The sequence below is a fragment of the Desmodus rotundus genome, chromosome 1 (genome assembly GCF_022682495.2).
Source record: "Desmodus rotundus isolate HL8 chromosome 1, HLdesRot8A.1, whole genome shotgun sequence".
Classification (NCBI taxonomy): Eukaryota; Metazoa; Chordata; class Mammalia; order Chiroptera; family Phyllostomidae; genus Desmodus; species Desmodus rotundus.
Genome location: NC_071387.1, coordinates 26,012,453 through 26,260,811, shown reverse-complemented (window position 1 = coordinate 26,260,811; position 248,359 = coordinate 26,012,453). Strand labels below are relative to the sequence as shown.

Sequence of the window (248,359 nt, the reverse complement as noted above, 5' to 3'; positions counted from 1 at the left end):
GTGAAAATGAGTTCAACACCCCTGCTCTAGTCTTTGGGATACAAATCCAGGTTAGCACAGTGATCTTGCCTCTGCTCTTCTCTTTCCAGTCCTTATAACTTACCCCTACCTTGTGCTTTATAGTTCTGTCATATTGAACCATTTGATGTTCCTAAGCTGCCTGATTGCCATGGTTTCCCAACTCTGGGGCTTTGCAGAGGCTTCTTTTAGCTGGGCTGCCTGTTACCCTGCGCCACACACGTACACGTGCGCACACACACACACACACACACGAAAGTGATTTCTTTGTTCCCATAGCACCCGGCGTGCATTTCTTTATCAGAGTACAGGCCACATTGTTTTGCCAGTTTTCGTCTTCCTAGTAGACTTGAGTTCATTGAGATTAGAATCGGCTTTTGTGTCTTTCTGTCTCCAGCAGCTAGCCCCAGTGCCTGGCTAAAATCATCCAACGAACAAATGACTGAATGATGCAAAGACATCCTTGGGTAATTTGGTGGCTGAATTAGGTCAGAGTAGGGTTATATTTTTATGAGACGACTTGGGTATATTCCAAGAGGATGTGTGAAGAACACAGCCCGCCAGTTCATGCATGACCAGTTTGCCAGAGCCAAAACTGCCTGAGTCGTCAGACACAGCAGGACGCCCGAGACGGCAGGCCTGCTGAGGGGTTTGCAGCTGTGTTTACGCCAGTTTGTGGTCAGACTAGGAAGCAAAAAGTGGTGCCTAAAACTTTCTGTGAGACTCAGGGGCTGTCGCGTTAAGGTGAATGGACCAATGCAGGCGCAGTTACCACATCAAGTTCCCTCTCTGTGGAGCTGGGAGCCTGGCTGAGGCCTCAGACAGAGGCGATGGGCAGAGAGACCAAAGGGGAGTTAGAGGAAGAAGAATCCTGACAGTGCTCTATGTTGTTCTGGAAACCGCACTGCCTGCGTAAAGACTCTGCTGCTACTATTACAAGCTGGGGGGCCTTAGGCGACTTACAGAATTCCCAGATCCTTAGTTTTTCCATCTGTCAACTAGAGGTTTAGTGTATCTGTTCCAGACTAGGCCTAGAGTACACGGGGCAGGAGGTTCTAAGGAGAGTGACAGGAGATCACATTTATAAAATAGTGATGAACGAATGTTAGCTCTTACAGTATTGTCTGTTGATGGGTTGTGAAAAGGACAGATTGAGAGAAGGCCCCTGAGGTTAGAGACCACACCTGTCTCATTCACCATTGTGTCTCCAGCCCTTGGCACATAAATCAAGCTGTTTAACCCACGTTGAATTACTAAATGAGGGTGGGTAGGGCAGAGTTTTTCAGACCTCTCTTAATAGCGTGGCTTTTCCCGAAAGTCTCTCGCACACTAAGCCACATCTGTTCTACTGCATGATGCCAGGGCTCTGAGTTTTCTGAGCAGGTTTTGTGCCACTTTGGATTATACCCAGGAAATGAGCACAGATCACAGTATCAATGGCCTCCAGTCGGGAAGGGGCTGGGACCACATCAACATTTGAATCCCCAAAGACAATGCCAGCAGTCCATCGAAAGTGAAGTTTCTGTCTGAACATTTATTCCACAGTCATAGAAACTGAAGATGGAAAAGATCTGAGGACATCTAGTCCATCCATGTGGCTGTACAAGAAAAGTGGCCGGGGCAAAACAGCCCGTTCACGTCATGCTCACAAGACTGCATTTCAGTTCTTCCTGGAGCGGAGCGATTGCAAACACATTAGAATGAGGACACAATGCAAACGACACTCATTACAAACCTTAAGAAAATACTTTTAAGTACATCATTTTCATAAAACGATTAGGGACTGAACTAAAAGAAGAATGAGGGAATCCTGGATCAGATGGATGGTGTCAGGGGGTGAAGAAAGGAGCAACGAAACAGTGAAGAATGAAGTGGTTTTGATGACTAGAAAGTTTCTTCTGACGACTGCTTGAGTTTCCTAGTTTGCTTATCACAAATCTGAGTTGGGAGGGAGAGAGGCTCTAAAGTAGTTTCTTTCCCCTCCCTTCTTTATCCACACCCAGGAGAGCTCACTGGCTGCAAGGCCAAACAGACCCAGCACCAACAGTGCGAAGCCCATGGCCCACGTGACAAAGCTCTGTTCTCCTCGGCAGCTGCTCCACCTCTCTGGTTGGCACAGAAGCAGCAGGTCCTGTATAGAGTTTGTGCAACAGCAAGATCCAACAATGGAGAGTCACCTCCAGGCACATTAAAGACCTCGACTGATAGGGTCCCTGTGGCTGCCTCGCTTGTTTGTCCCAGTCCTTCCTCCAACTTGGCTTTAACTGTTGGAGGAATCTCCTGTCCTCTACCTTGAAGCATCCATGGTCTGGGGCCCTGACTATTATTTACATGAACCCATCTGTTCTAACGCACTCAGCCATACTTTACTGTAGGCTTCCAGTGCCAAGAATTCTGCCGTGGAAAACAGGGCTGGGGGCGTGCGACATGACCATGTCACGTTCCAGGTTTCCCAGCACCAGAGTTCGGACCAGACCAGAATGGCCTTCCTCATCTCATGCGTAACAGCCCACAAAGAGGAGGCAAGGTTGCAGCATCCTCGGCATCCTTCCTCAGCACAATACCACCTCCACCTGAGGACTTCTGAGCTGGGTGTTTTCTGAGCCAGAGGATTGCTGAGAGAACAGAGGTGGGGCAAAAGAGAAAGGAAGGTTTTCAAAGGACCTACCATTTCATGAAATCTTTTTACAAAACACAACATACTGTTTCACAAATTGCAAAAGCACTGTTCAATCACTACCGATAAAAATAACCATTGCTACTTAACATGAAGACAGCTTCATTTCACCACAAGCAATTAAGCTTTGTTTTTCTTTACCCCGAACCAGGAGGCATTTCAAGCAGTGCTGATGGCAGTAAGCCTGCTTTCAGCCTCTGCTGCTTCTTGCCGCATCCTGGCCCCGGTTTTGGCCAAGCAGTTCCCCAGAGGGTACTGGAGGAGCTGTGCACTGGTCATCTACCTCGTGGAGAGGCGGGGCGGTCTGGTGCGTTATCACCACTGCTCAGAATGCCTTAGTAGAGAAGCTTAAGGGAAACCCGATATACAAAAAATCCAAACTTACAAAACAGATACATTAAGGGATAATTCATTGCATTACAAAAGGATTCTTTACAAAAGAATTCACTTCTGGGTTCCTTTAAGTAGCCAGCTTCTCAAGTACAGTCAGGAGATGAGTTATAAAAGTGTTCACGTACAACGTTAGGAGCATGGCTGTTCTGTGAGTTGAGGTACGCCTGTACACGAGCCTTCCCGGATGCTGAGGGCAGGGGAGCGCGGAGCTTGGTGGCGGAGTCTCTGCGGCATCCTTGGCTGTTGCAGATGGCGGGCATGGGGCAGCTGAGGGGCATAATCTTTCAAAGGCAGTTGCAAACCTACCTCTGGGCCTGGGTGAGAACATGGGAGGATAGGGCATTTCAAAGCAGATGTCCTTCCTCTTTCCAGACTCACCTGTTCTCTCCCTGCTGAACTATTTCATCTGTGAGGTTGATGAAGTCTAACTTTAGAACCCTCCCACCTCCCTCATCGGTATCTCTGGGCCTACATCCACCCCTGGGTTCTCTCAGACAATTAACTAATTGCTGAAGTGTTATCTAATTCCAGCTTAGGGTGTTATCTTTCCCTGGGAGCTTGGGTAGCTTTTGGTGGGAATGCAGGGGCTCCATTCAAAAGGAGGCTGTGCCTTTGCACCATCGGCAGCTGTTACAGGGCCCTGGGGCTTGGCACAGTGCTGCCAACTCATTGTGGGCCTGCAGATGGATTTTGGGGTGCAGCAAACAGTACTGAGAAGATAAAGCAAACAACTGAAAAACAAGGAAGTCTAGTCCCCAATGGTGCCCAGGGCTGGGAGGGCCTGTGCAGAAGGCGAATCAGCAGGTACTTGTGGAAGTTTTTAAAAAACTCACAAAGGCTCTTCTCACTTCTCCAACTGCCTGGGACAGTCGCAAATCTCGAACAGTGTTTCTTGAAGAGCGATTTTTGGACCACATGGGTCAGGCACCTGGGAGCTCACCTCCAGTCTCTCCCCTGGCCCCCACCCACCGTCTGGGGAAGGGTCCTGTCAATCAGCATTGTAACAAGTTCCTGGATGATTCCTGTCTACACTAACATTGGGAACTGAAGTTCTCTAGTTCCCGGAGCCCTTTGCCTTCCTGCGTGTCCAAGTAGCTGTCCAGCGGAAAAGGGATGCCTAGGCAGAGGGGGAGCCACGTTACCGATAGAAAATTTTAAGGGCATTAGATGGGGCCTGGGAGAGAATCGGAGGGACCGAATCTGTTCGTAGCTCCTCAAAGGAAAGTGGGTGTGAGGCTGGGAGACTGACTTAGCTGGTATCAGTACAGATGTGAGAAGCACAGGGCACGTTTCTGAACACTGAAGCCTGTGATGTTCGCAAGCTTGAGGTTCACTTTGGGGATTTTTCGATCGAAGAGATAGGTGACTGCTGGTCTGAAAATGGCCTAGTATGGGGTTTGCAGTACATTTTCACTGAACCCACCGTTGCAGTAAGTATGGATATTCCAGTTTCGTCCTAAGGCCACACCCTTGCTTTGCTCTCCTCTCTGTCTCTTTTACAAAAGGCACGCACTGCAAGCGGAGATGTTTAGTTAGATTACAAGTACAGTCCTGTTCATTTCTTAGCCGAATTGCTTTTCTGGCCCAGAGCTTTTGTTCCAAAAGCACAGCGTATATTTTTAATGCCTCTTTGGCCTGTCCTCTGTTCCCACTCGCCACATTTCTGTCGCCTTTCATACTGGCATGTAAACATGTTCCTACTAAATGTTAATCAGGATGGTGTCAGAGCGCTAGGACCTGCTCAGAAACACAGCTCTTACCTGATCCAGTCAGTCCTTGTCTGCTGTAATACTGATGAGCTCAGGTGATGGTTTTAAGCATCCACTTCCCTGTCCTTAGTTTCTCTAGCTCTGACCCTGTTCTTCATTCAGAATGCAGGAACAAATCTAGACCAGGGAGTTGTATCGAAAATCACAACCGTGGATAGTCCTTTTCTATTCTGAGAATGAAGCCGACAACCTAGTAAGACACAGGTCTGGGTAACAATTTTTTTTTTATCTCTTGTTGTTAGTGCAGAGAAAGGGCTAAAAACCAGAAATAGTACTGTGACACCTGGTGAAAAGGTTAATAGGAGCTGGGGTTGTCTGGTAGCTCACAAATCCCTTACGCCATGCTCACTCCTGACTAATTTAAGATTCCTGCTCTGAAAGGCCGTTACCCTGGAGACCTAGGGAGTGAGCTTGGTGAGAGCTGCTGCTGCCTTTTAGGCTGGGGAGCAGGGACTTGACCTCTAAGACCTAGACCTCAGGGTCCCCACACCTTTGTCAGTTGTTACAAAAGAGCATTACAAAGTGTCTCAAGGGCTCAGAGGAAGGCCAGGAACCGACAAAGGAGAGGGGCGGTGTCAGCTAGGACTCACGAGTCCGTTTTGTCCGTTGATACTCTTCCAGCTCTGTTTTCCTGCTCACGGCCAGCTGCAGCTCCTGCTGGATCACCTGAATCTGCTTCTCCAGCTCTGAGAGCTCCTGCATCACTGAGTTCCTTGCCCCATGTACGGAGTCTGCTTTCCCATTGGTGGTCAGTGAGGCAGGGAGCTCTCTCCTCCTAGGAGGGAGAGGGATGTCCTGGTGCGTCCCGACGCCCAGCTGGTTTTGTCCTCCCTCCTCACTAAAGATGTATTTTCGTTGGTTGTCGTGACTCTGATTGGAAGTATTCCACACGGAGAGCTGACGGGGTCCCACGTTGGACCTGGGAAACAAAGAGGCACTGTAGGTTGACCTTCCACTCTGCAGCTCTCAAAGAGCTGTTCCCCATCTGTTAGCCCTTTCCAGTGTGAATGATATGGAACTGGGCACATAATTCAGAGATGCAGGAACAAAGCCATGGGCGGACTGCCTGCTAGCCGCTGTCATGGGGATGAAAGGAGCCAATATAGTTCTTTTCAACAGAAGTTCAAGGTCTTATCAAGTCTTATGCTGCCCTAAAACTGGAATGGATGTATCCTCTGCAGAGCTAATGGACCAGGGTGTGGCCCATTCTTACATCAAGAACCTTAGATGCCCTTTTATTCCCTTCCTGCCAGTAAGACTCAGAAATCAGCACTGCCTTGAAACATTCTGTGGCTAGAGAGATGGTGCTTCAGTGACAGTAAGAATTGGCTTAATGCAGCTGATGGACTCTAGCATGAGCCTGACCATAGATACTATAACATGGCTCATCTTTGGTCCCGTGGGACCACACTGATGCTCGCTACTTCAGAAGTTTGAGGAGAATAAAAGCATATAAGCCACAGGTTTCAGCAAAGTCTCCCATTATAGGGATGCCTTTTGGTGGGTTGAGATTGACAGCTCAGTTCTGAAGCTTAACAATAACAACATAACACACAAGAAAGCCTCAAGTTCTCACCGGGATAATGAAAGTCAAATAGAGATAGATTCACAATCCTCTGCTGGGCTTGGGTCGCACCACCCACCACCATCTCAGAGAGACGGCTGCAGACAGCCAGAGGGTTACTGATGGCCAGGCACAGGAGGTGGGGGGAGGATCTGGCTTCTGAAATACACTTTGACAGTTGGATGCAACCAGAAGAGTTTCTTGCTACAAGAACAGATTAGAGCCTAATCTGCAAAGCCACTGATTTCTTCTAGCCTTATGGAACAAGAAGGAGGAGGAGGAGGAGGAAAAGGAGGAGGATTATGACCACTTTTGCAATCTACCACAGGGCCAAACAAAATAGAAACACTCTATTAGGTCCTTGTGTCTTGGTCCCCATCCATATAACTGAAGGAAGATTTTATTCCTGGACTCTTACTTGCCAGGAAGAGAAGGGGAGGACCTGCAGGGGAAGGGGTCAGGGGAGGGACACTAACGTCTTGATTCAGTTACACAGATGAGAACAAAACTACAATGATTTCATAGGATGATTCTATTTCATTTTTCCCTGTGGTAGATGGCAAAAGTGGTCACAATCCTTTGTTCTTCCTTTCATGCATGCCCCTCTGTAATATGACTTTGCAGGTCATCCTTACCAAGGGGGATTCAAAATGGGGAAGTCCATTTTCCCTTCCCTTTGAATTTAGTCCATTCTCATGACTGGTTTGGGCAATAGAAAGTGGCAGAAGTGGCAGGTGGCAGTTTCAAGCCTAAACTTTTAAGAACCTCACACATGCCCACTCTCTCAGAACCTGCTGCTGCAACGCGAGCAAGTCCAGACCAGTGTGTTGGATGATAACACACCATGTGGAGAGAGTCCTCAGCCCGCCCAGGTGACCCAGCTGAGGACCCACCATTGACCATCCAGCCCTGAGCGGCCTCCCCGCTGCCTGCAAGCTGGCTGCAGACATATAAGCCAACGGAGTTGAGGTCAGCTAAGTCTGGCCCAGATCAGTCAAATGCCCAGCTCACCCACAGATTCATAAGCATCTCCCTGTTGTTTCAAACATTAACTATTGAGATAATTTCTCACACAGTAAAAAACTAACTGATATATACCCCAAGCTATTAAAACACAAAAACACATTCCTACCACCTTGTAGTTCTTTAACATTTCTTATAGTTTTGGTCTCATATAAATGAGCAGGGGGTGCCAGAGCTCGGCTTTCAGGTGTCCTGGGCTGGGTAAAAATTCTACAATGAGCCCACTTATAGTTCCCCTGGCTTTATACGTGGATCAGAGATGTGGTTATAATTTCCCATCTAGCCTTTAATTATTCACTTCTGCTTAATTTTTTCAACTCATGTCCCACTGAGTTTGAATAATTTCAAAACAATCTTATTTGTGGTGTGTGTTATATGGTTTACAATATTTGTGTATCTAGGAGTGTCAGGGAAGGGAAAAGGGGGGTGTACTGGAAATCCAGAGGGGTGAAGGATACTAAAACTTACATGAAATCATGTGTTAAATAAACCAAGGGCTATGTATAAAGAGTCTCTTACAATAGCTACTTTTTTCTCTGCTTTAAATAAAAAAGGAGCAACGTCAACTTTCATACCATGACCCAAAGTTTCTCCTAGCATTTTCTCAAACCCGTATGTTAGTAATTGACTCAGTTATCTATTGCTTTATTCACTCAACAAATATGGAGCACACAGGAGGGATGTCCAGTTGTAGCAGGCATGGACATTTGCATAGACACTCTTCCAAAGAAGAAAGAGGAGAGTTTTCGAGCCGACAGAACTAACTCCAGTACCATGGGATGATTCACAAGGGGATGGGGAAAACCTTGGAGTAGGGGACATCTACCTTACATGTTTTCTTGGATTGTAGAGGCAACCACAGAAATCAGGTAAGTGGATTGAGCTAATCTAGTTTTCTCTAGAGCTTTGTACACATATCTGGAAACATAATGCAGAAGAATAAGCAAAAGCTGGATTCCACGACGAACTCTAGCTAGCATTTCAAGTGCTCTGATAATCGACAGGTGGCTCTGGGCCACCTGTGCATGCCAGATGCCGGATGCTGATGTCAGACTGGAAGGAATGACTGTGGCACACTGCTGCTCTCCATGGTGTTTAGCTTGTGTTTTGTACCAAGCCTTTCTCAGCCTCGGAGTGTAATGTGACCAGTGAGTGTACTGCATTTAACACTAACAATAAGCCAAGCAAGCTTCCACAGAGCAGGTGCGAACACGGAGGTCTGATGCTCCCCTAGACCATTCAGAAGAGACATGACAGCTGTGGAACTTCAGACACTTGCTGCGTTTGACAGGTTCCAGGTGGGAGTTGGGTTGTAAGCAGGTGGCACAGGAAATGTGGACCCAACCCAAGCCACAGGGCTTTGTTCTGCCTTAGTTCCTTCTCAAAATAAGGGGTTCTGGAAGGGAATTTGCCAAGAAAAGTGGCTAAGTTGAGTGAAGACACATTTGGTTTTCAATTTAGGCCAAAGAAATGTGTCTTGGACTCACATCACAGTTGGAGAGGGGCTCCCTGGGCTTCCTGTTTCTATTATGGCTGGAAAACAAATGCTTTGTCGTTATGAGACGATGTCTTTGCTGCTGTGACTTCTTGTGTTCCTCTGGTTAAACATTTATGTAAAAAATAATTACAGAAAAAATATATGTAACATGACATAGAACAGCTGGGACCTGATTAGCCTATAGCTTGTCGATGACAGGGCTGCCGGCTACGATACAGGGAGACCACACACTGAGCGGCGGGCGGGGGTGGGGGGAAGTCTGCTCACAACTGCAAGAGGCTTTAAGAGATAGCAGAAGGGATTCTGACAAGCTAGATGCAAACTGGAGAGAAGGGGATCACAGCAGTCCCAGGGGAGGTTCGAACAAGAAAAACAAACGATGGTTTTCACCCCTTTTTCCTTTTCCTCTATTAGAGAAGTGTGAGTGTCAGGTTTCAAGATTACTCAGGAAGCCAAGCTTTGAGCCTAGGATCTGCCCTAGATGACAGTAGCTTAGAGGTAATGCCCTAAATGGAGGCCCCAGGGCGTGTGGAGGAGCCAGGGGGGCCGCCTTCGGCAGCCACGCCAGGAGCCAGACCCAAATGCTTCTGACACCTTTAGCCACCATGAATGAACAGGCAACTGTCATCCACAGGCTGGGTGTGGGCAGGGGGTGAAGTCTTAATTTTCAAATGTCATCTATGCATTTAGCGTTTGTTACTTCCTGGTAATGAGATACTCTTTTCTGGGGATTTTGTAGTAAGAGTGCCAGGAAATGGACTAAGCAGAACACATCTGTTGCCTATTTTGCCTAATCCTAGGAATGCTGGAAAGGAGTGGGGAGTGAAACCATGCCCAAAACGCCATATTGCATGAAATTAATTACCTGCAGGATTCATGGACTGTCTTACATGTATTTTGTACACAAGTGATTACTAAAATAGCTTTGTTTTCAGGGCTTTATATGTAGTATCTCATTTAATTCTTACAGCATCTCTGTGGAGTAGGTTCTGTTTTTATCTCAGTTTCACATGAGGAAACCGTGGCATGGAGAAGTTAAATGATGTGCCCAAGGCCACACCTGCTGTAAGTGTCGGAGGCGGGCTATAGATCCACCTGCTTCACTCTAGAGGCCACACCTGAGCTTTACCCACGACAAATATCGCCTATGCTGCATTTCAGTGTTCGTGTATGTGCAGATATGTTTTTTGTCTTTTCTATTTCTACTTGAAATCACAGGTACTTTTACTGATTGTGTTTATCAACAACGTGGTCCTAATTTGATCTGAATTATGCATACATAATTTCCCTGTTGAGCACGGAGTCTCAGTTATGTCTCTAAACTTTTGCATGAACAAATCTGAAGAAACCTGGCACTGGCTTCTTCTTACCTCTTTGCCACACGCTTAGTCTTGAAACGCGGCTTCTTTTCCTCTACGAATGATGTATTTAGTGCTCTGTGTAATCTCTGGTGGAAAGAACAGATTCACACATAGAGATCGTTAGAAACACACAGTCGGGGACAAAGTTCTGACTGCGATTTCATAGTGTATCTTGTCCCTACAAACCTTGGCTTCTTTAAACAAACTTCTAGGGATGCCCGAAAAGAGATCAACATTCAGTCCCAAATCTCAAAACAATAAGAATTCTAAGTATAAGTTATTATTCTGCCTGGAGGGAAAAAAGTAATTTGATAGGAAGCTTAGTGACGCTCTGGGTTGTAACAAGGTATGGGACATAAAGAAGAGCTGCCGTGACTGAGGTGTGGCAAAGGCCTGGTGCATTTGCTAATGGTGCGATTAAAAAAAAAAAAAAAGCCTGAGCTTCCTGGCAGCCAAAACAAAAAAGGAAAGAGCGTTTGAGAATGACAGTAATCACATTAACACGCAATGAACATCAGTTGTCTGCGGAATTCTCCTTAAAAAACCAAACACTTCCTAGGATGAAGGTGGGAAAAACAGGGTTCAAGTGTAACCGAACCAACGTAAGTTACTTAGAAAAAAAAGTACTGTATTAACAAAGCGGCAAAACAGGTGACTGGGGTGGAAGTGGCCCCCTTTTCCGGACCACTGAAAATGCAGAGAGAACAAGGGGCAGTGGGTTCAGAGGGAATCAGGGCCTTTAAGCTCATTGAATGGGTTCCAATTTTGGCAAGAAAAGAATCTATAGAAAACACATGTTCACATCATCTCTTCAGATTGTCGCTATTTGGTGAAACCAGGTTCAAAACAATTCTGTTGCTTCCATTGTGAGCAGCAGTGGAGGTTCTACGAAAGGAAGGGGCTTTAAGGGAGAGCTTAATTTGAGGGGGAAAGTGAGTTAATGGGATCGAGGGAACTGTGTCTTGTACACTGAAGGTGTCTGCACCGCCCTAGTTCTCGTGGTAACTTGCCGTTTGTCAGTCTCACTTGGGGCTCTGCAGGATTTTTCCACTACTGGGAATCCTGACGTTTAAGGACATTGGAGCAAAAAATAAATAAATAAGCAAAAGAACATTGGAGCAAGGCGCCTGCGGCACTCACCTGACTGGTGTGGAGCCAGTACTGCAGCCTGGATTTGTTCTTGATTCGTGGTAGCAGCAGCCTGTACACTATGTGCTCACCGATGGCCGTCAAGATGGACAGACCCAGTCCTGCGCACAGCAGCACGAAGAGTCCCGAGAAGTGTTTGATGCCCATTTGCAGAGTCTGGGGCAAAACAGAAAAGGAAAGGCCGTGAACGCGATGCTCCACTTGGGCCCACACTTGTTCATTTTCAGATGCAGATGCTTTTTTTCTAGACCCGAAGGATGCAGGAGACTGTGCCTTCCTGTGTGCTCTGTAGAGCTCCCTGTGAAAGGAGTGCAGCCCGGGATGAGGCCGCCGCAGAGCACGTTCCTGGGGGGGAGCCACTCCTATACGGTCCTAGTGTAGGAACCGCCCCCCGGCCCCCGGGGCTGGTGTGGAGGTGCTGAGGCTGGACCGTGCTGCAGTCTCCAGAGAGAGGCTGATGGGGAGTCCGATGAAAGAAACAATTTAATATGTTAAAACATTGAAAAGTTAGTTTTCAAGAAATGAACCTTTCTCAGGGACACGGAATGAGTAAGTTTCAGGGGAGAAGATGATGAATTCAGTGACTTTGAAATTTAGGTCTGGCAGGGAACACGGGCATCAACTACTTCAACGTGCTCATTTTACAGATGAGGAACCTAGGACCAGAGAAGTGAAATAAATTGGGCCAGGTCCACAAATTAGTCAGCCATCGAGGGGAGAGAGATGGGACCTAGTACGTATTGATTGCTTACTCTTTTGCACTGAGACAGGGATGATAACCACAAATGATAGTTGAGGAAACCGATGTCCCTGCAGCTTTGAAGTGACAATGTTAGTCTGCAGGTCCACATTTGTGTCACTCCCAGGCCTTTGCCAGGGCTTTGCTGTGGTCACAGCAACAACAGTTACAATTACTAAATGGGCAGGCACTTTGCTGAGGGATTTACATGGGATACCTAAGAATCCTCATGAGTTCTCTACAGAGCAGGTATTTTTCTGTTGTTGACATTGGTGTTGAGTCGATCCTGTAGAAGGAAGGGCATGTGGTATGTTGAGTGCCTACTATGTGCCAGGCACTCTTCAAAGTACCACAGGATGGAGATAGGAGGGTTTTGTCCTTGCCTTTAGTCAGCTTGAATCTCAGGAGGAAGTGAACATGTATACCCTATGAGACCTGGGTTTTGGGGAGAAGCTGACTCATGAGATAAGATTTAGAGTAAGAGGGGCAGGTGGAACAGTAAGCATTCTCAGCTTGTGGTGCAGAAACAAAAAAGGAAAGACATGACCTCCTGCACAGTGATACACGGCTTGTGAAATAGATGGTGGCTTGGGGACAGGGTGCACGAGGCATGTGTTGTGAGGGAGAAGCTGGGACACCAGGCAAGCCCTCAGATGCCAGTGCTAAGGATGAGCCTGGGTGTCATTCCTTTGCTGTAGGCTTTTGGTCGTCATTGTTCTCCTCCTCCTCCGTATTTATCACAACATGTGGGAAGCACAGTTCTGAGCTCTTTATCAACGCGGCAGCTTGTTTAATACTCATAATGACCTATCAGGGAGGTAGGTGCTGTTACTATCTCCACTTTATTGGTGAGGAAACTTAGGAACAAAGGAGGTAAATAACTGGTCCAAGGCCACATAACTAGTAAAGGTTAGAGCTGAGGTTTGAACCCAGGCAGCCCGGTTCCAGAGCCTACACTCATAATCACATCATTGACTGATGCGGGTGGTCCTCCCATCCTCTTGAAGGGATTTTCCGTTCTTTTGTTCTCCCCACCTCTACTCCCCATCCTGGGGAGAGAGCCAGCCAGGCAGGGTTCAGACCTCCTGGGTATTTCAGGAAGTGTATCTAAAGGGCAGAGTTCAAAGGTCTCAGGCATTGGTGGAGGCCAGGGCATGGAACCTCGTTTCCTCCATGACACTACTTCAGGCCGTGGCTCTGGCTCAAAGAGGGGAGCTAGGATCCCTGGTGAACTAATGACTGACTACAGGTGAGCGGGGGCGTGGAACGGACACCAGGTCCAGGAGACTGGGACACGGGCAGGGAGACTGGGCAGACTGCCTGGCATGCAGGCGGAAGCCCCGCCCTAGGGAACAAGGCATGCTGGGCTAGGATAGGGTAAGGAGGTGCACTGGGCCCTGAGGGCTACGCAGGTGCTAGAGCTTTTCCTGGGACATCTCTCTACAGGTGGTGAACAATGTCTAACCGTGACCTCCAGAAAGTACTTACAAGTGTGTTTGGAAATAACTTTTGGCCTGGACCTGTTACAACATACACAGGAACTAGTTAACTAGAAGTGCTCAGTGTGGTATTACTGCTGTGGATGAAGAGCAAACTGAGGCAATTCGCTTTGGCCTTTAACATAAACATCATCAACCGTTTGGCAAAACACTAAACAGACTGGCCCTGCTTTTTATATGGCTCTGCCAAGATGAGGAAGAAAAATGTAACTTATAGTGAGTCATCTTGCCTTTATTTATTTACTTATCTATCATTTTTATTATTTTTAATTGAATTTATTGGGGTGACATTGGTTAATAAAATCATGTAGGTTTTCAGGGGTACAATTCTGTAACACATCATCTGTACATTGTGTTGTGTGTGCACCACCCCAAGTCAAGTCTCCTTCCATCTCCACTTGTCCCCTGTACCCCCTCTCATACTCTCCCCACTCCCCTTTCCCTCTGGTAATCACCGCGAATCATCCGTCTTCTTGTGCACAACAATAGTCTCGTTTTCTTCTTGTTACCTCAACAACAAATAGGCTGTATTCGGTTTATTGTATACATCTCTTTCTTTAAATTTCTGCTGTTTATACCCACACACTAATAGACAAATAGAAGTATCGATAGTTACTTTTTTAAAAATTGGGCATCTAACATGTGTTCCGGACACCAGTGGGGTCCTGTGACCTTACGATAACACTGTACGTTAAATATCATTATCCCCATTTCACATCTGAGAAAATGGAGACTCACAGAGATTCATGACCTAACCCAGGATCACACAGCTAACCAATCGGGAGCTGGGCTGTGGATCCAGGTCCATCTAAGGCCAAAGCCCACACAGCCTTTCAAATGCACACGGTTTACAGATCCCTTGCTGTCTGTTCTCTGTAACAACTTGCAAACATTTTTGTTCAAAGCTCAGCATCCTAATTGAAAACCCACGATCATCTGCCTGTGAGCGCCAGTAGAAATGTTTAAATTGTGTCTGAGCCTGAGTGATAAGACGTACAGCTGCAGCTGCAATTAGGCTGCTCGTCCCCGAGGACCACAGGGTCAATGTGCTGTGCATTGGTTATGTGCACCTGCCCCATGTCGTCATGTGAGAACTGGTTTTCTAATGACGTGGAACTGGTTCAACTTGACATGTAAAATTGGTGAGAGGAAGAAGGAAAGGAGCGATGAATATTCAATGTCAAATCTGTAAAATAAATTGAAGTGATGCAGACAAAATGATGATTGCAGTTGTGACATGAGAAGAAACATCACATTTGGATTTGCAATCAAAGCCCAGACTCATGTCATCAGGAGCTGCATAAATGAAAGCAAAGAGATGCGAACAAAAGTATGCTTTTTATTTTCTTCATTGCCTCACCTGCAGCTTCATCTGATAGCTCACAGACACATGCTTCTGAGGTCCCCAGTGTCGAGGAGAGAAGACTATCTCAGGGTTTAGCCAGGGAGAAATCTCAGTCATTTATGGTTTCCCTTTGTCCTTCACAAGCTCGCTCCAGCTCACCCAATCTCAGATAACTCTTTAATCAATAAGTCATCATTCAGCCCTGACCGGTGTGGCTCAGTAAGTTGTGTGTCATCCTACAAAAAGAAAAGTTGCTGGTTCTACTCCCTGTCAGGGCACATGCCTGGGTTGTGGGTTCGGTCCTCAGTCGAGGGCAACCGATCAATGTATCACTCACATCAATGCTTCGCTCCCTTTCTCCCTCACGTCCCTTCTCTGTAAAAATAAATAAAATCTAAAAAAAAAAAGGAATTGTTCAAAAAATTGCCTTGTTTGCTCATTTTATTTTGCTAAATGTTATTTATACTTAGGCTTCTTTAACATTTTACTTTATTGCTCATTTACAGTAATACATGGGCATGGCACTGTGGAGGGAAAGCACAGTCTGCATGAACCTACGAGTACCCAGTAATTAAGCGTTAAAAAACTGGTGTCTTAACTGCTCTGTGCCATGCAGAAATCCTTGGAAGACTGCCCCACGTGACAACCCCTGCATTGTGCACGAGACGGTAAACATCTATAAGGCAGCTAAGAGTGTTTTAGTGATAATTAGGGAAACTGGTTGGATTTTAGTGGAAGTGGGAATGCTTTATTGTTTTTTCCATCTAAAGTAATGGAAAGGACCCCCATGCTCTGGACATTCAGTAGCTAATACATTTTCTGGAACAAACTAGGTTCAGATACAGGGAGGTGCCTGTACTGTCAAAGGCTCTGAGGGGTCTCTGCCCCGATCATCAGTGCTCCCACAGACAGGCAGAGGCTGGGACCACCAATCTTGTTGCTGCCCAGACCTTGCTTTGAGTCCTGCTCGGATATAGATGCTGGAAACACCTGACAGCTGGTCCGATAACTGACTAGTTCTCAATCCCCCAGCAGGAGACGTGCAGTTTTAAAGTATTTCACTCATCCTGTGCCTTAGATGGTACTGGCTAAGTCCTACGAACAAAGCCTGGCTAGCTTCCAATCCACATTTCCCAACACACAGCAACTACTCAGTTTCTCTGGTCCTCTAGAGAGTCCTCTACTACTTTCAATTCCCATTCTCTTTCCCTGACCTACTCCCACAGGTGTTCGTCCCTAGCCATTACCTAAACAACACCCATCGAAGCCATCATGACCTTCACATCGCCAAATCCACTAGTCAGTTTTCACCTTATTCATGTATCAGCCTGGACATTGTTGATTATTTAATCTTCTTTGATATATTTTCTTCACTGTTTTTGGGACACCTCTCTCTTTGTTATACATCAGTCTTACTTTCTGGTTTCTCCCCATGTTTCTGAACATAAACCCTGGCAGGCCTTCAGTGACTTAGCTACACTTACTTTCTTATCCACACTCATGGCTTCAAATGCCACCTACGTGCCAATGACTTCCAAATTTATATCTTACCCAACTCCCGACTCAGCCTCTCTAGGTGAATATCTAATAGACATCTCAAACTTAACACATCAAAATAAACTCCTAATTTCTCCCCTGAAATCTGCTCCACACACAGTCTTTCCCACTTTAACACATTTCCATCCTCACAATTGCTCAGGCCAAGGACCTCACAGCCACCTTGGACTCCTCTCTTTCTCTAGCATCCTGCACCGAGTGTGTCTGTAGATACGGTGGGCTCTGCCTTTGAAGTCTGTCTAGAATATGATGACTTCCTGCCACCTCCACCAACCACCCTGGCTGGTGAGAGATGATGGTCCAAGGCCTGTCTTCTGCATAGCAGCCAGAATGACTCAAAATATGTCACTTTTGTGCTCAGTGCCCAGGGATGGTTCTCCATCTCACCCAGAAAACATGTCAGAGTCCTTATAATGGCCTAGAAGACCTTACGTGATGTAGCCCCATGCATCCTAATTTTATCTCCTTCTTTTCTGACTTATTCGCTCTGTCAGCCACGTGGGCTTCCTCACTGTGCCTTAAATCTATCGAGCAGTTTCCTGCTTGCGGGTCTTCATTTCCTGTTCTCTCTGCCTCTAAACTCTTCCACTAGGAATCAGCATTGCTCCTTGCCTTGTTTTCTTCAGGTCGCTGCTCAAATGTCACTGGGAGTGAAGTCTACCCTAGCCACCGTGGTTACAAGGCAAATCTGCCTTCCTCCCCTTCTTTCCTGGACACAATCTATCCCCCTTACCTTCCTTTATTTTTCTCCTGACAGAATATACATTTGTTTATTGCCTATTTTCTTCTTTTTGAAAGGACTTTATTTATTTATTGTTAGAGAGAAGGGAAGGGAGGGAGAAAGAGAGGGAGAGAAACATCGATGTTAGAGAAAAACATTGATCGGTTGCCTCTCACATCCATCCCAAACTGGGAACCTGGCCCGCAACCCAGGCCTGTGCCCAAACTGGGAATCAAACCAGAGATCTTTCGGTTTGCAGAATGACGCCCAACCCACTGAGCCACACCTGTCAAGGTGATTATTTCCTATTTTCCTCCTCAAGTAGAATAAGCTCCAAGAGGCCAGGGATTTTGTTCATTTTTGTTCATTGTTTATACCCTGATTGCCTAGAATACTGAGTAGCACTTACTAGATTTTCAATTATTTTTTTGAACGAACAGATGACAGAATATGAGAGCTAGAATCTTTTTTGTATAATATTAACTTACAAACATTTTTGTATAATAAAAATATATATGTATTTTCCCCCAGAATGCTTTCATAGGTCTCAGGAGATTTTTAAAATAACTGTGTGAGGGAGAAAGATATAGACGGATATTCTCAACTGATAGATGAGAAAACCAAGGCTCAGAGAGCTTGGCAAACTTGCCATCCTGACTTCCTCATGCCAGTGTTCATCAATCTGAGGACCTAAAGTGGGGACCTGAATGAAAAATATATTTACGATTAATAAAGTAAAAAATTGAAGACTGGATGCAGTAATTCAGCTGGCTTATGTTAGAAGTGTATTGTATTGATTTTATTTGCTTAGGATCCTTTCGTTGGGGAGCTGCCCTCCCCCACTTTATGTTTTTGGTGTGTTTACCAGACTCTCTGCTCCCTGTGGTGTTGGTGGAAAGCAGGCTCTTCCACAGGATCACAAGGAAAGCCTTCCAAGGGCCCACACACGGGAGACTGTGGTATGGCAAGGTGGTCTGTTCCGTTGGAAATTGGCCCTCAGGTTTGCAGTGGCCCATCTCTGTCTGTCCTGCTGTGAAAAAAGTCCAACTCTGTCCTCAGCCAAGTCAATGCAAAAGCTAGTGTCCAGCTCCTGCTCTACATTAAAGCTTAGTATTTTGGAGCCCACGCCATCTGCTGCAGGCCCTGGTAGCTGCTCCTGGTAGCGTGCTCCTCCTGGGAGAGAGAGTGTGCACACCAACAAACTGGGTGAGTGTGGGTCAAGAGAGAGAAAGAGGAAGAGCTGCTTTGTTCCCCTGAGATTATATCAGCTTGGGTTTGGGGTAGATCAAGTGCTTTTGCAAAAGAACCAATCAACTTCCCCAGCTTTCGTGGGCTTCGGTTGTGTCCACACCCCCTAGTTAGACTGACAGGCTTCTATGGTCCTGAATCTCCCCCTGTACCCCGCAACAACCCTGTATGGGAGCAGGTATGGGTGGGGGAATGGGAGGAGGGTTAATCCCCTGGGCAGAGAAACGCTGTAATCCCCTGGGGTGTGAAGCTGTAGCTTCCTGGTGAAGCCAACAGGCTCATGCTCCCCTGCTTATTAAGCTCAACATCTAATTCCCTTTCTTATTAATAATTAGTTAACTACTTATGGTAACGCTCGGTCACACCAGGCCAAGCCTGTGACCCAAGTAAGCCACTTTGCATTTGAAGCAGAGACCTTTGCTATTGAAAGAGGTTGGAGCTGAGTCTGCTGTCGCTGCCTAAAAGATAGCCTCCTACTTCCTGCCACTGACCTGCCCGGATCCTGTGGTTACTGTAGCATCCTCAGTTACTCTTTTTTTTTTTTCACTTCAAATATTATTTTTTCAATAATCCTCTTTTTTGCTTAAATGAATCTGTTGCTTGCAACCAAAGAATCTGAGCTGATAGACTGCTTACAGGGTTTAAACCTCTCCAGCTCTGAGTGTGACTATAATCTCTTCTGAGATAGACTGTACTTCTCATGCAGAACACTTAAATGGCTGTGTGAGCCTGCTCTAGAGAGATTTCTCCGGCAGGTGCGTCTTTGCCTTCCTCTGTGTGCTTCCACAAGCTCGGTGTACAGCAGGTGCTCAGTAAATGCTTCTTAAATGAAATGCCTACATGAAAAAGAATTAGGTGTAATTACTCTCAAGATTTCCAGTGTCTATTAAGTACTTTGCCCCAGAACAAAATGACTTCAAGAACTGGGGGAAATCATTTTATTTTTCAGTGATCTAGTGCACTAAACTTTGCATGATCTCTTCTCTAAGTCTGTACAACCAAATCTTGGTGTTCAAAATAATTTCCTTTTTCTTTAATAAGAGAGCGGGGGTGGAGGAGGAATAATGCTTTTAGTGAGAGGTAAAGAAAAGAAAGGCTACGGAGCTTCTGAAACATTGACAACGCCCATATACTTGGAAGCAGGATGAGGAGGAGGCATATGCTGTTTCTAATTTTGAAGAATTAATTTTTTGCCATCCCACTGTTTTGCCCAGAAGAGTCTTAGCTCAATAAAATTTGTCAGATTCATTTTTGTGTGCATACGCACAGCCCTTTGTGAGGGAGAGATAGAAGCTGGAGACCTGCATGAGGAGTGGACTTCCTCGGTGCCAAGGACAGCCTCCAGGGGAGAGAGTTTGCTTGGCTGGACAGAGTGGGGTAAGATTGTACAGTGTAATTACTTGGGATTTCTAAAAATAATTTAACAAGTCATAAAAAGGGAGGAAGAAGATGTTCACTCAGCTAACCTGGAATTTTCTCTTTGATGGATGTGAATTGAAAGATCACAAGTAACAACAGAAACAAAATAGGGGGTGAGTTGCAAAATCCAGGGAGGCACGGCATGAATGAAGTTAATAGTACTCACACATTTGTTCGGATAAGCAAAATAATGTAGATGGGCAGCGATCAGGGGCTGCAATCAGGGAACTTCCCATCACTCCCCAGGCCCTGGGGGCTGGGCCACCCCAATCTTCTCTAACCTGGAATCAGCGCTGTGGTCCATCCGCCAGGCACTGCCCCTGTTGCTCAGGAGAGGCTTCTCTCTGTCCTCGCGCCCCCTGAGCCCCTGTCCCTTCGAGGCCTGGGCAACCATCTTTTAGCCTGGGCCATGGTGCTTAATTTACTGCATTAGCTCCGTAGTGCAGCCTTTTGAAAAAAATCTTAATTTGTTATTAAATAACTCAGAAAAAATTCTAAAAAGCAAATCTGAGATAATTAACCATAATCTGTTTACAGTTATGATTATTTTAACAACTATTTTCAAGTCTTCATTTTTATAAACAATTACTTTCAATTCTTCATTTCCCCGTCTGAATTATGACCACATGCATAGACATTTTCCAGCATTGTAAACATAATGTATAATCATTATACTTTTTAAAATAATTAATATTATTTTCTAAAATTTTATGTGGTTTCATAGTCATTTTATTTATTTTAGTAGCTTTATATACAACCTATTGTTTTACCATAACTGACTTAACTACCCCCAAACTATCAGGTGTTTAATTTTCTATCATATTATTTATTTATATATGTGATCAATATTGCTACAATCAAAAATCTTCTGTGTACGGCATTTTTAAATAATAATTTTTGATTATTTCTTTGAGGTCTCTATTGCGATGGGTGGGATCGGCAGGTCAGATGATGGAACTGCTTGGACACTTGGCGGTGTGCAAAGCAGCCCCCAGAAAGTGTGACAGCCATTCCCGCTGCTGGCAGAGGTGCCCCCCACACCGGGCTCACCTCCTCAACAACCCTGCTTTATAATCAACCCTTGCTTCCTGTTTTCAATATTCTCATTTGTACTTACCCAGTTAGCGCGGCTAGTTTTAAATGTTTGTTTTCCTGATCTCCTTTTGTATGAATCATATTTATTTCTATCCATTGCCCAGTTATGCATTTCAGAAAAGTCTGAAAAAAGCTGTTAACCCTTTTCTGAACATGTTATGTTTCTTCACTTCTAAGTTTTCTTGTTAGCTCCGTTTCGTTAGATTTTATTATACAGAGGTCTGAAATTTTCTACAGCTGTGCCTGTGTTGTGAACTCTTTTGGTATTACAGTTGTTAAAAAATATCATTTGTGGGAATAAATGTTTTGTGATCAGTTATTTTATTTTCAAAAAGCAATGGACACTTCAATCTCTCTTAAGCTTTTGTACTGAAGAATGGAACACATTAGTTTCTCTTTATCGAGACATAATTTCAGCCCACGCGTCAGAGGTACTTTTGCCGATAAAAGACCACCCCATCCTGGTTTGGCCTCTGTTCCTTTATGCTAATTTTGATTTTTATTTCTAAAAAAATCTTCAAATTTTATAGATATTGGCAAATAAAAAAATTGTGAGAACAAACACTTTGTAAAACTAACAACAAAACAATTTCTTTCTAGGTCAGATTTAGCCTCCGAGCTGTCAGATGGTATCCTTTGATCTACACAGCTTTATGGCTGTGTCCTTTCACTGTTACAGTTTTTCATTATGATTCAGTTATTGCCTTTATAGCTGACACATGATTTGCTGCTATTCCCACAGTGTCTGGCCACCAGGACAGTTATGGTCCCAATACGAATGCAGAGGGGTCCAGTTCTGATTCTCAGTCTAGTGGGCTGACTTCTCTATATGGTGCCACCTTATCTTAAAACACCTCTCCTGCCCTGACTGGTGTGGCTCAGTGGATTGAGCGCCAGCCTACGAAGCAGAGGGTCACTGGCTCGATTCCGGGTCAGGGCACGTGCCTGGGTTGCAGGCCAGGTCCCTGGTGGGGGTTGCTCAAGAGACAAGCACACATTGATGTTTTCCTCCCTCTCTTTCTCTTTCCCTCCCCCATCTCTAAAAAGAAATAAAATCTTTAAAAAAAACAACACCTCACCTTTTCAAGTCATGCTAAATAGGTAAAACGTGGTAGTCAGAAATAACTACCTACTCTACATTCTAACAGAGGGAGTCAATAGCGTAAGTGAAGAATGGAATTCGTAATTAAAAAAAATTCCTGGGAGGTTTTTCCTTGAGAATTCTTCTAAAGTATCATAGACTTAGAGGGTAAACCAAATGTTCTAGTTCCATATTTTTTCCTATGTTTCAAAAGATGAAGTGCCTAGTGCTTGGGGATTACGACATATGGTAGAGAACAGACACAATCAGTTAATACAGGATTCATAAGAACATATTGTTTCTGATCTCTATAGTCCCAACGGACATTGGTGGCTGGTATCAGTTTAATCTAAATACTGTCAATATTTTTCAAGATGAGATGAAGGTGGAAGATGATTTAAGACTGCCGTGCTGAATACATGTGTGGTTTTTGTGATACACTGAACCACAGAGGCGGGGTTCCTTGACAAGCAATTCACCTCTTATGTGAAAACTGAGGCTTGATTTAATTACATTAACAAGGCTATCAGAATAATTTGAGGCAGGTAAAGATAGGAACCACAAAAATAGGAGACAATACAGTGAGGTGGGATAAGCTCAGCGTTTGGGATCAGAAAAGGCTGGTTCAAGTCCTTGCTTTGCCACTAACCAGGAGGGAAACCTTGGAGAAGTTGCTAGATCTCTCTACAGAATCATCTGTAAAAGGGAGATGATGGCACCCACTTCACAGTGCTGTTATAATGATTAAATGATACAACAAATGTAACGGGACAGTCGTTCAATAACTGTTCACTATTTTTCTCACCCCAAATTGTACAGAACTGTATTTGTTGGCAACCGGTAACAGAGAGAAAAATCAAAGCATTCTAACTTGGAAGTAAATATGATCTTTCTTCCCCCAAAGCCATATAAATCAGATCTTTCCCATTGCTGAGGCAAGAAACAGGCTCTCAGTTCAAGGTTATTGCCCCAAAGCCTTGGGTAACTATACTAAGTAGACCGATTGAGGAGTTGGCTTAATTCTAACCACTCTAGAGTGAAAATATTTTCCTTCTCCTTGTTAAATTCGACTATGTAATCCCACACATTCCAAACCCTTGGCCATAATTATAAAATTTCCACATTTTACTGTGCACAGTGCAGAGTATATAAATAATGTCTCTTTTTAGGAGGTCATCTGGCTACATATGCTCACTTTCCTCATGCAATTTCCTCCATAAAGTCAAACAGGTTGAGCTAGAATGAGAGAGCCTCTCTCTTTTAAACTTTCTCCAAATGCGAATTCTGCTGCCTCCTCTGCAAATGAGGAGGTAGGAGGACCTTGACATTGTTTTCTTTGTGGATTAGGATTACAGAAATGTCCTGTTAAATAGAGAGTGGGTGTGGCTAACAAGGGTTCTAAAGGAATCAATACACTTCCTGTCTCCCTTGTGTGGGGATCTAATAGAAGTGGAGGGAGGGGAAGAGAAGGAAATCAGTAGAATGAACCCATTGTGCCCTAAGTACTTTACATCCTTTTTTTTTTTTTTACATGTTTTTGAATCCATAAAACAACCCTGGGATGTAGGAGGAATGACACAGAGAGGTTAAGTAACTTGCTCATACTCATACAGCTAATAAGAAGTGACTGTAGTAAAAATCCAGTTGGAACTGAATCCAAACCCAGGTGTGTCTGAGTCTTAGAACTATGTTACCCGGCAATACAGGTGTGACTCATCTATCACTAGAGAGTTGGGAGCATTTGGTGATTGTTAATTCATTTTCTTAGGACTGCACAGGAATTAAAGGGACAAGGACTCCTGTTCTTTGTAGTTCCTAAGTAAGCCATTAAATAAAAAGTGTGGCAGGACGCCTTGATGGATGGGTAATCCTGGCAGTAATTAAATCTGTGGAATTATTTTTCCTACTTTTTTTTTTTCCTGCTAAGATTAGCTTCCAGCTTCTTCAAAAATAAGGATATCCTTGAAATGGATCTTTCTTGTCCTGAGGAAAAATCACCTGAGTTTTGTCTCTTGGCTAAGAACGTGTAGGGAGAGTATGTTTCATTGTCCTGGTGTTACTGAACCTTTGGCACCTTCCATGGGGAATGGTCCACTGGGAGAAACAGGGATGGGGTGAAGTGCCACTTCGGGGAGCTGGTCATATCTAGGGTATAGGCAGTGGTGTATTTACTGGTACATTGCTCTCCAAAACAAGGAAAACCAAACCAACTACAAGTTTCTGCTTTCTTCCGGGATGTACTACTCTCACCATGGCCGATTTCCAGCTATCGACACGATGTCATTGACCTCGAAGCTGGGGAGAGATGTACAGCCACTGGCCCTCACCCTGTGAACCTTGCCCAGAGTTCCAGCACACGCTTTGGCTGCAGGCTTATTAGGCTGTGAGGAACTCTGGGATAAATGTTATGTTAGAGAAATGGCTTCCTGGGATGAGAGAGCTCTCAGCTTCCCTGCCAGGCCCCAGGTATGGTTTTTGAAACTAAGCCTAATTAGTGCAGACCACATTTGCCTCCGCTGCAGGGATGTGCCCACCCACCCTTGACCTCCTAGGAACACCACCACTTCAGCATCCTGGGGAGAGCCCACTGCCCCCGGAATCTTCACTGCCTCTGCCTGGGGAAGAACGACTCTGAACCTGTCCCATTCTCACCTGCTGGCATGGGGCTGAGTATTGTAGGTGAGAGAGCTTTCCAGAATGGTTCCTGCCTTGTTTGGCTGGAAGCCCCTTAACTGAACTTCATACCAGGGTGGATAGCCAACCTCGAAGACCCACTGACGCTGAGGCTGACAGCTGTGCAGAGCACTTAGTTGAGGCTTAGCATTTCTCACCCGAGCCCTGAGACCTGTTTCTGCCTGGGAGCTGGAGCAATGCAACATGAGGGGCCCAATGGGATTCCCAACCCTCAAGACATGCTCGGGGATTTCTAGATGCATTATGGGGAGTGGGATGCAGCCTGGGAAAGGGAAAGATGGGTTTTGTTGCCCAGAGAGAGGTGATTAAAAGGTGTTGGGGTGCCACACGAGAAATATATGCATTCCTGTTGCTACAATGGGAAATTAACTATCTGTCAAAAGACACCCGAACACCACAAGTAAAAGAAAACTGTTTACCTAATGTGGGATTTTAATTGTACAATTATTCCCCATATGTAAAGTCATGAGAAGGACAGGCAAAGATATCTCCTTATTTTTGAACTTTTAAAGTTCTTCTTGGCTCTTTATAGTTTGGTCTCTGAATCAAAACAAAGACAAAGACGCTTATAAAAGCCATTTCCTCCTCTTTCCCCACCAGGCTTCTTTGGGTGTCACCCTGAGTCTCTGCGAGAAGAATTAACACCAGTTGGTCATGAGGCTCGTGTGAGAAAATGTGGCTTTACAAAGAGAAATACTTCTGAATAAGTCAGAAAGACAGTGGGGGGTGCGTCTTGAGCTGATCTTGAAAGAGACAGAGAAGTGACAGTCAGCGTTGGGTGGAGCTCCGAAAAACTCACACAACTGCCACCAACTGCTTGTGCACTTCCAAGCCCCCCACGGCGGCTCTGAACTCCTCAAAGGATATTTTCCCGTCGCCGTCCCTGTCCAGGGTGATGATGGTTTTGTCCACGAGCTGCTGTAGCTTCCAGTCTTTCAGGTTGTCCCCCACCATCATCTGCAGCACCTGGAAGAGCTCCCCGTTGGAGATGTAGCCGTCTCTGTCCATGTCGTAGATGCTGAAAGCGAACCTCAGTTTCTGCTCCTCATCTCCCTTGACACTGAACTGGGAGGTCCCCACAATGAATTCCTCGAAGTCCACCTCTCCGTTGCCGTCGGTGTCAAAAACCTCGATCACTCGCTGCACCAACGGGTTCTTCTGCAGCTCGGGCACGGACATGAACTCGTCCACGCTCAGGGCGCCCGAAGAGTCCACGTCCAGCTTCTTAAACCTCTTGCCCAACCTTTTAATTTCATCATGGTCAAAGTGGGAGCACATCTCCATGGGGTAGCTGGCCTCATTTCCCATCGTGGACGCCCAGCCCGCTCCCAGGGGCGCAGGGGCGGTGGGTGCGCCTGGCTCGCGCCGGGACAGTTGCGCGGCGAGTAGGGTAGGGACGGGACCTCGTGGGGCTGCTCGCGGGGCTCCACCAGGGCACCACGAAATAGGCGGCGCTGGGAGCGGGCAGGGCTGGGGGTGGTGAAAGAGGACGGGGAGAAGGAGGGGAGACAGGGTGGGAGGGGGTGCCGTGCAGGGTAGAGGAAATGGTGCTACGGGAGGGAAAGAAGCTGTGAGCAGGCTACCCTCCCTTCTTCCTGCTCTCAGCCTCTAGTAGGTCTCATTGATACCCTCTGTCCTCCTTGCTCTTCCTTTCTCACTCCCTCACTTTCCCTCTTCCCCGTACATTATGAACTCCGATAGTGTGAACTCTGAGGGGACAGGGGCTGCACTGGTGCTGCTCCATGAATGCGTGCTGATGCCCAGTGAGCTGCAGTTCGGGGCTCCTCGCGCTCACCCTCCTGGCCTAGTGTAAGCCCTACGTGAGAGAATGTGCCAGACCGCTGACATTATTTATCCCCTAAATTCTCCACCAGGGGAAGCCAGGATTGGCCACTGGCCTTTTTCAGGACAAGGGGCTCAGGGTCTTTGTAAGAGGCTGCTCAGGTGTCACAGAGAAGTCTCACATGGGTCACAGGCTACAGGTAGTAGTAGCAGTGCATGCCTGACGAATGCACACAGTGCTGGGCTCGGGGCATCCTTCAAGGAGACACAGGTGTCCTCTGCCACGCTATTACTTTGAGGCCATTGTCTCCTGCACGTCCCTATCTTTGCTGGCTGTCCTGCAGAGCATTCTGGGGGACGGCTGCCGTGCGCCAGTGCAGCCTTGTGCACGTGTCGCGGGACGTGGGCTCCCAGGCTAGTTCACTCTCTCCCCTTCCTCCCACTGGTGTGTCCTTTTGGCTGAAGACTGACATCACACGCCCCCATGTTCCCTTTTCTTTTAGGAGCACATCAGTTACTCCAAGTGCATAAGAAATCCATTTGGTTCAAGAACAATAGAGTTCAAAAGGACCTGAGGGAACCCCAGGCCACAAAATCAACTGGAAGGTGGCCCTGGCCAGATAGCTCAGTTGGTTAGAGCATCCTCCCGATACTCCAAGTTTGCGAGGTCAGTCCCTGGTCAGGACACATATAAGAAGCAACCAATGAATGCATAGATAACAGGAACAACAAATCGACATTTCTCTCCCTCTCTCTCTCTCAAATCAATAAAAAATATTTTTAAAAAATTAATTTGAGGGGGGCAAAAATTCCCTCATTTAAAAAATGCTGGCATGTTCTCTGTGCTTCGGTTCAGTCAAAATATCAGTCTAAAGGTAACTGCTGAAACTGGCCCGAGGCCACAGGATACCTTATCACCAGCTCCAGACAGTTTAAGAGAAAAGGGGAGGTTTGGAGGTTGAAATATTTGATAACTGAATTGCTCTCGAGACTGTCTGAATTAACTAGGTCTGAAAGAAGCATTATAAAAAATAATTTAAAATAAGATGGCCCAACATCAAATCTTAGCTGTCCACTTTGTAGCCATATGGCCTTGGACAAGTTGCTTAACATCAGTCTCTCATCTGTAAAACGTAGCTCGTAATCTATTTTGTACACTTGTATGAGGACTAAAGGTGACTTTGGCCGATGGATGAATCATTATCACTCTTACTAATTTGATTACTTTTTACACTGCTGCTGGAGATGACGCCTTCAGAGAGAGTCCTTGGCCGCCCGGGAACTTTAGCGCACGTTACGTCCGTTGCAAAAACACACCTCATACACCACTTACAGTGTGCCACTCACGGCTCTCAGCGTTTTTGACTTTGGCTCCCCCAGGTCAGCATTCTTTGGGACTAACTGCACACTTTCCCGTGCAGGCTTGAGGAATCCAGTGACTGACCTCACGGGCCCAGCAGGCAGGCTGACGGAATCCTCCCTGACTTTCTGCTGGGTAAATGCCTCGATGGCCCTCATTTAGAAAGGAGGCATCCGTGTGGAAACTTTCAGTTAGTGTATCCCTCTACGAGGGTGTGTTAGTCGGAGGTCTCAAAGGGGGAGTAGGGGGAGCATAGGAATTAAACAGACCAGGTTCTGAGGCTCTACTCTGCCTCTATTAGCTGTCAGCTCTTGGGGGAGCTATTACCGTCCTTGCCTTGGTGTCCTCACCTGTGAAAGGCGGTAATAATTATACCTGCTTTATCTACTACATGTGGCCATTGTACAAGTGAGATGAGAGGATGCATACAGAAATGTTAGGGAAGAGGAGAGCGATTGTCTCAAGAGTTAATTAATTTAATGGTTGAATAGACAGTACTGGGAAGATGGTGCTATTTCATTGAAATAATTCGGATGTGCAACCAGAATTGCTTTACTTCTGCCCCGTGGAGGATGGAATGTTATGCTGGACCTGAAGTTTTAGTCAATGCGAGGTTGAGCTCCCCATTATTCCTCATTTCATAAACCTTGTAGTTCAGCATTATTGTGGGACTCAATGTCATTGTTTTGATTTTCTCTGGCCATTAATCTCAGTCATTTGTATGGAAAAAGGTCTAATTCCATTTAGAACTGTGGAGGGATCCGGACAGGGGGACATTCACTGTGGTAACTGAATTAAAAGAGTTGACAGATTGCTTTGGAAGAAATCAGGAGCCCGATGGACCTTCCACTTCTGTAAATTATTTCTTCCTGAAGAGTCTTTAGATGGAGAACTATGAAATGATTATGTGCAAAAATGTCTGACATTGGAAAATAAAACCAATAGAAATGTAAGTGATGAGGCCTGAGGCTCATATGAGGCCATTCTGGCAGCTTTACAGGAATCCTGGACCTTGAGCTAGAAGTTCTCTGCTTTCTGTGATGTTGTCGGACACGGTATTTAACATCTGCACTGAGGCTAGTCACCACGTACAACTGGGGGCCCAGAGCCCTGAGTTCCAAAACTTTCACAAGCATCAGATTTCTCATTTGCAAAGCTGGAATAGCGTAACGATGGCATATAACGATGCCATCACATATAACACCATAATAACGATGGTGTTATTTTAGGTTTAAGAGGGATAAAACCTAAAATGATAATTGAAAAAAGCATCTGAAATAGCCTGCCAGCACACAGGAGGTACTTAGTGTATTTTGCACTTGGTCTGCTTTCCTTTCCTTCTCCTCTCCTTTATTTGTTTTCCAAAGCAGAAATTCGACTCTGGCTGTATGTGTTGTGTCCTCTTTGGATGTAACTAACTTTGTTTCAAGTTTAAAGCCACTTCACAAAAACATTGAGATGCACTATGTGCCATGGTCTGCGCCAGGTAATGGGGTTTTCTGAGGTGAATGAGGCACAGTCCCCTTAGAAATAAAAAGTTTTGCCATTAAGAAATGTACAGTTTAGTAAGCAATAGGGCTTTAAGGGTTTATTTGCTCAGTCTTTTATGTTTATCATGAATAGTCAAAAGGATCGAAATCCTTATGCTTGACTTTGTTTTGTAATTCTGGGATAGTTTTTCATATGAGCTTTAGAGTGTATGATTTTTCAGTCCTAGTTTTTCTATTTAATAACTCTCTGATCGTGGGCAGAGTTATTTGTCTGAGTCACTGTTTGCTCATCTGTAAACCAAGGATACAAACGCTAACTCATAACATCATTTTCAGGAATAAATGAGATAGAATACATAAAGAATCAGACTCAGTGCTAAGCGCATAGTAGGTACAAAATGGTAGATGTCATCATTGACTACTTTAGGTTTGCCTGGAAAATTCCAATAGACTGTTTGCATATATACACATGCAGATGCACTCAATTATTTGTTTTCTTCACAAACACTTATTGAGCATCTAATACATGACAGGGACACAGTGATCTACAGCAGACACTTTGCAAGCTGTCTCTGCCCTCACAGGACGTACAGCATGGTAGGAGAGTTGCACCCTAGTTACTTTATCGTGCCTGCAAAGGTTAAAGAAGCATGTGTGGTGTTATAGGTGAGAGATAACGCAGTAATTTGATTTTGTCAGAGAGAGTCACAAAACCTTTACTGGGGACTAGTGATTGAGCTGAAATCTCATGGAGGAGAAGCTAACAGGATGTTCTAGGCAGGGAAGAGTGTTCCAGGGAGAAGGAACTCCCTGTGCAAAGGCCCTGGGGCAGGAGGAACACATGAAGCAGGAGGAACTTAAAGGCCAATGTGGTTGAACAGGCAGGTCAAGGGAGAGCGTAGTATTAGATAAAGTGAAGACATGGTGTGACTGTCCCCTGCACACTGAAGAGAGGGCAACGTTTAATCAATTATGCCATATAGGATGTAAATTATTCAGTTGTGTTACAACATGTAAAGGGGATAACATGTAAAGGATGCTGTCTTCTCAACCAACATGTGCTGAAATCCCACCACAGTTGTATGGTGAGGAAGGACCTTCAGAAGCCTTAGGTATTCGCAAATGTCAGGACAATTACATCCTTAGGCTCAGTTAATGACGTGTGTGAGGGACAAAAAAGATGGCTTTTCTGATATTTTGTGACATCTCACATCATAGCCACTAGATGGCAATCTTCACACATTTCCAGGCCTGCTTTGTTTACTTCCAGCCAGGAATCTCCCAAGTCTGGAGGCAACTACTTAGCACAGGCAATACTTCAGGAGCAGACCCGTTTCCTGGGGTCACCCCTAGATTTCAGTGTAAGGAAATCTAAAAGAAAAAAGGAAGATTCTCTCACGGTAGTCCTACTCAGTTTGAGCCCTGTTCACACCTCATAGTTGCGTAGTAAATAAATAACAGTCGTAAATATTCATGAGTTCACTGAATTCAACCAGGAGAAGAGGAAGAACTTTTGACAGTATGTGCTCTAGGGTATAAGGTATGTCCCAAGCATCTCTGGCGTATAAAAGAGGAGACCCTTATTCCATGCGATCTGTTTTCTTGGTCACAAGCAAGGGTGATTGGGGACATATGCTGGAATTAGTGTTTTTGGTATCAGAATTCAAACTTCGTATTGAAGTATTGTTGCTCAGAGAGCAACAGAGAAGCCATCTTTGTGGTGACGAGGGATGAGGGAAAACGAGGACTGCTGGTCTCCAGCCTGTTTACCCAGCAACCTGATTGAAATGCCCTTGATCCCATTAAAGAAAATAGTACTGTTGTTTTTTTTAAAGATCAGGGGAAAAGTGCAGCCTAATGGTTTGTGTAAGCCATCTTCTTGTTTTCCCACTGAAACCTCGCAGCTGAGTTGGAAGAAAGGAATAACATAGTACTACAAAAGCTGGTTAATTGATAGATGATTGGATAAAGAAAATGTACATATATACTGTGGAATACTACTCAGCCATAAGAAAAGATGAAATACTGCCATTTGTACAACAGGGATGGATCTTGGGAATATCATGCTAAGTGAAGTCAGAAATAACACATTATGAACCATATGATTTCACTCATATGTGGGGTATACAATTGAAAGCAACAAATGGACAAATACTAAAGCAAAGAAAAACACACAGACACAGACAACAGTATGGAGGTTACCAGAGGTAAGAGGGGTGGGGAGTAGTAAAGGGTGAAGGGGTCAAATACATGGTGATAGAAGATGACTTGACTTTGGGTGGTGGGCATGCAATACAATGTACAGATGATGTAAAATAGAACTGTACACCTGAAATCTGTGTAATCTAACCAGTGTCACCCCAACACATTTAATTTAAAAATTAAAGCAAGGAAAAATGCTAATTAATCCAGCACTTTGCAAAACAGAAAACTCCAGAATCATGTTTTTCTGAAGTCCTGCCCAAAAAGTATTCCATTGTATAACATATGTAAGTTAAGAAAAAAACATTTACGTTGGAATTCTATGATGCTTATAATTATAAAATGCTTCTGCTTTTTTGCAGATGGGTCCCTGAGGGAAGGTGCACCAATGATAATTTCTTGACCGTGCTTATTATTTACCAAATACTTTTTCTTCTGTGTGTATGGCTCTGTACTCAGGGAAGAAGGGGAAACATTTGCTAAGCTAGGTGCTCTGCATAAACTAGCTCATTCAATATATTTCCCTACTTACAAGTAGCCTTTATTATAATCCCCCAAATAGAAAAGATGTCCCTGCTCTTGCAGAAGTAAGAAGGGGTTACAAGGCAGAACACAGCAAAACTCTGAGGCCTGTAACTTCTGGTTCTAGCTGTGGCTGCATAACAGGTGAGCCAGGGAAGGTGGCCAACTATGATTTTAGAATCCCTGAGGAGGGTACCAGTAAGAGGGCTCAGAGTCCGGTCCAGCAGGGCTGGGCGTGGTATGCCTGGAGGGTGGGGCCACATTGCACTGCTTATAATTTCATGCCTCAGAGTCTTGCTTATGGGGTAGCTGGAGGGGTCTCCCTACGACAAAGGTTACTTCCTCCAGGAAGTCTTCTCTGACTCTTTCTCTTGCTCTTTCATGGGTGAATCATGGGCTTGCCTGTGTCACAGTTCTGCCTTGTGTCTTCTACTGCTGCCCCTGTGGTGGTGAGGTGGAGGGGGTTTGTTCACAAGGCTGTCTCTCCCTGCCTGTGAACTCCATTCATCTCTCCACTGGCTGCTCCTGGTGCCTGGAAGGCACATGGGAATTCAATACATGTTTGCTGATGGATGGATGGATGCATGGATGAGTTTGTTCTGGCAGCAGAGTCAAAGAAGGTGAAGCCTTCCTGAGATTGGTTTCCCTTTCTTCAGTGCAATTCCACCCCTCTTCCTAAAAGGACACATGAGCAGCTTTGTGCTTCTTCAGGTTTCCAGAAAGTGCTACCTGGATAGGTTCCATCTGACCCGACGCTTGGCTTAAATATTAAACTTAATTACGGAGGCTATTCCAAGGGAAGCACTCAGCTGTCGAGGCGGCTCTCGACATACACGGGTTTTCGATTTAAAGCAATCTACAGTCATTAACTTTCCTTGCCTCACCATAAGTTTCATCAGGTTGAATAGCAGTGACTTTTTAAATTGAAAAAGGAAGGGATAGCAATGAGAAGGGGCAGGAAGCTATTGAGACGTGACCTAGTTGTCATGAGCAGGAAAGACGGCATTAAAACTCACCGCTCCCCCACCCTGTACCATTCCCTTTGGGTTTTAAAAATAAACTACACAAAAATTGACCAACACTGAAGCTTCTTGATGTGGCTTGTGTGATTTCTTTGGCTCTCAATGTATAGTAAACGAACTCTTCTCTCCTCCCTTCCCTTAACAGAGGGAAGAATGGATCTGCATGAGACAACTCAGTTTTCTCAGTGAACAAATATTAACAGGTTTCACGCTAGATGCACATTTTGATGGTCTGAGGCCATGGTCAGGGATGAAGAGCCCACACGGGGGAGGGGGGCAGTCAGTTCACTGTCCCCTGTGTGCCACGGTCCGTATCTTCAGCGAAGTAGCTCAGGTGTCCTCTAAATGAACCTGCTGGAGAACCACAGCATTCTCTAAGCTGGACATGCTGCCTGGCTCAACTCAAGGTGAGGAAGTAAGCTTAAGAGAGCTTAAGTGATTTGTTGAAGGTCATCAGATTGGTCAAGGCAGAGTCAGGACAAATGTACCTACCACCCATTCAGCACCTACTACATGTCCGGCACTTTTATGCACATTATCTCTATTGCTTAGGCCAAATCAGGAAGCTTAAATTCTGCTATCTACATTCTGCAGAGGGGGCAGCTCAGAGCGGTTAGGTCATTTGTGTTCATGGTGTTTTCATGCGCCTTTTTGTTGTGGACACTTCACTACCGCGGCTATGTTTCCATTTGTTCCTCTACAGTGCTCCTAAAAACTAATGATTTAAACGTAAGCTTTAAAAAATGAATGTAACAGACATGTTCATCCCTGCCCGCCCTGTGGCCCTGTCCCCTATGGGATGGATTTCAGGTTTGGGGAGGCCAAGGATGGGAAGGGTCAAGAGTGAATTAAAGGTCAGGTTGGGATTGGCAGCTAGAAATGAGGTGAGGTCAAGGATGAAGTAAGTTCAGGGATGGGGTGAGGGTCAAGTTGAGGGTGAGGTCAGGGATAGAATGGGACAAAGTTTTTTTATTGTGCATTTGCCTTAATAATAAAAAAACACTAAAAAGTATAATGATTTACTTTTACACTGTTTCAAAATTTATTTCTTTTCCCTACCCCATGTAATCAAACTCTGTGGATTCCAGGGAGAGAAATCCTTTTGCCACAACCTTTGACCTCTAGCTTAGTGAGATTTGTTTCCCTTAGCGCTCAATAAGAACATGAGAACCCTGGATTCAGAGACAGAAAACCTTGTACAACCCAACAAGATACGAGTTATCCTGCGGCTCAGAGGGGTTACGTAATTTTCCCGAGGATATAAAGCTGCCTCCTCACAGTAATAGGAGACCCAGGGTGGTCTGGCTCCCAAGACCAGGGTCCTTCAGTGGACCTGGCCATACTTCTCTCCCCTTCCAGCATGAGGCAAGATCTCTGCCTGTGCGCTGGACCTCTGTCTGTAGTTGCAGAAGCTGCCCGTTCTCAGGTGGTCAGGTTGAGAGCTCTTTCTTATGTCTGGCCGCAGCCTCACCATCATCTGCCACGGTGTGGGGGGGAGGGTGGGTGCTGGACATTCTTTTGCCCCTCCAGATCCACTCTCCACCGTTCCCCACCCTGCTTTGTGCCCGGGGAAGGCCTTTTATGGACCATATTGTTGGCTCCCTTGATCTAAGGCGGTGGTGGAAGATCGGAAGGCGCGACGAGACTGATGTCAGTCATTTATTCCCTGGCTCATTCTCGGCCGGTCACTGTGAGTTTTCTCTATAACCAAGGGCTACAGTTATGGATAGAAAGCCATCTCCTATTCCCTACTAGGCTCTAGGAATGGCGGTCTCCCCTCTTTCCCTTGAGTTTAAGTGCAGTAATGGCTCTCTCACTTTACCTTCCCTGGGAGCCCGAACTATTTCCGTTGGTTTCCTTAAATCATTTTTTTGTAAATAGTTTCTTGAAAATTCTCCTCAGACTGTTTGAGTGTGCTATCTATTCTGTGCCAAGATCACTGTTCCCTTTTCCTTCTTGACTATTCCCAGTTGCTTAAAATGTGCATTAGTCAGTCCATTATTTAAAGGAGAATTTCAGAAAAGTGGCTCAGTGGATTGAGCACCGGCCTGCGAACCAGGGGGTCGCTGGTTTGATTCCCAGTCAAGGCACACGCCTGGGTTGCAGGCCAGGTCCCCAGTGCTGGGCGTGTGAGAGGCAGCCACACACTGCTGTTTCCCTCTCTTTCTCCTTCCCCTCCCCTCTGTTTAAAAATAAATAAAATATTAAAGAAATAAAGTAGACTTTCACAAAGAGGCATCATCATATATATTAATAATTCCTTGAAGAATTTTGGGAGTTTATAAACTGTGATCTTACTGCCATCCTTTTACTGATTTGTAAATAATGGATTTCACCAAACTTTTCCTGAAGCCCTTAAATTCACTCAGTGATCTGAACCAAAAAAAAATTACCTTTTTTTTCTCCCTGAGTCAAAGGAAGTGAAGGAAATTTAAAGCCTGCTCTAAGTTTCCCCAGTGGAATTGATCTACGATGAGTCCAGCGTGGGCAGAGGCACAGCTGTGCTGGTAGGATCACGGGGAAACATCTGAGGTCAATTTAAAATTCCTCTCTGAAAATTGCCAGAGTCTGGCCTGCAGAATTGGACCTGCAATTTCCTAGTGACTCTGGGGAGCAGATAAGGCCCTAGAACTTAAGAAAAATGAGTTTATCTTCCAGAGAAACTGCAGCTAGACAGGTCTGGGCCTGCCAAGAAATGAGAGGTGAATAGATCAAAGTTCTCACAGGGGACCAAGTATTAATGTCCAACTGCCAAAGGCATCTTTCATGTCTTATTACTAGGTGACCGCATAATTCCTTAGCCAAACTAGAATATATATATATATATGAATGAAAGGGTGTGAAACACTCTGTGGCAACAGACACGGACTTGGGTTGTACCTGGCAACTGGGAGATAACTTTAGAAATAAACAGAGGAACGCCCCTCAGAGCACCTGCTGGGCGGGAAAGCCTCCCGAACATGCCTGCTTCCTGCTGCACTGTGCCTGCACCCCTCCCGACCCAGGGGGAGGGGGAGGAGGTGGGACATGTTCATTAAACGACCTTTTTTTTTTTTTTTATTCCTCACAAGAGCCCCTGGAGAGATGAAGAAGTGGAGGCTGGGGTGTGTTAGGGATTTGCCCAAGATAAGCTGAAGGTAGAGGCAGGCTTCGAATATGGCTCGTTTGCTTTCAAAGCCAGTCCTTGTTTCCTACGCTGACTCATCCCAGCAGTGCATGATATTTGAGGTGAAGGGGAGGGCAGACAAAGCTTTACTAGGCATGCTTCCTTCTTCTGACCTTTCCTGGGAGAAAGCTTTAAAAAAAAAAGCAAGCAGGTGGAGACTCATGGATTGAACAAAAGGAAATCCAACAGACAGAGGGCCTTCCCAGAGGAAGTTCAATCAATGAAACTTTAGGTTCTGTGTGGGTGATGCCCTGAAATCTGTCTTGGGTTGTTCAAGATAAATATGCCCAGCAGTGCGTGAGGATATGCATTGCTGTTTAAATGCACACAGGTGAGCACCACTGGATAGCAGTTCGTTATTGCCTTGGCCGGGATATGCCACAGTGCAGACCGCCATCCCTGAGAACCAACAGTGCCATGTGTGTTCATAACGTTCCCTGCGGCTGGGGGTGGCCCTCCTAGCTCCACTCACACGAATGCTATCAGAATCTTCTTTATTTCTGTCTCTTAAGGTCCAATTAAGGATATACCTCTTTTCCATTCTCCTAATTCCTACATCTCTCTCCCCTTTCTAAATTCAGCTGACCTGGAAAGTGGGACCAAGGTTGTCTTAACGACCATAACTTGATGGTTATGCGGAAACTGAGGCTCAGAATGGCCAAGTAGCATGTCCGGTATCACATAACTGGTAGGGTTCAAACCTGGAACTAGCTCCAAAGCCCATGCTTTTGGCCATTAGACCATATTGTCTAGGGCATGAAATATGGGATGGGGCAAAAGTAGGTTTATGCTTGTTCATATGGAAATTAATGTGATAATTAATAAATAATAATATAAGAATAAATTCTGTGCTTTGCATACTCACAACTGTAAGGCTACTTTTGCTTCATCCTCTAGTCATGCCTCAGGATGCTATAAAGGGAAACCAAAGCCACTGTATCAAAAAGCTGGGAGGGCTCTTGAGGTTGATTAAATCCAAATACCTCATTGTACATGTGGCTGGAGGTGGGCAAGATGAGAGAGCATGAACACGGACAACAGTGTGGTGATTGCAGGGGGAAGGAGGGCATAAAGGGTAATGAGAAAAATACAATAAAAATGTTTAAAAAAAAGATGAGAGAGGAAGCAACTTTCCCATCCACAGACAGGTGCAGAAGTAATTGGTTGCCTATTCAGCATCCACTCTCCTGTCTTCTTCCTAAGAGAGTCCTGCTTTTGTTTAGGTCTTGACCCTTCATTGTGTGAGCGTGTGTTTCAAGGGAAGCTGTCCCATCACCAGTCCCAGGGAGTGAGTCACGGTTGGTCTAAGTCATCATGGGGATCTCATTATTCTTACCCTTGGTTGTCTTAGACATGAGCAGATGACACAATTTTGGCCAATCAAATATGAAGAAGTTTACTGGAGGGCTTCTGGGAAGGTTTCCTTATTCTAAAAAAAAGCTAGAGGAAGACACCTGAAGACATCTATGAACCCCAGGAAATGATGGAGGGAGAGGCAGTATTCATACTTCTGGTATTTACTATTTACTGCGCCAGTTTTTCTTACTAGGTGTCTCCATAAATGATCTTGTATGCTCAGAACAAAACGGCAAGGCAGGTTCTATACTCATTCACAGAAGGGGAAACTCAGACTCAAGTGTCATTCAGCTATTAATTGGTAAAGCAAGGATGCAAGTCCCAAAACACATGGTCTCAAATTTATCATGCTTTGTGTTATACATTTTCACATCTGAATAAATAGATTTATGTTAGTGGTTGTGTTAGTCAGTCTCCAAAAGTACGTTCCCCTCTGTGTGCTCAAGTGGAGTCAGGTTCTGAGTTTGCAGAGATCTGTGCCCCAAGAGGCTTGCCCCGGGGGTCACATGGTTCCTTCAGCTGACATCTCAGTCTGCTGGTCCTCTGAAATGGCGACGGCCTAGAGGTGTGCCTGTGGTCAGGGAGGTGCAAGTCTTTCTACGTTGCTGGCTTTGGAGACATGACTGGGAGTCTCCTTTTGTCTGTCTAATGTCTTGCTGTCAACGTTGAATCATTCGGAGATTTCTGAGTTGAGTTAACATCATCATAACAAATGGCAGAAAATACCAAGTGATTGTTGCTTTGCACAATTTCAGCAATTGGTTTGTTTGCTTTCTTGGATGAATTAACTTAGCTGACCAGTGTAAACCCAGGAGTATTTCTTTTAGGAAAAGCCATGCAAATCTCTTCCAACAAAGATAAACACGCCTGCTTTACCAGGGTTGTAGTGAGGACTGATGGATTGATGTCGCTAGTACAGTTTCTGTCATGGGGTAAGAAGCAGAACATGCCAGTTCTCTAGTTCCTCTTTGGTTCCTTCGAACTTTGCTCAATGATTATCTCAATGAGGTTTTCCATGACTGTTGTCATCACCGTTATCCTCCTTCTCATCTTGCAAATACTGTTTAATTTACTTATGTAGTAAGTCTATTGTGTAATATCTCCTGCTACAGTGCAAACTCCTCAAAGGCAGGGACTTTGTCTCTTTTGTTCAGTGACATATACAGTGGAACCTCTGTTCTTGAACTAAATTCTTTCTGGAAAACTGTTTGAGAAGTGATTTGTTCAAAAACTGAATCTCCTTTGTCACCTGAGAGACACGTGACTGATCATACAGGTATCAGCACAAAAGGATTGTTGGGTAGAAAATCAAGACTCTGAAATTTTGTTAGACAACCGACACATTTTTTTCATGGACAACTTAGTCAAGAATCAAATTGTTTGAGAGCCAAGGTGTATGAGAACAGAGGTTTTGCTCCTGATAGCCTCTCCGGAGTGCCATGGGCGTTTCCTCCATCGGCCAAGATGGCAGCAGGGGGAGGTTCTTACACTGAGCACCTGAAAGGCTAGCAAGATAATTGGATAGAGGAAAAAGCCTTTCTCTCCCTCTTCTGGTACCAGATTGAAGGGGGTACCAGGGGAAGGCAGGCACATGTACCATGGAAGTCAAAATGGCTCAGGGGAGGTGCTGGACCAAAGACTGTGTCAGTCTAGCCTGGGGAAAGAAGGGATTGGTTGAGAGGTGGACCCACCCAGAGCACATGAAAGTTTGGGAAGTTGATTGGTCATTTTGAGAAAGCACCTGGTCCATCCCACACCCAAGCTAATATAATCCCAGGGGAACAAAAAACGGGTGGCTTTCTCTTGCTCATCCCTGCTGGCTCTTGACCTGTACTTGCATGGCAAGCAAACTCTCCTGTTCTCTCTATGGGCCCTGTGGCCCCTGGCTTCCAGGAGGGAATTTCTCTCTCTCTCTCTTTCTCTCTCTCATTGACCTGGTGATGCTTTTGCCAGTGCGTGTGTGTGCTCTGTCCTTTGGGCACATGACCTTGCAGCCCTAGCAGCTGCACAGCCCATGATTGGGCTTCACACACAGGCTCCAGGAGGGAACCTGAAATGAGCAACAGCTGGGAACAAGCAACACTACCTGGATGGGGAATACAAACGCCTTAGCAGCCACCTGTGGGCTTCAAAGAACTTACTTTAAATTGGAGCAGGAACTCTGGACCCTGGCTTTTATCTTGGTCTTGCTGAGGAGTTGGGCTTTGAGACAAGAGCCTGCCCTTCTCCCAGGTCATGCAGCACCTGAATAAAACCTTTTTTCTTTTATACCAGCATCTGCTTCATGAGTTTGGCTTTTGTGGAGAGAGGCAGCTAACCCTTCATTATCTTTGTTTGTGTTGTTTGGCAACGGTGTGACTGCACAAAGTGTTTAGAACAGTGTCTGGCACCATCCCGAGTGCTTGATAAATACTGTTGGACAAGACAAACCCATTCTTACAGGTGGTCTAAGTTCTCTGAAGTGGGTCGGGTAGGTCACAAAGAAGCAGAGGATCTGAATTACCTTTGTAGTGCCTCCCAAAAGGCTTTCACTGAATCACGTCTAACATCATGCTCACAGCTTCTATGAATCATCAATACAAGAATTAGCTAGAGAAATATTTTTGCATTTGGCAAACATTGCCAATTCTGTTATTCAGTATCATTTTTCCAAAAAAGAATTATTTTAGAATTTAGCACTAAAACCAGACTAATATTCTTCTTTTTCTGATTAAAAATCTTTCCAACCCATCTTATAGTCTATTTTTGGTCACAGCTGCCCAGAATGTTAGAGGTCAATTTCATTCTCAGGACATTGACTGGCTTGAGCCAGTTTCTAGTTGTAGTTATTTACTCCTATAGGTTTTGATTTCTGATTTAGGCAAAAACACACTTGAAGTCTATCTATCTATCTATCTATCTATCTATCTATCTATCTATCTATCTACCATCTATGTGTCTATCTATCTATCATCTATCTGTATTAGGTTCCTAGAGGTGCTGAAAGGAACTACCACAATCTGAGTATCTTAAAACAGCAGAAATGTTATCTCTCATATTTCAGAAAGTCAAAGTCTGAAATCGTGGTATCAGCAGAGTGGGTTCCTTCTGAAGACTCTGAGGAAGAAGTCGTTACATGTTTGCCTTTTAGCTTCTGGTTTAACTTCTGGTGGTGGCTGCCAATCCTTAGCCTTCCTTGGCTTATAGATGTGCCACTCCAGCTTCTGGCTCTGTCTTCTCATGAACGTCTTCCCTGTGTGTCTCTACACATGGCTTCTTGTAAGGACACCAGCCCCTGGATTTAGGGCTTGCCCTAATCCAGCATAGCCTCATCTCATCTTAAATAATTGCCTCTGAAAAGTCTCTACTTCCAAAGAAGGTTACATTCTGGAGTTCTGGGTAGATATTAACTTTGGGGGGGGACGTTATTCAACCCAGCACACTACCAATATCACACTGGCTTTATGTTCTTACCTTTGGCTTCCCAACTGCTCAGATACGTTGCTCAGTTTCTCTGGTTCAATTATTCCACAGTTACTTACTGAGTGCCCACTACAGTCTAATGAAGGAGAGATACACTAACAAATAATAATCTGATGAAATACATGTTAACAAATAGTAAAGGTTATAAATTATGGTAAGTGCTATAAAACTATGTAAGATATAAGATAAGAGTTTAAAGGGAGATATGTTTCAGATTGGATCAGGAATAATGGCAGGCTCTGACGAAGGGAGATTTCAGGTGGGAGTTTATAATGAGAAGGCATTAGCTGGGTAAGTGTCAGGGGGGAAGGGTATTTAAGGAGGAGGAGGCGACAGCCTGCGCAGAGACCCCAAGGAAAGGAAGCCACCGGGGAATTGCTATCTCAAATAACTGTTGGGGCAGGGCTGTCATGGTCCAGGAGAAAGCAGGAGGAGGAGATGAGGCTGAAGAATTAGGCAGGGTCACATCCCACAGGGCACTGTAAGCCATGTTCAGTATTTCAGACTGTTCCCTGATGGACATGGTAGGCCATTGCAGGTTTCTAGGCAGAAGAGTGATTTACCATGTAGAAAACAAATTGAATAAAGGCAGGAATGAAAACAGAGATGCCAGTGAGGAGACGTTAACAGTGGTCCAGGTGAGGGATAATGGCTTGTGCTAAAGTGATGACTGTGGAAATAGCAATAACTGGGCATATTTGAGACAGAGTTTATAGAAAGGAGAGAAAACATATGGCTTGTTGATGGATGTGGAAGGTGAGACATGGGGGGCATTAAGAGTCCCAGCCAGTTTCTGGAATGAGTAACAGGTACCATTACAAAGACATGAGGCACAAGAGGAAGAGCACATTTAGGAGAGAAGATCAAGGGTTCAGTTTTTGACAAGTTCAATGTGAGATGCCTGTAGGATATTCAAGTAGGGATGTTAAACAGGAAACTCAATATATGGCCCTGGAACTCAGGAGAAGAGTCAGAGTTGAAATACATATTTGGGGATTATTGGCAAATACAGGCTATTTGAAGCCATTATTGTTGGCTTTAGATTTTTTTTTCCTTCTAAATGTCAGGCTGACCTTGTACTGGTTTATTTGGCTTCTCTTTTAAGTGCTTGAGCTCTTGTGGCTCTTGTTACACGTTTTAGTCTCCTATGTAATCATCTAATTTCTGGCTCACTTTGCAGGTTTCTTTGTAATTACATCGTAAACGCAGAGCATTGCAATAGAAAGAAGTGGGTTCTGATTGTTTGTACGCCTTGGGCAAATCCCTTAGGATCTCTGGGTATTAGTTTCACGTCATTAGTTTCACGTCTATAAGAGGGAATTGGTTGTTTTCAGTTCTTTAAAAAATCTATTCTTCACGGTAACGCTATCTATACAAGGGCACGAACGCTACTCACAGTTTTCCCTTACCTCGGTGACAGCAAAGCTTCTCTTGCCACAGGGAACCACCTTGTACCACTTGTCGTGCAGCACATCCATAAACCCGTGGGACTTGTATTGACTGATTAGCTCAGATATATTGGAGGTCAGCACAGAGTTGGGTGGGAGCCCAATGCCGTAACCTAGGAGAAAACATAATCTCAGATGAGCTTTGCACCTGAGAGGTTCCTAAGAGGTTGCTACCATGCTCCTGGTGATACTGCCACCAGGCCTGGTATCAAGGGTGTGGTGAACTGTCACCATCTTGCCTTCAAAGGACTCAAAGATATCTAAGGTGTGATTACTTCAGATCTGCGGCCTCTCTGAGTAGCTGAGATGAGTCTGGAAAAGAGATGAATGGGCTGTGCACATGTGCAGGTGGTACATTGCTTTCCACGGGCTTCTGTGCCTCCTTTCAACATATTTCTTAGAAGCCATCATGAGATCTCTACCAGGGCTGGGATTCCCTATCCATCTCTCCTAGAGCCCTTCCTCTAGGCCTTAGGTGCCCAAAAGCAGGTTATAAGCACCATTCTTGGCTCGTGACATACTCTCATCACTGGTCGTGCATGGTCCTTTTTTACTTTTATTTATTTTTAGATAATAAGACCATGTAAACATATACTATAGCATGAGAACTAAAATGCCAATAAAAATTTATCATAACAAACTTCAATTATTAAAAAAATAAGTTTGGTAATACCAAGTGTTAGAGAAGATACAGATCAATACGATTGCTTACATGTTGCTCGTGGTCATGCAAACTGATGGAAACGCTTTGGAAAACCATTTGCTGTTTCAACTATGCATTACTTTTTGTGTAGTTGAACACTTACATACTCTAGGACCAATAATTTTTAGTATATTCCCAAAGAACTCTTCCACAAGCACCAGCAGATAGGCACGAGAATGTTCTTAGAGTCACTTTTCATAGTAGCAAAGACTGGGAACAACTCAAATGTTCTTTGACAAGAGAACGGTTAAATAAATTGTGGAATATTTACACAATTGGAATAGTATATGGTGAGAAACATATGAACTGGAACTACATGGAATAATACAGAGGACTCTTAGCAGTAAGATATGGACTGAAAAACGTCAGTCCCAGAAGATGACAGCACGGATCCATTGTGTAAATGTAAGAGCATTCAAAACAAAACAATATACCTTTAGGAATTCATATGTAAGTGATTGAAATACATTTAGGAAAAAAATCAAGGAAATGATAAACCAGGAGTCCAGTAGTTACTGAAGGGAAGGGAATCAGAGGAAATGATGAGGGAGGAACAGAAAGGTGGGTGTAATTTGTTGTCAGTTTTATTAATCAGCTTGAACCCTATATCCCCGCTCTGCGTGGCTTTATTTGCTTTCCAAACTGTTACCGCACTGTTAATCTCTTTGATGAGCCATGGGAAAGAGCTAATTACCTGCATTTTATCTTTAGCTATTGGATAGCAGAGTCAAGAAAAAGATGTTTTGCCCTCAAGGTGATTGGGGAAGATAAATTAAAAATATAGTTACTTCCTAAAAGGCTGTCACGAATCCAGAGATGTTTACTGGTGACAAATACACATTCTAATTATTGTATCTTATAATTTATTTCCAAGGAAATTAGTTTTTTTCCTTTTTATTGCAGATACATAAATTACACAAATTCTCCTTAAAAAAAGATGAGGCCTGAAATGTGTGCAAAACCAAGAAAAGACATAAATAATGCAGAAAAATGCTTGAGTTTTAAAGAGCTGTATGTTTTCTTTTCCCTGATAATTTTGTTTGTCCCTTAACAATGGCAAGTCAAGGAAATGATGACAAATGTCGAGAGCATGCTTAGAATTTTCCACACACAAAGTTATTTTGAGGGCCTGTTTTGTGCCTACTAGTTTGGGTTTGAAAGGCAAGACTGACAATAAAAGGCTTTACATGGGCAGCCTGTTCTGCTGATGTTATCATTAAATAACATTTTTTTTTGTAATGAGTATAAGGAAGTAAGCGGTTTTCTTTAGAAACCTTTCTTACAATGTATGCTATTGACAGTGCAGTCACACATGCATTTATTCAGTACTTCTGTACGTGCCAGACACAATCTTAGGCAGGCGTTTGATAATATTCACTGACTGATTCCCTCACGCATTCATTCACTCATTCGTGCACTCAGCCAATATATCGAGTGAACAGGCAGAGTGTTAGTGGTCGGGATTTAGCAGGGAAGAAGGCAGGTGTGGTCCTTGCTGTCACGGTGTGTTATCTGTCTCCCTTAGGGAGACATATTAAACAATGCACTGAATAATGATTATTTCATTACAAATGAGGTAAGTGCCATGAGGATGAAGAACTGGGGCATATAAGAACTTACAGTAGGAGGACTTGGAACTCTCTGGTGGAAGTGGGTTGATGTTCAAGATAATTAGGCCAAACCCTGGCTGGTGGGGCTCAGTGGATTGAGTGCTGGCCAGTGCACCAAAGGGTTGCCGGTTTGATTTCCCAGTCAGGACACGTGCCTGGGTTGTGGGCCAGATCCCCAGTAGGGGGCGTGCAAGAGGCAACCACACATTGATGTTTCTCTCCCCCTCTCTCTCCTTCCCTTACCCTTTCTCTAAAAATAAATAAGTAAAATCTTAAAAAAAAGATAATTAAGCCAGGCTTGCTGAATACTATTGTATTTTTTCAATAGATTATGAACTATTATATTATAAAAATATTGTAAAAATATAGTAATATTCAGCCCCTGAGGCAATAGTTTTCAACAACGACAGCAACAACAACACCACCTAATATTTATTGGGGGCTTAAACTATCCCAAGTCCGACTCCATAATAAAGTTTTTACACACCTTACCCCATTCTGCAGATCATGCACTAGATGAAGATCGTGTTTTCGAGTGTGGCGTATGGTTCAGTTAAATCAATCTGGGATTCTAGTAATAAGAACCACAACATACTGAGCTCTACTGTGTGCCAGATACCATTCCACATGTGTTTAATTTCTTTATAAACCCATGCAGAATATGTATTACTTGAGTATTAAAGCCTGGATAAGTAAATTATCCAAGGTCACACATAGTTGGCAAAGCTAGCATTTGAAAGCAGGTCTGTTTGAGTCTAAAACCAGAGCTCTGCCCACTGTATCTAGTACAGCATGTGACCAAGTCAAGGGAGTTGCTTCTGTCCCTCCAGGGCAGGCTATATCACGACATCATACTGATGTAATCCCCCCAAACCAGGCAGCTCAGTAAAAAACCAGTTACCGAAGCTGGCGGTTTGTTTTCAACAGCAGACCAAAATATATGTTATTTATGAGCAGATTTTGTTTATGAACTTTTCACTAAGTTGTGTAAATACAGTGTAAGTATAGCCCTAATTGGTATATATGTGTGTGTGTATGCAGGTTTATCATATATACCTATGCGAGGAGGTTAACTAGCAAGGATGCTCCCTAAATGTATTATTCCTCCTAAAACTCCTCTTAAATTATTTCAGCCCCCATTAGTGTAATAATGACAGACGTGTTTTCATTTTTCACTTGATAAGCATTTGTTGCATCCCTATGCACCTAGTCATTAATTCTACAAACATGTATTGACTACTCACTCTGTACCAGGCACTCTGCCAAGTGCTATGGAGGTTGCCAAGTCAGACTCTGAGTGTGTCCGTGAGGAGCTCATCGTCACATGGGGAGAGGAGGCACACACACATAACTGCACAACATGGGGGGAAGTTACAGGACTTTTCTTCGGAAAAAAGATAGGTGAGGCATAAACCCCATAAAGGTAAAATTTAATGGCTAGGATGCAATGAGGAGAGGGATAAAACTCTGTAGAGTTCAGAGGGGTGACAGATTGCTACCAGGTGAGAGGATGAGAGAAGACATCTTGGATTGATTCTTATAATGGTATTTTGAGCAGATGAGACAAAAATACATGATAAGACATTTAAAAAATCTAAAATTAACCCTTATAATAAATCTACATATTCTAAGAATAGAATTTTGTCACTACAACAAAAGTATAAAAATTGCCCCAGAGGAAAAGCTATGTTGAAGTTGCAGGGACATTTATAAAAAATTGCTACATAGGAAATAATAAATATTAAATCGCTCCACTCCATCATGTCAAGGTTCAGTTGCAATTGACTGCTAAAAATACATTACTGTCCTTTTTAGCTTTGTATTTTAATGCATGTATTGAGTATTGACATTTTAATGATTTTTAGCATGAATAATAATTATGAGCTAATTAAAGCAAACTATGCATGTGAAATAAGGGGAGAAATAAGGAAAACATTATGTGGCAATGAGAAGAGGTATTTGTTAAAAGACATAAAATTCTATTTTACTCAGAAACATAGAATAGTAAAACCTTGCCCTGGCTGGGTGGCTCAGTTGGTTGGAACATCAACCCAAAAGGTATACCAAAAGGTTGCAGGTTCAATTCCCAGTCAGGGCACATACCTAGGTTGTGGGTTTGATCCCGGGTTGGGGTGCTTAGAGTAGGCAACTGATTGATGTTTCTCTTTCACATTGATCTTTCTCTCTCTCTCTCTCTCTCTCTCTCTGTCTCTCTCAATCAATAAACACATCCTTGGGTGAGGATTATAAAGAAAATAAAACCTTGAAGGTTTCATTTCTATCCTTTTCTTTATCAGTTGCTTTTCAAATTTGATTGTGTTCATTGGTCAAAGAATTTTTGTTTTCAAATTGCTGACTCAATTTAGCAGCCTGAGTTGCTTTCATTATGATTAGAAACAGGGCTTTGCAATTAGGCGAGGCTGACTATTTTGTGGTTGATGGATGAAGCAAAGTGGAATCCTTCAACTCTATGGGTGAAGGTATCAGGCACCCTGGAAATTGGATATAGCTTAATAGCCCAAGAGAACAATTTTTACAACAGAATAGAATCCTGATCTTTTCCCCATGGATAAACCAGCTTTATTCAACTGAGAGATGTAGAAATATATTTTGGCTAGGAAATGTATAGTTAAAAATCCATAGACTAATAGAACTTCCTGAAATGTGGTTGGAAAATAGATATTTTGAAAATAAGATCTCAGATAGCATCAAAAAAGGCTCCAGGAAGAAAGACTAATTCAGCTTTACAGTCTGTCTCCTTGGAATATCATATTTAGCTACTCTGGAGCAATGGTTGAGAACATGTTGTAGTAGCCCCAGCTATAAAGGAGACATTAAAAATGGGTTTCCTTTACCCCCAGCACGACAAAGTGGAGAGAGAAGTGCATGGGAGAAGCTGAGATATATGAAGGCTCTCTATCCCGGGATAATTTTATGTTGAATTGATCTCCATTTATTAATTCAATATACTGAATACTAATTTTTTGGCATTCAGTATGTGCTTGTACATGCTTTACATGTATTATTTTACTTGATTTTTACAACAACTCTCATAGATATATTAGTGCAGGTGAGGAACCTGAAGAACAGGTTAAATGACTTGCCCATGATGCCCAGCTAGTAATAGCAACTGTGTTCTAACTCAAGCACTCAGACTTCACAGCTGGGGCTCCAAGCACTGAATTAAATAATTAGTGGGAAGCATATAAAAGAACAAACTCAAAACAGGCAAAGGTCTGTGGCAGAAAGGTCACAAATCATTACTGTGCAGTTCCATTCCTTTTTTCTCGTTTGACCTTTACTGTCAGCTAACTCCAATGCATAAATTTGGGACATGTATTCATTTATCTCAACACTTTCTTTTTTCCCTCCAGAGCATGCAATATGTCTTTGTGTCCACGGTGTATGCAGTATTTAATATGACCAAAGGTTTTCCATATGCTCTTAAACTCCTAATATGTTGGTTTGCTGTGCTAAATACTATATACAGTGAATGTGCACGGAGTATGAAGGAAGCAATGTACTCTGTATTCCCTCCTAAGTTTCCAAAGTCATTTAAGCACTTGGAAACGTATATGCAGGCCATCTGGATGCTTTTGATGACTGCATGTGTAAGTGAATTAAGTACTTATTTCAAATCTAATCTAATGAGTTATATAATGGGTAATACATCATTTATCACATAACTGTTATATGCCTAGAATTTTACGAGGTCCTGAGAAAGGAATCAGACATATGAAACAGTCCTATATGTAAGAATTTCTCATAAATTGCTTTAATGATATTTCTATGCTTATAAGGTCTAATTAATTAATAATAAGGCCCACATTTTCACAAGTTCCAGAAACCTAAATGTTAAAGGAAAGCATGTAATATTTTTAAAAATTTTATCAGGAGAGAAAGATTCCTTAGAAATCTATAAATTAACATGCTTTTTTAAAAAGCAGCAATCAAGACTTTTCCTACTATCTTCATCACATTGTTTATAACTTAAAAGTGACCTCCCTTCTTGTTTTACCAAGTTCTCTTTTTAGGGCATGAACTTGTTGCTGGGGCAGTGATGAATTAAATTTTCTGATTTGCAGCTCACCCAGAATAAATCAGTGATAGTGTTTTTTGGTTTTTTTTTTTTTTTTTTTTAAGAATAAACCACCAATGATGAGACTGTTCTCTCTGCTCAAATCTGTAGTCTTTCTGCTCCTTTGCAGGGAGAACCCTTCGTGGGCCATTTTCGTGCTTATCCTCTTCGAAAACAACGTGGTGTCTGGAGATGATGAGAACAGCAAGACACTAAGTCTCAGGCGCACAGATGGAAATGTAAACAGGAAGCCAGTGGGAAGTTAATTGTCTGGCATCTGGCACTGAGAGCCAGCAGAAGCAAACAAGCCATCTCCACTGCCTTTTGACAAGATAGGGTTGCCCCCGAAGACAAAGGTGGAAAGCGGGAGTCCCTCATTCTTATGCCTGCAACCAATGATTCATTGTTTAGTAGCTGCTGATGGCAGAAGGGGCCTCAATTACCCAGTGAATCTAGGGTGGAAAAAAAATATAACATCCCTTCTATATCTCCAGATGCCACAAAAAATGTAATTTTCCATTGTTACATTAAAATGGGGTTATATAATGAATGTTCTTTGGTTTTCAAGCTTTTTTCTTTTTGTGACTTTACTATCTCAGACTGTAGTCTTAATAGAAGACCACTACCACTTAATCTCTCTCTTCCTGCATTCTATCCCTGGTTCAGGTAGAGGTCACTTTGCCTGGAGAAGAGATTGATTTCTCTTAGGAGAAGGCACGAAGAAATAGCATCAGCTATTATATTGTCATTCATCACAGAGGCAAAGACTTAAGTACAAAATTTGCTGATGTGCAAAGAGAGACCAACCGTGGTTGGGAAAGTGGACTCAGAATAGTCTTGCTGTGCTAGTTAACATACAGGAAAGTACAGTTTTATGGAAACAGGACTTTGGCACTCCCATGGGATTGTTTCAAGTCAAGTGTTTGCTGACAAGTGAACATCGCTGTCTAGAGAGCCAGCATACACTGTCAGAGAAGGGAAGCTGGGAATTGGGAGATATGAAATTTGCTGGTTCAAACTACCAGCTCTATATATCAACTGTTGTCCAGAGTGAAAGGAGCTACTACTGACAAAGCTCCTTTCTCTGGTCCTGAAGTTTGATTGATTGGTTGATCAAGTTGGAAGCAAAAATTTGCTGCCAGTGGGGAGAAAGGCAAACCTGAGATCCCAAACAAATTTTGTTCAGGACTCTTAAAAGTTACTACGCTATAGAATTAGATTTTTTCTACTCACTTTCCAGCTAGTGGAAATACATTTATTAACAACCATGGATTTGGGTTCTAATTCCAGTATTATCATCTAATTGTGTGATCATGAAAAAGTGATGTGATGTCCCCAGGCTTCCTTGTGTTTAAAGTGAGTAAATTAGATTAGATCAACATCGAGGTCCTTCCAGTTGTAAAATGCAATCGTTCTAGCTTTTGCATTTTTGCATCAGATTCATTACAGGATTTGGCCATTAGAAAATATAGATTAATTTAAAATTGGACTCCCCATTTATTACACTATACTACTACTCCCAGACATCTGAAGCAACATCATTTGGGTAACAGTATTTTTATCGTTTTTTTTTCCCCCCTAACAGTTGGGTAAATAAATATTTGTGGAGTAGGTAAAAAATAAATTCCCAACTTCAGCAACTTAATAGCTAAGTGCTTATGCATTGAAAATGAAAACAAGGGAAGATGAATAGCATTTTGCCTCTGACTTTGGCATTTGTGACTTGCTAGGTTGGCAAAACGAGCACATCTTGAGTGAAAGTGAATTAAGAGTGACTGATTAATACCTTCTATGGCAAATGGCTTCCCCATGGTGAGCAGTTTGCAGTCAGCATCTATTGACACTTCATAATCCAGGAGGGCTTTGTCCATGATGAAGGCATCTAGTTTCACTGGATCATTCCTATATTTAAGACCAAGAGAAGAAAAGCAAAAAAGTGATTCATCAGTGGACAGGAAGCTCTAAGGCTGATAGCTGGCTTTGTTTCGGGGACAGAAACCTGGACACTCAGGCCAGCACAAGCTAGCTGCTGACTCTGCCTTGTTGACATCTCACTGACCTGTAGAGAGCAGACCAGGAGAAACAGCCACTCTTCTAGGAGAGCATGACCTCTTTCCATTGGGTTTGCCTACCAGTTCCTTTATTACTTCTAAATTCAGCAACAAACCCAGAGAGACTCTGAATTGAATGGGAAGGTTCATTTCTCTCACATTAACTGAAGGACCTTTTTTTGGTGCTAGGCATTGTATTTATTATTTTCCACATTTTATCACTCAGACCGACCATGAGGTAGGTTGTATTATCCCTTTTAACAGATGAAGAGATTGAGGCTCAGAGATGCAAAGCAACTTGATCCAGGTTGCATAGACAGTAAGTGTTGGAGCTAGGTGGGCTCCTGCAGCAGCTTTTGGGGATTCTTATTTCTTTCTGTCACGATCACTATCATGTTCTCCAGAGACCAGGCATTATTTCACATGTAGGAGTAGATGTAAGAAAGCACAAATAAGAGATCTAGCACTTTTAGGGGAAAGGGAGTTAAGGTCTCTTTAAAGTCCATAGGCAAGCATTCAGTAAATCCAAAGACTCATTTAAGGAGTTGCCCCTGGACTGTATCAGTGAATTGGTTGTGGGCTGGGCTTAAGATGCCAACAGATGCCTTATACATCCTTCACGAGTTCTCCCCATTTTCTGAACACAAGCACAGAGACAGTCGAGAGGAGGGCTATGCCTCGGCACCAGCTGAGCTCCCACTACAAAGTGGGGCCAGGAAGGAGGAGTTTCAAAGAGAGTTGTTTAAGGTATATGTGAGGACTCTTGTTTTCAATCACCTCAAATCCTTTTTGGATGGGTGCAGGACATACATCCATTTAAGAAAGACTTTCTGACCCTCCGGGTTATCCAAACAGCTTGTCAAAGAAAACAACCCTTCTCCATCCTATCTGGGGTCAGTCATTCTTCACTTAGAACCAGCAACGAGGCTGTTGGAATTCAATATAGAGGAGAATATGTCTAGGGCCCATCAAAATCTAAAAGAGAAATACACCCCCGACACCTCTACAATTCACCATGGGGCAGAAAGTATATGGGGCAAAGACATGGATAACTTTGTCTGGGGCACACATGGACCCATTTTAAGTAGGTCAAGTTCCTTTCTTGGCGGCAGTGAACATTGCTTCCTCCTTCTCATTCAGGAAGTAAAATTGCCAATTCACAATACATCCTCCTTTCCACGCAGTATTGGATTTAAGTTACACTGAGGTTTATGTTTAACTTTAACCAAAATGACAGAATACCTCCTAGTTCCACAGCTGTGGGGAACTTCAGAAATGGTTGGGGATATGAATTGTCTCCTAGGAGCTGACGATGAGGAACCTTAATGGAATCTTGGCAATAAAATCAAAATTGAACTGAAATATGTTTCTCCAATCAAAGTTTTATTGCTATAGTAGTAGAATGTACCTTGGGAGCTACATAGCGACAAGTTACCATTTGCCAATACTCTGCAAATATTTGTAGTTGCAATAACAATAGAAAAATTGGGGTTCAGTTTTTCTAACAAGTAATTCCTGAGGTCCATTCTCAATAGTATTCTTAAATGACTATGCCTGATTTCAGACTGCTCAGGGCAGCTCACAGACTCCCCTGGGGCCCTGAGTCACTGGTGAAGATGGGTGAGATCCAGGTATTAATAGCTTCTAGGCGGGCTGAATCATCCTTACAGTTGGCAGAGCCTGCAGTTGTTTCTCCCATTATTGACTTGGGCTTTTTTTGAGAGGTCGTTTCATAATACATAAAACACAAAACACAGTCATACATAAACATACTAAAATAAGTTAATAATTTAATAGGGATTTTTGTTTTTGGAAAAGCATCACTTCAGAAAGCAGGGTCCTAAGTAAGTAGGACTAAGCCCAGGGGAATTTTGATAGGAGTGGGAAGGGACAAGTTTGATACAGGAACCTTTCATGTACAGAGGACTCCAGGGTTGTGCCCTGTAGGTGAAGGTGTTGGGATATCAGGGGGGTAACATGAGGACTATGGTTGCTTGGAGTGGTGGTTAAGAGCTTAGGCAGTGACTAGGTCAAAAGTGGAGAGAGAAGCCCAGAAATTAGAAGGGAGAGGACGTTTATGGTAAGCTCTGCCTGTATTCCAATTTCACCTCGATTAGTGAATCACCTAGGGAGCTTGTTAAAATGCAGATTCTGGGATGAGTCCTGAGGTTCTGCAGTTCTCACATCTCCCAGGTGCTAACTGGAACATGGATGTTGCTGGAACACGGACTATTCTTTGAATATCTAGGACCTACTTTTCTGTTATGGCTCCTAGACCAGCCTACAGCAATGGTTGGATTCTAGAGACCTGATTCTAGTCCCGAGGCTCCACTTGCTAGCTGTCTCACCATGAACAAGTTGCTTCTTCCAGGCCTCAATTTTTTCATCTGCACCTGCTTTTCTAACCATTTCTTCTCTCCAGGCTAGAGTGGGGTCAACTCTGTGCACTGGGGTCTTCTTAGGTGAAGCTCCCAGAATCATGAGTACCCTGAGGTGAGTGGAGCTGGGGAGAGCAGAGTGGCCCTTCGCACCCTTTTCTTACCGAAGAACCTGGTGTGTCAGCCATTGCTACCTCACTGGGAGCCACTGCTAACTCCCTGACATCTTCCTGTCTCTCTCAGCCATGCGTTTGCCTGAAGAAGAGAATATAGAAGAGGAGCGTGGAGGCCAAGGAGCACTAAACTCTGTGTCTGAGAGGGACTCTAATGCTTTAGTGTTCTTGCAAAATTAAAAGTACCATTTCATAGTATTTGAACACCCTATGTGACTTTGCAAATCTGAGAGCACAAAGCTTCCTCTCTAACTCTAGTTTTAAGTCCATAAGATTGTTTTAGGGGCCTGTTACTAGAGCTGTTGAGAAACACAGAACTAGCCATTCTGTCCCATGAAGCTATTTATTTTTCCTTTTGCCTCAAAGAATTTGAGGTGGAAGGTTCTGCTGTCCATTGGGGAGATTACTGTGGTCAACCATAGAAACACCAGTTTCCTGAAGCTGCACAAGTCTGGAGGTTTGAATGCGTGTCATTGTCCTGAGACCAGGAGGCAGGAGGGAGAGGAACGCTCATTCCCATGCTGGGTGCTTGTTAGGAGCTGTTCCTTCTCTTTTCTCAGGCCGACCAGAGGAGCAGATCTATAGATGCACCATCCTCCTTTGCATTCTCTCTCAGTGAATTGCAGCCTCCAGTATCCTGCCATGGAGATGGGAGTGCTTCTCATAAATACTTTTCTTTTTCCTTTTTTTTTTTTTTTTTTAGAGGGGGAAAGATGCATCAATGTGTGGTTGCCTCTTGTGTGTCCCTACTAGGGACCTGGCCTGCAATCCAGGCATGTGCCCTGATTGGAAATTGAACCAGGGACCCCTTGGTTCACAGGCCAGTGCTCAGTCCACTGAGACACACCAGCCAAGGCTGCTTCTCATAAATTCTGATGAGAAGGATGCAGGCATGGGATCATTGCTTTTTATCTTATTTCCTTTTTACAGGGGATCGCTAAGAAAACTTCCACTTCTTTGTGAAAAGAGGAGGCAGTCCACTGGCTTAGAGATTCACTGTGAAAGAAGAAAGGGTTGCTTTGGGACACTTTATCCTCTGGCCACATGCCCTGAGTGTTTGATCATTTCTGCACCATTGTTTTCTCAAGTAAAGTCAAGCCAACATTTACTTCCCCCACCATCTGCTACACTAATGACCCCACTGGCACTTAGAGCAAGTCTATTGCTAAACTGGCACTATGCAGGTAGCTAGCAATTTAGGTCACACAAGTAAATGCACACTATTCCATACTGGATCTCACACAGTATGAGGTATTACTGAACACACAGTGGGTATATTTAGCTGTCATTAAAACAACAACAACAACAACAACAACAAACACTGAATCAGAGATAACATTTTGGGCCCAAGAGGTTGACACTCACTTCAGAAACTCCACTCCATTGGGGGTGGCTGGTACGTTATACCTTCTCATGTACTCATGCATCTCTGGGAAGCTTTGCCTCACATAATCTTCAGCACTGCTTTCCCGGACAGTTCCAAAGCGGAAGCCTTGGGATGGATGATGGAGCTATGAGGGAGAAAAAGAAATGTGTTTCACATAAACTAGTCTCAGAATTTTCTTCTTCCATCACTCTTTAAAAATCTAGTAATGTAGAATTTTATGCCACATGCAGGCATAAATAGGCACATAGAGATGTGCAGACATGGGGAGATGCTCTTTCATGCCCTAGCTTTCACATCAGTAATCGTTCTATCTTTCAGAAGCAAAGAAACAGAAAACAAAAGTTTTATGCTTTCTTTTGAACACTTATCACAATTCTTTAGATGTTGTATAAATTGGCATGTAAAGTCAACCTCATTATTATAAATTGCATATAGACATAGTATATGGTTAAAATAATAAATTAAAGATTGTGCTCCTCCTTGGTTAGAATTAGACAAAGCCCAACTTAAAACTTTGCATCCTGAGACTGAAATACACCTGATCCAAACCAATGACTATATCTTTTTTAGGTTTATCTGTCTTTATGCTATATAGCAGGTCCTCAAATAATGTTTCGTTCATGCCTTTTCATCACAGTGCTTCTGAGATACCATAGGACCTTAACTTTTGTTTATATCAATTAGCCTATGGTAAAACTGATTTTTGTTAACATTGTTTTGCCACAGTTCCAAGACCATATAATGACATTAAGTGAGGACTTATTGTATTATATTTTAAGTCTGTAGAATTTATTTTTGGTGTTACTATGAAATGATCTTTTTCCTTTAAGTATTATCCAATGCTGGGTCATGCTGTATATTTGCTCAAATGGAATAGTATGTCAGACAACTAGGAGCAACGGAGGAGGAGGGGAGTGGGAATAGACCCAGTAATATCCTAGCTCTCCAGGGGCGAGACCTCCCAGTGAGGACGGTGCACTGGGTGTCCTGCAGAGGCTTTCTGTCACTACGATAGACAAGACAGAGCACGCGAAACATTATTATCCCTGAAAGGTGTGCAGAAGTGTTAATGTGGAAACTAGACATAGATTATTTCAAATATAAGAATGAACTGGGGTTGGGCCATATTATGAAAATAGTAGAATGTCCTGTAATCAGCAGTATTTTTGAGATAATGTTTCTCCACAATTGTTAAGGTAAAGTTTTTGCAGCTTTTGTTCTGCTTTATGTTAAGATATTTGATATCACTGGTTCGGAAGCACTGGGGACAGGAATCCATGGATGGGCTTCGTGGAATTTATAAAGTTCCTAAAATTGTAGGCAGCATTTAACGTAAATATGTGTTGGTAATTTTCCTCTATGTGGGAGATAGCACAGAAGTATTTTTTTTAATAATTAGGTTTTCAAGTGGTTTACAAGCTAAAAGTGTTAAGAACTCACTGAATATGGTACAAATAACTTGTATTTCAAGATGAATTAGTGTTGACACATACAAATGTCTAGCAATATGGCAATGGTTAAATTATATGACACATTTATAAAATGTTATGCAATGTATAAGTATGTTTGTGAAACATATTTAACAAAACAAGATGAATGCTCACATAACAAATAAATAAGAAGCTTTTGTAGGGTATGATCGAAATCAAATATGGGTAGTTATTATAAATGCTATGATCCCCCCCATATATCACATCTGTAGACACCCGCACACTTGGAGGAAAACGTACCAAGATGCCAGCAGTGTCTGTCCCGCTGGCGGTGAATACAGGTGTGCTTATTTATTTATACATTGTCTACAGAAATATGCCCTATGATTTTAAGTAGAAAAAACTTTATTTTACAACAAGCAAAATAAATCACTCACTAATTTATTCAAAATTCATCAAGGACTTAACTTCATACAGCTCTCAGGGTTATTTACCACAAAGGTAAATACTTGCAATTATTGCCACATGGGAATTTACCACCTGGTTATTCACAATATTTCCTTCATTCATTTATCACAGGTACCTCGGGTTCCTCTTGTGGACACTTGGTAACTGACAGGTGCTCTAAACATGTTTATTAAATTAAGTTTACACTGTTCTTTCATCCTCTCTTTACCCACTGACCTTTCATTCATCCTCCTACCCTCAGCTGAGTCATCCCTTCCCTGACCTGCGGTCTGTGCCAGATCCGCCTTTCATGGAGCCCTCATCACACACACTTTTCTTTCATAAAACTTAACACAGCAGCTCTTTTGAAACATAATTGTGTAATAATTTAACATCGAGACTTTCAGCTTCTTTGGTGGACTGGAAGTTCATTGCAAACTGTTGAACTAACTTGCATTCAATGACTTTCATCATGTTAGTTGCTCAATAAAATGTTTGATGAATAACTGACTGATAACTATTCTTTGAACCCAGTGGAGGTGAAAGCTTTGTCATCCCACATAATACAAATGGGGCTAAAAACACAGCTTACACCTAAAGCGTTTGAAATGAACGCTCCTTTTCAGGTAAAGGGGTTTTAGGTCAGTGATTAAATATTTTTTTGTCTCAGATATGAGAGTCATTCCTTTAGAAGTCCAGTTGCTCACATTATGCTATGGCAATACTTTCACAGTCTACACCTGTTTCTAGGCAAACTCTGGGCCTGTTTTCCCTGCTGAGTGTATCAGTACATAAGTTCCTCCCCAGACACTGGCCAGAGTTGGGATCCAGCAGGCCCAGGCTTGGAATTCCAGCGGGGGACTGGCCCTCTTCCTCTGGGTGCCTTGCAGCTGCCTTCGCTCACGGGTTCCCACATCTGCCTTGCACAGCTCCAATGCCTTGGAAGGAAACAGTTTTGAGAGTTTGAGAACAGAAAGTTCTTTAAGAATCAACATAAATAACCTGATTCCATGAGAAAAAGCATTTTGTTAGGCTGATAGGGACCCTGCTCTAACTTGGAGATGTTTTACAATGCTGCCACCTCTCCAGTCCACGCCACCATCATTTCTGCTCCTGCACGATCCCTCTCTTTCCCTCCAACCCAGTCAGAGTAATTTTGTTAGAGCCCAAATATGACCACGTCCCTCACTTGCTTAACACCTATCAATGGCTCCCCACTGCTCTTGGAATGAAATCGAAACATTCTTCATGTGGCCTAAGGTTCAGCCCCATCTTGCCCCTGCCTTCTTCTCTCCAGCCTTATCTCCCACTTTCCCTGGGACCCTCTAATCTTTAGCCCGTTCTCTCAGTTCTTCCAATGTATATCTTTTAATTGATGAGAGCTCTTCCCCATAGTCTTCATGTAGTTAATTCTTAGGGTCACTCCTCAGAGAACTCTGAGCTGACTCCCTGCAAATTGTACCCTGCAATTTCACGCGGTATTGATAACACTTGCAATTCTCAATATTTGTTCAATGCCTGCACTTCCTGCTACTTGTGAGTTTCCATGAGGGCAGAGCCCCTGCCTACCTCGTTTGTGTAGCCGTGAGTCCTGAACGTACAGCTGCTATTACTGTCATCATCATCCTCATCATCACTATTTAACAAACACAGTGCTCAGCACATAGTAGGTGCTTGAGAAATATTGGTTTAATAAGTTGTCAGTATTAACACAAAATGCTTGTAGGTAGACACATTACCAGTGTGATACTTTTGTCACACTTCATGTTGTCTGTTCCTTTAAAAATTAATTTTGCCCTTTAATTCTTATTTTAATTCATTCAAAACAATATGTCTTTTTTATTTCTGTGTGTGAGCCTCTAATGGAAAAAACAACGGGCTGCCCAGTAGTCACAGAATCATAGAACCGGAAAAGGGATCAAAGAAGCAATGGATGCAACTCCATGGACTTACATAGTCTATCCTGTGTGCCCATGTGGTGCGTGATTCAAACTGCCAGGGATGTCAGAAAGCCTGAGTCAAGGGGGGGGGGCGGGTAAAAGTACACAGAGAGCTAAAGCACTTGAGCTGGATTATAGCCATCGCCAGGAAGTCCCAGAGAGAAAAGAATTTCTTTAAAGTCTTAGCTAAATATTTCACCAGCTCTTCCAATTCTGTTTTTGTTTGCAGCCACCTCTTCAGGCCTTGGGGAAATATGTGTGGTTAAACTATCTATTTGTGTATGAATCGTTTAGTATTAATGGAATACTGAACTTTACCCAGAGCACCTACACAGGGAATAGTCAGATAAACATTGAAAAGACAGCAGAGAAATGGCTCAAAACAAAATAGAAGCAAACTGAAGAAATAATCAAGCTAAGCTGCTATGTCTAAGGTAACTGTGATGCTTTAGATTAACAAACAACCCTAATATTGAATGCATTCATTTAAGGTCTACATCTGTATTTATCTGAGATTGATACTTAAATAATAAATGGAATGTAGCGCTGGACCTTGTATAATGTCCTTTGAAACTGGGTGTAAAGGGCCGTTCTTAGCTTGCCTGATGGAACTCAGAACCTATGGGCTCTATAATATGGGATGGAGTCAGAGTTCAGAGGCACTTTAAAAGTCACCTGCTCAAATTGTCTACTGATGCCCCAGTCCTTTATAGCAAAGATAAATATAGCTCCTGTAGTTTCCTCAAAATATAGACTCTGTTTCATTAGGGCTAGGTTGGAGCCTGAGAGTGCATTTCTAACTAGTTCCCAGTTGAACTAGTTCCCAGTTCATGGCCCAGACTGAGTAGAAAGGCTTTATTTATAACATCTCCATTAAGTGCCTCTTAAGCCTCTGCTTGAATATCTCCAGTGATAAGAAATGCCTCTCGAGGCATATCTTATGTACATGAAGGACAATTTTGTGTTCCCACCCAACCAATCTATTTGAATATATAATAATAATAATAATAATAAAGTAACAGGTAATATTTTCAAATATTTACTATACGCTAATACATTAAAATCTAACAAGAGTGCTAATTTTGTTTATTATTACATATGAAGAACTGAGATTCAGGGATGTTGTTTAAGACCAGCAGAAAGTGATACATGAAGATATGACTCTGACTCTGTCTGACCCTTCCCTGGCTCTACCTTCTGCCTTCACAGACATGTGTTGTCCAAGTTCTCATGATAACTTAAAAATATATACACCTGTCTGCAGTACAATTTCAAAATCATTTGGGTTAGTATTGGTGTGGCCATTGAATTTATATCCCAAATGAGGACACTTCTTTAAAAGGGGACACTATTGATAGCTACATGAGAATCACAGGCACACTAGGATGGTCCCAGCACACAGAAATGTGTATTCACCAAATTATTACTCAGGCTTTGAACCTTAGATGAGCGATTTTCAAACTTTTTCATCTTATGGCACACATAGACTAATTACTAAAATTCTGCAGCACACCAAACAATATACTTTTTGCTGATCTGATAAAAAATAGATATAATTTTGATTCATTCACAATGGGTGGCTATTGTGTTGGCTGTTGTCATTTTTCTGTTTGACAATCTAAGGGAAAAGCAGTCAGGGCCCCTGACTAAATAGTTAGGTATGGTATGTTTTAAAAATTCTTGTGGTGCACCAGTGTGCTACAGTATACCAGTTGAACATTACTACTTAGAATATAGAAAAATGAGGCTGGAAATAATGTTTCTGATCCTTACCCAGTTTCCAATGTGAATTGCAGAGTTATTTATGTTGTAATTCTTGTTTCCATGTTATTCTTATTTTCCTCTATAGAAGCTAGGTTCTCCATTTAAATTTAAGGTTTTTATTGCCTCTCTTTATTTTAGTCTGAAATCCTGTCTGTTAGGTTAGCTAATCTCTTGTCGGCATACCCTTTGAAATCACGTTTGACTTATGTGAGTTTTGGCTCAGGTCATTCTGACAACTGGAGTCATTGTACCAAATCCCTTGTATAGGCTAAGGGTCAGCAAATTATGCCCCATGGGCCAAATCCGGCTTGCCACCTGCATTTGTAAATCAAGGTTTATGGGCACACAGCCATGCCCATTCACTTACATGCTGTCTATGGCTGCTTTTACACTACAACAGCAGAGTGAGGTAGGTGGGAAAGAGACTATATGGTTTCACAATGCCTAAAATATTTATTATCTGGCCCAAACAGAAACTGTTTGCCAGCCCCTGGCATAGACAATATTGATCTAATTATTTCCTTAACTCCCATTATTTCAAATTCTCCTCTCTGTTTAAAAAATCCCACTTCCAGCCAAGATGGAGGCATAGGTAGATACACTTTGCCTCCTTGCACAACCAAAATAAGGACAACAGCAAATTTAAATACAAAAAATTACCAGAACTGCCAGAAAATCAGACTGTATGGAAGTCTGGGAACCAAGGAGTTAAACAAGAAACATTCATCCAGACTACTAGGAGGGGTGGAGATGGGAAGCTGGGTGGAGAGGACACATGGCAAGGCACTGGCTGGCAGGGCGGGTGGTCCCACATTTGTGTGTGGATAAACTAGGAGGGACAAATGCAGAGCCAGACAGACCTCGAAATCCAGGGTTCCAGTGTGGGAAAATAAAGCCTCAGAACCCCTGACTGGAAAAACCTGTGGGGGTTGCATGTTGGGAGAAACTCCCAGCCTCACAGGAGAGTTCATTGGAGAGACCCACAGGGTCCTAGAATGTACACAAACCCACCCACCTGGGAATCAGCCCCATAAGGGCCCAATTTGCTTGTAGGTAGCGGAGGAAGTGACTAAAAGTCGGCTGAGAGCTGAGCAAGCAACATTATTCCCTCTTGGCCCCTTCCCCAACATACAGCATCACAGGGCAGCCACGTGGATTGCCCCACCCAGGCGAACACCTAAAGCTCCATCCCTTACTACTTAACCATCACAGAGACAAAAAAATATGGCCCAAATGAAAGAACAGATCAAAGCTCCAGAAAAAAAAATACAACTTAGCGATGAAAAGACCTATGAGATGCACAGTTCAAAACACTGGTAATCAGGATGCTCACAGAAATGGTTGAGTATAGTAGCAAAATGGAGAAAAAGTGAAGGCTATGAAAAGTGAAATAAAAGGAACCAACAGTGAAGGGAAGGAAACCAGGACTCAAGTCAACTGTTTGGAGCAGAAGGAAGAAATAGACATTCACCCAGAACAGAAGGAAGAAACAAGAATTCAAAAAAATGAGGAGAGGTTTAGGAACCTCTGGGACAACTTTAAACGTTCCAACATCCAAATCATAGGGGTGCCAGGAGAAGAGGAAGAGCAAGCAATTGAAAAACTTATTTGAAAGCATAATGAAGGAGAATTTCCCCAATCTGGCAGAGGAAATAGACTTCCAGGAAATCCAGGAAGCTCAGAGTCCCAAAAAAGTTGGACCCAAGGAAGCACACACCAAGGCACGTCATAATTATATTACCCAAGATGAAAGATAGGGAGAGAATCTTGAAAGCAGTAGGAGAAAAGGAGACAGTTACCTACTGTTCCCATAAGGCTATCAGCTGATTTCTCAAAAGAAACCTTGCAGGCAAGAAGGAGCTGGAAAGAAGTATTTGAAGTCATGAAAGGCAAGGACCTACATCCAAGATGACTCTATCCAGAAAAGCTGTCATTTAGAATGGAAGGGCAAATAAAGTGCTTCCCAGATAAAGTCAAGTTAAAGCAGTTCATCATCACCAAGCCCTTATTATATGACATGTTAAAGAGACTTATCTAAGAAAAGAAGATCAAAAATATGAATAGTAAAATAACAACAAACTCAAAACTATCAACAACTGAACCTAAAAAAACAAAAACGAACTAAGCAAACAAGTAGAACAGGAACAGATTCACAGAAATAGAAATCACATGGAGGGTTATCAGTGGGGAGGGGGTGGGAGGAGAATGGGGGAACAGGTACAGGGAATAAGAAGCATAAATAGTAAGTCCAAAATAGACAGGGGGAGGTTAAGAATAGTATAGGAAATGGAGAGAAGCCAAAGAACTTATATGTACGACCCATGGACATGAACTAAGGGGGTGGGGGAATGATGGTGGGGGTGTGGTACAGGGTGGAAGAGAATAAAGGGGAGAAAAAAAAGGGGCAACTGTAATAACACAATCAATAAAACATATTTAAAAAAATAAAAAACATCACATCGGCCCCTGAAGAGATTCTACCTTTGCAGGTAACTGACCAGAGGTAGGTTCGATAACTCTTCACAGGCTTCCTGGAACTGCCCAGATTTAGGCTTCGGTAGGAAATGAGACACATCTCGTTTCTGGCTGCGTGGAGTATTCAGTCCTCCAATAGGAGGTCCTGACCGCTCAGCACTTTGTTTCTTTCTAGGACCACGTTATAGGAAAGCTCTGGTTACAGAATTTTAAATTGAAGCATGTATGCTGCGTGGACTAATTTTAAATTTATTTTTAAATCCCAGGGGCAGGTAGGGTTGCAGCAGCCTCCACAGGTGTGAGGTTTTCGAGCACCAGCCATACTTTGGCTGAAACCGTACTCTGGTTTCATCTCATTCTTTTCTTTGCCACTTGCCTCCGTTACTCACCCCTTTGATGCAGACTTTGTTAGAGACAGAAAATATAGATAATATTTTCTACATTATTTCTTCCGTTATTTTAATAATGGTAATAGCTAACCCTTAATGGATAGCTCCATTCCAGGCACTGTGCCAAGCTCTTAAATTCATCACTTCATTTAATTTTCACAGCATCCTTTTTGGGTACATAGAATCATTATGCCTATTTCAAAGAAGGGGGAACTGACGTTTGAAGTGCTGAAGCAACTTCTTGCCCAAGGCCACACACAACCAGAAAGTGGCAGATCAAGGAATTGAATCCAAAAACCCAAAAACTTGTACTATTAATCTCTAGTTTACACTGCCTTGGGGAAAGACTCTTTTTCTTTGAGTAGCTATAGATAAGCTAGGCATTCCTCAAGCTTATTGGTCAATTTAATCCAAACAACTAGTGCCAGCTTAAGGCAATAAGACAAAGAGCCCACATCCTTTGGGTTTTTAAACAAGGTGTTTATCAGTTATAGCAACAGCAGCCAAAACAGCAGCGTTTGAACTGTGCTGTTTACAAACTCATTCATGCATATTATTCCACTCACCAGGCACAAGCAATCTGATAGTTTCTGCATTCTATTCACTGACGGTAAAAAATGAGCTAGATAGATTGGCCAAGCTCCCTAGAATAAGCACTTTCGTCCATTTGTCCTGGATCCCATCGTGGGCAAATGCTTGTGCTCAGTATCCAACAGTCTCGGGGTGGCTGTCGGAGGGCTGAGCCCTGCTCCTCCCCCCACCCCAACTCCCCCTTGCCGGTCCAGGTTAGAGCGAAGATGTGTAGCTGGAGATCACTTAGTTTATCATTTAGTTTTACAGATAATAATTAAGGTAGGTTTTATTTATTTTTTATCTTTAGTACGTTTATTGATTTTAGAGAGAGAGGAAGGTGGGGCAGAGAGAGAGAGAGAAAGAGAGAGAGAGAGAGATCAATGTGAGAGAGAAACATTGATTGGTTGCCTCCTGTATGCACCCTGACTGGGGATCGAACCTGCAACCTAGGTATGTTCCCTGACCGGGAATCAAAATCCCAACCTTTTGTTGTATGGGATGATGCTCCAACCAACTGAGCCACATCAGCAAGGGCAAGGTAGCTCCCCATGTGTCAGGTATTGTGCTAAAACATTAATACCGATTATCTAGTTCAAGCCTCATAACAACACTGTGAGGTGTTCATTATCATTTCAAACTTTCCCACACAAGAAACTGAGGCTTGCATTTAAATAAATTGCTCAGGCCAAAGGCATACAGGAGGGGTCTGGACTTTGTCGGACTCCAGATTAAGGCCCATGATGAGAAAGGTAAAGAAGGGACTTGCTCCAGGTCACACAAATGCCACACAGGTGAGCCTGAAAAACACTCAGGCCCAGACATAGTTCTATGGAATGTTCCCTTCCCTAAATGAATATGGCTGATAAAAATACTTGATCTTTATTTCTTCTTTATAATGTTATATGGAACACCGCTTTCCCATCTACTCTTTATGAAACTGTAAGCTTCCAGTCTTTATTTCTTTCTCTAAAAATAATTTCCTGAATTAAATTTGCTCAGCCACATCCATGAAATGGCCCTCTGGTTCTCATTTACTGGGCCTCTCAACGTCCTGGGGATCTTCCCGCCTCATACACAGGAATACACGGGGAGCCTGCCATCATGGTCTTTACAGTGGCCAGTCTTTGGACACTGCAGAGAGCAAATCAAAGAGTTACAGACTTTCTATGGGGAGGTATCACTATTCTGCTACCAGTGTTCTATTTATGTCTTTGTTTCATCTCCCCCTTCTTTTTCCACTTAAGTCATTTTGTGTTGCTCTCTGACCCGGCTCTCAATGTCTTATTCTCTTCATCTAGGGCACCCTCTCCTTCTCAGTTCACGGAGACCCTTCCAGTTGTCTTACTCAACATCCCCTTCAAGTCCCATTTTATGCTGAGTGATTTTGTAGCGCTAAGTCCGTTTCTCCCTTTTGTGTCGGACTAGTTATTTTGCTATGGATACTACTATTGGTGTTTCCAAAGAAAGAAGCATCGAGTAATAATAATCACAATAGTGATGATAATGAAAATGTAGCTCACTATGTGCCAGCATTGTTTAAACGCTTTAGACATATTAACTTTTTAAATTCTTACGACAATCCTATGAGGCTGACCCTATCACTATATGCATTTTATAGATGGGAATCCGGAGGCACAAAGCAACTAACTGGTCTAAGCGTAGGGAGCCAGTAAATGACAGCACTGAGCAGCCTTTGTGGCTCTCTTGTTTATGTTCTTGACCTCTACAGTGCACAGTGTAACAGTTTTTTGCTTTACCAGCTATTCCTTTATCTGCTGTGACACTGACTCAGTTCTCTTATCCAAAAGAGTTTAGTCACTGTACCTGTAGCCCAACAGCCAATTACAGGAGCTTAATTAGCTCCTAACGAGCTGTTAATACTAGTATCTATGATTTATGGTGCTAATGATATGCACGGCTCTCCACATTCATCATGTCATTTCAGACTTCCTACACCCCTATGAGGTAGCTTCTGTTAATAACTTCAGTTATGGATGGGGGAAATGAAGCTCAGAGGCATGAAATCATAACTTTCCCCAGCCTCTTCAGCCTATGCTGTTGGAGTCATTGTTAAACTCACCAGCTGACTCTAGAATCCAGCTCAGGTAAGGTATTGTCTTAATGAGACTTTCAAAGGCATTGGTGATCATAATGCAATCCCTTCAGAGCTAAGATCCCTCTAAAGATGTGATTCCACCACTGCAAATAACAGAACTGGGGCCTGAACCAGGTCAGCTGAGGCCAGAACCTCTGGCAGGAAAAGGGAGGATTCCTTTAAACTCATGGCATCAGAATAACCCTGGCCTTTGTTATATAATTGACTTGCCATCCAGCCAAAAACTTCAAGGGGGATAATGACCTGTGGACTGTGGCGCTCAAACTTCTCACTCGAGTCATTGCCCATCGCCAGCAGTACTGTCCTTGCAGACTGAGCAGGCAGTGGGGCCCTTGCCCAAACTGGAGTCAGCAATTATGGGCTGATTAAATGCAAATGAATAAAAACAGCTATAAATTTGCCTCCAGCCTAGTGATGTAAGCTTTTTGGCACAACTCTACCCAATCCTTGTGGCTGAGTAACTTGTTTTAGTGCCAGTTTTTATTTAATTATGTAACTCAGAGGAATTCAATATTAAAGCATGTCCTGAAGAATGTGGCTTTCATTCAGGGTGGGTTGGGTGCAAAAGTACAGCGGGAGGTTTAGCCCAAAGGTCTGTAATCCCACAGCATGGATCCCCAGGAAGCCAGCCTCTTAGAGAAGCTGCTCAAGAAAAACATCAGACAAACAGAAAAAACAAACAACTGAGTAACAGAAAGAAGAGAAATCCTTTCCTCTTAATTTTTCTCTTAGGCTAGCCCTTGGGGGTGACTTGGGCTGTTTCTAATAATTTTATTTGCCGATGAATACTCAATCTGCCTTTGTTGTGGAGTGCTCAGGGAATCATTGCTGGTGCCATTATGTTGGAGGGGCCCTCAAATATTCAAGCATCTATTCTGAATAAATGCATCCAGGAGGAGATGCCTTCCCTCCCCTCTCCCCAGGGCAGCCTGCCTGTAGCATGGTCCCAGCTTTCCCACTTGAGACCATCTCCCGGTTTATGGCTGAGCTGATGTTTGCATATCTTTCTTTTCTGTTCAGCACATTTGCTCCTGTTAAGTGAATCACAAGAGCAGCACAACTAAAGTAGCATTTTGCTTTGTGAGCCAAGCATCAGAGGGCAGCAGTCAGCTAAGTCAAAAAGGCGTTTTCTTTCTCCTTCCTTTGCAAATCTGAAAAATTTTGCATGCAGCAATAAAAAAACACGCAGTGATTCATAAAGTTTGCTGCTGAGAAAAATGAGGATCAGCAAGATTAAGCAATTTGGCTAAGATGAGACAACTAAGTGGACCTATGCCATACACACACTTAACATATTGAACTTGTGGGCTGCCTCTGGAACTTCCCTTGAATGTAAGTTCTGAATCCAGTGTCTTGAGCATCGTTGCAGCAAACAAACTAGATGCGTGAAGCGAGGAGTTTATAATTCATATGCAGAAACTGGCTTGGTATAGTTTGGAAGAGCAGATCTAAGAACTGTCTCTAGTGACCAGATAGACATTAGCTGCAAATGCTTGCTTAGTGTTTGATGAATGAATACACCTATAATGTACAGAAAGAAAAGGTGGAAGTTGACTCAGACCCTAAAAACGCATGATGTTCATTAATTTACACTAAGTTTAAAGGCATGAATTTGAAAAAAAGAGGTTAAATCTATCTCATTGGTATAAAAAATAATTGTAAGTGGAAGCTATTTTTTAAATTTTATTTTTCAATTACAGTTTACATTTAATATTACTTTGTATTGGTTTCAGGTGTACAGCATGGCGATCAGACAATTACATCTCTTACAAAGTGTTCTCCTCGATATTTCCAGTACCCACCTGGCACCATACACAGCGGTCACAATATATTATTGACTATATCCCTATGATGTACTTTACACCCTGTGATTATTTTGTAACTACCAATTTGTACTTCTTAATCCCTTTACCTTTTTCACCCAACTCTCCTCCCCTCTGGCAACCATCAGTCTATTCTCTGTGTCTATGAGTTTGTTTCAATTTGTTCATTTATTTTGTTCTTTAGATTCCACACAGAAATGAAATCGTTTGGTATTTTTTTCTTCTCTGACTGACGTATTTCACTTAGCATAATACCCTCTAGGTCCATCAACGTTGTCGCAAATAGTAAGGTTTTATTCTTTTTTTATGTCTGAAAAATAGTCCATTGTGCGTACGTATCACCACTTTTTTATCCACTTGTCTGTTAATGGGCACTTGGGTTAAGTGGAGGTTATTTGATTGTTTTAAAATCATCTGTTGCATCAGTATACATTAAAAGTAATACAATATTTTAAACTAAAAATTGGTTTAAAAAGCTTGTGTACTTACTAAACTCTGATTTAACTATTCTTTTTTCGTTCATGCTCTTTTGTTTGTTTATTTTTAATTTAAGTATAGTTGGCATACAATCTTATATTGGTTATACTAGCTCCAGGTGTACCATAATGATTTGACATTTTTATACTTTACCATGTAATCAGCCCACTAACTCCAGTACTCATTTGCCACTGTATAAGCTAACCACAATATTATTGATTACATTCCCCTCCCCCTTTTCGCCAGTCTTCCCACCCCATCCTTTCTGGTAACCACCCTTTTGGTCTCTGTTACTGTGAGGCTGTTTTTGTTTCATTTGTTTTTTAAATGCCACATATTAGTAAAACCATCCAGTAGTTGTCCTTCTCTGACTGACATATTTCAAGTTGGCTCATTTGCAAATGGACCATTTCTTCCTGGAATTACAGAATGTTAAATCTGGTTATGTTTGAACTATTTAATTCATAGCCCTTAATTTTCAGGTGAAGAAACTAGAGTTGACTAAGGTTAAGTGACTTGTCCAAGGCCAAAAATTTGATTATGGCACAGTTGGAACCAGAACCTCGTTTCCTGGACCCTTGAGATTATATGAGTAATGTAAATTAAAATAAAATTAAAAAACCTATGACTTTCCAGATATTTAAGGATGAAAACTGAACAGAAGCAACTCTGGAAGTCCAGGCCAATGGTCTGAGTTGTTGGATAGGAAATTATATAAAAAGTAACTAGTTTCACTTCATGAAACTTTTAAAAAAATTAAAAAATTTAAATAAATATTTGTTTATTTAACGTCACAGGTAGCACACGAACCTCACTATAAAATACAAAGAGAAGCTTTATGGCATGAAACATTATAGTATCTTTTTCACCCTGATTCTAGAAGTAGCTGTTATTGATATTTTAGTGGTTTTCTGGAGTATTGTTCAGCTCACCTCAGTTTCAAAGGAGCTCAGTTTGGTATTTAGATTTTTTTTTAGATTACGGCTTGAAAAATGTTTGAGCCTTGTTTGTACTAATTGTTCAGCTAGTACATAAAAATGTACTAGCCTTGTTTGAGACTAATGTTTTGTCTAAGGAACTAATGTTTTGTCTAAATGTATGACTAGCTGGTGTGCGAACCACAAAGTGACACCAATCTCTTAGCTTTTCGTAATGACTTTGTCTCAGTTTTTTCAGCTAAAGAACTTTAAAAACACCTTTTATACATTTCCTCCCAATAACTCTGGAATGTCAAGATGAAGAAATGGTTAGATTCATAGAGAACAAACTGTGGGTTTCTAGTTGGGAGGGGCTTTGGGGAGCTGGGTGAAAAAGTAAAGGGATTAAGAAGTACAAATTGGTAGTTATAAAATAGTCATGCGGATGTAAAGCATAGCATAGGGAGTATAGTCAATAATATTAAAATAACTATAGCCCCTGCTGGTGTGGCTCAGTGGATTCCGTGCCAGCCTGTGAACCAAAGGGCCACCAGTTCGGTTCCTAGTCAGGGCACATGCCTGGGTTGCAGGCCAGGTACCCAGTGGGGGATGTGCAAGAAGTAACCACACATTGATGTTTCTTTCCCTCTCTTTCTCTCTTCCTCCCCCTCTCTCTAAAATTAAGTAAATAAAGTTTTTATAGAAAGATGGTGAGAAATGTGCAGAGACAAAAAAAATTACATGTGATGCCAGTTAGTACTAGAATTATTAAAGGTATCACTTAGTCAATTATATAAATGTTTAACAACTATGCTGTATACCTGAAACTAATATAAAAAATAATATTGAATGTCCAGTGTAACTGAAAAATAAAATGGTAAAAAGACAGAGCAATTGTTGTGTTCTCCACTTACCAAATAGGAAACCAAACTCTAGAGAGATTAAATGGGTGCAGTTGGTTGACTGTATTAATGGGTGCAATTCTTCACCCCTCTTTGATTTGCACCTTTTGCCAAGTGACCATAAGTGCCCTCCCTCCCTAACTCTGGTCCTGGCCTGGTGACTTATCTTTGTTATTTGAAAGTTAGCAGACAGGTTGACAGCAGTTTTGGGAAGGTGCTTACACATTTCTACTTGTACTATAGACCTCTGCTGTCACATGGAAGGACATGCCTGGGTTAGCCTGCTGGAAGATGAGCCATCTGGAGCAGAGCCAAGTCCCCCAGCCAGTACGGAAGCCACCCCATATCAGCCAACAGCCAGCGGACTCCCAGATATGTAAGTGAGCCCAGACTAAGTCAGCCAGACCTGACAAGCACGTGAGCTACAGAAATGCTTTTTGTCGTATGCCACTGGTGTTGTGTGGTTGTTGGTTCTGTGGTATTACTACACTGACAGGTAACTGATACATTGCTAACAACTATAAATGAGAATCTGGAAATTTAACTAGGATTTTCTGTCTCTAAACCTAGTGCTCATGCATTTGACCCAATCTTGCTCTTTTGCATTTGTACAGGTTATTATTACCTCTGCCTGGGATTCCCAGTTCTGTGGGTCCTTCTGTTCTTTTTTTAAAACCCGGATTGGCACTACCTCTGTTTAGAAGCCTTCTCTGATTTTCCCAAGAGATGACTATCCTCTTGGGTGCCATCTCTCTTTTTTATATATTTTCATTGTTTCACTAATTGCAGTATAGAGCAGGTAGCTCTTTACCTGAATATATTTCTGAAGGGAATGTGAATTCCATTACTATAAGTACCTCATTAATATTTTTTGGAATTATATTAACTGGTAGGAAAAGATCATGGAAGAAGAATGAATGATTTCTTGCTGAAAAATTTCAATATATTTCAGATGAGAAATATATTTCTCATCTGGTCTTGTCTGCCCCCTAAGTTAGCATCTTTGGGTCAGGTAATAGGTTTGAGAACAAAGAATCCATAAATTCAGCACATATATATTATATATACTGTGTACCAGTTAATAATCCCTATAAATAACACAGAACAGATCTCTAACCTTGTGGAGAAACACAATTAACAGAAGGCAAACCAGATAGTTACAGATAGTGATAACTTAAAGAAGAGAAGAGAAAAAATGCAAAAAAATAAAGAAAAGAAAAATGGTATAGGGAGATAGAAAGTCAGGTGAGGAGGCTGCGTTTGAGAGGGTGGTCGGGATGCCAACATCCTCACTGGGTGCTCAGTGATGAACACACTTCCTTCTTTAGTTTCACTGCAGTGTTTTAATCTTAATTACACATTTTCTGAGGACAAATCGTGTTCATTGTTCTTCACATCTTCCGCAGACTCTAGGTGCAGAGCACAAGCCGCTGGCTGATTTATTATTCCGATAGTGAGGGGCACAGTAAGTTCAGGGTGAGCTTGTGTCTTGTTTCCCTTTCAGATTTTAAAATTTATGCCACTTGCTTGGAGGGTTAGTATAAGTCTGTAAATTACACAAATACATTTCATGTTCCTTGGTAACACTTCTGGGTTTCTTCTTAGAATTCCCATTTATAAATGGTCACAGGCTTCATTTTAAAGATGTACGTCAAAACATAAATCTGGAATGCCGTGAACATTGGCAGTAATTCTTCCTGGAGAAGGCAAGGATGCATTTGGTCTTGGCCTATTGTGAGAAGTAGGGGAAAAACAACGAGAGCGATCCTCAGCCCTCATATTAAGTATTGCCTGTCCTTCTTCCTTCATCTGGCCATCTGTAAGTCTGGGATTATGGTCCTGTACAATTCTATAGGAGATTGAACAAATAATTACAGAATACAGATGCAGGCCAATCGCTGTGCTCAGGTAATTTATGCACATCATCTCATGATTGCCTGTGAGTAGGTATTTTCATTTCTGTTTATCTGATGTGTAGAGTTTAAATACCTTGTCCAGGATCACAATGCCCAGTCATGTAGAAGAGACAAGACGAGACACAAGTTTTCTAATGAGAAACAGGACTTAGAGATCTTCATGTTTTTCCCCCAGCTAATGTTTAATCCAGGGCCAGACTCTGTCCTAAGTTCTGAAAATTCAAGGATGATTAAAATAGCACGGTGCAAGTGTTTTTCATGTTATTCGGTGAACTTCAGAAGAAGACAGGGAGAAGAGGAAAAGAAGACAAGAAGTGATTTTGAGTGTTCTATGTAGCAGTTTGTCTATTTAGAAGAGCAACTTTTGCATTGAATTCCCCAGAGAGCCAGAGAGCTGGTAGTTCTCACATCCACCTCCCACGGAAGGTGCTGTCTCCTAGTGATGGAATCTGCTGACAGTGGGTTGCCGAGGGATCCCAGGCAGAAAGCCCTGTGCAGTGCCCCATGATTGGAGTTTTCATGCTTTCTCCAGCCCCTTGAACCAGGGACACCTGGGACGTGGGCTAGCTAGCTAGCTTTCATACTTTCCTTCGGTGCAAACTACTCAAGTAAACTTGTCTTTTGGGAGGCTTGGTCTTCTGTCAGCATTTAGTTTTTATGTATTCAAACTTTCATCTAATATGCATAATTGCTGAAAGAAAAAGGCTGCAGAACAGCCATGAATTATGGCTTTTAGGGGAATGAACACCGCAGTTAATGTTGCAAGACAGCTTCCATTATAATCCCGTTTTCACATCCCTGTGATATTTTAGGGGGGATGGGGAGACGGAGAATCTTCCTTGGAGCTAAAACTTTCCATGGTTTCACTCAGCCCAAGGTGATTTTCAAAAATGAAATTTTTGCACAATGTCTCCATTTATTTTTGAGTTATTGTATTTGGAAAATGCTGTTCATTTTTACTCTGAGTATTATTAATGCATAAAAAATTCCAAGTGTGAATGGCTATTAAAACTTCAGTCATTACATGCCACTTGTCTCCGGAATGACATCTGAGCGAGATTTTAAAAGAATTATAACTCCCAAAGGCCAGATTCTTTCTTTCTGTGACTATATTATAGTATCTAATGCAAAAATGGTTAAAATATTTCATTATTTTCAGAGTTTCATTAGCACAGCTTTTCAGAGGGGAAATAAATGTTTAGGTAACTTTTATAATTTTTGAATTTATGATGAACTCTTAAGTGACCAAATATATTTAAAAATAATTTCTATATTTTAGGAACTATATTATTCAAGCTTTTAATTTTTTAGCTTAGATCTGTTTGAAGTGTGTCTTTTATAAATGGCACATTATTGAGATTTTTCCCAAAAGTGTCATTTTCTTAGTGAAACCTACTTTTGGGGAACAGAATTACTAATAAATATCATAAAACTAAAATCAATTCTACATATATCTAAGGATCTCTATTTAGAACGTGGGGCACGTATTTAAGTAAGTGCTTTGTTCTGTTGGTCTGTGTCTCTAATTGGTTTTTTCCTTCCACCTATTATTGCTGTAGCTGACATTCTGAAACATCACCTTGTGTCTATTGTTTATTTTATGTGTATGAATTTAGATCATTTATTTATATTTAACTATGCTAAAACTCTACAGTCAGTGTACCTAGTCACTAAGATGAGAAAATATGTATTTTGCAAAGTGTGATACAACAAAAATTGTATTATCACTGAAAATAATAATATAATTTCATTGTTTGAAATGATACTGAAATATTGTTGAAAGATAACTTGTGTGATCATGTTGGGGACCACTTTGTGTGGTATTGGAGACTGTAGCCCTGAGCGAGCAAGGCCTTGAAAGAGGCCTGTAAGTCTTGACCCGAACACTGGGAATGTAGGAGGTAGGCATGACCCGATGCTAGCACCCGTGGGAAATCAGGCCTGAAGAATGCATTGGACCCTTTGAAGCTTGTTTTCTTTGTATAGCCCTCTTAATATAAACGAGATGTTTAAGCTCAAAGCATAAGGGAGTGAACTCCTGAGCTCATGAACCACGCCTTATCACCATCTGGCGTCAGCATGTCTAACAGACCCTGACCTGAGGCAGATCTCTGTGTTCCTTCAATTGTTATTTATAGAAAATATCTGTTTTCCATCACTATAGCCTGTTGACATTGATTGATGAGCTGTGCATGTATGCTATATACCCCTGCACATACTGATCTCAATAAAAGCCTATTTGGGGAAGAGTTCGGGGCATTCTCCACTAGAGGGAATCACCACCCCCTTCCCCCCTGGACAGATTGTGTCTGGGATGACTCATTTCATCCATGACTGGGAGAACTCTGAAGGACAGGGTACCTTTATGATCAGTGACTTTTTCAGGGCTTTTCCATCTGATGGCAACCTTTATATTCTCTTCCAAAATGAATGATATCTTCACTAGGTAAATATTTCATTTAATGTAATCAAATAACTTCTTTGTCTCTTTCAGAATCTTGTACCTATAGTTTTATTTAATCCAATATTTTATGTTCTTATCTGATTTCATCATCCTAATTAAGTATTCTTTAAATATCATCTCTAGAGTCATTGAATCTTAAATTATTTTTTTCTTTTGTGACTGGAGAGAGGCATTTTATGGAATGTAGCTTGGTGTTTTCTCTTTTCAAATTCTGGTCTGGTACAAACACATGTATATATATATATCTACACACACACAAAATATGCATATTATATACTATGTTATTCACACATATATGCATATATTTTACACATATTATGATATATGCGCACAATATGCTACATGTACCACGTGTACATGTGACACACATGAGCAACACACACAAAACTTACATGCACACATGTGCACATACCTGTGTGTATATATGCGTATATATACATATGTGCATATATTTATTTCTTGTTAGTGCTGAGGTTACAATATTTTCTGATTCTCTTCTGTTTTTCTCTAGCATATCCATACAGCTGTCCCTGTCATTTGGAGGGAGGCTATATCTCTGTGTTGTCCTTTCAAGGTCTCTTTTTTCTCTCTCACTGTCATGATCTGTTTGTTAAGAATGAGCTTTCACCTCCTCTTATCCTTCATAATTCTGATTCATCATTCAGAGCCCAGCTCTATGACTGCTTCTTCAGGAAGACCTTCTCTGATTGTGACCCCCACCCCCCAAGTCGGTCAGGTTCCTATTAACACATTGGTAAAGCATTCTGTTCCTCATCATAACACTTACCACAGAGTTCTGGTCATTTAATGTCTGATTCTCCCACTGAAATGGAAGTTCTCTGAGGGCAGGCTTAGGGATCTGACTTGCCTGTTGTTGTGGCCCAGTTCTTATCTTCCTGGCAGATATATGATGATTTACAGTTTTTTATGGAATAGATGGATAAATGAATCACCTGCCTGCCACTTTCATTTAAAAAAATAATTTATATATTTAAAGCCATTTGTCAGAATGACTACGCATTTAATATAGTTTTCCCTATAACTGGTATAAAGGACAGGCTAGTTACGGTACTCAACGGTTGAAAGCATTTCAACAACCTTTGCCTTCAGGGAGCTATAATTTCACCTAATGGCCTCATAAACCACTCAAGGATTTCATGTAGTTACCAGAACCTCAGGCTAAAATTATAACCCTGAAAGCCCTTGCTGCCTTTTAGTCATTTGGTACATGACACAAAGCAAAATATATTCTGCGTTTCTGGACTTGAGTTTGACTCTTGGTGTATTGGCTGCTTGATTTTATATTTGACCTGCAAAATATTCAGCTCCCTGAAAGGTTAAACCATCTAAACACCTGAGGTAAGTCACAAGGATTAGGGGTACCTCAGCAGTAATTCAATAAGCATTATGAATTTCTTGTTTGTTCTGATAATTATTATTCTCAAGTTACCTTCCTGAAATTCTGAGCAGAGCTTTGGAAGCCATGAGCATTCTTACCCTTCTATGCTTAGTAAGTTTTTCATATAGTTTAATATAAGGGAACACATTGTATTGAAATTGTGATAGACCTGAAATTAGGAAGCTTGGGTTTATGTATCTGCCTGAACTTTGGAAAACTCACTTAACTTCTCTGGGCTTCATCCTTCTCTCCTATTAAATGCTTTCTCTGCCCCCAGATGTAGAGGATAAACGGAGGTGCTGGATTGAAAGCGTTAGGAAGTTACGGAGTGCGTTACAAAATGGTTTGTGTCATTATTTGTCACATTGGTGAAGCAAAATGGTCATTTTCTAAAGCATGTAAAAAAATGAAAAAGAACCCCTGGGTAAGGATCAGAGCTCGTACTCTTCTGTGTAATACTTTTCCGCCTTCCAGCACTGAGTTGTAGATAAGGACCTGCGCCAGAGCACGTGATGGGAGCATTATGGGAGTGCGAGGGCAGTGCCTTCTATTCCCCCAGACGCTGAACACAATGATTTGTTCAATCATTTACAAGATGTGAAGCGCAGGGTGAGAAATGGGTTAATAATGATCCAAAGGAGAAGCTGATAAACTGGTTACTATTTCCACAGAGAAGAAAAACAAGAGTAAAAAGGCTTAAAAAGAAACATAAGGGAGAACTTCTTTGCACTGAGGGTAGACCAGTGACAAGCACCAGGGATTATTTTCTGAAATTCTTGGGGAAGCGGAGTGGTGTGTTGCTGGTGTGACTAGAAGGCATAGATGTAATATAGATCAGATTGACAGTGGGGTGGGGAGAATTTGGGGGAGACAATGAACCAAACTGTATAGGCCCATTATCCAAGTTGTCTGCCAGTTGGGTTACAATTGTAGCTGGCAGGCTAGTTGCTCTGAGTCAAAGCATCTCCAAGATGCTGGGAGAGGACCAGAGCTAAGTAGAATCACAGTATGTAAGCCATTGGAACCTTGAACTTGTTAACAGGACATGACACCAATTATATGACAGAGGTGAAGTTTAGTCCTGGGACATGTCACTCACGGAAGGAGAAAGGAAAGAATGGGGCCAGCGGCTAAGTGACCTGATGCTAGGCCATGTGGGAACTGACCTATAGCACTGATTCTGGTTCAGTGGGACTGGAGTCTGGTCTGAGGTTCTGTATTTCTAGCAAGTGTCTGGAGATGCTAAAGCTGCTGGTTCTTGGGACCACACTTCTGAAAGGATCTGGACAGGGCATCTTAAATTCTCCCTGAATAGGAATAGGATTAGTCCCTGGCCTGCTTGAGGGAAAGGTAAGGAAGAGGGCTGTGTGTGAATGTGAGGGAGAAGTGGCCTCGGCTATGAGGAGCAGAGAGTGAGAGGAGTCTGAATCTTGGCAGAAAGCTCTGCAAGATGCCTCCTCCTCTGGTCTCTTCTTCCTCACATTTGATGGTAACTTGCCCCTAAAACTCATGAAACTGTCCAGTGGTCCCGACCTTGTTTTCTCTGTGAGTGGAATCATCTAGTCTGAATGAATAACCCATAGAGGAAACTAACAGAAGTCGCACCTCTTTCAGGGAACGTTTGTCTTATCTTCAAACATATGCAGTACATATAGGGGCCTTCTGGAGGGAAATTTTTTAACACAAAGAAACACCCATTGGGAGAACTTCAGGACCTGTTGCAAGAAGAAAGATTTGGGGGGCCCCTGATATCACTGTACTCTGTTGGTGAGCAACCCTTCACATGACTGCCAATTCAGGAAAACCAGAAATGTTAGTGGAATTTTTTCACAGACTATTTTATTTAATATACATATCTTGTATACTCTACTTTTCCAATGACAATATACATCTAGTTCATTTTCCCCCTAATAGCAAACATTATATTCAAACGAAGAAATGTATCCTACTTTAACCAACCTCCACTTAAGGGCTATAGAGTATTTCTAGCTTTCCATAGGATAAACAATATCTTGATGAGCGGAGACTGATTTTGTTTCTGTTCTCTTTCAACAAGATGTACAGGAGTTGGGTGGTGCCGAAGGTAGACTGGAGTAACAGCTTGAGGGACTTAACTTTGAGGAGACGAGTTAGCACCAGTTCATTCTCAGACTCTACAGCTTCACCTGGAGGTTTCTAATGGAAGCCAGGAGAAGCTGCCCTTACACCGGGAGTGGGGGCAAAGGAGCAGGGCATCGCCTGAGACTGACAGTGTGCCACAGTGGGGGTGGATGGAGACAATATGCAGATAAATCATTCCTTTTTCTTAGTTTCTGAAGCACCCAGAGGGCATATTTTGTTACTGCAACACTTCCCCAGATAAGGTAGTAGTGGTGATGAGGTGAGGGGGGGTGGCAGTTAATCTGTGTCTCTCTCACTTATCCCATACTCAGCCATTTACTGTGTGTCCACAGATTCGGATGTCACAGCCTCAGCCGTCATCTCTGCCCTTGAATCATCTTTGTGTATGAGCAGCTTTCTCAGGCGAAGTTCAAGGGTGGGGCAAGGACTGGCTGGAGTAAATCAGACTGAGGAGGACATTCTTACTGCATGTATAAATAAAACACTGAACAGAAAATAATTTACAGTCAGATATTGTTGGGTATGAAAACTATCTCTACCACTGATTAGCTATATGGCCTTGAATAAGTTACATAATTTCTTTTAGCCCTGTGTTTTCATGGGTATGGATGCAGTAAAGTTTAAATGAGAAAAATTCATATCAAGCAGTTAGCGTAGTTCCTCACACATAGAAGGTAGCCAATAAATGCTATTATTATTATTTATTAACATTGATATTTTCAGTTCCTGTTATTGAAATTATACCTATGGTCTTATTATGAAGTCATGGAGTTCACATAGAACCTCAGGATACTGGCTGATCATCATGAAAGATAAACTATAGGAGATATATATATTTATATATCTATATTCATTGACATTCTTATTTTGCCAATAGATTTACCTCCATTAATTTTATGTCGTCAAATCACACATGGGAAAAAACTCTAGCTCAATTATAACTTAAGGGAACATTGATAAGTCGTGTTTGGGTTGGATTGTTAAAATTTTCTGTCACGTGGCATTTTTTAGGCAGCAGCTTCCTGATAAAATGCCACGGTAAGTGCATTTCCTGAGTTTGAAAAGTATTAATGGATTCTGACAAAATGTCTTTCTGAATTTAAATTATGAATAACATCACATATATATCCCTGTAATTGGCTACAGCAGGCTTGTATGCAGTTCCAGTTGGGAAAACTGAGCCCTAACTTGTTGAATTTCCCAGACTGAGTTAATAACAGAGCGGAACTCACAGCTCCGCTTTCAGACTTGCCCATGGACTCGCCAGTGGCTCGATCATGCCAGCTCCTGATCTAATTAAGGATCAAAATGTCAGGCTGAGGCTCAGTCACAAAAATCCAACATTCACCTTCAATCGTAATGTGTGTGGAGCCAAAATATGTACTTTAGACACAAAAAAGAGCCTTTTGGGGGGTTGTCTGCAATTTTTTCAGACACACATAGATATTTACAGAGCATGAAAATGAGATTCTTATGGGCAAGCCATCACACCTAAATTGAGTCAAATTTCTATCTGTCCAATGCCAGTACTTTGTCCTTTGTATTACAGTACACTGCCTCCTACTGGGCTCTCTTTGTATTTATTCCATAGCATCTAGTGTGAGCACAGTTTTGAACGGTTTGAATGGATGTGAGGCCATGCAGAGGTGGCCAAGATGAGTCCAGAAAGACAGGCAGAGGGTGGGGGCACTTCTCACTTGCAGTTGGAAGGTGTAGCCAGATGGTTTCCACACTATGTCCAAGAGTGGCCTGGAGTAACTTAGTTCTCTGAAATTACAAGTGAGTGACTCCATGAACCTGCATTAACTTCTAAACTAATATAATGGATATGAACATACAGTCCATAGACATGTCTATGGATAATTGGTAATAAATATACAAGATACATGTGAATATTTAAAGATATCTGTGACATATTCATTGGCATAGAAAGTATCTATATATAAAGATAGTGCTTGCTAAGCAGCTTAACAATGTAAACAAAGTTATAAGCCTATTTTCCCCTACTTTAGGAAAGAGGTGGGAAACATTTTTGGCACAATCTCTGTTTGTATTCCAATGAAGAAAGTGAACTTAGACATTCATTAAAGCAAACCCAGCAGGGTGTCTAATTGAAAACACTGCTGCAGTTAGTATGAATTAGTGCATCTATTCGAAAGTAATAAAGCTGCAGTTATTTTAAAAATTCTATTAGGAACCATCTCAAAATTGTTTTGGATGTAGATGAGGAAATAAACAGGCCACATGCTCATTTGTTCAGTTTTTCCATTTATCAACCTGAATTAGCTACGTCTTGATGGTTTTCCTAAAGTTCCTTGAAGAACATTCAGGAAGAGAAGGGGAATACACACTTTCAGCTCCTCATAAGTGTCGTGTACAATGTGTCGCGTCCTTACTGAACCATTAAGAGCTTCTGACCTGACTGCACACTCTGCCTCTGGGGACTGAGAACCACTTGGGCTAGGGCAGTATCATCTGTCTCAAGAACCCTGCACCTCGGACCCTTGGCTCAGAGATGAGCATCATGGTCTTAGGTTTTCTTTGCTTTGATAATCTGATTATATCCGTCTCAAGGCTCAAACACTCCTGGTCACTCTTGGATATAATTTGGAACTCTCTTGGGTGCACTCTCCAATTTCAAGTGAGAGGTGCTCCTGCCCTCTGCCTCTATCCCACAGGACAGCTGTGCTTGGCCTCATGACCAAGTCCAGTATTCACCCAACACTTACCTAAATGGGTGGTTGCCATATGCTCAGATTCTAGGGATACAGGTGCATGAGATAGATCTACTCTCCACGCTCATGAGTTTATAATTGAGTGGTGGATGGAAGCAGAACTTCAGTTAGATATTTCACACCTATTATTTCCTGGAATCCTCTCAACGAAGGACATAGAGGCCATGGCAGGTAGCTTGCTAAACTTCACACAACCGACCTCTGATTGAGGCATGCATTAAATGTAGACTGTCCAACACCGGGACTCTGCTCTGTGTTCGATAGTATAGCACCCCTTATTGGGGCTTTCCTTCTATTTATTTCACAGCCTCTAGTATGAGATTGGTTATGAAAGGTCTTATCAAAAGCATTGATTTCAAAGTAATCCCTGCAGAAGGTTACACCCTTATTCCATTGATGCTGCCATTTTTCATCCGTTTATTAATTGAACAACATTTAAGAATATTTACTGTTCCCCCAACATCGTGTAGATCCAGTGATGAGCAAAACACAGGGGAACAGTTACCAAGGAAACAACTAGATGCCATGACAGTTTCAGATCATGTTCAGTCTTATGAAAGGGATAGACTGGTTGGGAAGAAAAATTTGCTTTGGAAAGTCTTTGTGGAAAGCATAGCTTCTTTAAGATGCAAACATTTTAATTTGATGGGAGTGCTGTTCCTTGGGGAACTCACCCTTCCTGGACTTGGAAGGCTGCAGACCGCAGCAGAGCATGTGGGGCCACCATTGTTGCTGTGCTGTGACTATCGTCTCATGCCTCAGTTATTCTCATTCTTACTTGGCTCATGATGTGCTTCGTCATTACATAAATAACATGTGGACAGTACAGGAAATATGGAGGAAAAATAATAAAATACACATTTCCTGTAGTAACAGTGCTTGGATGTCAACGCTGTTAACATTGGGTGATATTTCCTTCTAGTCACTTCTCTTTATAGCACGTACCTATGGGTCTTCCGACACTGGAAATGTAGTATTGCTTTTGTATCCTAACCTCTCACTTAACGTGATGTTTTGATTTTTTGATATTTAAAACTCCTCAGAATCATCTCTACTGGTGACATTTTTAATAGCACATAGGAACGTTATAATGTATTAGTTGTGCTGCTGTTGGATATTTACCTGGTTTTCAAGTCTTTGCTGTTTTGAGTAAGACAGTAGTGAATCTTTGCAATAAATTGTTGTTCATATATTATTTCCTTTGGACGGATTCCTAGAAGTGGAAGTCAAGGGTGATGGGGCATGAACCCTTTTAAGGCTCTGGATACAAATGGCCACATTGATTTATGAGGATCTGGTACCTACTTACCCTCCTGATAGCAGTGTATGCTGGTGCCAATCTAAATGGGCGTCCACCAAAGTGGAGAACTGTCAGTTAAAGAGTCCTAATTTGACAGGTAAAAATGTCACTTCATTACTGTTTCAGTTAGAATTTCTTTGATCACAAGCAGGATTTAACATGTTTTAATTTCTTGGTCAATTTTACTTTCTCTTTCTGAATTGCTGTTTGATACTTTTATTTACTACTGGATGTTAACATATTTAGTGTATATCTTGCTCTCTTCCTGAAAGGATTTAAGGCAGCTTAAAGGTCACAAAGTGCAAGATAGCATAAATTAAAATAGGAAGAAGTAGAAAAGAAACAACATGAAGCCAGGAGTGATGCTTAACATGCATACTGAAGTGACAACAAATCTGCTATTAGTAGGCAAGCAATTTGCCTCGAAGATCTCCAAATGTTAGCTCAGAAAGAATCTTGCCATTTGTCAAGTTCACACTGACAATGAGAAAGAGAATGAAGGAGAGCTAATGGTTCAAGATAAATATAATTAATATTGGTATTAAAATCTGACAAGACTTTTCACTATTTTTGTGTGTTTTTTTATATAAGGTGCTTCACTTGGACCATTTTAATTTCCAGGACCACTTAATGAGGGGATATACTACATCAACGTCGCTTACAATGGTGTCTGTCACTTGGGAGTGGTCAGTGCGTATTACCTAGCTTTTCTGTTATTTTTACTACTATTAAGTTTTCAATATCAAATCTCTTGAAGCTTCCATTTTTAATATCAACTTTAATAGAGTATTTTTAGGAGATTAAGCAAAACAAAACGTCCCTTGGGATTTTGATTGGACTTGCTTTAGATCTATAAACTAAGGAAAAATTTGACATGGTTAAATATTGGGTCCTTCAATTTGGTAACATGGTAGTTTGTCTGCTTTTTATTAAAACAGCCTTATTGAGATATAACTCTCATACCATACAATTCACCCACGTAAAATGCACAACTCAATGGTGTTTAGTATGTTGGCAAAATATGTGCGAGCATCAGCGCATTCAATTTTTTATACGAACCTTATGTTTGTACATTGAGCATCATTTTTAATGCAAGTCCTATAGAGGACACTTTCCTGATTATGAATTTTTGTTGCGAGAGTGAATGAAACGTTTCTGTCATATGTTTTCAGTCCGGAAGTACACGGGGCCCGTGGGATGCGCAGCTCTCCTTAGACTATGGCATTTCTTGGATTTTTCTTGTTTCGAGAAATTTTTTCCCTAGAATGTCTGGTGATCAAAATCCATTACTTTTTTAACTTCTCTTATTCTGGTTCTCTTTCCCTGACTTTCCAACCTCTTAGCTCATGATGGGGTGGTCATAATTATACCCCTTTTCCTCCTGTCTCAGGGCTTCTGCACAGTCTGCTGGGTCACCCTGAGATGCTCTCCTAATGCCCCCAACTCCCATTAGCTCATTTACATCCTTCAGATCTCAGCTCCACTTACTTTCCTCAGGGGACGGGGGGGGGGGGGGGGGGGGGGGTGGGGGGGTGGTTCTAGGTGGGGTTGGTTCTCTGATTCTCCAGGCAGATCGGGTTTCCTGTGAGGCTGTCTGATTCTGTGCAATTTTCCTTGATAGTGTAGTTACCATGATTTAATTCATTAGCTGATTTACGTGCTCCCTTGATAAATGTCTCTCTTTCCCACCAAACTCCACGTTGCAAGGATAGTGTCTGTTTTGTTCACCACTTAATAGCCTGCCAGCTAGCACGGAGCCTGGAACAGAAGTTGCTGAGAATGAATGCATGGTTTGGTGTAGTTCAGTTTCCTTTCCCTCACCTCAAACTCCATTTTCAGGATCTGTCTGCCTCAGAGTTCTGGCATTCCTCCCTCCTTCAAGGCCGGCTGTTATTATATGAATTTGTATGTTATATGAGGCAGCCACATGCTGTTATATGAAGATCAATACAGGAGGTCTTTATTATTTGGGGAAATGCTTACATCCTGCTAGGGCTATGCGAATGTCCTTTACTTTAATATTCCTGGTTAAACTTTGCTCTTGTCTTCACAGTTGGTCTGTTTAATTTTTAATATTGGCTTTAATGTTCACCGGGACTGTTTCTCCAAAGCCGCACCGTGATTTGCCTGTACAAAAATGACACTAGCCTCTTATTTTCTCTAAGGAGCTGACATTTTAAAAAACATATTAGAGAACACGGGTAAAGGGAGCATTTTATGTGAGATGCTAGAAAAGAAGAACTGGAAAGTCCATTAAAATCAGCAAATAGCTCATTTGAGATGCTCACGTATCCTTTCAACTGGGCCAATTCAACCCCAAGGCGGGGGTGGGGGAGGTAAGGTTTTCTTTTTCAGTGTACTTTACAATTTATGAAGTGATTTTTTAATCTTGTGTTATATCTCAGCAGAATGGATGTCAATGGCTGGAAGTTCTAAGAATGCCCAGGTCTACACCATGGATTAGAAGCCCAGGTGAAGACCTTGTTGGATAAAAACAATACTGCAGTTGCTATCACCTGTCAATCACCTCATGATGTTAAAGGGAAATGACCTTGGGTGATGAACCAGTGGGTGCTTGTTTCCATCTGTCTCCTTCACTCTATTTTCCGCATGGCCTGCAATGAACAGTGCTAGTTTTATGCCAGAGAAATATCCACATAATCTCTCTTAAATATATCACTCTTAAGTTCTTTCCCTCATGTCTCATGCTTTAAGAGCCCACCTGCTTTGAAGCATGGATCTTGCTTCCTAGAAGAGTCAGTGGGAGGGCATGAGAAGCTCCATGTATTACTTTTAGTGTAAAATAAATTATTCTGGCAAAAATAGCTGAGCGAGGATAGAACCATCGTCCTGAATATCATTTGCACAGCAGGCCAGTCCCTTTCTCTTGGGGTTATCTGTAAGAGCAGCCAGCAACAAGCTTATTTCTTCCCTCTGACCCGTCAGAAAAAAAAAAATAAAAGGATTCCAGTCTGCCTTGGCTACTGCAACATGTAGTGAATCATAAACTGGTCTGTCCTGCACAGCCTTTTGCTTTAAATTTTATTCCTGATTCAAAGTGGTTGGTTGAAGCAAGTGAATCTCTGCTCTGAAATGGAGATGAAATATTCACATTTTTAATTCTTAACCATTTTATTAATTGTGTTAACTGTATAGCCATCATGCTAAACAATTATGATCAAGAAGAGAAATGGAGCTATTACATTCATTGCAAGTTATCTGATAATTATGATTACAGATACTTACGTAAAAGGACTCAAGTCACTTATGAACTGTGTATAAATCCAAATCACAAATCTTACTTTTTAAGTCAAGCATTGCTTAGTCAAATAATTTGGGTATCTTTGTATGAAAAAAGAAAACCTGCAAGTGAGAGACTTTAACATAGAAACAACACTAGGGAAGAGATATATATATGTATACTTTGGGGAACCTTAGGGGAAATTCATTTGTTATTTCAGATTAAAAACGGTTTAGATTTAGGCTTATCTCACTTCATTAAGAACTTGAGAGCTGTAACAGAAAGTTGACTTTGTCCAGTTCTACTCACTTTGTCTTGTGGGCTGGGTTAGATTTATAATTTCACCTTTCTATTTTGGTAGAGTGGAGAATGGAATGATTGTTTCTTTTGCTTAAAAAACTGTTTAGCTGCTGTGTATGGTTTATCTTCACAGCTTTCTTTTTAAACCCCTAAAAGCATTGCTTCATGTTTCTCATGCATACCATCGTGACTTAATTTTGGCAATCTTTGATTCTGATTTGTGAAACTCACCACTGCTTTACCTGTGTACCTGAACTCCACCCTCCTTCCCTCTACCTGGAGGGTCAAATATCTAGGACATGAAAGGCAGCCTAGATTAGATACGTTTTTCTTAAATGTCCTTGGACAACTGTAATGTAACTGTTGGTGACCTCCCCCAAACCCAAGGTGGCCAGCTATACAGCTTGCCTTACTCTATAAGGACGCCCTATTCTTAGCCAATCCTGCCACCTCAGTTAGTTCAGCCCTTCTTCTTCTATATCCATTGAGTTCTCCAGCATCTGACTTTGGGAGTTAATGATAAAATGTTAGTTTTTTCCATTTAACTATTTTTTTTAATGGTAGAAAAAAGATTTGTTACTATTTAAAATATGGATCTCACTATTTGTTTCCCAAGAGAATTAATTAATTCCTAATGAATTCTGCTTTGGGGTGAATATACTTTGTAAGACTATTCCCTGATAGCCATTCTGCCAGTCAAATAACACAAGGAAAAATTGCTCTAATAGATATTTCTACCAGGAAGACTTTCTTTGGAACAAACACCCCCTGAGACTCCTCACTCTTTTCGTTTCACTTAATACAGCAATAAAATGTTTAATTCAACAAGACAACAGATTTTGGGGCTAGTCTCTATAGATGGCTGAGAGAATATTTGGTGTTAGATGAAAGAACATAGACATTCTATAGCATAAGACACAATATATGGAGTTATAATGAACAATAAAGAGAGCTAGAGGAAAAAACAAGTATTACCTTAGGGTCATGTATTCCAGAAAGCTCTTCATAGATCTTCTCACCCACCATGACAGCCGCCAAGTTTGCCGTGTATGTAGAAAGGCAAAACATACAGAATATGGCCCAAAGGTTCATTAGAAACCTTCCAGTCCAGCATTTTGGGGGTTTGATTGCTGCTGTTCTACCAAATAAGAGGGCATAACAGACATTCAAAGCTGAAGAGAAGGAGAAGACTTTACTCCTATTCCGCCCCTTGGGAGTCAGACCAAAGGGGCTCTTCCATTCATACAGAGTGAGGAATATGGCAGTGATGTGCAAAGCCACAAAAATCCCTAGCCACAATGTCCAGTGGAGTGGCCACATGAAGGCTCCAATGGGAGCTGCTGTGTCTCGGGTCTTCACTAAGATGCCCAAGCTGGTGGAGAAAAAAGGACTGGTGAAATCTATCACCTGGCTTCGTGCAGTATTGATGCTGAAGGAAGTGACTGCCATGTGGGCTGACCCACTCAGGAGATCACCCACCAGTCCAGTCCAGTGCCCATTTTTCCAGGCCCCATATTTTCCATCCCCAACAATATAGAGGTCAAAGTCAAAGTTCATGTCTTCTGCTAGCTTTTCCAAAAGATCAATGCAATATCCATAGCAGCACTTCTTGAGTTTGATGGGCACTGTATCATTACTGCTGTGGAGGCTACTAAAAAGGCTGTCCAATATGGAAGAGTCATTTGTCATGGGGTCTAGGCAGAGTTGGCCAGCAGGGCACAAGCCTTCATCATCTACCTCCCGTGTGAAGACAAATGGATGCTCGATCAGGGTAACCACTCTCAAGTGTAGTTTACTTGGGTGTTGGAAGTGGGTTTTGTGCCTCTGGGCCTGCTCTGGCCATATTCCATAGTCCATGACAACCTTTCCCTCCTGCCAGCTGCCCAAGCGGGTCCACATTGGCTTTCCCACGGGGTCATGTTGCAGATTCCAGATGAAAAAGTTGTTGTCTGAACTGATGATAGAGGAACCTTTTACTTTGATGGAACCACTGAGGCCTCTGAAGGTGGTGTTGGCTAGAAACCTGGCAAAGAGGAGCAAGCACAAAAAGTAAGACAAAGGGGTGAAGCCAAAGACAGGAAGCTGTGTTCATTTTTGCTTTTCTGTCACAGAAAAAAAACCCTAATGTTTTTTTAAAAGGCATTGAGTATCATTTTTTTTTTTAGGGAATTAACAAGCTGAATTCTTTCAAGGAGAGGAATCCTATCTCACGGAGCCAATGAGATCTCACCTTCAGGCACTAAACACCCAGGTTAAATGCTTGGCTCTTGGTCTTACTCCAAATTTCTTTATTCCTAGTTAAGGGTGGTGTTAATTGTTTTCTGTTGGAAACTGTTAATTATATATTTTCCAAGCTATGGTGTTTCTCAGCATCTTGAACATGTCTCATGTCTATTGCTCACTATATCTGATTGCAACTCAATCAGCTCAATAAGAATTTTTTGGTGTGGGGAATACGTTTTGGTAAGTATGCATATACTTTTATAATTGCTTAAAAATTGCATTCATGAATCTAGATAACAGCCAAATCTTGTTATCAGTGTTTTTTGTTGGTAGAGTAGAAACAATCAACATATCTGTCCCCACGAGGCCAGTTAAAGATGTCTGTAGGCTATCATCCATGGAACAAAGGAAAAGATGATAAATAGGCTTGCAGTTCTCCATGGAGCCTCAGGCTACCCTCCCCCTAAGTCATTAGAAAAAAACAATTGGCACTAGAAAGAGCGTCTGCCAGAAGTCAAAGGAAGGAAAATTACCAACTGAATGTTACACTGATTCCTAACCCTGTGAACCACTGCCAGGACATGTACATTTTGATATGGGTGGGCCAGGAAAGTGCTTGGTCAGAGTTCATGTCTTTTTTGAGTCTTGGAAGATAGGACAATGATAGGTGACATGTAAGTTTGTGACACTTCCTTACTCTTAATCATGACCTAGTATCAGAATACAAGCCCACGCTTTGACATCAGACACACCTGTGTTTGAATACTGTCTCTGTTCCTTTCCCTATTCCTATCAATGGAATCTTACAGTAGGCGCCTTTGTGTGTCCACTCACATATTTTTGTTTGTGTTTATCTGAAATAGCATTTTGATTATTTCAAAAGGAAATTCCAGGTGGATTACTGATTGTAAGTTTTTTTTTTTAAAGACCTTTTAGTAAGTGTTTCGATAATCAAGGGGTAGACCACTGGGCTAAGTGTGACCCCAGGGCCAGAAGCCAGTTGGGACTATTCCAAAGAATTCAAGAGGAGAGCAGACTCCCAAGCTCATTTTACCAGGCCAGCATTATCCTAATACTAAAAGCAGATGAAGACACTGCAAAGAAAGAAAATTTTAAGCCAATATCCCTGATGAACATAGAGCAAAAATCCTCAAAAAAAAATCCTCAAAAAATCCCCGAATCCAGCAATACATTAAAAAGATCATACACCATGATCAAATGGGATTTATTCCTAGGATGCAAGATTGGTACAATATCTGCAAATCAATTAATATGATACACCACATAAAATGAAGGATAAAAATCACATGATCACATCAATAGATGCAGAAAGAACATTTGATGAAATGTAGCACCATTTACAATAAAAAACTCTCAGCAAAGTGGGAATGGAGGGAACATACCTGCACACAATAAAGGCCATATATGACAACCTACAGCCAACATCATACTCAACGGGCACCATCTACAAGCATCTCCTGTCTGATAGGGGAAAAGGCAGGGAAGTCCACTTTCACCACTCTTATCCAACACAGTAGTGGAAGTCCTAGCCACAGCAATCAGACAAGAAGAGGAAATTAAAGGCATTCAAATTGGAGAGGAAGAAGTCAAACTGTCATTACTTACAGGTGACATGATAATGTACAGAGAGAACCCTGAAGATTCCACCTAGAAACTACTGAAACTGATAAATGGAATCATCAAAGAAGCAGGATAAAAAATTAATATACAAAAATCAGTTGCATTTTTACACACCAATAATGAATTATCAGAAAGGGAAACTGAAAAAACATCCCACTTACAATTAAATAAAAAAATAAAAATAAAATACCTAAGAATATAGTTATCCAAGGATATAAAATACCAGTACTTGGAAAATTATAAGACATTGAAGAAAGAAATTGAAGAAAATACAAATAAGTGGAAGTATATACCATGTTTATGGATAGGAAGAACGAACATCGTTGAAATGTGCTTGCTACCCAAAGCAGCCTATAGATTCAATGCAATTCCCATCAAGATTCCAATGATGTATTTCACAGAACTGGAAGAAATATTTCAAAAGTTTATATGGAACCACAAAAGGCCCCGCATAGCAACAGTGATCTGAGAAAAAAAGAACAAAAGTTGGAGGAATCACGCTACCTAGTATCAAAGTATAATCTAAGGCCACAGTAATCAAAACACCATGGTACTCGCATAAAAACAGACACACAGATCCCAGAGGGAACCCAGAAATAAACCCAAAACTTTACAGTCACTTAATATTTGATAGAGGAAGCAAGCACATACAATGGGCTAAAGATAGTTTATTCAATAGATGGTGTTTGGAAAATTGGACAGATACATGCAGAAAAATGAAACTAGACCACCTTCTTATGCCACACACAAGAATAAATTCAAAATGGATCAAAGATTAAGCGTTAGACTGGAAACCATAACAATCCTAAAAGAAATCTTAGGCAGTAAATTCTCAAATATTGCTCGTAGTGATATTTTATGTGATATATTGCCTCAGGCAAGGGAAACAAAAAACATAAATAAATGGGACTACATAAAACTGAAAGGTTTTTCCACAGCAAAGGAAACCATCAACAAAATAAAAATAACCTATGGAATGGGAAAACATATTCGTCAATACATCTGATAAGGGGTTTTTATCCAAAATTTATAAAACTCAATACCACATTACCCCCGCCCCCCAAAAAAACCATCCAATTTAAAAATTTGGGGGAAAGGACTTGAATAGACACTTCTCCAAAGAGAACATACAGATGGCCAATAGACATATGAAAAGATGCTCAACATCACTAATCATCAGAGAAATGCAAATTAAAACAACAATGAGATATCCAAACACAGGTCAGAATGGCAATCAACAATAAATCAACCTGCCAGCGTTATCCATGGACAACTTACTGAACTCTACCCTTCCGTTTCATAATCAGCAAAATGGGGAAGATAATACTTCCTCCATTAGAAGGGTTGGAAATGATGCACATAAAGCACATACCATACCTTCTGACATAAAACAAACATTCCAAACAGGTGAGCATTTTTTAGTGTCATTCAAATTTTTTCTTTTTCTTTTACAGGTTATACTTCTTTTTAAAAAGATTTTATTTATTCTTAGAGAGCGGGGAAGGGAAGGAGAAAGAGAGGGAGAGAAACATTAATGTGTGGTTGCCTCTCGCACGCCCCTCCACGGGAGACCTGGCCTGCAATCCAGGCATGTGCCCTGACTGGGAATCAACCCAGCAACCCCTTGGTTCGAAGGCTGGCACTCAATCCACTGAGCCACAGCAGCCAGGGCAAATTTTTTCAATCACGGCTGTCCCCAGGTCACTTTCCTATCTTTTATTATAATTTTTCAAGTTGGAGACACAAAGTACTACATTATGATAAACTCATGGAAGGTACTCAAAACACATTTAAAATTAGAAATGTGGAATGTACCATAGTTTTTTTTTTTTTTAGGAATCAGATAATGTAAGCCTAGGCTCTCCTCAGCAAACACATTCATCCATCGCCTGGCACAAACATTACCTAGTAACTCACAAATGCAAATACAAGTACCAAGAAGTTATGCTATCACAGAAGGAAGAAAAATCAGAAAGTCTGGAGAATGCACTAATTTTCATTAGAGATATAAATGTAATTCACATTTGAAGATCACTAAAGGCAATGAAACTACTCATTTTGATAGATTGCGTATAATGGTAATTATTCATGTGAGCACTCCCCAGTGGGGTTCAACCACTTAAAATGAGTTCGATTTTGCAACGGTAATGAAGTCTCAGTTATCTTAGACTTTAAAACAGTCTGCTGCATCTTTAGAGAAGTAGGGATACAAATCATTAAAATATACAGATCAATCAATTGATAATTACCTAGGTACTATAAGGAAAGTGTGACTACAATTGTGCTTCTGATGAGCAGCCTACTTTTACGTTTGCTCAGAGACACGCAACACACCTGAGCACGTGCTGACGTGGCCTAGGGAATAACAGTGGCAAATAGGTTAGTTTCACTTGGTTAATTTAGTGATTGGGAAAGTCCAGTTGAAGTTGTAGAAAGAGGAGCCCTTCATTATTTTAAGAATATTGGGACTTAATGATTACAGATTTTCGACTGGATGGACCCTTGAAAGACTACCAATGAATAAATATATACTTAAATTATCTCAGAAAAGAAGGCACTAGAAGTCTTCAGAGATCTTTTAGAAATTATGTAACTCCCTCATCCCAGTAAAACAATTCGTCCTCTCATTGTTAACATTCAAGATGGCCATGACTAAGAACAACATTCAGTTGTCCGGGAGGCATTCGTTTGTCTCAGGAACGCAAAGCAATCAGGATCTAAATGTCTTCAGTTTCCCTGGACCTTCGTGCTTGTTTCACTGTGCAGTTGGCTCCAAGGAACTGGGTCTCAGAGAATCCCCATTTATGACAGATTATTTCTATCCATATTATTTTCAGTTTTACGATGAGGGTAAATTAAAATGACCTCATTGATAGCTTTTACAATCACACTTTCCACTCTCTGAATTGTAATGACAATGTGAGGCAAAGTTTCAACACTCACTATGTTAATTAAAAGATTGAAATCCCAGTTTTGTATAAATCAAATTCTACCATGTTCATTTTGATCTTGCTCCTGTCTCTTCTTGGATGAACAAGAAAAAAAAAAACCAGGAATAATTTTATTGGCAAGATAAACTGATACCAACACCAGGCACGGTTTTTAGCACTAGAGTGACAGAGATGAAAGACACGCTTGTTTGCAAACAGATCAAAGTGTAGGAATGGGGAGAAAGTAGAGCAAGCAGGTAATTCTAAACCAGTGTATGAGTTTCTTAACACTGGGACCAAGCACCTGCACACTTTTCTCTCCGGGTGACAGAGAAGGCTTCCTAGAGGAAGAAGTGCCAGAGCTGAGTCCTGAAGCAGGAACTCCAGTTGGCCAGAAAGAAAACCTGAGGACTGACAGCCTCAAGCCAGGGAGAGGTGTGTGCAAAAGGCAGAGACAGAGAGGGCAAGCCCTGTGAGGATGAGCACTGAGGAATGAGGCTGGGGGTGGGCGTGGGAAATGAATTACAAAAGCGCTGAGGTCACCATGAAGGTAATGGAGTGTCCCTGAGGAAATGTTTATCCTGGGAAGGACACGATCATCAGATTGGATTTTAGAATTATTTTTCCCCCAGCTATATAGGAATTGGTTTCGTAGAAGAGGGGGCTGGGCATCGTTTCAGATGTGAAGTATTACAGTTCTTCCCCCCTCTTGCTTGCTCTCTTCCCTTCTCTCTGCTTGTTTCGCAGGAGCTTAAGGCGACAAGGGCTACTGTAATAGTAGAAGTGAGAGAAGATGGCATAATCAAGAAACACAGAGTTTCAAAAAGAAAAGTAGTAATTTTAAGAGGGCCAAATGCATAGGGTTGCTTTTAGTTCACAAACTATACTAAGAACATGTGACACTCAGCTTGATGGAAGGTCACAAAAATAAGACCTGGAGTATTTAGGTGAATATAAACTCTGTGTAAGCCCATAAAGCAATGTGGGTATAAAAAAAGGAAAAACATTCAGTTTTAAAAATAGAAATTTAGAATTTGTGTGTATAAACACATATGTATGACGGGGGACACCCCCAAAACTCTGGAATTATCTTCTAAAGGGCAGCCTTCCCCCCTAGGTGAGGGTTCTAGGAGCCCATCTGTATCAGTTGGCGATGTTGTGAGACGGTGCGCTCAGCTTCAGTGAATATTTTTTGAAGACTCAATGCGTTTGCCCATTTCATGGGGGGTGATTTACGAGCGCACTTGCTCACACCCACACTGAGTGTTCAGCAAGCAGTTTTTGACCAAAACTGGCATAAACTCCATGCCCCACCCTCCCTATTCACCTGATCTCTCCCTGAGCAGCTTATTTTTGTTTCCCCCAAAAGAAAAATATCCTCACAGGGAAACGTTTTGCTGATGTGGAAGAGGTAAAAGAAAAAACAGCAGCAGCACTAAAAGGCATCAAAATCGACGAGTTCAAAACTGTTTTGAGCAGTGGGAAAAAGGTCTCCATAGGTGCATTGCATCAAATGAGAGTACTTTGAAGGTGACTGAAGTTTAAACATGTAAGAATAAATACACAATGTTTTATAAATAAATTCCATTTTTTGGGTCTCACCCCCTAAGTGTATAATGTATATAAAGGGGCAGGTTTTTACACTGGTGAAAACGATCCAGTAAAATTAGGAAAATGGTTGATCTAGGAGAGAAGAAAAGGACACCTAGGACGGGTCCTTGAGGGGCAGAAAGTATTGTGCCCTTAGGTGCAAATGGGGGGATGCCCTTTGCTGTGACGGGAGAGGAGCCTGGCTGGGTACAGAGCCGGCAGAGAGAATGTGGGGCCCAGACGCAGTCAGGTGGGTGGGTATGAACAAGAGGGTTTATGGAAGTTCTGTTCTGATTGCTTGAACTCAGTTTTTGGTCAGTTAGAAAGTAAATTATAGATTTCATTATACTGTCCCCATATAATTCATTTGAGAGAAGTTTTACTGTATTATTGTCAAAGTGGAACCAAAGGTACTTTTAAAAGTATAGAAAGCAAAGAACTTTCATAAGAAATGTTTTAGAGCAATCTCAACGGAAACATTTAGTGTTCTTTTTTTCCCACTGAATTTGCAGGAGTCGGTTGGAAGGCTATCTGGACCTGGCACTTTTGAAAAATTGTAATTCTTTAATCACTTTATCCGGGCTTTTCTATTAAGCTTTCCATTTCTCTGAGTCGATTTTGGCAAATATTTTTCTATGAATTAGAACCACATATGCCATTTTACTGGTTTAAGGATTTCTCCTCAGTTAATCTTCTTTTTTGTCTTAATCCCTTCTTTCTAGGTCTCCTCCACGTCTCTCTCTTGTAGATTTTTTGGATGAGGACATGTCGGTGTCCGTATAGTCTTCTTTAATAACAGAATATTAACTGCAGTGTTTCTCCTCAAGTATCTGATTAATTACAGTATGGATGAACTATTGTTACTTGAAAAAATTTGTACTGATTGATTTGAGAGAGAGAGACATGGATTTGTTGCTCCACTTACTCACGCATGCGTAGGTTGATTCTTGCATGTGCCCACAGCCGTGAGGCATCAGGATGATGCTCTAGGCAGCTAAGCTACCCAGTCAGGCCTACTTGTATTCGCCAAAATTTACTAAAGTTACTAAATTTACTCAAGTAAAATTTTACTAAAGTTTACTAAACTCTGCACATCTATGGGTCTCTTCCCGACTCTCCATTTACTGAACTGTATTAAAGTTAAATAAAAATCTGTGACTAGAAATATCATGTTCTTAAAGATTTTTAAAAAAATTATATTTATTTATTTTTGTTTAGAGGGGAAGGAAGAAAGAGAAGGAGAAAAACATCAATGTGTGGTTGCCTCTCACACACCCCCTACTGGGGACCTGGCCCACAACCCAGGCATGCACCCTGACTTGGAATTGAACCAGTAACCCTTTGGTTGTCAGGCTGGTGCTCAAACTACTGAGCCATATCAGCCAGGGCTATGTTCTTAAAGATTTTAAGGCCTGTTGCCTCCTGATTTTTTTCCCATTTTATTCAGCATATAAAGATTTACAAATGTTATGTTTTAATGTTTGTTATAAATTTGTATCCTTTCTTGCTTTTGAACTAGTTCTATAATAATTCCATCGTTTCCAGTGTTCATTTTGGAGACATGCGAATCCATCTTTGTGTTTTTAAATGTATCATCATCTTCACGTGTCTTCTGCCACACCCAGTTGTTCTTAGGTCTTATATTTATTTCTACTTTAATCTTTTCCACTCACCAACTTGTCTCTTTGTATATCTGCTTCTCTCATTTTTTAGAAATTTCTTATTAAATTGCTCTCTTATCTGTGCTCTTTCCCCCTGTTGTGGCCTTCCATTAATCATATCTGTGCATGGGAATATCTGCTTTGCTCTGTAAAGCCTTAACATTTATTTTTCCCTTTGGGAACTTTCTTTGTATCATTAAAAAATTTGTATTCTCATTCTCTTATATCTTGAAAAATGAGCTGATTTTCTTTGCCCATGATCATCTCATCATTTTTAATGTTTTTCCCCTGAGGAATAAGAGATTTATTCATCTTTCATAAAGCTCTATAAAATTTTTTAGCCTGTTAGAACTTAATTGTGGGTTTTTTTTCCTTTTTGCCTGATTAGAAATCTTTGGCTATATTGTTGTTAGTGACATTTTCTAAACTCTCCCCCACCTCCCCAAGCACCACATAATTCTTGTCAGGTTTACTTGCTCCTAGGCACTGAATCTAAATATGTATTTCTTGGTCACACTTCATTTAACTCTAGATCTATTGGCTGTAGTGGAAAAGCTCAATAAAGCCCTGTTAGTATAAAACAAGGCATATTCCCAGTCTCCCATTCTTCTTTTTCTGGGAAGACAGAAGGAGAGTTGGGAAGAGATCAGGAGATGTTCAAAACATTCCATCTTTTCATCATGTGGCTCATATCTACAATCATCAATCATGTAACGAATCTTCCAATCAAAACCTCACAACCTCCAGAGTTCTACTATTGTATTTGTCACACGCGCACACTTTCATTGTTGCTTTCTGTTCTTTATCATTGAGTGTTGGGAACCGCCCTGCCTGGTTTCAGAGGTTGTAGCCCCTCATGGTTAAGGCTGAGTCAGAGTTGGGACCATAAGCCACTAAGGAGACAAAGCTTGTCTCCCTGGCAGGTGTACCACCTCTGCCCACTTCACCCTGCTTGGCCCTGAGCTTGGCCAGTTAGCCAATGACGGGTAAGAATCCTCAAGGGAGGATCAACCTAAGACAGGCTCTGGTCACGGAAGAGGCCCACAGGGAAGGACTCGGGGGGCTGTGGAAAAAGGGGGTGATGGACCCTCGCCCCTCGGCTTTGAAATAGCCTGAGTCCTCATTCTGTCTGCAAGAAGTCTCCTAATCTCTTGGCTGCCTTACTTCCCTTGCCTGACTTAAGCCTGAAACAATGACAGAGGGCAGTGCAGTCCTGTGCTGGGAGGGGCGGATTCCCTGGGGAATCAGGCGTAAGAAAAATACATACATTCCTGTGAAACCTACTTAATTTGTACCCTCAGTTTAAGAGATAAGGGTCCAGACCTGAGATGAGTCTGGCGCCTAAAGTTTTATGGCCCTCTAACTAATTGGCTGTAACTCAGAATAAGCCCTCAGAGTTCTCTGTAAATCATGTATTGTTTAACCCTTACTGGCTGACAATGATTGATGAGCTTTATCCTATTCCTATGCGAATGAACCTAATAAAAGCCCCTGGAGAGAGAGGCTCGGGGCACTTCTCCCCTTGAGAGAAACGGCCACCTCTCCTCCCCAAGCAGATCATGTCTTGGTAGTCTTTTTCTTCATCCCTGGCAGAACCAGGGGGCGGGGGGGGGGGGGGGGGGGCTGCGTTAAAGCCCCCCGACAATTGAGGAGCCCCAAACTATTCTCTCTTTAATAGTCTCATATCTTTCAGAAAACTTATACCCAATTCTGATCTTTGACACCTTCCATAGACTTCCAGTTGTCTGAATTATATTTTGTTTGTATTTTAATCTGTGATTTTTCTTAATTCTTCAAGACTTTTCCCTAATCCTTTTAATTCCCTGAATCATTCTCATGGTGTGTCTTCCTCGGGCTGTAGATTATTTCCCTGTCCTACAGTAGTCTCACAGTTTCTGGCTTGTGGGTTAATCTACAGTTATCTCATTATTCCTTTAATGTTCTTGCTCATATTTTATTTCTCTGCAATTTATGTTCCCCTCTCTCCCTCTCCCTCCTTCTCTTAGACTTTTGTGGACTTGTACAAAGGAAATGCCAATATTCCATCCTGTTAGGAAGAGATCTTGTCTTAAAGTCAGCAACTTGACTATTTCCAGTTAAGTATTTTTGTTGTTGCCATGCTAGGCCCCTTCCCATTTCCCTCTGAAATCCATCTATTTACTTCCCTTTTCCCCCCAATGTATTTTTTTGCCATCTTTCCTTTTTTCATGGCCCCAGAGAACTTCTGTATATTTGCATGGCAGGTTGTTACTAGTTCAGTTTCTACTCCGTGGCATCTTTCGCTGAAGCAGACCCTGTGGTGTCTGCCTCCCTTTTATGAAAACGTGAATTTGCCTTCTTAGCTGCAGAGCTCACCGATGGTCCAATTCTATCAGAGGACATTGCTTTGATTTTGTTCTCCATACATGGGACAGCTCTCCAAATTAAACATTAACTGTAGATAATATCTTGAGCTAACTGTAAAATAACTCAGCTGTCTTCTTGAGTCCTCCTTAATACCCCAGCATGTAAGTATTTGGCAGTTGATAAATCCATCTTTGACTTTTTAGACTGTTAAATCCTCAAAGGCATGGATTTTGACATTCAGTACCTTTGGCGAGTAGTCTCTTCCACAGGGTTGCTGTTAGGAATGCACAAACCCTCCCTTTCCCATTGCCCTGCTTCCCAACACTGCGGGCCGCAAAGCTGAAGGAGACGTTCATCCAAGCACTGAGCTCACTGAGAGTCGTCTTGGGGTCTCGGGTAGCACACAGTGTCTGATCAGAGCAACTTCTCAGGAATGTGTGTGGGGTAAATGCAATTAACCACAAGTCTCCTGCACAAATCAGACATCATGTTGCCAGAAGAACAGGGCTCTACCAGGCAGGAAGTATTTGCATTTGCAATTTATAGATTGTTCCAAACATTAAAATTCCAATTCATTTCCCCATGAATAATGAATGGGTAGTATCAGTAATGGAAATTAGTTCACTGGGAAACTTCTCTGATGACAAGGAATTAGAAATTGCTCAATTTCAATCTTCAGAGCAAAGCTACCCACCCCCCAATTGTAATCATTGATTGCATCATCTTTTTAAGTAACTTACAAAGCTCATCTTTTAAAATAGATTTTATCAGTTAATGGACAATAGCAATTTAATTGCATATTAACTGTACATGTGTACATACATATGAATCATTTGGATCGATGTTTCACCAATGTCTGCAAAATTCAGTTACTTACAAGTGAAATGAAGGGAAGGGCAGGGGAGCTCCTGCTTTTCTTGACCTTTTTCCCAAGAGGAGGAAAATTCTAATCTATGTGATTGGGTCATAGTGAAACATAAATTTTGGGCTGTGTTGATATTGGTGTGTGTGAGGGGGTCTCTACGTGAAGAGGTCTGACTCATGGATACAGCGTTCTCTTTTTCCTGCTTTCATGTGGCACGATGGGCAAGCTGATGCTTTTTTCTATCTCTCCCACATGGTAGTTAGATCTGTTTCATGCTTTTAGGTTGTTTTCCTTTCCCTTTGCTTTTTGGTATGAACCTTGACTTTTCCACACAGTCATGGTGTGTGCCCACCCCTTGGGCTGTTCCTGGTTGCTTTGTGTAATACTCCAACTTCATTCATTCCAGCCCTCTGTATTTGGACCAAGCACTAGTCCAGGTGTTGATATCCCTTCTCTTACCATAGTCCTGGCAACGGGACATTACACATTATTCATCAGTCAAGCATCCATCCGCAGGGTTTACAGGGTCTGTAGGTGGAAGCGGCCCCAAGAGATAGATCTGGAGTTCAGAGTAGAGCTGCAGTATTGCTCTCTACATCTTCATACCTCTTTTTGACGTAGTTCCAAATTTTATAGTAGATGCGTACAAAGTAAAAAAGTCAACAGAGACCACAGTTACCTCTCAGGCAAATAAAAACTTGGAAACTCTCCTAATTTGGAAAAACTCCACAGTTTAATATCTGCCGGATGCTAGGTTAAGCAAATTTAAGCTGCACTCACAAAATAAAGTCCTGAGGAATACACATTTTCCATTGTTCTTTATTTGAGGCCCTTGTGAGTTAGAGAAAATTTCAGACTCAGCGCTTGACATGCCTTAGGTGATGTGGAAGGGAGGGAAAATTCAAAAGATTTCAGCCAAATTAGTCCAGTGACAGGGGCTCCTATTGAAAATATCTGAAAACACAGACCTTGTGTTGGTCCCTAAGATTCACAGCTCCAACACATGGGCTTTCTAGAGGTATTGAGTCCTTGGTAGCCCTAGTAGAGAAGCTAATGCAGGAGTACCAGCTGGACAAAGCAGCTCATCCCACGGCAGTGGTTTCTCCTTACGGATCCAAGGAACCAGTGTTACCAGCACTCGGCCCCTGGCTTCCATGTTCAGTGCAACAGTACCTGTTGAACACATGGGCTAACTAGTTTGGCTCGATGGAGGTCCTCAGGACAAGAATGCCTTTACACAGGTAACCCTGCCTCCTGATTTATATAACATTTGGCTGAAATAATATTACAGAGAAATGAGATCCCAATTAAGGAAAGTTTGTATAAGTTTTGAAAGAGCCTGGAACTTAGATTTAGATGCACTGATTTAAATCTTCCCTTAGAACATACTCACGGAATGACCTTAGGCACATCACTTACCTTTCAAACTAGGAATTCTTACAGTTCAAGAAATTAAAGTTTCACAGAGAATATAAAATTTTTCCAGGGTCACAATGCCAGCAAATTATTGTAAAGGTGGGCAGAAATACCCCAAATTAGAATTACATCATGCACCCTCAGGTTCTCCTGGAACTCTTCTAACATCCAGGAATGAAATGGAGATCATCATTAATTTATACCTTGGCATTTCTGAATAGATATTTGTTTTAGTCTCCTTTTTTCTGAAGCTTCCTAGTATCTCAGAATACCTGACACATAATAAGTTATGAATATTACGTGCAGAATCAATAAACAAAGCAACCTTTACTATTAATGAAAGGCCAGTGAACCTTGGTATTGCTTGACCATATAAGCATAAAAATGAGCATGGCTTAGCGGGGAAAGAGTCTCTAGCACATTGGGCCATTTTTTAAAAAGATTTTATTTATTTATTTTTAAAGAGTAGGGATCGAAGGGAGATAGGGAGAGACCCATCAATGCGTGGTTGCTTCTCACATACCCCCAGCTGGGGACCTGGCCTGCAAACCAGGCATGTACCCTGACCAGGAATTGAACCAGTCACCCTTTGATTCACAGGTCGGCACTCAATCCACTGAGCCACACCAGTCAGGGCACGTTGGACCATTTTCCAAGGACAACCGAGGAGGGGGCCTAACAATGCCAGCTAATGAAGAAGGACAATCACTAGGAGAATGGGTGTTGTCCCACTGAGAATAATAACCGAACAGCTAGGTCAAAGAAAGTAGATAAAAAATATAGGTAATAAGAGGAGCATATCCTCTACTGGTTGGAGGATAGAAAAAGAGGGTTGTAAGCTTCCTGAGAGCAGAGCCTCTGTCTTCTATTCTTTGTGTCTCCAGCATGAGCCATGGGCCTAGCCTAATATCTGTAGCTTCAACAAATATTTGTAAATGAATAAATGAATTAATCACTGCCTACTTGATACAGAACTGAACTGCAGAAGCTGTTCAAAGGAGAAAGACAAGATTCCATATCCTCCCTAGAAGCCAGAATAACTATCAGGACTATGATTAATTAGCCAAAGGATCAGGGACTTCTTAGGCCATGGGAAACAGAGTGCCTATCAGTGTGGAGACTCTTGAAAGTCTTAAAGCAAGGGTGTCCAACCTTTTGGGGTCTCTGGGCCACACATTAAATACATCGTGACATGTAATCACAAAAAAATCCCATAATGTTTAAGGAAATTTATGGTTTTGTGTTGGGTCACATTTATAGCCATCCTGGGCTACGAGCAGCCTGTGGGCCACATGTGCCTTGGGCACCCCTGTCTTAAAGGATAATTGCCTCTGAACAGGCTGGGAGTAACCCAGGCAGCTCTTTCTCCAGGAATAATAGATTCATTAGCACCCAAAGCCTTCAGATGAGCACGGGCAAATCCTAACCCTAGGATCAGTAGCTAAATCCCCAAAGTCTATTCATTTTCACCAGAGTCTGGTGTTTAGAATGCAATAAAGGAATAAATGTGGGCAAGGTTAAAACCAACTTTCAGAAATAAAAAAAAAATTTAAATCCTAATAGTTTAAAAAAATTACTTGCACGGCTTTTATGCTGTAGTACTGTATTCGATTCATTTGCTACAGGATTATGATTTTATAATATGTCACGGCGAATGTCCCGCCAGTCCAGTGATATCCAGGACGCATGTAAATGCAAGCTCCTTAGACTGGTATAAAAGCCCTGTGTGGCATGCTATCAAATTACCTACTTCTCCAGAATCACATCAAATCCCCTTCACATGCAATTCATGCTCCCATTGCACTCAAATTCTTCTTCAGGTCTTGGCTAATTTGCATCGCCTGTGAATTAGCTCTAAACCAGAAAACTGTTCATTTATCAAGATCCCATTCCAGTGTAGTTCTCTCATCACCAAATCTCAAAGGAGAGTTAATTATTTCCTCCTCTGTGTATCTGAACATCTCTGTTTTAAGAATCATGTATCCCTTTGTTTTGTAACGACTTACTTTTCAACCTCACGTGCTAGGCTGTCAGCTCCAAAACGGCAGCATGGCGTCTTCATTCTGTCTACCTCCCCTAGCTGAACAAATAGTCGCCAGCTACGCAAAAACATCCACGCCTATGTATTTATGGAGTCCTTACCAAATAACCCATCAGACTTCATGGCTTCACATAATTCACATCTACTCAAACAACTTGGAAATAAATGATTAAAGATCATGCTGTGAACCTGACTCCCCCTGTCCCCCAAGTGGTTTTGTCTACATTTAGTTGTGATGACTTTGGCTCTGGCTTGTGGGGACCCAGGAAGAATAAAATACTGGATACCTGTAATTACGCCTGTGTAGTCTGCCATGAGAAATGATTTTTCTAGTCTCAAAAGCTAGGCTGAAAAAGCCATGCTTTTGGTGATTTCGTTAACATTTAAAAATGTTAACAATTCTGGCAGCCCAAACTGGAAGTGACTGGGTGAGAAATGAAGGCTTGCATAACTTTGACACTCGCTGTTCATGGCTCATTATCCTCATGGCTCGCGTCATGCAGAGAGGAAGAGGGGTCAGCGTCACAAAATTCAGCCATAATTAAGAAAATTAGTATATGCAGATGTGACTTATGGACTGAGAATAACAAACTTTGTAAAAGATTGCATTCAACAAAATAAATAATGATGAAAAAACTCACAGCTGTTTTATATCTTCAGGCAGTTTTTCAGTTGTTCATTACAAAGCCTGCCCACTTCCCTCGGCCCTTTCCTGGATGCTTCGAAACTCTCTCCTTGACCGCATTACCAGAGAGTTAAGAAGGCTGCGCATAGTTTCTGAAGTTCTTTAAGGTCATTCTCAAATACATCCATAGAGATGAAAATATTGTCACTGACCCATATACATAGTGAATTGCTGCCTCCACCCCTCACAATCTTCTTTTGTAGCTTTTATAGTTTGCGGAATAAACATGTGGAAAAAGCCACAAGAACAAAGGTTATTCACTAACCTAATATTTCATTAAAAAAACACAATAGAACAGAATAAAACTAGATGGTATCTAGGTAAGTTAAAAAACAACTATGTTTTTAATTTAGACAATTTTTATTTATATCAACCACTTGGTTTTCTTCTACAGCTGCATTTGATGTAGGATGTAAATATTGGCTTGGCCAAAAAGTCCATTTCGTTTTTTTCTGTAAAATGAAAGACACGTTTTTCACTTTCACTAGTAACTTTATTGATTTTTTGAGTATATCAGCTATCTTCCTCATAGTACAACGTTGATCGTGCTCAATTAATGTCTCAATTCGGTCACCATCAACTTCAACTGGTCTACCTAACCTTGGAGCATAATCCAGTGAAAAATCTCCAGCACAAAACTTTGCAAACCACTATTGACACATTCCATCAGTCACAGCACCTTCTCCACACACTGCACAAATATTTTTTTTTTGCGTTTCAGTTGTATTTTTACCTTTCTTGAAATAATAAAGTATAATATGCTGAAAATGTTGCGTATTTTCTTCCATCGTCAATATTAAAATAGCTACACAAAAATTCACCAATTTTGATAATTTTTTAAAAATGCATGCTGATATGAGGGCTGTCACAATACAATCTAAGAAAATTGTTTTGAATGAAGTTAAAGACAACTAAGCACTACTAGAGCCATCTTATGGAAAAAAACAAACAAACTTCTTGGCCAACCCAATATAATAGAAAATCCTTTCCTTCTTTCTATATCAAGTTCAATAAATGTCTATTAAGGGGTTGCTATATCCTAGGTATTAAACTAGGCTGAATAATATTTCCACTTAATAAAATTTATATTTTGGCTCACAAGTCAGGTGCAGGCAGATAATGATGATTTGTACATAATTTCATGTACAAAGTGCCATGGGATCCATGTGGAAGAAGAGACATAACTTAATATAAATTAAATCTTGAGAAGCCAGAAAGATCAGTTTGATCTGGATGAAATTAACCCTAAAGGTATATATAATGCCCGTCAACAAATATTTCTCCCTGATGTTTTTGAACATTTTTAGGATCCAAACAGAATCATTTTTCCTGGGCTCTCCATTTTAGATGAGACAGAAAAATGCTAAATATTTAATGTAGTTTCCGCCAGTGTTTTTTCCTGCCTGCTGTTTACAGTTGTCTTTTCAAAATAATGACTATTCTGAAATACAAATAAAAACTTTGCTTATATTTTTGTTATGAAGGAAAATGTTTCTTATCCTAGATAAAATCCTGAGCCTCAATTATGTTCTAGTTCAAAAACAGTAGATTAAATCAGACAGCAGCTATAAAATAAAAATATTCATAGAATTCCATCTTGTGGAAATTCAAATTGCGATATGGAAAAAAATGGAAAGATCAGATTATGGTAGAACATCTAATTTTATCATTAAAAGTTTCCTAATAAGTACAGTTTGAATTATTTATTGTACTAACGACCTTCTTTAGGGAGTCTATATATAGGCTGTGCTTAAACTCTGCCACATATATGGTATTTAGCATGTTGCTTTGCAATTCATAGGTGCTCAATCCACGTATGTAAAATGAAATGTAAAATGCTTAGGATTTCCTGACTTTTCATCAAATAATCATGTCTTTCTAAAAGGTAGGATACGATGATTTTGCCTTGAGTTTCTCAATATTGTTAGATGTCCCTGTTCCAAGAGAATTGCCGAATAATGGGGTCTAGACTAGAGCCAAGCGTTCACCTCTGGGAGAGCAATGGTGTTCTGATTTGGCCTCTCTGACCTAAGGTGATTCTTTTCAGAAAAGAAATTAAGCCACTATAAAAAAATCCTTTAAGGATATCGTCCTTTGGGGAAATCATGAAAAACATTTCTATAAAATGGGTTATTCTTTAAGTGGGCTTTTTCATTTTAGCTTCTGAGCCAGATTGAAGAAGTGGGGAGGAAAAATGCCTAAATTAAAAGAAATCATATACATGATTTTGCAGAAACTCTTGCAGACACTCTTAGTTTATTCTGGCTCTCTCTGTTTGTATATGTGTACGTACGCATGCATGTATCTATCCATCCACCTATGTAGCTATCGCAATGTCTCTATGGACAGTGGAACCTATCGATTACATAAATGAATATGTAACGTAGCCAACCAGGGCTTAAGGAAGTTAGGTAACTTGACCAAGTCATGCAAGTAGAAAGTGGCAGAGTCAAAATTCAACTTCAGTGTCTGGCTCCAGAGTCTATGCCTTTACCTGCTACTTTATACTGTCTTAAGCATCAAGGCCTGGGAGGAGAGAGAAAAGTCTATTTTCTGCTTGAATAATTTTTTTTTCTCTGTGATTTAGAGAGATTTGTCCAAGTCTGTTGATATGGGAAAGTGTGGGCAGGGTAGAAACATTTGTTATGCATCTACTATGAGCAGAACCACAGTGTTAGGTACTTTTCATATGTAATTTCATGGTATCTTCATTATGACATCAAGCTATTCAATATTATCCCAGTTTACTAACTAGAAAACTGAGGCTCAGACTTATTAAATAACTTGCCAAGAACATACAGCTACTAGGGGACTAAGCTGGGATTTCAAAGCAGGACTGAGTGCTCCCCACTATACACCATGTGCTAGAAGTCTATAGATCAAATTCCTGATCACAGGCTATGAAATACTAGCCTTATTTAATTTGAAAACCTTTCAGAAACATTAGAGTTTAAAGTTACTCAGAATCAAGATGTTTGCAGAAGAGAGAGGGAAATTTTACTTCCTGTCCCAGCCCCGTGAATGGGGATGTAACCCAGGTCTTGCTTCCTACCTTGACAGATACTGTCCTGAAGTGAGATTTGTAGTCTCCACATCCATGCAGTTCATTGTGCTGGGAATGAGGGCAAGTTCTGGCTGGATCATGGTGGCTGTGGCCACCGCTCTTGCGACCAGTTCCATGGCATCTTGCACATAGTACTCAAAGACTGACTGTGTTGTTTTCCCATGAGCAATGAGCCCCAAGGGAAGACCTTCTGTCCTCAACTCCTCGACGTTCTGTGAATCCCCCAGCACCCAACGAAGCTCAGGGGGCATTACCCCAAACTGGGTGGTAATTTCAAAAATCCGCCGGATACTCTCCATGTCGCAGCCAAACATCACCATCGTGGGCGTGCTGTTCTTAATGCTCTCAAGCTGGACCTGCAGGAAGCTCAAGAGGTCCTCGGTGGAGGAGAGGTTGGCGGTGATGTTGATGATAGACCCGAGGAGAAACTTGGAATTATTCTGGGTAAGGAGGAGGAAGTCGGTGATGTTCCAGTCTTCCTGGCACAGCAACAAGCTAAAATTGTACCAGTTGTTCATGGTCAGGATTGAGACAGTGACATCAGCATCAGAACTTAATGAATTTTCTAAACTCAGCTGTAGGTGAAGGGGATTCTGTATTTAAAGATATGAAAAAGAACAGTTAGAAAGCATTGGCCAAAGATTATAACATAGGGTACACTTTTGCTTTCCTATTAGGCTTAATCCTTTATTTTTTCTGTAATATTCAAATGCATACCTGGGATAAAATTCCCATAATTTGAAAAGCTATGTTTTCTGTCTAATGGAATTATTGATTCTTTACAGCTGATTTCCTTATAATTTTTGCTAAGAGTATCAGACAGCAGATGGTTCTTGGTGTAAATGTTGGGGTAACACAACCATACATACACTTTGTCTTAAATTTTTGTCAGGCTCATCTGCCTTTCCTTCCTTTTTATTTCCTCCTTTGCCTTAACCCTCTTCCAGAAGCAAAGAGCAATGGAAGGCAAACTCCATATCCAGCTGGCAGGAACAAATATTCTCAACCATTTTCTTGGCTTCAGCTCCCTATTCTGTTGACAGTTTTCATTCTAAAACATAAATATGACCACATCAGTCTTCTGCACTGTACCCTCTGAATCACCCATTGGGCACATTTCAAAACCAACAGTGTGGCTTAGGAGGCCATTCCTAGTCTTTAACCTGCAATGCTCCAGCTATGCACCCAAAGACAAGTCATGGTGGACAATTTATTTCTCCTGTGTCAGAGCGAGCATTTTCATGCCTACACAAATTTGATAAGTTGATCTCGTCACCCGGGAATGCATTTGTCTATATTCAATGTCATCTTTCAAAAACTCAGCTTTTCAACACAGATTTCCAGAAACTAGTTTAAGTAGCCTTTACAACTATTTCTGTTGCTGCTGCTATCTTTTTTTTACTCCCAGTATTTTCGCCCTGCTGATTTCCTGCAGTGGTGAACTGGGTTTTGTTTGTTCTCTGACTCCTGACCAAGCAGACTTTATCATCTCATGTCTGCGTCATGGGGTCATGTTCATCCCTTTATTACACAACTCTTCACACCCCAGTGTAGCTGTTTGGTTAATGTGTTTATCTCCCAGACTAGACTGGAAGCACTTTAGGACAAAAACCGTTTCTCAACCATTTCCCGTAGCACAGTTCTTAGTTAAACTAACAGAGAGTATTTGTCAAACAGGATTGTTTTTTCCTTTACTTCGAGTCCTGGGCTATGATCATAATCTCTTCACTTAAAGACTGAGAAGTCCATTCCTAGCAGAACTTCAAGACCCGATTTTGGCCCCATTTGGAACAAGGCCCATCATACACTGCCACAGAGGGATTCATTCAATAGTATCTGAAGAGCAAGTTCTAATAGAGACAGGGATGAAAATGTTCTTTTCTTGCTAAATGGGGAAGTGAAATTAGCTAGTCACAGTGAGCATTTAGCACAAGACAGAGAAACCAATGCATTTGGCATGAGAGTGACATGAGAGTAAAAACGAAGACCCCTCCCCACTGCCATGGGTAATAATTAATGTGTACAGTCACAGTCATCTCTATAAATAATTCTAATAAGCAAATCTAGATGTCACAGTTAATCTTTTCACAGACTCAAGAACCCAATTCTTCAAACAAATATTTATTCAATATTTAGAAATATCTAGTGATAAAGCAGCCTCACATGTAGCATCTCCTAATTTTTTCCTGTGTAATGATAAAGGCACACACACACAAAGATGTGAAAACTTAGAACACTAAAACTCAGCCTAAAAAGTGTTTCAGATTCTGAGATAAACATTAAAGAAGACCCATCAAATCAAATTAAGAAGCAAAATCTAAGTCTTACATACAATTTGCTATTTACAAAGGGCAAACTCAAGGCTTGACAGAAGGTATTATTTAAACATAATAATTTTCACATTGTTTTCCTCCTAAGTCAGAGAGCCAATAAAACAACAACCTAAGAATCAGGAAGTCTGTCTCAACCATGCAATAGGGTAAAACTGCCTCATAAGTGCATTCAATTTATATAAATTAAGCAGGCTCAGCAGAAGGAGGTAGGGGGAAAGAAAATATGAAGCTAAATATACTGATAATTCTCATTTTCCTACACGAGTGTACTCTTTATTATGTATGGCATATTATATATTTATGTATTGTAATATATAAATATTATTATACATAAAACCATATAAGCCAAACTAAATAAATATTATTAGGGATTTGTCAAATCCTACAAATTTCCTACACTTTGAATTCCACAGACAGAAAAGTCAGGCAAGATGGTAAGAAAATTTGGAAAAAAAATGATAGAGAGGCCTTGCAATTTTTATAAAACGTTAATAATTAAAACAGGGAAGTAGTAACAAAAGGATTAACAGAGAAATAACTAGAACAGATGTTAATGTACAAGCATAAAGAAGTATATTGACTTAATATACTATATTAATATGTTACAGGTGGAAAATTACAAAGGAGTATCAGAGCTGAGAGAATAGATTATTTGGAAAAATAATATCATTTATTTATTTATTTTAAATTATATTTTATTTTTCAATTACAGTTAACATACAACATTATACTACTTTTAGGTGTATACTCCATGATTAGACACTGTATAACTTGCTAGGTAATCATCCTGATAAATCTTGTACCCATTTGACACCATACATAGTTATTAGAATATTATCTACTATATTCACTACTATATTCTCTTAATCCCTCCGCCTTTTTCACCCAACTCCACAACCCTCTTGCCCTCCAATAGCCATCAAAATGTTCTCTGTATCTATGAGTCTGTTTTTGTTCTACTTGTTTATTTGTTTTTTTAAGATTCAATTGTTTATAGATATGTATCTATTGCCATTTTATCATCCATATTTTTTATCTTTCTTTTCTTCTTAAAGAAGACCCATTGTTTCATGTAATACTGGCTTGATGGTGATGAACTTTTTTAGCTTTTTCTTGCCTGGGAAGTTCTTTATTTGTCCTTCAATTTTAAATGTTAGCTCTCCTGGGTAGAATAACCTTGGTTGTAGGTCCTTGCTTTTCATTACATTGAATGTTTCTTGCCAGTCTCTTCTGGCTGCAAAATTTCTGTCGAGAAATCAGCTGACAGTCTTCTGGGAGCTCCCTTGTAGATAACCAACTGCTTTTCTCTTGCTGCTTTTAAGATCCTCTCCTTGTCTTTAAACTTTTACATTTTAATTGTGATGTGTCTTGGTGTCAGCCTCTTTGGGTTCATCTTGTTTGGGACTCTTTGTGCTTCTTGAACTTGTATGTCTACTTCCTTTACTACGGTTTGAAAATTTTCTATCATTATTTTATTCCCATAGGTTTTCAATTTCTTGAACTTTCTTTTTTCCTTCTGGTACCCCCATGATGCAAATATTGGTATGCTTGAAATTATCCCAGAGACTCCTTACACTACCCTCATTTTTGGGGATCTTTTTTTCTTTTTACTGTTCTGATTAGGTGTTTTTGCTTCCTTATATTTCAAATGGTTATTTTCATCCTTGGCTTTATCTACTCTACTGTTGATTCCCTGTAAATTATTCTTCATTTCAGTTAGTGTATCCTTCATTTACGGTTGGTTCATTTTTTATGGTTTCCATGTCCTTTTTTTTTATGCTGTTGAAGTTCTAAGTTCATTGAGCATCCTTATAACCACTGTTTTGAACTCTGCCTCTAGTAGACTGCTTGTCTTAATTTTATTTAGTTCTTTTTTCTGGAATCTTATTCTGTTCTTTCATTTGGGACATATTTCTTTACGTCTTCATTTTGGCAATCTCCCTGTGTTTGTTTCTATGTATTATATAGAGCTGCTACATCTCGTGGTCTTGGTAGAGTGGCCTAACATAGTAGATGTCCTGTAGAATCCAGTGGCACAGTCCATTTGTTCACCCAAGCTGGGCACTCCAGATGCAATACTGTTGTGGGCTGTGTACACCCACCCGCTATAGTTGAGCCTTAATTGCTGTTGGCATGTCAATGAGAGGAATTTACCCCCAGGCTAAGTGGCTGCAAGGACTGGCTGAAACCACTATGGGGGATCAGCTGTGGAGGGGCCCACCCAATGGAGCAGCACTTATTTCAGCAGGGCTCTGGTGCCTGCTGAGTCCACCCCTTGAATGTGTTGCTTGTGGAGGTGGTTGGGTGGTGCTTCAATGTGGTCTGAAGCTGTCCACCAGATGTGCTGGCTCTGGGGCCCCCAGGAGATGCAGGGCAAGGTCAGCCACTGCCTGTGTTTTGCCCAGGCCACTTAGGATGAGCTACAGAGTTATCCCCAGATGGCTGCTACTTGTGCTGGGCTTGGAGACACCCAGGAAAGGGCAAGCTGAGAACCAAGCTGCCACTAGTGCTGGGCCTAGGGCCACTTAGCAAGAGGTATGGGGCATGCCTAAGCTAGATACTGCTTGTTTAAGAGATTTTAGGGAAGTCTGAAGCACAAACCAAGATAGGCCATTTATATGGAAAAGCCACTGGAAGCAGCTTGGGTGGGCCCACAAGTTGGTGGGGCAAGCAAACATTTTGTGAGCTAGTTGACAGAAACTCAGATGTGGCACCCACTTGCTGGCTCTGTGGGAGGATGCCTCAGAAGAGGAACAATGACCTCTGCCAACACTTCTGTCTGGGAGAAAGCTGCCCCTCCAGCTCTCACTGTGACATCAGACACTTCGGTTCCTCCCTGTATGTCCCTGGTGCCTTTTGGGCTGCTGCCCAAGTGCTGGGACTCAGAGGGAGTGAGTCTGAGTAAGTCCATTCCCAGGTCCATTGAGAGGAACTACCTGGGATTCCAGAAGCTCTCTGTCTCTCTCAGTCACATTCCCTGCTGGTTTTTATGGCCAGAAGTTATGGAGGCTTCTCTTCCTGGCACTGGAACTCTGGGCTTGAGGGCCTGGTGTGGGGCTGGGACCCCTTGCTCTGCTCCTCAGGGGGCACCTCTGTAGCTGAGATATCCCTCTGATTTTTACCTGTGGGACTTTGTAAAAATTGGAAAATACCAATGACCCTTTGATCCTATCCTTGGTTTTTCTATTGTCAGCAGGACCCGCTATAAACAGTGAAGGATGCATTTCTGAACTCCACTCCAGATATTTGAAAGTAGAAATACATATTGTAATAAGTAGACAAATAGACACAATATAATTATAAATTATGGAAATTAATGTAAATGTAATAGGATGTGGCAAAACTGGGAAATGGGGAAGAATGCTCCAGGAAAAGTTCAGTAAGTATGATTAGTAGGGGTAGGTAGATGCAAGTGTTTGCTCTATACAGACATTCTCTAACTGGGACTTAAAAAAAATAAAGAATGTATATAAAAATGGTTATTCACTATATATAGGTAAACACATAATGCTTTATAAAAAACATACATATTTAACTAAAAATATGGTCTCATTTTGGCTACCCGTTCTTCTTCGAGTAGGTATACTATCTTTCTAGTCCCAGATAATGGTTGGAGCCACCACCTACTTCTACAGTTTTTCTGTTTGGTTCTGCATTGTCCTCTTTCATAGTGTCTATAATGTTCTCAAGTCCTAAGCTGTCTTTGCTAGTGGTAAGGTAATCAAACTGAATTTTTCTCTCCTCTTCTGGGAGGCAGTGAAGCAGAAATGGTTAGGGCTTAGTAGTTAAGACAACATATGCTTGAATTCTGGCTCCCTCATTTAGGGGCCATGTGGCTTTCTACAAGTCATGTAGTATTTCAGAGTCATAAATTCTTCATCTCCAAAATGAGGTAAATACTACCTCCTAGCTCACAGATTCACTTTGAGAATTAAACGTGAGAAGGAGGTAACACACGGGAAGCGCCTGATGCGCACAGTGAGTGTCGGTGAGCGATGGCTGGTACAATCTGCTTGAGTTCAGTCATTGCATTGGAAGTGCTTGCTAAAGTGACTGACTGCAGTACAACTTTTTTCTCTGTGATTGCTTTTTCCTTTCTCTTGTCTCTTTTCAAACAATCGTCCCTGAAATAGGTGTCTTTTACAAATAGCAATTACATGAAACAGCCACTCAATCTCAGGTTGGGGGAAGCCATTTATTTGGGAGATAATACGTTCACAGCAGAGTACCCACCCACCTGCCCCCATCCCCACAAAGCCTCTTTCTTCAGTGACTAGTTCTAGTATCACTTTACGAGTTAAGGAATTTTTGGTGCCAACTCCTGGAGATCCCCCATCAATCTTTGTTCTCCCTGAGAGCACAGATTAAGCTATTTTCTGGATCAGTAAAAGTTTCAAAAACAGGATTGGCTGCAGCGACGAGCTTGCCAGAGTGCTTTGAGATATTCCCTTGGCAGAAGAAAAGAGAGGTAATGGAACCAGGTTTGTGTAAAGAGTGGAGGAAAGATGAAATTCTCTCAGCTCTTTCCTGGCAAGCAAACCCATTTAGTTGTGCCTTCTAGGCCAAAGCTCAGAAAGTTCAAGTGAGCAAAATATTTACACTCCTTTGGAACAGGAACAAAATCCCCTTCCTTTCGTAAGTCTGCTGGTTATTAAAGGTGTCTGAGGGGCTCAGAGCCCACTTTCTATGCCACTATCGCTTCTGCTCAGCCAAAGAGGCTGCAGGTTTTCTGTTCCTCATTATCTCACTTCATTTGACCTGTATGGTATAGAAGTAGTTTTTGCTGAAAATTAAAGCTTATTCCTTTAGAAGCCCAGGCTTTTAAGTAAATTAACTGTTTTCTCAGTTGCATTAAGGATTCAGGCAAACATAATGCACAGGCCTTGCCCAGATATTGTAATCTAATAATACAAATTAAAAGCTAATAATAGCTATCAATGCCCCTAGTGGTCTATGCAGATTTCTTTATTTTATTCTCACAATGGCCTCATGAGGTGATTACAATGATCAGCCTTCTTTTTAACAGATGACCGAAATGAGGCTCAGAAGGAGTGAGTGATTTTCCTATGGTTGCACAGTTACTAAGAAAGGGGGCCTGGGTCCCAAACCCACATTTGTAGGACTTGAAAGCCTGTGTTTTTGGCCAGTAGTCTGTACTGCTCCCTCCAAGTGATATGAGCAACGTGTGAAGGAGAACCTTGCCATGTGTACATTTAATATTTATAGTTCCAGTTATTTGCAAGTTATTTGTAATCTTAAAGGACCATGGAATCAAGTCACTTTTAGGATGTGTCCTGGCACGGGTTAGAATGACATGCCCCATGTGGCTGGCACATGGGAGCCAGCGAGGGGGCCCAGCCTGCTGCCCAGTGTGCACGTGGCTTCCCACCCTTTTTCTTCATTCCTCCTCCCATTTACAGCAACTTTTGGGAAAGCATAAGACTTGCATTTCTTCATTAACAGTAATTTAATTTAACAAAGAGATTCAGTTGTACAATTAATGCCATCCATTTTGTGTTTGGCAGAATAAGAAAGTTTGGGAAAATGCATTTCAATTTTTCACTTAGATGCTACTGAATTTCATGGTCAAAGCTATCCATAATGGTGTTTGACCAATATGTTTGGGTTGTCAACAAAGATCGTAGGACATATCCCTCAGGATTTTCAGTGATACACGTATAAAACAATACACAACAGAGTAATAAAATGCAAGGAATGCTTTAGAAGGCAGCATGGTGGATGCACGGCGCAGCTGGCATAAAATTGCCAACCGTGCTGCTATTTCACTGTAGCAACATCGGGAAGGCTGGTCCCACCTCCTGGAATACAGCAGGCAGTGGGGGACCAGTCCAGTCCTAGGAGGAAGTATTGGCATATCTAACACTGTCTTAAAAAAAAAGGCTGATTTACTTATCAAAAAAAACATATGTTGAAAGCGTATTATCAGCCAGGCCATGGATACCGAGATGCATGTCTTCAGGCAGAAGAAACAGCAGAAGCAGGCATGTGGTCCCTTTTGAACCAACTCAGTCCTTCTCCCCAGGCTGATTTCCAAAAACAGAAGTCAAATGGCATGGCAGGTCAGTTTGTGAAAATCACTCAAACTTCCTGCACTGTGCTTTTGATCTGCATCTTTCCCATTCTAGTCCCATTTAATAATTAATACTCAACTGGTTCATCTGTATTCCATCCCACTTCTGCCTTTTGTTCTGCTCATACCTACTCTTGGTGACTCTTGGCAACCTCGAAAGCCTTCCTCCAACACAGGAAAGGGTGAAGCAGAGTCAGAGAGGCATTGGCAATGTGGGCACCTGACATCAGGAAAGACTATCAGGCAGCAATACCATCCAAAACACTGGTCTGGGGTTCAGAGGGTCACTGCAAATCCCAGGAAAGCCCAGAGGAGGGGACGTGGTGATGCTATGTGGGCTCGGATCTGTGTTTGAACTGTGGTTCTGCTGTTTTCCAGTTGTGTGTGACAGGCTCTGCGAAAACCATTTAGCTTCATGGATCTTAATTTCCTCTCCTGAGCAATGAAAATGATGCCAGCTGCCTTGCAAGGTTTGTGAGGATTAAATAACAAAATGCATATAAAGCATCAGCACATAGCAGTGGTAGCTAATAATGATGATGACGATGATAATGATGATGATGATATTAGGAATGTTACACTAAGAGAATTGAAGTGTAAGGGCTAGACTGGTACATTTAATTTATTTAACAAACTGTTTGAATTCTTATTTTGACCACCTATTTTGTGCCAGGCATTGGATACTGACTACTGAGGCCACAGTAGTGAATAAGACCAATAAGGTCTTTTCTTTCGTGGAGTTTAAAATCTAGAGGGTATTATTGTCAGCACCAGAACACATATTGGGGAAATAGTTTAGGAATAAGGCAGTGGACTATAACCGGGCCTGAAGGGCCTGAAATTTTAGCCAGACTAAAAGACATGGTGGTTTGGTTTTTTTAATTTTAGATTATGAGGCAAATATTTTTATAGCATTCTTGCCTACATTTTGGACAAGCACCGGGTACTGGGGCAAGACCAAGTCTGCAGGTGAAGGTCAAGGGACCATGGATGATTGGGAAAGGAAGCTTCATCACAGGCTGACATGTAGTAAGTACCTAGTAAATATTAGTTGTTTATTATTATTATTATTATTATTATTATTATTGGTGTTAGTAATATTACCACACTACTGTGAGCTGGCGTAATGATCCTTCCCCTATGACCCACAGCATTCTGATGTCATCACCAACCACAGCGCCTGGATGCAGGACCGTGATGTGCTCAGGGACATGGAGCCAGCTGGTTCCACGTAGAACCAAGGGGAGCTGGGATTCTGGTGACACTGAAGCTCTTGAGCCTCTTTCAAAAGTGCGTTTTCTCTCTTTCTTGTCATGGTATCAGGCTCTCTGCTATCCCTTTTTTATTGTGCCACTGTGCCTATTTTTATCAACTCCTATTAATATACTTTAAACTGGAAAAAGAATATGACCCTCATGTCACAATTTTATCTACTACAAGAGTAAAACACATCAAAACCACCCTGTAAGCAAATGAGTCAGCTTTAGCAGTACTGAGGACGCTCTGGACTGGATTTGACATCAGGACTGTTCGGGGAAACTTGACTTCTACTTATTTATCTGTGACAGGAGAATAGTAATTAATAATCAACCAATGACTTCAGGGCAATGTGGGGACCACACGATGTTATACATGTGACATGTATACGTTTAAACACAGTTCAACTAATGGTGATGCAATATGGCTTTTATATTAATTTCAAAATTGTAAAATCAGTTTAATTGCATAATGGCTTATTATTTCATTAGGAAATTTAAAAAATTTCATTGACTCCTTTTAATAAATTTACCAGTTCATTGTTTGATACTTGCCACTGACCAGTTCAACACCAGAAATAGTATTATGTGGTCATCCTGGCAGCATACGTACAGAAATACTATTAGCGCGCCATGAAACAGTATCTCAGCTCATTTCCGTATCAGCACCTTATTCTAAAACTTGTGATCTACTAATTATGACTATGCTTTGCTGCCATGACATTTATTTCACTCGCATTACTAGGTGCACATTAACATAATTAATTCTTTGTACCTTTCAAATCCTGGTTCAAAGCGAGAAAGCACTGGAAATGTTCATTTTTGTTCTTAAAGTCTCTGGTCACAGAGGCAGCACTTCTTCATGAATTAGTGATCAAACTTAAAGGCTCTGTAAGCAGTTCTTGTGATACCCGGTCTAGGACAATGAATTCTGAATGCACAGGTCTGTGTTCTTCCGGGCTGGTCTATGTGAACATTATCACTGACTAGGAAATAAAAAGGACCTAGTTGGCTAGTTTTCAAATTTAAGATTTGGATTGAATCTAGCCCTGTTGTGAACTTACTTGTCAAACCTTTGCCCATATCCATTCAATAATCGAATAATAATCAAATGGGACAGAAATACTAAGTTTGAATGATTCACCAAAAGCCAATTGGTGCACTTATGGATTTTAGTATTTGGTCTGAAAGGGACCTGAAAGCTCACCTAACCCAAATTCCTGTACAGTTCATGGAATGCCATGAATTAGGGGGTGAGTAAAAGGCATTTCTCCTTCTATTAGACAGGTTAATAATTTGCTTAATTGAGGTGGCCTGTCTTCACATGATCTTTAGTGAATATGACTAAATTTTAATATTTATGAATACCTACTTGTGTTTAATGTTATTCCTGAATTTTAAAGGAAAGATTCAGGCTCTGCCCAGTTTGTACACTCTACTATCTCTCTGTCGCCCTTAAGCCACAAGGAATTGCCTTTATGAGAGAGGTGTATAAAGAGCGCACTAATTTATGAATTCATTAATTTTTCTTCTCTTCTGTGACAAGCATATACAATCACATCCTGTCCTGAGAACACTGTAACACTAATTACTAATATTTTAGGTAAAAATGATCTAATCAAACCAGATGAGTTTTCTGGGTTCCTGTCTGATTTAATGTATGAACCCTGGAATGATCTCTGTCTGGAATTATTTACTGTTCATATAAATTCATTCTGTTAGCATTATATGGCCTCTCTTGGCATTATTTTCTTTGAAACTCTTGCATTTCACACCAAAAGCATTTAGGCTTTAAGATGGGAAGAACCTCCCGTGATCACCATTATGTTTTCTAAGTCTTTATTATTTCCAGAAAGAGAAAAATAGAATTGATACCCCAGCTGTTATAACATAAGCCAGCATCCCAAAATACTAAATTCCCTATGGATAACTTTCTCTCTCATTTTTGTCTGTGCCCTGGATGATCCTGGAGAGTTCCACACCCTATCTCTTGCATCCCTTTCCAGGTTATGCGGGATCCATCAGAGCAGACCGCTACATCTCTGTGTATCCCAGCCCTCATGCTGATCTCCTTTGATATAGGACAGCGGTGTCATCTTGCCCGGATTATTCAATTGTCTAAGTACATCTTAGTTTTCTTTTTATCTTGGAAGCCATTCCAAGACATGAGGAAATACAGAGTAGGTCATTTTCCCTCTACCCCCTTCTTTACATCACGAACTCCCAGTCATCTTTCCGGGCCCTGCTCAGGATTCTCTTCTCCAGGTCGACATTGCTCACTTGCCTCACCCTCAAGTTCTATTACTTGCCTTGCTTTGAACTGCGGCTCCACCACTCTCCATAGATCTCCCAGTCATTTATACACGGCACAGTCAACATGGGTTTGCTCCTCTCTCTCCTTCCTGGACTGTATGGGGCTGGACATGTTTGTCTTTTATACTAAAATTCTATATAACAGTACCCTGAAAATAGGAGACTCCCAGTGAAGATTTGTGGGTTGAATGAATAAATGGTTTTGTATAGTTTAGATGTAGACAGAGAAGCCTGACCTTCAGCTGAGATGTGTGTCTATTTTGTATGAACCATTTTCCTTCATATTTCACTAGCACAGTTTCTCTCCAGAGGCAAGAGTAATTATTATCTGCATTCCCATAAAACCATATCCTCCTAAGAAGACACGGATCTTCTCCGATGTCAATCAAAATACTGGCACCGGAACGCTGGGAGGATTGACATTGCTGCTCAAGCGCATCTGCACCTGAGGCACTGATTAGAAATACAAGTGAATCATGATCTGCACAAACTCAGGGAGTGTCAGCCACTTTCTTTACACTCAAGATGGTTGTGGGGAAACATTTATTGTGCTTTATAAATTATTCATAATCGAATTTATTTGAAAGCTCAACACCGATGCATTTAAAATATGATTCAATAATATAAAGAGGTATCAACACTGAAGCAAACTTTCAGTGACTTATCTGTTACCGAAAGTGAGGTACCATTTATACAACCAGAGAAATAATTGAAATCTTACCAACCAACCTCGAATAGTGTTCTAACAAAGTAAATGGAAATAACAGGAACTAAACAAGACTACGTTAAGGGTATATAGACTATGAAGAGGAGAGATAAAGGAAGATGATAGCAGTTTTATCAGGATTTTAAAACAAAAATAACACATCTATTACTACTATGCCTCTATTATTACTAAGAAAGTATCTTGTATTTTGCATAACAAAGAAATTAATCAGGCTTCTGTTCATTTGGGTTCAGAGACACAGCTCTATATAGCATGGAGGATGGGGAGAGGGAAATATAGACAACTAAACTCAATGTAAACCTCTTCTTGCCCTGAATTAGTCTAGTTTGCCGCAGTGTATGTAGTGGAAGAGTGAAGATGCTTAACTTTCTCAAGGAAATAAAAGTGTGGACTGCTATGAACTGAAGTGAGGCAGGCTCAGGATTAGTTCCCGAAGGGTCTGGCAACTTTTGGGCATAGAAATGATGGGGAGTTTGTTCATTCCTCTCTCTCATCTCCTTAGTGACCTTGTTCTGGAATTTGCTTCAGCAATTTCTCTCCCCTAAGACCTCTGATCAGCTTACAAATTTCCTTAATACCAGCCACTTTCCTCCTCCGGCTCCTATTCCAAATTTTACTCCTGTTTTTCAGCATAAGTCTGAAGATTTATCGATGCTTAAAGCTTCCACTTCCTCATTTTCCAATTTTCTTATCCAATTAGGATTTCAAACTTACCATAACAACTTTCATTACAGCAATCAACGACCAAATTCCACTGAAATGAAAAGTAGATTTTCACTCAACCTGTGACTCAACCTCTGAACGCCGTTTGACACAATTGTTACCTCCTCTTGAGACACTTCATCCTCCGCGCTTCTCAATCCATACATCTTGTTTTCTTTCTATCTCACCAGTTGTTTCTTCTCAGGGTACCTTTTTCTAAATTTGAGGTGCCCCAGGGCTCTGTCCTTGTCTCTCCTTTTCTTATCTACACTCCAGCCTACTAAATTTAAATACCACGTATCCCTTTTATCTCTAACCTGGACCTTACCTATTCAACTGCCTTCTTGATATCTCCTTTTGGATTCCTGTTAGGCATCCGAAACTTCACAAGCCCAGAGAGATTCACTGTGTTCTTTCCTCTCAGCCCCCACTCCAGACACCCCCTCCAAATCCACTTCCCTTAAAGCCCTCCCAAGTCACCATCATGCACCTCAACTGCTCAGACCAAAGACTAAGACATCAGATTTTAGTCCCCTTTCCCTTCACATCACTCATTAGTCCATTCGTAAGTCCAATTCACTCCGTAATATGTCCACAACTCAATCACTTTCATCATCTCTAGAGTGAGCCTCCATCTGTCACCCGGACTAATGTGACAGCCCCTCACTAGTAGTCTCCCTGCCTCCACAGTACCTGGCTGGCAGTCAGTTTTACACAAAGGAGTCAGAGGGATCTTTTAAAAAAATCTAAATCCGTATCATTCCTTTGCTTAAAACACTTTAATAGCTTTCCTGGGCAATGAAAGCAAATGTAAGCTCTTTACCCTAAGCCCTCAGTGATCTGGCCCTGCTCGCTCACTCCACCTGTGTGGTCTCAAAGCCATTATGCTCCAACCTTGTACTTGCTGCCCCTTCTTCCTCAGAAAGTGGGGATGCTCTCCCCCCAGATGACTGGTTCTATCTCAGCTCAAATTTCTGGGCTTTCCACTGAAAATTAGCGGCCTCCCCACTGCATTATCCACCATGAAATTCATCATTTTCTTCATAGAACAATTTTATATTCTTCAGAGCATTGATCAATAGGAAAATGATCTTATTTGTTTGTTGAATATTTTCTCACTACTAAAATGGAAGTGTCTAGAGGGTCCAGACAGTTGATTCTAACCACATCCTCAGGCCCTGGATGAATGCTTGATGGTGTTGGTTGGCTGACTGACTCACGGACTCAGGATGCCTCTCAATCACATATTAAAATTTATCCTTCTACTGAAAACTTCTAAAGCTCTTTTTGTTTGACTGATAAGACATACATGACAATTATTTTGTGGTGGCTGACCTACAGACATCTATCTTTCTTTGCCATCTCTGGCTCCATCCAAGTCTACTGGGTACTTCTTTTGCTACTTGCACTTCAGTCTCTGTCTTGATGATGTACCTGGGTCCCTAAATTTCTTCACGTAAACATTCACCTCCATTGTGGCTCTATCTCTAGCTTTCTTTCCTGTTTAAACAAATGAAACAAAAAGCAAAGGGTTTCCTTTAAAAGGAGCACAATAATGGCAAGGGACTGTGTTTACTGAGCATTAGACTATTATCACCACATTCAAACAGTTTGCAGTTTTGGCTATTGTCTTAAAACAATGAGACAGTTTAACTATTATAAAATAACTCATTGTCACAACCCTTTACTGAAAAATTGGATAACAGTAAATCAAATCATGTTTCCTAGAATATTCTCATGTAGTATATTTTGATAGAGTAGGGCTAGCCAGTTCATTCATTATAAGTTCATGCAATGTTACAGAGAGGCCCTATTTAATCCTTTGGTGTTCAAAGTCATATTCACTTTCAGACTAACTCAGGTTTCTAGACAATATATTTCATTCAGAAAATATTTGTGTTGTGTTATTATGTGCTGGGTACTGTAACATATATTGGGAATACAATGGGAGTGAACGAAACATGTCATGTGTCTCCATAGAGCTTAGAGTCTTATAAGGGAGAGGTACATACTAATAAAATAAAAATGAATGATAGGTAGTGATTATTGGGTGAATGCTTACTGTGCGCCAGGCAGTGTCTTAAGTGTTTTACAACAATTAACTCATTTAATCCTTACAACAACCTTCTATGTTGTAGGAATTACAACCATCCCCACTTTCCATAGGAAGGCAACACAACTGGTAAGAAGCCAAGATGGGATTCAAAATCAAGCTCAAGAGACATACTTTTAATCACTACATTTTACTCCCTCATAAGACTTGTTTAAAAAAAAAATGAGAGGTATCATTTCAAGGAAGTTCATAATTGTAATGATATTTCTGTGACCCTAACTAAGGTAAAGAGTACAAAGAGAGTACATTCCAGAGTGACCTAGTCTGGGGATCAGGGAAGACTTTTTTAGGGAAGAGGTATTAGAACTGAAATGGGAAGGATTGAATTAATTTTTATTTCATTTCCTCCAACCTGGTTCTGCCCCACCTAATACTAGAACCTTCTTTTCAAAGGAATACAGACGGTCCTCATTGAAAATTTGGTAGTTAATTCTTTTCCCTCACCTTTCCACTTTCCTGCAATATAATCAGTCTCTGCTATTGCTTAACATAATGCAGAGTTAGAACACATAAATATGGGTCAGATGCACATCAAAAACTCTCTGGGTGGCCATGACATGTCTCAGGATAAATGTGAATTCAGGATGAATATGATACCTTCAATAATAACCCTAAGAAGTGAACAATATTAACTCCCATTCTTTTGTGACACATTCTAGCCACTTGTAGATAAAGCTATAGTTTGGAGAGGAAGTATTTAAGCAAATCAGATTATATAATCATGGCACTGGAAGAAATGACATTATAACATTTAATTTATGACATATTATTAAGAAAACATCCTTCCCTGCTCATGGGGCAAAGCACCAAAGCCTAAGAATGTGTTGATAATGGTCATCACAGGTTCCTTTGAAGCAACAGTTCATCTAGTTCCTGGAGAGACCAGGAAACTTCAGTGTGTTTCTTGGTCACAGATTTCATTCTTCACCCAAATCCCTATCTAAAAATATAGAACACTGCACACAGGGGAGACCAAGAGAAGAAAGGAGAATGAATGTATTGCCAAATGACCAAGTCCAAGAGGACTGATCTCTTTTTTTAAAAGTTGCAGATGAAACTCACAGATTTCAGGAAAGAAATCACAGACTTGTAATGAGGCAGGCGACTAAATCAGCAAATGAGAAATGAGACATCCCAATGGCAATTATTCAACAGCTACTGAAATCTGCAAAAGATGCCAGCATTTCCCAGGAGAATAAAGAATCATGATTTTGAAATGTCAACTGTGGAAATAGTACGTTAAAAATGCAGTGCAAAATTTCCCAGCAGTATATTTCATCTTATGGAGTATAGCATTATACACAGTGGTCCACAAACAGCCCCAGGGTTGTAACTGTATCAGCAGAAATGTCTTTAGTGCATTTTCCATGATAATCATTAATCAACTGATCTAGGCACACACTGGCTAGCTTAATTATTATCAGCAGTAATTGTTTATGTCTGATAAGATAAAATCAAAAAATTCAAACCCAAATCCTATATACATCCATTTGCTCTACTTTATGGCTTGCTTGTTGTCTGGTCCTGCATATTTGACACAATCAAGAGAGACCTCCCTTATGGTTGCCCTGGTGATACCTTCTCTATGTGCTTTGAAAGTATCCCTGATTGGCAGCTCCCAGAAATACAAAATAGATATAGATGGGAGTCATCTAATTAAGAAGTAAACTAATTACTAACATATTTATTTCTCAAGTTTAATGAAACATTTCTAACACTACATAATATGCACAGTTTTAAGGTAATATCAAGGCAATTGTCTTCATCCCTAACCGTGATGGACTATCCATCCTAATGGTTTGAAATTAGTAGTGAACTTTTCCTTCTTTCCTGGAATGCACGAAGCTTCTGGGAAAGGGTAATGTCCTTCCCTTCTTCATGTTTAATGTTTCTGATGAGGAGGAGAGTGGAAAGGAGAACAAAGTCATAAGTTGCTCATGCTTCTCTTTTGATAGTTCTTTGGCAAGACTTTCCCTTTAATGCTAACCAGTTGCATCTTGCTGATTATCAGGTAAGGACAAGAGTGTTGGGAACCGCCTTGCCTGGTTTCAGAAGCTGTAATCCTCATGGCTAAGGCTGAGTGAGAGACCTTGGGACCCTAAGTCTAAGGAGACAAAGCTTATCTCCCTGCCAGGAGCCCCACCTCTGCCTCTTTACTTCACCCTGCTTGGCCCCCAGTGCATGACCGGTTAGCCAATGACGGGTAAGATTCTTCAAGGGAGGGACGATCTAAGACAGGCACGGTCATGAGGGAGACCTCAGGGAAGGACTTGGGGGGCTATGGAGAAAGGGAGAGATGGACCCTCACCCCTTGGCTTTGACATAGCCTGAGTCCTCATTCTGTCTGCAGGAAGCCTCCTAATCTCTTGGCTGCCTCACTTCCCTTGCTCCACCTAAGCCTGAAACAATGCCGGAAGTGGGTGCAGCCCTGTGCTGGAAAGGGTGGGTTCCCTGGGGCGATCAGGCCTATGAAAGAATGCATAAAATCCTGTGAAACCTACTTTGCTAATACCCTCAATTTAAATGATAAGGGTCCAAACATGAAATGAATTTGTTTCCCCAAAGTTTTATGGTCCTTTAGCTATGGGACCCTGACTCAAAATAAGCCCTCAGAGTTCTTTGAATGTTATCTATTTGCTTATTACTGCCCAACAATGATTGATGAGCTTTCCATATATTCCTATGCAAATTAAGCCAATAAAAGCCTGGCAAGGCAAGGGTCAACACGCTCTCCCCTTGAGAGAGCGGCTGCGCTGTCCTTTTTCCTCCACAGGACTCGGTAGTCTGTGTGAATTTGTCTCAGCTTAGCCACAATGCCGCGGACACTGCTTGCTGGTGACTGAGCCACAAGAGGGAGTTTCTCAATGCAAAAAGTGGCAGGGGCAGTCCTTGGAGGTGCTGAATAGGTAACAGACTTCAGTGAAAAAGAGAATGGCACCTTCTACCATTTGGATGAAGACTCTAAAATGAGTTCGCCGATGAGAACAAAATATTTTTCATTATAAAGTGTCCTGAGGCCATGTTGCCAGTGATTGACTGCAAATAATAGTTAATAAATAGATCACTAAGTGACTAATGCAATCTCATTTGAGGACTTGTATAGCTAATTGAATTTTATGATTTTTCAGGGATTTAGTATTATTTATTATGGGGAATGGAATGTCCAATGGTGGAGAGACTAGCATCATATGCCTTTTTAATATATTTCAAACAAGATAATGTGATTTTTGTAATGGCTTTATACATAGAACCAATTGAAGCACATTTTGTCCCATTGGCACCAGGGAACTATGTAACTAGGGAACTTAGTATTGCTAAGCCATAGTGGGAGTAGAATGCTCAGCATGAAAAGAGAGATGAGGTACTGTGGCTTAGTCCTCCCACACCCAACAATGAGCTCAAGGTCATAGATAGATATTAATGTGACCTAGGAATTATCTCTATGACACCTGGCATGATAAGGTTCTATTTATATAATGATAATTAATAATGAATAAATCATTTTGTTTTAGAGATACAGAATTAAATTTAATATCTGTTCAAAGCATAAATCTTCAGAAATAATGGAATAATGATTTCTCCTATGCATTTCTAAGGCTAACCTGGCATTTTTATACTGGATGAGTGAGCCTCTGGCTGCAAAATTATACTGTCTCCACTAATGTCTCCTAGACATTTATTAAAAGTCCCCCAAGTAACTATGTGGACTCACACAAAACAATTCTGCAGTAAATTCACAACATGAATATAGAATACATTTCATGAATCTCACATAATAGTAGAAAGCTCAAAATTAAATTTGTAACTGCTGTAAATGTTTTCAAAAGCCTCTGAAAAGGATTCAGAGTGTGGCCTAACACGCAGGCCATGTCGAACGCTCCTGTGATCCTTGGCAATCCACTCACTCTTCCAACAGCGTGCTCCTATTTTCCCAGCCATATCCTGGACTGCAATTCGTATTTTTTTTCTTTTGAAACTGATTCTTCCTAGGAAGATGGATTGCTTAAAATTTCTAGAGGCTAGCTATGAGTAAGGGAAGCTAATAGTAAATATGCTAATACTCATTCAAGGTCAAATACATTTCATAAAATTCTAACAATCTTTTCCATTAAAAAAAACTAAGATTCATTATTTATTCATCTCAACAGCTTCAGATGATGATAACATTTTCAGATGCCAAAGGGGAAATCTAGAGGCAGCTTTAAAGAATCTATCATTTATTGGAACAGAGTACAACTTTCTGCTATTGGGATCTGTGGGAGATCATCCCTGGTTTTGTTTGGGCAGCGGAGCCTGTGATTCAAGTCTTAAGAGAGGAGTCAGGACCTTTGGTTTCTGAGGTTGGTACCATAGCAGCTCACACTCTCACTATCTAAGAAGAAGAATCTCTGAATCTGCAGGGATTTAGATAACAGATGACTGGACTAAAAATCAGAAAATTTAATTTTACTACTTGCTTAGTAAAACTGTATCTGAGGCTCAGGTTCTTTATTGCTTCGTTTGTAACTTGGGGGAGTAATACCTTCCCCTAGAGTTGTTGTAGATTGGTATGTGTGTCTAAGGTTATGTGAACTAAAATTACTTGGTCAATTGTAAAAGCCTCATCAAATGAGAGTTATTGTTTGTATTATACAGATATAAAGAAGGTTCATGCCCTAAACCCAGGATGTAGAGGAAATGAGACACTCTATTGCAACTTCATACTGTACTTATTCCTCTTTTAGTTATGAAACGGTCTGTTAGACAATGTAGGAAGAGTATTTTTTATGGTCTATTGTATCTATGAGGATGTAAATGGCCTTTAAAAAGTGTTGTTTAAATATTGCAAATTTAAACTTATTCTATATACATTGTGTCTCTTTTACCATTACTCTTTTAAGTTGTTTTTCATGGAAATCCTTTGTTTTAGAGAACTCTGAATGAATCCCGGTAATTTGGGAGGCTGGAAAAAGAAACTATAAAGAGATTAGATTTTGTGTATTGGCAATATCAGTCTAGTCTCTTTAAAAAAATGGGTTGATATGTATAGGTAAGTGATAATTGGGAGTGTGGGCAGAATACGGGTGGGTGAGTGGAAACTAAGGAGTTAAGATAATTAATAATCTAGGTCTCAACTATCAAAAAATTTTGAATGATGAATAATAGTGGTTGTGTATTCCAACTAAATTTTCTTTCTTTTTATTAAAAGTAAAGTATTTTATTAAAGAGCAAAAACTTAGAAAAGATGACTTTCATCTCTTGATGTTCAGTGACTTCTTTTTCCCTCTCAAACATTGTTTTATTAGAAACATTTAGACATATTGAATATGGGTAATGAAGTTTGTCTATTTTATTCAACCAAATTTTCTATGTCAGAGAATTCTTGTTATTTTTTTGAGTCTCAAGCATAAATACAAATTAAGACAAAAATTTATTGTTGCATGGAGAATGTCAACATATGTGAAATTTTAGGAATCTTTTGCAGAAGTCAGTGGGTAGGTTAAGGTTTGGCAATGATTAATGCCCCAGATCTATTCTCAAGGGCAATAATTTATTATCTAAATAGAGATTTCTAGTCTGGACATCTGCAGTAAGCTGATACTTTCCAATTTTGACCCTGTTCCATAGATCCATCTTGTAACTCAGAGATTTCTATTTATGGCAAAATTGTACAAATCCAAGTTGCTTTCCTGACGAAGAGGCTACTGAGGAGAGTCAACCTCTAGTGGTGAGGTACCCAAGGGAGGAATTTTGTCAAACAATTACAGTGACATTATGCGGCATAAAGCCAATTGGCAACCAGGCATTGTCCCAGGCCACCTGAAAGACAAAGTAGATGGCCACAGCAAATAATTCACATTAATATATTTTCTTCTAGATTTCATAGTGTCTGATTCAACTATCTGTTTAGTTCAGATGAAATGGAAAATTGCCCAGTCTCCACAGCTCTCAGCTGTTAGGCACACATGCCTAACATACTAAATTAAGTGTTGTGAAATAATAATTTCATTGGTAATAAAACAAAATCGAACAATGTTGAGCAAAGAGACATTAACTACTCATAAATGCATCTCAGAATTAGAAGAAACCATACCACCACTGCCACCCATTATAGGAGGCAGTGTTGTGTAGAGGCTTTAGAGCTCCAAAGACTGAACTTGATTCCTGGCTGTGCCTCTGACTAGTTGAGTGACCTTAAGCAAGTAACCTCTAATCTCACAATAATATGAGGATAAATGTATTAGCTACAAGAGAAAATTTAATAAGAATGAAATGCAATGATGCATGATGCCTAGTGCATAGTAATAGCACAATGAATGCCAGCAATCACTACTACTATTCTTTTCATATCTTGAGTCTCAGATATGGCTATTGTCTGTCAGCTCCAAACCCACCTTGCTCTTCCCTGTTTTGAGATGCTGGAGCTAGTAGTCTACAAGCCACATTTCTGTTTTGTCAGGGGATCCCCCAAAGGAAACTTTGGGGGAGATTGCAAAGCTGAAGGAAGAGGAAGGACTTGCTTCCTCTGGGCTGCTTTCTGGTTGCTTCCTGTGGGTTTTTTGTTTGAGGTTCCTTTCAGCATCACCCCAGCAATGCTTCTTCATCCTGTCAGTGGTTTCTTTCCAGGAAAACAGCCAAATGCAACATTTCTAGCACTTGCAGAACCACCTTATCCTGTTAGTGAGCGGTCTGGATCCGCGTGACTTAGGCCCTCCATGGAGCTCAGAGACACCATTGCCAGCTGAACTGTGCTCCTTTTTCTCAGATGTCTGAGTTTGGGCTGCACAGAGCTTTTCCTCTAAGCTCCTAAGTGTTAATGTTCCAGCATCTTCCTCTCAATTCTCAGTTCCAGGGGTGGTAACTGCTTCCAGGATTTGCCGTCTTCACACCATACAGTTCTCTTAAAATCCTTCCAGTTATCTGACTAACCACTGTGTACCTAGTTAATTATTCATTACGTTCACTTTTCTCTCCTTAAAAATATCTGGTGTGGTTTCTATTTCCTGAGTGGCACTCACTGACACATTTGCTGTCTGACAGTTTATTGAATCACCTGGACAGCTTAGAAAGACCTTGGTTTTGAGCTAAACTTCCCTCCTAGTAACTATCACACTTGGGGGCCATGTGAACCACACAGAACTACTCCCTTCCTGCACTTCCCTAGCTTAACCAGTACTAGCATGTTTCAAACCAGTTACTGCTCTGAAGTCACAGAACGAGGTGGGACAAGAGATGAGGTAGACAAGGCAGCCAGTAGGAAACAGCATGAAGGCATGGATGGGAATGAAATGATTGATTGCCTGTTCAGACTGAAATTACAGTGATGGATCACCATGCAAAGACTTATCCATAAAATTCCAATAAAACTCAGGAACTGATCTGATGCAGCATTCTACAGCTTCCCACTAAAGTATCAAATGAGACATAAAATAGGAAAGCCCACAACCCTAAAAAATCTGTTACTCACAATCAATTTATTGCTGGAACGGAAGGGTAGTGGACAAACTGCAAGCTGGGAGAATCAGAAGATATGTAATGTTGATAATTGTGTCTGGAACTAAACGTAGCTAATATTTCTTGAATAGGTAATATATATCAGCCATTTTAACATTTTTTTCTGTAAATTATTTCATTTAATCTTCCTTAAAACTCAGTGAAATAGACCCTATTTTCCATATCCTATAGATGAAGAAACTAAGGCATGAGAGGGTAAGTAGTCCACCAGTAACACTTTAGCTAGCAAGCGGCAGGGATGGGGTTTACACTCAGTCAATCTGGGTCCTCTGGCTTTTCGCTCCTATGACTATCATCCCTCTCCTTCTGCCCCTTCTTTCAGTGAGAAGCGTCACCGTGGCCCTTCTACTCCATGGGTTCTACTTTTTGAAGCAGTCAGAATAACATTCAATCACTTCACTCCTCTGATCAGTATTCTTATTCCTAAATGTAGATAAAAACTGCATCTCCAAGAGGAGTGTGTATGGGAGAGGTTTAATTATCACAAGAAAAGCATCATAGAAGGTAGCAGAATCAGAAATCACCCCAGTAGACATGCAAACCAATAGCAGCGTTCTTCGTTTTTCAAGTCCTTCATTCAGCAGAGATCAGTATATCGAACTTTCGGTTAAGATCAGTGATTCTCAGCCAAGTGGGAACGACAGAAACACCTGGGAAATCTTACATACACAAGCCTACATCTCCTAAGATTCTGAGCCAGGAGGTCTAGGATGGAGCCTAGGTGTGTATCTTGAAAAGGCTGCCTAGGCTGAGGGACTGATTAAGAGCTACTGGTTCATATTATCAGAAAGCAGCACAGCAGGTGAGGAGCAGATTCCAGCTTGGTACAGCAGAGTAGCACCACAAGCTTGGTGACAGCTAAAGATTTGGATTCGGAGGCGATATGCTGAGCGACTTCGTGTCCAGCTGTATTTTTTAGAAGGAGATTCAGCGAGAACATAAGGGAATTCAAAGTAAGGTAATTAGTAATCTAAGCAGCCTGTTTGTTGGTAAACAGAAGCATTAGATAGATTTCTTATTATTCTAGAATAAGAACTCCTTCACACACACCCCAAACAAACAAACAAACAAAACACGGGCCCTATAGAAATGCTGTAGAACAGGCAAAGGAAAGGAAAGACATTCAGAAAATGATTTATTTTAGAGGCCAACGGAAAATTAGAAAAAACCCCACAAAGACACTGACATTTAAACAATAAACAAGATAACATGACTTTTATGAAATATGAGTAATTCACAGGAGGAGGACATGTTGAGATGAACAATAATAGGATCAAATGAAAAAGAATAGTGTTACCTGGAAAGAAACAGGAAAACTAAAAATTCAATAATAGATTTCAAATATGCTTGGGAAGCATAAAAGGCAAAATAAACACTGCAAAATAGTGAATTAGGGATACGGAAGACAAACTTAGAAAGTCTTTCGGGATAGAGAACCAAAGCATCAGGATCTGTGAATAATGAGAAAGAATGGTCAGGGTGGCCGTGTGTCTCCGTCTGTTCTCAGACGGTTCCTGTTTTATGTCTACTGTCCTGTGTAATCACTGACTGCTCCCCTTTCCACTTTTAAAACTGTCCTGGCTTGGATATAAACTGTTTGGTCACCTAAATGTGGGAGATAACTTTAAGAATTATGGCGTACTTAAGAAAGAAACCAGAACCACAGGAACAGAAGGACTAATCAAAGACAGATCTGAAGAAAAACTGTTTAAAAAATACTCAGTTTGATGGACTCACCTCATTCTGAGCAAACTCAATAAAAATGAACTGCACTTAGACACACCTGTCAAAATGTTTTAATAGAAAAACTGTCAAGCATTTGGGAAGAAAGGAAAAAACGTAAACTTCAAAGGGATAAGTATAAATATTATGGGTTTCTCATTTCCGCTACATTAAATGCTCAAAGACAATAAAGTGATATCAAACTGAATTTGTGCGGGAAAGAATTTTATGCCTTGTCAGTCTTTAATTTGTAAGAAAAATAATGAAGACATGCTGAGATATACAAGGGGGTAGAAAATATACCTCATAAGACATAGATCCCTGGAAATACTCTAATTAATTAGCATGCATTTTCCCCTTCCAGAAATCTGTGCTAAGGAAATAATCTACAAAGTGAACAAGGAGTCTGTAAACAAAGACATTTATTGTGGAACATTTTATGACAAAAACTGTAAAAAGAACTTAAATGTCAACATTCTAGGTACATCCAAAGAGCTTGAGATAATATTCAGTTAACAAAATAATGGTGACAGGCAGTGCACGGCCACTACTGGTCAGCAGAGCAGCTGGAAGGGAGACAGCTAAGGTCAAGGACATGCAGGGTGAAGCAGGGCTGCACTTGGACGAGATGAATAAGCTTGGGGCGCTGGACCCAGAGGTCATCCAGCAGACTGTGGAGCTCAAAGAAGAGTGCAAGGACTTTGGGGACAAAACTGGCCAAATTCAGAAAATAGTTGGTGGTTCAGTTGAGGTTGCTGATCAACTTGCAAAAGAAGCAGAAAATGAGAAGATGAAGGTCATTGGTGCTCAGAACTTGTTCAAATCTATAGCAAAGCAGAGAGAAGAAGCCCAATAGCAGCAACTCCAAGCACTGATAGCAGGGGAAAAAAAAATGCAGCTTGAAAGGTATTGGGTTGAATACGAAACTTTGTGTAGAGTAGAAACAGAACAAAATGAATTTATTGACCAATTTATTTTTTTTAGAAATCAATTGAAATTTTCATTTTATAGCAGGAGGGCAATAAAAAAAACAACAAAAAAAAACCTTACAAAAAATCCTCTGTACCATTCCAGTGACTGTGACTAATGACCCAGGCAGGTCATGTGAGATGGTGGGTCTGGAATGCAGCATCTCTAAAGGCTGTCACGCAAGTCTCGGGAGTTGTTTCGGATGGAAGTGCAGGTCTGGGACCACCCAGAGACCACAGTGGACCGGGTTCTCACATCTTGCATTCTTAGTCTGAACTAAGCAGTCTGTAAACTTTGATCCATTTTTCTTTTTTTAACTTCACAAAGCTTTGGAAGAAAAAGCAATGAAGTATTATTTTCAAAAAAATAAATAAATAAACTAAAATAATGGTGACAATGGGTTTCCTATAACATGGGAAAATACTAGCAATGTTACATCAAGTGAAAGAATCTGAATAAAAACTCCCCACATTTAAAGAACAAGTTTTATGTAACAAATACTAGAAGAACTATCTCAGCAAGTTAAGAGAGATTGCTTCTGGAGTGAGTAGAAGAAATTTTTTTCTAGAGTTACAGCCAAGATGGAGGCGGAGGTAGAAACCATTCATTTCCTCGCACATTCTGAAGGAGGATGACTACCAATCTAAAATCAGTAAATAACCAGAAGTGCCAGAAAATCAAACTGCATGGAACTCTGACAACCAACGAATTAAAGAAATAGTCAACCAAACCAACCAGACCGGTAAGACTGGCGGATGAAGAGAACCCCTGGCAAGGAGGTGGACTGCGAGGGTGGGGCTGACTGAATGGGAAACTGAGACTCAGAGCTGACTGCGGACTACGGCAGGGGTTACTGCGGTGGGAGAAACTCCCAGTCTCAGATGAGAGTTTGTAGGAAAGTGGGCTAGAGCCAAGCAGGTGAGCTGCATTGTTCCCTCTCTGGCCCCTCCCCAACAGCCAGAAAAGAGGGTTGCCCTGCCCTAGTGAATACCTAAGGCCCCACCCCCTTACAACTTCACAGGTGTGCAGAGACAAAGAAATATGGACCAAATGAAAGAACAGAGCAAAGCTTCAGAAGGAGAGCTAAGCGATAAGGAAGGAGATAGCCAACCTATCTGATGGACAATTTAAAGCCCTGGTAATAAAAATGCTCACAGAATTGATTAAGCTTGGTCAAAAAATGAAAGAAAAAGTGAAAGATACCCAAAATGAAATACAGCAAAATATTCAGGGAACCAACAGTGACAGGAAGGAAACCAGGACTCAAATCAATGATTTGGAACAAAAGGAAGAAATAAACATCCTATTGAAACAGAATGAAGAAACAAGAATTCAGAAAAATGAAGAGAGGCTTAGGAATCTCTGGGACAACTTTAAATATTTCAATATCTGAATTATAGGGGTGCCAGAAGGAGAAGAACAAGAGCAAGAAATTGAAAACTTATTTCAACAAATAATGAAGGAAAACTTTCCCAATCTGGTGAAGGAAACAGACTTCCAGGAAGTCCAGGAAGCCCAGAGTCCCAAAGAAGTTGGACCTAAAGAGGAACACACCAAGGCACATCATCATTAAGTTACCCAAGATTAAAGATAAAGAGAGAATCTTAAAAGCAGCAAGAGGAAAGGAGAAAGTCACCTACAAATGAGTTCCCATAAGACTATGAGCTGATTTCTCAAAAGAAACTTTGCAGGCAAGAAGGGGCTGGAAAGAAGCGTTTGAAGTCATGAAAGGCGAGGACCAACATCCAAGATTACTCTATCCAGCAAAAGTATCATTTAGAATAGAAGGGTAGATAAAGTGCTTCCCAGATAAGGTAAAGTTAAAGGAGCTCATCATTACCAAGACCTTATTATATGAAATGTTAAAGGGACTTATCTAAGAAATTGAATAAGATCGAAAACTATGAACAGTAAAATGACAACAAACCCACAACTATCAACAAATAAACCTAAAAAGAAGAAAAACAACCAAAACAAAAACTAAGCAAACAACTAGAACAGGAAAAGAATCAGAGAAATGGACATAACATGGAGGGTTTTCAGTGGGGAGGGAGTGGGTAGTGGGAAGGGAGGAACAGGGTGGGGAAGGTACAGGGAAGAAGAAGCATAATTGGTAGGCAGAAAATAGACCGGGAGAGGTCAAAAATGGTATAGGAAACAGAGGACTCAAAGAACTTCTATGTACAACCCATGGACATGACCTAAGGGTGGGGGATGCTGGAGGGTTGGGGGGTGCAGGGTGGAGGGAGGGATAAAGGGGGGAAATGGGGAAAACTGTAATAGCATAATCAATAAAATATACTTAAAAAAGAAAATTTTTTCTAGGTTTCATATATTTCTGATTTTATAATTAGAAAAAAATCAACAAAACAGAGAAATATGATTTGTTTGAAGTTTGTGGTGACATAAAATATTCATGACATAAGCAAAGCAGAATACAAAATTGATTGTATGTTCATCATTTCAGAAGTTCATTCATTTACTCCTGAAACAGATATACGAGTGACTACTATGTGCAGAGGACTGTAATAGGCCCTTGCATTATTATGGCAAGTAAAACAGAAAACACTGGCCTCCCAGAGATAAAAAACATGTATATAAGGGGACAAAAATTGGATTGGAATGTATGTTAAGGTGCTGAAATTATTAGTCTTTAAAACTGTAAATACATTTTTTCACATAATCATTATATTGTTTTTAAAATATAAAATTATTGTATTTTTTAAAACTCAATGAAGCCCTGGCTGGTGTGACTCAGTGAATTGAGTGCCAGCCTGCAAACTGAGAGGTTGCTGGTTCAATTCCCAGTCAGGGCACATGCCTGGGTTGCAGGCCAGGTCCCCAGTTGGGATGTGTGAGAGGCAACTGATAGATATATCTCTTTCACGTGGATGTTTCTCTCCCTCTCTTTCTTCCTCCCTTCCTCTCTCTCTAAAAATGAACAAATAAAATCTTAAAGGAATAAAAATAAAAAGTCGATGAATATTATTCGAGTGCCATAAGGTAAGCAACCTTCATAAACCAAAATATTATTAGCTTTTCCAGAATTATCCACAAGAATCCTTCACACCACTTGCTTAGCGTCTTCCTTTGCACCGGATTTAGAATCACTGAGCCCAGGGCAGTGGAAAGAAATCCAGTGATGAGATTCAAGGACATTGTTGTATTTTGAAATAACATTTCTTATGAGGCACTTCAATCACTTTGTCATCACTACCTTGTTAATTATCTCATCACAGAAACATTATCAGTTTTCTTTAAAAAAACATACACACATGAATATCAGGGGATTTTGTCAGTACTTTTGACAAGAGCTTGGTTTTTTTTAGCGCCTGTTGAATTTTAGTGCAAGGGAACAGAGGCTTAAGAAAACAGAAAATAAGGGAGCCAGCACTTTTTTTTTTAATGAGTATCTGCTATATGTCACAGGATGCTGCTAATCTGCTTGATATAAACCTTTCTACTTAATACCTCAAACACTACACTGTAGCTATCATTATCTCATTATCTCTATTTTACTAAGGTTTCTAAGATTCCTTTATCAGCATACCTGGAATGGATTATACTCGTTATCTTTCAGGGTCTTTTTTTTCTTGCTTTCAAATGAAGCTGGCTACCTCTCCTTTACAATATGTACTTAATCTGTCTCTTTCTAGCTGCACCCTGTGACCCACTGTACCTGCAATAGCTACTGGTCTATGTCACCTCCTACCACTGAGGAAAGCCTTGAGGTACTTCTGGTTAACGCTTCTCTACAACAAAGGCGCTGACGTTTCCTATTCCGAAAGTGTCAAACCGGTAACCATCCAGCCCTAGTGGGCCTGCAGATTATTTTTAAAAATGTGAGTTACTCAATTAACTTGATGGGGGAACGCTTTCACAATGTGTAGTGGACCTCAGAGCAACACAGTTTAAATTGGGTGGGCCCACTGATATACAGAGTTTTAAATAAATACTGTAAATATATTTTCTCTTCCTTATGATTTTCTTAGTACTATTTTCTTTTCTATAACTTACTTTATTGTAAGAATACAGTATATAACATATATAGCATACAAAATATGTGTTTTCAACTATTTCTGTGATCAATAAGGCTTCTGGTTAACAGTAGGCTATTAGCAGTTAAGTTTTGGGGGAGTCAAAAGGTATATGTGAACTTTCGGCTGCATAGGGTGTTGGTACCCCTAACCGCCCCATGTTATTTAAAGGTCAACTGTATATACACACACACACACACACACATATATACACACATATATATGTATATATACACATTTATACATATATATGTATAAAATCATGTGTATACTGTAAATATATTAGCTTTATCTATTATAATTCAATAAAAGTGAGTTTATTATCAACATTTAAGGAAATGTTTACATTAAAAAAAATCTACTTCTGACTTCTTTTGAAAAGTTACAATATCTGGCAACGTCCCCATGAGCTGGTTGCAGCTGAGGGGTAGCTGGCTGGCTGCCTCCTTTAGAAAGGTCAGGCACCCTTCAGTTACCTGCAATTTTTCGTACTCCCTACTGTATCACCTGGGACTGTTCATTTCACATTCTCATTACCTTCCTGTCCCCCTTCAGGGCATGTGACTCTGATACCTCTGCCCCAGGTCATTACTTCTCAAACTGTACTGTGCAAATATGAATCCCCTGAGGAATTTCTTCTTAATATATATATATATATATATATTTGGCCACAGTACATAGTTTAGTGGAATTCAGTGAGGCTAAACATCTACACTTTAAAAAATTGCCTAATCTGATTTTGTTTTAGGTGGATCCTGGTTACAACTTAAAAATCACTTTAGGGGAGACTCTTAGGATAATGTGGCCCCCAAATACACTCAGAATCACCTGTGGATACAATCGCCTGAGGAGTTGAGTGTTTAAGTAGATTTCTATGCTCCAGCTCTCTGAGTTCTAATTTGATGAGTCTGGGAATCTATATTCTGAAAATTATCTGGGCGTGATTAACACACAGATGACCACCACCCCGGGAGGCTGAAAGCCTAAGGAGTTGTACCTGATGAAGGAAAGGCAGTGAGTACAGTGGGGAGCTAGGAACGGAACTGGGTGTTCTCAGCAGATCTGAACTCTTGTCTGATTTCCTGATTGTTTGACAAGAGATGATGTGATTCCAGGCTCTTTTTCTTTTTCACTGATGATTATTTCTAGTAAATGTGCATTCCATTAACTCTGGCTCTCTCTAATTTTACATGTCAAGCATTTTGGGCTTTAAAATACAGTGAAATTGGCTGACAAGGGGAGGGGATGGGAATTAGGGAAAGCCATGACTCAAAGACATGAGAACAATGTCCCTTTTCTGTCACTTGTAGCCTCTAGGAAATTGAAAACCAATCGAGGGACAGTGAAGGACGCATGGAAAGTTCAATAGGGTAGTAGAAACAGGTTTTCTATTTCTTACAAAATCAATTTCCCGAAGGCCTTTCTCTTCAGCTTTGTTCTACATCACACAGTAAATTCTAGGTGGTCATGAACTCTATCTACCACAGTGAATGAAGACCCTTTTTTCATAAGGCAGTACATTTTCTTAGGTTCACATCACCCCACCTTGACAGATGGTGGGTTTCCGCAGATGTTATTTAGTTCTGTGACACTGGAAGGGATGGAAATGGACCATTAATTGAGTTTAATCAACAGTCACTAAGCATCAATTATGAGCCACCTACTGTGCTAGGAGCTTAGGGTTCTGCTTAGTGGAGAGTCACGTGTTAACAAATAATTACACCGCGGTGCCACGGGTCTAGAAAAGAAAAAAGTACAGGTAGAAAAGCCGCACAGAAGTGAAAAGAAAAGGGTAGGGAATGGTGGGAAAAGGGTGGCAGTGAACTGTGTACTGGTGATATTTGAGCAAAAGTTTGAAAGTTGAATAGGAGTTTCAGGCAGCCACAGGCCAAAGGGCGACCCAAGCAGGGAGAAGAGCATGTGCCAAGGCTTGGAATGGCCTTGTACACTCGGGCATTGCTGAGCACAGAGTACTAAGGGTGAGGATTAGTATCCTGAAGAAATGAGAGTCAAGCAAGGCTCACGTAATGAAAGGTCTTGAATGCTGCTTAGAATTCATCCCGTGGGTTAGAGTTTGGCAGAGTACAGGTGGTTCATGGGAGAATTTAGTTGTTCAGGGACCTGACATTAAATAACATTGAATCACAAAGTGAGAAAGCTAATCCCATTTCAATTAGCACTTAATCCTTCTGTTAAATCAAGGAGAAAACCTCAGTTTGTCTTTAATACTTCTTTAACACCTGGAAATTTTCTCATTTAAAAAAGGGCTCAGGCAAGGCTACCTAGCTAAAATTGTTTTGATTTCATGGTGTACTTATTTTTACAGTTAACCTCTATTTGTGGCAAGGGGTTTTCATTAATGTCATGATGGAAAGATTTTTTTAAACATAAATTTATTTAAGTAAAACAGTAAATTGATTTTCGCAATTAATAGAATAGACGGCGCAGAGACACAGCAAACATTATGAAGGCGGTACATGCGTGCCTCGAGTACAGGGAACAATGCTGTTTCCTGTTCCCAGGGAGCAGTGAATGGGTTTAGACAGGGTAGTGGGTTGCTTTTCTTTCTGACAGCAGCGTGGAGAACATCAAGTAACGTCAAGAATGGAGGCAGGGAAGTCAGATAGGAGGTCACAGAAATGCTGTGGCAGAGACCTTGTGGCCCTGGTTAATCCTGCTGGTTTGTTCCTGATCTTTCCTAGTGCTCCTTTGATGAAGGAAATTCTGAGCTTCTCCTGGCCTGGGCTGTGGCTACATCCTGGTGGAGATGCGAGGATCTTGACCTGGTTGCTGCCCAGCAAGTGTTAAAAGGCAGACTTGGAATGAAGGTTTCAGTGCAATTTAATTATTTTCCAGTGACCCAGCCCAGCGTGAGGTGCTATTTAGAACCAGATACAATCTCAAAAATCTTACCTAACCTATTTCATGGACAGAAGCAGCCAATCTTAGTTTTAACATTTAGTTTCCAAAGTGTCTCTTTCATTCTCATCTGTGTCCTGGCTGTGGTCCTCCGGCCCGGTCAGCTCCTCAAACTCCTCTCCTCCCTCTACGACAGGCACCTGCCTAGGGGGCTTTCAGTGCCTGGGACGTGGGAAGCCTTCCTCTCCAGGCCTCCGTTTCCAGCTACTGCGGACCCTTCAGGAGTTTCAGTGCGACCACTCTGGTTCGGAGCAGGAGGCTAGAGCAAGGGTTCCTCTGGACAAATTAGTTCTGGGGAAGAAATGTCCTGACTTCCAAAATTGGAGCTGGGAATGTTTTCCTGAAGGAAAAGATGTTTCGATAAAAATATTTCTCGTCTGGTTTTATTTTTTTTAATTTGAATTTACGAAGTGTTTTTATGTCTATTAAGTCACTGAGACCCATAGCAATTCTTTAAAATAGCATAGTAGGCACTCCATGAATACCTCTCCAATGCCTATAATGCATCATAGAGGAAAGTGGGGCTCAGAGGTTTCCCAAGGCTGCACAGACGAGCCTGGGGCTATCACTTGAAGCCAGCTCTTCCGGTTTTCTTCCTCATTCCACATCCCCTTGGTCTCAAGCAGAAAGAACGAGTTACAGATGGTGTTTAGCGTCTACAGAACTATTAATACCATGGTTCTGCTATGGGTCAAACAGGCTTTTCGGCCTGGCCTGAGGTCTTAATAGTCACAGAAACACTGTTTCAATGGAAAAATCAATTCTGAATTGGAACTTAATTCATCTGTAGATCGTTACAACTTGGGTGTATATCTGTCTTTCTGTATAAATATATAATAGAAAAATGTTTTTTAATACCATGATTTACATTTATCAATAAAAATATCACACACATTATTTCTATTCTGAGAGATCTTATGCTTTTAGGGCACCTCTATCTTAACAGAACGCCACAAACTGGAAAGAAATATCTGCACACGTTTGTGGGAGGCCGTGAGGACCAGGTTCTGTATGTTTGCTAATGATTATTGGCCTGTGTTTCTTTGGCTTCAGGGGAGGCGCCCCCGAACCTTGAGTTGGATGGAATGCTTTTTTGAACAATACTCACAAAACCTGGAGAATCTGATACATTCTCTTAACGGTGTGAACCCTGTTCCAGTTGTGCAAATTACTCTTGTAGTGAAGCACTGATGTTGAGGTGTGTGTTCACCCCCAGGAAGTTGGGGTACGGGAACAGAATGATAACGTTGTCACAGTAAAACAAAACGACTTTTGAGCAAGAGGGTGGCACGAAGCTCAGTGCACTATACTTGAGAAGTGTTTGTGGAATGAATGAAAAGAAAAGGAATAAATAAATGAAAGTTGCTCTGCTTTAGGAAGATTTATCTAGCATCAGTGTGCAGAATGGTTTGGGGCAAATATAAACCTAGATATTTAAAGGCTATACAGGAGTATTGGTGGGAGGAATGAATGTCTTTTGAAAATAAGAAAGAAGGATGGGGGTATGAGAAATATACACAGGCAGGCAACAGAGCCTCATAGGAAGAAAAGGGAGAAGTCAAAGATGTTATGAGAAATCTTGTTATAGATGAGAAGGAACACCATCTTAGGATATCTTTAAATATTTTGAGCTTAAGGTGAGAATGAGAGATATAACTGGAGATTCCAGTTTGAAATTTCTGGTGTTGCCACATGTAAGGAGACAAATTCAGGAATCTAAACCTTGAAAAATACCCCTATGTGAGTATACTAGGTCTTGTTATTGCCTTACTATTGACACTTCCTTCTTTGAAATTATAACAAATCTGAAATGCAATAGTGCTAAGGATAGCCCATTCATCTATTTACTCAATCACTATTGCTATGCTCATTCCTACCTCTGGACCTTTGCACTTTCATTCTCTTTGCTTGTAAAGCTCGTCCCTCAGAAAGGTGCATGGTTCACTCCTTACTTCATTCTCTGCTGAAACATCAGCTCTTCAGACAAGCCTTATTGACGAACTGATCACTCTCCAATCCTTTACCCTGCTTTAGTTTTCTCTGTTGCACTTGCTTCTACTTAATAATACTATATTATATACTTATTTGTTTGTGTGTCTTATTATCTGTCTCCCCCACCAGAATGTAAGTTCTTTGAGGTTTTGATATTTTATTCATTGCTGCTCTAAGGTTTCTACTGAGCACTTAACTCAGGAATCTGGCCACTGCTGATTGGATTAAGGAGGGAGGTAACTTGGGGGTGGAGATGGAAACAATCTACATGGGTTGAGCCAAGCCAATGTCTGGAGAATGTAAATGAAGAGATGTAAGGACCGTAGTCAGATGATTTGATGAGAGTTACAAACTTGGAAAAAGAGACTAGCTGCCCTAACCCTCTCCGGTGGTACAGCCCAGCTACATGCTTCATACAATTCCGCTCCTTTTCATTTTCTGGTAGTTTTTCAGCAAAAACCCCTTGTATTTGAGCTTCATGGAGTTTCTGTTCCTTGAAACTGCATGCCTTTAGTCAGCAACAGAACTGTCCAACAGCACTTTCTGTAAAGACGGGAAATCTTGTGTATCTGCACTGTCAGACACAGTGGCCACTACCCACAGCTGGCCAATGAGCATTTGAAATGGGGTGAGAGTGCTTGAGAAACTGATGCAGATTTTATATCATTTTAAATAATTTAACTTAAGTATTTATATAAGGCCGATAGCTGTCATGTTGGACAGCCCAGTACTATGATTATTATTACTCCGAGGGGTCAAAGACAAAAAGCACAATCAGTAAAACACAATGAAGGAGCCCAAAATACACAAAACACCACGATGGTGTCATAGAACTCGAGCAGCCGGTGTTACCCAGCTGCACAAACTGCAGGAGTCGTGAGGGAGGACGAGTCTGGCCAAGTGCCACTGGCAGCAGAGTTAGTGATTCTGTCGTGGGAAAACCCTGGATTCAAAGAACAGGGGTTCAACGAAGCCTACAGCAGTCCAGTCAAAGGCAGAGTATCTAGCCATTAAAAATAACGGGAAAATATTAACGATGTAGATCTTTATAATATATAGAGAAGTTAAAAAATTCATAATATAGCATGGCCCCAATTTTATAACTCATAGATATATCTTCTAGGTCTCTGGGTTTTGGGTTTATGAGTAATTTTTATTTTATTCTTTGTCATTTTATTAATTTTCAGAATTATCTACATAGAACAAAAAATTTATGTAATTGGAAATAAAAGAACAAATGCTATACTTAACACAATAAATGGCTTCATCTCTTCACATTATGAACCCAATAATTGTAAGTACAGATACTAAGATATTAACCAACCAGATTTCTAAACTTAGTAAGAGTCATCACAATTTTCTCCCAACCCCTCTAGATATACACCTTGAGATATCTTAATTGTTCATAACTGCAATTATAAGATACAGTGGCAGAACAAAGATATTGTTGGATCTTTTTAGAAGAGAGAAGTCTTTTCTTCCATGGATTAACCTCGATTTATCCACTGTCAAAAGACCAGGAAAAGGACTAAAGGTGTCTTGGAGTCAGTCATTTGCCTTTCTTTTGAGGTTGGATTCTTAGGATGCTTTAATTTCAAGCTATATTTAAGGGACCACTAGATGGCTCTCTTGTGCCTGGGACCAGGAGAAGGCACCTTGGATGAATTCAGGTACGGATTTATCATTCATTTTCAGGTATACAATGAAGCATTTCTTTATGTGCATAACACAATGTGTGATGTGATTCAAATTAATTCCACGTACAGCACCAACATAAAACAGCTCTCTGTCTGTACCTATTAAATTTACAATATACAGAAGCAAATTCTCTGTTTAATGAAATTCTTAAGTACCTCTTGTTAGGACTGAACAAATAAATTCCATAACTGAGACAGATTGTGATTCTATTAGTGAAAGACATTCTGAGCATCTAACTTTATGAAAATAAATTTTTTTTCATTTGACCTAGAGAATACAAACCCAACTTTTGTATGACTTTGAGTTGAGGCTTTCAATATAAAAACATAAATTACATGCAGGTTGCATAGCCATCAAAGTGCTTGACACTAAAAGTTCAGCTAATGACCATCCCTGATTGAAAGGACAGTAGTGGCAACCCATTTGTAAGTCATTCCTAAGAATGCCACTGAAAGATCCAGGCAGAGCTCTCTTTGGAACAGTACCGACTCAGCCGCTCGAAGAGTGATGACAATAGAAAGCGAGACTGCAAATACAAAGGGAAGTCCTACCTTTTCATGTAGAAATACCATCAACTCAGAGTGCCCAGCCTTCAAAAAGCCATGCCAACTCTGAGTTTTCTTTAAAAATTAAAAGAAAAGATTTTGCTTTCCTCTATTCTTTGACGCCAGTGCTCAGTTGGAGTGACAATAAGGCTTTAATTGTCCCCGACTGTTTCTAAAATTTTTAAACCATTACAGCCTTGAGAGAACAAAGGCATCAAAATGTTACTCAAGGTGATCTGTGGATGCTGTGGCATAGTAATGCGTATGTATTGCTTTTATGAACAGAAAAGCAATACACGTTTAACAAGTCCCTCAAAGTTTATGAATCAAACAATTTTGGTAGAGTCAGCATTCAATAAAACAGAGTTGGCTTTATGGGTATCATCCTCCGATAAGCCTCAGTATATTATAAGGCTGTTGTCCTTTAAACCGCGAGCTACTGTATCCCGCAAGTCAGCTACATTAGCGCAGATGAAGCCTGCATGAAAGAGGGGCTACTTCTGACTCTTCCATCCACAGCAAGTCAGACTCTGCCCTTCCTAACAAGCCCCTTCTCCCCTAAGAAGCCCACAACATCAGTTGCGTCATGGTTACAAGTGGGTGGGGTCACTTTACCTTAAGAGACCCAAGCTCTACCTCTCTTATTATTTTTCTTCTTTTGTCCAGCTGCAAAACGTACAAGCCAAAGCAGAATGTGCCTCCCCAGGGTGACCCTGGCCAGGTCACCCTCTCTTTCTCACCTCCTCCAGGCATGAGTCTGTGCCACAAAGTGTATTAGTCTTTAATGCAGCTGCAGCAATCACCACAAACAGCACAAATTTATTCTCTGAATACGTAGGACGGGAGTGCGTAAGTCTGACGTCAGTTTCACTGGGCTAACGTCAAGGTGTTGGGAGGGCTGCACTTTTTATGAAGCGTCTGAGAAAACCATTCATTTCCTTGTCGTTTAGTTTCTAGTCGCTGCCTGTTTTCCTTGGCTACCGCCCCTTCTTCCATCTTCAAGGTGCATCGCCCCAGTTCTCCGCTTTCATCACTGCATCATCACAACTCTTCTCCTCAGACACTTCTGCCTGCGTCGCGACTACAAGGAGCCTCTGATTCCACTGGGTCCGCCCGGATGTTCCAGGATCGCTGCCCTCTCTCATAATGCGTCGTGTAATCAGAGCTGCAAAGTCCCTTTTACGTAGAAGGTAATATATTCATGGGTTCTGGGGAGTTGGACAGAAAGATCTCTGGGAGACCACGGTCCAGCCTGCCACAGCAAAGCAAGCTAATTCCTGTTCTCCCAGAATCCATACTCCTAGTCCATGATCTTTTTTTTTTCTACTTTCTCTTTTTTATTTGCCTGGATATAAGGTGATAGATGTCAACAATTAGAATTAGAAAATGCTACAGAAACCTGAAGCCCAAGCCATATGTTCCAACTCAATATATTTCTGAAGAGGCATTAAGGACTAGACATGAATGCATCTATTAATGAAGTGAGACTGTCATTTCCATTCTCCTGCTCCTTAGGTTTACATCCTGGGAGGCTCCAGGGAGAAATTAGGGTAGCAGATAAGGCAAGACTTGTGAATTCCTCCCTAACACCAGCTAATACAAATAGAACATTATTCTTAACGTGACTGCTCCAGAGATCTAATTATTCAGAACCCATACAAAGGAGCAACTAGTTGACCTCAAAAGTCACTTCATTATTGGTTAACTTTTCACATGCCTAAGCTTCAGTGGACTGGAACTTAAGTGGGGTTTCAAACAGCAGATTTCTTCATTGTTTTCTTTGGGTTGCTCCATTGGAAATGGATCTGCTAAGCCTAAATATCACATACATATTTAAAGTGCATATAAAAGTACTCTGGAAAACCATTTAGAATACTTGAGTTCTTATCCTAATTACTTTTTATTAATGCCATGTCAACACATCTACTCTTTGTGTTAAAAGAATGATCATTATCATAATAAGAACACATGATGCCCTCCCCCCCCTCGCTGCAAGGTACTTTGCTTAGAACTCTGCATCCATGATGTTGTCCACACTGTAACTTCATGAGATATTCACATTTTATGCATCAAGAAATTGAGGCAAGGATGTCAGGCATGTTACCCTAGGTTAGTATGTCTAGAAAGGTGTCGAGCTAAGGTTCAAACATTAGTCTGTGCTTCTCAAAAACCTGTTCTCTTCCTTCTATTTCTTCCATTAATACGCTATTATTGTCTCATTTGCAAAATAAAGATAATAATACTATTTGTCCTGTTTGCCTCACAGGGTAATTGTGAGAATAAATGAAAAAAAAAAGAAATGTGTATGAAAGGACTTTGATAAATTTAAACATACTGTACAATATATTTTTCCTGAAATCTATATTTTCATATTGAAGGACTGAAAGCATTGGTGAGGAAATATGAAGGTAATATTCTTTTTTCTCTTATTATTTTTAATTGTATAGGTAATATATACTTACTTTTAGAAAAATAGAAGCATGCATAGGGCAAAATATGGACTTCTATCATCTAGTTATAATCACTGTTAACATTTTTATGAATAAAATTCTAGATTTTATACAGTGTGGGGCAAAAGTAGGTTTACCGTTGTTAATATGGAAAATAACACAACTAATAAACAGTAATACAAAAATAAACACTGTGTTTCACAACTGTAAACCTGCTTTTGCCAAACCCTGTATTCTGCAGGTCACATTTTACATACACTTTTTTTCTATCTGTGTCAATATATATATTTTTCATTTTGAATGAATGGTAGTCCATTGTAATGATATAATTCATTTAATTAAATTCTCATTATTGGATATTTAGTGTGAAATATTCTTTTAATAATCAAACCTGGAAGTAGATCTCTCTCATTTACCCTTTTCTCTGGGATAATTCAAAAACAGTGACGGATCCAGTCTGTTTTTGGATTGTAGGCTGACAAGTATACTATATTCAGAATGAGCTATTTGTTTTTCTGTTCTCGTTGACTTCTCCTTTCTACAATGCATAGCTCTTTCCAGTACTCTGTGTGTTGTCTATATACATTGTTACCCGCCTCAGAGGGCAGCTAGGAGGGTTAAGGAACACATTTGTGAAGAAGCCTTAAAAAGCATAAATGCTACAAAAATACGTATGCTTGAGTTTTGTTCCTCTATGTCTCACATGAAAATTATGAGGCATTTTTCAGCCTGACTAAAAAAGAAGTCTCCCTGCTTCGTTCTTTACCACTCGAACCTTGAAGGCGCAGGTCCATCAGTAGACCGTCCTGGCCGACCAGATACTAGGTGTCGGCGTTAATACCAGCCCAGGCTGGAACCTGCTCCCTCAGTGCAGAAGATCAAACACAGTCTCCCCTGAAAGTGTCTGAATCTTACACATTCAGAAGGAGATCTGAGCATCTGGCTGAGGTGTTCGCTTGGGGGAAGAGGTAGGATGTGGCAGATGGCTGGCTTACTCCTTGCTCACTTTTCCCCATTGCTCTGTTCTCCCATCATCCCATAAAGGAAGGATCTGAGAGACACGTATGAGCGGCTTAACAATTTCTATTGGTTTGTTATTCGTGTATTCTCTCAAAAAGCAATGTGGCAGATGCTGAGATATTCTTTCTTCCTTCTTGCCTAGTTTTATAGAGGTGGCATCATGTTTTTGGTGCTGTATCATTCCTCTACTCTTCTGTGTCAGTGGGAGAAAAGGCAATGAGATCCCCATCTCTACATGTAGCTGGGCCACTACCATAAACAATACATTGCTATGAGAAGCCCCATATAATTGTCTAGGATAATGGTACTCAAGGTAGCTGCTTTGCAAACTGTTCTCTCCACATGTTGAGATAAGGAGCTTGTGGTATTGTAAAACGACAGACTGCTCTCTTCATGAAGAAATACATGCTGTGAAAATAATGTAGGATGAGCCAAACAGTGTGCCTAGTGGTACAGCAGGTGGCCTTGGGGGTGGAGACAGAGGTTAGACTGTGTGGCCATAATCTCGGGAACGCTCCACTATGAGTGTGTCTATAGGAGAAACTTATATCAGTGTGAGAGACCAACATTTCTGAGAAATCCTGGGCATCACACTGAAGCTTCTAATATGGCATGCCTTCCACTTCTAGGCGTAAGTGAATCCACTTTTTTTTTTTAAGAGAAAGGAAATGAGGAAGTGGGTAGAGAATAAAGGGACTACACTGTGGCAGGCACAAAGAAAAGTGGATGAGACAGACTAATTGCCTAATGAATAGTGTCTACTAGTCTCCTCTTTTTTATTTATCTAGAAAAAATAAATTACTATTGTAAAGAAAAATTTCCAAACTAACAATAAAAACTTCCAAATTAAGCTTAGGTCTCAGTTCTTTAAGGGGAACCTGTAAAAGATCACTGCTAAGAAAAGTTTTGCATCACTTGACATTTAATTTGAAATCGTTTATCTTCAAGTCAGCAATAATTAGGTGCTCCTATCAGCCATTCATCATGAATTGCAGAATACATTTCCTCCATCGAGAGAACAGTGCTTAGCATGGAGCGAGTCAAGGAAAGCCAACACAATTGAAAGCAGATGTTTTAGAAATAAATGCCCTTTACTTATCCCCTCATGAGGCACTGAAGTTATGTGGTGGTATCATTATTCTGTCCCCTGCACCATACAAAAGTGGTGCTGTGCTAGCCAAATTCTAATAAAGAGGCTTCAGTACTTAGCCGTGTATCGTCATGAAAATGGACCATTATAAAAATACTTGTATTTCTATGGGAATAAATACATATTAATTAGTTAGTATATATGGCTCATGAGACAGACAAATTGTGGATAGTACCTCCAACAAGAGTTGAAAATAGTCGTGTAGTCACTTTTTAATTGCATGAGTTTGGATCTGAGCCAATTATATTACTCCATTAACTGCCTAATGAAACTAATATGGAATTAACAGGAGATATACATTTTAGAAAGAAATGTGTATTTGTCACTACCTCAGCAGGTACATTTTAAGAGTTAACCTTGGAGAGACTATACAAAACCCCTACAAGAAAAAAATTACTATGTACAGGGAGGGAAGAAAAAGAAAGAACAAGTATAGGAACTTAATGTAACTTATATGTAAATATAACTGGATCCAAGGGCAACATCAGTATTTGAAGGTCATGGAAGAGAATTTAGAACTAATAACACAAGTTAGCCTCAAGGAGAGGTTTGAGTGTGGTAGTGAAGTCAGAATGTTTTGGATGCAAACGTGTTTTGACCCTAAGCTATGTGTGATACTGCTTTAAACTTGTCTTATGCAGTGATAATGCACGCAGGGGTTCCACAAGTGGGTAGTCACCTACCTTACTTTTAATGGCTTTCCCTGCTTGAAGGAAGTTGATTCCATCCAAACTGATGATCTATCTGTGTTTATGTTTTGAATAAATAGTATATTGAAATAAAACAACTATGCTTTTCTCAGGGGTTTTATCACAGCAGTGGTTTCTCCTTCCCTCCAGAAGTTGTGGCAGGATACCACAAACACCATTATTTATTAATTAAAGCCTTCATATGAGAGAAATCAGCAGCTCAAATGGGAGAGAAAACACTGTTGCTGCTCCTTCCCTAAAAGCGATTTTGATTTGTCTGAAAAAGAGATAGAATTTTATGTCCCTTGGTTGGGTGGACAAGTCCACTTTCTTCTAGAGTCCTTTCTTTGGACACTGGCACCATCAACAACTCGGGCCCCTGGGCAGTAGGCTCTAAAGAGGACAGTGGCTAAATTAAGTCAATTTTATTTAATGTGTAAAATGACTTCAACGTTCTTTGATATATAGATAGTTTTAAAAAAAAATCACATCAGTGTATGAGAGCAAGGTCCATTTTTGAGAAGCAAGATCAGTTATTATTTGTGCTGGAAGCAGATTATGGTCCAAACCCTAAAATTATGTGTGTGTATGTATATATATATATAAACAAAACAGTGACTTGGCATTGAACTGGAGTGTATTCTTAATATACAACATTATAGAATGGCATTTAAATGACATATTACAGTAAGACAAGTTAGATATGCTTGAATTTAAAATACAAAGATAAATGAAAGAAAATGTCCTCAGTTGGGCAAATGAGATCTGAGTTAATATATTAATCTCTCCCTTTCAAGATGTGTGCACCATGAAAACAACAGTGACAACGGTGATTTCAAGTGACTTTCTGAGTTGAAATACAGAAGTCAATGTGCTTGGCAGAGTATTTGTTTTATTGTCTGCTTGTAAAGATTGTCCCTGGAGGACTTGGTTCCCCTAGGGGTCCTAAAGCTTTGAAGTCTGGTGCTAGTTGCTGCTTCCGGCTTTGCTCTGGTTCCCTTGCTGTAATGTGCTGTTCACTGCACAAATCCATCAGGGAACACAGACAATTTTTTCCTTCTAACCAAGGAACACTAATTTGGGGGGAAATTCTTGCTATTTAGGACTCATGCCAAACAATCTACAAATGGAGAGGAGTCTGGAGACTGTGGACAGTATTGGCAGCTTATGAAATATTAGATAATAAAGAAGCAATGAGGAGAAGCAAGTGATGCTGACTCGTGCATTTCATTAGATCTGATTCTGTGTATATATTAATAATGATGTGCCCTACAGATGCAATTTCATGTTTGTAACACTTTGGCCATTGGCAGCATTGTGCACCTATGTTTCCCATGCCTTCCCATCTGCTGTCTACAGCAGATCTGAATCATTCAGATTCAGGGGACGGAAATATTTTAGATAAAAGTTAACCAGCCTGCACTCTGCAGATCAAATCTCTACAGTTCAGCATACCCTAGGAATCTTCTGGGCAACTGCGGAAAGTAGCTCGCGTCCACCCTTCCTAAGATTAAAAATCTAAGATTCATTTTTCCAGGAAAATAAATCTTTAGTACTCTTTTGGCATTTTATGCATGGACTCTAGCAAAGTTTTGATATTTTTCTTTACTCATTTTTTTCATGTATATTTTCTTTGAAAGAAGAGAGATTAGAAATATTTATTTTTCCTATTGAAAGGGATAGAGTTAGAAATTCTCCAGTCTCTGGACTCTTTTACTAGTACACTGACCAACGCTGATCAAGCTCCAGAACTTTCCTTAGTTTCTCAGTCTTTAAAATGGGACCAATACCACTTATCTATTTGTATCATTGTACTTTGCGAAAGGCTTAATGAACCTTGATATTTTGATGAAAATAATACACAAAATGCAGAAAATGTCCACTGTTTAAAGGACCCCACCCTCTTCTTAAATATTTATGTCATCATTACTGTCAACAGTTAAGTTCACAAATAGCTTCTTCTATTGAAAATATATTCGATTTTTTTACCCATAGGAAACTGAATCACCACATTCTTCCTCCTTTATTTCTAGATAATTGGCGCAGAAATGGGCCGAACAGAGAGCAACAGCATGTAGCCAGTCATTGAGCTCACGTCACACAAAAAAGAATGTAGTCACAGATAAATAATCCCAAATGACTCATCCCATCCATTTTCACGAGATCGCACAGTATTTCTAATGCCGAAGACCAATTAGCTGTTCTTCTTTACCTACTGCTTCCATCCTAGATACAGATTTATTTACTCAAAGGAATCCAGAGGGAGGTGCTTCCTTCCTCACACCATCGCCCAGAGCTCAGGCACAGGCTCTAAAGAAGTCAGAGAGCAGATGCTGTTCTTTCCGCCACACGCGCTCAGAGTTCCTCCAGGGAGCGAAACGCGCGCAGTCAGGGATCCTCCATCCCCATCCCCCCAGCTGGTCATTAGAGCCCCATCGCTCTCCAAAATCTTGAATTTAGACATCTAAATTCCGTCCAGCATCCACTAGGTTTCTCCCGGTAGGTCAAAACATCGAATTTTTTCCTCCTTCCTTCCACCTACTACCCTTCTCTCTCATTTTATTCCAATTAGTGCTTAAAATGTTTTATTTTACTTCTACCTACCACCTACGGATATGGTCCAATCCTTAAACAGTACCAAGTTGTAAATCCCAAACTCCCTTTAGACTTAACCTGTTCCCCCCCACCCCGACCCCCAACCCCCACGGCGGTACCAGCCCCCTGCAGCGCCCGCCTCCACTCTACTCGCCAGCGTCCTCTCACCTGACTCTCCCGCGGAAACTCGTGGCGCACGATGCTGATCACTGGGATGTGCAGGACGGAGCTGACCAAGTCGAGCTCCATCATTTCTCCCTGGCTCTGGGGGAAGGCGAGCAGCGCCGATACCCCTTGCACCACCACAGTGTGGCACACGCTCTGCAGAAAGGAGAAAGGGTCACTGCTCCACGGCGAGCTAGGGGAGGAGAAGGGCAAGAGCGGCAGATCGCCCAGGCCCGCCTCGATGGCCATCACTACTTCTAAAGACAGGTTGTAGGGCAGCAGCCCTTCCACGCGATTCAGGTTGTCCACGGCGAAGAGGAGGGCGTCCCGAGGCCACAGGGTTTCGGCCCTGGCGCCCTCCCCGGGCTTCCGGGCACCCGGCAGCCCCCGGCCATGCAAGGCGCTCCCCAACCAGCGAGCGCCGGGCCAGGACGCCGGGGGCCGCCAAGTCCCTGGCTCGGGCTCATCCTGCTGGGCGCCTGCCCGGCTGCTGTCCGGAGCACGGCTGGCTGCGCGGGGGGCCGTGATCCAGGGCTGCAAGTGCACCGCGCCGACCCTCACCGCGTGCCCAATGCGCTTGAGGATCTGGCAGGGCTGCGGGTGCGAGGAGGAGCCGGGCACCCCGGCCAGCACTAGTGCGCAGGGCGGCGGTAGCAGCAGACAGACCCTGCTCAGCAGCCACCACAAACTCAGTCTCCTCATTACTGAGACCCGCTGGGAGAAAGCGCGCCCCCTCCTGCGCCCGGCTCGCCCCCCCCCTGCAGCCGCCGCCTAAGGTCTCCGCCCCCAGTTCCAGCGCGCAGCTCACTCGGCGCGGTCAAGCGGTCCCAGGAGCTGGAGCGGTCCTGGGGCCATCCAAGTGGCAGCCTAGCACGCCCTCGGCAGTGTCAGATCCCGCTCCCGGGTCCGTGCGCCTCGCATCCTTTTCCCGCCCGGTCCTGGAGCGGAGCCGGGCAGACGGGCGGGCGGGTGCCGCTCACCCGCGGCTGGGGAGCCTGTTCCCTACCTGCCCCATCTGCAGGGCTGCTGGGACACTGCGTCTGGCCCCACGGGGAGGCTGGGCTGACAACTCTCCGTTGTCCTAGGGGGCAGCGGTGACCAAGGAGGCAACGCTCGCACTTGGATTCTTTTCTCTTCCTTTTCCACCCAGGCGAGCCCCACTTATTTCCTTGGGGTCGCGCAGGAGAAGGCGTTCACGCTCGGGGTGCGGAAAGGAAGCCTAATCCGCTTTGCTCCACCGTGGGCCATCTCTTCGCAGGCTCCCCCAGCGCTGGTTTCATTTTTCTTCTTCCCTCGCTTCTTCTCTCTTCCTTTTGTCCTCTTTCCGCCCAGTCGCCGCCGCGGCTTGCTTCCTCGGAGGAGCGACGCGACTGGACAGCAAAGGGTGGTTCTGCTCGCGGCGCAAAGTTCTCCCCGCCTCAGCCGGCGCCTCCCTGTTGCTGAGCCCTGGCACCAGCCTGTCGCTTGGCTGCGCTAAACGCCCACTGGTGGTGAGATTCCCCGGTTGCGCTGCCTGCGCGCCTGGAAAGTCCTCTCCCTTCAAAGGTTAGGAGTCGCAGTTTGCAACATTCCCTGCGACCTCAGAGGGCGAGGACTACGAGCGGAGGCGAATTCCGAATTCGGAATTGCGCCGGAGTAATCTGAAATCTAGTTGTTCGCTGGATAAATTCAAATAGGCTGTGACTTTAACGAACTTCTTTCTTTTCCGTGTGTGGCTTTAAAGGTGTTTTGAGTTAAGGGCATTAAAGCAAGTATGGTTGACACATTTAATCTCCCCAGTTCCTCTCTAGCTTGTGGGCCTCTGCGGTATTTAAGGATCCCTATGATTTTAGATGCTCAGCATTAAAACAGTGAATTCAAAGCAATCATTTGATCAAGAAATTAAAGAGACAAAATACTTTTAGAGTTTCAAGCACAGTCTACAGCGTTTCCTAGTTGAGACCAGGAGTTCTCCACATCGCCCGCTTCTAGCAAGTTCTTTCATTTGTATGCTAATACGGTGAGGTCAGTGGGTTATGATATGATCTTTTCCTTCATGATTTACATGATCTAGAATTAGAAGCAAAGGAGAAGTTTAAGGGCAGGTCTGTGGTTTTCACACATGCAGTAAATTTTCTGCCACAATATCATTTAGGAGAGTAAGGGCAGAGCAAGCACTGGGCATCAGCAATTCTGAATTTCAACACCGCTTCAAAAGAACCATGACCTTGGCAATTTATTTCACCTGACCTTCCCCTGTTGTTTGGATCTGTTAAAGTGTTATGCAAATACAGTTAGCTTTTAGCTCCAGAGCGTTGTTTTGATTTGTGAGCTAAAGTTTCCATCAGGCTTTAAATCCTCGAGAGGAAGAGGCTTAGCTAAATAAAATTCCCCAAAAGTCTGCCAAGTGAATGCTGTTTTCCTCAGACCTTTAAAGGCATATCAGAACAAACTTATTTGACACTCAGAATAGCCCTTACAGGGCTGGGGAGCCAGAGAAAAAAAGGCTTCCAATAGAGAAAAGTGAAAATCATAGTAGAGGCTAAACCAAAAGGGGAAAGTCTCCTCCTGATTTCCTAGAGAGCATCCTGTGCACGGATGCTCCAGAGGATGCCACTGACTGGGATCTGAGAAAGGTGTGTGGAATTCCCTGGTCCTTACATTGCAGAAAGTGGAACCTATGAATTGCGTAGTAAGGAGGTATAATTGTCTGTGTAGGAGTTTGTGTGCATTGAGGAGTATCCCGTTCCAGCTGGTGACCATGCCCCAGAGTGGTTCTTTTAAATTCTGGCATTACTTGTGCATTCAAATGAGGTTCCCAAGAAAATAGGTGGTGATGAAGAACAAATTAGATCTGATACAGTAGGTAGTTAGACAGACAGCAGCAGAGTGGGAACGATAGACCGAGTACAGAAGGTCACCATGGCAGAAAGCCCGGGGTGCCTAGCCAGGACAAAATTGGGAAAACAAGTATTGTAGGGTGGGACCTCGTTCCCAGGTTGACCTTTCTTCCCCTAGCACATAAAGTTCATGTGGTTTAGACCCCCTGACCTTTCATATTGCTGGTCATGCAGTTTGGACCCTCCTCTGACCTTTCCTCTCCCTGGCAAACCTCTGGTCATGTGGTGGACCCCTTAGAGGAGGAGCAAGGGGGCAGGAGAATAAAAGCCCCTGTACAGCCACTGCCTTAAACCTTAAACCCTTGGGGCAATGAGTTTCTGGCAGCATCATATAATCTTAAGAACAAAGCCCCTGGTCTGTTTTAAATCCCTGCCTTTGGAAAACAGATAAAACAGAGATAGAGTTTTGACCAAACTAGATATAACATCTAGGCCTCAGTTGCATTTTAGCTCCAGCCCCAGGAAAGTGGCAAAACCAGACTAGTTGACACCATGGCTGACATCAGGACCAGCTGCAATTACTAATGATCCCCTGCCTTAGTGCCAACCAATCCTCAGCGACCAGGATTCCATAAGGATGCACTTGGAAAGCTGATGAATATTCAATTGAGATGCTTCCCGGAGACCTGCCCTAAAATCGCTGCCTTTGGAAAACAGCTAAAACCCCTTAAAACAAAGGACCCAGTGTGTTCTGTATGTCTCTCTTGCTTTCTCTTATGCCCATGCCTTTCCCTACCTCCTTCTTTCCCCAGGCACATTCTCGCTGGGGCACACCTTGCCTTTCCCCCTTGCCTTCTCCCAGGTATACGTTGTCTTTCTTTCTCTTAAGCTCCGAAGGCCTTTCTGTTGCCTCTGTAACTTGTTTCCTGAGACCACACAGCCAGGTGGTTCTCTACTTCTATGGCTCATTTCTTCTACCTTTGTGACTTTCTAAATAAACTTTTGCTTGTATTTGAGTTCTTGACTTTGAATTCTTTCTTGGCCAAACTCAAGGACTGAGGTCTACCATCTGGTGCCATTTGCCATCAGCAGGTCCCATGGGTAATGGCTCCCTGCAGTCACTCTGAGCTTTAGGCCTCTCACAAGTGTATAACTACATTGAGGGAACAGCTCAACTTGTGTTTCATAGACGAGAGGATGATTCCCATTGTTCTGAGGTTAGTGCCGCCCCAAGTCATGATAACACTGCAGCTGAATCATGAGAACGCTGAGGGAGCAGTGAAGAACAGCCCTTCCTTCCTGTGCTTTCTTTTGCTCCTTTTCTGGGCTTTTCAGTTATGATTCACTGGTTTTCCCTCTTTTTCTTTTGCTGCTTGGTTCTCTTTTTCCATATCGCTGTAATCTGAGTATCTCTGATTCGATTCTCTTCTCTCCTTTCCCCACATCTTCCTTTTTCCTCTTCTCTTTCTCCTTCTTTTCCATGCTTCAATGGTCATAATTTTTGAGATTCAGTCATCAGTTCAACAACCATTTATTAAGCTCCTACTATGTGCCAAGCATTGCTGTAGGACTGTCCTGGGGATAGATGAATAAAGTCTAGTTCAGAGAATTTGAGTTTCCCCCCACCAAGTCACATAGTTAATGAGTAAACAAAATGCTAACATTGAGCTTATATTCTAGTGGGAGAGACAGACAATAAAACACAAATAAGTGAATGTTGGATATTGTTAGTTGATGGTAAGAAGAAAAATAAAGCACCAAGAGGAAATATTGGGAGGAGAGTGGATTGCAATTTTAGATAGAGCAGCCAGGGAAAACCTGACTGAGAAAATAACTTTTGAATAAAGACCTAAAGGGAGGTGAGAGAATAATTCATTTGGACCCTTAAGACAAGAATTTCCAAGCAGAGGAAACAGCAAATGCGAAGGCCCTGAGGCAGGAGTTGTTTCTGGTGTGTTTGAAGAAGAGTGAGGTGTCCAGAGCTACTGCAGGAGGAGAGTGGTGGCAGGTGAGGTCAGGAAGGCAGTGAGGTTGTGGCAGATCATGTAAGCCAATGAATAACTCTGGCTTCTACTCTGAAGGGAGTGTGAAGGCATTGGGGAGGGGGCATTAAACAGAAGAATTACAGAACTTACCGTTTAACAGGGCCACCCTAGCTGCTCTGTTGATAAGAGATGAAAGGTGGTCAAGGGTGGAAGTCAGAGACCAGATATGAGGCTGTTGCAATAACCCACCTGAGAGATAACTTACTGTAAAATCACAAAAACAACTTTGTCAGGCTAGTGTTATTATCTTTATTCTGCAGAGATGAAACTGTATTTGACAAAAGTTGGGTTATTTGCACAAAGTCATCACATAGTTAGTGAGTGGCAGTGTGCATTTGAAATCCTAAATTCATCCCAGCTGCATTGTTGGTAGCAAGAATCAGCCAAATTTCAAAATTGGCTCACCCAGAGAAGATGAAGCTCTTTTTATTACCAGGTTGGAAATGAGGACTACTAATCTAAGAGCCCATGTTGGAGAGTCAAAGAAACAAAAATGAATCTAAATGCTGGCAATTTAAAATGTGCTTTTGTGCACATCTGTGCTTCCGGGTCCCAGCAAAGCGTCAACTAACAACTGAGATATTCTGGAGGTATCCCAGAAAAGGCTGCAGTGAAGGACGCTGGGGGAGTCAGAACTTCGATTCTATTCTCCGCACCGGTTCCCTCTGGGCCTGACAGCCTCCCAAAGCTCAAGCGTCTTCTTTTCTACTGGGGTCCTCTCGACAGCTCTTTCCAGTTGTCTCCCTGGTAACGTGGGCTCCTGTGATGCCTTTCAAGTTCCGTGAGAATAGCAGGCTTCTCTAGGGCTATCAGTTTAGTCCTGTATTTATAAAAGTTTGGACAACTATCTTCGTTTTGTTTTCATTGCCTGTGCCCTGACGTATTTCCAGTTCTGCTCATGTTGAGCTTTGATTTTGCAGATAGGAATAGTGGTAAGTGGTCTGTTTCTAACTCAGTCAGGCTTTTATGCAGTAGTAGCAAGGTAGGTTTGTTTTTTTAAATCAATATTCAGGTGAAAAATGTGCTTACTTCTCACTAATAATACCCATAAGCCCCAAATGTGCCCTTTCCCACATCAACTTCTTTATGGCCTGTTGTTTTGAAAATCTTTCTGGGTAAAAACAAACCGAAAAATATGTGGAGTTGGTAGAGAAGCTATGGTAACAGAAACTGAGGCAGGAATAAATCCAGAAAAAAAAATAAGGTCAGTTTAGTGGAGCAAACCCTGCCTAAACCCTAATTAATTCTTTTCTCATTCCCACAATTAAAAAAAAAAGCTTATATTGACTTGAAACCTAATAACACTGTCCTGTAATCTACTAATTAGACATTAATTTTGGCAATAGTCATCCTTTTTTAAAATACAAATAGTTCATGATTATGGGACTATCCATCAAACATTAGTATAAATTACTTTACCCTAATTGTTGTAAAATTAATATTCTCTTGGGAATTTCATTTTGCATTATTTAGTAGAATAGGACCAGGTGGGATCTCTCAAAAGGAGTTTTGGACAACCTGAAGGACTGGGAACAGGGTAAAAGGAGCATTAGTTAGTAAGAAAATGGTGTGAAGAAAAAGAGACAAAAAATTAACTCACTTTGTCGATTTCAAATAGTGCTTAAGCTTTTCCCTTACAATGGAACATGTAAAGGGAAATGTCTTCTTTTTTGCACCATGTGATCAGCTATACCCAGGAAAACAAATTCAGGCCAGTGCCATTACCTACCGATAAATTAGGATTTGCCAATAGTTATTTACCTTTCAAAAATGAAAAAGAGCACTGTGGTATCCTCAGTTTAGTTGTTGTCAGGGGAATATGTTATCAGTTGTGACAAGTGCGTGGCCTTTTCAACATCCACCAGGATTATTAGCTGAGTGTTTGGACTTCCCGACTCCTCTCCTAAACCATGCACTGCAAGGGAATCAAATAGGACTTGGAGGGGACAATGTGGCAGGGTTTGTCATCTCTCTCTCTCTCCTTTCCTCCCTCCTTTGGTGGCAATAATCCTAGTGTTTATCCAAATGAGTTATGAAATAAAACTTGGCCCATCATGGACTGCGGCATTTATAAAGGACTTTGTTGTGCCCAGTTTGTAGCACAAATTTTGTAACTGTAGCCAAAAGAATTTGGGAATTTTCTAAGTGCTATTTGCCTTCGTAGATCTTATGCCTTACATCTGCAAAAACATTTCATTTAAGAAAAAAAAGTTTTTGTTTCTTTAGAAAGAGACTTTCAGGAAGATTTTCCGGACATGTAGAAGATGGTGAAATCTTTATTATTCTGGAGCTTATTCTCTTAAGAGATTTCTACATGCCGGGCACTTTGTATGCATGATCTCCTAATTTCATGAATAGGTGGTGTTTATCCTTATTTTATAGATGATGCAACTGACACCTGGTGAGGTTGAGCCATTTGCTGAGAACTGGGAAGCAAACCCAGATGTGATTCTCTGACTCCAAAGACCACACACTTTGCATTTCCATCTGCAGGCGAATGGGAGCGTCATGGTCAGGCCTGGATGACTGTGGAGCCCTTAGCTGACCAGTGTACATGGATGAGCACAATCACTAAGTTATTTGGTTGTTTATTAGCCCTTATCAGAGTGTATAAATGAAAACTTCAAAAGTTTCAATATATAAGGAGATCTTAGGAAACGGTTTTCTTACTGTTTAATACTACACGTGATGAATTATTATGATTTTCTATTCTCCTATTGGGCCACAAAATATCCAGCAGCTACCTTTTGTCTGTTTCATATATGAAGTGACACCCACCTCGATTGTAGTTTCAGATGCCATTGGACACATTATAACTCAGTATCCTCCTCAGGGTCTCTGTTCAGCAACCATATAGTCAAGATATCAAGGAATACTTTAATATGTGAAAACCTGGGTGATTTGGGATGGTGCTTCTAGAACGTCCTCGCTGGGAAAATCTCAATCAGGGGAACTTTTATTTTCTATAAGGCACACAGGAGCTGCTTCTTCACATACTGTAGTTGACAAGACTTTTGTCCTGATCAAAGGACTAGAGAGTTTGCTGTGGTGTAAGCTGGCTCACTCAAAAATGATTTTGGATATGCCTCATATTGTGAGGTAGGAGCTTTTGCTAAACAGAGGAGTCCTCTGTGACATTTCCACTTGATGCAGGCAGAAAAAAATCCCATGGTTATGCTGAAGGAAAATCTTCTGGGAACTGCACCCCTCTGAAATGATTGCTAGTCATGTAGAAATTGTTATCAAAAGACAAATGAGCTCTTCTTCCTGAATTTGAAATCCCCTCAGCACTGTATCTCTTTCTTTTGGGGTGCCATCATTGGGTTAAAAAATGAGGTGCTCCTCTTCCCCAGCAGTACTATCACACTGTGGAGAGCAGACTGAGCAATACCGTAGGGACTAGACAGTAGCCACGGTGATTAGCTTATGATCACATGGAAGTCTACCAAGAACTCAATGGGAAAACGTTCCATCCATTAAAAATGCTGGTATAATGAGACTGACTCATTAGGAAGAGGTAGGAAGAAAATTACATCTACTGTATTCTGAAATAAGATGACACCTCCTTTTTACACACATTTTTTTGCAGATTGAAAAAATGCTTTCTAAAGTAAAAAGAGGGCAGACATTAATGTATTTGTATAATTCTAAATCAATTATGAATAGCTGATGGCTGAGGCAGACAGTCAATAAACTGATAGCCCAAGGTTCCACACATATGGCAGATGCAGAACTAAAATCCTGTTTCTTTATAGCAGTGGGAATGGGAAAGCAGCATTTACTACCGTGACTGCAGATGGGGGCGCTGGTGCTGTGCAGGCTGGTATTTCTTCTCCTCTCATCTGATCCCGCTCAGAATGAACCCTGCTTGATTTTGATGTTAGATGCCACTAAGGTGTGAGCCGAGCTTTTCTGGTTACAAAAACACTTGTAGCCCATTTGTTTATATGGCCACATCTGCCTTAATCTCCATTTTTTGTTGTTGTTGTTGTTGTTGTTGTTTAAACTGGGAGAGTTGCAACGTCCTCCCATCTTAGTATGGCTTCTTCCGGAAGTCCATCTGGTTGGCAGCACAGTCATGCTTCTGGGAAGTTTCAAAAATGGTCTCCAGCAAAAGCAATCTTCCTTATCTAGTGTAGCTGCTATTCAATCTTCCTCTTTAAGTCTCCTTACTAGCTCCCTGCTGCTTTCTAAATCAAGTTGTGATTTTCCTGGTTTATCAGCCTCTCCATCATGGGGTTTAAATTTGCCATTACAGATTTCCATCCCCCTCTCCAATGATATCTTTTCTAGTGCCAAAATACATCATCTTCACTCCAGAGGTGGGTGGTCAGGAACTTTGCTTGACAGCGCTCACAGTTAGGGGTGCAGTCGTCTGTATGTGCATGGGACGGGTGGGGGAGACTGCCTCTAGCATTTTTGCTTTTGCATCCACAGTTTTCAAGTGACTACAGAGTCTGTGGGTTGCACATACATCATTTCCTTCTGATTCTGCTAATGCCAGCAAGTCTCATTTGTCTACATAGTCAGCGAATCTGGTTTAAAGAAATGAAACTAGTCAATACAATCTTTGACAGTACAATCTTTGACCATACTTTTTGTAAACTCAGAAAATATATGATAATGAAATTACACTGAGTCCCATGAGGGTATTAGGAAAGGCTATAGCAGTATATTCATATATAATGCAATGTAAAATATATGTATTAAAATTAATTTAGCAATATGTACAGTTAAATTATTAGTCTCAATTTGCCATTCCTCTGTTGTATGACCTCATGTTTGATGAAGTGTGTAGCTCTTGTCCTTGTCCTGGGGTTTCACTAAGCCATTGTTTTGACCAAAAGGATTTTAGTGGACATGATATGCTTGCAATTGGGCTTGTTTTCCTGAGCTGATGCCTTTATGCAAAAGACATTCTTTGGATAGCTGCTGGTCCAAGGACCATGAGAGGTATGCAAAACATGGCTGGACCCAACTGCAGCTTGGAGCCAAGTCTAACTGACCTCAAACTAGATCCGCTGAACCCTAGTAAACAACAGTCCGGTGAGTGAAAAAAAAAATGCTGTGTTTTATGCTGCCAAGATTTTGTTATCTGTTATGCAGCAGAGTGACTGATATAAATCTCTGGGAAAAATGTAATGAGCTGCATCTTGTTCACCTCTAGGGGAAAAATAAACCAGAGATTAATCGATTAAGAAAACCCCCTCAAGTCTCCATAGTATATCCTGGTGAGAGCCCACATTCCGTCCAAGCACTCACATTTACTTCTCTAACCTCACACAGTGAAATTTCTCACACTGCATGACCCACCACAATAAAGAGCTTGAACCCTCAGGAAATTGAACACGCTCAGCATGTTCTTATGACAAAAGGCCATTCCCTATATTCACGTAGTATATAGAATAAGTAATGTCAAGGAAAAAATGAACATATCAGGTCTAAAATAATTTTAAAATAACAAATACTTTGTACTTTTCAAAATAGAATGAAGAGAGAGCCACACACTGCAGTAATAATTTAAAATGTTCTTCATCTTTCCCATTCATTTCCTTTACTCATTGTAACTGCTTCCACATTTCTTTCATCCAACATTGTCCCTAAGATGTTCAAATCTCCCCATTTGAAGATTTCCTCCACCATAGCCTTTCTTCCAGTGTTTCTCTGCCTCCAGCTTTCTTCCTGGTTCTGCATAATAAACCTCAGTTGTCAGGAGACTGAGGATTTCAAGCCAGAATTGTCTTTGGTGGCCAGAGTTAGGATAAAGGCTAGGAACACTCACAATTTAATAACCGTCGATACATCACGGTGGAAACGAAATCAGCTCTGTGTTAGGGACATGATAGATGCTTGGTGCAGAATACAGACACAAATGAAGGGGTCCCTGATTTGATATCTCAATAGTGAGAGAATTTTGTCATTCCAACAAAGATAGGAGGAATAAAGCTTGAAATAGAAAATACTTCCTGAATTCAGTTAATACCTTCCTTATAAGAATATCAAGCATAAAGGAATCAACAGAAAAAATTCGATCACAGAATATATAACATATGCCAAAAATTAGAAAGTGGGCTAATATGTTAAAATAAAGCCCACATACAATATTAACATATGTACACAAACATAAGTATATATTTTGTATTTGTCAGTAAACATAAACATTCCCAAATTTTGTGGTCTCCAAATAGGTGGGATTTTAGGTTGTAAAAATGTCACTTTACTTCTCTATAAGTAAAACAATTTAGCTTTCAATTTCCATTTATGCCGATGGCGAGGATGTGGAGAAAGGGGAACCCTTTGCACTGCTGGTAGGACTGCAGATTGGTGCAGCCACTGTGCAAAGCAGTGTGGAGACACCTCAAAAAATTAAAAATGGATCTGCCTTTTGACCCAATGGTCCCACTTCTGGGAATATATCCGAAGAAACCCAAAACACAAATTTGAAAGAACATAAGCACTCCTATGTTCATTGCAGTGTCACTAAAATTGCCAAGATATGGGAGCAGCCCAAGTGCCTATCAGTAGATGAGCGGATAAAACAACTATGGGACATTTACACAGTGGCACACTACTTGCCTGTAAAAAAGAAGAAATGTTTATCTTTTGTGACAGCATGGATGGACCTGGAGGACATTATGCTAAATGAAATAAGCCGGTCAGAGAAAGACAAACACCATATGATTTCACTCATTTGTGGGATGTAATTAACAAAATGAACAAATAAGCAAAACAGAGGCAGATGCACAGATAGAGAACAGGTTGCAGCTATTGCGGCCGGGGGGTGGGTTATAGGATGGAGGGATCTAGCACAAAGGAAAAAGGGCTCATGGACATGTACAACAGTGCGGTGATTGCAGGGGGGTGGGGATATAAGGGGTTAAAAGGAGGGGTTAAAATACAATAAAATAATAAAAAAAAGAATAATTATCTCTCAAAAACCTACTCAGGAAAGTATATGATAGCCTAGCCAGTATGCTGTACACCTGACACTAATACAAAATAATATTGAATGTTAACTGTGATTGAAGAAAATAAAAAATGTGAAAAGTTAAAAAAAATCTACTTGGGAGCTAAAAAGCCAAAAGATGATTCTGTCTTCTCTGTTCTTCCTTGAATTATGTAATAAACTTTACCCTCTCCAGTTTTAATGATGGGGTGGATGCAAAATTAACAACAAATTAATTATCAAGGAGAAAAAGTATATCAGATGATATTAAAATATAATTCTGATCTATAGGCGGAAAATCAGTAGGGAATGCTATTATTATTATGAAATGACTGCTTCTTGGAAGCTTGCTTATCAACATTGAGAAAACTCACTTTTTATCTAATATACTGCAGTTAGATTAAAGAGCTAAGTATAATCACATAGGAAGATTAAAATGTATAGGTTAAAGGACCTAGTGACATTGTTGATATTTTGAAAAAAATAGGAATATGCCTATGCTGATTATAAAAATCAAGCCACCAACACATATGGAGGACCATATAACTGTTGATCCTTTTTGATAAAATAATTTGCTTCATGGAAATTAATACCAAAAGAAAAAAGAAAAAAAAAGGAAGGAAGGAAGGAAAATCAAAAAGTATAAGTAGAAAGGTAGTTTCCAGCACCATTGAAATATTGTAGAAATCCCAAAAGCAACATAAATATTTAGTAATAAGGAAATAATTAAGTTATTTATGGAATATTCTGTCATTTCATTCATTTAGTATAAGTGGTGAACTTGAGAATTTTAGCTTTTGGTAGATCACCTACAAATATGAAAACAAATCAAGTATGGATTGCATATATTTTGATTATAATTCTGTATATAAAATTACACACTGATAGGAACTGAAGATCAGAGAAATAATATAAAATAATGGTTATCATTTCTTTTAAATAAATAGCACCTCATTTATGGATTTTAATGTGAAAAAAAGCAATGTGCAAATTAAAGTTATAACTAATTTAGCAAGTAATTACCCAGTTACCTTTTATTTAAAAGTATATTAAGAACCAGAAAATAAGTAAGTGCATATCCAAGGAGCAAAAAAGAAAAAGAAATCTCTGGAGGGCAATGCTCTGAAGTTCACACATTTTATTTATAGAAAAACACTTCCAACTTTTCCTCAGAGCATTTTAAGGAGCATGATCCATACAGCACAGCAGATTTAAAGAGATAATCAGAAGACAAAGGCCAAACCTCAGAAAATTAACGTTAATAATAAGAGTCAAACAATCTGTCTATTTGTAAAGTGCATTCATGTGTGTTATTTCATTTGATTCATACAAAAACTTTGAGTTTTTTATTGTGCCCATTTTACAGAAGAGAAAATCGAGACTTACGTGGTTAAGTGTCTTTGCTCAAGTTTGTACAACTTACCAGTAAATTCAAATTCATCTGCATCTTGCAATTGTGCAAAGTGACATCTGATTGTCTGCCAACTTGGGACGTCAGCATCGCAGGTTCCATCCAGATCAGCCAAACTTGTTCTTACCCCCTGGCTTACCTGCTATATGACCATCCCAAGACTCAGTGTCTTCATTTATAAAATGGGGAAAACATTTATAGGCCTTTTGTGATAACTGAATGAGAAAATGCAGGCAAAGTGCTTGCATAGTGTCCAGCTGGCAGGATGGACAACTTTAAGTATGGCGCACATGTACTTAAAGCTGAAACAGGACGTGGAACCAACTGGACACATTACTGCACTATCTATTCACTTTGGAATTTGACGTTAGTTTAAGGCAAGAAAGCTTCAATGGCCACATATGTGTAGATGTTTGTTTCTATCTCTCTCTCTTTTTTTTATTTGAACATCCTTGCCACTCCATCTTCACAGTTCTCCTAGCCTCTGTGGATTTCATTCTAATCACAGAATAAAAAAAGTTAGGAACACTGGGCTTTTTCAAATAGAGGTGCCAATTTTCATTCTAGAACATCTTAATGAATGGAAATATGTACAGTTTTACTTGATGCTGTTTTATGGCATGGATTTTAAAAAGAAGGCAAGGCCCTGAAAAATGGACCTCAAAAGCTTCTATCACGAGCAAAGACTTCTGTGATCTACAGGAACTTGAGTCAATGGGTGCCCTTTGAAATGTGCTCGAGGCATTGTGCTGTTCTTTCTCGAGCTGTCTTTTGACTTCATGAAGTATTTAATATTTTCTAAAGTTTTTCTGGCCAGATTAATTGGTATTTTCTAGGTTATCTTGGGCCCATAAAAAAGAAGGCTCCAGGCAGTAGTTTCAGTGCTGGTAATTTTTTCAACACACGTAAGGCACATGCACAAACACCCCACATCCTGAAATTTACTGTCTTGAATTACATTTCTGTCGTGTCTTTGTTTTAACAAGCTAAACCCTGAACCCCAGAAAACAGGACTGATTGTGATATAAAGAGATAATGGGATCTACTCTTCCTTGGATGATAATATATATAAACTTAACTCTTTGATACCTCCCCAGACTTGCTTATGATACCAAGTAGATGTAACGTAACTATTGGCAAATTGAGACTTTCCTCCTATCAGCAGCTAGATACTAGCTGAATTAACCGTACTCTACTTGCCTTCCCCCAGTCAGGAGAAGAGATGGTGAATGAGTCAAGTGGCAGGGACCACTAGAGGTTTCACCTCTGGCCCTCCTTCCCACCCTCCTGCCCTGGTTTGTAAGAATATAAAAATATATGTTTCATAAACGCTTTTGAAAAATGAAACAGTAGAAGAACAATAAAACAAAAACCCTCACTCACAAATAAACAGTCAAGACAAAGAAGTACCTGGTAGAAGCTGTTGAAATCAGGGCATGTAGACAACTTCTCCAAAATACCACTCCTTTTTTGTCTTAAAAAAAAAAAAAACACTAAGGGTATATTAACTGACCCTACAGAGGGAAGAAGGGAGAGAGAGAAACACTGAAGGGAGAGAAACATCAGTCAGTTGCCTCCTGTACATTCCCTGACCAAGGGTCAAACCCCGCAACCTAGGTATGCTCCCTGACTGGGAATCAAACCTGCAATCTTCTGGTCTACAGCAAGATGCTTCAACCAACTGAGCCACGAGGCCAGGGCCACTCCTTGTTTTTTATAATACATTTGAGCTTATGACTGTGGCCAAATAGACTGAGTTACATATGGTACCTAATCTTAGATTGAAATGTTCTAACACAGGTTTCTTTGTGTTAAGATGACTAGTCAGGGAGAATGTTACTGGTGATTTCGGAAAATTCATAAAGAGAAGGTTAACCTCAGCGGTGTGTAGAGGGGAAGGCATGGATCAAATATTGACGAGAGAACCTAGCCTCTGGTTAAGAAAAAAGCTCAAATTTTGAATGAAGAAATCTTTCTGAACTTCTGAAAGTTGTTCTGCACTTGTTACATTGATGCAGAACATGTACTCAATATCAACTATTATTATTACTGACTAAAAACAAACTCTATAGACCATAAAAATAAAAAAAAAAAGAAGAAGAACTGAAAAGTATAGGGCTTCAGTATATAGGCAATCTGTATTACTTAACTCAAAGTCTTAGAGGTCATTTCTGCATTTCAATAGTTCAATAGAAGAATAGATCAGTTTATTCTCTCTTTCAATTAAATTGAATCACCACAAACCCGTATAGTTGGATTGCATTAGTTCATTTCTTTGAAGAATTGCAAGTCATAAATTATATTTAATATACGTACTTGTTTATTTTAATTGCTACAACCAAATTTGCTAAAGCATTTGCTAGAAATAAAGTTGAAGATTTTCTTTACTACCTTAGTTGTGCTTATATAAAATTCTCTGTGAGTAATGCTTTTAGAAATAATGTTGGTTTCTCTTTAAGAAGTGTTATGTTCCCTCCTTGTCAGAAATTAGAAATATAATTGGTTCTAATTACCCACTTTTGCTCTCTTTACCAGGAAGCTCAGTACCAACTTAGAAATTTAGAAACAGCAAGTATACTGAGTTTTTTTGGCCTTGTTAATATTAATTTCTTTTTTTAATTAAACTTATTAGGGTTAAAAAATTACATAGGTTTTAGATATAAAATTCTATAATACATCATTTGTATATTATGTTATATGTTTTCTGCCCCAATAATATTAACTTCTTGATTCTGTGTTTTGTACCATTTATATTACACTATTGCATTTCATGCTTTTTTCCCTTTTTCCAGCTGTATTCAAATCCTTTGTAGAAAACAATAGATCAAAATTCAGCCATGCATTCAATCCATCAGTCAAATCCACCAAGTTCTGTGTATTCTGTTTGAAGAGAAAAGCATGCAGATGACACCATGTGCGTTTAAAAATGACACATTACGCATTTATCTAAATTGGTTAAATCTGATAAGGGAACTTCTCAGCCAAATACAAAGAAATTCTAGATGTTAGACCCTTAGAACTGAAAGAACTTCAGAGTTCACCTCGTTTACACCTTCAGTCTCTTAGCTTTTGCATTCTTGTTGATATCGTATTTTCTGAAGATTTTGTAAAGCTTGGTGTATAATTCTACTTTTAAATCTTGTAATAAGTAAGCATTTTAAAAATACATTCATTTAAATTAAAGTAGGAATGCTCAGTAATGATAACGTACATCAGCATATCAAATAATTTTAACTAAAAGTGAAACTATTTTGATCCTTTTTGTTTTACTTACGTAAATGTATTTTATTTATGCATTCATACCCTAAGGCTCATTCAAACTTACTTCTAAGTTATTTACATTCATCTGAATATTGGTAGGTAAGCATTATCTGTTATCTAAATATAACATCTAATTTGTGCCTTTGTAAATTTTTCCAAGATCTGGATAAAAGGTAAAGCAATTTTTTTATTATTGTTCAGTTACAGTTGTCCCACGTTTCCCCCCGTTGCTCTCCCCTGCCACCCCTCCCAGTCCCACAGTCAATCCCCACCCCATGGTCCATACCCATGGGAGCTTTGTCCATGTTCCTTGACTTGCCCCTTCCCCTTCCTTCCCCCGTTATCCCCTCCCACCTCCCCTGTGGTCACTGTCAGTTTGTTCTTTATTTTCTTGTATGTGGTTCTATTTTGCTGGCTTGTTTGTTTTGTTGATTAGGTCCCACTTATAGATGAGATCATATGGTATTTGTCTTTTATCATTATTTAAATTTGTGCCTAGGCTCAAAATTTAGTAAGTATTTAAAAAGCTTAGAAACTTGGTAAACAGTTCATCTCAAGCACGGGGAGCAAGTGCACCCTGGTTTGTCAGTGACCTCTGTCCCACTCCCCCGAGCACCCTGTCAAGTTGCAGACAATATGGAAAAATTGTTCAGCAGCTCTGGAAAGCCTCACTGAGGAACTGGGGACATCTGAATCATAAAAGTAGCTGCCAATGAAAATAAAACTGCTAGTTACGGTTGGTTCTGTGTAGGAATGGGCAGTCATCACAGCTGGGGTTGCTGGACTGTGTTGAGAGAGGAGGTTCCTCTTAGTGGCTGTGGTAAAATCCTGCCCTTTGCATCATCCACTTTCCTGATTCCGTGAGCCTCTGCAGAGGCATCGTCTGTGGAAACACTTCCTTCTAGGAAAAGTTGAGTCAGGTATAAATGGTTGTGACAGTTCCTTTCCCTGAGAAAGACAGGGGGAAAAATCTTCCCTTGTTTATTTTGGGTAGATTTAAAGTAGTCTTTCTGTGGTGGACAGCTTCTGTGGGTTGTACTTCTTAGGGCTGTAGGTTGTGAACCACAGGCGCTTATTTCTCACAGTTCTGGAGCCTGAAGTTCGATTTCAGGCTGCTAACATGGTCTGGTGAGGGCCCTATTCTGGTTTGCAGACTTCTCCTTGTATCCTCACTTGATGGAAGGGGTGGGGGCGCTCTCTGGGGTCTCTCTAATAAGGGCACTAATCCCATTTATGATGACCCATCCCTCATAACCTAATCACCTCCCCAAAGCCTGTCCTACTAATATCATCACCTTTAGGGCTTAAAATTTCAACAGATGACTCTGGGGCAAGGGACACAAACATGCAGACCATAGAAAACCCTCTGCAAAACGTTTCTTGCATGCCCAACTTAAATTTATACCAGTACCAGAAACAGGCTGGGGGCTACCCCCAAACTGAAGGCCATGGGCACGTGTTGCTGGGCAAATGCCTGGCGTATTTCCTCCAAGGACTGCAGCCTGGGGATGATGGCTTGTGTTTACTCTTCCCTTTGCCTTATGTTTGTGTTTTGTTGTGCGTCACTTCAGAACACCACATGCTCAATGAGCCAATTAGTGAAAAATTACTTTATTGTCATATGTGGACGTGTTTGGGTATAGATAAAAAATATACAGCCCTTTTATTTTCAAAATAATGTCAGTACAAGTTCACTCAAATATTAATATTCTAACCAGACTTGGTCAATTGTCAAGTGGGACAATATCCATTGCCAAGGGCATGGCAAGTGACCCACGTAATTCTTCTGCTAGAATTAAGAATGGCTTATTATGTTTTCATATTCAATCATTGAAGAATTATGAACATTTCTTTTTTTTTTCCTGGTTAATCCCATTAACCTATATATAACTCTTTGCATAGAGAAGCTCTGGTCAGAGAAGCTCAACTCAGCCAACCCAGAGTATATAAAACTGTAGCCTCACTTGGGCTCCATCAAGGAGTAATCTGAGGTGGAGATTCTGTTTTTACAGTACGATTTAGGGAAGTTGCAAGATTATTGCCAACTTTCTGTTAGTAACTTGAGTTTTTAAGTTAAAAACATGAAAGCTGATGTTTGTGCATAAGTCAATTTAAGATTACTTTGAGGATGACATTCCAATTTAGGCAGCAAAATTAAGAAACAAATGTAAGACATTTTAAATTGGATGCAATATTAGATTTCCTTGGAAACTCTAAAATTTTGGCATGTTTTAATATATTTTCATTATAGTAGATGAATTGGCTCCATACTTGTTAAGTAATTTTATATAGTTAAGTAATTTTATATACTTTTATCATCAGCTTTTCAGTGAAAAAGTTTATGACAGATTCAAGACAGAAGTAGGAGGGTACAGAAGGGTGTGTATAAAGAAAGCTGTTTGGGTAAGAATGTAGCAGTCATGGAAAGATTGTAACAGAGTCCTTAACAGGTCACACAGGGAGCTCTGGGGCAGGGTTGGCCTTTCAGAACTGTCCTGCATTGTGGCAAGGGGCGAAGGCTTTTGCTGTCTCTCCCAACCTTGCTTTATCAACCAGACGTTGGAAGGAGCCTGCCTCCAGAGGGTGTGAATCTTGGCAAAGGAGGCTCCCTTTATCAGAGGGCATTTCCCAAAAGGTAGCTTGGTTGGGAGTTATCTACCACTAGCGCCCTTGGTAGCTGGGATAATGTGGTCTCTGTTCTGAAGGGGGATTGACCACAGCATTCCCTGTGGTTACCTGCTGTGTTAGATACAGAGCATACAATTAGTATATGAGCATTGTTATTACTGATGATTAGAGCTAATAGTTATGGAGACCTCTTTATGCATTGGACACTGTGCTTGATGCTTTATGAGGCCGGTCACTTTAAGAGTGACCACGCTGAGAGGCAATATAGAGCATTGGTTAGAAACATGGGCTTTGGAGTCAAAGCGCTTGAGTCAAGTGCCAGTTAGGCTGTGTAGCCCAGAACAAGGTCCGTAAACTCACAGATGCAACCTCACAGGGCACCTGGGAATGTTAAACAACCTGGTTGTTAGAAAGCATTTAGAGTAGCGATTGTCATATACTTTACACTTAAGAAATGTTAGTTATAATTATTGTTCTTACCCACTTTACAAAGAGGAAACTGAGGCTTAGAGAGGTTTGGTTAATGCCACAGCACATGAACTCGTACAAACTGACTACTGAATCCATTCTCTGAACTTTTTCTGTAACAAAGTACTAAGTATACTTGATAGGTAGAGATCGAGGAAGTCGAATAGATTGTGTTCTCCATGTCTTCTGGATGAGAGGGTCATGCCGAGTGAAGGTTAACTCCATAAAATAATATGGGTTCTGCTGACATTGCAGCAAGATTTGAATGTTAAAGAGAACATCGTCATTTATCTGCTTATTCATTCATTCTTCAACAAAATATTTTTTTGAGTTAGACCATTGTGTTACAGCTGTTCTGCTAGACTCGGCGGTAAAGTGGATAGTGAGACCATCATTGTTCCTGTGCTGGAGGACTTTAGGCCAAATAAGGAAAGTGCATTAAGTTTTGTAAAAAGGAAGTATAAGCTATGTGGATATGAGAAGAAGAATGAGCTTCAGATTCAGCCAATACTTAAATACTTAGTACAGTTATGGCCAAAACTGTCACTCTTATACTCATAACCTACATAAATCAATAATGATTACTCTATTTCCCCCGACCCCGGATGTGGCCTCACGGTAGGTAGTAGAAGCACATTAAACGTGCTCAAAAGGAAATTTAAAAATGTGAAAGTGTAGTAGTAGAGGTGAGCCATTTCATTCATCAGCTACATGCCCTGGAGAGAACAGGAAATGGGAAATACTCCTTTGCTATTCAGTCATTCAGCTTCAGTTTCCATTTACTTCTTATAATATGAACACTTCATTGAGCTGGGCATGATTCTTAAGTTAAAGACAGTTTTCCAGCACATGGCCTCTAAACATAAACTATTTCATCTGTGCTAAGTTAAAGAAACAGCAATCTGTTCCAATTCTGCAGGAAAAACTTCTGGTGTTGAACTTACTGGTCTCCAGCATGGTATAGAATAGCCCATGTATGATAGTTGATGTGTAATTAAAGGGGTTTTTAGTGAAAATTTCAATTATATGCAATTTTTGTCTTATATTTTTGTCAGTTGTCTTCCAACTGACTTTGGAACTTAACCCTTGAATATGATGTGACTTCATATAGTATTGTCATTAAATAAATGGACTCTGAAGCCAGGTGAACTTCATTCAAAGCCAGGGTTTGAATCACACTTCCCACATACCATGTGGGATATTGAGGACTTCAATTAACTTCTCATGATTTATTTTCCTCTCTGTATTATGGGGATAAGCCTATATAACATAGGGTTGTCATGAGGATTAAATGGAAACATGTAAAACTTAGCACAGCGAGCAATAATTGGCCTGTTAAGAAAATCCTACCATCAATAAATCAACAAACAACAAGAGCTGGTGAGGATGTGGAGAAAAGGGAACCCTTGGGCATGGTTGGTGGGAATGCAGACTGGTGCAGCCATTGCGGAAAACAGTATGGAGCTACCTCAAAAATTAAAAATACAACTGCCTATGACAAAGTGCTTCCCCTTCTGGGAATTTATTACAAGAAACCTGAAACACTGATTGGAAAGAATATATGTGCCCCTATGCTCATTGCAGTGTTATTTACAATAGCTAAGATTTGGAAGCAGCCCAAGTGTCCATCAGTGGATAAGTGGATAAAACTATTGTGGTACATTTACACAATGGGATACTATTCAGTCACAAAAAGTAGAAACATTTACCTTTGTGACAACATGGATGGACCTGGAGAATATTATACCAAGTGAAATAAGCCAGTCAGAGAAAGACAAGTATCATATGATTTCACTCATATGTGGACTAATGAACAAACTGAACAATAAGCACAATAGAGACAGACACATAGAGTGCAGGCTGACAGCTCTGGGTGGGAAGTGGATTTGAGAGAGGGTGGAGGGATTGAGCAAAAAGGAAAAAAGAGAGACAGAACTCCTGGACACAGACACCAGTTTGGTGATTGTGGGGGAGAGGGCGTTGGGGGGAGGTTGAAGAGGGGTTTAGAGGGGATACATGGTGATGGAAAAAAATTAAATTAAATTAAATTAAAGAAAGAAAAATCCTTATCAAACATAGAACTCTAGAGAGTCAGGGTTGGCTCAACAGCTAAAAGCTGATTTGCACTGATATGTGTATTAGGAGCCAATAAAACAGAAAAAAGTACTATATACAACAGCAATTAAGCTTAATTTTGGAGTTAGTGCTGTGCTTGAAACCCCACTTTCTGCACTTACAGGCTTTTTAACTTTGGACCTGTTATTTGTCTTCTCTGAGCTGTTCATCTGTAAAATGTGGCAACTAATAATTCCTGACTCACAGGGCCGCTGTGAGGATCAAATGAAATGATCCATATAATGCACTTAGCCAAGTTCCTGGCACTTAATATGCACTGGAAAGTGTTAGCTATTATTATGGGGAAAATCTATACACATCAGCTTTATAACTCCTACAGTTATTTATTTCGTAAATGTAAGAAAGAAAGTTCAGTGACTTGTCTAGCTGGTGAGTGGTGATACTTGTCTCAGTCATGCGTCTTTTGACTCCAAGTTCAGGGCCTTTTTCACAACCTGTTTTGTCCCTTGTCACACCCCTTCTCCCCATTCCCCATCCCTTTGTCTTCCCCTCCACCCCAAAATATGGACAAGATGCTCTTACAATTTTTGCTGTTGGTATAATTTTATAATAGCAGTGACCGGATACTCAAAATTAATCCTACAACTCATGAAAAATCCCTGTAAGATTCCAATCACATCCAACTATGTCAAACTGTGAAAAGTTACAATACCCGAATGAATCTCCAGAAATAATTCAGAGGATATGTCAAGATTAAATATTCAGACAGGAGTTTAAAGAGGAAGTGAAAGATACCTTTCTACTAATACAAAGCATACACTAGAAATGGCAGGATAAGGGCATGATGTAAACTTTTCATTGTGGTATTCTTAGAATGGGAAGAATTTGCAATGATTATGGTTCATGGTTTAGAAAAAAATCCAATTTCTTGTTCTCTCATTGGTGTCATTTGTTTCTAGTTTCAGAAGCCTCTTAATATTTACACATTTGAAATCCACTCTCATGTCTACATTTATCAACTGGGGGTGAAGTGTTTCCTTCAGCAGAAGAAACAAGTTAATGTTAATGGTGTTCATTTGTTTGATACCTAACAAAATTGATCTGTGTGTTTGAACCCTGGAGATCTAGCATGATGAGCAGATACTTTGTGTCATATTCAGAGTCAGTAGAGCCCTGAATTCAGAGAGCTTGCTGTGTATCATGTCTGTGGCACAAAGGAACAATGTACAAATGCAAGGCAGTGATGGTTTAGTTTAATCAGTCTGGATCACGATCATTCTCCACTTGGTTTAGGTGGTGAATCCTTTTATCCTTTGCTTTTAAGCACTGCCTAACATCCACTGCCTCATAAAAGCGAGGCCTGTAGTTTCAACAAGATTAATGTGATTGTCCTACCTCCTCTTCTCTTGTTGCCTATTATCATTCTGACTTAACTCCTGCTCAATTCCTGGCACTGGGCTGCATCTCTCCTACTCTTTACTTTGTGTCTGAGGAGCTCCTAACTTTCATGTCACTCAGAAAGACTTTGGCTTGGATGTTTTACTGGCATCCCCTGCTTTAAATGTCCTCTGGTAGGACACCCTGCTTGGTTGGCTTTCCTGTCTCCCACCTCCTTACCATTTGGACTCCAGGAGATAAATACAACTCAGGCAGCTAGTTGGCACATCAGGTAGACTTCTCAGATACCTGATCCTCTCTTGGGAGACTTCGTATTTATCACTACCCTATTCCCCAAGTCACATGATAAATTCATACACACACTCGCACATATAATTCTTGAATGGCCCCTTAAATCACTACTTTTTTTGCATAAACTCTGCTTAACTGCACATGTACACAATCTTCCTCCTGGAAATTATAATAATAATTCATATTTATATAGCCTTACTACATGCCAGGCATTATTCCAAGCCCTTTATAAATATCGAACTCACTTAATCCTCAGAACAACTCTATCAGGAGCGTAATACCTCCAGTTTACAGGTGAGATACCTGAGCTGCAGAGAAGTAATTTGTCAAAGGTTACCTGAAACGCTAAGTTAAACTCACACAGTATTCTATCTTATGTTAGTATGTTAAATCTACTTAATGGCTAACAATATTGACTGTATTTATTCCCAAGAGTCTCTATGTTTCAATTTGCAGTAACAATGCAATATATACGTTTGTCTATAGTGTTTTTCATTTCCTCATTGGAGTACCATCCTTCCCCTCAAAGCCCAATTCTTTAAATTGTCTTATCAGGAGAAAAGCAATCCATATAGAGGATGTACAGTACTAAATAACATGACTCAGAAGAAGAAATGCAAAAGATCTACGAACATATGAAAAGATGCTCAACCTTATGAATAATCAGGAAAATGCAAATAAAAACAGTAAGTATTTTCACGTAATACACGGACAGAATTTTAATCACGATAATCATGAAGTTGTGGGAAGTCCCATTTTATGCTTGGCTTCTGGATTTATAAACTGGGATAGCTTTTTTGGATGGCAATTTGGCAGCCTCTTACAAAGACCTGAATACATGTAATCCTCAAGGTCGCAGCCCTACTTCCAGGTATCTGTTTTAGAGAACTATTTGTATGTGGACATAGTAAGTAGAAGGATGTACACCACAGCATTATTGGTATGAGCAAAATTCATAAATAGATAACTAGTTGAACGCGCTGTGGTGCTTGCATTTATAGAACACCGTGTATCTGGCAGTTCCAAAAAGTCAGGTAAAGACAGAGTGACATTTGAAAAGCTCCAAGACCATCATTGCTTTCTTTTTGTGTGTACATTTTAAAAACACCAAATAAATATATGTCTTTTTAGGAAGAGTTTGTATCTTTCATGCTATTCTCCCTGTTTTATTTGCATATTATTTGAAGAAGACTGCAGAATAGTGCTATTCTTTGATCCCTTCCAGTCTACTCAGATGAGGCTATTCTATGATAAAGGCAGATTAACAAAAGCTTCCTTCTAAGGCAAAGTGGTCTTAAATGACAGGGAGATAACCACAATCACTTAGCACAATCATTAGAGTTTCCCAACCCCCAAGCTCCACTTTCTTATCTACATTACTCATTTGCCCAACACTGCATCTCAGCTGAGCCCTCTGCAAGTTGGCTCTACTCTCATCCTCTTATCTGACCAGCTCATCTGAATGCCAAATAGGCTTAACCCTTGAACTTCAGCTGTTCCAATGATCTCATCAATAGCTCTCAATACTTTCTCTAATGAGTGCATTGATAAGCCCCTATAGATATGGTGATTTTGACCTTAGGCCAAACCATGATCCTGAAATGGACCAGGCAGGCTTCTGAGTACTGAAGACTTACAGTGACTGTTATGAAGGCTTCAGCTACTTGCAAATGGGAGTGCTAGTCAACTGAAATTGAGCAGTCAGTAAGTGAGAAGCAACCATTGCCCTTTGGTCTCCTGTCCAAGAGGCAAAGTAGAGAGAAGGTGAGGTGTGCTTCCCAGGCCACAGGCTGGAAGTGTCCTGTGTGCGTGTGTGTGGTGGGGGAGCCAGGGCATGGATAGAGTGGGAGTGGTGCCAGAGATTGGGAAACACAAAAACATGTGTGGTACGTTGAAAACAGGAACATGGGACATAGTTGTTAAAGTGACCCACTCCAATTCTTCTAAATGACCCACACGTTTCCCAGACCAGATGTGACCGTGGCACACTTTATAGACATTGCTTAGAATCTTCCACTGCTGCTCCATTAAGCTCTGCATTAAGGGCTCTCTTCTCTCCCCCTGTTTCTCAATGTCATGACCAGTGTTCAGCTTTGGTGACAGCAGGGTTGTTGTGCTAAAGGCGTCTTAGTCCCACAAGCCTGCTCTTCAGTTCTGTAGGCACTGAAATCTGTTCAGGTGCTCCTGAGGATCTAGTTTATGAAGCAGAAGGAAGAAGTGACAGCAACTTCTTGTTGGGCTTCATGTTAAAGGAATAGGGTGAGCACTGGTTATAACAGGAGTCAACCTGTAGCCTTTGTAGACCCTATGCTTTTCTCTTTGCATTCAGGAGTATTTTGAAATCTCGCTAACTGCCTAACCATCCAAAAGAAATTGGAGAGAGAGAAGGGTCATCATCTATTCCTGAGCCAGAGCTTTAATGGGAAAATAGCACAATCTCCAAAGGCTAGTATGATGGTGGCTGTAGGAATCCAAGAGTGAAATACAATGGGGAAAGGTGGGACTTAAGAAGAGCCTAGTTATAATCTTTTGATTCTTTTTGGAGATTTTTTTTTTCCCCCGGAGGTAAACTTTGGAGATTCTGGGCTGAGTTCAAGAGAGGTTTTTCGATTAAGCTACCTTTAGTAGATATTAGCAGTTATTAGTAATAATTAGTAGTAATTTCCTTGTCTTTGGGGCTGTTTAGACAGAAACTTGACACAGAGAAGATTCAGGAAGCAGATAAAATAGAAACCCTGGAAGACACCACAAGGCACCTTGCAATCTCAGGATAGTCAAACATCAAATGAAATCATGAAATATAGTATAGTATATTTTGAATTTTTGGAAAAGGCAATGCAATAAATTCTCCATCATTAATTTGGGTAGTGAACCCTGGGATAATTATTTAATTGACTGTAGTATTACTTCCCAAATTTGTAAATGAACTCAACAGAGTCAAGAGTTAACACATATGGCATCTTTCTAATTGTGAAGATCTTATTCTTGTAAAATATTTTTTCTTTAAACCAGTGTGCATGTATATATCCAATGAAGACATTTTTGTACTTTTCAGAATCAGGAATTTGAGAAAAAATATGTAGAAAATGTTTTCACACAATTTGTCAGTATGATCTTTGAAATAACCCAAAGTATTTAAAACCAGCATATTCACACTATCTGTTTTTCTATCTATAGTCTCTAAATTTGTTTTCTTTCTCATTTAGATTTCTGAGGTTTGGCCCAACACCCAAGTCTATAGGTGCTCATGTTAATATGATCTGGAGGCAATAGAGTGCTTAGAAACCATAGTGATCTGAGCTGTTAGAACAGATTTTGAAAGTAATAACAACTCTTGAACTTAAGCTCTACTTTGGCAAAAGCTTGATTAAAAAGAAAGCACTTGTAGTTTGAAAATCAACTTATTATTTGTGCTCTAAGGCTAATGAAAAGCAGCACTCAGCATTACCAACCAACAATCTTCCGAACTTAATGGAATGCAATGAGAGTGAAACAACAGCTATGCAATGAATTACATTCCTAGAAATTTAAACACAACAAAAGTTCATTGTTCTCACAAAATATAACTCGTTTGATCATCCCCTTTTTGTCCTTATTGTTTGTGTTATGCATTTACAGGATCATTTTCAAAGACATTCAAGGGAATAAAAATGATTTTGTAGCCTCCCCCCTACCAGGAGACACCACATTTTAGCCCTAATTCAATTATAATTCAAGTCAAATAATTTGCTCTTTGTACATAGTTTATGTGCACCTTTTTTTAATTTAATGTGAAAGCTTCTAAATGCTTGGCTTGGTTCTTCACTGCAATGGCATATTTGTAGTCAGTCCAGAGACAATAGTAATAATAATAACAGCTAACATTTATGGAGTGCTTACTATGTGCTTATTACTTCCATTTATAGCACACACACTCACACACACACAGATATTTCAGCAACTGACTCTTTGGTAGTGGCCTCTCTAGGTTGGCAAAGAGTTTCTTCCTGAGAAATCAACCTTTCAATGGACTACATTCTTTTCCTCATTAGGTCCCAGAAGGCTAAAATTACTAAGCGTGTGCTCATTGTCCAGTAGGAGGCACGCATTTATAGTATTTACTTGGAGGTATGATAATAACAATTACACATGGTGATATTGTGATTTATACTCTTCATTTCCACCCCCTTTTCTGGTACAGAACTCCCAAAACCCTTTTGGAATTTCCTAAGTGATGGGTGCAAAAGTGTCTTTGTTATGTTAATGAGGTGACTTCAAGAACCCAACAAGGATGGGGGCTGGTTACCAGGAGCCCAAACTGTGATTACGGGGGGGGGGGGGGGGGGGGGGAGGGGGGTGTTGGAACTTTCAGTCCCACTGCCTTGATCTCCAAGGGACAGGAATTGAAGGTTGAATAGATTACCAATGGCCAATGATTTAATCAATCATGTCTATGAAATGAAGCCTCCACAAAAATCCAAAGGACAGGGTTCAGAGAGCTCCTGGGTTGGTGAACACACTTGAAGTGCTGAGAGAGAGGTGCCCCTGGTGCGGGCATGGAAGCCCTGTGCCTTTCCCCCATACCTCTGCCCATGCATCTCTTACATGTGGTTGTATCTGAGTTCTATCCTTTTATAATAAGCTGGCAATCTAGTGAGTAAAATATTTTTCTGAGTTCTGTGAGCTGCTCTAGCAAATTAATTGAACCCAAGGAAGGTAGGGATCATGGGAACCTCTTATTTATTGCCAGTTGGTCAGAAGTACAGATAACAACCTGGACTTGCAGCTGGTGTCTGAAAGTCCAAAGAGGGAGTTTTGAGAACCTCCAATCTCTAGCTGGTCCTTTAGAAGCACAGGAATTAACTTGGGCTTGTAACTGATGTCTGAAGTGGGGATATGGGAAGTCTTGTGGTGTTGAACACTTAACCTATGGAATCCTGATAGTGTCAGAAATGAGTTGAATGTAAGACACCCAGTCGGTATCCAGAGAATTGCCTGTTGGTGTGGGCACCTCTTTCCCACACAGTAGAATTGCGTCCTAGAATCTAAAGCATGGTCACTGCCTCCCCTGAATATGTACTTAGCTACTATATATTAAGTAGAACATACAAAGCTATCATTTGTTTATCAGTTTTTATAGGTATGGCTTTTTTAGTTGTCTGTCTTTCTGGTTAGACAATGAGCTCCTTGAGCTTAGTGGTTTAGTGTTGAATATCACATTTTAGGCATAGTGTCTGGTGCAAAAAATATTTGCTCAATTAATGGTCTAGTTGGGGAGACAAAGATACACAAACAATAAGGTGATATGATGTTGAAAGTAGAAATAAAACCATATATCCTTCTCCCTTTATATTATACCAATATGGTGGAATTCTGTTTGTTGTATCTTAAATTTGATACCGATAATATTTTAAGTATAATAATACCTGAACCACAGTATATGACTTTTAACTTTTTTAGGTGATTTTATAACCTTAGAAAAAATACTTTCTTGCATTCTGTAGGTTGCCTTCTCATTCTGCTGATTGTTTCACTTGCTGCACATAGCTTTTTAGCTTGATGTAGTCCCATTTATTAATTTTTGTATTTGTTATTTGTGTTTTTGGTGTCATACCCAGAAAATTGTAGCCAAGACCAGTGTAAGGAATTTTTCCAATGTTTTCTTTTTAGGATTTTTATGGTTTCAGGTGTTATTTTTGTCTTTAGTTCATTGTGAGCTAACTTTTGTGAGTGGTGTAAGGTAGAGGTCTACTGGTAATTTCATTCTTCTGCATATGATTAACTAGTTTTCCCAAAACTATTTATTGAAAGCATATGTTTTTATTTTATTTTTTTACTTGATTCTGTTGTATAAGTCTATCTCTAGTTTTATGCTGGTACCATACAGTTTTGATTAGTGTAGCTTTGCAGTATAGTTTAAAATCAGGAATGGCAATGTTTTTTGATATCAGACTCTATTCCCTTTGGACATAATTTATGAGATTAAGGGATGGCACTGATCCAAGGTCAACTAGTCAGTTAGCTACTCTGATGCAAAAAAGACAAGTTGAGCCTATCAGATTCTGTCCCTGGAGAATACTGAGAGAGAATGGTGATGTCATATAGAGCCAAAGTTAGGAGGGAGCAGATGCCAGAGGTAACAGACACAGGTGGCAAAGTTGGTATAGAAGCAGGGGGGCTATATCTGAGTCACGGAAATCAACGAGCATTTGAGGTGAGAGGCATGAGGTCCCCAGGGCTGCCATGGACTCAGAACAAGTCTATAATTTCTGCTGTTCTTGAGGCCTGGATGTTTAGGTTTTCACATATTACTGCCATTGCCTGCAGGACCTTGAATGAATCGCTCTTTTGTTTTTTTCTCTCTCTTTTTTTGTTACCCCAGAGAGTAGGAGAAAAATGCTCAGTTGTGGTGCTGAGGTTCATTGATCAGCTTAGGGGTACTGCCAGTATTAGGCTGGCCCCAGGCCCAGCAGAACTAGGTACATTAATGGGGTCTTAAATGTAGGATCAGGAGTCATGGGAAGTGACACATTATTCAGCTTGGGATATAAGGTTGGACTTACAACCATGGGTATATGAGTAGAGTGAATCCAGTAGTAAGGTTGTAATACCAATGAGTGACAGCTGAGACTTTGCTTCCTTGTTCTCCCAGGCCAAGAACAACAGTGGCTTCTGAACCTAGTGCAAGATTGAGGCAGTTGCCAGGACCCATATGGACCTAATAATACCTCTCCAGTCTCACCTTCTTCTTTGTCCTTACTTGCTATATTTCCTTTGTGGGTCCTATATTGGCCTTTTCCCATTTCTGAAGTGTTGCTCTTTCTCCCCTGAAGACCTGACTTTCTCCTCATGAATGTCAACCATTCTTCAGGTTTTGGGTTAAACATCCCCTCCCTGAATGTCTTCCTTGACTAATAATTCTAAAATACACAGCCCTTCTACTTTATCTCAGAACAATTTGTCTTTCCTCAGAGCCCTTGACAAAATATGTAATTATACATTTACTTGCATGTTTATAAGCTGAATATATGTTTCCCCCCACGAGGCCTTACACTTCTCAAGGGCAGGGCCTACATTTGCCTGAGTTAGGGATATCCCTAACATCTAACTCTGCTGGCATATAATTAGACTTCAATAGCATCTGGTAAATCAATAGGTAAATACGTGGGAATTAAAGTGATATAGGGGTAAAAAATTGGGCAGTCCATCATTGAACCAAGAATTTGCTTTTCTTCAGTACAAGATCATCATAGTTATCTAATATGATAATTTTCTTCTTACTATAAAACTGTATTGTATTTTTAGTGATTTTAGTCTCTTTGAATGCCTTTGTTTAAAGTTTATAATCAATAAAATTTCTTGGGTGAATTTTCTTGGTGTAATAAGACACATATTGAGTGATTCTATGAATGATAGTGTTAAATATTTGCATTTTAAATATATTTTTAAGAAGTTTTCCAAAAGAAAGTCACAGAACACACAATGTCATTTGTAAATGATGTTGCCCTTTCCTTGAGAAATTCTACATTTCTTGATTTTAATTGGAAATCTGAGTATTATGACATTTTTCTTCTTTTAGAATGTGAGTTTAATCATGATAGCTTAGTTTATGCTGGCCCTGTAGAATTCAGCATGTCAAGAACAATTTTATCTGTTTTTCATATCAGTTCTAAAGCAAATTCACAGCTGGCTCTAGCAGAGGGAAGGCAGGGATGTCAAAGAAGCAGATGTTGGCATTGTAAAAGCAGACGCTCTAAGCTTACTTTTACATGCCAAAAAATTCTATTATTAAAATTCAACACCTGTCTTTCTAGAGGAATTACTCACTTTCTACCAGGTTGAAAATAAGCCCTAGTATTCAATTACAGGAACTTTTTTTTGACTGAGTGTTACACATTTGAAAACCAGGTCAATAAACCAGAAGCAAAGCTCTTCTAATATTAAAAGGCCTTCACAGTGATATATTCAAGTAGCTTCAGATACGAAAAGTTTCTTATATGAATTCCATCTAATTTCTGTCTCCTGAACAGTCCTTTCTGAGTTGAAGAACAGTGATACTGGTATAAGACTACCCGCTAGGAGGAAGACGAAAAAGCATCTTTGGTTTCCGAGGAACTGAAGCCTGAACCTAGGAGTGTTCCCGGGGAGATTTGATCAGTAATAAAGGGAGACCTATCTGAGTCTGTGGTTTGAAATCCTGCATCCTTGATAAGGTCAAAGATACAGAGCTAGCTGCCCTAGGAACCTAATTAAAGCCCTGCCTCTCTGAGAGAAATTAAACATTGGCAGGAAAGAAGGCACCAGCAGCTGTCAGGAAGCCATTTCTTCAAGGACAGCCGCACCTTGACAACACTTTAAAAGTGTTTTCATCATCTGCTCTGTGAACTCCAAAAAAAAATCATTCCTTTTATCTCTGATTTGACAGCTGGCCCTGAAGAACTCAGTGAGTCTGTGCTGCTTTCCCCCCGTAGGGAACTGTGTTCATGCAAAAGCCTTCTCCTTTGTTGCAACTCAAAGTGGCAATGATTGGACAATGAGACAATGGATGGCCCATTCATCAGGGAGGAGGTGAAGGGGAAACATAAGATTAATCAAGGGACCTGAGTTTCCACTGTAATGCATTTCTAAATTAGACTTTCAGAATTTCAGTGGAGCTTTTCACTTGGTTTTTGAGGGAGAGGGTTGGAGAATCCCTTTAACCCCACTGAAACTGGCCTGAAGATAGTCACTTGCGCACTCAACCCGTGTTGATTTGTTTTCAGACAATATGACCGCTTGGAGGGAAGGGTGTACTTCATTGTAAGTTTCCATAATGCTTCCCATGGTGGGTTCTTATGAGTCTGCTGTAAAGTGGCTGAATTAGGGTGAGAGCTTAGGGAGCAGCTTTCTCTGAGACAGAAGTGTTGGTGGAGGCCCTTGTTCCTTTTCTGAACCCTCCTTGCATAAAGCCAAAGAGCTGGCAGGTGGGTGCCACATCTGAGACTTCATGGCTCACACTGTTTGCCCTACCCTAGTGATTCCCTGAGGCCCCGCCCCACCCAACTTTTGGGTCCATCCAAGCTGTTTCCAGTGGCTTTTCCATATACATGGCTGGTCCTGGCCCATGTTTCAATTTTTCCTAGCTTCTCTCAAACAAGCAGCATCTGTCTTCGGCAAACCCCGTACCTCTTGCTAAGTTGCCTGAGGCCTGGCATTAGCAGCAGCTGGCCTTGGTTGCAGCTTGGTCTCACCTGGGGACCTCCAAGGCCAGTGCAAGTAACAGCCATCTGCAGTCACTTTGTAGCTTATGCTGTGTGACCGTGAACAGAACACAGTTGTTGGCTGACCTTTGGACATGCCAACATGGACAAGAGCAATCAGGGGTCAACTGCAACAAGAGGGTGTGCACAGCCCACATGATTGGCACACCTTGAGTACCCAGCTTGAATGATAGTAGAGGCTGTGCCACTGGACTGACCCTACCGGATACCTACTTCTACATTAGGCCACTCTACTAAGCCTGGGAGACATAATAGCTCTACTTAACACATAAAACAAACAGGGAAACTGCCAAAATGAGGAGACAAAGAAACATGGTCCAAATGAAAGAACATATCAAAACTCCAGAGAAAGAACTAAACGAAATGGAGATAAACAATCTATCAGATGCAGAGTTCAAAACACTGGTTATAAGGATCATCAAGGAACTTAGTGAGGACCTCAATGCATTTAAAATATCTAGTCAGAAATGAAGGATACACTAATTGAAATAAAGAACAATTTACAGGGAATCAACAGTAGAGTGGATGATACCGAGAATCAAACCAGCGAGTTGGAGTATAAGGAAGCAAAAACCAACCAATCAGAACAGTAAGAAGAAAAAAAGAATAAAAAAAAAAATGAGATGTAAGCAGCCTCTGGGACAACCTCAAGTATACCAACATTTGCATCATGGGGGAGCCAGAAGGATAAGAGAAAGAGCAAGAAATTGGAAACCTATTTGAAAAAATAATGACAGAAAACTTCCCTAACTTGGTGAAGGAAATAGACACACAAGTCCAGGAAGCACAGAGAATCCCAACTAAGATGAACCCAAAGAGGCCAACACCAAGACACATCATAATTAAAATGTCAAATGTTAAAGACAAAGAGAGAATCTGAAAAGCAGGAAAAAAAAAAAGCATTAGTTACCCACAAGGGAGCTCCTATAAGCCTTTCCACTGACTTCTCAAAAAAAAAAACAACTTTGTTTTGTAGGCTAGAAGGGATTGGCGAGAAATTCTCAAAGTCATGAAAAGGAAGGACCTACAACCAAGATTACTCTACCCAGCAAAGCTATCATTTAGAATCAAAGGACAGACTAAGAGCTTCCCAGATAAGAAAAAGCTAAAGAAGTTCATCACTACAAAACTGGTATAATATGAAATGTTAAAGGGTCTTCTTTAAGAAGAAAAAGAATATCAAAAATATGAACAATAAAATGGCAATAAATGCATTATCTATCAACAATTGGTTCCCCCAAACAAAGTAAACAAAAGAGTAGAAGAGAAACAAAATAATAGACACAGAGATCTTTTTGATGCTTGCTAGATGGGAGGGGGAGTTTGGGGGATGAGTGGAAAAGGTGGAAGGATTAAGTGCAAATTGGCAGATACAGAATAGTCATGGGGATGTAAAGTATGGCATAGGGAATAGAGTAACTGAAGAACATGTATGCATCACACCTGGACACGGACAATGGTGTGGAGATTGCTGGAGGGAGTGGGGCGGGGCTCAGTGGGAGGAGAGAAAGGGGTAAAATTAGGACAGTTGTAATAGGATAAAAACTACAGTTAAAAAAGCTACATTTATGTTCAAGAATAGAAATATAGACCAGCAATTTTCAACCTTTTTCATCTCATGGCACACATAAACTAATTACTAAAATTCTGTGGCACACCAAAAGAATATATATTTTGTGCTGATCTGACAAAAATAGGTATAATTTTGATTGATTTACAAAAAATCATAATTATACTTTTTGCTCCAAAGTGATTTTTTTAAAAATCAGGTGCCTGTTCTTTTATATAAGGATTTCTGATACCAAGAACAAATCAATAATATGCAAGATTATTATGCAAAGTGACCAATGAGATGCAACTCTATATTTATGGTTCGAGACAGGGCATTAACACTGGAAAGCTATTGTTGTGTTGGCTGTTGTCATTTTTTAAGTTGGTGATCTAAGGGAAAAGAGGTCAGATGCCCCTGACTAAATAGTCAGGTATTGCCTGTTTTAAAAATTGTTGTGGCACAGCAGTTAAAAACCAATAATGTAGATAAATGCAAAAATAGAAAACTAAGGAAATGACCTTGATTTACATAATATTTTTTTCTGTGACAATATAGTGGAATTGGGAAAATTGATGGAGTTTGGGGAAATATAATTAAAATTCATACATACCTTGTATCATAAGCCTAAGTATATGTACAAGTAGATAAATAGGTTTGAAAGCCAAACTATAGACAAAATCTAGATTATATGACTAGTTTTGATTAGAATTGAGTTAAACTTTTAGAGTTAATGCTTTTCTATGTAGTACATAAAAATGATAAGATTTAATTAAATAAACACTTTAAACATTTGTAAAATTTAAATGAATATTACCAAAGCAAAATAAAAATCAACAAACTCAGAAATAGTATTTAGAAAATGAGAGACAAAGGATTTACACCAAGATTATTCCATAAAATATTAAAATTTTAATAAATAAGTTGACAAAAGACATAATTCATTTAAAAAAGAGCTATAACTATAAACAAGCATATAGAAGATTTTTCCCTCATTAATGATGAAACTAATGGAATTGTCCTAGTGCCATCTATTAAAAGTTTTCACTGTTTTACTTATCTAGGTATAAAAATTAAAACCAAAATGTATGGAGGCACAATTTTATACTTATGAAAATAACAAAATGAAAAATAACGACAATAATTATAGGTTCTTTTGGTTATTTCATTTCTCATTAATTAATTTTATATTATTAATCATTAAATTTATTGACTAATTAGCAAATATTCATTAAATATCTACTATGTGCTAGACACTGCCGTAGGTACTAAGGATGAATTTTTAATAGGTTTTCCTTAGTATCATTCACTAGAGTATCCTCTCCTTTTTCTCTCATTAGTATAGCTTTAAGAGTTTAGTCATTATTTATTCTTTATGATGGTAATATACTGAATCTACTGGTTCCATCTTTTTTTATTCAATTCTTTACCTTCTGTGATTTTTTAATAATAAGTTTTGGTGAAATTCATTGTATATTACAAAGAGTATATAAAATATGAAGTTTAGAATTGTGGTTTTAATTAGCATTCTATTTACTAATGAAGAAGGGCATCTTTTCTTATAATTATGAGCCATTTGTGCTTTCTTTTCTATGAAATGCTTTTAAAGTCTTTTCCCCCTTCTCTTTGCCTGCTTAGTTGTCTCTTTCATGACTTGGAGATCTTTATAATCTATACATACTAATCCTTTGATACTTGTGTATGTATCTGTGTGTATGTAAACACACATATATACATACATTTTTTTCTCCCTGATTAGCAGTTCTTACTTTATTTTTTTTCTGCTAGTTGTTGCAAGTGACCTATTATTTTAAGTTTTTATTTTATTTTTTATTTAATTTTTATTCTATTTTTTCATTACCATTTAGTCCCCTTGTTACAGAATAGACTCCAGGGGTGGGTGAAGGATATACTATTACTGAATGGACCTACCCTTGTGCTCCGGGGGTCCCTCACCCCGTACTAGGTTCGCCTTGCCTGCCGCCAGGGAAAGATGTCTCTCAATGCCAGGAATTGGTGAAAAGGGAAGGAATTACTTATTTAAAGAGTTATACAAACTTAAGAGTAATGGCTGAGTGTCTTCATTGAAATCTCAAAGTCCTTTAGAATACCCACAAACACACAGTCCTTCCTTCCCTCCTTTGCCCAGTCTGAGGTACTGTATCTCAGAAAAAAAAATAGAAGTCCATGGTTCTTTTCTGCCCAAACCACGTGGTCCCAAAAAGACGCTCCATGGCTGCCGCGCCTGGGTTTAAATCCCAGTGCCAATCTTCCTCTGCTGCACCATTTCCAACTCCTCCCACAATTGGCCACAGATGCCAGCATTCCGGTATTTTTCCAGCTTTACTGGGCTGCCATAGTAAGTCTGGGCAGGTGTGGCCCTGTGGTGTGGAATCAATCTTCTCCAAGCTCTTACACAGGCTCTGTAGCCAGGGGGAGTTGCCTCCCAGTTACATCATGGGTGGAAGTCACTCCCATCCCCCCGGCTCAAAGCATGGCCACAGCTATTTAACATATCTATGAAACCAGTTAAAGTGTATAGATACGTTAAATGACGCTTCTAGAGGTTATCTGCAAAACTGTTGCTATGTAAAACAGCTCTCAATGGTCCTTCTCCATGCATCCCATCCCCCAGCTCAGAATTTTGGGGGTGGGGACATCCTATATATATATATATATATTTTTTCCTAATATTTCCTGGACACCGAGTTCTGGACCCCATTATAAATTCCTATTTGGGCCCCCCTGTGGCCACACACTCTTACACCCTTATACCACCCCCCTACAGTAGTTCTTACTTTAAATTTTAATGTGGTTAAAACTTGATCAATATTTTCCTTAATGGTTTGTGTTTTTTGAGCTTTTTATGAAATTTTTTTCTATTATGCATTTATTATGCATAAAGATATTCTAGATTGTTTTCTAAATATTGATATTTTATGGGTTTGCTTTTCATCTTAATTTTTAACCCTGTAGGAATTGATTTTACAAATGGTATGTGGTGGCAATCCTATTTTATTTTTTCAATATGGATAAACAATTATCTTAGCACCATTTATTAAATAGTCTATCCTTTTCCTATTGCTCTGTAATGCTGTCTATGTGGTAAATCAGTTTCCATTCACATCTGGGCTTGTTTTGGGGCTCTGCATTCCATTGGTCTATTTTACTAACATTGATAAAACACCAAATTGACTTCATACCCATAGCTTTAAAATAAAGCATTGGTAGTCAGTACGGCAAATCTCCAACCTTGTTTTCTTCTATAGGAATATTTTGTGTAATTTTGGCTCTTTGCTTTTTCATATGAATTTTAGAATCAGCTTGCCAAGTTTCATGAGAAAATAATCCCTTTGGGATTCTGATTAGATTGATTCAATTGCATTGAATCTATAGATCAAGTTGAGAGAATAGACATCTTTATGACTTTGAGTTTTTCTATGTAAGAACATGGCTTATCATTACATTTTTGGGGATGTCTTTAATAGCTCTTAATGAAGTTGTATAGTTTCTATCTATTAAGGTCCTGCACATCTTTTGTTAGATTTATTTATAGGTACCTTATATATTTTTTGCTATGATAAATGTTTATATTTTTAAAGCTACATTTTCATCAAAATGTTGCTAGTGTCCAGAAATGCAATGGACTTTGTGTATTGATTTTATATTCAGCAACATCGTTAAAACCTTTTAGTATTTCTAAAAATATATCTGTAGATTCTTTTTAGGTTTTCCACAGGACATGATTGCATTTGTAAATGTTAGCAATTTGGAGTGTTGACTTCTTATCTTTATAACTTCATTCCTCACACCCCCTTAAACCCTGCATTGCTGGATTTCTAACACAGTGCTGCACAGAATTAGGAGAATTGGTAATTGTAGATATTGTATTTGATTTTACGGTACAGGGAATGTTTTTAACATTTCATCATTATGTTTGATGTGTATAGCAGGTGTTTGGTAACTGTCCTTAATCAGATTTAGAAAGATTATTTCTAGCCTTGGCTGTTGTGTTTTTCCTTTTTTTTAAACATTAATTTCCTTTTATTTCTCTTTTAAATTTAGTACATCCAATTGATTTTTATTTAAAAAATTATAAGTATATTTTATTAATTATACTGTTACAATTGTTCCATTTTTTCCCCTTAACCCCCCTCTGTCCAGTACCCCCCTTTCCCTCCAGCAATCCCCTCCTTAGTTTATGTCCATGGGTCATGTATATAAGGTCTTTGGCTTGTCCATTTCCTATAATGTTCTTAGCATCCCCCTGTCTATTTTGTTCCTACCAATTATGCTTCTTGATCCCTGTGGCATATTCTCCCTATTCTCCCACTTCCTTCTCTCACTTCCTTCTCCCAGCTGATAACCCTCCAAATGATCCCCATACCTATGATTCTGTTCCTGTTCTGGTTGTTTCCTTAGTTTGTTCTTGTTTTGATTTTTTAGATTCAGTTGTTGATAGTTGTGGGTTTTTTTTTTTTTGTCATTTCAGTGTTCATAGTTTTGATCTTCTTTTTCTTAAATAAGTCCCTTTAACATTTCATGTAATAATGGCTTGGTGACAATGAATTCCTTGTCAGGGAAGCACTTTATCTGCCCTTCCATTCTAAATGATAGCTTTGCTGGATTGAGTAATTTTGGATGTAGGTCCTTGCCTCTCATGACTTTGAATACTTCTTTCCAGCTCCTTCTTGACTGCAAAGTTTCTTTTGAGAAGTCAGCTGACAGTCTTACGGGAACTCCTTTGTAGGTAACTCTCCGCTTTTCTTTTGCTGCTTGTAAGATTCTCTTTTGTCTTTAACCTTTAGCATTTTAATTATGATGTGTCTTTATGTGGTCCTCTTTGGGTCCAACTTGATTGGGACTCTCTGTGCTTCCTAGGCTTGCATGTCTATTTCCTTTACCAAATTAGGGAAGTTTTCTTTCATTATTTTTTCAAATAGATTTCCAATTTCTTGCTGTTCCTCTTCTTCTTCTGGCACCCCTATGATGTGAATATGTGAATGTTGGAACTCTTGAAGTTGTCCCAGAGGTTGCTTATACTACCCTCATTTTTTTTTTTGGATTCTTTTTTCTTCTTGTTCTGTGTGGTGTTTTTTTACTTCCTTATGTTCCAAATCATTACTTTGATTTTTGGTTTCATCCACTCCACTGTTGTTTCTCTGTAAATTGTTCTCTCTTTCAATTAGTGAATCCTTAATTTCTGACTGGATCTTTTTTATGCTGCTGAGATAAGCAGCATAATGATCTTCATGATCTTCACTAAGTTCCCTGAGCATCCTTATAAACAGTGTTTTGAACTCTGCATCTGATAGATTGCTTATCTCCATTTCGTTTAGCTCTTTTTCTGGAGTTTTGATCTGTTCTTTCATTTGGGCCATGTTTCTTTGTCTCCTCATTTTGGCAGCCTCCCTGTGTTTGTTTCTACATATTAGGTAGAGCTGCTTTGAGTCTGTATCTTAGTAGTGTGGCCTAATGTAGTAGGTGTCCTGTAGGGTCCAGTGGCAAGCTTTCCCTATCACCCAGGCTACGTATTTAAGGTGCACCCTTTGTATGGGCTGAGTACACCCTCCTTTTGTAGTTGAGCCTTGGTTGCTGTTGGCAGATCAATGGGAGGGATTTACATAGGACAGTCAGCTGCAAGGATTGGCTGTGGCCACTTACTGCCAACCTTCGCCCTCCATCAGCTGTGCAAGGGCAGCGTGGCAGTGCTCCAAAGTGGTCTGTAGCTGTCCACTGGGTGCCCTGGCCCTGGGATTTCCCAGGTGGTGCAGACCAAGGTCAGCCCCAACCTGTGTTTTGCCTGGAGCCACTCTTCCTAATCTATAAAGCAATCTGAGAAGGCTGCTACTTGTGCTGGGCTTGGAGACTCCAAGACAAAGCCACGCTGTGAAACTATGGTAATCTGGCTGCTGCTAGTGCCTGGCTTGGAGCTCACTGAGGCCAGCTGTTGCTTGTTTGATAAGATTTAGGAAGTTGTGAAGCATGAACCAAGACCAGCCATTCATATGAAAAAGCAGCTTGGGTGGCTCAGAAGGTGGGTGCAGTGGATTCTCTGGGAATCTCCAAGGCAGGTGAAACAGTGTCAGCCAGGTTGATGGAGTCTCAAATATGGCACCAGCCTGAGAGCTCTGTGGCTCTGCAGAGGGAGGGCTCAGAAAAGGGACAATGACCTCTGCTGGCCTCGATGCCAGACACTTCAGCCTTTCCCAGTATGTCACTGGTGCCCTTCAAGGTGCCACCCTGGTGCTGGAGTTCAGAGGGAGTGAGTAGAGTAGGTGAGTCCATGTGTGTGTTTCTTAAGAAGAATTGCTTGGCGTTCCAGAAGTTACTTCCACTGATTCAAACCTCACTGGTTTTTGCATTCAGAAGTTGTGGGACTTATCTTCTCAGTGCTGGAACCCTGGGCTGGGGTGGCGTGGGGTAGGGCTGGGACTCCTTGCTTGCAAAATATTTCTCCTGAATTTTTATCTCCCACACAAGGGTGAAAGACTAGCCTGTTCCACGTCTGTGCCCCTCCTACCAGTCTCAAAGGATGTAGTTTCTTTAATTCTGTAGTTGTCAGACTTCCATTCAACTTGATTTCTGACGGTTCTGAGAGATGGTTGTTCTATATTTTAGTTGTAATTTTAGTTGTGCAAAGAGGCAAGCCATCTTGACTGGAAGCTCCTCTGTGTTTTTCTAGTATCATGACAAGATAATGAATTTTATCAGAATTGATTTTCTCATCTGTTGATTATCATGTAATTTTTCCTCTTTAATTTATTCATGGTACATTACATTTTTTATTTTCTATTATTAAACTAAATTGCAGTGCTGTGATAAACAAAAATAATTATGATTAGTTGTCCTTTTTAAGCATTATTGCAGTTGGTTTACTGAAGTTGAAATTACTATTATCTGTCTATGTTGATGCATTAAATAGACTATTATTTAATCTTCTGTCTTTGTTAGGTTTTGTATCAAAGTTATACTAGCTATAAAGTAAGTTGGGGAATTTCCTCTTTATTTTTAGAAGAGTTTATGTAAGATTGGAATATGTATCTTTAAATGTTTGATAGAAATCACCTGAATTTCCATTTGACCTTCTTATTTTCTATATAGAAAGATTTAAGCTGGTTCAATTTTTTATTTTATTTTATTTTATTTTTAAAAATTTTTATTGTTATTCAATTACAGTTGTCTGCATTTTCTCAAGCTAGTTCAATTTATTAATGGCTATAGGACTGACTGTTAGTATGTTCTATTTCCTCCGGAGTCAGTATTGGTATTTTTTAGAAATCTGTTCATTTCACTTGTTTTTTTTTTTAAGGTTTTGTTTATTTATTTTTAGAGAGAGGGGAAGGGAGGGAGAAGGAGAGGGAGAGAAACACCATTGTGTGGTTGCCTCTCATGCCCTCAACTGGGGACCTGGCCTGCAACCCAGGCATGTGCCCTGACTGGGAATAGAACCGGCAATCCTTCAGTTCTTAGGCCAGCACTCAATCCACTGAGCCACACCAGCCAGGGCCATTTCACTTGTTTTAAAAGCTATTATTCATCGTGTCTTCTTATCTGTTTTGCCTCTGCCACATCTGTGGTTTCATTTTTAGTATTTGCAGTATGTTTTCTCTTACATGATCTCATTTCTTCTTGATTAATCTTGTTTCTCTGTTTTATTTATCTTTTCAAAACACCAATATTTTACTTTGTTGATCTCTTTCTCCCAGGCTTGGTTGCCATTTCATTATTTTCTGCTCTAACCTTTCTTTCTGTGCTTTCTTTGGCTTTATTCTGATGATCTTTTTTAAAGATCTTTGTATGCTTAAGTAATTAATTTTGAAAAAAATTTAATGAAAGCAATTAAGCTCCTTACTTTTCTCTAAGTACTATTTTAGTTGCATTATTTAGCCATAGTATGTCATATTTTCATTATTGTTCAATTATTAATATTTTAAGATTTTCATTATGATTTTGTTTTTGACCCACAAGCCATTTACAGAAATGCTTTTAAATTTCCACACCTATGGAGTATTGCCATATTTTTATAATTAATTTTTAAAATTTGTTCCATTGAATTCAGCAAATGTGGTCTGATTGATATAATTCTCTGAATGTTATTGAAGCTCTATTTGTGGCCTAGCAGTTGGTCAACCTTAGTACATAATTCTTCTATGCTTGAAAAGATGTGAAGTCTGCAGTTGTTGCTTGTGATGCTCTATATGCATCTTTTAGAACAAAATCCTTTATTTTACTGTTCACATCTGTATCCTTAATGATTTGTGTCTTTTCTCTTCCAATGTTTGAGAGAGGTATAATACTCTTTCACTATGCTAACTATAAGGCTGATTTTAGGCTGGGACAAGGAGAATACTACATGAACCAAGAGCATCTTATGGTGCCAGAGATTAACAAAGTTCTCAAAAAACAAAAGGATGGGGCATGTCAATGAGACATGGGCCAACTTGAAAGGCTCTGAAAGACCAAAGCTAGAACATTTTGAGCAAAACAATAATGTGGTATTGAATTACAACTTAAAATAAAAACACATCTTCAAAAGTTCAAATTGATACAAATAAATGATTGAAATACATATTGTAAGAAACAAGTCTTCCTCAAAGAAGGAATTCCAGATAATTTATGTAAATACATAGCCTCCTGAGGTGATACTTAACCTCTTCCCCTCCCTGTTCCCATCCCCCAATAATGTGCACTTCATTTAGCAACTTGCTTCCAAAGAATAGAGAATGAAAACTAGTAACAATAACTTCAAGTGGAGAAATCTGGAAAACACTACTTTGTGCAGGTGATCAAAGCTTATATCTTGGGTGATAAGTAATGCAGAGGCTTGTGTGTCTTACCACGGGCCAACTGTAGTTCTAAGCACTGGAGATGTACCAATGAACAAAATAGACCAAAATTCCTGCCTTCGTTGTGCTTACATTTGGTACAAGGAGAAAGACAATTTTAAAAGTAAATATATTGTATAGACCTTTGGGAGGGGAAAGCTTCTATCTAGATTGATAAATAAAGCTGGGAAGAGGGAAGAAAGTGCTGTTGCAGTTTTAAATATATCAGCCAGCATGCAAAGGTGACTTTTGAAGAGACATAAGGAAGGAGAGGAAGAGAGAGGCAAACATCTAGGGAAGGGTGCTCCTGGCAGAGGAAACAGGAAATAGGACCATGCCTAGGTATTCAAGGACTAGCAAGTCTGTTGTAACTGGAGGAGAATAAGCAAGGGAAAGAGTAGAAAGAGGTAATTAAAGATGGGCATTAGTTTCCCAGGGCTGCTGTAACAAAGTCCCACAGAATTGTTTTACTGGTAACTTAAAACAACATACATTTATTCTTTCAGAGTTCTGGAGGCTAGAAGTCTGAAATATAAATGTTGGCAGGTTGATTTCTTCTGGGGGTTCTGAGGGAGAGTCTGTTTCATGCCTCCCTCTTAGCTTCTAGTGGCTGCTGGTAATTCTTGGCTTTCCTTGGTTTGTAGATGCATCACTCCAATATCACTTCCCATTGCCTTCATTCCTCCCTCCCCCCCACACCAACTTGTGTGCATCTGCATCTCTGTTTTCTCTTCTTATAAGGATGCTAGTCATTGATTAGAGTCCATCCTAACCCAGTATGGCCTCATCTTAATGAATTACATCTACAATGGCTCCATTTACTAATAAATTAGATTCTGAGGTTCTAGGTAGACATGAACTTTTTGAGAATACTGTACAACCCAGTATAAGAAGTAACAAGGACATCTCTGTAGGCTGTTGTAACATATTTGGCTTATACCTTGAGGGAAATGGGAAGCCATAGAAGAGCTTTGAGCTAAGAAGTGACGTGATCTAAGTAAGTTTTAAAAAGATTACTGGCTACCCTGGCTGGTGTGGCTCAGTGAATTGAGTGCTGGCTTGTGAACCAAACAGTGGCTGGTTTGATTCCCAGTCAGGGCACATGCCTGGGTTGCAGGCCAGGTCCCCAGTAGGGGGCCCACGAGAGGCAACCACACATTGATGTTTCTCTCCCTCCCTTTCTTCTTCCCTTCTCCCCCTCTCTAAATATAAATAGGAAAATAAAATATTTACAAAAAAGAGATTACTGGCTGCCTTATTTATAATAGATTGTAGGGGTTAGGGTGGGAAGAGGGGAGACTAGCCCCCTCCTACTACTAAAATAATTCAGCCGCCAGAAGATAATGGTTTGGATTGAAGTGGGATCAAAGGAATGGAAAGTGGTTATATTCCAAATGTTTTGAAAGTAGAGCCAACAGGATATTTCAGTGGATTGGAGGTGGCGTGGGAGAACAAGAAGAGTAAAGATTTCTCAAAAAAATTTTTTTTGAGAGCACATTTAGTAAAGCTGGAGAGAGTGAAGTGAAGAAGGGCCTAGGATAGGAGAAGCAACAGGCGATTCTAGGAGGGGCTGCTTTGGCTCTCTAAAAAATATTATAGAAAAGAAATGAGCCACGGTGGGGCTGCCCTCAGCTCACTGGAGAGTCAGAGAATAGGAAGCTTTGGGGACGGGTTCAGGGGTTAGCAGGCAATGAGCTGCCACTGCCCATTGCTCCCCTGATTGCAAGTCTTGTGGGGTCCCTTAGAGTTTAGGAGATGCATATCTCTCTGGGAAGAACAGGGGGAAGGCAAAGGCATGGGTGTGCTTCTAGGAGGAGGAGCACTTCTCAAAATTTTTGACCTCAGGCACTTGAAGAAAGGAGTAGCCATCAACCAAAATAAGAAAGGCTATATATAGGTGGGATGGGTTTAGGGGAAATACTTGATGATTCATTTTTTTATGTAAGTTCAGATGCTAATTAGATATGGAAGTGAATATGTCATTTAGATAATTGGACATATAAGTCTAAGTGCCATAGAGAAGACTTGGAAAGTGACAAGCCTGAGAATCATTAATATATAAATGGTATTTAAATCTATGAGATTGACTGAGCTCACTCAAGGAGGGAGGATAGAAAAGAGAAGAGGCTCAATGACTGACTCTTAGGCCACTTCACTGAGATCAGAGGTTGGAAAGAATGTGACAAAGAGCAGCTGGTGAGTGAATATAAAAATCAGCTGAGTGGGATGTCCTGTTGCCCAAGCAATGACAATATTCTAATGATCAACTCTGTCAAATGCTGGGAGGCGTGTAAGGGAGATCAAGCACTGAACATTGAATTCAGCAATGGGGAGTTCACCAGTGACCTTAACAATGGCACATTTAATGGAGTTGTGGAAGGTCAGACAGGAAAGGGTGAGAAAATAGGAGTGGAGGAACAGAATGGAGGATTTGGTGTGAGGTTTTGCTATGGGGCAGTGATTATCAGTTGGGGCAATTTTCCTTGGTGGAAATTTGGTAATGTCTGGAGGCCTTTTTAATTGTCACAACTGGGGCCAGGCGTGCTGCTGACCACTAGGTGATTGAGGACAAGAAAGCTGCTACACATCTTACAGTGCACAGGACAGTCTTCGCTGACACATCCAGACCACTCTCCATCCTTCCTCATTAGAACGTAGCTTTCTTTGAAACCGAAGTCATCTATCTCTAACACCCACCATCTCCTTATGCTGTAGTCATCTAATGTCTTCGAGGTCACTACCCTTTGTTTCTAGAAAATTTAACTCTTCATTCACTGTCCCTCTCTTCAACAGTTCCCAATCTAGTACTTATTAATTTTAATGTCCATATAGAAAATCTTTCCCATACTCTTGGCCTCTGAGTTCTTTGAATTTCTTCCCTTCAGGGAGGTTGTTCTCCTTCTCCTCAAAGGTCTTTGTTGTTAGCAATAACTACAAGCCCTCCATAAGCTCTTTTGAGCCGGCTACTCCTTGACCACTGCCTTCTTTCTTCCCAGACTAAATAGTCTCTGCTATTCTGATTCCATTCATGTGTTTCCGTCTGAAACTTATATTTATTTTCTACCATATTTTCATTGTTTCTCACTCCGTGTTCTCACTTTTTTCATTACCTAACCAAATCATTATAATCACCTCATTTCATATGCTTTGTATTCCTCGTTTCTATATCAATGCATCGTATTCACTTTGCCAAAACCCGGTCCTGATTACATCCAACTTTGCCTGCTGTCTTCCTGTCCTTCTGAAGCTGAATGGTCTTGCTTAAAATTCATGACCACAAACCTCAAGACTGTTAACGTTGCCAGCAATCAGGCTCTATTTTCCTTTTCATTCACTCTTCAACTCTTGTAACAAGTGTTCCATGCTTTCTCAAACCTTCGCATCTTCCCACTGACTTCTACCTTACTCTCAGTTGATGACTTTGCTTTCCAACAATTAAAAAAATATTCAAATTGAATAATAGAAAAGAAATAACTAATCCTGTAAGGCAGGGTTTTTTAAGCGAGGGCCTACAGGTCAAGTTGAGTCCACTGGCTCTTTTGGTATAGCCTGTGAAGTAAAAATAATGTTAGCATTTTACAGGGGTCAAAAACAAGGAACAATACTATTTCCTGGCATGTGAAAATTACATGAAATTAAAATCTAAGTGTCTATAAATAAAATTTTACTGGAATCCATTCAAGCTCATTGGTTGATGTGTTGTCTGTGGCAGCTTTACCACCACAGCAGCAGAGATGAGTTGCTGAGCCAGATAGAGCACAGGCCAAGGCCTGAAGTATTTATTTACTATTTGGCCGTTTACAGAAAAAGTTCATAGAGCTCTGCTATAAAGCAGCACCTCTCAGGTTTATCCAAGACAGGGAGTTGAAGGAGAAAATTGCTAAGGAAGGAATAGTTCCTTTGTAATTCATGAGTATTTAGTCCAAGTTATTTCTTATCCAAACAACCCTCGGATTCTCTTTGGCACTGGTAAGCAATATTTTCAAGATACAAATCACATTATTTTTAATGGTCTACTCTTCTCAATATGCATTACTGGGTTACCTTTGCCATATGGCAACGAACAGAGTTCTGAAATTTCTCACTATGTTGCTTCTTCCACTTACATTTGCCATATTTTATAACAGAAAATGTCCAAGTCCCCTACAGTGTAGGCGTTTTCCATTTGCTCTCCAAAAACATGTTACATGAGGAGGAAGTAAAGGCTACAGTTGATACTCATTAAGGCAGCTTGCTTTATTTCTGGGAGTTAAAACCATTTTGTCAAATAACTAAAAGGAACTTTGCTCCTTTGGCAGAAATTGGACTTCCAGCAGCCAATGGCAAAGCTGTTATCTGGAGGAGGGAGTGCTCTGTACATTTATTGTGTAACATTTACAGTCCTCAGCTCTGTTACAAACGTGCCTAAATCATCTTCCATAGTGTATTTTTAAATCTTTCACTCAGCCTAGAGAGATTTCTAAGTCAATATGTGTGGAGGAACTTAAATTAGAAAAATTAAATAATGTCTTTTTCCCCACACATTTTGATTTTTCATTAAACAATAATGGTAGTAATTTAATAAGCTACTTCTGATACTGAGGAAAGACCCTGGAGGGATTCTGAATGACTGATATTTAATGGGAACCTCACATTCTTCCACAATTTGGCTTAAGATCACATGAAAAAATTTAGTTGGAAGAAGTTCGTTTCTGAGATGAGTTGCAGATAATTAAGCAGTGGACCAAAGAGAGCATAGAAGGAGGAGCCAAGGGCAGGGTGAATTTGCAGGAAGGATAGCAACATTGCAGGTCCAAGTTAAGAGAGGTAAACTAAGACATTTTAGAGACAAAGAAAAAAAATACCCACGTGGCTGTTCACAGGAAGGATGGCAGGTAAAAGCCACATATATGATGCTGTTAGTAGTAAATATTCTGTGTGGGGACAAGATCCAGTTTTCTGCTTTTGCTTTTTTGTGTCTGGTTAATTTAAATGAGATTTAATCCTACTAGTAAATATACTGTTTGGGAAAATGCCATAACAAAAAGAAAATTCTACTGAGATCTCTGGTAAAATCTAGGACTCTCTTTGGCACATTGGAGAGGGAGGAGGGAGGGCAGGAATCCTTCTGGCACGATCACAGTAAGGATTTCCTCTCACTGCAGTGATGTCTTCCATTTCCTTATTTAAGCCAGTTAGCTTCACCTAGGCCAGTGGTTTACAATTCTGGTTGCACAGCACATTAGAATCACCTATGGAACTGGCATACATTATATGTGATATATATGTGCCTAAATATATGATGAGGACTGTCCAGAAAAAGCCCAGCTACTCTTAGTATAATGAGAATCGTTTGCATGACACCTATGCAACCTGGCATCCAAGGAGAGTGGACTGGAATGCGCATGCATGAACAATGATGACTTCACTGTACTAGTCAGTAGGGGCAGTAGATGCCATTGAGTGAACATGTGTACTGTGTGGCCATCAAATTCAAAATGACTGAGAATAGAGCAACGAATCTGCATCAAATTTTGGGTGAAGCTTGAACATTCCTCTGTGGAAAGTATTCGGATGATTTGGAAGTCTGCAGCTATGGGCAACTGGTGATTGGCAGCTTCACTATGAGAATGCATCTGATCATGCATCACATCTCGTGCAGAGATTCTTGGCAAAACATCAAATCACCCAGGGGACTTAGCCCCATTAGAGTCAAGTTTTGGCACCCTGTGACTTGTGGCTTTCCCAAGAACTACAATCACCATTGAAAGGGAAGAGATTTTAGACCACCAAAGAGATTCAGGAAAATATGACAGGGCAGCTGATGGTGATTGGGAGAACTGTGTGAGGTCCCATGGTGCCTACCTCGAAGGGGACTGGGACATCATTTTCCTATGTAAAATGTTTCTCGTATCTTACAGCTTCTTCAGTAAATGTCTCTATTTTTCACGTTACATGGCTGGATACTTTCTGGACAGACCGCAGCGTATTATATATGCCAAGGTCTACCTCAGACCACTTAGTTCTGAATGTCTGGGCAGAGGGAGGCCCAAGCAGCACTGTCATTTTAAAAGCTCCCTAGGGAATTCTTACACGCAGCCAGGGTTGAGAACTACTGATGTAGGCTGGAGTTGCTCAGCCTCGGCACTATGGACATTTTGTGGTGGGTTATTCTTTGTTGTGGAGCTGTCCTGTGTGTTGCAGATGTTTACCAGCATCCTTGCCCTCTATGCGTCAGATGCCAGTAACACTCGCTTCCTCATCAAGTGAGGCAACTAAAAATTTCTCCAAGCGTTCCCAAATTTCCCTGAGGGACAGAATGCCCCCAGCTGAGAGTCACTGAATGAAACCAGGTACAATCAGATAGGTGCTTTGAGATGTACCCTAATTCCTTTAAAGAGCAATAATACCTTAAAGGAAATATCTTAATGAATTAAGGTACCCTGAAAATTGGTACAGCCACTAAGGAAAACAGTGTGGAGGGTCTTCAAAATTAAAGGTGTAGCTACCACCGTATGACCTAGAAATACTACTCTGGGTTTATACCCAAAGGAAATGAAATCAGGAGCTTGAAGAGATATCTGCACTCCCACATTCACTGCAGCATTATTCACAATAGTTCCGAATGGAGACAACCTATGTGTCCATCAGTGGGTGAATGAATAAAGGAAATCTGGTACAGACACAGTGGAATATTATTCAGAAAGAAGGAACTCCTGCCATTTGCAACAACATGGATGGACTTTGAGAGTATTATGCTAAGTGAAATAAGTCAGATGTTGAAAGACAAATATCGTATGATCTCACTTATATAACTGGGTTGGGCAAAAGTAGGTTTACAGTTGTTTGTATGGAAAATAATACGGTAATTAATAAATAATACAAGAATAAATTCTGTTTTACTTACAACTGACAAAACTTACAACTTACAACTTACTTACTTTTACAAAGTGAGTAAAAAAGCCTAAATCACAGAGTTAAAATGGTAGTTTCCAGGGGTCAAAGGGTATCTGCTTCCAGCTATAAGTTTTGGGGATCCAGTACTACAGCATGGTGACTATACTTAACAATACTGTACTATATACTTAAAAGTGCTGAGAGAGTAGGTCTTAAATGTTCTCCACACACACACACACACACACACACACGGTAGTTATGTGAGGCAATAGATGTTAATAGACCTTATTGTGGTGATCGTTTTGCAGTATACAGTGTCCAGCAGGAGTAAGGCTTGCTTGAGTGTGGTCGGTAGGGTATGTGAATGTCTCACACGAGATGGACAGCAATTTGGACATTTCACCTAAAATGCCATACGGGTGCTTGAGTGCAATGTTGTCATGTTACAGAATTACATGCTTATGAATTTGTAATAAAAGATTTTGTAATAAAAAGGTGTGTTATTTGTGCCACACCCTGTATACCCATATTTTGCTGTGTATGATGCACACTCATGTTTTTGGCCCAAACTTTTAGGAAAAAAATCCTTCATTTAAATTTTTTAATTCAATTATTTATTTATTTATCCTTAGATACTTGTTTTTTATATTATAAAGGAATTTTAACATTTATTTTTGAACATATTATGATACAAGAAATTTTGTGTAAGAAATGATTACAAAACACAAGAACAGATACAAGGTATTTCAGGTACTACCCACGTATAATGAGCACCCTTATTTTTCCCTCAAAAATTTGGGCAAGAAATGTGCATTAAACATAGCAAAATATGGTAAACTCACCTAATATTATATGCCAATTATTCCTCAATAAAGCTGGAAAAATGCAAATACACTGAATAGTATGGATAATATGGACTCTGCATTTTTCTCCTCTTTTTAGAAATATTTATCTGTATATACAAAAGTGGCTCCTTCATTTGAAGATCTCCCCTTAGCCTTGGCTCATTTGAAGTAACAGGGTAGCCTGAAGTATGTGTGCATTTGGGAAAAAAATTAATATTATAGTTAACATCATGCTTCTATTTTACAATACTTATAATGTTATACATGTGTAGTATTAATAGAGAACAAAAATTTCTAGTAAACTAACCCATGAATCGAATGATTGACTTTGATACACTTTACAAAGACAGTGCAGCAGACACTGAGCAATGTGATCATGTGACACAGAATCCCACACCCCACAAGGGTTTTAGGAAGCAAAATGGGACGTGATAATGATGATAAGTGTGTGTCAAATACTGGCCTAAACCCTTATGTTTTATCTTTTTAAAACATTCACAGGTAATTATATGAAGACTAATAGCATCTCCTGGTAAGAACTATGTCCATATTTACAATTAGTTTGCCCTGCTTGAGAGACACTGTGGTATAATGGGGAGATAACCTTTTAATTTAGAAAGATCTGGATTTGAATTCTGACCACATCAATTGCTAGATGTTTGCTCTTGGGTAAGTTATCCATTTTGAGCTGTTCCTTAATTTTTGAGATGAAAAACATCATGGCTACTGTGTGAGAATTAGAAATCATGTATATAAGATGCGTAAATAATATCTGGTAATAGTTGACATAATAAACATTAGATTTCCCTTTTTGTCTTTTCTTTTTACTAAGTACTGACTATTCTAGGGCCATTTTCGCATTAATCTTGACAAGACTTATGTGAGTTAAGTATTATTATTGATACTGTATTTTATACTTGAGAAAACCAAGTCTCAGAGGAGTTAAATACTTGTCTGAATATGTGTTAAATCACAGGGTCAGGATTAGAACCCAGGCATCCACCTGGGTGAGAAAACTAAGGTAGAAAACTGTTTACCTATTAGGTAGTATCCCTACGTCCCCTGTAAACAGGCACATGGCTGCTTTCTGTTTGGAGTCTTACTGCTGTTCACTACAGGATATTATACAGAGAAAAATGGAAAGAAGGATGGGAATTAAAGACATTTTAAATTATACCCTATAAACTCCAAATATTATCAGGACTGAGTTTTTCACAAGCTCTTTCTTGACTTATTTTTCAGATTATCCAGTGGAAATCTCTTGATCCACATGGTAATTTTATTCTTGAGAAAGCTGAAAAAACTCTTCAATTTTCCCTGTTTTATTTTCCCTCCACAAAGTCTCTTGTTAGTTCTCAAAGGAGAGAATAAGTATGAAATCATGGCAATTAAGAACAAAATCCTTGTCCCCCCAAATTCTACTTTTTCTTATTTTTTGAAAAATATAGAATTAGTTCAGATGGGTCAATAAGTTTCAGATAAGTTGTCAAATTAATCTGAGTCTTTATAATAAGTTAAGATGTTGTCTAAAAAGAGAGTAATTTCAAAATTGATAATTATGTGTCATGATTAGAGTTCATTAGTTGGATTTCCCAACACAAAAGGCCAGGCAGTGAAGAGTCTCACAAAAATACCCAAAAGAAACCCTAGTGAGAGCAACTTGTCAAAATCCACAAAGAAGCAAGCAGATAAGAATAAAGGTAAAAGATAAAAGATGTCATTTTTTCGTAGATTATCTCTTGATCGTTTTATCAACTATAATCAGGGAAACTGACAAGATAGTACAATGTTGTTTTTCAATGGTCTGGACAATTCATTTAATTACACAGAACTTCCCCTGTAGCCCCTTCACCAGCTCCAACTATAGTGATTATCACTGAGCCACGTTCATCCTCAATTTTCTCACTTTTACCAGCAGACTCTATTTCATCGTGAGCTCAGACATTTGTGTTTGGCTTCCTGAGCTGATGTATTCTGCTTGCACATTTTGGAACTATTACCATGGAAAATAATCAAAATAGATTGGGTTAATGGTAGGAACTAGAATGCATGTGGTGATTCAATCTCTTCAAAATGTCTTACAAATTATGAAAGTAATTTCAACAGATTTTTAAGAAGGATATTTCTGTATATCTATACTTCTCTATTTTTCAGAAAGTGAGCACAACAAAAATTAATTATGATTACCTTTGGGGAGAAGAAGTGAAGGGTAGAAGTTTTTGGATGAGAACAGAGAAGGAATGATTACAGTTTTGAACATTTCTCTATTGCTTGAATTTTTTTACCCATGGATATGAATTAGGTTTTTTTTGATTGTTTTTGTTTTTGTTTTTAGTCAACAGGACATTGGAATTATGGGGACCATTTTTTCTTTAAAATTTTCTGTATTAAAATAACTAATATACATTGATATTATTTCAGGATTAAATATAGGCTTTAGAAATCTTACATTTGCATGTGACAAAATCTGTCTGAACTTTGCTTAGATTCATAGACTGTCTTAAGTTTAATTTTTTGTATAGTATATTTACCATATCAACTGGAGAAAAAAATGATGAGTTATTTGGCACAACGATTGTACACAAGGCTCTTTCTTGCCCCTTAGTCCTAATCTTGTTCTTTTACAGTTAACTGACAGCTTCATTAAATCTTTATTTATTATCTTTGTGTATTTTCGATACCCAACCTGGAATTTACAGTTATCCACTGATGCTACAGTTTTATCGAATCTGCTTTTCTCTGAGAAGAGTAAACGTCATCATTACACTTGTTATTTGCCCCATGTGGCAGGACTTCAAGCTCAAGAATGTCACAGTGAAACTCATACTTTTATAACATATCTGTGGCAATGACTTTCTGATATTAAGAGTTAGATAATGATACAGAGAGATCAGATCACTGGGGAGGAATAGAGAGGGGTGGTAGGAGGAGGTTGCCTGAGGCAATGGTAAACAGTCTAGGACAGGATTGGCTGAGAAGCTGAATGTTTCCAGAGGGCATGGAATTATGGGCCAGAAGATGTAAAATAAAAGAAGGGCTCTTTGGCTCTCTTTCTCACTCTCTTCTTTCTCGATAATGCCTGGGTGATTGTGCCACAGCTGCCTGTGTTTCCCAACAGACCTGACCGTAGTTTGGATGGGAAGGAACTCTGGGCACAGCCTGGCATTGGGTGGGCCTGGCAGAGGGAGGCAGGGTTATTCTTCTTTGGTGTTCCAGAGGGGACAAGCTCCAAGGCAGAAGCCTGCCATTCTTCCAAAATTGTGTAGCTTTTGGATCTTATGTTGTTTTAGTTTGTGAACTAATCCCATAGAGATAAGATAATTAAAAACTAACAGGTGGAATGCTAGGAGAACTGAGGTGGTAAAGAGTTTAGCCTTAATTGATAGGTTTAAGTGATTAAAGCTATAACTAAAGAGTTAGAGTTTAGCCTTAATCAATAGGCTTAAGTGACTAATGCATGTGGAATGCTGTTGTTCCAAAGTTATATAACTTTTGAATAAAGACTTCTTTCTTTATCACCAAACCTTTTCCTCAGGAACTTTGCCCACAGGGTGGTGGTGAGCAACAGGACCCCATTTGCTGTTTGGTATCAATAACACTAAGACACAGAAAATTAACCATCACAGGTGGGTCATATTTCTAACTTCCTTTTATAGATGAAATAAGCTAAGGTTCAGAAAGATTAGCTAATTTGCTCATGGACACATGGGGAGTATGTACCTGAGATTGAACTTGAAGAGTCTGCCTTGGGAAAATAAACTTTTAATCAATACACAAAACTGATCAATGTAAATATTGCAATGTAGAATTATCTCCTCCTTTGAGACAAACTCTATTTGACACCTTTATCGAATTTCTTCATATTACACATTAGGGGGTTAACTGGTATTTCCTAGATTAAATTTGTTGAGAGACCAGATTCTTCTGTGAGGCTTACTTCAGTGTTACTCTGTGTTAACCTCGGGGATGAATGCAGCATAAAGGCGCACTGATGGTGATAAAACTCTTACATTCATTATGTGTTTATTATAAACAGATATATTTTACATGTGTTATAATATTTAATCTTAGAACATAGTAGGTGCTCTATAAACTTCATCCTGATTATAACATGTATTAAACCATAGTTGCTTAGGTTTTCATATGTGCTGTGGAATTCATCAGCATAATGTACCTTTATATCTGTTATGGTTTTGGGCCCCAAATAGTTAAACAGCAAAACTCCTCAACTAATTCATGCAAAGAAAATGGTTAATGAGAAGCTATACAGGGGGAATAGTGGTGACCTTATTTCTTTCCATGTGTTACTCATTTTCAGCTCAGAGGCAAACTTGAAGATCCTCGTGCTGTCAAAAAGAAATGGGATAACCCCGTGTCCATCACATAGCAGGGCAGAATACCGATTCTGCAGGATACAGGCAGCCAGCCGGAGAATAGAAATCAGAGAGAAGAATCTGCTCAGCCATGCTGGGAGAAGGCAGAAATGATTCCATGGGGAAAAGTAACCAGTTGCAGACGTTTATCAGATGGTATTGGAAGGTTTACGTGAATTCTTGTACTTAAAAGTTATCAGGTAGAGAACGAGGCTGAAGATTTTCATAATTAGTCATTGGTATCCTGATGCAAGGAAGCAATCATCCCATTATAGACCAGGATGCGTCGGTAACATGGCAAGACACAACACCAGGATCCGCTGAAAGCGAACAAAGGAGCATAATCCAGAGTAGAAAAGAAAATGTTGACTTAGTCAAACCAGGTGAAGAGTTTTTCCAGTAGTTCTATCAAAACAGAAATGTGATATCACAACTGTGAAAGTCCGGCTGTCCCCTCTGCCGGGGGGACATGTTTCCCTCCGCTGTTTGTTTAGTTCTCACACTGTTTTCACGTGGCTGCTCACACCTTCCACAGGAAGCCTGCCCTGAGCACCCTGTTAACCATATAGCTTCTGCGCACCTCCCTTGACTGGCCTTCCCTATCCTTTCACCCAACAATACTTTAATTTTTTTCATAGAATTTATCATCTCCCAACATGTTATATGATTTACTAATTTACACAATTATTGGAACTGTGTCTTAACTGCTAGAATATAAGCTTCTTGAAGGCAGAGACCTCTGTTAGTTTTGTTCATTGGGTTCATACACTAGGATAATACCTCACACATAGAAGGGACTCAGTATTCATTAATTGAGTGAATAAATGAGGCTATGAGAGTATCAAAACATCTTGCAGTGGCCAAAGTATTGTAAATTCTTATTCTGACTTAACCTTATTGTAAAATGTATATTGTTTTCTTTTGATATAATTGACTCAGGTTTTTCAGTTTCCTCACCTAATTTCTTAATGAAGTCCTAAGAATTACTTTCTTAAAAAAGGAAGGCAAATCCTCTCATTTCAATTCTGATACATTGTGCCAACTAGGAAAGTGACTCCCTTGAAGAATGTTGCCTTAACATGATTAGTTTTATCTGGTTCGTTTTTGTACACATGTAACATTACATACCTAGGTGTGTGACATGGGTTAGTATGCAGTATTTCCATGATACATAAAAAAATACTTCCTTGACTTCTGATTCATCAAATCCTTTCTGTTCTTTGTCATTTACTATGTATAATTTTATTGCATTGCTTTCTTGCTTGATCCTCTCCATGACTATTTTTATAAAAATTGTTAACTTCATGATCTAGAGGGAATGTCTGAAATCACAATTGTCCCGAGAATTTGGGTTACATGGGCACAGTCTCTGCAACGGAGCTTCAGCGTATAGTTAAGCATTGATTATGTGCCAGCATCTGGGGATTTAAAAATGAGAGGACACAGAGGATTCTCAAGGAGTTGTTTGGCTCTATTAGCCTTGGAATTGAGCCATTAGAGATGGTTCACTGCAGCCTAAATTCTAGGCCAATCACGTGGAAGTGTTGTCATAATTTAAGGAGCATGGTAGAGCTAAAGTTTTCTTAATGGTGTTTTTCTCTTCCCTCTCTAGTGCACTCTAACCTCCGCTCCCTGCCTCACCCCACAACTTACCAGAATTCTCTACAGAAATCAAATTGATGTGTAACTGGCTATCTTTATATTATTATTCACAAATCTGGGGTTCATTGCCATGGATTTCTTTAGAAACCTGTGTCTCCCATTCTCAGACACTTAATAAGGAAATCTTCTATTCTTAGATGCAAGTGGAATTGTAATTGCTCCAAGAAATTTGTTCGCCATATCTCGTCCTGCAGTGTGCCACCTAGTGGTTTAGCATGGTTGGGGCGTACCCAACCATGGGCAAGGGGAATGAAAGATAAGGCTAGAGAGTAATTGAGGAGTATGTTTTGCTTTACAGGGGGGAAGCAGGGTTCTATTGAAGTGCTTTATTTTATCTTATTTTTTTCAACAGGAGAATGGTCTAATCAGATTGACATATTTGGATGATCGCTATGGATGTAGTACAAAGAGTGGATTGGAGGGGAGGCTGGATGAGGTGCAGAACAATCTACTTAAGGGCTCGAGACGACCTGATTTAGAAAAATGGCAATGGAAGGGAGGAAATGGTGAGATGGCCTTGCGGTGGGTGTGCGGATGAACTGGAGAGGGAGCAATAAAAGGTGAGCATTTAGATGTACTCTCAAGAGAAGTAGCTCACTTGGGGAAAAGATGATGAATTCATCAGTGAACAGACTGAGTTTAGATGTCTGTGGTCTATCAAAAAGAATGTCTGTTTAAATAGTTAGGTATGTGCCTCTGGATCTCAAGAGAGGAATTTGGATGGAAGTAAATATTTGGTATTTATTAGCATATGGATGTTAATTGAAGCCATGATTGTAGACAAGATTTACTGGGGAGAGGGTGTGGAGTGAGAGGAAAAGAGAGCCAACACTGTGGTTTGTTCCTACAGGGATCTACAGAGAATAATATCCTGTAAATGAGACAGAGATGAAGATCCCAAAGATTAAGAAGAAAATCACACCTGTAAGCAATGGACCCATTATAGCTTCCACCATCTCCATGGATGTTGAAGTTCCTTGGGACAAGAGCAGAGTGTAGAGGAAGAGTGTTATTGCCGAGGTCTTTAATGAAAGAGGAGACTAATCAGGTGATAGTAGACAATGGTGACTAGGATGGGAGAGTGTGACTGGGTGGCTGGAAGGTGCTTGCTTCACAGTGCTCAGAACAAAGACTTGCAAATCTGAGAGAATAAGAAAACTTCCTCTGCAGAGGTTGCAGGAAAAACAAGATTTGGAGAGGAGTGCTGCAGACTGAATATTTGTGTCCCCCAAGATTCCTATGTTGAAACCCTATCCCCAAGGTGGTGGTATTTGGAAGTGAGGCCTTTGGGAGATGACTGGGTCGTGAGCATAGAGCCCATATGAATGGCATTAGTGTCTTTAGGAAGGAGACTCCAGAGGTCTCCCTCACCTCTTCTGCCCTGTGTGGACAGCAAGAAGACGGCAGTCTGTGAACTGGGAAGTGGGTTCTCACAGGGCACTGAATCTGCCAACACCTTGATCTTGGACTTTCCAGTCTCCAGAACTGAGAGAAATAAATTTCTGTTGTTTATAAGCAACCCAGCGTATAGTACTCTGTTACAGCAGCTGGAATGGACAAGGGCAAGTTTAACTTAAGGCATGAGAGGGATGAAGGAAACAGTTAAAAAACTGTGGTTATAGAGGAATTTTATGATCCAGGACTTAGGATTCTAGAGGGTACAGTGAACAGCTTGGGGACAGAGGGGGGCAATAGGTGATATGGTAAATGATTGCATACAAGAAGGTTTTCCTTTTGTGATGTCTAAAGATAGCAGGATTTGAGAATGATGGATTTAATAGTTAATAAAGTTACTAGATAATCAGTCTTTGTTTCACTCTGTGGGTGATTGAAGTTCTTGGGTTTCCTAGGAATCATCTTTTGGCCAGTGGAGTCACAGCTTGTGATAAATGAATAGATCTGAAAGGGAAGTTCATGTCCTCAAAGGTCTAGATTGATGGCATGAACTATGTGAGTGACCCAGTTTTCTGCAGAGTGGTGGAGCATGCTGGGTTCTATGTGTCAACCTCTGTGCTGCATGGAGCATCCTTCACCCCCATTTTCAGATCGAAATTTGAGATATGAAGCCTTCTTTGTCCCTTGCATCACTGGAGAGTCCCTTGCACAGAGGAGAGTTCTTTTCCAACTCTCCTCTGCTATTCCCTTGACTCACAGTTACATGCCCCTCTTTAAATGTTCTTATAGCACTGTATAATTTCATGATCATAGCATTGGCCAAAATACGTATTATTGCCAGTTTATGTAGCTGTATCTTCCATTAGGACATACTCTTTAAAGGACAAGAAATTTCTGATCTACTGATATATTTTTAGAAACTGCCACAGTGTGTGATATATTTCCCTATACACACTCACACACACACACACAGCAAGTGGGTGGGACTGCTTTATCCTGCGGGCTTTGCACTTTCCCTCTGAGGAACTGGTTTGTGCTTGTGCTCAGCGGAGGTATTCTGTATCAGGGTGGGGTTTTTCTGCCCTCAGTGTCTAAGGGGAGGTGTGGAGCCTCAAAGGGAGGGGTGGAGTCGCTTGTCATCAGCTCACATCCATCAGGACCAAAAGAGGGCAGCAGAGGGTCACACACAAGAGGTGATTTGAAGTGGTGCAGAGGACAGCTGCTATGAGAGAATACGTTAGGAATGAGAGTTTTGGGTGCTAGGCATAGGGTTATAGGGTGTGGTTTTTTTGTTTTTTGTTTTTACAGAAGCTAGTACTATGGAGATAGGGTTATCAAGGAGAGAGCTGGGAAATGCCTTTGTCTAAAGAGGATATTGAAAGGAAAACTAAAATCTTAAAACCAGGGGATGAAACAGGAAGTAGTAGTAAGGTACTTTCTCCTTGGTTAGGAGGTAATTTTGCTTTAATTCTGATTTTACTGACAATGGTATCCTTTGAAAGCCAGGCCAAGCCTCCATTCTGTTTCTTATGTAACAGATAGAGGAGTTTGACCCTGAAAGTGTGGCCTTTCAGTCATACAAAGGAGAGGTGAAGGGACGGGGAAGTTTAGCTGACTGAAGGGAAGCCACAGATATACAAGAAAGATGCTTCAAGTTAATGCTGGAGAGCCAACCTTTTTGAGGCAGGTCAGATTCATCTGTTCTGAATGGCCCCAAAGGAGAAAAATGGGGACTAATGTGTGGGAATGACAAGGAGAGTGATTTCAATTCAAAATGAGAACTTATTTCTTCAGCCTTGTATCACACCACTCTCCCCCATTGGCTACCATGCTAGAGCCAAACTGGTTTCTTTTCAATTCCTTAAACACACCTAGAAGTTTCCTGATGCTTCACTATCTGCATGGTTGGATTTTCATCATACTTCAGAGCTTGATTTAAATGTTATTTCCTAAGGGAGTTCTTTTCCAACTCTCCTCTACTACTCTCATAGCACATCCTCACTTCCTTTAGATCGCCCATAACTGTTATGATAATGCATTCATTCACTTCTCTCTTGTTTACTGTCTGCCTTCCTCTGAGGGGCAAAAAGCATTTGTGTTTCCTCCCCATTGTATAGTATAACACCTGATATATAACTGGCGTAAAAACATTTGCTAGACAAACATATTGAATAGACAGCCTTTGGAGGGAGGAAGTTCCCATCATGGAAAGTATTTAATATAGATTGGACATGAAGTTGGTCAAGACACTGTACAAAGAATTCAAGGACCAGATGGATTTTTATATAAAATGATATTTGAAGCCCCTTTCTGTCATTTGATTCTATTATTCCAGGTATGGAATTCCCTCAGAAAACTAAAAATGGAACTGCTTTTTGACCCAGCAATTCCACTGCTGGGATTATACCCTAAGAGCCCTGAAACACCAATCCAAAAGAACCTAGGCACCCCAATGTTCATAGCAGCACAATTTACAATAGCCAAGTACTGGAAGCAACCTAAGTGCCCATCAGCAAATGAGTGGATCCAAAAACTATGGTACATTTACAAAGTGGAATTCTACACAGCAGAGAGAAAGAAGGAGCTTATACCCTTTGCAACAGCATGGATGGAACTGGAGAGCATTATGCTAAGTGAAATAAGCCAGACGGTGAGGGACATATACCATATGATCTCGCCTTTAACTGGAACATAATCAACAGAATGAAAAAGCAAACAAAATATAACCAGAGACATTGAAGTTAAGAACAATCTTACAGTAGCCAGAGGGGAGGGGGGAATGGATAGTGGGGAGAAGGGTTTTCAGGAACTACTATAAAGGACACATGGACAAAACCAAGGGGGAGGGTAGAAGCAGGGGAGGGAGGTGGGTTTGGCTGGGGTGGGGTAGAGGGGTGGGGAGAAAATGCAGACAAGTGTAATTGAACAACAATAAAATAATTGAAAAAAAAGAAAAACAAAACAAAAAAATACTCTGAAAACTACAACAGGGAAAAATCAAGGGAAAAAATGCCTATTTGAAAGAGGGTAATGGAATAGTTATTTTCTCAGTGCAAAAGGCTATATTTTAATTTCCCTAATTAATGAAATGATTAGGGAAATTATATTTTAATTTCCCTAGTCATTTCATTGAATACCACATTTAAATATAGGTTATTGCACTCACAGTTAAGCACAATGTACCAATTTTTTTAATATGTACTGCATCTTATTAAACTTTGTATCTGTGCTTTAAAAAAAAATTCATGACTTTAAAATGGAAGCAATAATGTGTCCATTGTTCATCAATATGAAAAGGAAAGAAAATAAGTGTGGCTGATTAGAGAGTAATAAAGATCTTGCAAACCATTCACAAAAGAGATGATATAATTTGTAGGAAATCTGGACCTTAAATAAGCCAGTAGACTGGGGTAAGTTTCTAGGGAAACATTTAGGGACTAATGCAAAAATAGATTTATGCAATAACTAATTTGTCCTCTTTGTATCTTTCCTAACTAGAACAGTATCTGGCACATAATAAATGAACAATAAGTATTTGCTTAGTAAATAAATCAGTAAACTTTTAGGAACTACCACCATCATATTTTTTCATAAATCTATCTGGCTGTACAGTCTGCATTGGACCATCTTTAACAGTATAATATATATCTTTGTTATGTATCTGGACTTAATTTTTCACTTAATATCATGCTTTGAGACTTCCATGTCTCCGCATAAAGAGCCAATTAACTCTTGTTAACAGCAGCGTTGTATTGCATCCAATAAATGGACCATAATCTGACAACCGTTCTATTGATGGCTTTTGTGCATGTTTAGTAGACTCTACCTCAGTGCCTCAGAGTGAACTCTACATAGGTTTTCTACAACTGGAAATTGGGTTGAAAATTGCTGGCCTTTCTTCCAGCCGTGGGTTGTAAAAATAGAACTCATGGTCAGACAAAGTGATCAAAGCTGAAGGCGAAATACAGACTTTCTCTATGGTAAAAAACCTGTGAATAAATAAAGGAGAACAGAGGAGAGAGAACAACATCCTGAAGACTCAGAAAGTCCGAAAACTTTCTGAAAATTTGTATTGCAGGGCACAGGTAATTGTTTGGTATTCCCAATATGATGCAAGAATATGTGATAAAGACAAAACAGCTGAAAGTCATAAATAGAAAACAACTTTAGATAAAAATAGAGATTAAGGAAGTAAGAAAAGGTTATCTGCAGTCTAAAACCATAATTGCATTATTGACAGGAATAAGCAAAATGAACAATATGAAAAAAGTCACATGAACAATGGGCAAATAACACTGAGAAACTCTACCTAAACGCAGAAGGGGAAAAAACCCAAAGAGTTAAAAGCAATGAGAGCCAGTAGATAGAGAGGAGAGAAAACAAGGTTCAAACTGGAATGTATAAGTCATTCAGAAAAACATCAATATACCCACATTTCATACTCAAAGATATAGGCCATGTAGATTTTTGTTTGCTTTTCACCCAGTGCCTTGCAAAGTTCCATAATCATTTGTTGAAGAAAAGAAATACCTTAAACTAATTTTTTGAAAATTATTTAGGAAAACTTTTCCTAGAGTATTTTGAAAGCTAACAAACTTTGTATGCACAGAGAATATACTTTCTTTTTAAAATTCCATATAGAAAGTCTGCAAAAATTTCCTTCAATTGGTCCACAAAAAGCATGAATTAGTTCTCCAAAGCAGGAATTGTAAGGCCATATTCTTTGATCAAAATAAGTGAAAATTTGAGATTAATAAAAGTTTATACATCTCCCATACAAGCTTAAACCCATCTATGTGGGAAATGAAAAAAGAAAAGCGACATTCTCAGTAAGCATCGTGTCAGAATTAACATCAAACAATGACTAAGGATTATTGATAATAAGAATAGCTGCAGAGAACGTCTTTAAATGACATATAAAGCTACAATAATGTAAAAATTATGGTACTGGCCTGAGGTTAAGAGATAAGTCAATGAATCCAAATAAAGCCTAGGTGCACACGAGAAGAGGTGACAATACTGTGTATGACAGAGAAGGAAACAGAACAGGCACCCAACACCATGTTGGATGGATTACTCCCCAACTTTTCAGATCGCCAGGATTATTAAACAAATAGTATTTTAACAATTGATAAACTTCTTGGAATTAAGATTAAGTTAGTTCTCTCTCAGATTCCATATCAGAATAAATTCAATATAAATAGTTAAAGGTAAAAAATAAAACTATAAGGAAATAGAAGAAAATAGTTCTGAATATGTTTCTGATGTTAGGGTGGGAATGTATTTCCCAAACAAGGTCAAAGAAAATAACATATAAGTAAAGAATGAGATTTTATGAAAAATATCTGAAAAATAAAAAATATATATATCCACTAGAGAGCATATGGTACACTAGTGTAAGAATTTTGAACATTTTGTGAAAGAGAGTTTAGTACCTTAAAAATAAAAATGGTGCAAATCAATACAATAAATAAAAACACTCCGATAGACAAATAGGTCAGGAATATGATCAAATAATCACAAGAAGGAAATGAACCAATAAATATGGGAAAATATTCAATATCAAGGATAACCAGAGTAAAATAAGTAGAAACATGTTACCAGTTTTAAATGTTCAAATTTGCATGCATTGAAAAATGGTAATATCCAGTTTTGGCTAGGGAGCAATTCGTTCTACGCTGGAGGGAAATTTTGCAATATGCTGAAGGAATCTTAAAATCCTTCCACTTTTGACTGAGTAATTTCTCTAGGAATATATTTTTAGAACATCTAAAGAGATCCGCTGATGGCTATAGGTGTAGGAATCTTTGTTGATGCATGATTTATAACATTGAAATATTTATTTATTTATTATAAAAGATTTTATTTATTTTTTAGAGAGGGGAAGGGAGGGAAAAAGGGAGGGAGAGAAACATCAAATGTGTGGTTGCTTCTCGTGTGCCCCCTAGTGGGGACCTGGCCTGCAACCCAGGCATGTGCCCTGACTGGGAATTGAACCAGTGACCCTTTGGTTTGCAGGCCAGTGCTTAATCCACTGAACCACACCAGCCAGGGCTAACATTGAAATATTTAAAACAAACTAAATATTTAACTATAAAGAACTGAAGGAAGTATTGTATAATTATTAAAATCATATCTAATATTAATATTTAATGACATTTAAATGCTTAAGATATATTGTCAAATGGAAGATGTAAGTTATAAAAGAATATTTACAATTTTAAATAACAATTATCTATACTTTTAATAGTTTTTATAGTTTTTGGTGAATATCTTTGATCTTTGTAGTAATTGCCCGAGAAACTGCAAATAATTTTTATTTTGCTATATTTTCTAAATTTTGTAAAATATTACAAACATATTAATTTGTAGAAAAACAGGAAGTAGTATTATTTTAAAAAGCCATGTCTTTTACACGAAACCTTAAAACATTTAAAATACAGTTATGAGAGATAATCAGGACACTTGTGAAGATATTAGTAAAAACACTATTTAATATTCCACTACTAATTATACTCTGAGCATTCTAACCACTACCAGCGGAAGAATTTCACTATAGAACTACGCTTAATGAAGTACTATGAACTGAGACTGTTACTGGCCATAATTGCGTAATGACTTTCCAATATGAGCTTTTTTTTTTTAAAGGGAACTATGGTTATTTTTCAACAACTCTCCAAAACCTCTCAGTTTGGGGGTCTTAGAGAATCTCAGACAGTCACAGATGAAAGGAGCGTTGGATCATTTGGCTTGATTAGTTTCATTTCACGTCTGGGAACACAGGCGCATTAAGTGATCTTACTGAAACAAAGCCAGAAGGCAGTGGTGATGATTCTGCAGACTTGACTAATAGATTTTAGTTGATTTTATTTTTCAGAGAGAGAGGTAAATTAAATTCCCTGTGGTTAGAAAGGAATGTAGACATATTTTTGCCTAATGGTCTCTGTGAAAATTATAAGTGTATAACATATGGCAAACCCACTTATTTAGAACCTCTATTCAATATGTGTGGATCTACCTGAGCATAGGTATTTTTGGGTTCCTGGACCCAATTTCAAAGCTTGTGTGTGTATTGGGGGAGGGGGGCAGAGTTTTCCCAAACCAAGAACAATTCTCAGATACCAGCTGGGTATCAATTCTGACACAATCTACTCAGAGATTGATTGCATCAGATCCCATAGCTTAAGGGTTTAGTCCCAAAAGATGCCTCCTCACCCCTCCACACACACTCCAGGTACCTATGTGCTTCTGACCTACCCACTACAAACTGGAGGTTTCAAGGACCCACTCCTTGGACTTTTGACACCAATTACAAGTTTAGGTTGTCACCTGTGCTTCTGACTGACTTGCTGTAAATCAGAGGTTCCCCCAACCTCCTTCTGGGTTTGATTAATTTTCTAGAGAGGCTCATAGAACTCAGAGGAACATTTTAATTACTGGGTTGCCAATTTATAATAGGAGATAATTCAGAGACAGCCAGATAGAAGAGATGCTCAGGGCAAGGTATGAAGGAAAGGAGGCTGGGCTTCATTGCCCTCTTGGAGCTTGCCATTTTCCCAAATCTCCGTGTGCTCACCAACCTGGAAGCTCTCCAGACTCTGTCCCTTGGGGTTTTTATGGAGGCTTTATTACATAAGCATGAAAAATCACCAGCCATTGGTGGTTGTTCCAAGCTCCATCCCCCTCCCTTCCCTAGAGGTCAGAATGGTAGACCTGAATGTTCCAACCCTCCAGCCTCCTGGCTGGCTCCTCTGGTAACCTGTCCCCATCCTAAGGTGCTTTACAAAAGTCACCCAATTAACCTAACAAAAGAGACATTTATGTCTCTTATTACTTAGGAAATTCCAAGGGTTGTAGGAACTATGTGCCAGATATAGTGATGAAGACCAAATATACCTTTTTTGGGGGGTGGGGGGAATTGATCTTTAATACTGTACTAATTGCAGAGAATTCCCAATCTTCAGCTGTAATTTCTCAGCTGTAAGATTTTAAGTGCAGTCCTCATCAATTCTTTATTTAACACCTTAGCTCTTTAATTAGAAATTGAGGAGATCAATTTTCTATGATACCAACTTGAAAAAATTCTTGCTGAAGCTGCCTTTGATCCAGGATGGCTTCTGTCTCTTCTATCATGATATTAATATAACAGGGCTTTTTAGGTTGTGCTAGCCTTTGATTAAATGGGAATGACTTCTAGGTTAAGTACTGGAAAATGTTTTGCATATGATGCAAAAGGTATTGACTTCATTTTTCTTCCTACTTTATGTTATTAAATACCCCCCTCAACTTTCCATAGAAATGTTTGGAATTTAACTTATTATGCATGTGAGCAAATTACCCTTCACTTAAATTATTCACCATGTATAAACTACGCATGTCTCCTCATTGCTCAAGTGGTGAGCATCTTTTAGTAAATATACCAAATGAAAGTATTAAGAAAATGAACAATGAAATTTGTAAGAAATTCAGAGAGCGAGGGGTGTTGATGTTGCAGGTTTATGAGGTTGTGATGTCCACTAGGGATCTTGGCTGTGGCTTAGGAGAGAGAGCCATTTAAGGGTATAGTGGGGGTTGAGTCATCACATTTCAGGGTCTAGTCTTCAGTCTTGAAAGGCCAGAAATTTGGTCTTCTCAGAACTCTGAGATAACTAGACCTTAGGAAATTGCTTCATTTCAATCAAAAGAGAGAGATGTATAAACGAGAATATCAATTGACTCACTTGTAATGAGAACTATGACTGTAGCTAGGACTGAATTACTCTTGTTAGCAGATCAGCATATTATTTCCCTGTAGGCAATAGACAGAGGCTACAACATTTAATCACAAAGCTCATTTGATGGAAATAGATTTGTTTAATTTTAGGGAGCGCCTTTCCTAAATTAAGAATAGACTAAATGAACAATGTAAAGACAGTCTTACCCTCCAGGGGTGTCCAACATTTTGGCATCTCTGGGCCACACTGGAAGAAGAAGAGTTGTCTTGGGTCACACATTAAATACACAAACACTAACGAAAACTGATGAGCAAAAAAAAGGGTTTTAAGTAAATTTACGATTTTGTGTTGGGCTGCATTCACAGCCATCCTGGGCCGCATGTGGCCCGCGGACCGTGGGTTGGACACCCCTGCCAGATCATGGATGCCGACTGAATCTGTTCATGGATGGCCCATGATCTCCATCCCCTGAGTACACACTCACTGTACTTCATAACTAGTTCCTCTTTTCCTTTAGGCTATTTTGCCTATTTTCCCTATTCTGTATCATATTCTTTTAACCTTTTTAAACATTTCTAATATTACTTTGATGTTCCACACTCTAGCACTAAATATACTTGTACAATCTCATTTCTTCCTTGGTCATAATTGCACAAGTTGTTGCAAATTTTTAAAACTCAGTCTTCTGAGATATTTCACAATATAGTTTATGTAAACCTGCTACAAAAATATAAATTATGTTTTCTAGATCCAACTAGCCTAGGTATCAAACTAGACTCCCAAATATGGTCATATCTACATTTTCACATTTACTTGCACTCACTATGTGAGTTTTCCATTCTTGCCTTAAGTCTCCTTGCAGCTATTTCTGGAAGTTGCTGGAGGATGTTTGTACTCCTAAGGACCTCAATGTCCACAAAGAAACTGCTGCACTTCTATGTATGTATGCATACATATGTGTGTGTGTATATATACACACACATACACTGTATACACATATGTATGAGTATGCATGTATATGTCTGTATGCATACATATATATGCCACATTTACTATAGATTTCAGAAATTTAGAAAATATGAAATTTATCACTTCCCTATAGGTGGGTGATGCCTTAGAGGGAATTAGTATCATTGATTTGCAAACTGGAACTGTGAATATTTTCATTTGAAGTGAAATCCAGAGCTGGCTGTCAGCAGCGAGTGTTAGAGGTGTGATGCAGTGAAGGAATCCCTGGAGGGAATGTGGCCATGAAAAAATTTTAATATTGATGCATGAAAATCATAGAGTTGTAATCCTTGGGAGAAAAACAACTGCTGTACTTTTCTAGCAAACTGAGTCTCTGGACTCATCTCAAGTCAATTTTTAAAATTGCTATGGCTGTTTTAGGCTGTCCGAACTCCCCTGAACATCCTCCTCCCCCAACGTTTCTCCAGCTAAATCCTCCTGCTTTTCAGATTTGGACCTGCGCCTCCTTTTCTTTTTTGCAATTGGCCTACATAGCTCTTGGGTATCTCTCTCCCTAAGAATTGGTTATAAAGTGGGACTGTCTTTCTAGCCTGCCAGTACTTCCTCTCCACTCAACTTACTTTCCTGTCATACACCAAGATGGGAACTACAAATTGCTGGTTTTAATGTCTTAGCTGATGATCCTACACAAAAAGGAAAATAAAAAAGTAACAAATGTGAAGACATACATTTTTAAAATCTTAAAAAGTCTCTACAGGCATAGTACTTAATTCAGAGACGGCACCGAATGGACTATGTGAACACCTGTCTTATTCCTGAGTATTGGGCTATTAATAGCATCCCACTTTCTAGCCAGCAGCTCTAATAATTTTAATTTATTAATTTTTTGGTGTATTCTCCTCTTAACATCATCATCAACTACAACAATAAAAATATAAGGAAAAGGATAGAAGCCATTATTTTTCAATGTAATAAAATAAATTTTATAGTCGATGAATTGCTACCTTATTTCTTCAGACTTAGGCAATATTAGCTATCCTTTTCTATGTATTGGTTTATTCTGTTCCTTTCTTTTATTGCTATTAGTTTTGGAACTGAATTTCAGGTATGAACTTTTGTTTTTAATAGAACAGTGGAAACAACCTGAGTTTCTGAATCTGAACCCCCTGGAAACAGCTTTTAAGAACCATGAGCCAAAATGCTGAATTTGCAGTTTTCTTCTTGATCCCATTTTCTGTCTTATTAACATATTTAAAAAATATGATGTGTAGACTTCCAGCCAAGATGGAGGCGTGGGTAGATACACTCTGCCTCCTCGTAAAACCAAAAGAAGGACAACAACAAATTTAAAACCCAAAAATAACCAGAACTGCCAGAAAATTGAATTGCATGGAAGTCTGACAACCAAGGAGTTAAAGAAGAAACATTCTTCTAGACTGGTAGGAGGGGCAGGTGGATAAACTGGGAGGAACAATTGGGGAGAGAGACAGACTGAGTAGCCCAGGGTTTCCAAATGGGGAAATAAAGCCTCAAAACCTCTGAGTGTAAAAACCTGTGGGGGCTGCAGCAGTGGGAGAAACTCCCAGGCTCACAGGAGAGTTCATTGGAGAGACCCACAAGGTCTTGGAATGTACACAACCCCCCCCACCCAGGAATCAATGCCAGAAGGGCCCAATTTGCTTGTGGGAAGAAAGCTAGCTGAGAGCCAAGCAAGCAGCATTGTTCCCTCTCAGAACCCTCCCCCATTCCCTCTTGGACCCCTCCCATACATATGGCACCACAAAGCAGCAATGTGGGTTGCCCCGCCCAGGTGAATACCTAAGGCCCTGCCCCTTACTACATAACAGGCGCACCAAGACAAAAAAAATAAGGCCCAAATGAAAGAACAGATCAAAGCTCCAGAAAAAATACAACTAAGTGATGAAGAGATAGGCAACGTACCAGATGCAGAGTTCAAAACACTGGTAATAAGGATGCTCACAGAAATGGCTGAGTATGGTCACAAAATAGGAAAAAGTGATAGCTGTGCAAAGTGAAATAAAGGAAAATGTACAGGGAACCAAAAGTGACAGGAAGGAAGACAGGACTCAAATCCATGGTTTGGACCAGAAGGAAGAAATAAACACGCAACCAAAACAGAATGAAGAAACAAAAATTCAGAAAAATTAGGAGAGGCTTAGGAACCTCCAGGACATCTTGAAACATGCCAATATCTGAATCACAGGGGTGCCAGGAGGAGAAGAGGAAGAGCAAGAAATTGAAAACTTATTTGAACAAATAATGAAGTAGAACTTCCCTAATCTGGCAAAGGAAATAGACTTCTTGGAAATCCAGGAAGCTCAAAGAGTCCCAAAGAATTTGGACCCAAGGAAGCATACACCAAGGCACATGATAATTACATTAGCCAAGGTTAAAGATAAGGAGAGAACCTTAAAAGCAGCAAGAGAAAAGGAGACAGATACCTACAAAGGAGTTCCCATAAGACTGTCAGCTGATTTCTCAAAAGAAACCTTACAGGCAAGAAGAGGCTGGAAAGAAGTATTTGAAGTCATGAAAGGCAAGGACCTACATCCAAGATTATCCAGCAAAGCTATCATTTAGAATGGAAGGGAAGATAAAGTGCTTCCCAGATAAGGTCAAGTTAAAGGAGTTCATCATCACCAAGCCCTTATTATATGAAATGTTAAGGGGACTTTTCTTAGAAAAAGAAGATGATCAAAAATATGGACAGTAAAATAACAACAAACTCACAACTATCAACAACTGAACCTAAAAAAAACAAACAAAACTAAGCAAACAACTAGAATAGGAACAGATTCACAGAAATGGAGATCACAAGGAGGGTTATTAGGGGGAAGCGGGAGGGGGAGAATAAGGGAAAAGGTACAGAGAATAAGAAGCATAAATTGTAGGTGCAAAATAGACAGGAGGAGGTTAAGAATAGTATAGGAAATGGAGAAGCCAAAGAACTTATATGTACCCATGGACATGAACTAAAGTGCAGGAATGCTGGTGGGAGGGGTGGTGCAGGGCAGAGGGGAATAAGGAGAAAAAAGAAATGGGACAACTGTAATAGCATAATCAACAAGTATATTAAAAATATGATGTGATAATACAAATTTGACCTCTAATTTGCTTATTTGTTTAAGACCAAACTGATTGTATTCTACAGCCCACACTGAAACAAAATATTGAACATTTTCCTGCATCGTCAAACAAATTTCATTCTACTAGGCTGATACTAATCTATATCATTCACTAATAATTTATGACAGTACAATTTTTGTTACATAATCATCAGCAATAAAATATCACTTGAAAAATGTTTTAATAATTTAATTCCTTGGAGGTGACTAATAGAAAAAGGACATTTTCTACTTCAAATACTGTTGTACAATGATTGTGAAGTTTTAAAAATTTGTAAACACTAATATTAAATCTTTAATAAATAATTATTAAATATAAAGAATTAATAAAATAGTTTAATAATGATATTGAAAATATTTAAACATATTTTAATACTATTGATAAGGGTAATTTGCCTTTATAAGGATTATGATTTAATTTTTAAAACTTCACAATCATTGTACAACAGTATTTGAAGTAGAAAATGTCCTTTTTCTATTAGTCACCTCCAAGGAATTAAAATGAATGCTAGACACTTAAAAATCTACCACATCATTATGAATCAAATAGGAGGTAATATTTTCTGTTATTGAATAAATTATGCAAATTAGCATGGAGAGTACAATGAAGCACGATGAAAATTAGACATGGGGACTTAGGGATCACACAATCTGACTGCCACTGAGCTGGAGAGTTCACATGACTTTCCTAAGGCCTTTTGGTGGCATATAGCGATGCAGCCTCCATTTCTTCTAACTTCCAGTCTTAAGACAGTTTATTAAACTGTGCTGGTTGTAATCATTCTTCCACCAAGTTTTCGACATCTTTTTCAACTTCATCATTATGACCATGAAATATACCTGGTGACAATGACCTACAGTCGCTTAAACATATACTTCATTATTACACATAAAAACATCTTACAGGAAATCTTGTGAGATTTAGGCCTTATCTAATTTTCACATACACAAATGCTTCTTATTAGAATTTAGAAAGAGTCTTGAAGGAAATCAAATGCTATGCAGTTGTTATTTCACAGCAAAGCAAGTCCTGCTGAGTGTATTTTTTTCCTTCATCTCCTTCTTCTCCTTTTTTTCTTTCTCCCTCTCTCTCTCTTTTTCTTCCTCCCTCCCTTCCTTCCTTCCTTCCTCTTCTTTCTTTCTTTCCTTCTTTCTTTCTTTCTTTCTTTCTTTCTTTCTTTCTTTCTTTCTTTCTTTCTTTCTTTCTTTCTTTCTTTCTTTTCTTTCTTTCTTTCTTTCTTTCTTTCTTTCTTTCTTTCTTTCTTTCTTTCTTTCTTTCTTTCATCTTCCTCCCTTCCTTCCTTCCTTCCTTCCTTCCTTCCTTCCTTCCTTCCTTCCAATTGATTTGAGAGAGAGAGAGGAAGGAAGAGGGGGTGGGGAAAGAGAGAGAAAGAGAGAGAAAAACATCAGTTTGTTTTTCCACTCATTTGTGCATTCATTGGTTGCTTCTTGTATATGCCTTGACCAGTGATTGAACCCACAACTTTGGCACAGGGGGACCATGCTGTAACCAACTGAACTATTCAGCCAGGGCCGTGCATTTATTTCATGATACTGTTGTTAGAGGGAGGAATATGTACATAGAAAAAGATTCTTCTTAGTGATTGTATTAGTCAGGGTTCTCCAAAGACACAGAACAAGAGGATGCATGCTGATATTAAAGGGGACATTTATTATGGGAATTGGCTCACAGGGTTATGGAGGCTGCGAAATTCCACGATCTGCAATCTGTAAGCTGGAAAACTAGGAAAGCTGATGGCATAATTGAATCCTAGAGTCCAAAGACTAAGAACCAGGAGATCTGATGTCCAAGAGCAGGAGAAGATGGACATCTCAGTTAAAGAAAAGAAAAAGAATTTGCCCTTCCTCTGCCTTTTTGGGCCTTCAGTGGATTGGAGTTGCCAGCCCACATTGGTGAGAGCAGATATGTTGTATCAGTCTACTGATTCAAATACGAATCTCTTCCAGGAACGCCTCATGGACACACCCATAAACAATGTTTTATCACTATCTGGGCATCTTTGCCCGGTCAAGTTGACATAAAATTAACTGGCATAGTGGTTATGCTCTTTATTTTCAGAAACTGGGATTGATTGAGTCTAACTCTGAACTCAAAATTCTAGTGTCTACATTGTCCTATTGTTGAAAAATAATCTGCCAATGAATCCAGCTTGATCTTGAATTTTGTACAGCACTTTTGTTTGCCCGAGTCTCCATCAGTCAGCGTGTCCCTGCCTGTAACAATCCAGCCATGCCATCTAAGTCAGAAGGAAACAACATTATCCCCAGGCACCATTGCAATGTTTCAAAAGGTATAGACCTATTTATAGGAGATGTGAGGCATCCTTCACATTTATAGCCACTTAATTGTTGCCTTAATAGTGAAGTTAGCCTTGACTATGGACTGGATCCTTTAGAGAGGCTTATATGTAAGGAAGACAAATTTCCTTTTTCAAGGATTCTGAGGTGCCAATATACTTTGACTTGGCTTTGAGTTGCTCCCAACTGAAGATCTAAAACTGAACATTAAAGAAAGAATTTTGGTTTTCACTGAAATGTGGAAATTTATGACCATATATTTTAGCACTGTAGAATTTTTCCAGTATCTTGCTCTATAGAGAGTCTTGTCAATGGGAACTAAACAGCATGTATCATCTGGTGTGTTCCTCTAAAGCTTACACTGCTGAAAGAGGATGGAAAGTTCCAAATTTTCACAGAAGTTATTACATTACCTTCTTGTTCCCTTCTTTTATTTCCTATGTGTGACTCAGACATGGGGAAAAGGGGCAACCCAATTTACCCATAAACAAAAATATTGAACAAAACCTCATATTTCTTTAAACCATTATCTTTTGCAAGTCTGACCAAGTTATTGAACAAAGAAACTACAGAGAATGGAAAATGAAATTGACCCTGTTAACTCTCAGAGTGCAGTAAAGAAAATCTAGATTCGATTATTTTAATGGAAAAGTGAGTACCTCATTGAACTCAACATTTGTGGTTGCTACTATACTGAATAAAAGAATTAGTTTACCAATTAGCTCTTGGCCATTCACCTCAGTTGATTTTTCAACTCTGAGGCAGAACAAATTAACATAAGGAATATTTTTGCTCAAATGAAGGATTTGAAAACAAAACATAAATGTGTTTTTTTCTTTAAATTTTTTTTATTGTTGTTCAAGTACTTTTTTCTTATATAAGTACAGCTGAAAATTATCACATCCATTTTGATTTCTTCTTTTAATTTTAATTTCTCCAGCAGAGAACTCTATCACATTGACATCATGTTCGTTTAGCTCTATCAGTCAAATGGTACACCTAGTACCTGTATCAGCACTGTGTCAGGCACTGGAGGAAGCACAGAAACAAGGATCTTGTAGAACATGGAGTTTTTGTCTGGAAGGAGGTGGCAATATAGTTGGAATGACATGCAATGCACTCTCAAAGGTTCAATAATAATTTGATAATTAAAAACATTAGAGATTTGTGTGAACTAATAGGATATACATTTATCCAGTTTACAGAAAGGTAAGTAATCCTAACATTTGTTTTTGGAATATTTGAGGTACTACAGCAATTGGAAATGGCTCTATCTTTCTCGAACAATAGATTTATCTTCTATGAATGTAAATGTATAGGCCACACATGTTTAGGGGAAAAAAATAATACATTTGGAGTCAGAAGACCTGAGCTTCTGACTCATTCTCATGGCTAATTCCCCTTGGCCATTTTTTAAATGTAAAATCATTAAAATAATAGCACATACTTGTGGCTGATTGACTGGATTAATGACCATAATTAATGGTGTCCCTGTAGCAACATATTCTCCCTCACACTCCAACTCTGAGGTCATCCATGTGACTTGCTTTGGTCAACGGGGCAGTAGCAAACGATCCACTCTGGGGCTTGAAAATGTGCTGTTGCTCTTTTTCTTGTTCCTCTTCCTTATTATGAGGAGATACCCAAACTAGGGAATGAGCATGTGGAACAGAGTCAAGACTGCCCACTTTGTCCAGCTAAGGCCCAAGACACTTGAGAGAGCCCAGCTAAGGTAATCAAAGCTGCCTAGGTGACCCACAACTGATGGCTGGGCATGAATGAACGCCACTGAACCCAGGTGAACTGTGCAGCCAATACCACCAACTCATGAGCACAGGTAAATGATCATTGTTTTATGCCACTGAGGTTCCGTGATGGTTTCTTATGCAGAGGAAGCGAATTAATAAAAACACTTCACTGTTACTGTGGGAATCAAATAAGGCGATACACATGAACACATTTTGCAAATTGTGAAGTAATAGAAGTTTTAAAAATCCTTAGGATCAATGGGTTATTGGAGATGAGGACACAGAAGAGTGACAAGATGGAGAATTTAGTTATTTCCAACATCCATTCAACTGTCCAAGTTATTCTGCCAACCTTTATTTTTGTAGCAGGTGTTCAAATACATGTGATAGATTGCATGTTTATTGTAGTCACCTATTTCCTTGTCCAAATAGCTTAGAAGTTCTTATTATTTATAAATAATCATTTAAAAAAGGGAAGAGTAGAGGAAGGTCCAATGTTAAACACTAGATATGCAAGAAAGTCACCAGACTGTGTTCACTTCATATAAGTTCAGGAAATTTTCATTAGCAAGCAGCCAAAAGATTTTTCTTAGTAAGTTATTAAGAGTTTGGCTTGATCAAAGTCAAGAATAAAATAATCCAAGGTGAAAATTATGAATTTGATATTATTTAACATTGATTTGTGGAATATTTTTACGTTGCTGATTTTTAGCGAAATTAGTTGCTGCAAAAATAAATAAAAAAATAAATCCTTGCTTTCTGAGTGGACTATGCTGTAAAAGCTAGTTTTTAACAGTTGGCTCTTTGGATTTTGGAGCACATTTTTCCAATATCAACAATGATATGTTCTGCCATGGCTGGTGTAGTCCAGTGGATTGAGTGCAGGCTGTGAACCAAAGGGTCGCCGGTTCAATTCCAAGTCAGGGCACATGCCTGGGTTGTGGGCCAGGTCCCCAGTGGGGGCCACGTGAGAAGCAACCACACACTGATATTTCTTTCCCTCTCTTTCTCCCTCTCTTCCCCTTTCTTTAAAAATAAATAAATAAAATCTTAAAAAATTAAAAAAAGAATTCTTAAAAAAACCCAATGATATATTCTGAGGGTTACCTATAAGTATTGATGGGGAAACTTACATGGGGCAGGCTGTTCCAGGGGATAGAGATGTACAGGGGTAGGCCAACGATATTTATAGTTTTCTTAAAGAAAAAGACATGCAGATGATGATTATTACACTAGCTCCATTAGCCCAACAGAACATCACAATGGCACAGTGCACTTACGTACAACCTTGTAAGTGCTCAAACTGCCAGCTTTCAATTATTTATATATTCCTGTAGTCTTTGGAAATCAGTAAATGAACCTGAATTTCACTGACTGCTTGGATGAGCCCCACTGCCTCCTGAGGTGGTTGAATTCACACCTACTTTTCCCCATCTCTGTATTAGTGAAAAAACAGGCAAATATTCCTGTTCTCATGGAGCTCACATTCTATGAGGGTGGACAAAAAAAAAAAAAAGCAAGGCACGTAAGTCGATATGCAGTGTGGTATGTTACCTGGCAATAAGTGCTCAGCAGAAAAACCAGTCAGGAAGGGGAGGTGTTGTGCGACGGCAGGAACGCAGTTTTAACTCGGGGGTTCGCACCGCAGTGGCTGAAGACATGGCCTAGGCGTTGTGAACGTGGACAAAAAGCGCAGTGCTTTGTGGCTGATGAAGGATAATTTTTGGTGGTTTGACATTCCCTTTCCTGCTCTATTCTCCCTACCTTCTAAAGGCCCTTGTTGTTTGAATTTGTTGGGAGAAAAAACAGAGATAAGGTGGGAATAAATGAGGAGGGAACAATGGCTGAGGAGAAGTGGAGGAAAGAGAGAAACATGAGGCAACGGCTTCTAGTCCCCTCTCTGAGATGGCTGTCACGTCAAGGTCACTCACAGGACACGGGACTTAGAATTTTCTCTCTTATGACATACTTTTGTATAGCAACATCTTTTCCCTCTTTCAGAGTATATGTGACTCAATGGTGGAAGTGTGCGCGGAAGGAAAAATAAAGAAGGTTTCTAGTGTGCTGGACAGAGAACCTCAAAATGTCTTGAGGATGTTACCTTCTATGTCACCTTTGCACACACAGAGTCACAGGGATGGGACATGGAGGCTTACCTCTCCATAGTTAAATTAAAATGTTGAATTAAAAAATCTGTGTTATTCCTATTAGATGGCCAAGAGTTTTTTAATTGTGAGACTGTTTGATTTACAGTGTCTAACTCACTGCCTGTGGTTGTCACTGTAAAAGCTCATTTATTGAATTGAACGATTTTAAATGGCTCCATTTCTGAAGGGAAGTGCGAAAGATGTTTTCAGAAAATTGAGAGGGAATAAATACCCTGTGTAGGATCTTTCCTAGGTCGACTGTCCTACTCTAAGCAGTCCATGTTACTTCCCTAAAGTTATTTTCCTTTCATCGCAGACATGCTTGACTGACCAACTGGACGCCAGCTGTACAAACCAGAGGGGGAGAAATTACTTCCGTAGATTCAAAGGCAGGAAAGGATGTTTCTCCACAAGGAGCCACAGAGCTGCAGGAACTGCGAGCTGCTGCTTGTTGGAGATTCCTGAACAAATGTGATAGCCCATAAAGCAAGACAGGCTTGAGGCCCAGCTACAGGGTGGAACTGTCAGAAGAGTTTTAAAAGTGAGTCATGCAGTGTTGATCTTAAGTGAATGTTGTGCTTAGGTAAGAGCAAAAAACCCATTCATCATCATTTCACTGATGAAAATGTGCTCAGTGCTCGGCTGGAGGGCAGCCTTGTGAGGCTCAAGGAAAACTTACCTTTCATTTTTGTCTGTGTTGGTGGATGCTGTTTAGAGAAGGGTGTGCAGAGATTTAGAAAAAAAGAAACACAAAAAACTTTGAGAACAAATGTTGACAGCTGTGTCTGAGAACTAAATGTAACTGATAGCTCAGGGCTGCCTAGAGATGGGACTCACTATTCCCTGCATGGTGTGGTCGTGGTAATTCTTTCTTTATCCAGGGTGTTGAGGATGTTGAGTTGGAACGGGTCCCTCCCTGCATTTCCAGACCAGACTGGAAACAAAGGGAGATTTGTATTTAAAAGAAAAGTTTTTCTAATTAGATCAGAAATTATGGTGATGAAAGAGGAAGCAAGCAATTAGTCACTTTCTAAAAACATTTTTTTGTTTTAAATTGGCAGGGCAACTTAGAAAATGGACAAGTCTGTAACTTAGAGGCAATTTTGAGGTCATTCTCCAATGGATACATAAGCTGGTTCATGTCTGACAGAGAAGTGTAATTGTGAGGCTTGAATCGGTATCATTGGGGTGGCCTCCGAAGTCTTGGAAATGTAACCTTAAGAGAATCTGAAATCAAAAAAGAGACAGAGAGAGAAGGAACTGTCACCTAACTTTAACTGGAGAGATTCCTCTCCTGCCTACTGCCTTCCCTGCTGATTATGAAGTGCTTATCTCTCAGCCTCAGCTTTGTAATCCTGTGTTTGGGACTGTGGGAACTATTGTTCCCTTTTGCTAGCTGGTTCCTATGGGGACCTGGAGAGAAACTGAGAAGCTGAAGGAGGAAAAGGGGCTTGCTCCTTCTTTTTTTGTTCCCTCATCCCATCAGGATCACTCTAGCATTGGTACTTCATTTTTTAAAATGTATTTTTTTATTTAAGTAGAGTTGGCGTACAATCTTACATTGGTTATATTAGTTTCAGGTGTACAATATAGTGATTCGACTTAAAAAAAAAGATTTTACTGATTTATTTGTAGAGAGAGGGGAGGGAAGGGAGAAAGAGAGGGAGAGAAACATTGATGTGTAAGAGATACATTGATCTGTTGTCTCTTGCATGCTCCCAGCTAGGGACCTGGCCTGCAACCCAGGCATGTGCCCTGACTGGGAATCGACTGGCAACCTTTCAGTTTGCAGGACAGAGCTTAATCCACTGAGCCACACCAGCCAGGGCTGATTCAACATTTTTATATGTTACCATGTGATCACCCCACTACTTCTAGTAATCATCTGTCACTGTGGAAATGTACTTTATTTTGAACACAGCAGGTGGTTCCAGCAGCAGCAGGTGGCTCCAGGTTCCATGACCTTTTTTATATTTCCTGTGCCAGCCTCATTGAATCTCTCCAGATTTCCCACACCAGCCGGCTGGTGTCTCTCCTCCTAAGTCTGAGTCCCGGCTCTGCAGGCATCCTCCACTGAACTCCGAGGTGCTGGTGGCAGGTAGCATGCCCCTCTTAGAGCTCTATGTCCAGTGTTTTAGGACCTTTCTTCTAACTAGGCTTCTCAGTTCTTATACCCTAGGGCAGTAGCTGCTTCTTGCAGTTACCATTTCTGGGGCCTTTTTACTCCTTTTATCCCATTCATTAATTCTGTATATTAAATCTCTGTTAAAATCACTGATGAGTGTGACTGTGCAGGAATGTATACAATAGGGCCCAGGGATGCTCTGATTTTGTCACAGTGGAGCCTTTCCTGTATGTTCCACATTGCGATACAACAATAATGTTAATCTGCAAGTCTTGCCGGGGTGCAGCTGATAATCAGTCAGCTACATATGCTGAAGGAGGGTAATGTTGGAGTCTGCAGAGGGGCCGCTATTTAACTTGTTCAGAAGTTCTGGAAGCTGCCAAATCTCCAAGAGTCAGCATTTTCTTCCATCCTTTTATTCACTGCCCACACCCCACCCCACCCCCAAAACTATGTCACCCCATGGTATTCTGGTTTACGTGTATGTCTTTAAGAATTCCATTTTGTCCTTGACCATTATTGGATGAACTGAAGGGGAGTAGGGGAGCAGGGGTGGACACGAGTTTCCTGAGAGGTCAGGGTATGGTGCCATTAAGACACGATGGGTACCTGCCCCACACAGTGTGCCGGGAAACTCTTCCTACAGGAGGTACATCTGAGTTGGCTCCTGAAAGGTGCACTGGAGTTAATAAGATGAAAAGGGAGGAGACAGGGAGCTGGAACTAGGTAAGATGTACCTAAATATCCCAGTAAAAGGAGCAAATTGCTGGGAACTGAATATTGTTGTATACGGAGGTACTCTTGGGTAAGCATCAGGTTATATAGAATTTTAATTGACTCTCATCAAAGTATATAATTTATATTATCCTGTTGAGTAATTGTTTTGGATAGCTGTATCTTATCGTCCCAATTAGACTAAGTAGACACTGCACTAGATACTATTCTGTACCTACTCCCCAGCACCTTACACGGTGACACAAACAGCTCAGTAGATGCCTATGAAATGAATAAATAAAAAAATGGAATTTTCAAAACACCTGTGTGTGTCATAAAAATGACCCACTGAGACCAGCATTCTGTTTTGAAGAAGAACATTTTTTTCCCTTTATGGTTTTGGTCTCAAAAGTTAAGGTCAAATGTACTATCTGATCCAAAATTCCCACGATTTCCCTATCATACCTTGTTAACAAATTGGGAATATATACTTGGTTAATATTTGGATCAGGTATGACTTTCCAACTACAATTGGAAGACAGCTGTCATAGAGGGGTTTGATTTTTGGTAAAATGATTTAGTTAATATTTGCCATTTGTGGGGACATTCAGCTCCTAGGCCAGCTTCTTGGTTGTATTCTCATATTAACTTGGAGGCCTCATTTGTGAAGGCAGTGGAAACCTACTGTAAAAAGCAAGGGAGACACGTGTCCTCTCTCTCTTCATCCCAATAAAATCAGGCAGTAAAGCTATGACATAGGCTTGGCCAGTAGGTGTTATCTTATCAGACTTTGTATCTTGAGCACAAGACAGTGACCGTTAGAATTGTGTGACCTTCACTGGTTATCTGCTGTGTGGTCCTCCAGAGCTCACCTGGTACCTGTCCAGTGTTAAGCCTGGTCTTTCAGTCTTCCAATATCACCCCAACAACTTTTCTTTTTGTTTTCAGATTATGTCATTTTCTGTTGTTTGCAATCAAGTGCCCAAGATGATACAGATGGTATTGTTAAAGATGTAAGAAAACTTACTACTCTTTAACCTTATTCATAACTGATTGTTTTAAAGAAGTACAGATATTATAAAGTGCAATTTTGACCCACAAAAAGAGCATTTCTGTTTTTAATAGCAACCATCTGTGAAGAAGTTTTCTACTGGATACTGAAGGTTTTGACAGGTATTGTTGATGTTGCAAATGACACTCACAGTTTTGGATGGAGATTTCAGGGTTCACCAGGGAATGTGATGAGCTGTCCAGATGGTGCCCTGAGAGCCACTCAGCAGAGAGTTTTCGCAATAGCAATGCACAACTAATTACATGCAATACCTCGGAAGGAGTCCATAGCATTCACCCGATTAGAAACCCATCCCTAGGTAGATCCGGAATAGAGAAAAGATTTCCATCTGAGCCATATGAATGTTCTTTTTTCCTCTTAGTTTTGCCACTGAAGAGGGTTTAGTGATGTCCGTGACTCCTTTTGGAGTTCATATTCTGCTTCTGGAAGCTGCTTAAAGAGTAAGCCTTGCTGAATTATTTTTTAAAAATTTGACTTTTGTCCCATCCAAGCCAAGAGTCAAGCTGGATGAAAATCCACTGTTGTTATGGAGAGGACAAGAGAGAAAGCCTGGAAACGCTGCACCAGACATTTGTGGTGGTCCTAGGAGTCAGGACCTACAGACAACTGTGCCCAAACAAATCTGGGGCAAAATGCCTGAAATGATCAATTCAAAGAAATGTCTGCTGCTTCTCCCATTTTTCTCCATAAACGTGATTTCTCTTTACAGAGTATGGACACAGAAAAGTAACATTATAATAACATAGTATCAATTTATAGACTCTTAGTTTAGAATTCATGATAATTCTGTTAGAAACTGGCATGGAACATACATTTTTCAAGGCATGTTCTTTACTTTCCTATTCAATAATAGCTTTGTCTACCTGACGTATATAATTAATGCCAACTAATGTCTCAATGGGAGACAACTGAATGTTGCGTAGAGATTTTCCATCTAGCAACTACGCTTTGATGTTGCTGTTTACAGAGTCCGGAATCTAGGCAGCTGAATCAGTGTAGGCAGTGAGTGGCTAAGGGGTGGAATGTAATAAAATTACATTTCCCCTTTCTGGAATTGGCCTCAAAACACAGTGGAGAGCCTTGAAAGCCCAAGAGGCTATGTCTGTGTTGCTGAATCCCCCACTCTTGGTTCTATAACTGATCCAAACTGGGCCAGCTGGATTTTATTTCCTGGAAATGTAAATTGGGAGAGGGGAGACAGTGAGGATGTGAGTTTTGAAACTGGGTCACATGAATGTCAGTAGTCTACAAGGAAGGCTTTTCTTTCATATTTTTATGTGTACTTAAAGCATAGCTTTTAAAAAATGTGTATTTCCATAGGTTTTGATGTATACATGTAGTGTTTTAGTCCTTTCTGTAGATGTTCTATAATTTCTATTTATTTATTTTTTTTAAATCCAAGTGTTTGTATCAATCAACACAGGATAAATGAACACTAACTTCATGCTCATTAGAGTCAGTTGGGGCTGGGCTCCGTGAATGCTCACTCAGAACCATCTGAAAAGTTTCTAGTTACTGCAGCAGAGGTTGGAGAAAAATGGAGACTAGCACCTTAAATACTCCTGCTCACATTTATTGGCTAATTCAAATCATGCCACCTTGTCTAAATTCAAGGGTATAGCTAAATGATCCTCTTGTGTCCTGGAATGACAAAAGTAGAAATACTAGACATATCAATGACCAGCATTAGTGTAACACACCAGTTGGAGAAATTTTTGTTCTTGGTTTTGGTATGATTAGAGATGTAGTTACTACTCTTTCTACATTTTTGAATTTATGAAAATTTAATTAGTGGCTAAATATATGATCATTTTTTTGTGACTGTTTCATGAACATTTAAAGAAAAGATATTCTCTATATTCAAGATATGGAATTTCATATACATCAATTACACATAGTTTTCATTCATGACTTTTGGTTTTAAAAAATGCATTCTGTCCATCTGATCTGCCGTGAGCTGAGGAAAGAAAATGAAAACCTATTATTTTAAATATTTCTATTGATCTTTGTATCCTCTGTGATTTTTGGCTTTATAAATGTTATCTGGTGCATACAGGGTTGGGCAAAAGTAGGTTTACAGTTGTAATACAAATAAACAGTACAATAATAAGTAATAATACAAGAATAAACTCTGTGTTTCATATACTCATAGCTACAAACCTACGTTTGCAAATCCTTGTACATTAACTGTCATTCCTTCAGTATAAATTGTGTTCTTTATAATTATAAAGCACTATTTTCCTATTTTTATGCAATTCCCCCTGAATTCAACCATATCTGACATTAACATCATAATTTCTGATATCTTTTAAACACATAGTAGTCAAGGACTTTTTCCTCCTCCACTCATATGTTACTGATGACCTCCACTTTGTCTGCATCGATCACTCTCTCTTCCTTGAAAGACTATGTTTATTATAAAGGACACATGGACAAAATTGGGGGGGATGGTGGAGGTGGGGGAGGGAGGTGGGTTCAGCTGGGGTGGGGTGGAGGGAAGGGGAGAAAAGGCATACAACTGTAATTGAATAACAATAAAAATTAAAAAAAAAGAAAGAAAGACTATATTTACTTGTCTTCCAGAGCATCACACCATCGAATTTTCCTTCTCCTTCACTAGTTGTTATTTTTTTACTGCCTTTTCATATGTATTTTTTGCTGTTTTCTCCTTTAAATGAGTTAAAGTACTCCAAAGCTCACTCCTTGGAACTCTTGGCTTCTCTATTTATACTCATTCTTTTGGTGATGTCATTTCACCTCATGGCTTAAATGCCACCTATTCTGCATTAGTCAGGGTCCAATACAGAGACAGATGTCACACCAGGCATTTCAACAGAAAGAATTAATTCAAAGGATTAGGAACTAGGAATAAATTTGCTGACCATATCACCAATAATTATCATTTTGAGATATTCTATAGGGCAGCATTTTCCAAAAGTAGAGTTTTTAAAGGGCTGTTTTTAAAATACATTTTGAGTATGCTATTACAGTTATCCCAATTTTTTCCCCTTACTCCCTTCACCTGGTATCCCCATCCCTGCCAGCAACCGTCTTCCCTTAGTTCATATCCATGGGTTGAACATATAAGTACTTTGGCTACTCCATTTCTACACTATTCTTAACCTCCCCCTGTCTCTTTTGTACCTACAAATTATGTTTCTTAATCCCTGAGCCTTTTCCCCCATTCTCCCCTCTCCCCCTCCCAGCTGATAACCCTCCAAATGATCTGCGTATCCATGATTCTGTTCCTGTTCTGGTTGTTGCTTAGTTTCTTTTTCTTTTTTTTTATATTCAGGTGTTGATAGTTGTGAATTTGTTGCCATTTTAGTGTTCATAGTTTTGATCTTCTTCTTTTTCTTAAATAAGTCCTTTTAACATTTCATGTGACAATGATGACTTGGTGATGATGAACTCCTTTAGCTTTACCTTGATACATCTCCAAACATACCAACATCCGAATCATAGGAATGCCAGAAGGAGAAGAGGAAGAGGAAGAAATTGAAAACTTATTTAAAAAAATAATGAAAGAAAACTTCCCTAATTTGGTGACGGACATAGTCATACAAGTCCAGGAAGCAGAGAGTCCTAAACAAGTTGGACCCAAAGAGGACCACACCAAGACACATCATAATTAAAATGCTAAAGGTTAAGATAAAGGGAGAACCCCTTTTTAAAAAAAGATTCTATTTATTTATTTTTAGACAAGAGGGGAAGGGAGGGAGAAGGAGAAGGAGAGAAACATCAATGTGTGGTTGCTTCTCATGCACCTCAAACTGCCTGCCACCCAAGCATGTGCCCTGACTAGTAATCAAACCAGTGACCCTTTGGTTCTCAGGTTGGCACTCAATCCACTGAGCCACACCAGCCAGGGCTAAAGGGAGAATCTTAAAAGCAGCAAGAGAAAAGCAGAGAGTTACCTACAAAGGAGTTTCCATAAGACTGTCAGCTGATTTCTCAAAAGAAACTTTGCAGGCTAGAGGACCCAGAGACACATGAAAGGATGGTTGGCATCACTAGCCATCAGAAAGATGTAAATTAAAACCACAATAAGAAACCACTTCACACCGGTCAGAATGGCCATCATAAACAAATCAACAAACAACAAGTGCTGGCGAGGTTGTGGAGAAAAGTGAACCCTAGTGCACTGTTGGTGGGAATGCAGACTGGTGCAGCCACTGTGGAAAACAGCATGGAATGTCCTCAAGAAACTAAAAATGGAACTTCCTTTTGACCTGGCAATTTCACCACTGGGAATATACCCTAAAACCCCTGAAACACCAATTCAAAAGAACTTATGCACCCCAATATTTGTAGCAGCACAATTTACAATAGCCAAGTGCTTGGAAACAACCTAAGTGCCCATCAGTAAATGAATGGGTCAAAAAACTGTGGCACATTTAGACAATGGAATACTACGCAGCAGAAAGAAAGAAGGAACTACTACCCTTCATGACAGCATGGGTGGAACTGGAGAGCATGATGCTAAGTGAAATAAGCCAGGTGGTGAAACACAAATACCATATGATCTCAGCTATAAGTGGAACCTAAGCAACAAAACAAACAAGCAAGAAAAATATAACCAGAGACATTGAAATAAAGAACAAACTGACGGTAACCAGAGGGGAGTGGGGAGGGGCATAACTGGGGAAAGAAGGGGAAGGGTCTAGTTAAGGAACATAAAGGACCCATGGACAAAGACAAAGTGGTGTAGGAGTAAGGGTGGGAGGTGGGGGTCGGTGGGGTGGGGGAGAGTGGTGGGGGTGAAAGAGAGACAACTGTACTTGAATAACAATAAAAAAAGAGAAACTTTGCAGGTTAAAGGGCTAAGTGTTGAGCCCTTTCAGCTGTCATTTCCCAGTAAAAATGTTCTCCTTCCACACGTGGGCTACATTTCTGGCTGTGAAAGTACTTCGCACGGCTGAGTGTGTAGACAATGCCAGCTATACTCTAGGCACTGGCACAAATCCTCTACCTTCTCTTTTTATTTTCACTGTTTATGTGCTATTTATTGGCCTTTACTTGCCTCGGAGAGTTAAGAAGGTAGTATAGAGATTTGAGTTTGACCATTGATATGGAAATAAGCAAAGCGCTCCACCCTACTTTAGGTCTAAGTCTCTGAGAATCATTTGAATGAGGCAGAGAGGTTCGTATTAAGGTCTATACAACTTTAATGGAGTCTAGCCAGGAATGCTAGATATCATTCCTATGTTCTACTTCCTGTGTGTTCATATGTTCTTTGGAAATTTACTTGTCAAAAGCAGAATTGAATATCTACCTGGTTACAAATATCAATTGGTATCAAATTTACTACTACTTATAATTTTTTTCTAATGTTTTTGTGCAATTAGAAGAAGAAGAAAATACACATGGCAACAAGAAACTATGTTAAATCTGGATTATACGTTCTCCTCTCCTGGTGTGGGATTTTCCAACTATATGCATTTTAAGTATTATGTAACTATTATATATTTTTTCCATTTTTATGGATGGTTTTGCACTCTGTGTTGTTGAAATGTGATTATCTGAAATTACATACTCATGCAAATATATTTAATTAAAGTAAAATACTGGCCAAAGACATATAAGGAATATAATGAATAATAATGATATTAATAGTGCATTACTTCTCAAATGCTTTGCTAAATGTTACCTTAGTTTGGCCTCATTGCAATCTATGCAAGATCGTGGGCAGTCCTCTTGATTTTACACTGGAGGCCACTGAGTCCTGCAGATGTTAAATGACTTGTTCAAGGTCACAGGCTAGGGCTCCCCCCTCCCACATGTCCCCTTATATTGCTGTGAGGGCTGAGCACTTCATACTTCCTGCTAACAACTTCCACTTCCTTATTCAAGTGTATGCTAAGACACTTTCCCTGGTTAGACTGTTTTAATTTGTACAACGGAACAGAGTTTGACCTTCTGAATTGGCCTTTATGAAAGCTAATAAGGAATTAAGCTGCCTGAGAGATTTGAGATGAAAGATTTTCCCCAGGTCTTTTATATATTGTAAACATTCAGCAGGCAGGGACCAGAACTCGCCTTTGCACATTGTGAGGTACAGGGGAGAGATGAATAAATGTGGAGGAATGAACTGCCTGCTGGGTACTTGTAATGTTTGAGAGGTCCTGGTTACTGTCACGCTTCTGTCTCTACTTCAGTCGGCACAGAGCACTCCTTCCGGTCTCTGATCATCCTCTGCCAGTTATTACACACCGGTGGTCTCGGGGCCACGCTGTCCAACAGGAGGTAGAAAACAGCAAGAGCAGAGACAGTCATCTACTGCCTTGGGCTCAGAGAGCCTTTAATGTTTCTGTTCACGGATGCTGCTGCTTCAAATTCTCTCAGCTGTTGGATTCTCCACCCACCTAAGCTTCAAGATGATGTTTATCTCTCCAGCCTTTCCTAAAACCATAGACTTAACCCTTTCCTGCTCTCGCCTAACGTCACACTTCAGTCCTACAAGTCCCAGTGGAATCCTGAGTTGCTGCCTCTTCTGACTTCCTGTTGATAGCTGCTCAAAACTCAGGTTGGAATGCAAAACTCATTTTGCTCTCTCTGATGCTCACTGTCCTCACTAATGCTTGCGCATGATACTTTATGCTTTAATTTGATTATTCTGCAGTTTTCCTAATAACTACTCACTGTTGTCTTTCAGAGTTGTCTGGTGGTTGCTTGACAATGAATGTGAAATATACACTAACACCTGAGGGAACTGCAACCACAGGAGGTATGTGATATTTCTGAGGAGGAAACACGTATAAAAATTTCTGCCTTTTGCCCTGGCTGGTGTAGCTCAGTGAATTAAGTGTCGGACTGTGACCCAATGGGTCACTGGTTCGATTCCCAGTCAGGGCACATGCCTGGGTTGCGGGCCGGGTCCCCAGTGGGGGGCGCACAGGAGGCAACCACACATTGATGTTTCTCTCCCTCACTTCTCCCTCCTTTCCCCTCTATCTAAGAATAAATAAATAAAATATTTAAAAAAAAAAAAAAAATTTCTGCCTTTTAAAGATGAAACATTTCCACGTGAAGTTCGTGCCATGTTTGAATCTGGCGAACACATCTGTTTATCCAAATTCAGAGTGAGCTTTCAAACCTTTTCCCATTTGCCACCCAGTAGTGTGGTAAGGGAGAGATCCCAAAGAACTTCAGTAGAAGGAGCAGAAAGTCAGAGCAGTGCCTCAGCCTCACAGGGTAGCAAAGGCAGTCCTTCTAGAAGTATCGACTTCCCCAATCTGTGCTTTTGATTCCAGGGCTGAAGATCTTGCTTCACAAGAGTTTCTTGGGCTCCCCCTAGAATATTTTATGGGAGCGTGGTCTGAAAATATGAATTTTTAACAAATCCCGTCAGCAAATCTGATGCAGCTGCCCAAAAGACTGATACTTGAAAATTACTTCTCTTGGTAACTGGGGGGTAGCCATTATGCAGGTCATAGTTGTGAGAAGGAAACATCTTAAAGATACAGTTAAGAAAAACCATATTTATCTAAGTCTGACAAAAGAGCAATTGAAGAGAGACAGAGAAATTTCTGCAGTTATTATTACATCCTTGATATGAGAAGTTCATCAACTTCCAAAATTAATTGTTAAAGGATCAGTGAAACATTATGGTGAAATAAAAATAGAAGACTGATTAGAAGAGACAAATTTCCCTTACCAACACCTAGCTAACTGATTCACCAGTTTCCTGTTAAAGGTGGGTGGTGAGTTAATATTAGATCATAGTGTTTTGTACTTTGTTTATTGTTACATCATTGTAGTTCTTTGACCATTGCTTGTGTTTCATTGTTCTTTTTTAAGGATGTTATTTCATCATGAATGTTTTCTTTTTAAAAATATGAGGTACTAAAGTAAAATATCCCTCAGCTATTTTTATGGATAGGTAAATCATCCCGGCAATTTGCAGGCAAGAATTTAGTGTCTGGAGTGGGAAAAAAGAAAAATAACTCTTCTTATAAAATTCTAATTTAATAAGACTTTCTTCTATTGACAATGATCAGGAGTGACATTCCGAAAATGTAACAACTGATATGGTGTTACAAATTAATTTATAAATAAAATGCATTTAAAATTATTTCTGCTCTTGACAGTAAAAAAAGTAATTTTTATTCTTTAAGTATGTGTGTGTGCCTAAAATCACATAATTGCTTAACTAGTGACATAAATCACTCACCCATTTTAATAATTTTCCAATCAGTTGTTGATTCATCTGGAAACTAATAGCATGACGTTTTCATTTGTTGTGGCTTTCACTCACTAAATGTTGCTCCGGTCTGAGCCATTGTTTGCTATTGGGAAGCAATGCACTATTTCAGTGACTTCTTTATTAAATGGATAGTGACTGAGTTCCAGGTACCTGTACTATTCCTACCTAGGAGGCAGCTGGCTATCCTGCCTGCCTACATAGAGAGCCTGATTTTCAACCAGTTATGATAACATTGCCACCAGTTCCACCACTCTTGTCACCTGCTCTTCCACTTTATCCTGGCAAATGCTGGGTTCCTCCAAAATAGCAGGGGGACTGGGTCATGCCACTGGCACCATCGCTGCTACCAGCTCTGTCTACTCAGCAATCAGGGGTTGCCCATGTTTGTGGTAGCGAGATTTCTAGGCTTGATTTCCTGTTGCTAGCGCTGCTGCTGCTGCTGCATGACATTTTTAGGCAGCGTTTGTTGCAGTAAGCCATACGAAAGAATTTCATAATTTAATATTCAGCATGACTGTACTGGTATAGACTGGTGGAAAATCAAAAGTAGGTATTCCATCTGTATCAGTGGAGTTGAAGTTCAGCTGCACATGAGGGTAGCTTAAGACAGAAAAAATTTTTTTCTTTCTTATATAAGAGAGTCTGGAGACAGGCAGTTCAGGGGTGATACGGTAGCTTGATGATCTTTAGAAATCTAGGTTTTGTCTCTTCTCTTCTGATGCTTTGTTTTACTTGGCATTTTGTCTCCTGGTTCAAAATCGCTGCTCAAGCTCCAGTCATCCTGCCATGTTCCAGCCGGCAGGAAGGTAGGAAAATGGAGGGAAAGTCTTCTTTTACAAAGGCTTCTTGGAAGCCCTACACAGCACTTTTCTGTACATTCTTCCTGGTCTGGTACTTAACTGTAAAGTCACATGCAGGAGGAGCAAGCGGGACTGAAAAATGTAGTCTTTAAGCTAGGAGGCTATACTTCTACCCCTAATCAAGATGGTAACCAAAGACTGGATGTTGGGAACAACTTGCACTCTGTCACACCACCCTTGAATTCACTCTCCTTTTTCCTTAAGGACAGTAGCAACAGCACAGGGACATAAAGAAACAGGTGGAAAATGTCCATTCAAGCTATCGTTTGGAGGTATTTTGATCCTGGCTTGTGAACTTTGAAAACACTCGTCAGGAACAACCTGTCTCCGCTGTTTTGCTAAAAGGTCTGCATCCCCTGGTCTTACCGTGACAGAACTCCTTGCCCTGCTCATAATGATGGCAATATTTTCAGTGCATGTAGTTTGAAGCATTTAGGGGAAGAAAATAGATATCTGCAGTCTGGACATCGCTGAGAGACAAGCAAAAAGACAGTAACATTGAATACACAGGTGTTGCTCCAGACCCAATACTCAGTCGCGTCTAATTGTGAAGACTTTATAAGAAGAAACTACATCACTGAGATCTCTAGTCTGAAGGAAGAACAAATTCCCATATGTGAGCGTGCCACACATCTTCAAGAAGCCCTTTTACGGATATGTTTTTAATTGCCTCCTATTTACCCGGTCGGTGAGGGAGAGGTTCCCATCTCAGAGTTTGGGCGTGGCCAAGCGAGTGACCCGACACTGGACAGATGAGTTCCACAGTAGTTTTTTGGTCACATAAACTCATGGCCTAGGGGAGGAGGATACTTTATGTCATGCAGGGTCACACGACATGGGGCTTGGGAACAGACTGTACAGGCTTTGCAGCAATAAGGGTTGAGGATCTCCCTCGTTCCTGTGGGAAGATATGATTGGCTTGTTTGAGTAATTCTGCAGGTTGGCAGGAAGCTGAACCCTGCTGCTCAGGAATGAGCAGGAACTGTGCCAGTCCCTTTGATAAAGGACTGTTTGTCTAGGGGACCTTACCTGGGGGAACAGACTTGGGAGGGACCTTGCTGTTAGACCACCGTAGGCCCTCCTGATTTTACCATATGTCAAGGAAGCACATAGCATTTAAAAAAGGCTTTTATTTATTTATTTTTAGAATGAGGGGAAGAGAGGGGTGGGGGAGAGAAACCTTAATGTGAAGGAGAAACATTGATTGGTTGCCTCTTATATGACCCCTGACCAGGGACCAAACCTGCAACCCAGGCATATGCCCTGGGCAACCTTTCGCTATATGGAATGATGTCCAACCAACTAAGCTACACTGGTCAGGGCAGCACATAATGTTGAACCTTAATTTCAGGCCTTACCTCACATGCTGCAGATTTTATTGTGCTGGAGGTCTTCTCCTTACTGGAGACACATTTAAACAGGGAGTCTTGAGTCTTTGTAATTTTACTTCTGTTTGCTCCAGTACCGTGAATATTCAGTGCTGGAATATTCCTTTCCTTTTAAAACTATATCAATATTTATTTAGAAAAAACAACAGTCAAAGGGTTTATGGTCTTGATGATGCCTCAGGTAAAGAGAAAACATTATGTTGCTTTTTTGTTTGTTTTTCTCTGCAGAGGTCATGTTAATATTATGACAGCTCTTACCATGTAATATGTAGGGACCTAGAAGCATGAGTTTCTGGCAAAGGAAAGGAAGCTGGACTGGGGGAGGAAAATTAATTAGCTCTATAACTGATCCACAGTGGGGATGGTAAGATAAATCAAATACGAACATCTTTGTGTAGTTTTATCTGTCATTTTTTTTTTATTAAATAGCGTTTAGAAGTTCTCTGCAGTGAACAAATTTTATTGTGTACAAGACATATATTGTAGAAATTACTTCTTAAGAGACAGGTGTAGTCAAAGACTATGAACTGACACAAAGCCTCATCTAGTTGGAATAAAGGTCTGTGTAAATCAGCTTTGGTGCCAAACTTTAGGAAGGTGGTTGTGGATGGTGTTAAGAGGTGAACTATTTCTATAAAAAATGTCTTAGGGATTTTGATAGGGATTTAATGGAATTGGTAGGCTCCTTTGGGTAATCTGAATAGTTCAACAATATTAAGTCTCCCAATTCATGAATATAGGATATTTTTCCATTTGTTTTTCTTGTTTAATTTCTTTCATCAATGTTTTGTAGTTTTCGGTACATAAAATCTTTCATCTCCTTCACTAACTTTATTCCTATTGAATACAAAGAAGTTTATTCGATGTATTAGAGCAGACATTTCAGCTTAGTTGGCTCTTTGGGCTTCCTTATCTGCCCCTGAAATCCAGTGGTGCTTGGGTCCAAGGGTCGGTCTGGTCCGTTCCACAGAATACAGTCAGATAAGTCTCTGCTGGTTGGCTGACATTCCTCTCACTCATTAAACAGATTCTCCCAGTTCCAGTTTCATAGTCCCTGCAAATTTGGGAGCTGCCTTTTAAATGCTAGTCTAAGGTTGGGAGAAGTTCAAGCCTTTAATCACAAGATATATGAGAAAGGGGTGATAAAGTCAGGTGCTGGGTGAATACAGGCATATTGGAAAGTCTAGGGTTGGTTGCCTTCTCTTTGAAGAAATAAAAAGGCAACAAATATCTTAAAGAAGTAGGCTAAGACAGCATTTGTCATTTGTTATTGGATATTTTCCAGTACATCTATCTGGTCCCAGAAGGATCATTGGCTGACTGGTGAGGCACTTAGAAATAAGATCGCATCTAATATCTATCCACCTCCATCTCTTTAATAACACATTTCCTTATTTTCTCTTAGTCTGGAATATGGGCAGTTCCCAGTCACTGGGTTTCAGACACAAGGGAAAAGCATAGAATGTAATTGCCATAAGAGACATTCAGAGGTGTGTGTGTGTGTGTGTGTGTGTGTGTGTGTGTGTTTGTTAAACCCTGAGACTCTTGAATTAGTACAGCATGTTTCACTTTTCACTAAAAAGATAGATTTCACAGTATGTCACTTACTGTGACTGTACCAACACTGCAGAGTTCAAAAGTACAAATGTTATAGCCAGAAACATTGAGTTTCTTGGCAATGTGTTTGGAAAGTCTTTTAGATTGCAGCTGTCTAAAACTCTGCCTATAAGACATTTCCACATAGGCTCTGTCATACCCTGTAAGAGACCGGCTCATCATAAATGGGAGAACAATCGTTATGATAGAGAGTGATTGCATTTCAGTACTCAGTGTGAGAGCAGGAATAAACAGGTAAGGGACTAGCAAATCTTCCAGAGGACAGTGCTTTGTTGCTACAAAGACCTACCCTAGGCTAACTTCACCCTAAATCACTACAGCAAATGACTGCAGAGAGTCGAAAGGAACAAAAACGTACTGAGCATTTTGACAACTATAACTAACACAGTATTTTAGCCAACAAGAGGCGTAAGGATGATGAAGTGTAGTTGTGACAGCTCCGACAACTTTGTTAACCCACAAATTCTATTCAGGTAAATGCAGACCCATTACATGAAGTGAAAAGATGTGGCAATTCCACTGTGACAAATATAATAAGGCGACAATAAAGTGATAAACTGCAGTGAGAGAAGGGAATGTCAAGGGCCCTGGGAAAAATCCAGCTGGTGCTAATGACTCAGGGGAGTGAGGAAAATCTAGGAAGGAAAGAAGAAAAATGACATAGTGATCACCTGGAGTAATTTAGGTGTGGCCTGTGCCTCCTAGGATGTGAGCCTGTCACTTCCCTGTGTAACTAAGAAGGTGGTTACAGTGCTTGCAGAAACAGGCACTGATTATCCATCAGAAATCAAGCTGAGATAAGATTCCTGTGCCTTTTTAAGATTCTGTGGGTGTGGAAGAGTTCTAAATTCTTGCAAGGGTAAACATGCAAGCAAGTGTAACCAATGCCTTGGCTGACCAGTAAGGAAAAGGAATTAAATCAGTGGTCATGTACTAGGGGCCATTTCTGTCTTGTCTTGTCTATACCCCAAGTGTCTAAGGAAGAGTCATACAGGAAATATTTTTGGAATAAGTATGGGCAAAGGAATTTGGTGTTTGCAAACTGAAATTGATTAGGAATTCTTACTGTTTGCACGTATTAGATACACTTGAAAGTATATCTGGGCATTTTATACAAGTCTTTGCTAATAATTTTTTAATATAAATAACACACACACTACCATTTCTGCATATAGATAAGACAACAAACCAATGAATAATAATTATATAACACATGCTATATAATAATGTATTTATATATAATATATGATATACATGTTATTATATAATCTTATATATTCTATATAATTGATAAGCATTCTGACTGGGAGGGGTTGTGCTTACTAAAAATCATTCTCTGAGGAAATAAAAATGTATGCATATAAACACATTATTTGACATTACTAAGACAAAATTGTTATTATGCTAGAGTAATAACACAGTAACTTTTGTTGCCTTTCATAGTGTGTTCCTTATAGAAGTTGCTCTTGGTCACCTTTTATATTACTATATATAGATATACTTCCCAATATTTTAAATATGAGTTACATTAATACAAATACAAGCTGGGTTAAGCAACTGAGAAATAATTTGTCGCTTATTTCTTCATTAAATATATAACAGATTAAGGTATATTCGATAAAATTAGGCCACAGATCAAGGAACAACTCTATCCTGCCTCAAATCATTGCCTCTCCTCTTCACACAGTTCCTAACAGAGAGAAAGATGCAGGGAACTGTCACTTCATGGTCACCTAGATTGGCATCCAGAACACACCCCTGCGGAAAACTGGAAGAGAGAGCCTGGGCCTTTCAGCTTCCCACGGCGAGCCCCACTCCTCTAACTCAAGTCTTGGCTCTTGCTGCCCTCTGGGCGGTTGTAAGGAAGGACAGCAGGAAGAGGGAAGTGATGGGGTCTTTTCAGAGAAGGCTGGCCCTGGAGAACCTTACTTTCCCAGCAATGGAAAAAGGGAGCTTTACCCAAGTATAAGATCTTTCAATAGATAATTACTTTTCCCACTAGTAATGGTGGGCTAATTATTCTCCTGGAATGTGATCAATTAGATTAATAAAATTTTTCTTTCCAATATGTGCAGTCTGGACCAAGAAAAAGAAAGATTATAAGGAAAGAAATAGTCTGAAGTGTGTCCCTTCCTTAATGGTCTATAGTTTTTGATGAAATACAAATGGTTACAAATTCCAATTGAGTGTTACTACAGTCAAAGAAATATATGCACTCATAACAACATGCACAATTAAGAATATTTTTCCAATGCTCTGCCAGGTCCTGGGAGAAATTTCCAGTTACCTTGGCAGCATGGGGATCTAGGATACAAGTATTTAAGTCAGAGAGCAAAAGAGAATAATTTCTCTTCTCCTCATTGAATGCATCTATCACAAAGATTTAAGATCTCAGGCAACCAAATGGCAGAAGCAGCTGGGCCCAATTTACCCCCACATCAATCTTTCCGATGAGCCTCCCTTTCAATATCTATTGAGGGTCTAAAATTCCTAGTAATTCAACATTAGTCAGGGGCAAAAGAAAAGCGTATAGATGATGCTTTTCATTCTGAGAAAGCATTCCATGGCCTAATTTTATCTGAAGACATTAGTGAGAAAGGGGGGCCATGGGCAGGCTGCTGTTTGTTAGCTCTAGCTCCCCCTGCCCCACTGATGGTGCAGGAATATACGTCCCTGTACACATTTGGCTGAGCAGGTATGGGGCGAGCAGCCCCTTCTTTTAGCGCAGCAGAGACACCAGGTGAGTGGTGGCTAATGTGAGAACACTGCCAGGAAGGTGTGTAAACCGGATTCCTGTTTGAGGTAGTGGGTTTTAGAACCTACAGGTGGGCAGTAGGGGAATCATGAAGGATTCCTGTCCCTTTGCTCGAATATAGGCAGATACTATGTCTGATTTCAAAGACGAGTAAATAGGAAAACAATAAATACTAACGCGAGATCTATGGACAGATCTGGTGGTATGAAAGGAGAACAGATTTAAGATGCAGATGCGAATATGAAATAATACATTGTAGCACATGAAGGTAAAATTTAAAAGCTGTCGTTTTATAATTTCAATGATTTAAAACAAGGAAACTATGAAACAAGTAAACAAAGAGTATGCAATAAGGCAAAAAACTGAGATGAAAATAGAGCCAGACAAGGTAATTAAATATTAGGATGATACCCAAAACTGCCATATGAGAAGTAAAATATGCATTAGACATAATAAAGATAAAAACTGATACCACAGGAATGGGAATCAGTGATGTGAGACACATATTTGAGAAACTTTCCAGGATACAGGGTGAAAGGATTAAGATAGGAAGATGACGACAGTGAAGATGAAACATGAAAGATTAAAGAGAACTGACATAACAGATAAATGAACAAGATATCAGAACAAATGGTAAAAAAAAAAATCTATAATCCAACTTGTGACTGTAGAAAACTTTGCTACACTAAAGAAAGCGTCCAGTCTGCAGAACGAAGAGTCTCACTGAGAAGCAGCGGCATTAATGAAACGAAGCCGATATTTAGGCGCATCCTGGGGAAGAGATCTGAATTTCAAAGGATAAAGAAAAAAAAATCTCTTACAAACATTCACGTTGGAAGAAGCAGATTATTTGTGTAGAAGAAAAATTCAGTGAATCTAGGATGTTTCCATTGCTGGAAGACAATGCTAGGCAGGCAGCGAGGGAGACTTTGACAATATTCTGGGTAAAGATCCCACTTGGAAGCATGTTGCCTTTCTTGTGCAGTGGCAACAAAAAGACATTGAGTGAAATGCACAAGTCATGAGAGGTAACACACGAGTTCCATCCCTGATGACATTACTCAGAGATAGTTTCTAACTGACGAACAGATGGATCGATAAGAACCATTGGAGATGATGAACTTATATAACAGAGCACTGACGGTGAATGGTAAAGTCACTTGAATGAATAATATAAGTAATTATAATGGTTACAAACATAATCAAAATGTAAATTTCAAAACAAATTTTCAAGGGAAGATTAATAATACAAATCAAT

At 40.3% G+C, this 248,359-nt stretch overlaps 2 protein-coding genes and 1 pseudogene across 3 annotated transcripts; 1 reads left to right on the top strand and 2 right to left on the bottom strand.

Moving 5' to 3' along the window:
* Positions 1-5,064: 5,064 nt before the first annotated feature.
* GRIN3A (glutamate ionotropic receptor NMDA type subunit 3A) lies at positions 5,065-152,592 on the bottom strand. 2 transcript variants are annotated; one of them, XM_045195259.2, is made up of 10 exons: positions 152,218-152,592; positions 151,215-151,367; positions 106,220-106,824; positions 86,745-87,792; positions 55,019-55,164; positions 50,838-50,953; positions 42,622-42,773; positions 11,444-11,608; positions 10,313-10,389; positions 5,065-5,776 (listed from the first exon to the last, which is right to left on the bottom strand). In XM_045195259.2, the coding sequence occupies exons 1-10, from the start codon at positions 152,224-152,226 to the stop codon at positions 5,437-5,439; spliced, it is 2,811 nt and encodes a 936-aa protein (XP_045051194.2). In that variant the 5' UTR covers positions 152,227-152,592; the 3' UTR covers positions 5,065-5,436. The 2 variants fall into 2 exon arrangements, with proteins under 2 accessions (XP_045051194.2, XP_024415899.2); XM_024560131.3 differs by having other exon boundaries at positions 151,215-152,592.
* Positions 25,646-26,159, bottom strand: PPP3R2 (protein phosphatase 3 regulatory subunit B, beta). Its single transcript, XM_024560132.2, has one exon. It carries the CDS (start codon positions 26,156-26,158, stop codon positions 25,646-25,648), a length of 513 nt encoding a protein of 170 aa, XP_024415900.2. The 5' UTR covers position 26,159.
* LOC112304336 (intraflagellar transport protein 20 homolog pseudogene) lies at positions 131,506-132,069 on the top strand (annotated as a pseudogene).
* Positions 152,593-248,359: the final 95,767 nt, after the last annotated feature.

Excerpts from the sequence above, each read along its gene's own strand:
- PPP3R2 (XM_024560132.2), bottom strand. The coding sequence starts at position 26,158 with ATGGGAAATGAGGCCAGCTACCCCATGGAGATGTGCTCCCACTTTGAC.
- GRIN3A (XM_024560131.3), bottom strand. The coding sequence starts at position 151,913 with ATGAGGAGACTGAGTTTGTGGTGGCTGCTGAGCAGGGTCTGTCTGCTG. Across the intron at positions 55,165-86,744 it reads CTGGAATACATGACCCTAAG|CTCCATCATCCATCCCAAGG; the intron begins GTAATACTTGTT and ends TCTCCCTCATAG. Across the intron at positions 11,609-42,621 it reads GAAGCTTTGCTGTCACCGAG|ACTCTGCAAATGGGCATCAA; the intron begins GTAAGGGAAAAC and ends GTTTTGCCCCAG.